The sequence below is a fragment of the Glossina fuscipes genome, unplaced genomic scaffold, assembly GCF_014805625.2.
Source record: "Glossina fuscipes isolate IAEA_lab_2018 unplaced genomic scaffold, Yale_Gfus_2 2, whole genome shotgun sequence".
NCBI lineage: Eukaryota > Metazoa > Arthropoda > Insecta > Diptera > Glossinidae > Glossina > Glossina fuscipes.
Window position 1 is genome coordinate 1559983 of NW_023998416.1, and position 288358 is coordinate 1848340.

The following is a 288358-nucleotide window of genomic DNA, read 5'->3' on the forward strand; positions in this document are numbered from 1 at the left end:
TGAATTGCATGCGAGAAGTTTTTCATGCGGGATTTGTTTTATAGATTTAATACATTATAAATAATAATAACGTTACACTAATTAATTATAATTACTTATAAAATGAATTTATTTATTGCTAATATTACGGTATCCGTGAATTGTTCTTCTTCGTTAATGTGGGCGCTCTTAGTTCTTGCCGAACTATTATAGCCCTCCACAGCAAGTTTTTAAGTTATTATATTCAGTTTCCATTTAAATTGTTTCTGTTCCTTTTTGCTACATATTTCATTCTCCACGAAGGCGTTTAATGGCGAGGTCTGCGAGATTTCTAGGAATGATTGCTAATTTTGTATTTATTTCTTTATTAATTCTCTGAAATTATCTCAATGAAATCTTTACCTTGCAATACTTTGCAGGTGTTGATGTAAAAGTCTGCAATAATATTTGTCGATTGAAGTTTTCACACAAAAAATGATGGGTAACTGTGTGACCCGCCACTGTGATGGGTAATGTGTTTACAATTCAGGATATCTTTTGCTACATCTATCACCTACATGCAACACTTGAAAACTTGGATATATTTAATTTTTCACCACAAATACGCATTGTAACTTCACAATCTAGTTAGATTAAGCCGATTATAAGAGTGGAATTCTCCGAATTGTGAATCGAGTAGAGACCCAATTTAGTTGGGCTTTTCAAAGTGTAATCTATTTTTTGTAATATATTTAATGAATTAAAATAAATTCTTAAGTGAACTTTTCCAAGAATTTTTTTAATATTGTTTATCGCGTTTTCTAGTTGCTCTTGTTGGACCTGGGACGAACCTACTATTTTTGCATTTAACCGATATCTTTTTTGCGCGAATTCTTTTACATGAATTTTTGGAAACGTGTTTATCTTGTAAAAAGAGAATAAGTTTTGTTTTATGTAAAAGAAGGTATCTTATGGTCCGAACTTAACAAATTTGTGTTCTAATAATGCTAAGTTCAAATGGTAGTTGCATAGGGTTCGTTCTATAATGTATATTTGCGATCTACATATAACGCTTTAGAAAAACTGCATAAATTCGTACTAAAAAAACAAATTGGTTTAAAGTTCAAAGGTTGCTTTTGAATGTTTAATGCTCAGATTATGGGCGATCTGTCTCGCCTCCCTAAATGTTAATCAAAGCCGGCGAAAGCTTTGAAGCCCTAAAAAAGAAGTATCGTGAAACTTAAAATTATTTCATTAAAGTCTTTACAAATTAGTTATGAAAACGCTTTCGCTTGAAGCATTATCTGCACACAAGGTCCTTCTATGAACTAGCGACGTCGTTTTTTCTTTTTTTCCATGTATCTTAACAATGAAATAGGCCTTTTTTCCATTTTTTTTTTTTCATTATGTACATATGTAAAATGTGCATAGGTCGTGGACCTCGATCTTTGTCCGGCATGGGAGCCGGAAAGAAGGTAATTATTATTGGCACATGCAAGAAGAAGAAATTATTTTCTTCGAAGCATGCTTAAATTACTTGATTTATACCCGATTTGGACGTGGCTTTTCCATTGAGCAAGCGTAAAATTTTAAAGTTGGTCTTAACAATTTGCATCCTTCGGACAAAACTATAAAGAATATACAAGAAGCTTAATATGGAAATTTCATTAAATATGACTGAAAACGAAAGCTTATATATGTATATGCGCATATTTGTACTAATTGTAAATGTAAATGGATAAAATGCTTACGTAGTTTAGTAAACAATTAAAAAAAAAAAAAAAAAAAAAATTCGATACCACAAGAGAAACAATAGCCCAGAAAACATGATGATGATAATAGCGAAAGTTCAGTAACCTCTCAACTACTCCTGCGTACATACATCGATATTTAGTATAAGAGTATGTATATAAGTAATAACGATGATTTCATTCACTTACCAAACAATAATACGTCTTTATGTTGTTAAAAAGAAAAACCTAAAAAAGAAAGAAGAAAGGGGAACAATTAAGACAATTATATGAACGTTTATGTATGTATATGTAAACGAAAGCAGAAAAGAAATAAGCGTAGCGTTTTAATAAAATAAACAACATCAACTTCATCCATCAGCATTATTGCGATTAATGCAGTATAATAATACATTTTATATATTTGTAATTATATATATTTATTCATTTATTATATATTTGTCCATCCATCCATGTATATCAATTGCAACATCCATAATAAGATAACATTCTTTAGGTTATGCTTATACTGTTAAATTTATCTTTCAATAATGAACTGAACTGTTTAAGGAAAAATCAAATAAATAACATCTTAGTTATCAAAGAGACATTGTTGTAGGGATAAAGTCCTCTTTTCAGGACTATATGTAAACTTTGTTGCTTAGTTTTTTAGGCGTTTATCCCATATTATGAATAAGGGCATCTCCTGAGTTTTCAATGTCGCCGCAGTTAGAATAGAAAGCATGAAAATAAAAGAAAATTTAAGAATTTTCTCTCGTCTTGAAAATTTAAATAAACGGAAATGGAAAACTTTGGTTTTCAATTTTACTTCTTGGTGTAATTATTTACGATTTGAGATTGAAGTAAAATATTTTGCAAATTCGTGTAACTCTAGCCTGAAGCTTACAAAAGATGTAGTCTCAAAGACGGACATAATATCTTTTTATGCACAGCAACGATGTTCGTTTTATCGAAACGTTTGCAGTATTCAGCGAAAAAACTTCAGAAGCTCCATACAGTACATATATGCTTAGTAACAAAATCTGGATAGATATGTGTAAGTCTGTCCGTCTGTCTTGTTAAATCGAAATTTTCTCGATTCAAAATGATGATGTCAGTTTCAAATTTAAGAAAGGCATTTGAAGTTCTTGTGGGAAGGTTGATGTGGAACACCCCAATATCATTGGTATATAAACTAAGAATATTTTTCTTTCGAAAATCAAAATCAGAAGTAAATAATGTTTCCACAATATGTAATGCAACCAACCATAAATGATTCTACAAAACTTGTAGAAAAATCGAAAGAGAAATAAAATTTCGTTTTTTCTTATATTTTCTTTGAGCGGGCACAGCCAAATGTCACTTTCTTACCTCGTTGATGTTACCTAAGGAAAAATATTCCTTTAAACAATTTAATCAAAATTGACTTTATTAAACTCTCTCTCTTATGATTTTTATCTAATAGGAGAGATCCGGTTTTTTTTTTAGGAAGGAAATTTAACAAAATTTGAAGTTAAATTTCTTAATTTTGCTAAAAGTAAATCTTCTTAGCTAAGACCAAGCATTTTTTGTATCTACATTTTTACACCTTTCCCCGAAGGATGGGGGGTATCTACATTTAGTCAAAATGTTTGCAACGCCCAGAAGGAAACTTCAGAGATCCCACAGAGCATATATATTCTTGATCTGCATCAAATTCGGTGTCGATTTAAGCATGTCTGTCTGTCCGCCTTTCTAATGTCAGCTGTAAGCATTCTCCTCGACGCAAAAACGAAGCCATTGGCTTCACATTTGGCGGAAACATTGAAAGTTCTTGTAGGCAGGCTTTTGATTGAAAGTTGTGGAAGGACACGCCTACGGTATGGCGAAAAGTGAGTCGACATTTGGTATTAAAAAAATGTTTTTTTGCTTATTACTTATAAATTCTTGGTCAATTTCAAATTCGGAATGCACCTAAGTATGTCCGCATCATCGGCTGTCCATCTGTTCGTCTGCGCGATCGTGTAGTATTTGTGGTAGCTATTCTTGCGTTCGCAGAAATAAAGATATCCGCAAGTACAAACTTGTAACAGTGTTTGAAAATGCCCAAAATTTTCAAAGAACACGCCTACAACGTCCACACATCTATATAACGAAAATTGTGAACACTTTTGCTTTCTGGGCTTTTTGCTTTTTACTTGTAAAGTACAGCATACACACCGTATAAGTTTAAAATTTTTATTCTGAAAATAGAAAAAATCAGCCGTCCCCGCCCAATGTTTCAAACTATTCAAACTAATTTAGTTCTTTTTCTTCTTTTTTTGGGATGACAGTGATGGGTATAAAAGATTCAATCATGATTGAATATAATTTTCTTACTTATTCGTATATATGTATATATTCGTATATATACATATATATAGATGTTTATATAGATATATATATATACATATATGTATATTATTCATGCAATCATCTGCAACATGCGAAATTACTAGTATTTGTTTCAATAATATTTGAGAAGAAAATTTAAATAAGCATTGAATTCAATGTGTAAGCGTTTGAAGTTATTGTCAAAATATATTGCTTTTCGAAAATAAACGTCGCGTTGATAACAACTGTTTTTGAAAATTAATTCATCATTCTAAGCAGTATTTGTGCGGTTGAATATAATCGCGCTCGTTGTGTAGGCATTTTATAGATGCATTAATAGAAGATGCATTAGCGTATAAGTGAAGTGGATGAGCAGCGAACATAATTACGTATAACCGGACCAAATAAATTGCTACCGGCGTAGCGGTAACGTTTTACGAAATCTCCGAATTGCAAAAATGAGCCAATGTTGTGTAACTTACGACAATCGGTTGTTTATCTGGGATCAATTTTATGTACGCTGCTAAGTTTCTACAAACAACACTTCCTTTTGAACGAAACGGGCTCAGCAACGCTAGCATTAATCCAAAGATTTTTCTGTGCGATCTTGCAGTGCCACGTGAAGTATCCCTATGTCTCCTGGGCACAGAGCTATGAAACGTTCATTTTCAGTGCAGTCTTTGATTGCGCCGGAACACCATGAAGTTAATAGGCTAAAAGTTCCTAATCAGATATTAAAATCATTTATCAAATGCTCTTTGCTTTTTTAATAAAGATTTGTTAAAACCTTTTCGTCAATTCAATTGTTAAAATTATTGATGAAATCGAACATTTCAAGTTAGATATTATATACAATTATTTGTTACAACCAAACCAAGGATAAAGTATTGAAGAAATTTCATTACAGAAATAGCAAAGCGGATTTTCAAAATGTGGTAAGAGAATTGCAATTCTAATAAACTATCGTCTCAACTATGTATTAGAAAATCGTGCTTTCATTGTAAAATTATCGAAAACACAGAAAAGGGACGGCCGTAAAAGCAAAGCTTTATTTTCAATATTAGAGGAGAGCTTTATCGCAGTTAGAGAATCTCAATCTCTTGTTTATCCTCGTAATTAGTTCTTTAATGGAAAATAAAAAAAAAAAGAAGATAGTGTAGAGATCCAGAAAAGTCGTTCAAAGTAAATTCTTAGATACTGTCCAGGCGAGCAATGAAGGAAAATAAATTTATTTAAAATAATGAATTGCATGCCCAGTCGAATAATTGAATGGAGACGCAAATGCGGCATTACCACTCCTATTATTTCGATCACATTAGCCGACTTTTAAGGTAATAATCTTGTAAAAAATCACGCCTTTGCGAGTGAGTATAATTATAGGCGATCAATAAGCGCAACCATAGGTTCGTTCGGAAATTATAGACTATGTTCACAATCGTAAAGGTGACAGCGGAGAAAGCTCGGATATTCGCTATAGACATCTTTAGTTAATTATAAATGATGATAGGCTGTTCAGGAAGAAACATTTTTTAAATGACGTATCAATAACCGACACTAACCCTGAGTTTTGGAAAAATATTTCCCATGACTATCAAAAAGCAGAGTGTGACTCCGATGCGCAAGCAATTGGCAATGTATTTTGTCATTTCCATGTATAGCCTTCAAAACACATATAAACTATTTCTTCTACTTTTTTATGTCTTTACCTCATGTAACGTATCTCGTTTTGAAAATGCCTCCTGCTTGTAGTAATTTTTCCCGTTACTGTCACATTTCGCTTACGATGTCCATACGTTTCTTGTTAATGCTTTTACCACTATGAGTTTAAAAAAAAGAAAAGAAAAGAAAAGACGACAAAAAGTACAAGGAAGTACGAAAAGCAATAAAGTTTAAAGAGTGGGGATGGACGGGGAAAAAGAAGTGCTGAACTTCAGAAGGAAATTTGATAAATTTATTAAAAAAATATATTTCTTTACAGAATAACTCGAAGAGTAATTTCGACGATTTGAAGTTTGATGTAAATCTTTCGTCTTCAAAGTGACTCAGCTAGAAAAGTTACAGTGATTTTGTCGAGGAATTCTTTTGAATAACTTGGAAGCTGAATTCACTCAAGCGAGAAAGGCTCGTCTCAAGGAACGTTTTAGAAAATGCATTATAGTTTATTCAAAAAAGTTGAGCGACGCAACAACAAAATGTGAATCTCTCTCTTTATCATAATGCACAACAGTCTTAACTATTGTTTTGGGCCATGTTGATAATAAAATAAGAAACCAAACAAAAGAAAAAATTAATTTCTTTTTTCATTTTGTCTTATTACCACTCTCTGCGCTCGTATATCCCGACCTTTAATCTAAAAGCTAAAAAAAAAGAAAAAAAAAAACATACTTTTAATTATAATTTTATATAAGTTTCTATAACACTTTCTTATAATATCATTTTTAATTCTAACTTTATTTTCAAAGATATGCATACTACACATACGTATCTTAAAAAGAGAGAGAGAGAGAGAGAGAGAGAGAGAAAAAAAAATCAAATCATATACAAATCGTATACATATTTATGAATGACCTATTTTTGGCTCCCTTTCTATGCTACACGTTATATATCTACTACATACATATGTGTATACAATTATGTATGCGTGCGTATGTTGTGTAGGAAAAAGACCGAAAATAATGAAATATAATAAAAGTAAGAAGAAAAAAAAAAAGAGAAGAAACGAAAACAAGTTCAAAGACCTCGGTATAACAACCACTCGTAAAAACCGCGAGCGGCAACGAATTAAATGATTACCGCAGAGAATTTTCAGACAATACAAACAAACTACAGTCTAAAAAATCTTTTTGCACTAAATTAAAAAAGGAAAAAAAAAAAAAAAAAATTTAGAAAAAAGCAAAAATTTGCAAAAAAAAACGTTAACTAACTTTTTTTTTCCGTATTCTTTTTAATTTATCAATATTACTGAGAATTTTGTCTGAGTGTATTAGTCAAATGGTTATAAACGATGAGACAATGTAGAAATGAATATGTGTTTTATGGTTTATATTCATACATAAGCATATGCGCACTTATACAACGCATATGTATATGTAAATATTTCAACTGTTTTTTTTTTTTTTTCTTGTAGCGGTCCTATATGCTTTATTATTTACAGTTACCTTTTTTTTTTTTTTTTTAATAATTATTTTGCTTTTGGAGATTTTCTTTTTCATTACTTTAAACGGAGCAAAAAATATGAAAATTGGGAATAAATTATTTCCGTATTTTCCACCTTACGTTAGTAATCAAAAATTGTCCAATGCGACTATCAATATCATTATAGTACCTTCCTTCTAAATACTTTATGTTCTGACTGCACTTCTTATGTATCTTATAACGAGATGAGTATGCATATATGAAAGGTATTAAGTCGAGTCAGTCGCTTCCGTGTTTACTGAAATTGGGAAATAATAGTCATTTTGATGATTACATATTTAAGATTCTCTCAGCTTAATTCACGTGAGTCTTTACGACGTCTTTTTCTTAAACTTCAAACGGTCCGGTTGTTGGAGAAAAACCGATTGATCACTTTTGTAATATTTTTTCAAGATTTAATTTTTGATCGGTTTTTTTTACTTCATAAACAGAAAACGTGATTAAAAAAGAAGTTAATTAACATATTTCCCTATGTCATTGTCATGATAAATATATATGTATATCTCTTTTGACTCGCCTTTATTGTATTGAAAAACAAGTAAGAACATTATTGTAGAGCAAGGCCGATCGTATAAATACGCTACACTACATTGTCTAATACAATTCTTATTTTCATCATAGAACATAAAAATTACGTCCTGTTCCTATATAAAGGCATATTTTTCATGTGCGTATTTATGGCGAATAGGCGCCCAGATGGCCCATATTTTATAGAGTTCATTTTTGCATGAAATTACTATTATGGATCAGTTTTCATCACCACATATTAAAACTTAGACACTTCTACTCTATAACGAATCAATTTTGAAATTTTGAAATTTCCGTGAAAATTCTTAATAGGGTAGGATCAAAGCATAGGCCGAGATGATCCAAATTTGGCACAGTTCATCATGAAGTATTGAAAATTAGACCTTTTTGTCGCATGAACTTTAATTTTCGTTAGATGAGAGAGGCTCCAAAATTGCCCCAACCGGTCCAAAGTTTTCATATTTATTCACTTTTGACGAGAAATTTTGAAAATTGCATTTTTTTTCCATTTGAGCGAAATGGACCAAGCTGAACCATTTGCAATAGCTTGCATCCTTGGAGCAAAACACGGCATCAAAATATCTCAAAAATTGCAGCCTGTAGCTTGAACACAAATTTACATGTACAGACATCAGATAGATAAACGGACAGACGGACAGACAGGCTTACACATATCCGCACTAATTTAATATATCTCGTACCATTAGTGGTGTAGGGTATAAAAATTTAGTTTTCTTTCAAAAGGAAATTTTTTTAAGTTGTCTACTACATATATACATGAAAACCGAAGAACCTTAATGCATCCAATTTAAAAAATGGTTTTCTGAAGCAACAAATGTTATGCGTTAAGAGCGAAAATAAAATTTTTTTTGTTTTGTTTTTGTTTCTCCAAAGCCTATTCGTAATCTAAGGCACGAAAAATGGAAGGGTATTATTAGGGAGATGAGTTTCCGCTATAGAGGATTTAATTAACTGAATCATATTTCTCAATGATTCCGTTGAATATGGAAATCATATATAGAGTTTCATTTAGCGCATACCTGGTGGGCCAAAATTTCCAAGAAATGTTGTCAGAAAGGAACTAAATCTACAGGATAGCTTATTTGCTTACTTAATGATGGCTTTCATTTTATTCACACAATTATTGAAAATTCTAAAAATTTCCACCACAAAAACTTTACAAAACTTTTATTCGCCAAAAGGAAAGAAAAAAAAATCGAGTTCTTTTCAGTTTCTAGCATTTGTTATTTTCTCCTTTCACTTTTACTTTCTTTTCTTCTCCTAGCTTGATATTATTCCAACAATCACTCAAATGTATTCTCAAAAGAAGAGAGGCTAAACGATTCAAAATCCTTACAAAAGAAAAAATTCTGTTGAATTTTCAAAAGTAGAAAAGTAAAAGCTCTCAAAAGGTCTAGTATAAAAGTGACGTAATAATCCAAAGGTTATGAGTAGATATCTTTATAGGACTGCGCATTAATGTTCATTCATTGCTTTGATAAGTGCGTATGAATGCGTACATACAACAACCACAAATGCTCAGAAATTGATTCATTGTGTGTTTTCATGGATGAAAAGTTTGAAAGTATATTTATTACATCATTTCGGTTGTAACATACAAAGGGAAGTAGACAAGATAGAATGACCATAGCAAAGCATCATCAGCAGAGCCCCATGCATGGAATTTGTGAGCTTTCTTTTTGCAGAAGTAAAGGTTTAAAGGAATAAATTTAGAATTTTTTTTTGTTAGAATATTCTGCCGCTTTTTCTTATATTATATCAGTTTTTACGTTAGAAGCTTTAATGTATCCTTGAATGTTCCCTCGATTTCTTCTGCAGAGAGCTAATCGCAAAAAAAACTCGCCCTATGTCATCTTCTTTTCGCAGATGATTTTAAAATTGATGATCTATCCGCTGCCTACGCAGTAGTAGATGCTACAGGACAGGTCTAAGTTAATTATATCCTGCACGAAAGCGCGTCAACACACCTTGCCCGCAAAAGTAAACGTAAAATGATTATCATTACAGACAGTTTATCAGTTATGAAACCTATCCGAAAAATTTTAAATTTTCTAACGGAATATTATTAAGAAGATAAGGTATAGCAATGTCATGTTCGGCGCGGATTATGCCATGAGCGTTTTTAAAGCGGGAATAAATAAGATCCAAAAGACATTTAACTATATGGAAGCGACTAGATTAGCTAGACTAGACGGGAGACTAGATAAATAGCCCACCTGTTAAAAAAAAAGAGACAGCAATCTTAGTTGCTAGTGCTCATTCTAATATGTTAGGTCTAGAATTTTTTTTTTTTTTGGTCTAAATCAAGAGTGAGCAATTTTTTTCATCTACGGTTCAGAGTTTAAATTTTTATATCACGGCAGGGGCCAGAATAAGATCCAAGTGTTCTAAAAATATGTGCTGAGCCGTTAGCGAAGGCAGATGTCACTCATTTGCAGCAATGCTATATGCGAGCAAATTGAATTATTTGATATTTTAGATGTAGAGGTTCGAATTCGACGACATCACGGACTGGCGGTTGCCCATGCCTGGTCTAAATAAATTATGATAATTTTTTATTATGTAATGATAGATAATGATAATAGATTACGAGCTGCATGCGACGTTTTTTTAAAGGTGAATTGACAGCTTTATTTTATCAATTTCATCCATCCACCGAGATGCTTTAAGATCCTCAAGCCATTAAAAAATCAAATTTATGTTCATTTTGTTAGATTGACGATTATGCAGATTATCTTACAGAGCAAATACTATGATGGATTAAATATGCTTATTGATAAGTACAAATAACATTCCATGGGGGTTAACGACCTACTCTAACGGTATCCTAAGATTTTCAATATATTGTTGTTGCTCGCCTTTGTTATTATTAGGGAAACATAATTTCTATATGAGAGGGTGTGCGTGCACTTCTGCTAGCGTACAAGTATAAACACAAATATGTACACGTCAAAAAACATGCATGAAAATATATATATGTATGTATGTTGATGGATATAAGAAATTTGTAATTTATGTAACTTAATGACATAAATAAATTTTATTGATATGTAAGAATTCTTTCTTTTTACCGGTTATTATAGTGCTTAATAAAAGTTTTATATAACGGAAAAAAAAGGAAAACAGAAAATTTGGTTAAGACACTTATTTAATACAATTCAACTTGGAGAGTAAAAAACAGTTAGTAAAAGCCGATCACTTGCTACCCTACACTTCTTTTGGTATGATAAAATTGTTGAGTTGTTGTGTGAATATTTCATCGTGAGCGTTTTTTCAAAATTTTTTTATAAAATTTTTTTTTATAAAAATATATATATATATATATAGGTATATATTAATAATAATAAAATAATGATAGTAATAAATAAAATATAATTTTGTTATCATTACACGTGTGCGCAGTGAACGAGTGGTTTCGTTGAAAAACAAAAACTTATCACCTGTAAATAAATTATATTTTGCACTCAAAGCGTGTAACATGACGAATAAAATATCTGTATTTCATGTGCGCAAACTGTTTTCTTTTCTTTTTTTTTTACATTTTTTTTCTTACTGATTGAAATGTTAAACATTTTGCGCTGCTTGAATTCGTTTTAACTCCAAACAAATAAAAATAGTGAAATAATTAAAATTTATTTGTTTAAGCAATTACTTAACAAAAAAATATATATATATATATATTTATATATACATATACATTGTAACAAGATGTTCCTTCAGATTTCAAGCAAGTTTTCCAGAAAAGCTTTGAAACTTTTTTCATCTCCTATTGCTGTAATTAATTCCGCCACACGCGACACGACTTATTACTTCACTGGAATTAATGTGAATGTAAAAAGAGAGAGAGAGAGAAAAAAACGAACACTTTTTTTAATTCCATAACTAATAAGATAGTTAGTTGTATTGCTTGAAGGGCGAATTCAAAGTACCCATCATTCACATAGGCGAGCGCATTTACACACTTTATTTCTAATACGACGCGATCAAATTTTACCTTAATGTAAGCTATAGATAGTTTCTTGTTAAGGCCTACATTTATTATGAGGATTTATGGTACACTTTCTGCAATGTTTGTTTATGCGAAATTTTAAATTTCTATTTTAATATTTAAACTAACACAATCGCATAAACTAAGTCACAGTTACATAATCTTATTCTTGTGCAAGATATATGTAATACATATGTGAGACCTTTATTTCTATATTCACATCGTAATTAGGCAGATTAGTTTTTGGAAGGACAGATAGACCTAAACCGTTACAGTATCTTATTCTTGTGAAAAATATATATAGATATATATTGAGGCTTTAACTCTTCTTTGCCAATTTTACCAAGAATTTCATCATCAGACAGTAACTAGGCACACGAACTGATTGAAAGACAGACAAAACAAAATTGATTCAGAATCTTATCATTGTGAAAAATGTATATATATTTTAAGGCGTTTACCGGGAATCTCAACATCGCACAGTAGTAGTAGTAAGTAGACAGGTGACCTGATGACAGATAAAAATAATCCGCTGCAGTATCTTACTATCGTCAAAAGTGTATGTATAAATTTTGGAGGAATGTCAACATAACACAGCAAATAGGGAGATGAACTGATGGCAAACTGACAAGCAAAACTAAGTCGTTGCTGCTATCTTTGCATTGTGGGTCTTATAAGAAATGTCAACATCACATAGTTATTAGGCAAATGAGCCGACGGAAGAACAACGCAGTGTTCTCCACTCTGATTCTACAAGGTCATCTAAAAGGTCAATTAAGTGAACGTATACGTATGCGGAAGGATAGACAAAATTAAATCGATTCATCCAGTGTATAACTGTATACGTTCCAAAGCTTTTAATATGTTTATTTATGTGTAGAACGAACGGAACGGCGGATTGATTATACCTCACTACATTGATGGCGGCATATCGAAAGTTTATCTTATTGATAAAATTTATTATTTAAATTTGTTCGTTGATTTTACAATCACAAGTTCTTACAATGTTTCAATACTCGGCATAAAAAGTATTGCTTACAAATTAAATAAAAGCTTACAAAAACAACAACAAATAGTAAATGAGGTTTTTATAATTTCATTAAAATTAATTTATTATATACCGCACACCCGCCCCAAGTATTAGAGTTTATACTGCATAATAAAACTGTTAATTAAATTAAACATTTATAAATAAACTTTAACGCTACATATACCTCTTACATTTAACGCTAAAAGTAATAATTTTTGTTAAAGGTTTTAATCTTCAATGTCAAACAATTAACTGTATTAAGTGAACAACAATTTTAAGCCTTTCGGGCAACATTTATTAGCGTTTTATGCAAAACATTTCAAAATAAAAATTGCCAACCGGTGTTAACAATAATGGCTTAAAAGGAAACTCTTCGTCTAACTGTGCCTAATCTACACCCGCCTTACAGTACATCGAGGAAGATGTGATTTAGATCCACCTTTTATTATACCGATCAATTCAGCATCATTTTCTGAATCGTTTTAGGATCACTTTCTGAATTGATCTAAGTTTTTCTGTCGGTTTCTCCGCATTGTTTTCTTAGGTTCAACCTAGAGCTCGCAATTTTTGAGGTATTTTTTCTGAATCGATTTAAGCATGTCCATCTGTCCGTCTACCCAACTACATGATATTTGTGGTAAATACCCTCCTGTTCGCAGTAATGAAGATATCGCCTCCAAATTTCTCGAATGAATTTGAAAACGACATAAACCGATCAATGTTTACGCCTAAAACACTCACATGCCTACGCAATAAAAACTGTGAGAACTGTGTGTGGTAGAGTATGCAAATTTATTTCTCTTTTTCCTCTTAGCCTTTCTTCGGATAGCGATGATGGGTATAAAAGATTCGGTCACGATAAAAAATTACAAAAAATGATCAGATAATTTGTTCTTTCTCTTAAGACTACCGAACAGTCACAAAGCCAGAATACAACCGACTGTTAACTGTTTCCTTCTATAAACTATTGACATATCTTAAATATAGTTTGTTTTCTTTACTTAAGTCAGCTGTCTGCCTGTCTTCTGCACTCAGCTAATAATATAACTTGCTTCTTTATAAAGTCTTTGATATTTCACGTATCTTCTATGTTTGACAAACTTTACGTCTTCCGATTCACAAAATAGGTGTTTGCATGTATTTTGATCTGCGGAATCTATTGCTGAAAATGATAAAGTAATGCGAAATATTAAACTACGCAACGGTTAAATTCGATTATTTTGATCTTTCTCTACATAAAATAACAGTTTTCCAATTAGTATTAATGAGTTATTCAGTGTAGACGCACACTACTCATGGAGAGCTAAAATTTGTATTTTTCACATTCATTACTTTTATTGTTTAATATGAAGATATCTGCGGCCGAAGCCCATCAAAAACTCTTTGAAGCTTATGGTGATATGGCTGCTCCATCCCAATTCTCGACTTTGGCTTCAAAGGTTTTAAAGTGGTGCTTTTGATGTCCAATGACAAAGAACGGCCTGTAGAACCGAAAAAATTCGAAGACAATGAATTGCAAGACTTAAGTGGGACGGAAAGCCACTTAAAAACTCTCAGATAACTTTCGGACACCTTAGCAGCTGATGAATCACTTTCTCTAGACATTTACGATGGGGGAGACCCCAAAGGAGGTTGAATGGCTACCATACGAATTGACTGAAAATTCCATTTTGAACCGATCCAACATTACGGTTTCATTGCTTGTCAGGCAAAAAGTAGAAAAGTTTTCTGTGGCATATTGTGAATGGCGATGACAAGTGAATCTTTAACAAGAATCCCATGTGCAAAAGATCACTGCTTAGTCCAGGGCAGTCATTCACATGGACACCAAAGCGAATTATTCATGACCATGAAGTTTTGCTGCTAAAATCGAATAAAAATCTCACTACCGGTGTCTGCCAACGTCAATTGAACAAATTGAACATTATATTCTTACAAAAGAGACCAGCAATAACGGTTAATAGACGAGAAGTCGTTCTCTTGCATAGCAAAACTGGCTCACGCGTTGCAAGGATACATTGTTGCAGCTCGTATGGGACTTTCTGCCGCGCCAAGCATACTCACCAGGCATAAAGCCTTCTAATTACCACTTGTTCAGATCGATTTAGCATGGCTTGGCTTAGACATGATTTCGCTACCAAACCAATATCGTTCTTTCGACACGGTATCGCCTTGTTGCCAGAAAGGCAGAAAAAAGTTCTAGAAAAGTGATTTTTCTCAATAAATTCCTTTTTCAAGTTAAAAAATTATCCAAATATATGCAATGGCTTTGCCGTAACAATATGTATGAATTATGTGATCTCTTAAGAGTTCATCTCAAAGTCACTCACTAGTTGTTGTTGTACCCTTGGGTATAATGCATTTAGATACCAATCACGATAATATAATAATAACATAATCACTAAGCTATTAATTGCTGTAAATAGCAGTACTAATGGTAGATTGTTCTAAAAATATCGCATTATTAGCAAGCAATTCGATAATAATAGCAACAAACCTCAGTCAGAGATTAACGAAAATCATTTCGATTTCTTTTCAGTTTTTCTGCTTCTATTCATTAACAACAAGACGCTTTGCCAATGTCAGTGTCATCATGATTATTACAAATATTATTATTATTATTATTATTTCACTAACATTGTATGCACAAGTATTCACTTAAAATGTTTTTATTTTTTTTCGTGCACTTGTATGCCTTTGCAAAGCGATAATCATAACGGCAGCGCAACAACTGTGTGTTTTAATGTGAGACGAGCCGAATGTGTCCTTGGCCTGAGCTAATTATTGCATTTGCACTATTTACGACTCGTCGAAAGTTCATTGCACCCGAAAGCAGTTCAAAAAGTACTAAATTTTAACGGCTGCCGTTGATTGCTTTTTTTTTTTTTCAATATTTTACTGTTTGCGCTGAGTACGTGTTTGACGTTTATATGGCACGTATTAAAGAATCTTTTCTAACAAAATAAAAATTTTTACATTTACTGATGAAAATACATTATACATTTTTATAAGTTAACAGCAGTCCTTAAAGTTTTCGCACAATCTTTATACGAAATCGAATGAATCGAATATTAATTTTGAAATTAACAAAGTTTCGAAAATTGCATATATGAAGTTCGGAATCTGGCTTCCAATGGATTTACATCTTGCATCACACATAGTTTTAGTGAATAAAATAACAAATAAAGGAGGAGAAGACAGGAGAAAACTTAGGAAATGCAGATGAGTTCTCCCCAACAAATTCTGCTCGGAGAACGTTGAGAACTAGCAGGGAAATGAAGGCCTTGTTTTTCTTCTTGGCTGCAAGAAAATTTGCTAATGCGTAGCCTTCTAATGACTTTCAGTTCTGACTTCCCACATTTGCAATTTGAATAGCTTGGAATGCTAATAGATCGATTTATTTTATTCATTTTTTATTAGCCATGAGAGCATGCACAACATTTTTCTTTATTTCTATTCCCACTTGAAAAAAAGAGCAAAAGACGCCGAAGTGGAAGAAGGAGGTATGTTTTGGTATATAGAAGCCTTTTACAAGTTGCGATGGTTTTATATTATTACCTTTTATTTTGTTAAGCCAGCAAACATTAGGTCGACTAAATTACCTTGTTAAGATCCATGACAAGACACCTTGTAATTGAAAGTAGGTACCAATGATTTTTAACACAACAACTTTAGCTGAATTGGTAGCAGAAAATATTGTAAAACCACATAAATTAATTCTCTGCACATTTATCTATGCGAGAGTTTTATTTTATCTGAACTGTAGAGCTTTAGTGATAGAAATCGTTCTTAATTAGAAATGAGCGTAGAAATGCATCGCATTTCGCATTACTTAGGCGTGTGACAATATTAACATATGCGTATATGTAAATTTTTGCGTTTCGATTCCCTTCTGCATTTAAAGGAAAATGGCGGATCCTAACACTAAAACTACAGGGTACGTACATTATTTTCATCCTTTTTAATTTTCGATCTTTAAAAAACCAATTATGAATCCAAAAGTTTTCTGTGAGTTTTGATGTATATCAAAAGGCCTTTAATATCGATCATCACTTTTCTTCTACGTGGTCTAGTCTTCTTGATACTGAGGACTTATACCTATTTCTACCAGAAGGGATCGTTTTGATCGGCTATTTGTGTCGGTTTGCCATGATCGTGAACAGAAGATTGAAACTTGAAATTTGCCATAGATTGATTAGGAACGTTGTAGGGTCAAACCTGCAGATGACTCTGACGAACATTTAGATAGCAGGCTTCCCGAAATGTCTTCAGAGGATCGGAACTTATGGACGTAAATATAAAAAAAATTGATTCTATTTTTTTTTAATTTGGTTTTACTTTCTTCTTTATGATGGGCGCTTAAGCGGGCAGATGTCAACCATTTTTAGCCATGTGATTTCTAATCGATCATGTTATGTTTGTCCCAAAATTCAGCTTCCTGCCTTCACTTTTGAGACTGTATATGCAAAACGTGAGTAGTTCTAGCGCAAGCAACAGGCTTTTAATGCCAATAGATTACTTACCAGAGAACAAAATCAAAGTTTCTAATAAAAACGAAGCGTTGAGATATTCAAAAATTCTATCTATCAATGCTATATGCTATATATATGTATATGTATATATATATATATGTATATGTATATATATATATATATATATATATATATATATATTATAATTACTATGCCATATATTTGTATATTTATGTAAAAGACTTAGCTAGTTGAGAAGTCGAAACAGATTTGTCTTCACTTGCGAACGTTACAATGGGTTTGTCGGAATAATATAAAGGAAATCCAACGAATCTTGTATAGTTCAACGATCTTTTTAGACGAATAATAAATAGTTAACATGAAGTGATCTATGAGACATGAACTCTTTTTTTTCTATACCATCTTATATTCTAGCTGATCTTGAGCCTTTTCACCCATGATTTATAAAACTGATATGTTTGGCAAAAGAAAATGTCTGTCTATAAACCGGAAAGAAAAAAATCTTTTTAAAATCGGATATTAGGCACAGATTCGGGAATTTCCTATATATATATTTTTTTCTTGGGTTTTCGTGGGTTTTGAAGTCGGTACACTTTTGAGAATCTTTTTTTTACTCCCAGTTGATGGCATTTATTTATTTTTGTTTTCTTATTCTTCAGTTCGCGCAAGCTCTTAGCCTAAGAAAATAAGTATTTTATTGAACTTATACCTCGTATACTTATATCTTCTAGGAGAGAGTAAAAAAAAAAAAGGATGAAATAGTTATTTACTTATTTTAATCTAAGCAAAAAGTATGAATGTATGTAAGACAACGACTTAACGAATTTGTCGCAAATTAATTTACATTTGCATTGCTTGGAAATTTTTTCAATTTTTTATAAGCATGAGTTTATAAAACAAACACCACAAAAAAAAAAAGAAGAAAACGAAATTGCGATCCAACAACAAACCCTATCTACACGTATACATCTATTGTAAAGTGCAATACAATAACTATCGACTGATAATTTATTTCTATTGTAAATTATTTGTGTTGCTGGCGAAAAACAAATACGTATAAAAACAAAAGTTATTGCTTTGCGGTTAATAATTATTCCGGCACAAATGTCGTCGTCGCTAGTATAACTATAATAAACAGTAAATCGTTAAACGCTGTGAAAAGTCGTAAATTAAATAAAAAAAAAAAAGGGGAAAATTTCAAAAATTATTTCATTATTAAAGCCGACAAACTAAAAATTATAAAGAATTTAAAATTTGTTTTCCAGATGGCATTTTTTACGAACCATAATAGAAAAAAATAAATAAATAAATAAAAAGTAACCAAAACCTCGACAAGACTCACAGCTCCGTCATCTTTTTACCCATTTCATATTGTTCGCGATTGTACACTAATTTTTTTTCTTTGTTACTATGTTATGTAAGACATTTCAGTAGTCTCCTTGCAGAAGCTGAGCAGTCGGCAAGCGAAAAACCCATCTTAAGGAAGTTGCATTCCACGTAGAAGCCATCAAGCACGTCAAGCGAAGGTCGCCTTTCTATTGCGAAAGGGTATGTGGCCTTTTAAGGCTATTCGCAAATACACCCACTTTTTTCAATATCGCCGTAACAAATGAAAATTCTATTCGGACAGATTCAGAGACGGATATCAATATTAATGATAATAGGCACTAACTATCAAACATAAGAGAGAGCTCAAGACGGCTAAGGATTATGCAGTATAAAGCCGCTTATCCAAATCAATGTGGCAATCTTGCGATATTAAGTATAACTAAGTAACTATAGGTGGATAATAAGTTTTAGTTTAGACGCAACGATCAATAAAAGTAGATTATAACAAAGCAAGAGAAAAATATCCTATACGCGTACATAGTATACTCGGTCTCTCCTTAATGGTAATAAATGGCAAAGCTTATTTTATAACTGCTTCTCTGCTTTGGTTTTAGAGCACATCATAATTTGCTACACACAGGTGATCCACGCGCAGGCGGATGCATTGGAAATTTGTCTTAATTAGCTGCACTTTGAATTTTGTCATACAGCTATCGTTCATCTTTTAATCTATTTATCATTCATCACAGTACAGCTGTACTAGGCTTCATATTAAATAAAAAAAGCAACACTTTCCGCTGATAACGTTGCATTATAGTCCAAATTTCGTTTTACTCAAGGCCCCCTAACACTGCGTAATTTTCAGCGAGATAACTTACACTGTTATCCAAGCGTACAAACAAGGCGTAGGTACGTGGACATCTTGTAGAAAGACCAGTAAGAGTAAATCTCTTTGTCTAAGGCTCATAGGTCTATTTTTTGGAATTACGTAACGTTAATGGTAAAATTAAGGTAGATGACAAAACAATAGTCTTTTAATGGTTGACTTTACGGATATGACCAGTTCTGATAATTCCACGCATAAATCGATTTACACAATCTCCCACTTAATAATAATTTAATTTTAATATATTTAAAAATAAACACAGTATTGCGGTTTTTAATGCCTACATTCGTTGGCACTTGCTTTGCACTTAAAAATATAATATTAAAATAAATGAATGTAAAACAATTAATCAGAAAAAATATCTAAAAATAGTCATACAATACATACATGTGAACATATATAAGCACGTAAGCCCGTTAAAGGTAATTAAAATGCAAATAAAGTCATAATATTGACTAACGTGAAAAATATTGAACCTCATAATAGAATTGTATGGATTGATTGTTTGAATGAAATAAATAAATATGTGGAATTTCACTTGAAGGACTAATATTTTTAGAATCCAGATAAACATATGTATAGTAATACATATTCATGCAAGGCACCGCAACAATGTGAATTGTTTGCGAAAGAACGAGCACGTATGGAAGAAGTAAGAAATGTTACTTTTACAAACTAATCACTCTGGCCGAAGTAAACTCTAAATATATCCCTGATTAGAAAATGTATGGAATTTTGATGGGCTTTTTTATTTATTTAACCACTACTGTAAGAGGGGGGAATACTCATTTTGTTTTTTTCCATAATGTATGTAACACCCAAAACAAAGCTTCAGAAGCCCTATACAACATAAACATATTTTTAATCAGTGTGAAATCTGAATTGATTCAGGCATCTCTGTTTGTCTGTGTGTTTGTGTGTTGTTTGCTATTCTCAATCCTCTGGTCGCATAAATGAAGATATCGACTTGCGATTTGGTAGAAAAATTGAAAGCTTCTGCACTCAGGTTGATAATGAAAACGGGCCAAATTGGTCAGAGCAGAAGCCCCCAGTGGGTCATAAACTGAACGCAAACTCCGTTTTTCTTAACAAAAATTTGTGGATTTTTTCTCGCTACTCAGAAATTCGAAAAATTAGAAGTCTGAAATTTTCCACATTTACTTTGTGGAACACTCTGCTCGTTACGTGCAAAAATGAACGAAATTGACCATCGGCATCCAAAGTCACAAGTGATGAAATTATCTTTTTTTTAACCTATTTAAGATTTTATGCTTATTTACCATACCGCAAACAACGTAGAATGTTTAAAACTCTTTTGTACCTTCTTTAAATGAGGGGATATATTATCTGCCTAAAAATGATTTAACTCTAAACTGAATATGGTACACACCGTGACCTGATGGTTTAGTTTTTTTCTTAATAATACCAGCGATATGGATATCAAATTAAAGAATTTGTAGAGTAGGATGCGAAAAGCACATAGGTAGGTATGCGGCCCCTGCCGATTACGTGTTTTTTTTTTGTTTTTTTATTCCTCACTGATAAGTTAGTAGAGGCTTCCACATGCAGATGTACGTCTTGTCGACTTAATAATAAAGAATTTCTATTATCCCGCATGTACAAATAAATATTAAGTTTTAGCCACAAATTCATTAACGACAACATTAAAAACAATACACCTCATCTCTATTAAAAAGAAAAAAAAGAAAAAAAAAGCAGAAGCAAAACAAAGGAAATAAAAAAAAAAAAGACACACAATAAGTTTATTGAGCATATATTCATAAAATTTGTTCCGATGTTAACAGCGAAGCACAACATAAAAATAAAATTTATTGTTGCATGTGTACAAGCTATATAATAAAATGCATCAACATTTCTTAACACGAGAGGCTATGCAGCAGTTTTCAAAAATTTCCTCGTTTATATACGCAAACCAGCCACGAAAGTCAAAGCACAAGCAAAACTTGCATGAGGCAATGTGACGGTTTTCAACATACAATATATGGCACGTGTAGCCATTGAATACGGTCAACGAACTTCAGAACACAAATAAACGCTATGCTTTACTTATATGCGGACACACAAGCCAGCCGCACAAGCAATTCAACAGAAAAATACTACGTACATATGACAAACATGTGTATATATATATATATATATGAACATATACATATTGATACACTTGTATGCAAGTTTGCTTAATGCAAAGAACACTTGAAAAACCACTTAGTTATTACAGGGAAAAGGAGAAAAGAGTCAGAGTACGTAAGATGAGAGAGAAGATATATGTATGCATGCATGCATGCACTCTTTTCTTAACACTTCCATATACGCAGAAGTTAATGCACTCACTAAATAAATGCATAAGTATTTTTCGACAGCAAACAAGTCGACGTACACACATATCTGTTCTTTTATCTATAATTTATAAACGAGTATGAAATAATAATTATTTGGTACTCTTTGAACTTAGTCGAGCAACAATCATACTTAAAATAATGATAATTTAATAAATTTTTGTTTCATTAAAAGTATAAATAACGAAATAATTAATTCCATTCACTAGGAATGCAATTTGAAAAAGTGACGATTAAGTAACGGAAATTTCTCATACCTTGCGATAAATGATTATCTGATTTCAATTTGCAATGAGCGAAGGAAAAGTTTATAATACTCTCTGGACTCGTGGCAGTTTTAAAGTGAATTGAATATAATCGCATTCTTAATTTTTTGCCATTTTTCTATTATGGATATCCGTTTTTGTCAGTTACTCTTCTTCATTTCTTTCATTGCCCGAACGTTCTTTTTTATACCATCTGTAGTTTTATGAGCATAAACGAGTACAAAGAAAACAAGTATAGCTTGAAAGTGGAGCATCTTTGATCATCTCATCATAATTTCTACGTTTTAGATAAAGCGGGAAATAGTTTTTTATTTTTTATATTTGTAATTAATTGACAATAAAGCAATATTAGCAGGTCGATCGCAACATCTGTATCTGCAAATATTTCATATACACTTATACTTTTAAGTCGCACATGTCTTAGTTTAATTTAATTTATTAATTAATAACAACAATTCTTAATGACAGTTCGATTATATAACAATAACCATTATTGTAATTAATAAGAGACTAGAGAATCTTTTTCGGCACTGTCGTCTACAGCGGTAAAAATAAATACATATATGTTATAGATAACATATCGTATAATGTAAGAAATAAAGCCAAGGTTCTGATCTGATCGTAGATTATAGAAGACCTTTAAATCTACTCTGACTAACAATCATCTTCAACTTTACTTTACGTAATTTTACAGCTTTAACAAAGAAAAGCTTTGATAACATCAAGTACTTGAGGTCGGGTAGGATTAGTTTCACCGTCCATGCAGATCGGGCGAATTGAATTTTCTCAAATAAATATTTTAAAATTAGGATATGTCAGAAGATCGAAACCAAAAGTCTGTGGCGATATTCTATCATATCTCCGCTCCATTGAGGTTTTGAAGATTAAACTATTATATAGAAGTTTGTATCTACGCACTTACGAAATTATCGAGCTCTCTACTAAAAAAGCATTTCATGCAATTCTATCATCAGTTTTATATAGCATTTAAAAAAAGCCAATCCCGAATGATATGGGCCCATGCGATTAAGACAAGTTAGTGGGACTAGCACTTTTGGGTTTCGCATATTATTGTCCTTGCAACAATCTACCGAATAGAAATAAGTCCCATGTGTGCATTCTCGATGATTATAGGTATACTTATACTATTATTTTATTATTATTATTATTTTATTATTATTAATAGTTTAGCTAGAGAAATAAACTTCAAGACTTAAAGCACTAACATCTCAGGCCATCGGGTTTATTGAAAACTCTATCGCACTTGAGATTTGAACTGTTGACCATTGAATTTTTAGTCAAGGTCCTTTGCCTACATGACCACTCAGGGGGTTATGAGTATAGATAGCCTGGCATTCAAGCCCCAAAAAATTTTTTTGATTTGCGTCTTTATTTGAACTAATTAGTGTGTCTTTTTATGTCCATATACGAGTGTCCTTCAACTCTGACCAAATAGAAAAGAGAAAGGTTATTACAATTGTAGATACTCTTAGGGATGATCCACCAGGTGGGCATGTTGACATTTAGACAGCTATTCATATTTTCTTTGCATATTTTCCATAGCCATATGTTCTCATATCCTCAGCAACTACAAGAAGAGTCGATCGACTTTTTGATTCCGCTTTTATGGGATTGGTTGTATGTAGCGAAATTGGGTTATCAGATCTTTAGTAACAATATTACAAAAATTTTTTACTTTATTTATGCCTGCACTCAAGAACACTAAAGAATTCGAATTTGCTGCCCTTCGAGACGGATAAAAATAAAGTGCACAACATATTGGATGGAAGAGTAGATGTTTTTCGGAAAATAGACCTACAAAACTTTTCACAACAGCCGTGCCTATTCACTTTGTGTATCAAGTGAGCGGAATACTTCAGAAGAATAAATACTTTATTCATGAAGAAGCGTTTTGCTATCTTAAAAATAGGCTTTACCGCTTCTAATGCTTCAGACAAGCCCGCATAAATTTTGTAACTTTTTGTACCTTTGACGTAAAAGTGTTAATTATTTATTTCGCAAATAAGAAAATAATTCGACAAAGTCGTGGATAAATTAGTGCGGACAAATGTCACCTTACATAAATCTGAACTAATCTTGCGTTATCGATACTTTACGAACTCAAAACCAACAGTCGTTGATGATGTAGGAATGCACGGTTGAGCCTCGGGAATGATCTGCAGCCTTTTCAGAATAAGAGTATGAGCCTTCTAAGACTTCTTCACTATATCATGCGAAATGGGAACACGAAACTCCCCGTTTGAGTCAGAATAAAATTTGAAGAGAGTTATATAATTAATTAAAAATTTTTTCTCATTTAAGTCATGTGCTGATGCTTTTTTCCTTAAGTTTAGTTTATAAAATTTACAAAAATTAATTCTTCAACTGTCGAATGTTTTTAAGCGAAATCTATTTATGCGAAATATATTAATTGAATTATATACGGTGACTGCGTAGCTGAGACAAGTGAAAGAGCTACTGCAAGCATTACAATTCTTTTATTTAAGCCAGTCTTTTAGATACTTTGAAGGAGTAGTAAATTATGCTATACTTCTCATTGACTTTGTCCGTTCAACCTTATCACAAATGAAGGAAATGTTTTGGCTAGATTTTGCCGTCGTGAAATGCAATCAATTGCATTCGACAACTTTCGGTTTGAGGCAAAATGCTCTCTAGCGTATTCGGCGATTCTTCTTGGAATTTATCAGAAAATTTCTTTAAGATTTTACGTTAAAATTGGAAATAGTGCATCGAGATATTGGGGACAGTACTATCTTACAACGCTGAAGTTATGAATGATACAATTGCTTCACGTAGTCCGAGAAGATGTCAGACATGGAGCAAGGCAAAACCCGGGCGTAATAAGGAGTCCATCTCTATTGACAAAGTACAAAAAAATTGAAGAGATTATATCTCGAGAGAGAAGAATCATCGCCATAAAAATTTGAGGAAGCAACTGAATTTCATAAGATAAGCTCAACGCTCAACTTAGCGATGTCTCTATAGTTCTCAACGTGATATCTATTTCCACATTTGTGAATTCGAATAAGGAAACTACCCTTCCAACACAAAGGGAAAACACATGGTTTCAAGGACTGATTAAAAATCATTGAAATAACATCACATAGCTCGGCAGAGCATGATGTAAGTATACATGATGGAATCGCCTCATGACCTCAAACTATCTAAAACGTAATTTTCTGAAATGGCTAACATAGGAATTAAAATCGAACTAGTTATCGGATACGGATAGTTAACAGTTAAATCGGAATTAACAGTTGACAAATTTTGTTAGAAATATTCAGCAAAGAGATTTGAGGTTTCAATAACACCAGAGCAGAGAATGCTTTATAGTTGATAAGAAATTTTAGATTGCTATCGCTATATTAGGTTTCCTCCATGCCCCGCACCAACGAAAATCAAATTGAAATTATCAACCGATGCATAAAAATGTCGACACATTTCGCTAGCGATCGCAATTAAATTCAATATCACTAACTATTATCGTAAATCTAGCTAATCAATGGTAGATGAATGATAAGGCGATTTGAAATGTATTGGATCTACCGCAACACTTTTCAGCGGATATGAACTTTGCATTAACTTAACTAAAATTCAATACAAGTGTACTGCTGTATAACAAAGGAAAATTTCGGCTTAAACACGCTTATGCATACACTTGCGTGCATATTTTTGTTTTAGCAGAGAAAATTGATAAAAAAAAGACACGTGTTTTCACACATATGTACACACATATGACGTACAATTTCGATTTTGTAAAAAATTATTGCTCTTTTCTAGTTACTATCTTTATATATACCTATACCATGTACACATGTTTTTACTAACTGTAACCACCGTGCATTATCAATGCATGCAATAACACAATTAACTGTGGGCATTGACTGGCATTGACATTGAAATTGAGAAGAAGAGAGTGAGATAGGCATATATATATACATATATATATATATATATATATATATATATATATATATATATATATATGTGTGTGTGTGTATGCATGCATATATATGTGAACTGTTAATGTGTTATTGCATCTAATAGCAATTGATTTTGAATGTTGTTGTTTGCAAACTTTTGCGAAAAAAATTATCTGATAACATTCAAGAGAGCGCGACTATTTTCGAAATGTAAAAAATAATTTAAAGATTTTTTGAAATTTATAGAAAAAAAAAAAATTTTCTAAACAAAATATTTTTTTTTTTTAATATTCTCTCATCAATATATATATATATATATATATATACGTAATGCATTTCCTTCTTCTTTAAAGCTTAGCTTTTTAACTTAATATTCTTCAGTTTTATTGCCTTCAATTTATTGCATATACATAGATTATACTTGTTGGTAGTATAAGAAACGTATTCCGTCTTTAATAAAATAAATCTTCGTCTTTTTTTTTTTTTTTGTTTTTTCCATATAAATATGATGCAATCGTATTTTAAATTTATTATTATTTACCTTTAGTCTCTCTCAGTATTCTCTTTTGTTCTCCCACCCGATCCATGTCCCTTTTAGAGTAGTAGGTCTTGTAAGTACATATTTACTTGCTTTCGATCAGTTGTGGGTAAACAAACCAAGTGTTGCGCATATTTTTCTTTAGAAATGTTTTCGTTTTTTATTTAATCTTAATTGACTTCCTTGTTTGCAAAATAAATATTATATACATTTATGCATACATAAATACGTAAACGAATGAAAAACGAGCTTAAAAATGATGAAACACAATTTACAAAATGATAATGATAATGACACTTTCAAATGCATTATTCTACTAATTAGACAAATTTTTAAATAATTAAGCTTTTGAGAGCTAAATACAAATTGAATACACATGAACGTTGTGCATGTTATGTATTGGGTTGTCAAAAATGCAATTATGCTATTTTTGAGAAAACAAACAATGGCATTACAATATAATACTTGAAGTTCTCGTCTTATAAACATAAATTCATTTTTTTTTTTTTTGTTTTTTTTTTTTGTTTTCTTGAGCCTACGAATGCAGGCTTGCAGAAGTGGACATGCTGAACAATCGAAAAGGTATTGCTTTTCATATATACGTAAATGATGCAAAAACTTACATCAACTTGCAAACTTACAAATTATTTTAATATTTCACAATAAGAGAAGGAATCGTTTTAACTGAATGCCGGAAAATTGTTCTGTCATTCAATTTTCATTTGATTCTTTACAAAAATTGAAGATTGAAGGTTTTCCTCATAAAGACCAGTATCAAATATTTTCTGAACTGATTCCCTAAATTTTGAATCCTTTTGCATAACATTGATTGACGAAAAACAACAAAAAATAAGAAAGAAAAAGTGAGTAGAAGCGAGCGGATGCAGATGCTACAAAAGGCTAACAATTGAAGCAAAAATCAAGTAATATCGTTCATGTCTACGCAATCTGCTTAATACAATGCAATGTAATAGCCTCGCGACTCGTTTTAACTTGAGTATTTTTTTCTTGTATTCTGCACAAGAACAATACGAATATAGTTCTAAGACTATTATAATGTTGCACTGCCGATTATTATCTGATTTAAATATATCGAAAGAAAAGAAGTCTTAATAAACGTTTTACTTACTTACTGAATTTGTTCAAACTCACAAGCGTAGCTTTTCGGCGCTTACCTTTCGCACTTAACATTGTTTTTTTTTTTTTTTTTTTTTTTTTTGCCTACCATTAACTCATTAATTAATAATTTCCAAAAATTATAATGTCGACTCGTATGTTAAAAAGTGCATAGTCTACATAGGAGCATAAAACGTTAAGGGGTAACAACCTTAGTAATGTGCTTTATGACACACTATAAAATTAAGTGGGTGTGGTCAATTTTTTTCCATTTTTATACAGGTACTACAGCATCACCGTAGAATATGTTCTCAAATTTTTGTACATTCATCTGCAATAGTTTATAAGTAATGAGTAAAAAACCAATTTTTTATTCATTTTCAAAAACGAAGGTGGTCTCAGATTACGTGGCATTGTGGGCGTTTCCGAATAGCTGCAGTGCACCCATTTTCGCGAAGAATTCTTAATTGCAGAAGTTTTGCGTCTCACAAAATAGTTAATGGAAATTTAAACTTGAAAAGAAAAATCTGATCCAACCTTAAAAAAAAAAACAATCTATACCCAGCGAAGCAAAAAAAAAAAAAAATGCTTTTGAAAATTTTAATTCCTTTTGTGCATTGTGCGAGAATTTGCATGAAAAAATTAAATTTGCGTTAATTTGGCACAACAACCAGACAATTTAAATGAATTTATCGAATATCCATCTCCTCCGTTCAGTTGAAAATGTTATTTTTAAGATATTGCAAATAATTCTGGTGAAAAAAATGAGTTGTGTGTCGAGAAAAGTGCATTTAAAGTTTTGGAAAGTGTTATAGAAATCCTTCTTTTTTATTATATAAATTTTTTATTAATTTTTAATATTAGCCTGTAAGTCTAGGATCATAAAACTGCTTTTCAATGTTTCTATGTTCTTCTACGTGTTCTTCCCTCGAAGATTTTATGCTGGAGCAGTGCTGCATCTCTTAACTACAGAATCGTAGGTTTTAACAATTTATATGTTGCGAAATAGCAGAGAAAATAACGAATTCATAGTAGAACACAGACATTTTGGTCATATACTTTTAATTTTTTAACAGAAGTGCTGATTCGCCTCGAATCTCTTGCAGCCTAATATATATTCAAAGATGGACGAAGAGGAAGCTATACTAAGGTATTTTTTTCTGTTTTTTAGTACACTTTCAAATGGATATGAACGCGTTATAAAAATAACTGTTAGGGTGTGGAAGAAGTGCGAAATGAACAAGTAGGACATTAGGCTGTAACTTCCCAGCAAGATCTTTTCGTGATCCATATGGTCATTTCGAAGAGCAAAGGTCTGAAGTCTTTCCTCTTCTTATTCTATTAAGCCGAATAATGCTCTGAAAAATTTACAGTGGTATTCCTCTTTGAGTGGCAATACGTAGATCGTAATTTTCTTTTCTCGTTTTATTTTTGTTGGCTTAAACACTCCGCAGAATATTGCCACAGCACAGCCGCGGTCGCATTATTATAAATATTTTGAGTTTATTAAACGAAATGGATGATGCGAAAGGGTAATCCTCCCCTAAAAACATTGTAGGTCATTAACCTAATTATTATTATTATTATTATTTGATTTAATATTTTTATTATTTATACATTAATTGTTATCCTTATCGGTATTATTTCCATTCTCACATATTTTTCTCGTAGTTTTTCTTTTATACCCATCACCGAAGGATGAGCGGTTTTTTTCATTTTGTCAAAACGTTTGCAACGCCCAGAATGAAGCTTCAGAGAATGCGCAAAGTATATGTACTGTTGATCAGCATCAAATTACAAATCGATTTAAGAATGCTTGTACGTCCGTCTGTGTAAACAGTCTCCTGGCAAGTGTGAAGCTATCTTAGAAACATCTTTCGCAGATTGATATTGAGAATCGCTGGAAGGACACGCTCATAGCACCACGTAAACTGAGAATACCTCGTTTTTTCAAAATGAATCTAAAATTGGTGCAACATTCATAGACTAAAGAAATTAAATGTACAAAAATTTGAAAGCATATTCTAATGGCGACGTTGTAGCCTTTGTATAAAAAAAAAAAATAGAAAAAATTGACCGCGTTTACCCAATATTATAATGTATCAGAATTTAATTGTTTTTCAATACCTTTATAACGCGCAGAAACAAGCTTCAAACTTCCCATAATTCAAATACAAATTCTTGGCCAGCTTTAAATTTAGAATGCACCTTAAATATGCAAGAGAGTTTGCAGTTGACCTAAACTTTTCAAAAGACAATTTAATTTTCTTATATGTGTTTTTTTTTTTTACTATTACTAATATGCTGCAGCATTGAATAATAAAAAATATTATTTAAACAAATAAAAAGAAGAGTTATACACATAATAGGGTTTATTTTCAAACGTTTCTTTTTTATTCTTAGGTGGTCTGTTTTCAGACATTCCGTTTAGGTGCTGGAACGCCCCAGAAAAAATGTTGTCATAAAAACACAAAAAAAAAAACCTAAAAATATTTTCTTAAGCTTTTCTAACGTCGACCATAAAATCGAATTTTTAAGAAAGAGCAATTATTACATGCATAGGCCGTAAATGCCCGATTTAATTTCTTGAAAGCCATTTACCGGAATATATATATACGTATGAAATTTAGAGAGCATTGTGCAGAAATTCATAGAATTTAAAAACGTAGAAAATCTCACACTCAACGAGTACACAATCCAATATACAGAATGCATACCCTATGTGTTTTTTATCCTTTCACCGAAGTAAACTCTCCCCACATGCAAGAACTTTACGTTGAGTGAGAAAGCTATGTTTATTATTGCGAAAACTGTTGCATAGCCTGCTGTATGGAAATGTTGAAAACTCGAGCCTGGCCTCCACGTGGCCTTGTGCTTACTATACTCTCATATATATATATATGCATAAAAAAAACATCATGGCCATTGTAGTCACTCATGCTTCATGGCGGACTGCCAATCGGGCTGTTGTTGTTGCTCTTCCTCTTTTCGTTTAGCATGCGTGCATAGTAACTGTGAACAGCGCTGCTAATGTTAGCTGGCCCTGATGTGTGTGTGTGTGTGTGTGTGTGTGTGTATGTGAGGCAATGTGTGTTTGAAACGAAGGATTAATGCTTGACATGAGTAAATTTGTATGTGCTTGTGTAAAATTTATATTATACTAGTATTCTCTTCCTTTCTGCTATACCGGCTTTTACTTTTTCAATTGTATTCATTGTTGTTGCTTTGTTTTTTTTATTGTGTATCTGAGTGAATGGCTTTTAAAGTACATACAGTCCTATTATTTTTGTTGCTGTTATCTTCTGCTACTTTCATTTCACTTTCGTAGGGGGTTGTTTGTGCTGCTACTGCAAACGCTACCGACTTTTCAACTGCAGGATTCTCTGTTCTCTGCATCCGCTATTGCTACTCTTCTTCCAATGCCAATAATATGAAATTGTGCATACCTCTCCCCCGGGTGAATTTATTAATTCAAATTTTTTGAAATCAATAAACATACATTTTCGAAGGCCTAAAATTCGGGACCTCGATTGAAATTTGTGTCCATTCGATTTACGATCAAATATTTTGCAGCTTTTTTTTAACATTTATTAAGGAAATGTCCTTCGTAGTACCTTTGCTAATACAAGGGTAGCAGTATAATATAAATATATTAAAAATGCATACCAAGGTTTAAGTTACGGATTTTGAAGAGATTAATTATATTATTATATTATTATATTATATATATAGAGAATAATTTTTTAATATCTAACAAAACTACTTTTCTTCTTCGAAAAATTAATTGATTGACAAACTTCGGTTCCTTCTTTTCTATACGTGGTATGCCATTTTAAAAAATAGTATTTAACTTTTTTTCTGATTATTTTTATTTTTTAGCCATAACAAACAAACTTTACTTCGAAGACATAGGCATTAAGCTTTAAAAGTCAATTTCACTTTTTGAGAAGTTTAAGACCAATCGTCCTCACTAATAATGTTTAAAATTTCGATAAAATTCTGCACAGGGTTTTAAAAAAATAATCATCGAGATTATGTGAAATATTATTCGGTGGATACAACTCGTGCACGGAGAGACTGATATGCCAATGAAGTGAAGGTATGTGTATGAAAAGAGTTTTAGAAATTTCTCATTTCTTTCCTTCAGACAAGACCGATGCCGAACATCTAACAGCTTTCGTTGCCTTCGCTATCTCATTATTCAATAATCAATATCGAATATAGCGAAATATCGGACAACGAATTTACTCTATTTTTGTACTCAGCAGTCACTTTTGGTACAACGGTGTGGTAAGTTTATGTGGAAGCCTGGAAAACCCGGAAGGACTCGAGGCAGATCGGATAGCTTTTTTGATCTTTGATTTTCCATACAACGTCTTATTTTGAAAATTCGTTGTTTGAATAACTTTAGAGACGGATAAGGAGGTACATTTTATGGTGGGCCCTGGCCCCCAATATAATCTTTTTACTGCTTGTTAACGCAGTAACGCATATCACAAATGGAATCACAAAATTAGTTTACATATTCCAACCCCCTCTGAAAATGATCTGTAGTGATCTGAAATCTGTTATTGATTCCATAACAAAATGTTAAGAGCAATTGAATTAAAAAAGTCATTAAACAAATCTGCAACGTTATTATGATTAATGAAATTTATTTTTCTAAAATCAAAAACGCCCTTATTATCAAAATGAACGAAAAAAGTTAATACATAATAATCAAAAGTCATCATTAATGAAATAATCATTCAAATCGAAAAGAGAAAAGAATTAATTTTTGAAAACCTTTTCAAAAAAGAAAAAAAAACCTGTGCAAAGATAGATAACAAATAAACAAAGAAAAGGTCAGGTACAGAAAATCAAAAGAGGCAGAGAGAGAAAGATGAAAATGAATAACGAACGTTTAATATCATAATAAAATTTATATTGAGTAAGTAAACCCAAAAACGTATTCAAAACAATAATGTTGAGGATGGTGATGACACGCGTACCCCCTCAAGAAAAAAAGCGAAAAATATTTATGTAAAATGCGTAAAGAATGACTTTTGAGAAAGAAAAAATAAAATTCACCAAAAGCAAAAAGTAAAAAATTTATAGTCAGCTTAAGCCGAATCATTTAGTACCCATCTCAAATATATATGTTACTTACACTTGTCTTTTTATTGACCACAAAAAAAAAAAATCTTTGTTTCAAAAATATGGATATTAAGTGAAGTAAACTCTAATCCTTCAGTATGAGAATTATTTATTTATGCATACATCATATATTGATATATTTATGTATTCATATATGTATTCATCTATATGCTCTTATACTTATGCAACCATATAATTATATGTTCCATGGTTGACGTATTCATGCGTTTACGTAATCATATATCATGAATGAAGTGAATGAATGTATTCATAAATTCATCTATTCACTCGTATTCAAATATTCATATTTACATTTTCATGTATCTCTATGCACATAAGTTCATATGCTTTCATATTCATAGATTGACATATTCACACACGCTTTCATTCATATAATCATATTTACACATATGCATTTATGTGTATGTTCATAAATAAAGTCATTCATATATTTATTCACTCAGATTACGTTCATTTAAGCTGTCATTTCTTAGACAACATCTTGGCTATTCATATTTTTAAAGTATCCAATGTACATAAACCAACAAATCTTAAAGAAGTATTGTAAGTAGTTGCCTATGGATGTGAGCTGTTACTAGAATATAAAATACTAATATAGCATAACTTAGCGGGAGAGTAACATGCTTCGGACGACAAATGCAAAAGAATTATTAGTATATAGTTTTAGATTTTTGCATAAGTTTGGACCGGTTTGAATAATCGAAAAGAAAAACTAAACTTAAGTTTAGTTTTCTAAACAGAAATCTCAGTCCGAACTCAGCCTTACACATGGATCGAGAGACATGGAATGAATGACGTATTATGACGTATTAAACTTCCAAATTAACAAATTTAATATATCGCCTATAATGAAACCTATAAAAATAAAAAACAGGTCGTTGATAAAGTCGACAAAAAAATGAAGGAAGAAGAGAAGAATAAATCAAAAAGCATATATAAATAAACTTGCTTTTATTTTTTGGCAAAACTACTTGATGAATTGATTAAAATTAAAATGAGAAAAAAAAAAAAAGAATCAATATATATGTATATACATACATATACACGCACACATACATATATTAATGCAAAAAGTAACCAAAATTTCACTAATACAAGCATAATTTATCAAAAATCGAAAAAGAGAGCACAACATTTTTTTTTGAAGAAATAAAATTTTATTCTTTACTGAGCGGAGGGATTCTAAACTTTAGTCACATACTTACGTTTTCACATAGATACATTCATACACAGGGACACATACAGTAACTAATACAACCATATTTTCATAAATTTATACTAACAGTGCTGAGCTGAGCGTTGTTGTTAACTGTTACTGAGACGGAACTGAATGCAGTGCCGTAGCTAAAGCTTTTAAAGGTTTCGAACGCTATGTTTATAGATGTTTATAAACGAATCTCTCATTTCAATAACGAACACCTCTTGGTCGACCCTCTAACGCCTATCCTACAGTGAAACGTCGTAGACACTACACTAACTGATAAATGTATTGTTGATGACGCTAAAGCACAAATACATTCACATTTACATGGGCGACGTTATTGCATACTATTAAGCTGTAGCGACGCTTTTTATTTTATTTTTTTTCATATTCATTTCTTCAGCCAGAACCAGCGATCGACCAGCAAACAGAATTTTGTGCGGTACTCGTTTATTAGCACTGATGGGCAGCGTATTTCGGTATTAACTCGCAACGCGCTAACAACGTTTCAGAACTAATGTATAAATAATTTGAAAAAAAAACAATTACACCAAATGTATAAATAATAATTTTAAATAACTGAACTTTATTCAGCAACAATTGAATAATTTTTTTAGGAAAAATTACAAAAAAAAAAAATAGAAAAAAAATGAAACAAATTTCTTGAAATAAAAACAGATCTCAAAGTGAATTGTTTTTCCTGCATTCTTTATGGAAAATGCCTTAAATTTTGTAAATTTTTTAAAATACTGACATTTAGTGCTTTAAAGATAAATTTTAAAACAAAACAAAAAAAAAAAAACCTAACTTGGATACAAAGTTCATCTCAAATTGTATCACAAGTTATAGTTAGCTAAAACAACAAAAAAAAAGTGCAATTTCAAAAAAAAGATAACGAAAAAACCAAACTAATTAAATTTCTAAGAAACTGAAAGAAAAATCCGTTAAAAACAGATTATTTTTGTATACAAAAAAATAAAAAAACAAAAATTAGAAAGAAATCGAAAAACTAAAAATTCTTATTATGTATGAATAATTTTGAAAGAAATAAATAAAAATTTCGTTTACCCAATTTTCTACAAAAATATAGAAAAATTTTTTTAAATTTTAATTTAAAACAAAATTTAACATTAATTTTTTACGCCGGTGGGATTAAAAATTTAAAATAATTATTAATAAAAAAAAAAAATTAAAAATATATATATTGTTAATTTAAAAAATACCAAATACTTTAATTTTTTTTCTAACTTGTAAAATTTAAAAAAAAGAAAACCAATTTCGTGTAAAAAAGGAAAAGACTGACTGGAATCTAAAACTAATGAAAAACATTTACTTAATAACCAAAAAAAAAAAATAAAAAAATAATAATAATAATAATAATTAAAAAAATCTCTTAAATACTACTTCCAAAAAAAAAAAAAAAAAAAACAAACAAACAAAAAGTACTAACTTTTTGCGAAAGCTCTAACTAATGAGTTAGATATTAAAACCAAAATTTTAAATAAGAAATCTTTGAAAAAATTTAAGAAAAATTCTTTTGACAAATAAATTAACTTAAATTTACAACAACAAAAACCTAGGTCAATATTGTTTATAGTGACACATGATTGCCCGAGTAGGCAAAAACAGAAATAAATATAATAAAACTTTTCATATATAATGTAGTCTAACAGCGGAGCAATAATAACAAATTAAATATAAATTCAAATGAATTCTGCGAAAGCGCATACATAAGAATCAAATACAACACAACTACAACAACAATAATAATAATAACAACAACAATAAACAAAACCAGCATAGAAATAATAAGCTAACGGCGACGTTCTTATTATTATTTGTTTTTATTTTTTTCTAATTTTTTTTATACCTTTATTCCCCTCTCTACGGAAACGTCATCCAAAAGAACAGTGAATAACATAAGCAGATACCGAAAGACAATACAAATGCTTAGAACAGCGATTCATATGAAAGCAGAAAAAGCTTAACTAGCCGTCAAACCACCCACTCATGTTATTTATTTATTTTTTTTTTTTGCTTCAGTTTGAATTCTGCGAGCGGCAACTGTAACAGTGATCTCTCAGAACAAAGAATTATTTATTTCACATATAAATGAAATATTCAAATTTCTTTGTTGAAATCTAAAATCGATTCTTTCAATTTTAAACTTAATCATTGGATTAGACCGAGACTAAAAAAAAAAAAAAGATCTGCTAATCTACATAACCGCATACGGTTTGAATTAATTATAATAGTAAAAACAATTTCGATTTTCATGGTAAGTAAAATAACAAAGTCACCCAAGCTAATAAGTCTTACCTTAGATTAATAAAAGCATTTGCTTTGCAAATAATAAGAAAGCGCTGCACTTATCTAAATAGGTGGGGAAAAAGTGAGCTTTTTTTGTTAGTCAGTTTTGTTTCAGAATTAATTTTTTTCGTGCTTATCACTAAAGTTTAGCAGGCTAAGATTTAGTAGACTCAGCGTAAGATTCGACGTCCATCTAGTTATGGTTTTCTGTTACCCTGGTAAGCTAAGGTTTAGTAGACTTAGTGTAATATTTGAAGTCCATCTAGTTATGGTTTTCTGTTACCTTTCGAGGAAATCTTACGATTTCACAAAACCAAATAAGAAATGAGACTTTTCATCAGAACATCTAAAAACATGTCTACAATAGACTCTAAAAAATACAAAATTAACTTTAACTCTGGAGCCGTTTAAAAATTTAGGATCAGTACGACATTGATTGGCCTGCTTACGGATGGAAAATTTTGAAGTTTAAATACTGGGACGTCAAGGATGAAACTGTTTATTATAGCACTTAATCTATTATCTACAAATTTTATATCTGACGACCCAATTGTCCACATGAGTAGCTAAGTAGAAAAGAATCGCGGATTCAGATCTCAATGCGGTAGAGTTTGCTTTGGTCGTAGTTATAGTGAGTGCTCGGGGCGGTAAAGCCATAACACTTATCAATTGGTCACAGACCCTCCCTTTCTCTTTCTTCATTTCTTTCCGACATTCACCGTGTCATACGAATAGGGAATATCCGTTGAGTAATTGGTCCCTATTGGAAAAAAAAGAGCCGTTCTTTATTATGACCAAGTAAACGCGTCCATCAGAGGGAAGCTTAGTTGAAAGTTCTAGGTCCACAAACCGAAATTTTTTAACGAAGCCTTTATGATGATGAACTTTTGCGAATCTTAAAAAATTAGTTTTTTGAGCTCTCCGATTTATTCATTATAAATACAATCATTGTACGTCATCCGACAATAGGTGAAAACAAAAAGGTGAAAAAAAATTGCATTTAATTGCTATTAAGCGAGTTTTTCTTAGAATGTTGTACAAATTATTGAGTTATTAATTAGAAATCTTTATTAGGCTTTGATTTCATATTATTATTATTGTTATCGTTATAATTTACTTAGATCAATAAAATTAACTCTAGGACTATAGAAATAATATAAATTTTAATAATTCTTGTATTATCTAAATAATCGTTTTAAAGATACTTAATGTTCTTGATATTGCTTTTAGTAGCCTTGGAAATGTACACCATCTTCCTGCCTTCGGACGGCTATGATTAATAGCTCATTTCGTAAAACCTCAAAACCATAAGACGATATAATAAATGATAATCATTTAATGATTTGATTACTGATTTCCTTTTTTTTAGCTTTTTAAGCTTTGTTGAACAGTGAAAACTGTTCATTTTTGTTCTCTAGCTCACCGTCAAAAGGGAAAATCGTAGTGATCCAGTAATTTGTATTTAATAATTGCTCGAATGGATTGATTGAATTTTCTTAGGGCACAACTTTGCTTATAATGCCTTAAACTACTTACTAGTCTATCAACTACTTGAGAGTTCGAACTCTTAAGTCATATCTCCATACAAATGGAAAAATTACTTTATATTTGAGTATAATTAATAATTAATAATAATCTGGAGAAGAGAATTTTAATAAAATCACAATAAGCAATGCTTGGAAAAATTGATATAAATATAAATAAATAAATACTCTGCAAACTAAAGAAAAAACAGGAAAAAACTGAATGCTAGGCCTCGGTCCACCATTAAATAGACTAGAACTAGAAAAATTTATATTCTTTTAAAGAAAGGACAATGAAAAACTTTAGGGTAGGCCACGGTCCGTTATTAAATACCCTGTACTTCGCTTAATTAAGTTAACTCTTATAGTAATGGCTTTCCAAAATAAGATCTTATTTGTGGAATGAACTTGCACAAGACGGACAGAGGACCAAACAAGCTGAAATTAATTCAAAAAGTAATTCCGAGTCGGTCGATATAATAAAAGCTGGATCCATTTCAAACCCTTCGTGCGGATACAGAGTATAATAATAGAGGAACGGCGACATTTTAATGAATTCTAGTCCTCACGCCTCCATCCCAATCGTAAATTCAGATTCGAGGAGACTACCGCAAATCAAAAGAGCTTCACAAACGTATTTAATTCGGTGAGATGTTAAATCTTACGACCAAAGTAGTAGTAAGCAAAAAAAGTTTATTCGAATTGAAAGTAATCGTGCATTACTTTAACCCCTTGCTATTAACTGTGAACATCTTGTCGTATATGGTCACAATAAATTTTGATCTCTCGGAAAACTCTGGTCTTTATCTTTCTCGACATTATATGGAATTTTAGAAATTTTTTACTCAGCTCTTCAGATTTTACAAGCGAAATGGCGATATTAATACATTGTGTTCTACCGGTTGTGCTATAAAAATGTGAAATAATGATAACGTTTTGCGATATAATAAAATGAAGAATTTCTCGTTCAAGGTTTTGCTACACGTAAATTATATAATTTCAGTTATTACTACTTATGTAAATATGTTAAATATAATATATAAAAGAGTTAGTTAGTTAGTTAATTGACCATAAATATATATATGGAAAATAACCGAACATCAGAATAATGAAACATACCCGTCAATAATTTGCGGTACTGACGAATGGATATCGTCTCTGACAAAATAGAAGGTAAAGACATTCTATTAACTATTTTGCATGAAAATTTGGATATGAAGGAAGTGTTTTTTCATTGGCTGCCGACTGTACTTATATTGGAAAAAAACATCAACGCGTGAGTGATGATAAAATTAAATGATTTCAAGCTCGACATGCTGCTATATCTGCCGTATTCTGCAAGTCTGGCATTCAGCGACTATTACCCCTTTACTGAAGAGTTCAGAAAGGTGTGCCAAGGAAAAGTACTTGAGCCAAATAATGGGGCTATTATGCAAATTGAAGTTTATTTTGATAGGGTCAGAGGTATATCTTGATACTATATAAAAAAAGCTTTAGGATATTAGGCAATCTTTTACTTTATTGTCTCACTCTTGGCGACATCATGTCGATGAAAAAATTCGAATTTTGCTAAAAAAAAAAAATAAAATGTTTTCTACTTTTCTAGTCCCGAGAGTTATTGACCGATGTACTAAATTGCTAATGTATTACGCTACAATTATTTAAAACAAAATTCTTATTATTCAAGCATTCAAAAACAATTAAGAACTGTTCGCGTCATCATACGTAACCATATACTTGACCAGTGCACCATTGGCCGTTTACCTCAAAAATTGAACAAATAAAAAATGTTTAAGATGAACAGTTATGGGCGTATTAGTGGTAACTCTGTCCGATGGTGCTAGATGGATGGGAATTAGCGGAGATCATCTCTGATCGAACATACAAGTCATTCTGATGAATATCTGGGTAATAGTTTTTCGGAAACGCCTTCCACGAGATCGAATGTTGTGGGCATAAATGCAAAAAAAAATTTCAAGGCTGTTACAATTTCTTCTACTTTGTGAACCTCAGACCACACCTGCTTTCCACAATAGCATTCCTAATCGATCAAAAAATGGTTATGCTGGATGTCATTTTCCTATCTTCTTTTTGGCGATCAAAAAACTATAGGTCAAATGGATCTATTTTGGTAAAAATGGGTATAAGGCATAGGTATCTCAGAAAATAATTAATTATATGTATTCCAAAGCCTTTTCATACATTAAAATTTATCAAAAACTTTTGGAACTTTATATGCGTTTTAAGCACTTTCTTGAATCCCAATAGTTGAAAAAATGCGAAGCGCATCACGCGGTAGTTCAGGTGTTAAGGGGCTGCAGCCTAAGTAAATTGCTCCTTTGCCTGTTGCAATAATTTCTATGGTGTCTAGAAACGCGTATTTATCATTTGTAAAGGTTACCAACGCAGCGAAAATTTTATTATTAGGTATAAAAACAGACGCAAGAAATTCTTTATAAATTTTTCAAGAATACATACTGAAATTTAGAATGAGAGCATATCTATAGTTATACTCTTTTTAGACGTACATGAAACTGGAAAACTGTACATTTTATTGTACTTACTTACTATACATTATATACTATATATCTATATACATATATATACATATAAATGTGAATATGTAAATATTATCAACCTCAAGCCGGTTAATTTCAAAAAACCATATAAATTTTCTTTTTCTCTTGAACTTTTTTGGTAATCAAAACCGTACATGGTTTTGTGTATGTATAACAATATAAAATCTAATGCGGTAGGTTTTTTTAACTTGCTCAGTGTGTTTAATTTGTCTTATACGCACACATATAAGCTTCTATATATATATATATATATATATATATAACGCAAGAACGTATAAAAATCATGCCCAAAATAATTTTGCGTAAGGTTAAGGTGTGTACACAGATTATTCGTATCGTATTTTGGTGTTTTTGAAATGCGTGCGCAGTTTCAGTCAAAATGATTTGATGAAATGAAAAATTCCGAACAATTTCATAAGAAGAAGATATACATACTTTATAAGATAAATCGCCTGCGATAAAAATTATCGAAATAAACGTGCAGAAATAAGAAAAAAATTTCCTGCAAATTTTTTCTTAATGACTTCTATTTAAACAGGTGTAGATTACGCCGTATCAAACATGTAAAGATATTTATTAATAATTAAAATAAAATGAATTAAATTAAATAATATTTTCTTAACTTGAAGATAATTGCGTTAAAAAGTTTAATGGAAACTTTACAGAGTACAGTGATAGAAACTGTACTCGCCTTGTGTACGCTGAATTATGTAAGAACCCGATTTATCCCATTTACGCTTCTTATTCGAACTTTTTTCAAGATTTTGTGTTAAAAAAAGAAAAAGGATTTCCGATATCTCCCTAGAAACTTATATTTTTACAGGTTCCGTAATGTCGGTCCATTTAACGTCCGACGTACAAGGCCAAATTTTCAATATATTTTTATGAAACTCGTTACTCAACGGCTAATTCATGTGAAAATGAATTTGATCGGAACATTTGTATGTGTATTCCTCACATAAAGTTCTACTTTGGCAAAGTCGTTATATGAAAAACAATTTCCGTTGGTAATATTTCTCCGCAAAAATTCGACGTGAAATAATGTTTTGAAAAATAAACTCAATATGTAAACTTTTGAATAGGATGAGACCATTCATAAACCTTCTTATAGCAATAATGCCATATGAACGCCAATGAAAGCTGACACCGAATAATAGTATGATATACTGTGCGATATGGCGCCTTGGGATTACAAAACTCGAAATCTTTCCCATGTTAATGTTCTTATGCTTTACGTAATATGTTTTATGCGACTTATAGCATTCTTATATAATATTCTTATGTTTCGACCGAACATTGATCATAAGAGGAAACATTATGTTTTTTCTCTCCATAGCTTTTGTGACTTTGTTTGTATAATTTATGCATAACTTGCTCTATATATATCTTCCTTAAAACCTATTCCCAATTGTTTGCCGAGAAAAGTTTGATTAGTTCCTTCCAAGTTTTGCTATTTCAAGGTGATGTAATAATTTTAATTTGTAACAATATCTTTAACGTAACGAATTGATCACTTATTGATAAGACATCAAGCAATCAACAAGTTTGAATTATCCTCTAACTGTACGGTGAAAGCTTTATTGCACGACAATTTTACACCCTCTAATGCAATTCGTGCATTAAGCAAACGCTTTCACTTGCTTACAAAAGATTACAAATAATTTATTGATTATGTACTTGGAAAAAATCGAAATTCCTTGACTTCTAAGAAAAAGCAAATATATACTAAAAATTTATAAATAAATGCTTAGTCAATGCGATTTTCTAGTTGCAGGTCCGATAACGTATAACAACAATTTATGATAAAAGTTTCGAAATAATTCAATCTATTATTATAAAGTTGCGGTCAACTTTAAACCAGAATTCATGATTAGTTACCTAAATTGTTATATAAAAGTGAACGAAGCAACGTTTGTTTAAATATGCAAGAATAAAAACCTAACGTTTCGCAAGCCATGTTGAGGTAGTTTAGCATTCCTTATCGCGCTTATTAAGCGCTCAAAGTCTAACTAAATACATTTCTATTTCCAGCACCTTGGAACAGACAGTACATTATTTTTGTGTTTTTTATTGTAACATTCCAAAGTGCATAACGCTCTTAATGCCGCAAGATTCCGGACGGGAACGCGTTGTTGAAAATCTTACAAAAACTAACACAGTACAGACTGGAGCCTATTGTTTTAAATTGAACATAGCTGATTCTCGAAATTTTGGGAAAAATTTTCTGGAATGTATTACTAGGAATCTAATTAAGTTGTGCGCCCTAAGCTTGAATGCCCCTAAAATCCAACGCAGAGAAGAAAAACCTTGTTCTTCTACGCGACTGTAAAGCGGCAATTAATGTCGAACTTCGCATTGAAAGTTAAAATTTCAGTCTTATTGGAATCCTAAAAGATCTGCTCCATGTAACCTCGTAATACTTACTTATACACAAAGCCGTTACACTGTACACTTATACACAAGCAATCTCGGAATACTTAACAGCATACCACTAGAATAATTTCCAACATAAAATTAAGACGACTTTCCCTTAAAATGCAAAAATTTTTAAATTACGGAAATTTGAAATCCACAGTCGACCTTGACAAAAGTATGCCACGTGTTTTGTAGAGCGATTTCAATATCGTAGTTACTCTTGTCTTTTTCGATATAAGAACATCTGTCAGACATGATCTACGTAATAATATGAAAAATATATGCGTGCAGACGACGATACAAGAAACTGTGTTCCTTTATCGTAATGCTTCTCTTCGAAGTACGCCTTTCCATTCTCCATAGTCATTAAAGAAGAGAAATTCGCCTGAGCTGATGTAGTCCAGATAAATACAGTTAACTTTCTTATTTAAGCAAGTATTTTAATTCTATAATAATTTTCGACATAAACAAAAATAATACCATTTTACGCGGGCAAGACCGACTATTAAATCCTCTGCATCGTTACGTCTAACACAGTTCTTCATTTGTATTCGTGGCAATATATCAAAAATTATCTCTCATTTCTATGCAAAGTAGACCATGACATATAAGAGAGCGCAAAAGTGAGCCGACTTGGTCTGAGGTATTTAGAAAAATACCTTTGTTTTCAAAAAGTTCTTAATCCTCTTCACTTATTTTCGTTATAAAATGCTAAAAATTAAGTCTTGTTGTCTTACAAAAATATCCTTTTTACCTTATATTGGACGCAGAGATTAACCTACGAAGTCCGAATTTGATACAGTTGATACAATGCCAAATTCCATCATTTAACATTAAAAATAAAATCTCGCTGTCATATGAAAGCCCATTGTTCATAGGAACGGTTAGCAAATTGGGTTTAATAAAATTCTCCCGCCCGATTAAAATTTTCAATATCGAAATACTCAGCGACTCAATGATCTTTGTTGAGAATTCTGAATCTATCGAAAGTATAATTTTTCAAGGAAATAAATGAAGAATTGAAGGATATTCAATGGTCGACCTGTTTTGCTACTTATTTCTTAAATTCCATCTTCCGATGGTTTGCAATCAAGACTTGACGAACGAGAAGAGCGCAAGCCCAAATTTCTTTTAGAAACCTTTTCTCTCTCGTTTACTGCCGTATGAACGTTTCACGATCAATAAAAAATTCTCTCTAATAATATGACCATAGCCTTCTTACCCACATGAATGCGTTCGCGGGTAGAATAACAAGTCTCTAATAACAGATCAAGCGTTTACTGTACTTCAGACTTTCAATGTAGTGCGGCCTTATAACACTTACGAAATTTGATAATGATCTTGCTACCCATGCACACACACACACACACACACACATGTTCAGCTTTTGAAAGCTGGATATAAATAAATAATTATTTTATCATTTTTGTATAGTTTCCTCTTTCGCGTTTCATATATTTAGAAAGAGAGAGAGAGAGAGAAAAAAAAAGAAGCAATTTTTTCAACAAATTTTTTTGTGCACAAAATGTTTACGTGTTAGTGCATAACATTTGGATGAATTAATGGACGTTTGCATGCTTTGTACAAAACATTGTATTTTATTTTGCAAGTTCAAGGATAACTGCTCAGTCTCTGTCCGCATGCATAATATTATTTTATTTGTCGATAAATTTTCTCGATGCAAATGTATGCGTGCGACCATGACTTTGACTCACACCAAATGAAATAAAATTGCATTTGAGATATCGTACACGTATGAGTGCACGAACATTCGCGCAGACGGCACTTTTTCTGTACATTTGCCGTTGTCTGCTTATTTAACAAAATATTTTAAAGGCGTTTTTCATTTGTTGTTAATATTAATTTTGTCTGCAGGTGAACAAATTTCTTTCTCTTCGTATTCGTATGATGTTAGGCTTTTTCTTTGGCCTTAAAAGATGTGAAGGTCATAAAAAAACCTACAACAATTTATTTTTAGAAATAAAAACCTACTAAAAAACAAAAAAAACAAAATCTCTAATTCTTTGACAAAATGTAAAGCAACAAGAACACGAAGAAGAAGAAGAGAATAAGACAAACAGCAAATAAGTTATGTTCGAGAATAAAAGTCATTGGAAGGCAAGAAATCAACACAAAATTCATTAAGTTGGTCAGTATTTTTAAAAATATGAATAATTTATAAGTTACTCAAATGAAAAATGTGAATAAATATATAAAATATAATTTAAAAAATTTGGAATTTTTATATCATAAAAAAATAGAAAGAAATAATATACATTCTTCGTATCGAAAATTACATTTCATAAAATAACCTTTAAAATTACTTATTAGAAGGAAAATAATATGTATATATATATATATGTATGTATGTATACGCATATAGGCAATCAAATTACTTTATATTCTATTTGGCCCTAAAAGAAGCGTTCATACAGTGTTATACCGGTTTGTAGTCTCGTGTGTATATATGTGTTTGAGTTATTCCGTTTTCGGGAGGAGACAACCCCTACCAAACAATTCCAAGAAAAGGTACCAAGCAATCAAAAGAAAAATCTAGAGAAAGGAAGTGTCAGAAATTTCCAAAATGTATAAAATTTTATGCAAAAATAATAAATTATAACATTCAACCTATCGGTTATATAATATACTGAAAAATATTTATATCAAATGCGCTCTGGGAAAATTTTATGCAAAATGACTATAGGAAATATTTTCATCAAATTTCAGATCAGCATCAGCAACATTGAAATTTTAATTTCTATTTGTTTATAAAATTGATTACAAAAATTTTAACCATTAGTCATATGAAAATTTCAAGGTCACAACCTATAGTTATCACCAAAGAATAAATAAGGAGCGATATAAACTTATTTTGCTAACAATTCATATACAATAACATTCTTGGTTGTTTATTATTTCTAATTCTATCCTATTATTATTTCTATTCTACTATTTTCTCTTGCAAATTGAAAGTAGGACTCCTTTTAAGAAGTTTCTTCCGCCCACCTTAATTCTTGTCCATTTGAAAGTTGCAGCGATAAACAGCAAATCTCGGAATAAAGAGATCGACATAGCTCTATATATGTAAATATTAAAATTTTCACATATTTCAGTTATGCGTACTTAACTTAAGAGAATAATTATATCTGACATATTTGTTCCACAGCAAATTTTTTGATTATTACTCATCAATTTAAAGTAGATCAGTAGTATATATAACAAAGTTTGCTATTAAGTAATAGCGAAACAAAGTCTATCAATCCGCCTGAGTAGCCGAGTAGATACGAATTGCGACCACGATGTCAATATTCGCCGGTTCAAATCTCAAGCGGAGTAGACTTTTCTTTCATGGGAATTAGTATAGTGAGCGCTCAGTCGTTGAAGGCATAAAATTTATCTTATCGGAGGCTACCTTCCTATTTCGTTCACTTTCCTGTCTTTTTTCTGGCACTGTCCCATGGTTGGATGGATTACAACACTTCGTTTACTTCAATCCTCCTAGACAATCACAGTGTTCACATGCAGAAGGAACGTTCTCTGAGTGACTGATAATATAGGAAAACTTAAAAAGATTATCCCTAGTTACGTGCCTGTGAAGGCACGGCTTAGTTAGTAAAAAAAAAAAAAAAGCGTCTGAACTCATTTGAAAACTTATGCATTTTGGAAAAGGCATTTCAAATATATTCTTAAGATTCTACCCACTGCTCAGCGACTACAAGCATGAACAATGTTGAAAACTCGCTTTAGACATTCTGACCAATATTATATTTAAAATAATCATTGCAGATAACTTTTTGAACTTGCGCAACGCGATTAAAATTTTTTTATACGTTTTGTTCAGAGTTGTGAAGGCTCCATTTATTCGTTTATTCATTACCTCCACTATTTTTATGTCAAAAGCTGCGAAAGAAACGTTTTTCGGATTTAATCTCATTTAATCTGTTCTTCATTCATTAAATTTATCCAACCCTTACCAATCAAGGCTTACTTACTTATCAAGAAAGAACCTTAAAAGAACCTGAAACAAGAAGAAGCTATGCATATGGAATATGTATTAATGAAGTCTTTATGAAGTTATGATCGTTGCCCGAATATCATAAACTTGCTATCCAATTTATCCAACCCTAACTATAGTCAAAGAAGTAGTTGAAAAATTAAAACAACCTGAAATAAGAGGAAGGCTGTATATACAGAATATGCATCAATCACTTCTCCCATTAGGAAATTTTTATAATCATTATTTTATTTATATTTTTGGTTATGCTTGCTATCCTTATGAATACATGAAAATGGAAATCATACGATGTGTAAAGCATCATTTTTAGAAAGTGCATAGTAACATGTAAACAATTTTGCTTATTCGTAAAAACACGCACATATATGCATTTCGTCGTCAATCTTAACATAATATATACGAGAATTTTAATAAGTAACGTTTTGAGATCAATTGCAAAACAGATCGTAATCCCAGAAAACTATTGGTTTTTTGAATTTTTTTCATTCAAGATTGATTTTCAAAGTTGCCTCGGAAGCATTTAAAGCCACATTCAACACTTCAAACGTGATTAAAGGGTCCTATATAATCTATAAAAACATCGGTTTATGTTTAATAATCGTTTTCAGCCCCATTGGTTTTTGAACTTGATTTCATGAAAAAGGAGAACACATTTAAACACCAATTAATTGTAAAATTCCAAAACATAGACCGACAGACGCTTAAGCTTAAATCGATCCTGTTATTGCGGTTAAAAACTCATATGCTTACTGTTTATGCTTTAGCAAGATTTTGCAAATCTAATATGGCCCCTAAGTAAAAGCTTACAATCAATTAATATAGATATCGTAAGTAGTTAATAAAAGAGACTGTTTTGTATTTTCTATGCCTTGGTAAAGTAATGGTATCCAAAATTTACCCTAAGGCAAAATAGCTTTCTTATTTGTTCTCTGCTTCATGTTGATTCTTTTGGTTACTTGGTCCGTTTGCATAAGTAAGATATATATATATATATATATATATAAGCGAACTCTTTCTTTTCTTTACGCTATAAATATAAAATTTCAGCACCACGTTGTTTTTGTTATCGCTGTACGCAAAAAAGAAAAAAAAATGACACAAGCTTGAGTGTTGGCGTTGTATTTTTGGCTGTTCATTGACCCTCATATATATATGTACGATTGAATGAGGTCTTCGTCTGTCTGCATTATGATTATCTCTTATTTCGTTATTTTCAGTTTCAAGCAGAGATAGAGTCATGAGCACAAAAAACTGCTGCTATAATGATTATTGTGCTTTTCTTTTTAATTTTATTTTAAACAAATTTTCTAGTAAGTAAGGGGGCAGGTGTAGCTCAGTTGCAAAATTTTTATACACTCCTTAACGATACACGACGTACAAATTTGATATAATAAACTGCGAAATCTGCCTCAGAGCACCTCTTTGAATTAATTAATAATAATAACGAAAAAAAGAAAAAGAAAAATGCGTTAGACCATATCTTAATAGCGGTTGATGTGGGAGTGCAACTATAGTCAATGCTTGTTTGATAAAGGCAAAACTCTTGTCTCAACTCCCCTTACCCCCGCTCCATTCACCCTGACAAGCATCGCATTTGTACATATACAGGGTCAAAGTGTTTATAAAAATTCAGCAAACACACACAGAATATCGATTTGAAAATTGATATACTCACTAACGAAGAAGAATATCTTTCCGTTATAATAGATTTACCTTACTCTGTGAGGTCTGCCTTAATGACCCAATATTTTTATATGTATTCTCGTAAAGTGATCAGAATTTTTTACCAGAAAAAAGATATCCACGAAAGGTAAAAATTTTTACTGCTGCTTCTCCTTCTGCTCCTAATTTCGGGAGCCGGCAATGTTAATAACCCATCAAAAACCTTGTATACAATTCATTTAATGAAAACATTTGCGACAGCCAGAAGAAAGTTTCAGAAACGCTATAAAGTGTATGTACTCTTAATCAATATCGAATCAATTTTTAAGTGCATGGCCGAAGTGCTTGCACACAAATTGAAATTGGAAGACAGACCTGCAACATGACGTAAACTTCGAACCGAAAGAGGCTCATTGGCCGTCGTTCTTTATTCATAAACTTGAAAAGATGCAACGATAAAAATTTGCATGAATAATGTGTGAGTGGTCCTAAAGTGCAAAGATCGGCTATGCGCACTCACTTTTCTTGAGTATCGGATTTTTTTTAATGATGTTTTTTCAAGATAAGGATGTTAGTATAAAAAATTTATAGGAATTTTATAATTTCAAAAAAATGCCAATTTTTCAACACATTCGATTCTCATCGGACCGGCTGTGAGTGTCTTTCGGAAAAAAGACCGCTTTAATACTAGATTTACACGCAACCGTTCCTTTGTCAAGAGTTGTGAGAAAGTATATATTTTCAGACCTTTCTAGTGATTTTATGCAGCAAATATATATGTCTAACCTTTTGCCCACTCTGCTATTTCTAGATGTGGTCTAGGTATTTTAACTAAAACTGTCAATTTGATGAGTGAGAGTTTTATGAATTGTCATAGTCGCAAAAATAAAGATAAGAAGCTTTCATTTGACCTTGATCGATTGCGAATATATGACTAAAAAATAGGAGCGCTCAGCTCAATTTTAAACAACTTTGAAAAACAACAACAATTTTTTTCAAATATAAACATTTTTGCCTATAATTTTCGCTGCCAGAACTGCCTGCATGATCGGTCTAAAAATGATCTTGGTCGGTTTATCAGTACGTTCGCGATTAACCATAAAATTTTAATAGATACATACATATATTATATAGAAAATGTCGATAAATCTAGCGTTAATGAACCCGATCCCAATACTTGCAGTAAAATTTTCCATAATATTTTATTCAATTGCGCAATTCAACCCGAGCAAACATACATCGATTTAATTTGACTAGTTGAAGCGGTTGTTTTTATTTTACTATAATAAAGTCTAAATCTAAGATGAATTTTAGCTTTGTTTAAATGATAAAAATAATTTTTAGTTATTAAATTTACGATAATATAATTAAATTTTCTAATAATTATTTAATCACTAGATGTTCTCGGGAACAGAAAATTCTATGAATTTTTAAAAGAAACGAGAATTAAACAAACCATATTAAAAAGTATTTATCCAAAAGGGGAAACTCACACACGTATAAACATATATATATATATACATATATATATCAACTTGCATATACATGTGTTTATAAATATTTGTACATACATTTACATCTGTATGAACGCCAAGAATGACGATAAAATTTTTCATGTGCACAGTCACAATGAAAAAAGCAACTGCAAAAGCTGTTTATACAATAGCAGTTTACGGCAGTAGCAGCGATAAAACAGAACGCAGCCATAAACACAGAATCTCCCAGCAATAGCCCGGTAATGGGTAGAGTAGAATATTGAAATTACATACACAAATGAAATGCTGTTTTTTTTTTCGTTTTTCGTGTTCTCTCTTGTGCTCAATAAGCAGCTTTGAACTTGAACTACACGTGGAGGCAATGCAAGAGTTTTCAACAAGAATCGCATGAATCTGTAATTTACTCACACTTAGCGCTGCGTTGCTACGTTGAAATGCATTTGAAGGCAGTGCATGAGTTTTCAACTTAAGGCAGGCCATAAAATAAACGAAAGGAAAAAAATAAAAGCAAAAATGACAGCAATGTATAATAATAATCAGCCAAGTATGAATAATGACGTGTGTTGAGGTTTGTTTACAGTAGTAGTAGTAGTAGTAGGGTCGACAAGCAGAAAACAGATATTTATATATTTTCTATATTCTATATATATTTCATGTGTATATATTTATATATATATATATATATATATATAGTTGTGACAAATTGTAAAGCCTAAAAAGGATGATGATTTAGTTCCTTTGGATTGTTTAGTATTAGCACTGCAGACAATAGCAGAGAGTGAGAGTATATTTCTAATAAATGAAAGTAAAAGTATGGTGACTGAATTTTCAATTAAACAGCACAATATTTGTACCTTTGTATGCGCGAAAAGTTTTATGCAACGAATTTATTGTTCGTGTGTCAATTTGTACCCAAAAAAAATTCTGGAAAAAAACAAAATAAAATCCAAGGAGTCATTTTCTATGTGGTAAGAAACGGCAGAACAAAAAATAGGGTTGATAAAGGTACGTTGACTGTTAAATTGATGGTTTACTAATCTTAATTAATACGCTTCTAAGATCTTCGAATAAGGTTGCACCAGGAACACTTACTTTAGATAAGAGTCGATTTAATCATGACCTTCCAAAAATGATATGTCCAACTGGTCTGCAAAATTAGAAGTATTATATATATCCAAAATTTGACTGACAAAATACGATAGCTCACTTGTCCGCCGCAATTGGGAAAAAATTCCAACTAATATCCTAAGATATACATGGATCCAAAACTTATTATATTAACTTGTTAATCGATAAAGTTGTTACAAATTTGTGGCATGGGTTTAACGTGGGTTCCTGCCTGAAAGGCTTAACCCCACGGTGGCCCAAGCCACTTTAAGCGTAATATACGCCCCCTGGCGAGTTAGACAATCCCCACAGACTAGGGGCCTAAGCAGCACCAGAGTCCAGAACGGTTTATGGCGTATGGATCAATAAAGTTGTTACATATATATATATATATATATATATATGCTATTGCCGTATTAACAGAATATTTCGGCACGAGCTAATGAGGAAACAGTAGCTTCCGGTTTTTACAGACCGAGCCAAGAGTTTCTTATTATGTGCATTTGTAGATGTAACATTTTTATTAACGTAAAGCTTTTATTTGTTTCAGAGTAAGTAGAAAATCCAACTTAGTTTACTAATGACGCACTATAGCTTACAAGCTCTTAGTCAAGAAAACAAGTAAAATTATTGTAGTCAGCCATGGCCGAGAGTTAAAGATCTCACATCGCTTCACTTAATACAATCATTCATACAACGACTTTTCCAAATAGGGCGTTATATGGCAGGTGCTTTGAGAAAGTGCCCCGATCCGAAACACCTTCAATAGCCTGGAGTATCATATTGTATCAAATTATATCAAAAATTACTTGAGCAAAGTTTGCACAGACCAACTTAAATTGACTAAAAATATATTGATAATGGATAAATCCATGGATTTATCACAAGTTCTTCTTGGTGCTGTATACATACCCACAAATACTTAATACGTCCTAGCACCAAAAGTGGTCTATGGTATAATAATTCTAAGTTTCATCTAAACTTTTAAAAATCGATCAACTGACACACACTCAAGATTAGGTAAACAAAATCAAATATCTATATATGTCTTTAATTATATATAGTAAAAAAAAAATATATATATATATATGTCAAAAGATTAACTACGAGATAAATGTTGTTTTTCCTGCCTACTGGCCTTTACACGTTATACGACCTATACCAATATACGTAAGAGTAATTAATTATAATTATTATTTAATAAGCACAATTTAAAACGTAAATATCAATCGTAATGCCATCAAGTGTACAAACGCTAAAACTTGTCACATTTAAGAAAATATTCAAGTTTTACATTTAGTGCGTATGATTTCTTTTATTTCCTTCTCTTACTTTCGCTCTTCATTTTGTGTTGCGGCGTTCGACATAATGCGTAAATTATGGGGCGGATAATAATGTATTTAAAATAAAACACCAGCAGCAAGAGTGTATAACAATAATAAATAAATAAATAAGTAAAAGAGAAATGATTTTTGCCCTTGGTCAAAGTTCTTGATACGCCTCCCCTAAATTGCTCTAAATGTTAAATGTTTTTATATCATACTACAACAGCATTATTTCTTCCGACAATGCATTTACCATTCGTAGCATATTTCATATAAAATTTTTCTACAAGATCACAAATTGCTGACAAAAACACAGCCGATAGTTTTTAGATGCTAATGCTTTGATCTTTAGAATTATTTTTATGGCTAAATTATAATAATAAAAGTAATACTTTAGTTTATTAAGACTATTTGGGATTAATTTGAAAGGTTAACTTACGGACGGACAGATATGACTATAATAAATTGGCATTTACACGTTTGTTACTTTTCTTCTAACAACAGTGCAACAATGAAGCGCTTGTGCATTCGACTTTATAAGCAAAAAATTTGAAAGATATACCGCTCGGCAAAATTTAATGACTATGAATGAATAGAAAAAATTTACCGTCCAATTTTTTTGCAGTTTATAGAGTTTGAATAAAATTATGGCGAAGTTTGCTTTGCTTTCTTGTAACAATAAAAGTGTTTAAACAATTTATGCCGCCATTTTTTGTAATATAGAATTCTTACAACGGACGCTCTTTGCCCGACGAAAATCTAAATGATTGATTGAAAACAAGCAAAAATACCCTACATCGCCATAAAGTTAGGAAGCATTTCCAATAGCATTTGTATATGGGTCAAAGCACATCAGTGTACCAAATTTCAAAAATGTGCGATTGAACACAAAAAAAAAAAAGACGAACAGACGGACAGAGCCAGTTAAATCGATTCAGAATTACTTTCTGAAAATTATGTTGATGCAAGTACGAATCTCTATCCGAATCGATAGGTATAATAAAGGATGGGTTTATCTCAAGTCCTTCTGGAGTTTGCATACATCCGTACAGGCTTGATATTACAATTGCACAACAAATGGTATTTATCATGTCGGGATTATGTCCCACTCTATTCAGCCTTAAAGTATATAAACCGAACAGTCAGTTTTACTTAGGGTATAAAATCGTAAAAACTGGGGGATAAAAATGAAAACTTTTACTCCTACTTGTTGACCGTGGATTGGCATTCAAAATACGACCAAAAAACATAACTAATCCTAATCTAAACTGTTTGCCATGAGCAAGCTCTGCAAACAAATCTAAGGCATTTGCATTTAAGAAAATCTTTACATATGTTTATGCGTTCACTGGTGTTAATGGTTTGTTCTATTCCAGATTTGTCCCAAAACAAAAACACGCCTTTCGTATTAGCTTCAAATTAATTTTCTTACGCAACAATTTTATTATTATTCAATGCATAAAAATTCAAGTCTTTAGTTGATTGATGAATTTAGTGCTTAAGAAAATTTATTGAAAATATACAAACAAATTTATGTATATATTTGTATATATATATATATATATATAATAATAATATTTAAGAATATGAAGGAGAAATGTATAAATAAAACCAGAAATTAGTACAAAAGTTCATTAACATGCACTACAAGAAGACAAACTGATAAAAGTATACACACATATACAACGCACGATATATTCAAAAGCTACCAAAAATTTATATAAAAATGCACACAAACGTTTAGCGACTAAAAAAAAAAAAATAAAAAAAAAATAAAATTAAAATAAAAAAACAAAAACTCGAAGGTAAACCAATATGTATTGGATTTTATTTAAAGTTAATAAACTTTAAAAGGTCGTGCCGAAGCAATAGAGGAACCGATAATCACAACAAGAATATCTTATATATTTAGAATTATGATTAATTCGGGTGAATTAGCTCACATTTTAATAAACTCAATAATATCTGCTTTAAAATCGCATTTGAAAGAATGAAGTTATTTCATTTCTTTATAACATTTGTTACAACCGGAAGTCTGTACATCGTCACATTCGCATAGAATCTCTATTAAGTATTTTTGGATTTTTACTTTTGAAACTCTAGAACTAATTAAAGGAAAGAATAACCAGCAGATGAACATATTGGGTTTACATATGAGGTTCAAAGTGAATGTCCTGGTTACTAAACTGAAAGGCTTCAAGAAAGAGAAAATTAGAAATCTTTACATTAGTAATATATAACTCGGCCTCGACTGCTATCAAAATGATATAAGAAGTTTGTGAAACAAAAAAAAAAAAGAAAAAGTAAAGAAATTGCAATAAGCAGAGAGTAGACCTCTGATCGCTGGTCGCAGAATTTTAAAAGCTTTGAATTATGTGCACATATACATACATATATGTATTTTTTTTATTTCTGTTATTAAGTTTAAAAGAGTCGAGATGCGACAGTTTGGCCTGTTCGAGAGGAAAAAAACTAAAATGATCAATGCTGAAAATGAAATAACGAAACTCAAGCCAGGCAGCTGTGTTCGCTGTAAAACATATTTAAGATGCGTTGCGGGGAGAGCTGTATTCGCTCTAGAACTTATTTTGGATGTGGTCCCGGAAATGCAAAAATCCTTCTTTATGTTGCGAGCGATTTTAGTACGAATATCTGGACGGATCTTTTAGTCGCCGTAGAGCGCATTTAGAATAACGATCGTGAAGGTCACAATAATTGCAAAAATTCTTATTGATCTTAGCACGAATATTTCGACGGGTCCCTGAATCGCCGTAGAACGCATTTAGGATAACAACAGTGTCTCTCACAATAACTGCAAAAATTCTTGAACTTTTTCTGATTGATTTTAGGACGAACGGAATCTTAGACCCCTATTCTGGCATTGTGATCGGTCACTTATCATAAAGTAGCGTTATGGAGGAATTGTCTTAAGAAAACAATTCGATGTCAATTAGTTATAAAAAAGGGTCCTTCAATTCCACAAAGCACTGACCTAAACAAAAATGGCTTCCTTAGAATATTGAGACTATTGAGTTATTTTCCGATACTGTTTACGATCTAACAATAATTATATGCACAAATATTTTCTCTTTAAACCTTTAGTTGTGTGATTGTAAGGGAATCAGATATATTGCCGAAGTAGATCTACGTTTATCCATTAAGTGTACATGTGCATGAAATTTCAATCTAAACAAATCGAAAAACACGATGGGCGCACAATCGAACACATCGGAACGCAGCTGCGGCATTTTAACTTTTTATAAAAATTTTTATCGATTTTGAGAAATCAAAAAAAGGCAATGGCCTTCCTCGATGATGTGTACAAACGAAAAAACAAGAATTCTATATATTTATGTCCAATCAATACTCAACTTGCATATAATAACAATGACACTTGGATGCATAAAATTCACTTTGAGATGAACATAATTTTTTTATTTTTTTTTATGATGATTTTGTTTTTGTTTTGTGATTATACATTAATTTGGTTGTGCAGAGATTTTTTGAAACTCTTGATTTAAACGACATTGTTAGTGATTGGCAAACACGATCGAGCAGCATTTTGGAGTAAAAAATCGTCATGAAAAAAAATTTCACCAAACCTTTCCCACCACCATAAACTTTCGCTAACGGCATGCATTGTTTGCACTTTCCGCAACATACCGTACCGTCGTTACCAATGTCGATCTTCCTGTCATCTTTTAATAAGTTGAGATAGTTACGAACAAAAAGATTACGATACATATATATATATGTATATATATATATCAAAATTTTGCTTTTATTTTTGTATGCATTAATTTACGTAAGCTTTGAACTGATCTATGAGAAATTCTTGCAACTCAAACTTTTAAATTAGCTGAGCAAATTGTGCGTGAATATTAATAACTATTTAAGAAAAGTCAGGTTAAGGTTATCGTTTCAATTGGTAACTGCAGCATTTAAACTGCTCTTTTCTTCTATCATTTTTCATTATTTAACTAAAGTACACAACCGCTTTGAAAAACACTCCTGAAACTAAGAAATATTTTCTTTTCAAGCCGCTTTGTGTAACCATATTTTCTCTAGGGAATTTTCTAAAATATTTCTATTGTATAGGATTTTTATGATATGGTTTACGTGTGCAACCACAATAATGTCAAATACATAGGTATCGCCGTGTCAACTTTGTAAAACTAATATGAATTAAGATTTCATGAAAGCAAAAGCGCGTTCTAAAGCAGAATTTCACTAAGTTTGTCGCACAACTTTAGAATTTAATTTAATTTATATCATTAATTAGTCTTCATTTAATATGTGAATTATTCTTAAATATCGAATTCGTGGTTGTTTTTTTTTAAATGCGTATCTTTTCTAGCATTTCACTCATATTTTGATAAGGAATTTTCTTTTCAATTTTTATTTTATGTGAGAGATTTTTCCTAATATGAAAGTAAAATTTTTGTGTTGAGTGAAACTGAAAGTTTGGGGTTGGGTGTGCGTTTAGAATCTCTAATCGTGTGGTGGTTAGATGAAGACTTTCCCTACACTCACCCACCAGTCTTGAAAATACCACCGCTTACTGCAGTTGTTAGTAAAGGGAACGGGCGATATACGTACGCGGCATACAAGCCGTTTAAAACGCGCGCAAGCGTTTATAGAACACCAAATTTTGATATACAGAAAAAGAAAATTTTGTTTTAAGTGGATGGTTTTTTTTTTTTTTGTTTCAAATGAAAATAAAAAAATCAAATTTACACAATGGACAAAGTGCAATGAAGTTTAAGTGTTAACATATTTATACTTAAAAAAATTATTTTGAAAAAAAAAATAAATAAATAAATATATATATACATATATGCATATATATATATGCGTATATATGATGTAGATGTATATTATATATTCATAAATATGATATATGATATCATATATTATATAAAAAAAAAAAACTTTTTTTTTATTTTTTTTACGATTTTTGCATCAACCCACCGCCGGAGCATAAATTTTTCATTTATGTTATCAAGTTATTAGCATTAGAAACTTGAAAAAGTGTATATATGTAGTTTGGATTATCATAAAATTCTATTTAAGCCTTGCCTTTTTCCCCGCTTGTTGAAAGTTTTCAAATCCGAAAAATTTTAGACCCTCGCTGGGAGTTGATTAGAAAACTTCCCGTGATAATTGAAAATCGATGTTAATCTGGCTATAAATTCGACCAAATCTATATTGTAGCTGAACTCTCTACATATGAATAAAAAATAGTCGTACACGGTCCACCATTAAATATTCTACACTATCCCACAGTTATCCAACCTTTTAAAGTAAAGGCTTTATGTGGCAGATGGTCGAAAAAGTGATCCGATCTGAACCAATTTCAATAGCGTTCATCATTGGGCCAAAGCACTTTACTGCACAAAATTTGACCAAAATATCTCAAAAATTGTAGATTATAAGTTGCACACAACACAACAAAATAGACAAACGGATAGGTGAATATACAGATGGAGAAGCTTATATTGATTTAGAATCACTTTCTGAATCTATCGATGGGACTAGCTCAACTCCTTCTGGTTCTCCTAGGTGTTTCATACATCCGCACAAACTTAACCTATTCTTATAGTGCAAGCAAGTGCAGGGTATAAAAAATAATTAAATAATAGTAACAATGATAAATCCCCTCTAAATAGTGAAAAATTTCAAATAAATCCAAAGAAGAGACAAAAAATTAAAACTCTTTTACGATCATTAGTGGATGTCGGCCTAAAAAAGACCTTAAAAGACTAACAAGAATATAAAATCAGTTAGTGTGTTAACATAATTTCCTTTCCTGGTTAAGGAAATATTGCGTTTCTTACATCTTTACCTTAGGCGGTGGTTGTTCAATTCGAACGAAAAGTGGAGACACAAAAATTTCCGAATTCTTGATTTATTTTTTTCAATGTAATGTAAAATGTTAGAAAATTTAAATAAAAAAAAATTTTTTATGAAAATTTTAGAAAACCTATTTAAATAACAAATTTTTGTAAAAAAAGAAATGTAAAATAGAAAATTATTATAATAAAACAACTAAAAGACTGATTTACCCAATAACAATTATCATATAAATCCTTTCAAGCAATATTTATGACAATACAAAATAAATAATAAATTGAAAACAAAATTTTCCGAAATTATAAAATGTCAAAATCATGGACAGAGGAACAGATATGGTTAAAGGATGTTTTAAAGAAATCTGGCACTGATTTGGTTGAATTACAACAAATCAAAGGAAACGAAGCAAAAAATATAAAAATTTTATGTAAAGAAAATGGCAAAGGTGGGTAAATAAAGCATGATTTCATTTCTAATCATTTCAGTTCAATGTTTAGCAAGAAAAGTCTTTAAGAAGGAAATCAAAAAAAAAGAAAATCTTTTAATTTAAATAATTAAAAAAACTTTCTTTAAATTTCACTTTTTTACTTTCCGCCATTTTTCTTCAAAAAAAAAAAAAAAGAAAAAAAATGGGAAAAAATTTGTGTTTATAAAGAAAAACCAATAAAAACAAAATGCCGGCCATTAAGAAACAGCTTTTTGCCCCCAACTTCTTTATCGCCAATGTTAAATGCTATAACAACTGCCACCACACGCATTTATTGAGTCAGTGAGGGCATTAGCAAATACACACCTTAACTTTGTTCGAGTTTTGCTATCGACATATTTCATTTCATATCAGAAGAAAGCTTTCCCCAGAGCAACGGGGGAGCCATAATCTACCCTTATGTTTTATCATAGAGGAAAAAAAAAACAACTCACGCAACCCTCACAGAATATTTTCTTATTCTAGAAAAACCAAATTTTCCGTAATTAATGATATTTTTCATTTTTAAGAAGAAGAGCCAACCCTAACCCTGGCGTTTGTGAAGAAGTTATCCGCGTTTGTTTTAGCATAGGTTTAATATTTCTATGCTAATGGAATTATTTAACTACAGTAAACAACTAATAAGATTTTCTTCCTATTGGTAATCAACAATCTTAGGTAGTAAAAAAGGTCTTTTTTATAGCAATGCCTAGGGCGGGATCTCTTAGGAATATTTGTATCTAATATTAGAATACTAGTTCCCGTAGACTGCAGGCTATTAACAAGAGAATTATGAATTTTGAGTTCTGGCAAAAGTTTTCTTATTTTACTGACTAGTTTCATAAGCGGTCTATGCTCACTACTAAAATTGACAAACTTCATAGACCTAGATTTCAGCTTATGATTTCACTTTGTGGGTCTTTCACAATTTTTAAAACAGGCGATATTCTAATCTGGCGAAATAGAATTGGACGTTTGTCCTAAAGAAAAATATATTGATGTAAAACAATCTATTGCAAGCACCCACCACTTACAATGGAGCTAAGCCACTACTGAGTTTAGCGCTTCAAACAATTTTCGAAGGCTAATTGGGCTACAACTCTTTTAGCAAACTTTCATTTATGCCTTCAGGGACAATAAAACGCCGTCAGCAGAGTGGTCATTTTATAGCTCTTTCGAAATCAGTTGTCCAGCTGCATGTCTTGTATCTAAAAGACGAGGCAGAACGTTACGAAGGCGTTTTTTCATATCTTCAGCTCGCTCTTCAAAGCTCTTGTAAAAATTTGCGAATAGCGGCTCCTTGGGCATGTCAATATTTTAACCAATCCATTCAAAAAAAAAAAAAAAACGCAAGCCATCAAAAGTATCCGAGTGGTTAAGAATCGCACCGCTGCAAACTCCATGTTAGACGGTTTAAAACTTAAGTACAATAGAACTTACTTTGCTCGTAGCTATAGGGTGTATTCAGTTGGTTAAGTGACAACATTTGCCGATTGGGCACATCTCTCCCAGCTAGGCAGTGGTCATTGTCCGCTCCTCTGTCTGTCTCCTTTTCCACTTTTTTCACAGTGTTAGATGAGTAGAGAGCATCCCCTGAGTGGTTAGTCTATATTATAAAAACAGGCAAAGAAAGAAAGTATGAAAAGTAAAAAAAGCTTTAGAAGTACAAAACACTGCGCCAAAGGAACTTAAAGTGACAAAATCCACGTACAATACACATATTCGACCATGGGACGCATAAAGTGAACAGGAATAATTAAATGCAAAGAAGCGAACAGTTTATATCTTTGAAAGAGAAACTATTGAAGTTTATGCTAGGAAAGGAATGAATTTTAAAAAAGATTTACAATACTTTCTAATGGGAATACATTTGAACATCCTAAGGATGGATGGGAAGAGAATGATGTCATTAACGCGCTGATAACTTTCGGTATTCGGTATAATATAGAAACTTGCATTTTTCCTCATGATCATTTCAAATATATTTCCCAATGAAGAATATGGAAGAGGATGACTACATAAGTCTACAATATCATGTTGTTGACTAAGAATACCTACAGTTTCCATTCCTAAGGAATGAGAAAATTGTACTTTGCGTACCATTGATATCGGTGAAGATATCACGTTCAACGGACCTTATTAATAAAAAAAAGGAAAGCTTTAGCTTGTGATGTGAAATGAGAGATGCTATAGTGAAGGGATATGTTTTAGTCAAATAGGATGAAAAGCTGGGCAAAGCTGGAATATATACATAAACTAATACTTAGAAAAATGCTTAACTTTACGTAATGGAGTAGGCACTCCTTAACGAAACAGAGTACGTTAAAAATTCTTTTCTAATTTTTTTGTCTTCTCTGTTGTTCACTTTCCATTTACAGTTTCCTCAAAAAAGACAATGGTTTATTATCAGTCGACTCCTTTGATTATTAAATCTGAGCATCCTAGTCAAGCGCAATTGTGTGCAAATTTTAGGCATCCCAACGATCAATTGCAGCAATTACATCCTATCTCACAACATCAGCACCAACAACTGCATCAACAGTCCCAGCACCATATTGCACCTGCGCATAATTATAGCATAAATGATGGAAATCTAAATATGCAACGACCACAGCATGCGGTACAATTGCCATTATCATCATCACCTAGTACAAGTATTAGTAACGTAAATGCAGCAACTACAGTAACTACAAATGATCCCTATCAACAGCAACATTATTTCAATATAAAAACTGAACTCTTACCGCCCGATATAACTGTATACGCGACCAGTCAACCAGTTCAACAGCAATACCAACTGCCCCATAAAGTAAATGCCAACAGTTCGTCTCCCCCTCTTTCAGCCAATACAACTACTGTTCGGAAAATTTCGGGCAATAAACCTCAATTTAAATGCGAACAATGCGGCATGATATTCGGTAGCAAGTCGGCGCACACTTCACATACAAAATCACATAACAAAAACAGTGAATTGAGTATAACAAGCGGAACCAATGCCATTAGCAGTTCTTGCACAATGGTCGAGCTAAACGAAGCGGGAGTTCCAGTGGGAATACCAAAACAACCTCACATCAAACCTAATCCAAACGCTGCGGTTACAGGCGGCGATCCATATCAGTGCAATGTCTGTCAGAAAACATTCGCCGTACCTGCTAGGCTGGTAAGCTGAAAACTATTTTCTTATATCTCAAAAGCTAATTCGTTTATTTTCCTTTTCAATAGATACGTCATTATCGGACTCATACCGGTGAAAGGCCATTTGAATGCGAATTCTGTCATAAACTGTTTAGTGTCAAGGAAAATTTACAAGTTCATCGCCGCATTCACACCAAAGAACGTCCTTACAAATGCGACGTATGTGGGCGAGCGTTTGAACATTCGGGTAAACTACATCGTCATATGCGTATTCATACGGGTGAACGACCGCACAAGTGCTCGGTATGCGAAAAAACTTTCATACAATCGGGTCAATTGGTTATACACATGCGCACCCATACCGGGGAAAAACCTTATAAATGTCCTGTCGAGGGTTGCGGAAAGGGTTTCACATGTTCCAAACAATTGAAAGTACATTCACGTACACACACTGGCGAGAAACCATATCACTGCGATATCTGTTTCCGTGATTTCGGTTATAATCACGTATTAAAATTGCATCGTGTCCAGCATTACGGATCGAAATGCTATAAATGCACAATATGCGACGAGACTTTCAAAAGTAAAAAAGAAATGGAAGCTCACATTAAGGGTCATGCCCACGAGATGCCGGATGATGAAGACGAAAATGTGGTTAATAGTAGCAATTCCACAGTGAAAGCTGCGGTAACGTCATCTTCATCTTCGACTTCATCGGGGATAGAAAGTAATTCAGCTCCCAATTCTCCACAATCACCATCTTCTAGTGGTTTATCTACAAAAACAACAAAGGCCAAAAAGACTTTAACGAAAAACAATAGTTTCTCAGGTTCACTAAGTCCTCCTTCTCCGGACTCTCCAAATATTTCAATGTCTCCCAGTCCAACTTATGCTTCTACATCCAGACATTCGGCTGGCTCTCCTGCATTTTCGGCTGCGTCACCTACCATGTCTATAACCATAGAAAACGAACCTTACAGCCGCGAAAGTGGGATGATCACTCACCCCTATGGACGTCAATTGACATCCCATAACACCACAACTACTCTAATCGAATTAAAATCACCAAACGTTTATCATAGTCCAGTAATTGACGAAATGCCTACAGATTTAAGTATAACGCCGCAAACCGTTCACTCAATAGAACCGCAACGCACTCTACTAAATTATCATCATTATCAACAACGAGCTTCAACGCCACCATCGGTCAGTGGTAGCATGCAATATCATTACTTGAATACAGCAACGCCGCTACAACAATTAGATTCGTCTAACGTTAATACCAATACGCTCTTGGAACCGCCTACTATAAATCCGGCTTTATTAGAGGCAGCCAGCATCGCTAGCCGGCGCGAAGATGACATACAACAAGCTGCCATACAAATCATGCAATTACATCGCTCGCAACAGAAATGCTACGATGATTCCATACAAGAACAAATTTCGATCACACCCGCCGTAACAACAACTGCTGCACTTTTGAATGACATCAGCGGAACTGAAGATAAGGCTACTAACCAAGTGATTGGACATTATAAAAAACATGATTTAACGAGGCACTCATTGACAAAAGGTTACGCTCCTGTACCGAAATTCGAGTAAGTATAGAATATGAATGCTCTTTGCCAAGCACATAATAATTCTAATGATGATTACTTTGAATTTTATTAGATCTTCTCTACACAATAACGATATCATTTTACGTCAAGTCGAGGCAGCAATAGCCCCTTTACGTGCTTCGACCGAATCTCCTGAACGTTCATCGTCACCCGAAAGTGATTCACTAATGATGCTGGCTGATCGAGATGTTATGACTTTACCGTTAAGAAAACGTAAACTTTACATGAGCGATTTACAGAATGTAAAAAATGAGACAACTCCAAGAACAATAACGAAAACTAATGAAAACGATAGCATCAAAGCAGATATCAGCCAAAAAATGATGCGCCAGAACTCGGTAATACAGTTTGCTAAAGCGTCATAGACTAAACCCAACAATAGATAATGAAAAGTAATATGCCGAATATGAAATCAGAAAGATTAACAAAAAAAAAGAAAAAAAGAAAAACACTACAAAGAAAGACGGGAAAGAGAAACAGAGCTTTTAGTTATCCAGCAATTAATTCTGTGCTTTCCTCTCTACAGGAATATCATATAGTAAGCTTAAGAAAAGTCGATCTATTTTTCTCTACGCAAATATAAAAAACCGTTTATTTATTATTTGAATTAAAATTGAATGTTTTGAATATCGTTTTTACATATATACATATTTTTTTTTTTTTTTAATATATAACAAAATTTATTTGTGTAATAAAATATTTATTAATTTTAGTTTTTCGGTCGTTGTGTCATGTTAAAATTGTAAAATAAAAAAAAAAAAAAAGTGAAATATATTATATTATGTGTCCAAAGTATTATTTTTAAATTATTAATTTCTCGGTATTTTTGTTAAATGTATAAATTAAGTTTCGCATTAAAAAAAATAATTATTTTGAATTAAAATTTTCTTTGAGTGCAAAGTGTAGTAATTTTCATAAGACTACAAAAAAAAAAAAAAAAATTAGAGAAAAATTTTAGTTATTTAATATTAAAATTAAATGTTAAGCGACTAACAACTTACTATAAATAATATTAGTAATTTAAATTTAAGATATATAATAACCGCACAGTAAAGAGCAAGAGAAAAAAATTAATAAAACATAAAATATATATATTAAGAAATATGTATATAACGAAAAAAAATTATATTTGCCTTTGGACGGATCTTTGATACCATGTTGTTGTCTCACATAAGATTTGGAAAATATACCATTAAGTATGAAGATGACAGTTGACCGCTCATACGCATTTTTAACTTTCATATGGATGCTGTAGAAAATTTCAAATCAGATATATGTAAATTTCACGTTTTTTCTAATTGGGAAAATTGGTAGTAAGATTATCAAGCCTTTTTTTCAAATTTTGCTTTTCTATCTCAATTTTTACTGCCTTAAATGTTCCAAGGATTGACGGACCGGACAAACAGTATGGCGAACATTGCTATACTTAATACTTATTTCTGAGTGGGAAAATCTAGAATCCAATCACATGTCGATGGCTAAGTAAATACATAAATAAAGCTAAACTAAGCTTACTGGGGACTTTTCTATACTTAAGAAACCTGACATAGTTTCAAAAAGTAACTTAATGTATATGAAAGTTCAATTTTATAATAATAAGCTGTTCACTGCTAAATGTTGCTCTTTACTGTTTAACAAACACCACTCCATCAATAAGAAATTAACTTTAACTAAATTAAAATTTTCTGGTCGATATATTACTTTTTTAATAAGTTACTAAAAAAATTAGCAAAATATATAAAATGAAGTAATTTTTATAACAAAACCATATTGGTTTCTATTTGACAATTAAAATAATTTAAATTTAAAATAAAATAAATAATATTTTGCTAAACTTTAATTATATAAAAGTCATTAAAAATATTTAAAATTCATATAGAACTTTAAATAATTTAACTAAACACATATAGACAAAAAAGCAGAGGGAGAGAAAGAAAAAGAGAGAAAGAGAGAGAGAGAGAGAGAGAGAGAGGGAGAAAAGAAAACGCTTACAAGAAAGGTGACCCAAACATTCAATTAGTGGCTAAAAGGGGATACCAAGCACTTTAGACAAATATCAAATTGCCTTAATTAAGAAGGCAAGCGACAGATGGCCTTGCGTACTGCATACATTTGATTCCTGGACATTTTCAAATTTGAGTCATGAATATCAAGGACCAACAAATGTTCAAAATTTCAACTGTCTATCTTAATTTCTATGACAGAGGTAACAAACGGATGATTGAATAAAGAAACGAAAGCACAGACAAATAACAAATAGGAGGAAAACCCATTTTTTAATCAGTTTTAAAACACACATGGACAGACTTCAAGCGACCCAGACCATTATGCTTAATCAAAACATTTAGTTCTCATAGGATTTTCTGATGTCAAAAAACGACAGTCTGCAGCCGCTTTATATTCTCTGCTAATTCTGACCACGTAGCCATGAAGCTAACGAAGCTCTTCATGGTGTGTGGACGTATACCTGTTCCTATGGCAAGATTTAAAAAACATCGAAATCGTTTGATAAATTATAACATAAATCGTGTATAAGACCTTACGTCCTAGGGCTTTGCTGGAGGGTGTAGAGGGCAACTGAATTAATTTTCTCAAATCCGTATGCCATATACATACACATATATATCTTAAGTTAAATGTCATCAAATTAGTTGATACTACGTGCGTTACAAGTTCAAAGACGACTTATGACGAAATGTGAAGAATAATCAAAGATTCTCTCCATCGCTTATCATTCTAATTTAAATAAAAATTAAATAATATACGAAATTTTTTGATAAAAATTTTTATAAATAAATATATTATTAATTTAAATAAAAATAATATTCATTTCAATTCAATATCATTTAGTAATAATTGACACGAAATAATCATTTTCAACCATTTCACAGAAGTAAGGTTTTCCAAATGACTACTTGAACACTACATACATATACCATCCTACGACATTCTATTTAATATTCATCATCACTGATAATTTTTAACCAATTCGATTAAATTACAAAATAATGGAACTGATTAATTTTAATACCAAAAAGCAAAAAAATTTTACTAAATAAAAAGAAAAATAGAAAAAAAAAAAACAAAAATATTAAAAACAATAAGATTAAGAAATAAAATTCATTATATTGCCAAAAAAAAAAAAAAGTAAAAGAAAAATCTATAAATAAAAGTTCTTAAAAAATTGTAATGCGAACATTATATAAGTTTAATAATTAGAAAATTTGTCATAAGTATTTTAACAATATAATCAAAATCGCAAGACAATTTAAATATAGACAACGTGTAAAAAAAAGCAAAAATTTATTTTATTTATCCATAGCGTAAAAGAAAGTATTTCAACTTTTTCTGGCGAGTAACGTACTTTTCCAAAATATTTCTAAAATCTTTTATTTATAAAATAAGTTTGAAAAGAGGTAAGATTCCATGCCTACCATTTGAGAAAGAAACCGTTGAAGCGTGTCAGTGAGTCTATTAAATTTTTTTTTTTTATTTAAAACTTACTATACTAAATTTTCGAGACTGAATATTCCCGTCACGAGCAACCAACCTCCTAGGTAAATTATTTCATTCTTCTGAACAATGTGAAGAGAATTCTCATCTCCTTGTTATAATGGTGCGAATAAAAGGTTGCTGAACCTTAACAATTGTTTCCTTTTTCTATTATTATTATTATTATTATAAATTTAGCCAGAGAATAAATTCTAAGACTAAAGTCTTAAAGCACTAGCATCTAGGGCTATCGGCTTTTTTATTAAAAAACTCCACCGCACTTGAGGTTTGAACCCATGACTATTGAGTTGCTAGTCGAGACTCTTGCCTACTCGGCCACTCAGGCGGATTTCCTTTTTCTATTAACCTTATCTTCCGCAAAAAACCTTATTTCACAAATTTAAAGAACTTCGACAAGATTTCATTTTTTTGTCGAAAACTTTCATAATTCCCAGAAGGAAGTTTCAGAGACTCCATAAAGTATACATGAATTTGACTTCAAAATCTTTAAATGAAGACATTCCATTTCAAACTTGGTAAAAATATTGAAAGTTCTTGAACGCAGATTAGTGTTGAAAATGGGCCAAGTCGATCAAAGAACACTTATAGGTGGGAATACCTTTGCTTTCTTGGTTTGTTGTTCATTACTCATAAAGCACAATTCCTGCAACGATGGCAAAAATCATTCAACCCCCGCCGATATTATAAAATATGGCAATTTGGTTTTATCCCTTTTTTTAAGTCTTGTTCATGATAAACCTAAAATGTAAGGCGGACGTATGTTCAGGAAATTATATGCTAGATCCAGAGTGTGATTATGAATTGTTCGGCATATTTTAAGTCCCTCTGGGTATTACATACAATCGCACAAACATAATACTACATCATAACACATGTGAAGTAAGGTATAAAAATTTAGATTAATTAAACTAAATACAGATCAAAATAAAAAGTATTAAAATTACATTTAAATGAAAATGAAAAATCAAATTATTATTCAGGCATGGACTAGGCTAAGGTCAATTTTACGTTGACGATGCATCCCTGTCAAGTGATGCTTACAGAAACCATGGCTTTTACGCAGCAATTAAGATCTCCAACAACAACTGGTCAGACTATCCCTAAGATTGTTTGAATCAACAAACAGTCCATTAAGATGAGTTTCTTGTTATTTCAAGATTTATGCAGACTCCTAAACGTTCGGTGCAGAAGTTTCAAAGTAGTCCTTTGCTAACCCCAAAACCGCGGCTACAAGGAAAATTAAATTAAAAATAATCAAAAATTTATAACGTAGCAATACTCCGACGAGTTTAATCTGTAAAAATTTTAATAATTTCTCTTGATGGCATAATTGAAGACCATCAATCTAAAAATAATTAATAATCGAAGGTATGGTAGTTTGCATTTTTAAAATATATTACATGGTAGTAGAACAGTTTGACGTGTGTATAAACGACCTTTATTTCTTACAATTCCTTCTTCACGTACTTCTTTGTTGCAGTAATTCGCAATGTCTTAATCAGTACATTGCAATTTACATAAGCCATCCGTTGATCGAACAGTAAATAACCTTCAAATCTAAACAACTATAGCATACCTTAACTAATTTTCGGAAACCTTGTCCTGGACACTACTGCTATCAACCATGAATGCATGAAACTGACTATGAAGAGATAAACCCATAAATAAGAATATTCTCTAAAACAAGTTACGTTCAAATAAGGCAAACTTTTTTTTATCGAAATCGCTCACATGAAAACTTGTATATTGCGTCGTAAAAAACTCCAGAGGATAGCTTACCTGTCTTGTCAGTGACATCAAAAATCATTTCATGTATTCAATAACTCAAATTAAATACAAACAAACTCATACCAGACGGCAGAATACCGCACATTCATCAGTTGGGCAGTCGAAATTATTCGAACGCGTCGCAACTATCCGCATGCATCAACGGCACACAATACAGGAGTTATGGTCTGCCACACTTAACAGCATATTACACAAACGGCTGGCTAATTGGCCCCTTTTTGACAGTTAAAAACTGGAGCTTGGAAATAACATTTTACAATATACTTGTTTGTTGTGCCATCGTTGGACCAAACGGGATAAAATGCTGACTGAAAGAAGTTTTAATAATGTGAAATATGCTTCCATTTTAGTTTTTTATACTTACCTTAGGGAACATGAATTACAGCAATCGCCCCTACGGCACGGTAGATTAATTCCGCGTTATAAGAAAAAATGACTCCGTCTAACACGTTATGTAGAAATTATTTTCCATTTTGCATAATTGTTGTTTAGCTCCAGATCCTTTTTAGTAGTTATATCAATATTATCTACATATAACCAATATTCTTACAATCCAAAAACAGGAATACAAATTTAATACAATAATTTAATTTAATTTTATAGTAACATAATTGACACATTGTGCAAACGTACGCGAAATTGATTATGAACTGTACAAACCATTATTTATTATAAATATCACAGTACAGAAATATAATTCCCCGCGCTATATAGGGAAAAACGTGTGTTATACGGGCAATATGAAATCGTATAGTATGAAAACGCGTTACAAGAGTCCGTATTACTGTAGTCTAAATTGTTGTTGTTATTGTATATTTTAAAGAAAAACGCACCAGAAATACCATACAGTATAAAATACTTCATTATCAACTTCTTTGTCTAATTCACTTTTTTCTTGTCATTTCTCTTTTTGATCTCCGCCATTTTATTAAAATCTTATTTAAGTAAATTCCGATTTTACCGTTACCGGCAATAGTAGGCCTTGAATGTGGTGAGTATGTGTGTGTGTTTGCATAATTTTTTTTTTTCTAGCCCTATGTAAGCAAAAGATCAGCTTAAGTTCATCATTCCATTTCCTTCTTATAGAAAATTCTTACGCAAGCAAAACACAACAAACAACCTAAAAAGAATACGTTGAAAATAAAATGAATTTCTAATTTTCATTTTTACTTCATTTACGGAGAACTAATTAAATACAAATTAAAAAAATTAATATCATAAATTTTGTTTTGTTTCAAATTGAACGTAGCGCAATAAAATATATACCAGCTCCATTATGTTTATTGTATTACTTTGCAATGGCAACGCTGTGTACGCTCTAGGCTGTTTAAGCGTAAATTTTCAGTTTTAAGTTTATTATTCTTAGTTCAGTTCTTACGAATAGACGTATTAGAATTTTTGTCGCGCAAATTTGTGCAAGAAGACATATTTCCAAATAAATTCAAGAAATATAAAAGTAAAGGCAAAAATATATAAATAAATTTATATAAAATATAATTATTTATGACATTACAAGACTTCTTACTGGAAGTTTTTTAATAAGTTTAAAAAGTATATTTTGAAGTGTGATATAGGTGAGTATAGAAATATAAATTGACATTTATTTGAAGAAGTAAATGAAAAAGAAGCCGACATTTTGAAAGCACCGTTTGTAGGCTTTGAGATATGGCGAATTTGTATGTATTGCTATGTAAAAATTTTTTTCCACACAATATTGATGGGCAATATTGAAAACCGGGAATTAAGGTGCCCTGCATATTATGAAATAGTAAATATATTGGAAATAATTGTAAATTAAATTATTGGGGAAGAAGTATACAACTTTTAAATGGTGGAACATAAATTAATATTGCAATTCTTAGATTAAGCAGGAAAAACTAAAAGGTGACTTTAAAAATGCCGTTATAATGAAGTCTATCTATTGTGGTTTTCTTACATGCGTTTTGTATGTATGAACGCGGCTCTTCGTTTATAAAACAGTATTCGTTGGAGAGAAGGTCGAATAAATGTTTAAGTGGTCTTAACTGTATATAGGTCGAGCATTAAACTTGTAAAATTGAAATATTTGTTGGGAAAGAAATAATTTTAAATCAGTCTTCATGCTGTCGTTTGGGGTGTACACAACCAACTTCAGCATGTTACTCAATTGAAATAATGAAATAAATATATACTTCATCTACCCTAAGTTTCAGTGTTCTCCAAGAAAGTAAATATAAGAAATTTTTACAACTCTGTTGTATGTTTTATTTCATTGTGTTCCTTTGTGAGTCCACCATTTTCCATCCGTTGAAATTTTCATAAAGTGATTTCTTTTTTTAAGTTGAAGAAAAGCGAAAAAATAACTTAAAATTACATTTATTAATTGGGGAAAAAGAAGTAAGTGAGTGGAAAAGATTTTATAGTGTAATTTCGAGTGCTACAGCAAACGTAGTTAAGTACAAAAAGTAAAAAAAAGTATTTGTAGGATCGAGCGACTCGTGTGTACGTATGTGTCATGCGAATTTGCTGATAGCGCGCTTTTATGCGGTTTATAGGATTGAATGTTTGGTTGTCACTACGAGCATTTGTGAATCTCAATAAAGTAAGCCTTGGTTGAATTTCTCTTTTTTTTTTTTCGTTGTTTGTTAAAATGATTCAAGCGTGTAAAAGAAATACGAAAATATTAAAACATATATATGTTCATAGAGTAGTTAATAACCTCAGTGAATTTGTAAGGTTAAGTTTTTGACAATTTTAAGAAATTTGAAAATTCAAAAGGAGGCCGACTCACATGATTAAATGTACATGTATCTTGTATTACACACTCTCTATTCTTAGTGCTGCAATAAACCACTTGGCTAAGTTCGTGTAAGAGAATGGCTTTGCAACATGTCAGTACAGGATCTAAAAAAATTTTTCGTTTCGAAATCGGCATGAGATTACATTTTTAAAAGTATACCTCCTCTTCCCTCCAATAAATATTAAAATGACATAACAGCCAACTTAAAGAAATGTATCCTTTACATGTATAAGATTTTATCAAGAACCTTTAACAGGTATTTATCGAAAATTTGACGGAATATCTTTGTCGAACCATTTGAAATTTTTTGGGTCAAGGGGTAAGCTCACAATTAACAAAATAATTCACTAATGGAAGGGTATATAGCATTTCTTTTAAGGCGAGAAACAAAGCTTTCTTTCCATGTGTTCACAGTAACAATTTTGAAACTTACACTTTTCTAAAGTGGGATAAAGGAAAGATATTTGTTAATTTATTTTATTCCTTTTCAAATTTACTTATACATTAATTAGTCAGTAATTTGTTACATGATTATTTAAAATATGACCATGAATGACTAAATTACGTTCATCTTGTTGGTATCAAACCAAAAATTATGTCGTATTTTTTATACCTGATGCAATTAAGTCGTTGATGTGTTCTTAAAAATATTGATTTTTACGTGTTCTTCTGATTTATATTTTTCGTATATGTTTGGAAAACTTGTCTTTATTAAAAAAGTTAAAAGAGTTGTTAAAAGCTTTTTTCAAGTTTTCTTACAATATTAATGCAGTTGTGTACCTGCTTTGTGATTCTTATTACGCTGTATTTTGGAGGGCGTATTAAAAACACTCTAAATATAATAATTAAAAAATAAATAAATTTTTTTTTTTAACACTCACACTTTGATTTTTTTCTAAATAACTGAACAGACCGTTCACATTGAATATTTGGCTTTAATTATAAGTTGATCTCGTAATTATTTCAATTGAAAGTGAAGTATACTTAGCTTTTTCTTTTCGAATTTTGTTTTTTTTTTTTTTTTGTTTAATTTCAATCATTTGCATTTGTTTCTAAGCCAAAGTAGGAAATTGACGTTCATCGTTGACTTTGAGTGCTAAATTTTGCTGATGTTTATCTGACGTAAACTGGCGTTTACCGCCACGTCCACCGCCACCGGCGGCTAAATTATTGGCACCCGTACCCGATATTCCACCAGCGCTGCCACCGCCAGAAGCCCTAGGCTTACTATCATTATTATTATTGCCAGTAGAACGAGGGGCGTTGGTCCCTCCACCACCGCCACCACCGCGTCCACCACCGCGACCACGTCCACCAAAACCGCTGCCAATGCGACGACCATCATTGAAATTGAATTGTATGTCTAAAATACGCTGCTGACGTCCTACACGTTGTGGATACATGGCGGGATCATATTCCAATTCCTCTTCACTTTCATTCTCCTTTTTCTTATTATTGTTCAAAACAATCATTTTCTTCCACTGTGATGTGTCCTCGCCTAAAATATTTTTGGAAATTTTATTTAAAAATTTCTATAAATTACTTTGTACTTTACCCTCGCCAGCCTTGCGTATGTTGAACTGCGGTTTAGCTCTTTGTTGCTGTTGGGCTTTCCATTCATCAAGGGTCAATTCTTTTACTTCTTCCTCCACGGTGTTCGTTTGCTCATTGCTTTGTGGTTGTTCATTAATGGTTTCATCAATCTTTTCAGTACCACCACTGGTATATGCAGGAAGATTCGCATTGTCTTCATTATTATTATTTTTAGTATTCACTTCATCAATGGTATCCTTAACAGACCCCCAGTTGTGAGCACCAGAGCCATCGCGTTTGTCGACAGCCTTAACACCTTTTTATAGATCGTATTCAGAAATATTAAAAATTAATTTTTGAAAATTGTAAAAGTAACAGTAAAGATTTATGTTAGGAGTTTTCCATAAGTGTTACCAAAGTTTTTTCTTAACATTCTTTTTTATTTACACAAAAGTAAATTTGCTTTTTGTAATAACTTTCAATTAAATATCTTATATATATAATTTTAATTATATGTACATATATATACACAAACACTTTTTAGAGTTGAGTAATGATTTCATTTATCTTTTAGGGTTCAAAGGATGCTGGATGCTACGGACGAGTTGAAAGATTTTCGATAAAAACCCACTAAAGAGTCTGAAATTGTAAATGACGCTTTCAATAGAATTTGACTTTCAAAAGAGAAAAGCGGATTTCAAACAATTTTCATCTGAGTTGGTTTTATATCAATATTTCCGTTAAAAGGAGAGGAAAATTGTACGTTATCCCCATTGCACTAGAAGGCATTAAGTTGTCCTTGATGCTCGGTTTCATAGTTTTCAAATTTTCTTCTTCTTTACTGATATTTATCAAAGTTAAACAATTTCATTTAATGAGGGAGACGAAACTCGCTCTCCACACTCTTTCTCTCTCTACTCCACACTATGCGCCCACAAGAGGCTTAGGCGTTATGAATTATTCTTATAAGAAATTAGACTTTTCATTATTTTGACGGTTTTGGCAATCGACGGTTTTTCTAACCATTTCAAAAACATGGTATTTCCATGGTTCTAAGATGGCGGGGGATACAATGTGATTAATAGGAAATGGGAAAAGTTTGTGAGCTTTTTTAGGATTCAACAATGTAAAATGTTGCTTCAGAGTTCCGACCATCGTCTTTCACAGTTATCAACAGATTTTTTTATATTCATTTTAGGTCAACGTTGAACAGCATAATCACCGTGTTTCGGCAACTCTGCCGCTGTGCCGATCAGGCTATAAGGCGCGACCACAACTAAAAATTCTTTATAACTGTTGTTGTATTTGTAGACTATTTTTAAACATCAACATTTATGAATACATTTCTTAGTGATGCGTATGCAATTAATTTGATTATACGCTATCACATATATTCTGGTGTCTTTTTATAAATCTATGGAATTCGTTAAAAAGAATGAAAAACTTTCCCTGCTTTTGTTGCTCTAATGCTGCACGTAAATTTTTTAACTTACCGGTTTTGTCTGAACCTGATTGACGATCAAATTCTCGTTTACGATTGCCGCCTTCAAAATTGCGATTATTGCGTGGTGGACGATCGCCACTTTTAAATTGGCGCGTTTGGGCGCTAGCTTCCATAGCACCGATACTGTTGCCAACATTTGCTGATGACATATTTTCGCGATTCGTATTGCGACGATTATTGCGTTGTTCGCGTGTTTCACCGTTTTGTTGTCTAAAGTTAGCATTGCGTTGTTGTGGGGTCGCTTGACCACCTTCACGTCCGTCAACGTTGTTTCGTTTTCGGTTAGCACTTCCGCCACCAGCAACGGTGCTGTTGCCGCTTCCAAAACCGCCTGAATTTGATTGCTTATTCGGTTTATCAATCATAGTGCCAGTACTGGTACCAGCACAAGAAGGATTTTTCTTTTGGCCCTCATTCTTATTTAAAGGTTTATTTTCTTTTTCTGCCTGATTTAGTTTCTTGGAGTTACTGGTTGAGGTGTTGGCGGTGTTGCTATTGACCTTGCTGATACCTTCGGCAATTTGTTTGTTCGCCGTCCTTTGATTGGATACGGTTCCAGTCGAAGCGGTTGTTGATTTGACTTGCTTCTTCTTTTTAGCGACAATATTATCTAATGGATCGCTAATGTCATCGTCCATGAACAAAAGTTCATAACGATTATTCCCAGATGTATCCATTATGAGATTTTTTGCCTTTTACCATGCAATTTTTCTGCACAACACTTTTTCCTTCCCTTCTATAATATTGTTTAATTTCACTATATATCTGCGCTTTGTGCTGAGCTTTTATTGTATAAATATTTTAATGCAATCGAACGAATATCTGTCGATGCTTTTCAATACGATTTTTCTTTTGGGCTTTAATATATATTTTTAATGTTAACCTTAATTATTGCGTTCTACTACTGCTGCATACAAGTACACACGCATAAACGCACACATATGTGTACATTATTCACTCAGTTGCAAGATATTCTCGTTGTTATTCGCTCAGAACCTATGCTTAACAACCAACAAGCGATAGTAGAAATAAGCATGGTAGTATACATATGTATCGAGGAAAAAGTATGGAACAAAAGAAATAAGAGCAAAGAAGAAAAAACAGATGAATGAATGCACGAAACGGATTGTCAAATTTACTGCAATCTCAGCATTCAAATGTATCTCTGACGGAGCGTATTTTAAGTATTGTTCACTAAATGTTTACGATATAAACTCGAAAACAGAGTTGTATATCTTACGGATTGAAAATCCTCTTAAGCAGAGTTCTAAGTATTGTCAAAACATATAAAATATTCATTCGTTTGATATTCAATAATTAAACGGACACGTCCTTTTGTTTCTTTGTGTAGCCTTTTTCAGTTATTTCCTGATTGCAAACTATCGTTATGTGGGATTGGGATGAGAGTGATACAGAGGTAAGTAAAAATATGTAGTTTATGCAATTAAGTTTTTTCTTCCATATATGCTTCGGTCGAGATAGAGTATATTTGGGAGAACGGTTCTTTCCACACTTAGCATTATGATATGCACAAAAAGTAACTCATTTCTTTTCACATAAGTTATTTATGTAATGTAAGTCTACGCGAGTATACCTAAAGAAGGACAAAACGGAGAAAATATACGGACGTCCCTTTTTCTATGAAACCATAGCTCGACGGCAATTTATTGGTATGATAGGCGTTTCTAAAAGGATCTTATTATATGCAATTACTTCTACATAGTTCGGTATTTCAATTATAGTATTATTATTAAAATTGAAAAGGAAATTTCAGTATTGGAAGAGGGAACTCTCAAGAGAAGTTTTCAAAAAAATATTTTACGGGTTTTCGAAAAATAACAAGAAAAAAAAGTATGAATTCCGCTGCTCAAATTGAAAATGAATAAAAAGAAGAAGAGTTTTTCGAAAATCACATGTGCTTTTTACTTACATTTTCTCATTTCTCTATTTACTATTCTGATTTTTTGACAGTTGCTGTCAATAAATAAAACCTAAACGCTAACCGGTAAAAGATATTTAATTAGAATATTAATGCTGCTCTGCATTTACATGAATTTTTACTGAGAGAGAATTTCCTACGTTTACTTGAAATAAAAACGGGAATTCACCTTTTCAATTAAATCATAAATTGCGGAGTGCAAATTAAAAATTAATAAAAGAAAAGCTTAAGTAATGGAGCGCTATAGACAAATGAGAAATCGTGTTAAGCAAAAAGAAGAAAATGTACAAAATACGAAATTGTATTCAGAAAAGAAGAAAACTGCTAACGATCTAAAAGAAAACGATGTAGGATTTATATTCGTTTATTTATATTGATATTCGTCTTATCGGACACGATTTCATTTCAGATGCCAACTGGAAAAGGTTTTGGCGGCACAAACGACAAATTCAGATCTAATCGTAATGCGGATAATGAAGAAGACAACGATAATCAATATTCTTATAATAAATCTGGCCGTTTTGGTGGTGGTTCTAGAGGAGGACGAGGACGTGGCCGAGGTAGAAATTAATTGAAACTCACTTTATTTCAGACAGATCTATGCATATATATATATATATATTGTATGTTTTTTTCTAGGTCGTCCCTTAAGTGATTCTCATGGGTCTCGTAGTTTTACTAACCGTCATCATTCGGAGGAAGCTGATTCTAACGGTAAGTTTTCATATGTGCGCCCTAGTTATTCTAATTGAAAGTTGTTGGTGTGGTTGCATGCATCACTTGTTCTGTTGATAATAATTACTAACTAACTATTAGTCTCTAACTAAGTATACCGTTTTTGGGTCTTTTGAATGATACGTGTGAGTTGTTTTTCTCTCTGTCTTCTCCTCCCTGTTCTGTAACAGCGTTTAACAACAATTTTAATCATAGTAACGTAACAACTGAAAATGAACATTATCATAATGAAATTTTTGCTTCGATACCAAAAGATTTTAAACGCGATACTGTTTTGGAATTCATGGAGAAATTGCCTGAGATTTTAAAAAGCTCCAATCTTTTACAAAGGTACTTGATGTACTCTTATATACTAAAAGCTTATGAAATGAATTTAGATGAAGCGAAGCGAGCACGACCGACATTTTCTAAATCAGCCACCGAAAATAAAAGATCGCATTTGGAAAAACATCACATGTTACGTAATATTATAAATGTTGAGGAAGAACAAGAAGAATTTCTAAATTGGATTTTAGATGAAAATATGAGTGAGGATTCGATCGATATAATCGATATCTATCAACAAAAAGGTGATTCACCTGAAATGATTACAATACAGGAAGAAGAGCAAGAAGGAATTTTTAATTTACCAAAAGCAGAACCACCTTTGCTTAATATAACGGACATTATTAGCGAACACGATGTGGCTTTGCCTGAAGACACGCAACAGTGCGGATTTTTTTCTTCACTAACTGTTCCATGTGATGATCACAGGTCAATATGGCCGAGGAGAAGACCTCGTATTATAAATGAGGAAGAATATCGACTATGTTTTCCGCTACCGAAGCGTAAAATTCTGAAAATTAAGTGCTTACGACCTCATAATAAAAAAAGCATAGCTACGAGAGTATCTTTGGATTGGTTAATAGAAAATGAATTTAACGTGGAAGACGCGTTCAACCAGTCAGTGGTGGTCGACGACAATCGCCAATCTATTGAACTATCGGAAGTCGTTCAACCACGTACGGATTCTTCATCGATTCCAATAGTGCGACAGTTGCCTTCACCACATTTAATTGGCAGTTCCTCGTTGAAATTACCGGCGACAATAAAGGACTCTCACCAGATTCTTACGTCTGTGGAACAAGGAGAACAGATGCAAAATATTGATAGCAGCTCCTCAATGAACGAAGCAGCGAGGTATGGTTATAGGTTTACGAATGAAATAAGACTTCATGCCGAGTTTTCTCATAAAGCGAGTTTAATTTGTTGCAACAAAATCAAGGGAATTGTTATGTAGTGTAGTAAACGATTTAAGGTAAGTACGGACAAGATCTTCCAATTCTTACCAGAGACGCTTGGCCGCGTGCAGTAAAGAGCTCAACATTTTTTTGCGCACTGCGCTTTTGGACAACCCTCTGCTAGTCTTGCCCTTTTTCGTGATGTTTCCAATTTTCACGCACGGTTCGCCTTTTCGTTCTCCTCCACATATATTCCTTGTGGACCAGCCCAGTGTCTTTATGCGGACATCCCTTGAGCCTGCGAAAGCAAAAAAAGAGCAAAAAGGATAATTACTTGATTAGGGAGATTAGGTGTCTGTCATTTAATTTCATTCATTCTACGATTTTGTTGTAACTTTTCAGATAAGTTTTCATGCAACGAAAATCTCAATTAAACTCGTGGTTTGAGATCGAAACCAAAGTTGTCTTAAAAATTTTAATTTCGTAGATATTATCCTTCGAAAACGGCGTCAGTTTTGGGATCTCAATTGCAAGTGGAATCGATAATTGTCCCGCCTCAGATAATGTCTTCGCAAAGTAACGTTGATCAATCCGACGGAATTATTAGTATTACTCCAGGCCTGACATCGACAACACTTCCAGCTCAGACTTCATCAGGAGAAAGGCGATTTTATAAGGGTTTGCTGAACCGTAATGTAGACAGGCCGGCGGTCTCTACTCCACTTGGAGTATTAGATGAAGAATGCCTTTCTAAGCGTCGTCATACCACCTTAACTGAATTAAATTCATTAGAGGAAGCAGAAGAACAGCTCTGTCAGTCGAATAAAACGCCCGAGGAAATCGTAAGTGCTACTGGAGAAACTCAAGCTCATGAGCAAAATTTAGAATCTATAGAAAGAGTGGTGCAACCGCGTCCGGAACAATTAGATAATTTACAACCTTTATGGCCGGGGGATTATCGTAAAGATTGGTACGAAATTTTAAGAACCAGAACTGAAGGAGTGGGCTACGAGCAAGTACCAACTATATATCGTGCAAAAAAGAGGAAAAGGAAGAGAGCCCGTGTAGCTCCTGCACAAGTTTCTGAAAATGTGATAAGGCCTTCTCAAGGTCCTCAGCATATTTTAACGGACATATTACCATTACCGGGACAAGATGTTCTTCCGCCGCTAAACCAATCACTCGAGTTGAGCGCAAACCGTGAGAGGAATGATTTGCTTGCGATTGGCGATGATTTGGTACCTCAATTGAATACTGCCCAACAACAATACGATCAGTTCATCAAGGAAAATTATGAGAATATTTCAATAGTTATGAACAATTTGGATATAGTACGTGCCATATTCGACAGTTATCGTCGATGTCAGCGAGGCGTGGATATACAGAAATCCGTAATGCATTATGATGCTGAACTGGTATTGAACGCTTGTAAAAGACGATTGTCGGTTAAACGCGATATCATACGAGCTCTTATTTGTAACAGATCATTTGATTTTACTAAACTTGATTGCATAACCGATAAAATGGCAGCAGCCATTGGTTTTGCTTTTGTTTTGGAACTGAAGGCAGTCGGTCTAATTAACTTGGCCGCTAACGGCCGCATAATACATTTAATCTAATTTTCATAATTTTTTATTTAAGAGTTTATTAAAAATTTAACGTCTAGAGTAGTACTTGTGGATGCCATTTATGTTTGCTGTTTTATATTTGCTTTGTTTCCGTTTTTAAAAGCTTTTTCTTTGTTAATATGTGTGGTTATGTGTTCTTTTAAGAAATAAATTCAAGAATTCAAAGGAAATTTCTTGCCTAAGCTTAAGCTTAGTTTATTCATCTCCAACTCCTACCAATTTTTACTGCAAAAAAAATTTAGGGTTCCACAACGATGATGATGGAGGAAATGATAGAAAACGAGGCGGTTTTAATCCGCGCGGTCGTGGTGGGGGCGCAGGCGGTAGACGTGACTACAATAATGGTAGAGATGAATACAAACGTAATAGAAACGACGATGATCAAAATGGTGGTGCAGATGAGCCACAGAAAGTTCGCGAATTCTACATACCGCCCGAACCAACCGATAATGAAGATGAAATATTTGGTAGTGGTATAAGCTCTGGCATAAATTTTTCTAAATATGAAAGCATTCCCGTTAAGGTAAGACTTTTACATACATAAAAAAGGTAAAAATACAATTTGCGTAACAGTTCCAGTTTTCATATCCATTTTAGGTAAATGGTCAGAATCCTCCCCCTGCCATTCAAACATTTGAAGATGCTGGCCTTCGAGATATTGTTTTAAAAAATATAAAACGGTCCGGTTATAAAGTACCTACGCCCATTCAAAAGACTGCTATACCAGTAGTAGGAAGTGGGCGGGATCTGATGGCTTGTGCGCAGACTGGATCCGGCAAAACCGCGGCTTTTCTTATACCCATTATCAATCAGTTACTGAATGATAATGCTGAAGCATCGATTGGTAGGCCACACGCTTTGGTTGTGTCGCCTACACGCGAATTAGCTATCCAGATATTCAATGAGGCACGTAAATTTGCCTTAGGTTCGTATTTAAATATACGTATCGTTTACGGGGGTACTTCGTCCAAGTATCAAAGTGAAAATATGGGCAAGGGTCCATGCCACATATTAATTTCCACTCCGGGCCGTTTAATGGATTTTGTAGAAAAATGTTTTATTACATTTGAGGATATACGTTTCGTGGTCCTCGATGAGCCGATCGAATGTTAGACATGGGCTTCAAAGACGCTGTAGCTACGATAATGAATCACGCAACTATGCGAAGCGTCTCGGAACGGCAGAATCTGATGTTCTCTGCCACGTTTCCGGAGGAGATACAGCGAATGGCCGGAGAATATTTGGATGAATATATATTTGTAGCTATAGGCGCAGTAGGTGGTGCTTGTTCCGATGTCACTCAGAATGTGTATGAGGTCGAAAAAATCCAAAAGAGAGCCAAACTCATGGCAAGTAACCGTTGCGATATGAAATGTTGAAGATTTTTAATTGCTATTTGGCGAATTTTTCGAAACAGGAACTTTTAAAGAAGGACGCGAGCGGCACGATTGTCTTTGTGGAAACCAAGCGAGGTGCCGACTTTTTAGCATCTTTTTTGTCAGACACAGTATATCCGACTACTTCGATTCACGGCGACCGTTTGCAACGGCAACGCGAAACTGCTTTGGTAGACTTTAAAGCAGGAAGAATGAAAGTGCTAATTGCGACCTCGGTAGCTGCTCGTGGTCTTGATATCAAAAATATTAGACACGTAGTTAATTACGATATGCCATCGTCAATTGATGAATACGTTCATCGTATCGGACGCACTGGTCGCGTGGGAAATAATGGCAAAGCAAGTAGTTTCTTTGATCCCCAGCAGGACTCGGCTATTGCTGGCGAATTGGTAAAAATTCTAGAAGGTGCTGGTCAAGAAGTGCCGCAGTTCTTAAAGAAATATAGTTGCGGTGGTGGCCGTGATAATCGGGATGGGCGTTTCGGTGGCCGTGATGTGCGAAAAGATATTGCTCAGGTGAATTGATTTATTAAGAGTTTTGTAAATACATAAATTTTTAACATGCACCCCTTTTTTTTAATTAGAGCTATGATCATTTTATAACTTCTGCCGGTCCCGATGCTTTTGAAGAAGACCAAGACTGGAATTAAGCCAAGATTTTAGTGATTGGTCTTCGCTTACAATTTAATACTACCTGCTTTTAGGAAAGACGAAGGCTGAAATTGATTTTCCTTAGTTGTTCTTTACTAATATTACAATATATGTCTTCAGCTTTGTATTAAATGACTTTCATTTTTTTCTGAATTACTGCTACATTATAAAAAAGTTTAAATTTGAATTTAAAATTTTTTTATTTATTATTGTCGATATAATAAATTCATCGCAAGCACGTCCTCGTACATTTTTACAAAATTAGGTTTAACGCTTTTTTTTTTTAAATATGAATAGGTGCACATCTTGCACATCCGTTAGATAAAAGTAAATGCAATATGAACGCCTCGCGCAGGGTAATATTAGGTGTTTGCAAAAGTGTTGCGTCACTTTCTCTTTGAAAATTGGTGGAATATGTATTAATCAAAATGGTTTCCATCGTTTTCTGCAACATTTTGCAATACTTATGATGACATCATGTTGAAGGAATCGGTACTGCTTTGGCAGCGATCCATCTACCGACCCATTTTCGCACTACCTAAACTTTATGGATCCGCGTGCCAGCCAAGCCTGCCGCACCGATCTGAACAGACGGTAATCAGTCATGTCTGATGAGTACTCTGATGATGATGAACAACTAACTACTCTTGCAACGAGTGCCAAAATAATGGCATTTTCGATCAATTCTTGTCGCCAGTTTTAAACCGTTGAAATCAAAGCCGGCAATTGGTACTTGATTGAGCAGCACCATCATAAGCCTGTGAACGTATTTCGTGGGTTTCGGAAGCAGATTTCTTCAAATCAATAACAAAAGTAATGAATTTGGAAGAAGAAGGATTTTGGGTGTTCGATGATCAGCGTAGGCGTACTCTAAATAAATCAGTAATCTTAAATGAAATTTTATTTCATACTTTTGTAGAGGACTGTCAAAGCCAACACTGCAAACACCTAACAATCGTATACACATCATGAAGGGAGAAAGCGTTTGTCTTTCGGTTTCATGATCATTCAACCAACAAACAGATTGCATTGGTGTTACGAGTTTTAAGGAATAGCTTCGCTAGGTGGCTGGTATGTAAATTGTCTCCATTCCTCAATTTAACAATTATTTTGTGAAAGAAACGAAAAGATAAATTTATTACTCCGCACCATTGATGGTGAATGTATGTATAAATGATATTGGCATTCGAAAGAAAATGATTAAAATCTCGAAATCGTTGAATTCCTAGAAGAATACTTTGTGTTGTGCGTTTACACAGATATTGCAAGAAGATGTGAACTAATCGTACATTTTTCAAAAGCTTTTTGACACAGGCAATGATAGATTTTAACACTAATCTGATGCTGCGTGCAAATCAATTTATTTTAAAGGTCTTATAGCTAGCGTACATACATTCAATGTGTCACATATATATGTCAAAAATAAGCTGATCACCGTTAGACCATGCCAAGTGCGGTAGGTTTGCACAATTTCATATACGGATTGTGATCTTATCAATTCTTATGTATGTATCTATGTAGGTTGCATTGTTGAAGTTGGTCCGTATTTTAATTATTTATATTAAGATCGGTATAAGTTTTAATATAACGCCCAAATCAAAACAACCATATGTAGAACAAAATCAATTTTATTTAATTTATTCTATAGTTTGCCTGAAAAAGAAAGGCATCTCCAATCTATGAATTTAATCTAAGCTTGGATCGCGCTCCTTTACTCGTGAGCTTAGCGATAATTTTCACTTGGTCCTCCTCTTGGTTATGTTGGGGAATTCAAAGTTAAATTGCACTATGAGTAAAGCTCTTCCTCCAACGTTGAGCGACTAAAAGGCTTTACTGAGCACATCAAAGGCATACTTAAGCGGAATATATGAAAAATAAATATGTTTAATGCGATCTCCGATGAGTACTTCGAAAGCATACAAAAGAATGAATGATTTTAGTATAATTTTTAGTAAGATGGTAAGAGCATAAAAAGCTTAGCGGTTTTTGAATGTTTCCTTGAATTATTTTTTATGTTCTTTTTTTTTTCGAATGGGTTGTAATCCAGACTAAGTTAGCCTCCTCACAATTGCCATATTTTCAATAGGCTTAAAAGTTAACAGATGATTTAACGGATACAGGATAAAAACAAATCATGCAACCGGCATTTTTTTTTTTTTTTTTCTTTCATTTGTAGCGCGATGGCCTATAAATTGAGATTTGTATATAAAGAACATAGTAAAAGATAAAGAAGGGAACACAACAAAAACTGAAAATAAGTAAAATAAAAATCGATAGACCAACAGAACAGTAACTCTCCACGACATAAATTAGAAATGTTATTAAAGCGAGAAAGGAAAGAAAAAAAAAACACCCTCATGTAAAGAAATTGCATTTGTTGGTGTTAGTCTTTAACGGTAACTTTTAGTAAACGGTTGTTCGGAGATAAAAATGAAAGTTTTTCATCCTTTTACAATGATAGTGAAAATATAAATAAAAAAAATTAAAAAAAAAAAAAAATAACAGGAAGAAATAAAGAAATTGTATTGAAATCAATTCAAAATAATATGAAAAATAAAAAGACTTTAAACGAACGCAGTTTTCAAATTAGAATTTAAAAATTATAAATACCATAGCAACCGTATTTTTAATTTATTTTTTTTTATTTATTTATTTTTTTTTTTGTTTAATGTGCTACAAAAAACCTTTGCAAGTGTTATGAAATAACCTTTCCTTTTCCTTTTACATTTTGAAGAGAAAGGAAATTCACATACAAGTCATGGCTAGAACTCTTAAACGAATCCAGCTTTGAATACAAGATTTAATAAAGAGAAAAAAAAAAACAAAAGACTTTTAAAAAAATTTTTTTTAAAGAAAAAAAAAATAAACATCAGAAGTACTTTTAGTGTTACGTATATTGCAATTATCTTTAAATAAAAAGTTTATTATTCACCACACCTTGCATACGTTCACTCTATGTTGTTACACCCCGCCGTACTTACTTGTTTTCTACTTTCTACTGTGTAAAGACCATTATCCGGAAATTTCACCATTATTTCATGTGTTAGTAGCGTTTCCACCATACGTCATTCCTTCTCTTATGTTTTTTTTTTTTTTTCCTTTTTGTTGCTATTGTTTTTATGCACTAAATAGTAGCAGCAGCAGTAGCAAGTGTAGTGGGAGCAAGTGATACTTAACATTGTTGTTAGTCTTTTGTTTCGCTTGCTGCTGCTGTGATTGTTATTATTGCTAGTACGCTTCAAGCAGTGTTACGAATAATTCATATTTTCTAGTACAACGACCCATTTTTACCCCGTTTTAAATGTCATTGTAACGGTGCTGCTATTTCGCTTTTTTTCTATTATTTTTCGTTTTCTCTTGTGCTGGCCTTTATTGAAAAGTAATTTTAAATCATTGTTAATCTGGATGGGATGGTAGATAGTTTCTCAAAGATTTTACATTTATTTGTTAATATATTTGTGGATAAAGAGACGATTTTGCATATTTATTACAAGTCAGTAAGAAGACGGCAAGAAAAAAAATTTAGAAAATTGTGTTTAAGAAGCTTTCTGATCATTTATGGACATGAGCATCTGTCGATTGTGATCACTTTCAGCGTCAATATCGATATGCAGGTGAAAAATGTGTTTAGTTTAAACACTTGCAGAAAGAAATTTTATGCTTTACGAACCGGAATATATTTTAATAAACTCGAGCGACATAGTTTCTCGAAATACGTATCAGGGAGTCCATAAGCTGTACGCGTTCATAATCACCGAATAGAGTAATTCGTTTGGCCGTATCTCTCTGTAACTATACGCTCGCAATTGCGAACTTAAACGTTTCTTTAGAACAACAAACTTCACTTCCAATTTTTTCTTATCTCATTTACTAAGTAAGTTCGTAAATTGTAGCTAAATCGGTCGGCGGACTCGCTTAATACTACCAAGAAGGTGAAATTTTTGGTTTAATCCACTAAGGGGGTTCAAAAAAATATTTCTCCAACTGTCGAAGAATAACCTATAAATAAGACGGTACTCATGTGATATTTCACATGTAACAATAAGCTGCAGCTAAATTACATAAACAAATGTTTAAATTTCAACCTCATGTGTATACATGTCGTAAAAACGATTTTCATTATATTTTCGTTTCCAATCCAAGGCATGCCTGGCTGTCATGACCATCCAACATCGTGACCTTTAGATTAGATGCTCTGCTGCAGTGCTACTATATGTCCGAATAAATTTTGCCATTTTGGAGTAGATCACCTTTCAACTTCTACGAAGATCTGTGGAGGACTCTTTTTATAGCTGTCAGTCAAAACTAACAATTCTTCGGAGTCTTTTTCCATTGGTGATATCAGACCAAATTTTGCAACAATGCCAGTGCAAGTTAGGACCGGTAATGATAATCATAAAGCTTGAGACGAGTTCGTGCAGTAAGAAAGGCGCGCTTGAGACTATACATGGCGGAATCAATCAGTTCATGTTATATTGTGATCAAAATGTTCTTACTATAGGGAGCGAGGCTTAAACAAATTCGTCCCGTTTTGATATTTAGGCATATTCTCATATCGCATGCAGTTTCAACAAACAGACGGAAGAACAAAAGGAAAGGACTAAATAGATTTTGTTATATTATTAGAGGATGGGGTTAGCCCTCTTTCTACACTTCTTTCTACCTCGAGACTATAAAGTAAAAAAAAATATAAAGCAATTTTTAACAAAATTCAATTCAACTTTTAGGAAGTTTTTAACTGGTTTATGTATTAAAAGCATATTATTTATTTAAAAAAAAAAAAAAAAAAAGAAAAGAAAAATTCAAATAAATGAAAAGACAAGAGTTTAATGGATAACGGTTTGCAATGCATTTGTATCTGCATTAAAATTGAAATAGATTCAGTCAATAAAATTCTATAGTGTGCATATCTACGAAAACCGTTAATATATTTTGTAATACATGTGCTGAGAGTGCAACATTGTTGAAGTTATATGGTTGTATTAGTGTGTTAATATGAATAAAAGTATTGAAAACTTATTGCAACAGAACAGTGGCGAAATGTCTTCAGAACGACAATCATCGGAAGATGTACAAGAGTCTACAACCACAGCTGACGATGCTGCTATAGAGGGTGATGGCGACTTCACCGATGATAACAATTTTGAATCGAATTTGCGACGTCGTAAAGGCAAAATAATATCCTGTGCTAAGGAAACCATCGAAAATGGTAAATATTGCATTTAAGTGTATATTTGTTTATTCATTTTCTCTAAGCAATGCATGTACGTACCAGTATAAGTATTGTCTGTATACAGGAAAACAACATGTTGTTTATCATGTTTTGGGAATTGTTTTCCTTGCTTATTTGAAAATTTGCCCTTTCAAAGAGACTAAAACATACACACGCATGCATGCATGTATGCATGTATGCATATACATGCTTCTAATCGATTTCCATTGATGTCTCATAGCAATATTTCAGTTCAATCCATTCAAACAAAAAGGCCATTAATTGTTATGTTATAATTGAGTGTTCGATTCGAACAGTTTGCAAATAGTTCTCTCTCAAAACAATAATTGGACTTGGTGTTTCATTTCCAATTTCCTTTACATTTGCACCTAATTAAGATACTTTTGTTTGTCATTTTATAAAAAGGAAAACTTTTTAAAGACAATTTATTTATTTATATTTATTCATTTATTTATTCGTCATAGCCACTTATTGTAAACAAAGAAACTTAAAATTACTTATTCCTATTTCTTCTCTAGTAATAGTAAGTAAGAACATATCGTCAGATATACATCAATTCGTCTGGTATGGTTATTCAGTTGTTCTAGTGATAACACACCAAAAAAAATTATATATTATATTAATGCGTGTCCCCATATTGGAGATTGCCCAATCTATCGCATAACGTGATCCAAACTTAGCAGAAATTTTATTATTTTTCAATTTCCATCATAAAAAACTAGGGATTAGACTTTCTCTCCATATGAGGGCTTGCTTTTCATGATAACCCCTATATATGTTAGGATCTTCAAAATGGATCGATATGGTTGAATTTTGGTTCAATTAATTTTTATGTCAAATTATCTAAATCATTATAAATCGCGTTTTTCCTTAGGTCCAAGCACGTCAGTGTACCAAATTTCATCAAAATGCTACCTATAGGTTGAATACAAGCAGAAAATGATTCTGAATCGATCCGTATAATAAATGGTGAGTCTCTCTTGAGCCTTTCTGCGTGTAACACATATCCACACAAGCTTAATATACCCTGAAGCAAAAGTGATGTAGGCTATAAAAAGTCCACTCGTGCGTCTCTTGTAGCCTGCTAATGCTTGTTCGCGCCCTGATATTTAAATATAATTTTTTCGCTTTAACCTATGATTGAATTGACTCTCAGTCACTATGCAGGTTTCAAAACATCGATCAAACTATGCTCTATAGAGTAAGAGCTTCTAGGGGCAGAGGAGAATGAAGAAAACTATATAATATTTTCTTTTCATAACCGACGAGAATTTAGTTTCAATAATTCAACATAAGGGAATTGATGTCTCTACATGTTATGTAAAGATGAAATATGTAATGCAGCAAATCTGTATGTCTATCTTTTTTTTCTGGAACACACTGCGACCGCATTTTTCGAAGCTGGTTTGGTTTCTTCTGCATTGTGGGCCTGTCCGTGAATGGAACGCGTCCATTTTTTTAATTTTATATTAATCGATTTACGACTGTGACGACTGGCAGAATTTATCAGTCAAATTTCCGTATGTCTACTGTTAATTATGTAAGTGTCACAGAACTGATTTAAAGCATTTTGATGGAGTAGAAGTTGGCGACTTTTTTCTGGCAATCTATTTCAGAAAGGGAATCGGATGCAATAGAAGTATATAGACTGAGCGACAAGTGTATGTATGTACAGTCCCTGCAGGAAAAAACGATTCAAGCGAAACATCAGAAATTTCTATTGACCTCCTTTGGAGTTTTTGTGATTCTAAGTGAATAGGCGCCGCAGTTGCTGTTGTAGTACTAAAAGTGAAAGAAAGTTGCTCAAGCTAAATGTCGATTAGACTTGGATGCTCCTCCGAATCAAGGCAGCCCTGAGATTTAGTGGCAGCTTCTTTTTGAACTGAAGTCTAAAATTGAGATAATATTCAAAAAGGTTGCGGAAAATGATCTGAGGAAAACAACTAAGCTATTTGTTTGAAGCGCAGAGAGCCGTGAATATTTAAGTACTTTTGTATCTATTTAAATTTGCCTACAAAAACTAAAACGTTATAGTCGGGTAAGATAGGCAACCGTTTATCCTACATCATTATAGTCTAAAATTAAGAATTCAGTCAAATATGAAAATTTACGATCACTTTACAATGCGGCAGACAATTTTTCGTAACTTTTTTTTATGGGAGGTGTTCAAAGAATGGCCCGATCTCATTCATATTAGATTAAATAAATTTACAAAATATTACAGTTCAACATTCGTAAAGAAATAATAAAGCTTGCAATATTTTTTTAAAATAGCAATTGCCTCAAAATATGCTCCCACTAGGGGAGTGGTCATAAAAAAGATTTAATCAGATAAAATTTCAATTTAATTCCGAGTTTTTTATACCCACCTACCTACCACATTTATTCTAAAGACGACCAAGAAGAAAAAACTGGATTTCCATGTGCAATAATATTGGGTAGGCGTCGCTGAGTTTTCCAATTTTTGCAGAATATGTGTGGAAATGTGTGCCGTATGTCTTTCGTTTTTTGTTAGTAATGACCAAAAAACTTAGAAAACACTGGTATTCTCTATGCATGTTATATTGTAGGCGTGTCACTTGATCGATAGCTTCAGAATTTTTGCTACACACATTACACAGACATTGACAGATGGGTTTAAGTTGATTCAGAATTTTATACTAGTTAGGGATACATATACCTATACTTTGCGGGGTCTTTGAAGTTTCTCTCTGGATATTGCAAACGCTTTGTTGAAATGAATATACTCTCCATCCTTTGGCGTTGGATATAAAAGGCAAAAAATTTACCCAATCTATTCAGTCTATTCATCAGGTATGCTTCCTGCAAAAGGCGAGAATGAATGAAAAAAGAATTTTTATTTTCCTTTTCAATTTTTTCGCAAAGCTGATGAATAGATAAATTAATCGTGAAAGCTTAAAACTTCTTTTTTTCTGATTTCAAATTTATTTAGTCTTTAGGTTAATGTTTTTTTTTTCCTCCCATTCCATCCACACCATTTTGAAAATGTGTCGAGTTTAGAAGAAATGAGATTTTATAATTTCAATAAAGCGATAATTGTTTAGTGCGTTGGACAAAAAAAGGAAAAAAATTATTTTTTTGCTTATGTATTATTAAAGTTCCAGTTTTATTTGAAATGCTCTATAAGAAAACGCAAAAGATTATAAGAGAAATGGGTACTTTTATAAAATGGCGTAACCCTGCTCCAAATTAGTCCTACAAGCACAATCGTCATGGCTACTTATCTGGAAAATAATTGTGGAGACCCAATGTAAGTCCATTATAAGTTACTGCTTACTTCGCAATATGACCGATCATTCATGCCGCCTATCCGTATAACATGGTGATTGTGAGAAAGACCGCAATTTATTGAGTGTGTACCCAATCGGCAAGTGTGATGCCTTTATCGACTGAGCTAAATATATAGCTGCGGCTAAAGAAAACTCTACGGCGCTTGAGAGTCGCCATTCTTACCTGTTTGGCTACTCAGGCCGATAATAAATGGACTAGTACTAAAACCTTTGCACTTCGCTCAACACTTCTTCTTGAACAAGTAAAAATGCTATAGTCGGGCAAGGTCGACTATTCAATACCCTACACTCACTTTCTTTCATTTTCTTAATAATGCATCAAAAATTGTTAATTATGTTTATGCACACGTACAATTTTCATGGGAACCCTCGTATTGGAAGATAGTTAACTATTAACGTGGTCTAAATTTAGTAAACTTAACTTACTTGTCAAATATTTAACTATCTGCAAGTTCTTCCCCTCATAACAAACCACAAATTAGAGTTTGTTGCCATAGAATGGTTTGCCACTATATATGGTGCGATCTAAAAAATAGACTTATGTGGTTCGACTTCGGTAATTTTTTATGTAAATTATCAGTATCAACGATGGTTCATCAAAAAGTGTTGAAGATTAGCCCTTGGGGTAAACAGTTAAAAAATTTCCCCATCTGCTCCAAAGTCTCACTCCAATTTACATTGCCGAAGTACTATTATTAATCGATTTTTATTGCGAAATTGTAAAAATGATATTATTTTTCCATACAACGACTTGTCAAAATAAAGCGCTGTATGGAGAGGGGTCGATAAAGTGGTCTAACCTGAACCCGTTTTTCCACGATCCAAAACACGTCAGTACATCAAATTTCATAAAAATATCTCAAAAATTGTGATTTGTATGTTGAAAATAAGAATAAGCGGACATACATAAGGCGGACAACGGGGAAGCCAGATTAGATTGTTTCAGAACATTTCAGATTCCCTGAATTGATCCTTATAATAAAAAGTGAGTATATCTCAAATTCTTCTGGGTCTGCATAATTTAATATACCTTGTGCCATATATGGTATAAAGTATAATCAAGTTGGTTTGTATATGCTACACTACTTGCGGTAGACGCATATATGACCTTTTATGATACCAACGGATCTGATTGTCTGTTCGTCTTGAATTACACTAGAATTCAACTAGAGGATGGGATTTTTGATATATTTCGATGATATTCAGTACACCGATCTGCTTGAAACAGTTCAGATTGAACCACATTTTCGGGCACTCTCCATATATATCGCCTTATTTCGAAAAGTCGCTATATCAATTATTTTATGAAGTGAATTGAAATAAAATATTTAACGGTGGGCCGTGGCCCGTTACAATGCTTTCACCTGTTTCTAATAATTTCAGAGGTGTGGAGGAATCTTTGCACAAGTATCCTCATGTTTTAGCTTTTTCTTTTCTTGCTCTAAGCCAATGCCATTGATCCATTATGCTCACTATGATACGAATATTTTATTTAATAAGCTCAAATTGATTGTTTGCTAAATGAAATTTATTTAATTTAATTTCATAATTAAAATTGATTATTAAGGCATCAATAAAAATATCATATAAGACTTCATCAAAACATAAAATAAAATGCTATGATTTTCAATTTAATTTTCTTTTATAAATATGGGCATGAAATAAGCAAAATAACTATTATATTATTGGCATAGACTATAACCTATGTAGATAGACATTCATTTTACATATATATATAGAATCAAACAACACAATTCTGTTAAAGCAATAATCCATTCAATTTTGTGGTTACTATTATAGTTATGTGGCAACTCAAAACCCATTAGTGTGACAACTGTATGGCTTTTCCTGCCATCAGGAATTGAGAAAACCAATTTTGCTTCAAAACATTTCTTTCATCTGGTTAGAATGATAAGGCACAAAATTATTATGAAGACACGTATAAATGAGAATTGAAAAAAAATAAATAAAAATCCCATGCATTTGTAGAGTCTTTTGTAAGGTTTATATAACAAGAATTTTGTTTTCAAATATTTCTAGTTTCAAATTCTCATTAACTTTATTGTTGCAAAAAAAAACAAAAAGAAAAAAAATCTTTATAAATATTTTATTTTAATTTTTGACTAAATTTTAAAACTTTATTCTTTCTTTACACTTGTTATAATATTTTTACTGGATATCATCGATAGTCAAGCTTAACCTACCCATATAAACTTGGAGTGAATCTTGTTTCAAGTCTTAATTTTCTTTATTCATTTCCATAACGATGAGAACTCTAATGAGGGCAAAAGGCCTACAATTAATTGCAGGATAAAGGATTCGTGGTTAAGTCTGTACAGAATTTTTCGTCGGCGTGAATCAATTCTTTCGTTCTTTTTTCTAAGTTTCTGAAATGTCCTATAACTTTAATCACTGTACAAAATTCGTAATCGTTGCAATATCTGTAACACATATATTTGTTGTTGCTTCATTTATTTATTATAATAAAACTCAGCTACAAATCCATTATTAGCTGATTTACATTAAAATCACCTTAAAAATTGAAACCTTAACAAAAATATATTAAAATTAAATCAAACATATAATTATTAATTGAGAAAAATTGATCAAAAGAGAAAATAAAATAAAAAAAAACACGCACACGTACTGATAACGATGCACGTTCATATACAATGAACATAAAAATCATGTGCGTATAGGTTAATAATGCTATGAAGATACAAATCAAATCAAATTACGGTCAAGTTTCCTATAATGCAAAATTTCTATAGTACGATGTACATATAACGCAGACGTGAAATTTGGAATAAAACAATTTCCCTTACAGTCCGTCCGAATCACTCGACAAATTGAAGTAGCGCTGTAGTCGCGGCACATTGTGTACGTTTTTTTTCTATCAACATTTATCGGTTATGCCAAATTTCAGTTGGCAGGTTCAGGTTAGTTACATAAAATTTTGCCTAATGCGATATTCAATTACTTTGTATTAATTTTGAGTTTCTTGAGTTTCTAGTCCCATACATCGCTGCAGTGGCCCTTTATAGCTTATAGTCGTATGTTTGGATTAACTGTATTTGCATTGCGAGAGAATACATTTCTTGAGTTGAATTAATTCCGAACTCGATATAATACGATGTCCATGTAAGTCGGTACGACTTAATCACATTATAGCAGATTTAGCTTTATACGAAATGTTTTCATTTGTGCAAAAACAATTAAACTTTACGATATAGCAGCAAACACACACACACACACACGCGCATATATACATATATATACATGTATACATATATTTATATATATTTACACTTGTTCTCCCATAGCCGATACCACAGAAATCATGGTCAATTTTTACCTGATGAGATATTTATAATCTAAGGACTTAATTAATCGACAACATTGCTTTCGCAAAAATAGACCTTCTGGTGACTTAATGGCCTCTCCCGCACTAAAAAACCAAACCGATCTTCCATTCTTGCCTGGCTGTTAAAAAATATTTCAAGAATTTTTAGGTTTAGATAGATTTAGGTTGGTGCGGTACGATCTGTAGGCGTAGGGCTTACAAAAAAGAAAGTATTCTCGTATGCGCTTTTCTTTTGTATTTAAAAAAAAATTATTTAAAAATTTTCTGAAATAATTCAACGGATGTCCGAACTTATGCAAGAAACTTGTTTCAATAAATTCTTTCCGTCTTTCATTAATAATAATAATAATGAGTCATTATTTCGCGCCTAAAAGGCAGCTTTAATATTTGCAGTGATAGCTGGAATACCGAGTAAGTATATGCAGTCAGTTGCCGTGCTCCTTTTATTTTTCCCCTCTTCTGCATTTTCATATTTTAAGTTTACTTTCGGAGGAGAATAGAAATTCATGCAAGTCAAGGCTGACACAATAAATGAATGAATTTCCTTTTTACCTTCTTGCAGCAGAACATGAGAATTTAATGAAAAAAATTCCAGGAGGATTAAACAGAAATGCAGCAAGACAGGCAGAGAGCTGGTTAAGAGTGGAAAAAATGAAATCAAAAGCTCTTATGTTCATGTTATTTATGATATTTTAATTGAGTTCGATTAAATCGTAAATGGCATCAAGGCACGATTAAACAGATACACGGGAGTAAATTTTCTCAAATTATCAGAGTATTGCGAAGAAAATGACGATAAATTATTGAGGTAAGAAAATTTCATGATCGCCATCGTTAGCCTTGTCCAAAATGATAATTACATCAGAAGTTCAAGGGAATAGAAGAACAAGAAATAAAAACGCCATAAGGCAACTGCTATAAATTCAATGCCCGCCGGCTTAGAAAGAATACCTTAGGAAGACGGAAAAAAGTTATTGGTTTCGATGAGCTTGATACTCGTTACGTTTTTTATTTATTTCGTTAGCCAAATTTAAGGTGATTCAATAATATAAATACCAACGAGTTCGAAGGTTTGAGATTTGATTCCTAATGTTTTAGTTAACTAGGGAAGTTATGATTTAGTTTTTTGTACTGAAGGAGAAGGACATTAGGACCGAAATATTAAACGCTATCTCTCGATAGAAAACAAAGAGGAAATTCTTGACTATTCCCTAGAAGACTTGTATCAAAATCGTTCGGAGGAACAATGATTTTAAAAAAGATGATATTGCATAACTAGGAGTCCAATCGCTTTTTTTTCAATAACAAGTAGTTTACTAATTGTTAATTAAATTATTATGATTGAATTTTTATACGTACGATCGCAAGATGGACCTACAGGGACGGTTCAGAAATCCCATTAAAAATTTGCGGGTTTAATCTGCGTCAAATTCAGCATGTCCGATCCTTCGTCCACGTAAAGCATGCGATAAAAATTGGTCTTCAAGTTTGTCAGACACATTGGAATGATTTGAAGGCAAGTTGGTATTGAGAATGGGTTAACATTGCCACGTAAACGGAGAAAACTTATATTTCTTCAAAAAAAGGGGGGGGGGGGGGGGGGGGGAAAACTGATTTTTGTTTCTTATCACTCACGAGCCACTGCAACTGGTAAACATTCTCCAAAACGAAGACATTGCCTACAAATTTGCAAAATTTGCTTTGCAGAGATGTTACTGCAAATTGGATAGTTTAAGGAAAAAGCAATTACACTACGATTTAGTACAATATTGATATATTTATGATTTTCGCCGAACATTTACAAAAATAAAATTATTTTTTCACCGCAGACTTCATCTGCTTTCAAATGTACACCACACCTCGATATAACATAAATGCAGGCATATACTGTCCGCATTGCCCTTGTAGTTTTTTTTTAAACGACTTAAAAATATTAGTGCAACTCTATCCATATTTAATACTGATTTTTTCTTAACATTCGTCAAGCATTTGTAAATTTGCATGAAATAATTATTTACAAATAATATTTAGCAAAGTGTAGGCGATGTTTTTATGCAGGTTTTTGTTGTCCTCAGTTGTTTAAAAAGCTCATTAACAAGTTGTCAGAAGAATGCATAAAATTGTAGTAATGCCTTTAGAAAATATTTAAGTGAAACAATTCATTTTTTATGCTTAAGAAAAGGTTAGTAATAATAATACCTCTAAAATAATTTGATAAATTGTCCAAAACAAATGTACATAATGTTGAACTCATTTAAATTCCGCAATAGGCTAAAGTCTCTATATACTCTGTTTGCCTCTGCACTTGAAATGAATGAAATATTCGAAATTTAAGGATTTATGTTATTATTATTATTATTATTACATAACTAATGTTAATTTAGTCAGAGAAATAAACAAAGCATTAGCATCTAAGGCTGTCTTCTTCTATTTCTTCTTGTTTGCCTTCAGCCACTCAGACGGATAAGGATTCATAGAAAGCATACTTTAGAGTATGTATAACAAAGATATCTAACGACAATGGAAGAAGAAATCTTTTCATTTGTGAAGAATTTTAATCACAAATCTTAGTTAAATGAATTAAAGTTTAATTTTCTTTTTGTTTAAGTCCGCCATCAAAGACTGAGGAAATACTACGTTTTTGTTTCCATTTGTAACAGACAAGAGTCTACACTTTTTCGCTTACCATCCAATTATGGGTCGGAATTAGATATTATATCCCATATTATATCCCATTATATATAATCCCAGGTCGGCTTAGCGCAAATCCTCTGTCAGTCTGTTGTTGCACGATTGATTGAAACGGTCGTGATATGCCATTGACTATGCCATAACAATTAAGATTAATGTAAGGTTCGCAGTAGACATTAATCTAAAATTTAGAGCATTAAAAAATTCTATGGAAAATAATGTCGAAATTTGAACTTACGATCTACAATTGATCGTAAAGAAAAACTTGTTACTTAAAAAAATGCAGGATCAATGTAGAAAAGCTTTACCCGATTGCTTGACTAGCCGGTAACCAGCAAAGTATTTCATACTTATTATGTACTGCCATGAATGCTGGTGGGCGGGAGAAGATAACAACAAATGTTTCCACAAATGTTTCATAATGTGATTACGGTTGTGTGTTTCCAATATATCATATACAAGCGATAGATCAAGGAAAGAATTTGTTGAGTTTCTTCAGCAAATTCAAATCCATTTTTTAATGTTTACACTCTGCCTCACACGATATATGTGTTAAGTTTGACCGGATATGTGTAACATTCAGAAGGATTTACGATAGGCCCGGTTTTTATTGTACCGATCGAAAATCATTTTCTGGATCGATCTAAGCTTACCTATTTGTGGGTCTGACCCCTATCCATGAATTTTTACGTTCGACCTGCAAATTTTTGAGGTATTGCCATGAAGTCTGGTATATTGACGAGTTTTGACCAAATGACGAACCCCGTTGTAAATGGGTCTGATTGGATCACTTTTTCGACCATTCCCTATATATATTCTGATTTTGAATATGGCTAAGTAGTAGTATTTCAACATTCTAAAATGAAATGAGAAAATTAGATCAGATGGAGGAATTTTTTTAAAACTTTCGCCTGCCATACAAACGTTCCTTCGAAAGCTGAATCTCTATGCACAAAAAAAATCGAAATTTTAATATTCCATGGTGAAAACTGTGATGACTTGACATTAAAACTAACCATGTGAGTTGACATTTTGACTATTTTCTAATATAAGGAATTTCATGGAAATTACCTTTAGATGAAAATAATTAAATTAAAAAAATGGGCGTAGTGGCGTACAGTAGCTAATTATCGGCCTTGCCCGATTCATAAACTTTTTATCATTTTTCGGGTAAAACAATTATGCAAACATCGCTTTGTTTATCTGGGCGAAAAGCTGAACTATTTTTACAAGCGTTTTTTGAGGTGAAGAGGATGCAATCCCATACTGTGCGCGTGCCTGTGTGTGTGTCTGCACTAAAATAAACTCTTTTTTCCATGTTTGCATAAAAACAAGAATGAAAACATTTATTAAAATGTGTGAGTTTTTGCATATGAAAGCAAAAGCCTTAGAGTATATAGAAAATTTTATTCAGATATTTTGAGATAAAATGGAGGACTGACAACTTTCGAAAAGAAAATAAACTGTTGTCTTAAAGAAAGACTTCTTTTATCACGCCTTCAAAAGTCATAATTTTGTACCTAGACCAACAAACCAAACATTTCTAAAAATGCGAATTAAAATATCGTCACCACAACGGTTTTTGTCTGAAAAATTGTCATCAGAAAGAAATTGCGTTACTTTAAAAAAAAAAAAAAAAAAAAACGTTGGAAAATCGACAAATTTAATTTGTGAAAATAATTCTACGATGGTCAGTAGAAAATATTACTTTTAAAGTTTCCAGCCAGTAGGATGGACAGTGAATCTCTGTATAGCGCTCTAAGCTCGGAGATATGATTTCAAAGACGTGTTCAACACTAGCACTACTGCATGGGTCAATTTACTTTCTTTCAAATGTTGACCTTCCATAGAGTGGCCATCAGGCGTGGAAGCTTCCATGAACAGATCTTTAAATATTTTTAAATAATTTTGTTCTACTTGATCTATTTTTCGAGAAGCCAATGATATGTACTTGCTTCTAACAAAAGGGATTAATCTCTCGGCAGCTGCAATTAAAGAAAACTGCGAAGGGCCTTGAAAAACCGTAGATAATTGTTTCATTTTTCCCTCTGTAACTTTCGATCCGTTGAACGTACTTCCGAAAAATTGTTACGCATTTTCTGTATATTTTGTCAGCCTGCAACAACCTGCAACCATTCCGCTCAAGAACCTTCTCGTTTGGCTTACGGGTAAACAGTTCACTTTGCCTCGCCTTACGTTCTTCCAATACTCTCTAATGTCATTTTAGTAAAGAAAATTATATTCTTTGCTGCCTATGCTTGTTATAACTATAATTATGGCGCACATGTTTCACAAATAGTAATTATCCTAGATAAACATATGCCACAAACGTTTTTATTACATTTGCTGTAGATGTTAGATGTTTTATCACTCTTGCATAATAGATTTTGGCAATTTGCTTTCATAAATATTTTTTTTAGTCCTTGCAAGTCTTGGAAAGCGGTTTGATATCTGCTGCTATTGTGTTCGTCAGAACATTCTTCATCCAATTAAAATAAATTAAATAACTTATAAAATAAATAAATAAATTTTTATGGTTTATATGGAGATGTGTTAGTAAATCGTTCGGGGTGATTATCGAGCCGAGCAAGCAGATGTTCCTGACGAATATCTGAGTGAAGACTTTTTGAGAATATCTTCATATGATTGAAGGCTATAAAAGAAAATGTAAAAATATGGTCTGAGTTGACTTCAATTTGCGGAGATGCACATGGGCAGCTCATTTTGCGGTTGTGGCGATTCCGCAAATGGTTTAGGTCAAGTTGAGCAATTTGGTAAAAATAGGTGAACGCAAAACATTGGTAGCCCCTTAAAAAAAACGGTCGAAAGAAAGTCATAAGATAATATTATCTCGTAGAAGAGTTCGGTGAGGAGTGAAACAACGAGCAACTAAAGGGCGGAGATTCCAAGCTATATGTTGAGTGCATCAGTACCTCCCAACCAAGCTGCTCAACTTTTCATCGACTCAATAAAGCTGTTTGTCATCCAGCGTTTCCATTGAAGACGACGGCTGATTCTGAACGCTTAACGTCAATTATGCGGTTTAATCACTGTTGACAATAGAAAGAAAAATCAATCGTCTACCTAGAATGGAAAAACTCACGAGCCTTTTTTTCAAATTACATCAAATCTAACGAATTACCTTACACGGCTCTGCCACCGTTAGTACCGATTCATTCATATTGTATTCGATCTTTTTTCGTACATTATTTTACACTTTGCGGCGCCCTTTTCGCAATCTCTTCAAGAGTAGCAATTTCGTAGACTGTAACTTATGCGATATCCAAATATCGGGTCTTATGCCAATCAAAACCGTGTTCTTTTGAAATGAAACATGAGTTTTCGTACCGTCGACTTTGCTAAAGCATTTTCAACATAAACACTGCCGATTTTTTCTCAAGCTTTCGACTGTGCTAACAAATGTCACAATTAAATTATCCACGTTACCTTACGCACGCACTACAATATGGCTTGATGAAGTTAGTTTTGCCAAAGTTTTTTCAACGGCAAGTGTCAGGAGATGTCCTCCACTCATGCAAGATGATTACGGTCAGAAAGATATGGGGGCAAGAGAAAAAGATAGAAAGAGGGTGGTAATCGCAACCACGGATACGGTAGCGGATGTGTGCCCAATCGGTAAGCGTTACGCCTTAACCAACTCAGCAGTCGTTATAGTTACGAGCAAAGTAATTTCAACATTTTGCAATCTGATAAAATATATATTATAGTAATTATAAATTTCTTAGCTAAAAGAAAATTTCCCTTTTTTTTATTATACATTACTCACTTCATTGAATCATAAAGTGCCTTAAAGAATATCACGATATTTTATGCGCGTATGCGTGTGCGTGCGTTTACTCTTACGTCCTATAAATATATTATTAGATGTACAAATAAATTTCTACCGCTAGAATTGATTGCTTTATGCTACGTGCCTAAGGCGTTTAGTTTTCCGAAATTTCATGTATAGATAATTTAGATACTAATGTTCAGTGCATATGGAAGATTAAGGAGGTGGATGTCACTTGTGAAACTGTATTTTCTTCTGGGTGGGTCGGATTCTGGGTAGCGGGATTAATCGGGACAAAAATGCAGCTGAAGCTATGAAAATAATTAAATTGGCTTGGAATTGAAATGCACTGAGCTACGTGACAATTAGAAAAAGCGCTTGGCGGGATTTTGTGCAAAGTATGTTAGTCTTAAAATTCGCATATGTCCGCCCGTCGCCAGTAAAACTAAGCCAGGAAATCATTTTCAACTTAAAGTGGAAAGTTTTACCGCTAGAGCTAATTCCTTCTGATTAGCACTGGTGCAGATCGATACGATCGTATTTAGCAGATCACCAGATTTGCAAAGGTGAAGATTTTCAAAAATGGGTCACTTCCGAACCATGTTTTTACCGCGAAATGAATCAATCGATAACCTAGCCGATAAAAAGCATAATACCATAGATAATCATGGGGCATATTTTGATTATTAAACTTTATCACAAGAGTATCTTAAATACAATGGAATTTTATCAAACAATAGCGGGAATTTATTTGTACACCTATTATTTTCTGTGGGTAATCGTAAATATAGCTTTATATTTATTGTGGGAAAGTTATGCTATATTAAAGGTCTCATATATTTACTATGAGCTCATTTCTAGGAATTTCGAAAGAGGACGAAAGGAAGCCCTATGAACATATCTCCGCAGCACATATTGTAAATATTTGTTCGGTCATTGCAATATTTAATGAAAAAATTTTTTACACATGAAGGAGAAACTATATGGATGCGTATGTTTGCGTGTGCTTGGCCATAGAAAAAAGGAGGGCAAAACTAAATTAATTTATAGCCTAAGGTAAACTTGCTTTTAAGTAAAATTTTCCTTTAAATTTTCATTAAAATAAACTAAACAAAAGTAAATAAGATTAGATGATTCACTTTAGAACTTTCAAAACTTGCAATTACTTATTTGCGAAACTTTTTGGTAGTCTAAGAGGAAATGAAATATAATGAATAATTAAAAAATGCAATATAACATGATATCAAATACAACGTGTTCAATTACTAATAACAAATTTATTAAAAAAAAAAAAAAAAGCAAGTAAAAACATAATAGTCAGACTAGGTAGACCTTAAAATGTCCTACACCACTTTGGCCAAGATAATTCTTCAATACTTTCCGTGATAAAATATGTAAAGAAAGCAAGTAAGAACATCACAGTCAGGCCAGGGTAACCATTAAATACCCTACACCACTTCGCCTAGTACAGTTATTCCCTTATTTCGGCAATAATACCCCAAAAATAACATTTTTTTATTGCGAAGGCACAGTTTTCACGGAACTCCGCATATTGGTGGATGCTCGACATATTACATGACGCGATCCAAATATTACAAACTTAATTTATTTTCAAAAAATATGATAGTCTCCGTCATAAAAAACTAAAAACTTCTCTTCATACAGGTCTAAATACAGATCCACGTGATCCAAATTTCCTACCATAAGTTTTTGTGCTAAATTGTTGTTATGGATCTCCTTCATAAAACAATCCTCATAAAACAATCTGTTTCTGAAGGATTAATGGTTCCTGCGAAATTATACGTGGAGTGTGTATGGAAGGTCCAAGAAATAGACCCATGTGACTACAATTTGGTCCACTCATTTAATATTTATGTCAAATTAATATCACTGACAAATTTAATAAAGCTTTACATTCCATGAGAACCCTTGTATGCGTTGGTACCCAGAAAATTGGCCTACGTGGTCCAAATTCGTTAAGCTTGATTTTTATGTCAGCTTACTATTATCAGCTAATTGTCGCCACGAAAAATTCAGACTTATGCGGTTTCATCATACAAAGATTTAGTTTTGTAGGAAGGGTTATGTGAGAATGGATTCAAAAAATTTCCCCGGCCGAACTGGACTTTTAACAATAAATTATAATGGCGAAATACAACTACATAGCGAGTTTTTCTCAAAATATATCAAAAATTTGCGACTTGCAGGTTGAACTCAAAAATACATGGACAGACATCAGACGGATAGGCAGACAGACAAGCTTAGATCGATTCAGAAAACGATTATGAGTTGAACGGTTTAAGAAAAGGTGATTCATCTTAAGTTCTTTTTTTGGCGTTCTATACGTCCTCAAGCAATAAGCAAAATACACCCAAAAGCATTCAATTTGAAACATAAGGTGGTTTTCATTAAATTCTTGCTCAACTTCTTGGAAAATTGTCATAAGATTTTAATATCAATTTAATGACTAAAAAATTAAGTCATTAAAAGTTGTAATTAACGTAAATTTCATACCGTTAATATGCAGATCCACTTTTCCTGCTAACATGTAACGCAGATTTATGCAATTAAATTGCTAAGCCCGTTGGGGTAAGGAAAGAGGTTAAAACAATTTCCTGCGTGTTGTGCTTTATAGCAGAAGGTTGCGAAAATTTAATAAAGCATGTAAATTAACTGATGCTTTAGTATTTTTGCAAAGACACATGATTAACGGGTGCGAAAATATGCAACAAAACAAGTGAGAAACTTATAATTGCCTTAAGGCGACTCCGTGATAAAAATTATTTCTATTGCTTATGGATGATTAGAATTGTTTTTATGCTGACCTTTAAAATGTCGCTAAGAAATATTTTGTATTAAATTGTTGCTCAATATTTTTGATTGTTCGTAAGTACAATTATTTTATGAACGGATTTGCTTGAATGGGAACTTTCAAGTTCAATTTGCCTCCAAATTTTTCAATCTAGCAATCATGTATGTGCTAGAACAGACGGGCAAGTATTTAAATCGATTCGAAATCTTACGCTGATGCACAATATTTGCATTTGATATGCATGTTTCTAAGTTTTAATAAATGCAAGGACATAACTTCCTACTACTGCGGCATTAGGTATGGAAATAAAACTTACAAATTTATTCCACACCAAGTCATGTATATATATATATATATATATTTTCCAAGCGAAATATACACCTTACCTATGTTAACAAGCCTATCCATTTAATCGATTTTAGTTTACTTACTTTGAAAACACATGTCATGAAATCTGTGTTGCACATATGTTTACCAACATATTCTTACATATGTAATGTACGGTTACACAACAATAGGTTTAATCAAAACCTATAGGGATTTGTTTTGCTTACATATATAACATTTTCACAACATGTTTATAAAGTGAGCACAGGTCTAAGCAATAGTACGGCATTAAGGCTCATGAGTAGAGAGCTTTCCGCTCGCAGTTCTAAAACACTTTACACAACTTTAGGCGATGATGATTGCGAGAGGAAATTTTCGCTTTAATTCTATAAATGTGAAATTTTTAAATACGAATTTTCATACTTTTGCTTCGACCCGTAAATATAAATATTTTTTGCAGTGACATTTAACCTTAGAAAAAATGGAAAAAAACGTCCATTGTATAGAATATAATCAAAATTTAAATTTAAGTTTTAATTGTTATTTTAGTAATTTTTTTTTTCTGATGAGGTAAGAAAAAATAGACGGAAGATTTGTATGCGGGAAGGTTGTTAAGCAAATATATTTAATTATTAAAAAAAAAAATGATTTTTGTAAAAAATTATTAATTGATAATATCAGAGCTAAGTTCGCGAGATCGTAATTTAAGAGACTCCTCGGCACATCGTGAAATCGTTGCAAAATTTGATTCTTGAAAAAAAAAACAAAACATTTACCTTATTTTGAGCACAATACCAGTAACATAAAATCAGTCTTGTTATTTTTTATATTTATAAATGTGCAGACTATAAAAAAGTTTGATAAATTTGTGAGGACCAAACTCCCAGGGTCGTTTTGGTCACACATTTCATTTTCGTCTATTTTATATGTATATGCGTGTATGTGTACATATTTGTTATCTTATAGTATCCTACATATATATGCATTACTATACTCTTTACACAATTGTTTATTTTGTCGTTCTCCACAAATATATATATATATATATATATATATGTATATATATGTTTAGTAAATTGCCAGATTGTGGAAATTACTTTTTATAAATTGACCGGAAACCGGACAGATTATCACATCCCAAAAACATATCAGCTGGTTTTGAATGTAATTGACAGTCGACGGGCAACGCCACAGGTAGATTTAGACAAAATGTCCCTCCCTCTCTCTAACAGAAGACGTTGTGCTAGGCAGATATAAGTAAGGATTCCTATGAGAGTTTACATGGGGACTTAGTATGATTTAGCATTTCTTGCGCTGAAAGTGTTCAGTTTTCCTCTAATGAGAACAATTTTTGTATGTTTTTTACGCAATTTAACTATCAGTCGGTTTGACTTTGAAGTTTTTCATTAAAATTCCAAAAAAATTGTTGATAAAAGTTCGTAGTGTCATCACCGGTCATTACAATAACTATCGTCTTATGTGAAATATGAGTGTGCTTGTTATTTCGTCATAACCGTCAGTTTAGTCCTGCAGATGTAGGTCTGGAATTTCAGATCGATATCTGAATCTAAGCCTACTAGTACAGTTCATTCTCTTTTTACACGCTCTTTTTTACACAATTTTGCAATAATAATACGAATCTCAAGATAAATTTTTCTTTTTAATTCTAATTTCGACAGTGTCTTATACAAAACTATATATATATATATATATATAGCATCAGTTGAAGGTGAATTTCAGCTAGTAATTGCTGACTTCGCGAGGGCTTCAAAATACATTTTTCTTACATGAACTTTAATTTTGACAGTGTCTTACCGAAACTTGGGTATCAAGATTTATATACGCAATTGGAGAAACTAAAATAAAAAAAAAAAAATGCTACTAATAGATTTTGTAATGACAAAATAGGTTACAGATGCCGTTAATAACCGAGCAAATTCTCCGTTTGAATCAAATCCAGCAGTTGTGCTCGGCATATCTAACATGTCTATTGATGTTAGCATTTTGATCCAGTTCGTGATAAAGATGCACGTTTGTTATCAAGTAGCGATGAATAGGGGGGAAATTGATCTTAATTTCCAATTTCATATGTTCTATGTATTTGTGGACTGAATTTTCACTGTACATTAATTTTAATTTGTGTTTTGTAGTAAGTATGATGTGGATTTCATTATTACTTTTTTGCACGGTTTTCGGGAAAATATTTTAAATTTTCGCATCTTGCACGATTTTTTAAGGTTCTGGAACACGTCCCAAAATTTACCATATGTCGCATGTATTCTTTGAAAACTTTTTTATTGCACGGTTTGGTAAGGAAGACATCGACCGTGTAAAAAAAAAAGTTGGGAGTTTGAAATCTCAGTTGAAACGTTTGGACAAATGTTCAGAGTGAGCACAATTCACTGCACAAGCAGACCCGGAGCAGGAAAAAGAGATTAACACAAAACTCGACTTAGCAATTAAAAAAATGCAAAATGGTGAGTTTAGAACACTGCTAAGTGCATCACCAATTAGCGAAATTCTCTGTTCATTTAAGCAGGTGGATATCAAGAAAATCTTTCTTGACCGCCAAAGGGTTAGTTGGGCCTATAAGAGGTTTTGATCTTGAAACTTATAGAAAACTTTCCGCAGAAAAGTCTGGTCAAAGAAATTTCTTCTTGTTAAAAAGACGTTCTCTGTTTAGCCATATTGCTTTGGAGGCCCATAAGAAGATTAGCATGAATAGGTTTTTGTGAATCTAAGAAGCAGACAGCTGAAGTGAAGATAGGTTCACTGGTTGTATTGATATAGTCCGGCTGACATCGAAAATGCATGAGTGAAAATATTAAGAGTTTGTGATTTCGGAGGTGTAACTATATGCTGCTCAAAATAAATTTTTAACGTATACGTAAAATTTATGTAAGATGCCAAGAGTACCAGGTGCCCATGGAAGTGTCGATCCTTGTGAGTTTATTTTGATTATTGCTCTGAAACTGGACTTTAGAAATTTTCGTGGCGACTGGCGACTGGCGACGACACGTTGTAAGGACTCGCCCCTTAAGGTAAAGACGCTCTTCTTTTTTTGCTATTTCATACCTAATCTAATCGAATAAAATTTATCAATTGAAACAATTGTTATTGTATGTATCAGAAACTTGACCCCTTTTTCTCTGATGTTGAAATTTTTTAGCTAAAAAAACAACAATGTTTTTTAATAACGCGTAAATCCGTTAAAACAACGAATTTGATTAATATTTATGCATTTTTTGCACTTCAACTTGCTGAACCATGACTAATATTGAAATAATATTTGGTATAAATGTTTGCCACGGTCAACACAATGTTAATCAAACGCGCGATGCATTATAAAAATGCACACAATCTCAACATGACTAATTTACATATATCCGTGAATTAGCTGGAAAGAAATATATGCGAAGCATTTATAGTAACATGAGGAAAAGGTTACTACGAAAATAATTCTAAGGGATAAATATGTAATATTGGGAACGATTTAAGCTTACAACGCGAACGATAAAGTAGTTAAAACAAAGCTTTTTAAACATTTTTTTTTTTTTTTTTTTTTTTTTTTGAAAAAACCGACAGACAAACTGACAAAAAATTCTGTTTACATCGTATTTCTATGCTTTACAAACATTTGACAAATTTAATATACCCCCTGTGTAGATGTAAAAGAAATATTTTTTTGACATTTTGCTTTTTATAACATTTAATGTCACGCCCGCATGTATATGAGTTTGTAAGCTCAACATTAAAAATATGGTGGTATAATAAACTGATATGACAGTGCCATTCATCTTACAAAGGAATATGTGGGGAAAACCTCTCATAAGGTTTACATGGTCTGGATTAATGAAATATTTATCATTTAAGCGCTGTTGAATTGAAAAATGGGCTTGAACAGTAAGCAATCTCTAAAAAAATAGGAACATTTTCAAAAATATGAGATTTGTAGCATTTTTTTATACCCACTACCGAAGGATGGAGGTATGCTCATTCTGTGGGAAGGTTTACAATATTCGGAAGGTATTCTCAGATGCCCTATAAAGTATATCTACTCTGGAGCAGTGTCAAACATTGACTGTATCTAGACATTTCTCTCTCTCTGTGTTCGCTTGTACTCAATAATTAAGCTAGCGATTTCAAACTTGGCATAAACATTGGAAGATCTTGTACGCCTGTTCATATTGAAAATGGTCTAAATGCGTCCAAGGACACCTTTATCGTGCAATGTAAATTGAAAACATCTCCAAGTTTTAGAGCTTTTTGCTTATTACCCGTAAACACCACAAAGGGCAATGGAATAGAAAGTTCCACGTATGTTCACTAACACATGGCAAGGAAATTTAGTTTTTTCGTTTTTCTTCTAGCCTTCTCTAGGATACAGTTAGTGGGTATAAAGGATTCGATCATAGCCAAGTATAATTTTTCGACTTGTTTTATTATGTATCGATTGGTATCGATTTATTACATCACATATCAATGTGAATTTGAATTTTGATAGATTTAATGGCAATAAAAAGCTATTTTTATCTTTTATACATGGGAAGCATAGTTGGTATCGAAAGTTCGCCTCAATGTGCATATAATTCCTTTCTTGTTAATTATATGAGTTTTTCTGTCTTTTTTACATTTCTTTGTACATATTTGCATATATCACATATATCTTCTTAAAATTAGGCATAACTGTCTGTCTGTGTGCTAAGGATAAAGCATGATAATGTGATTTTACAAACATATATCACTGTGTGAGTAGTACGTAGTGAACCATAGCCTAAGTGACATTAATTTCATATCGGGGGATTTGTTATTCATTTTTGAATGATGTGTTTATAGCTATTGCTTAAGAATAAATTATAAAGTAATTTGCGTGTGGAATATTCTTATATAAGCACGACAAACCTTATTAAAAAAATATATTTTTTTTATTAGCGCAATATTTCATGTTCGCTTGCCGGTCTGTTTGAATATACGTTTGTATCTTGTTTCTAATCTGGCAAAAATCGAAATTAAAGTTTAAATGTTTCATTTATAAATTGCGGTAATCCGTTTATAAACGCATTTATAATGATTGAAACGACTTTGGACGGAACGATAATTTTCATATTATTTTCATTAAAGGATTTGCGTAGGGGTTCGCATTAACCCTAATCGTATCACATGTTTTTATAACAAATCGTATTATGATGTGGCACTCAATCGCTAATGAAAATCAGTTATTGTTTTTGTTTATAGTTTAAATTCATTGATTTGTCGGAACAAGTCATACATAAACATTAAATATTACATCATTTTTTTCTGATTTCGAATTATGTAAGAGACAAAAAAAAAAAAAAAAAATGAATAGATGTCAAGTAAAAGAAAAAATTAATTTTTTGAGACAAGTTCTGCATAAGTTTTGGTTCCGTTCATGAATCGTAAAAAAAATATTAAATGTGATCCGGGGTTTATTTTTTCTCTTTGATTGGATCCTTCTTGTTCAAGATATGGGATTCCTTATTGACTATGTGATTGTCAATCGCATCGTGCGGAAGCATAATTTTTTTTTTTTTTATGTTAAAGTATCTTCGATGTAGTTAAGCGCTAAATGCAGCATCATTCGGGGTTCCTCCTACGGAAATAAAACAAAGGAAATAATTTCTCTAGCAATTAGTTCGTTAAATCGAACTTAATTTCATAAGTGGAGCGTTCAATATTCCTTTTTAACACATGACTTACATTTGGTTTAATGCTATGGACAAACGATTTTAATCAAGCCCACGAAAAGAAGTCCAAACCTTAAAAAACACAATTTTTTGGAGGTTATTCTTAACCGGGATACAAACCAATTGTTTGACATGGTGTATATCCTTTTGTTGAAAGTGGACTTTATTTCGATCAGTATCGAACAACTTAGGTGGTAAACAGTTAATTAACAACGATATGCTGTCTTATCCATTCACGGTATCGTGATCGCCATTCTCACTTTCAACGGAATAGAAACCGATGATGTCTCCAGCACGAAAAAACCAAACCAAACACTTACGTTTACCTAATCTAAGGGAATTTTCTAAATAATTTATTGATTGCCTTCGCACCAAATTCCATATTCTGAGAACAATTTTTATAATTAAAATCGGGCTGTAATGTTAAGAAGAAGTCATACGGACCATCAAAATCCTGTCGTAGTCCGTTTTTAAAAGTTAGGTCTTTATATTTGCATGGCTCGTTTCGAAGCCGCAAAGAAATCTTGTTTGAAGTTAAATCCTTTCTTTCTATATTTCCATAACCAAATATACAATAAAACTCTTTGGGGGGAACAATTATTAAAACACAGGCAACTTCTTGAACACCATCTACCAAAGTACATTGTATGAAATCTAAAATAAAACGAACAGCAAGCGAAACCAAAAATTAGCAACATTGTACTGATATTCATGAAATTTAAAACATGACACAAAACCTGTCACATTCATGCGGTACACAGTACAACGCACACAATGGAAGCCATGTTTTTGTACGCGTTACCGGAAGATAGCTTATATTCATTTTGTCAAAACGTTTACATTATTCAGAAGGAAGCTTTAGAAACCCTACAAATAACATATATTATCAAAGAGTATATTAAATTCTGAACCGATTTAAGATGTCCGTTTGTCCATCGGCGTAATGTTTATGGTGGGTCTTGCTCGCAAATATGAAAATATCGGCTTCGGTTGCCTGATACTAAAAATATGTCAATCGATTAAAGCGGACTCCCACTGTACAATATAAAATTCAAATATTTTTGTTTATTAATCAAAGAAATGGTGGTTTTGCTCCTTTCTCATAAACTACAACAATAAAATCTTGTATACACTATAGGCGGTCTTACAGTATCTATCAGTGCAAAATTGGGAGAAAAAAATTATCCCGCCCACCCCATATTACAGAATAAATTGTTTTTTTTCTTTGACCTTTTTCTAAATAAAGATGGTGTGTACAGATAATTCGTCTATAGCCGAACATAATTTTTTGGCTTAAAGCACAATCTCCCTATGTACAAGAATTTCGCGACAAGCGAGAACATAATGTGTGCATTGCTGTGAAAGCTGCTGCATGATGGTTTAAAATTAAATTTGAAAACGAGCATAATCTGCCTGCAAATGTGTTCACTTTCACGTTAACTTAATATATATGACTGGGCCGATTGTCAAGTCATTGTTTAACGCGGAAAATTGTTTCAATTTGTCAAGCAACCAATCAAGTACTGTGTAGGAGTAAACAATTCACCTCAGGAATAGAATTTTTTTTACTTTCTACATTTGTTACGAAAGAATGGTCTACGCTAGATATCTTTTTTTTGTTTGCCACATACAAAAATATACTACTGCGCCTGTATTGCAATATGCGTGCTAGTAACAAAAACTTACTTAGAAACTTGAAATCATCCACTTTTGGTTGATAGTTAGTTGTAGGTGAAATTTGAAATTAACATTGTGGTCGATTCAGAACAATAGACAAAGTATTATAGTGTACGCCGATAGTGATAATGCGCTACTTTCGCACCACAATCCTTTCCGGGATCATTTAAAACTTCCGTGAAAACATGAAGACCCTTGCAACAGAAAGCAATAACCTATAGCCTATAAAAGTTATTGATTAAAACCTTAATATAAATATTTCGTATGGTGGACCTATTCGCATGTCCAAACTCATTTATTTAAGCATTGTTAGTCTGGAGTACATTCGCATGGAAGTGCATATAACTTTTTTGGTTATCTTTTCTTTTTACACTCTTTCGTTCAATATTGACATTTAAACTTTTTCTTTGTTTCTTTTTTTTTGTTTTTTTATATTCTACGTTCTAATGTCTGGCGTTAGTGAGAAGAGATTATCAAATGTTACGTCAAATGTACGTAAGCAGTATAACTATTCTAAAAATATCTGGATACAAAATTTATAAGTTTGTTCGTTTAGCATCGTTATGCTTTTCGAAAGCGTATCAGATTTCTATAAAATAGAAAATCTGTGCAAAATTTTCTAAAAAGTTTCTGTTCAACATCAAAATAGAAAAAAAAAAAAATGTATTTAATTGCAAAAATATAAAAAGTTATCCGAACACGTAACAAAATGCTTGAAACCAAGTTTTATAAATAACTGTACCGCATATCGGTCAATAAATTCCGGGAGTGCAACGTCAAATGGAAATTCATATTTATATTGAAAACTTCTTCAAATGATGTTTATCGAAATTTCATCGTATTTCGATAATTTGCTGGCGACCTATAGTTGCTTAAGTGACATTAATTTCGTGTTTTTTCAAAAGACAAAAAAAAAAAAAATAAAACCTTCGCGAACTTTGATAGAAAAAAATGTTTTTTTTAAATTCGCTGAAGTGAAAAGTGTTTTTTCGCAAACTCTCTCCTCTGTCGAGAACAACAACTTGCCGATGGTATGGGGATTGTAAACGCTGTCGTACGGATACCGATTATCCTAAGCGCAGTGTAAAATGTGATGACATCGCTAAGCATCTAAAAGATGCTATAAATTATTCTCGCACTTTCACTTTGACAAGAGATTACTGACATTCCGAAGATATTCGAAAACTGTGGCATTCATTCTTGTGAACGGAAATTGGAAAATGGCGGGAGAATTGTTTTCCAAATGGCATCAAATCTAAACCAAATGATAATGATCATTGTGAAAGCCGAAACTCATTATGATCATCATCTTCAACTCATTCTATATAAAAGTATTATTATTATCATAATGCATGATATTTAGATTAAAGAAAGAAATTTTAGCAGTAAAAAGTAAGATGAGTCCTGGCACCCAAGACCGCCGGCTCTATATAAAAGAAATAAAATTGTGCGTTGAACTGAGGAAGCAGATCTATGACGAGAGTAGACAAGATATGCTTCTTCTTATTTAGTCCCGAAATTTATTGATAATTTTAATGCGGATATGCAGTCAGTTTGCCCATACAAGTAAAATAGTTAATACATGGCATTCTTATAACAAAAATAGTTTCTGTTCATCGCTTTTATGTTTAGTTACTGGAAAAATTGTTAACTCGTAAAAATTGAAAAAATTTAAAAGTTAAAAGTCAACATTTGTAAATATAAGCTTTTGTGACAATCTCTGAACATCAATTATCAACAAATATAATTCGGCCAAAAATACCAGAAAATATATAAAAAATATATAAAAATATATATATGTAAAAACATTTTATTTATATAAATTGAAAGAAGATATGTCTGTTTCAATGAAAATGTTTTTAATTTAATTTTTTCCCATTTTTTTCTTTTTTTTACTTTACATTCTACTTTATCGATAAAGTTCTCTTATGCATTTTTATTTATTTATCAAGAGTAAACGTTACAAATATACATATATACATAAATATATATGTACATATATATATATGTGTATAATGACTGTCAACTTTTCTCGCTTCTACTTGAATATCACAACCTGTCTCGACAAACCCACGAATCATCATTTATGATGGATAGTCAACATTAACTTTTATAGCCAAGGTTTGTTTTCAAGACTTTCTTGCATTTACACATATTTATTTACTTAAAAAGTGAAATGTTACAGCAAGTCAACCATACATTAAATGGTTTGCTTCACTTATTTATTCCATATTTAATGCTCAGATAAATATATAATAGCGGAGATGGGTTAAAGCTCACTTACAGTTTACGTGACATTTCAGATAAATTCAATCCATCGTTTCGTACGTTTGTGTGAATATTGTTTAACCAAAAAGTCGCAATCAAAATTAAAACAAAATGATTAGATTGCTTGCAACACTTTTTCGAACAGTGACGTAACTTTTAATAAACACTTAAGAAAATGATGGTTTTAATTAAGGCTCCATTTTGGAGGTTACCTTCGTCGAATTACGATCGATAGAAGGTCTTGACGGAATCTGTGTAATTCGCTTTCAGAATTCAGATTTATGGTATTTGCATTTTACGAGTATCAAGGAAGAAAGGTTAAAGGTTTCCCTTATTCAAATGTTTACTTAATAAATTTATCTCTTCGTCAACATCTTGCTCTGCTTTATAATAAATAATAAATAAAGAGAGTTTTTTTTTAAGTTAGTTTGCAATCTTTTAATTTCTTAATCAATTTTATTCACTATATCGCTCGAGGCTATATATAATGTGCCAGCATACATAAATGCCATGACTCTATAGAAGTAAGTAAGTAAGTAAAACATGTCATCTTAACCGTCAATGTAAAAACTTTCCTTCCTTGTTTTTCTGTCCACTTATTTTTCTTTTCCTTCTTAGCTGCAGCAAATAAATTTTATTATTATTTCATATTTACATAGTTATATGTAAATTTATTGCAAATTCATTTCGAAGATGGCGACAAACACAAAATGTCAGAATCAATAATAATTTAAGAAAATAAATAGTGTTGGTAATGCGGCGGGAGGGATAATAACATAAGTTTATTGCGATAAAAACTCTTGATACATTTGAAGCAATCATTGAAACGTGTCATCTATGGATGAGATATTATGCAGCTTTTTTTTTTTCGCAGCCATCATCTTACAAAAGTTTATAAAATACATTGTTTTTAGATAACTTGTTCACTTTACTTAATTCTTAAAGTTACGAGCTTTACAAAGAAGAAGAAAGCTTAACAGTAGCGTCACTTTATACGCTTCGAAAAATGGGGTCATAGGGTCGGAAATTATATAAGAAATTACAAGCGTAAGGGTAAACAAAAAATTTTTTTGCGATTTTTTAAATAGATACCGAAAGGAAGAGTAATAGTTTAAAAAAAAAAAAATCGTTTACTATTTTCGATAGACTTTTCTTTACATTATCGCTAGTGGTTATAATGAAAGTAAAGTAAAAACTTTCTGAAAATGTTAGTCAATATCTAATCAACAGCGGGTTTTTTTTTTCGAAAATTTTATTGAAGAAAAGATATTTTGCGAAACGAAATGCTCGCAAATTCATTCAAGGTATAAAATGTAAGGCAATAGCACGAACTTTTGAGAACTCAGGGGAATATTAATTTCGGGAAAAACGCGATTAAAATTTTAAGAAAATGTAGTGCACCTCTGCGATTTTGTTCGGAAAATCGATTTTACGAAATGATTAAATCACCGACAATCATTTTTTTTATATCAATCTTATATGTATTTAAGGTTCGGATTCAAACATTTAAGCCAATAAAAAAACAGAAAAAAAAAACAAAAGCCGTTCGTTCGCACGTTCCAAACTGCGCTTGTAAACTTACACACGTTTCTATTAAGTTTTTTTGGAGAACTGATCGATCGATATTCCTTCACTAAATCGTTGCCTCAATTGCATTCATATCTGTAGCGATACGAGCGGACTTTTTAGGTTGCACGAGATTTAACTTCTTTCCAAAGCTCGTCTTGGTAGCGTTATATCTAAATAGATCCCCTTATTGTATGTCCACCATCATCTGTTCTTTATGACTCCAGTCGATATTTGTCTAAATGGAGTCTTTCACCTGACCTTCATCTGAAGGTTTTTACGAATGTCATACGAATAAAGCTGAAACTAATCAGCATATCAGTTAAACTTTTCTAAAAATCTTAAAGAAGTTTAGTACAACCAAAACGTAAAGAAGGCGCTGACTATGGTATTACGGTTTCGCTGTTTTATTATTATTATTAGGGTTTCGTGCTCTTAGGTCATATATTGACATAATTGTATTTATTGCTAGATAATGTGACATAAATATAGTATGAAGAACAAGAATGGAATGGGAGGATGTTTCTGTTGTTCTCATGTAATATATGTACCAGTATATATATGTATATATATACTTATATCATCACCTTTTCAAATGCAATGAAGTCGTTTCTGAGAAAAAAGAAGCGAATGCCATTACGACAAACATTAAAAGCAAAACAACCGCAATATTTCAACAAAATGATTTTTCATCATCACAATGCTTGGGTGCATATTGCAAACCGTTCTAAAAGTGTGTTGGAAATATTGTTCTCCGTGAAATACTCCCGGTATTCATTCGGTATTTTTGTCATTCGGCTTACTATTTGTTTCAATGAATTGCTTCTTGCGCTCTCTAAGTCGAGCTTTTTCTATTCTTGTAATGATACCAAAAAGATTCCCTCTTTCGATTGTGGCCTTAAAAGATGCGGAATTCGTATGAGAAGGGAAAAAAGGACTGATAAAGGCAAGTACCTTGCATGATCAAGCTTGCTTGGCTAGTTCCTTATAATAGGCCCATATTTATGTTGAAAAATTTCCTTAAAATAATTGCAGATTCGCATATAATTTATTCAACTTGCGGTACAGGGTATATTAAGTTTCTGCAGATATATGTAACGTCCGCAAAGAGCTAAAATAAATCTAGCTTTTGTTAAGCGGTTAGCAATGCTTGAGACATGTTGATGAAATTTGATGCATTGACCTGCTTTGATCCAAGGACAAACCCTATTGAAAATGGTGCAGCTCGGTCCAATTTTCCGTCCTTATATTAAAACGTCGTCACATGGAAAAAATTGCAATTTTCAAAATTTCTCAATCAAACTCGTTGCGTAATAGTATTTCGTTATTCTACAGTTATATGGAAAATTTGGTTCGGCTGTGGCACTATTTTCATCCCTTCTCATATAATCATTGCTACGAAAATGGAATTTTTATTTGATAAAAAGGTACAATTTTCAATATTTCATGGTGAAAGTTGCTTTATAGGGGTTAATTAAATAACCAAATCTAAAACAATCTTAGCGAATTTGGACCATGTAGGTCCATTTTTTGAATATTACTTCATATAAATATTCTCAAGAAATGTAGACCCTGTTAGGTCAAAAAGGCTTAGTTGTTGTCAATGTTTTACGATGAAAATTTGTTCTTAATAGTAATTTAATATAAAAATTAATTGATCTATAAAAAATTCCTCATGAATAAAAAAAAAACCCCTTTTAAAAGAATGTTTAATTTTTAATGTTCTATGATGAAAATTGTTCCCTAGAGGGAAAATAACTAAAAAAATTTATAGTAGAAAACTTGGATCACATAAGTTTGCTTTTCATACCCTAACAAATATGAGGGCTATCATGAAAGGCAAAGCCTTATGCGGAGATACAGTATAATTTATATTTTTCTATGACGAGAACTGAATCGTAATAATTTTTGATGTATTGTTGCCAAAACGAGTGAATAATTGGCGTGTCGGGTGTTTAATGTTGAGCCTTGCCCTACCATGACGTTCTTATTTGTTTTTTCTTTTCTGAAGATATTAATTTTGCCAAGAATATTGTCATTAATTAATAGTCGCAGTCTGTTCATCTTTTAAATAAATAAAATAAATATTTTTCCGCCTAATTCTTAAATATCTATAGACCCAAACACGTGATACATAAGACATTATCCAATGTCGGTAAACTAGAGTACAAGAGAGCAAATCCATTAAAAATAGATACAAGTTATTTGTGTCCTTCAAACAGTGCCAAACATAAATCTCTTGTGATATTATTGCAACATTCCTTTTTAGTGTAATTATCATTTGTTGTCATATAACAAGAATTCATTTTAATTTTTATCGCTTGGGCTCGTCTATCTCTGTAGTAAACTGTTTGCAATAATAATAATAAAAGTTGTTCGTTTTGTACGGTGGCAAACGCCTGTTGGTCTATATATATATATATGTTATTATTGTCATTCTGTCACTGTGTTATCTAATTAAAAGTTCTTTTCATTAAATAACGCTAACAAATGTTCGTTTACCTAAATACATAACCATAGACATCAGCCAGCAACGCTTCAATTGAGGCCTGGCATCCGTTTTTGATTACAAGGTCTTCAAAACATACACACATATTCAAATATATATGCATATGTATTGTCTATGTGTATTCGTTTCATTTTAGTTTTTGCTCTCCCTTGCTGTGCTATGCTATGCCATTGCTGCTGCTAAGCATTGTCGCTGTTTCCATCGCTTCCTTATCGTTTCGTGACAGGATTTTCCAAATAGTTTTTGTCTGCAATTGCAGTGGTGGAAATAATAATAAATTGTTGTCGTTGTTAAAATTTGCAAAGTGTAGCTCGGCAATACTTTTGCCAATAATTACTTAACTACGTAAATTTCAAAATGTATATGTTATTGTCTTCTTGTCTCGCTCTTAATTTTTTTTGCTGTTTTTTTCCACTTGAATATTTATTTATATATTGCACTGTCTATTAAACACTGCACCACCACCAGTTTGACTGTTGTTGAAGATTTCGACTTTTCATGCATTTCTCTTTCTTTGAAAACTAAAATTGAGAATTTTCTTTTCTAGCGATATGAATGGCTTCTTAGTAAGCAGCTTTTCATAACTTTTAGGAATTTTTTTCGAAAATTTTTGTTTTACTTTGATTAACTTAAATCGGAATTTTTTAGAAAAAAATATCACTAATGTTGTTATTATTACAATTAATTTATCCTTAAGATATAAATTTTTGAATTAAAGCGATACGAGCACGAACCGTTGAAACTTTTGGTGCAAAACAACGTAATTCGTCTTTAATTTAATTAAAGATTTCTGTTCTTCTGAATCATGTATAATTTGTCTGATCACTTACGCTCAACATTACTCTTAGTAAGTGAACTTTCTCATTCTAATCTATATTCTAAATAGTATTCTAGATATCACGATCTATAGGTACCAAGCTCTCATTTGGCATCTATTGTTTGAGATTAGTCCAGGTGTAAAAGGTTTCAAGCAAGCTTTCTCTTAAAACATTAACTATTGGGACGTGAAGACAGTAGTATTTTCCGAGAACAAACACTACATCTTCTATTTCAATAGAGAGAGATAGATTATGAGAGTATATAGATTATCAAAAAAAATAATCCGTGCTCTGATTGATCGCTTTATAAAAAAAATAGGACTTATTTATGAAAGCAAGATAAGGCCTCCATTTAACCAGCACCAACAACGCTAGATGTCGTCACCAAACAGCATTAAATCATGAGTTAATAAAATTGATTCGTTTTAAAACAGTTATCATGAAAGATATTACATCAGTCAATATGTCTCGGGTCTAATTTGCCGACAGTGTTCGCTACGGATCCTTTGTCAGTTATGAAGACAGTCAATGAACATTACATTACGCGCATCCCGAAATACAAATGCCATCTTAGTCGCTTTGAAAGGCTCCTGCCGGCAGCTGTCGATCGGCCGATTTGATTGTGAAGTATACTGCTGGTTTTATGTTTCATCCTCAGTCTCTTGATATCTGTAGCTATCTCAAGCAACTTCACGGTTCGATCTCCCGAAATGATTTTGCGCACTTTTTTTTTTATGTGTTTTGGAACAACTGTTGAATTTAGGGCACAATAGCGTTCACCGTGTTTAAAATGAGCAAACGATCTATAAATTTATTTTGCCGATAGTCTTTAGCCGCCATAACACCTTTCAAACCAATGGTGACTGTTAATGGTACTTGTTTTCTTTCTCTCTCAACAGCCAACGAAAGTCAGAAAGTCAGTTTTCAAAGTAATAAAAAAAGCTTTACTGAATCCACTGCAACCTTTAAACTGATTGTCAGAAATCTTATAGGTCTGTCAACAATGTGAAATCGGACGCATTTTGTGTGATGCGTTACATAAATCTCGACGAAGCGTAGTCTAGAGCCTCTAAGAAAGATCATCCTGCTGTTTGAGGAAATTTGAATGTTGTGGGCTTTGGTGGGTCTAAGAGAGTATCACGGGATGCCGCCGCAAGACAAAATGTCGGGCATTGTACTGTCGAGAGTTCGCGAGAGTGTAGTTTGTTAAATTTACCGAAAGTAGCTATACATCAATGATAAAGCAATAGCCAAATCTGCAAGATCTTAGTGCAATCATCGCAGAGAAATGCCCTGATATCGATAAAATTCAAATGAAGATGTCTATTGGAGCGAAAATTTGCAATTTATTCTTTAGGTAAGGGAAATAAAGCGTTACCACGTATCATCGAATGCGGAGAGATTCAACATATCCCTTAAACTGTTCTAAATAATTTTATGATTATACAAAAAGAAATGTTTATACACAATTGTTTCTTAGAAATTTTTGCCATTCTTCTCACAAATCGTTCCGAGAAAACGCTGGAATAAATTATGCGAAACGAAACTTGTAATGTTTTTGCTAAATTTGAAGTCGGTATCTTTATTTTTGTGACCAGGAGACGTACAGACAGGGCTAAATCAATTTAGAATTTCATGCTAATCAAAGCGGTCGCTGAAGTTTCCTTTTGTGTGTTACATACTTCGTGGGCAAAACAAAATGATTATACCCCCATCTTATAGTGATGGGTATAAAAAAAGAATAAGATAAGAATGGATTTCTTTACGCTGAATAATTCGATATACTTTCCTATTATCAGAGTGAATATAATAAAGTGTCAGTTCATAGATTATGAAAAAGAAAATCTCCACTTTATATATTTGATAATTATAATTATGCACTTTTTCTTTGGAAAATATCCTTGAATATCTGGTGAATGCATCGTCGTCCCCTCCACAACATCGTTAAAGCGGTTGTTAAAAGAGAATTATAAAGTACTAGCACACATAATAAAACAAGATTACAGCATAAAATGAAAGGATTTTCAGTGTATTAGTCAGGTTAAAAATATCTATATATATATATATATATATATGCTCTTTTATTATATATAATATGTGCAGACATGTATTTTAATTAATAATGAGTCTAAAGATTGTCGTTATTATTATATAAAATTATCATATAAACCATTACATGTTACAAGCGTTGTAATGGCATACAAAGGAAAAGCAAAAATTTAACTGATGATTTATCATCAAAAATGCAGGATTTTCTTCAAAAGTTTTTTGTTAGGCAAAAGGCGAACAGACGACCAACATCCACTGTAAAGCTTGCAAACACATATCAAGGTCGTTTTGTGAGTAAAGCGGGTGAGGCAAATAGTTTTTCAACAATAAATAAAATAAAAATATTGAAGAAAGTTAAAAGAAGACAAACAATCACTTGCACGTACCATAGTTTAAGTTTATAATTTTTGTCACAATTTTTCTCTCTCCCTTCTCTGTCATATTATTCTTGTTCTCCTTTTTTTTTTAGTGTTTACTTAATTGTAAACCCCACCATCATTGAACATTGGGGATATATTGGATATGTTCTTCTGTTTGTAACACATGCGGGAATGCGGGTTAGAGACTTTGTAAAGAGAATATCATCTTCATTCCCATAGAGTACATTTTGTTTTTTCGTCCACTTGTCCGTTTGTCTTTCTATTTCAAGTGTTTCGAAAATTCATGGTCACAAGAGTTGTTATATAGCGTACGTGCACTTAGCTTACGGGGAAAAGATTAAATATTGAATGCCGATAATAAACAAAAAACTGCAAAGATTTAAAAAGTTAAAGAAGGACTGGGCGTGCTGACCTTTTAATCACGTTCCCAGTAAGAAAAAACTTTTAGTTTATCAGTTATGAGAAATATTCAACTAAATTGTATTAATTATATATTCTGTGACCACCTAAAAGATTAGTGTAAAAAAAGTTTCGCCCACTTAACTGATACGCCTGCAATTAATAAAACAATGTTTATGTATTTTGCTTGAAGATTGTGAATATCGTAGTTTGGTGCCAAGGAAATTATCACTGTTTACTTGCTTTTTATTTCGTTTCAGTTTCTTTGTCTTTGTAAAAAGTCGCCGTTAATTAGGCTCAACTCCAAACTGACTTAAAATAGAAAATTCTCCCATTAAGGATAAAGTGAAAGATATTCGGTGCATCATTAAGTGACTGAATTTTGAAGTCGAAAAATTCACTTACTACTCCTGGAACTTCTCTCTGTTTAAAGTTTCTTTTTTAATTTTTTTTATTTTTAACACTTGCATTCACATTGAGACCTATGTGTTCGTTAATAGCGGAGTGTCCTGCACGGATTTTATATGAGCGAAAGATTATAGTTCAAGTTTAGGAAATACTTAGCAACGATTCCTTTTTGTGTAGAGGAAGTAATTGATGATCTAAAACGTCATATGCTGAGTTTTCTAGGGATTTTTTATCTATGATTGTTTCAACCAAGCAAAAACTCCTTTTTTTTTGTGGAAAAAATAACTCGTGGCCACAAAATTTAATTTCTAAGATTTGCACTGAATTTTTATCTACCCTACCTCTGTACTCTCGCCGTTGGATCTAAAAATATATCCACTCACAGATTTATTTCTCTTTATGCATAGATAAGAGACCGTTACGAAACTCCTATAGCGATTCGAACTTTTACACAAGTTTACACTTACGGAAGCGTTTACATAGACTACAAGTTGAAGCTGACGATTGTTAAGCGCTATCATAACGGAATTTCCTATCAGAAATGTGGGTAAGCCGCGAATATTATTGAAGCGTTTTTATCATTAAACGATAAGTTAAACGTTCAAGAGAAACCAGGCGCATCCCGAAAGGAATACACTATAAGAAAATAAATCGATTTTAGGCTTGCATTAGGAATGCATTTGTCGGATTAAGCGGTCAGACTCCTTACTCCCGTAGGGAGAAATAAAAAGATGCATGTACCGTCGATAAAGGGGTTACTGAACGGATACTTGTAATCCGTCTATGTCGGGACAGCCCCTTTTTGTGCTCTCAAGCCACATTCAGATTTCAGAATGCATAGCGAAAACGCTAAGTGGTCAATATTCTGGGCATAGAAACGAGTGAGTTACATAATTACAATTTACTGGATACGAATCTAAGATTATCTAAGGTTGACTAAGTTCTTAGTTTAGCAATGTTCTTATATCATTTCTTCTTACCCGTTATGGTTTCTCATGTTTCCCTGCTAGTTTTGCTCTTTTGTTTCTACGACCTATGCATCTTGTATTATGATACTTTGTTCACCATTTCATTGCTACGTTTATGCACTTTTCTGTCCGCGGTTTTGTCCGCGGACACATCTGCTCTTTGCTCGGCAGAGTAACAAAAGAAGCCAGAGATTCGTTGCTCTTTCAATATTATATCTGAAAAGTTGTCGTTTATGACCCAACTCGTATCAGCTTCGTTTCGCTTAATAGCTAGCTTACACGTAACTTAGACTAACACCCATTAGAACAGAGACAATTTCAGCCCAATACTGAGAGATAGCTTTGGACCGTGACAACAAATACCCATATATAAAAGGTTGTAAAACAATTATTAGTTTTAAAATATTGAATCGTTATATAACATATTCTAGTTTAAAGAACTATCAGCTTATGATTGGATTGGTATTAGCATCAAAGTTTTCAAAATAATCTTTTTTAGAGATTTACTATCCAAGTTTAAGGAACTTACGAGACTACTCTCACTAACTTTCTAAAAAGCGAAATGACTGAGCAGCTAAACAAAGACTTGAAAATTAAGTAGACATTGCCATAGCGTTCTAGAAAGTTATCAGAATTAAATGCAAAACACAAAAAAAAAAAAAAAAAAAAAAAAAAACTTTATTAAGCAAAATAAAAAATATAAGAAAGAGAGAAATAGCTGAGAGCAATGCTTTTCTTTTCTAGATTAGTTTTATTTTCTCGTTGATTATTTACGTAATCAAAAAAGTTTTTTTTTTTAAATAAATCTTTTGAAAATCCATCACTGTTAACTTTATAACATTTTTTTTTTAGATATATAAGTTTAGCTTTGCATGCAATGTACTTTGCTTAAAATGCATTGCATAATACATTGCAATGCATTTGCTAAAATCGTTTACTCAGCTACGTCTTCAACACACACATAGTGGTGGCAATTGTTTAGTATATAAATAAATCTCGTGCTGTGATTTCACTTACAATTTAAAGTTTTATTATGCAATCCTGTGAATGTAATCAGCTCATTAGCTAATCGTATTTTCATTTTCATTTTCATTTAAATTTTCATTTTCTTAGCTTCTCGTCACTTTCGTCGTAAAGTTCCCTATGCTGGGCATTTGATGACACCACGACGTTTATGGCTTAATAAAATACCTACACAATGTGATGTAGTTATTGAATTTCCCGAAGATGCACCTGATGAGGCATTACGTTGGCTATTGACACGTATTCGTTCGCAACCTTCTGCTGGTTTGGGCTTGGTTGTGCAAGTTAAAGCTCATGAAAGTTCACGACGTAACGCATTTTATATAACCGCTCCAACAAATATGTAAATTTTCACGATTGTTTCGTTATTGCTTTTTTTTTGTAGAGAAATAATAAACATTTCTTTTTTGTTTTTGTCATTGTCATTTTGTCATTTTGAAAAGTTTATTTAGAGCGGCAGAAGAGGCCCGTCTACCGAAACGTCTGCGACCCGATTTGGGTGGTGCTTTACGTGAGTTTACCACACGCGAAAGTCACTGTTTTCAGCAATTAAAATCCGACGAGAGTAGCACCAATTTATTTACCTCGCAAGAACGTCAATGGTTAGTATTGCAGGTATTGCAAGGTATGAGAGCCAGCCCAACCGATGTTGAAGCTTTACAGGGCCGCGCCGCCGTTGATGAGGGACAAAGCATTGTGGCTGCTTGGCAAGAAACTGGTTTAATTACACAAATTTTTCCTTTACATGAAACCAAGACTTTAACCCAACTACAAAGGTAATTCAAATATAATTTTTTTTCACTACTTCATCCTATTTAACAGACATCGTCATGACAAAATCTGTTACTTCTTTTTCCTATTTATATATATATAAATCAACTCTGTGCTAAAAAGGAGTTGGGTTAAGCAAATATTTGCACCTCAACCTTTGGGTAAGAATTTTAAATACGATATAAATACGACTGTAAGAACTTGATAGTCTTTCATTTCATTTACTTCATTTTAGACGATATTGCTGAATATTTTGGTGTTAAGGTTGCCTTGTATTTTGCTTGGCTGGGACATTACACTTCTGCCTTAGGCGTGCCAGCGGTTTTTGGTTCCATATTATATATAATCCTATGGGGTAAAGGTCAAACGGCTCAGGATATGGGACATGTCTTGTTTTCGCTGTTTAATGTGGCTTGGGCTTCGCTCTATTTGGAGGCTTGGAAACGTTACTCAGTGGAGTTGGCATTTCGTTGGGGCACGTTATCAACGCCACCCGAGCTTTTAGAACCTCCGCGACCACTATATAAGGTAAGATTAAATAAAAGTTTTCGTTCGTTATACTTAAACGTTCGTTCATTACGAAATGTTTACGAATACCTTGGATTATGCAAGACGACGTATATATATATATATATATATCTTAGCTGCGCAAAAAATTTTAAAATTTTCAATGCATTTCAATGATCATGTGTGTATGCATTTTGTTGAACGTAGGTGCATAATATTTTGAAAAATTGAAAGCATAAAAAGCTTTGAAGTATTTATGTCAATTGTCGTCTTAAAGTCTGAAAAGTTATAGAAATTTCTTACTGTCATTGATTAAAACGACTTGAAAACAACTATTACGCATTCGGCCGAAACAAATTCATTTCTTTCTTCTTTTGCATTTCGATTTTGACAGGGTTCCCTTGTTGAAAACAACGTAACTGGACGTTTGGAACCCAAAGAGGCACCGGCATGGAAAAGACGAGCATTTCGTTATCTTGTTAGTTTTCCCATAATTGGTTTATGTTTGTTACTTGTATTCGTCGTAATGTTTTTGATGTTACGCTTTCAGGTAAGTCCAAAAAAGTTCAACGTACAAATATAGAAAATATTATCCTTACACATATAAGCATATATGTAATGACGTTTATGTGTGCAATCATGTGTTGATATTGCAAAGTGTTTCGTTTGCACAAAAATCTCTTGACTTAAATTAAAAAAGGCAAAAAAAGAAGCCGTAGAAAGAAGAAGAAGAAAAAAAAAAAAAAACGATTTGCCCTAAAACTTTGTTTTAAGTGTGTGTTAGTTTAGTAACAATTTATATAATGAAAAATTTATGCACGCGCACATATGTGTATACGTTTATTGCCACTTTTAAACACTTTAAATAATGTGCTCATAAATTTTAAATAGAAAGCACAAATTACATGTTCAGCAAACATTGGCCTAAAAAAAATTTTACAGTTTGCCATACTTTGACTTTTTCTCCGCGTTAAACTTAACACTTTAAACCTCAATTGTTATAATAATAAAAAAAAAAAAAAAAGAAGAAAACAATTCTGAAAAACTTTTGTGGTTTAAGTATCCTTTACATTAACAAGACCTTCAACCTTGTAGCCACTTTGTGGGGGAAAAAACTTTTCTCTTTTAGTCTAAGCTTAGATGATACTTTCTCATAATAAACTCTTTTCAAACGCATATTACACTTTCAAAATACTTTTTTTCGTAGTTTTTGTCTCCCGTTATTTGTGTAAATCATGCTTTTTTTTTTTGTTTTATTGACATTTTAAATATATTTTTACAGGATTGGCTGGATAGCAATAACATACCTGATAAAGGAATTGGCCAATGCATATATAATTTACACAAGGTTATTATTTATTTATATGTTTATTATATACATACATACATACATACATGCACATGTGTTTGAAAATTAATTCTCATCGCGTAACCATAAGGCCTTTAATAAATATTTAATTTAATCATTATTTTCAGAATTTTATTCAATTTTTCTTTGACTTTTTCCCAAATATTAGGTCAACAACAAACTATATGGTTTATCGAATACTAATAAATTGTTGTAATAATTAAATAATAGTTTATTAATTTCTCATTAAATTTTCTTATTGAGTTATATTATACAAATTTTACGTTTGTGCTTTTGTTTCACGAATATATCATATCTCGCTGGCTTTATCTTTCTCTACCTCTTTCCCGGACATATTTTCCACAACACACCATTGCAATGACATTAATAAACCACAATTACCGTTACACGATACTCGTTCTCCATAATATTTTGTAGTCAGCTGTGAAGTGTGTACTTATAAATTATATGTTAGTTTATAATGCTTGAGCATACTTTTAGGAGTCATAGGTTTTTTATGAATGCACAATAACAAAACGAATTACGTATACGTCGTGGGGACAAAAAAAAAAAAATGAAAACAAAGTTAGAGAGAAAACTTGTTGATATATACCTGTTTTTTTTTTTAAACTGTAAACACACAGTATATATGTGCGCACACAATTAAATACAAACGCTTTTAAGTAGGCTTTGTGAATTATAATGGATGAGTGGCGATAGTGTTTCAGAGTGAAGAAATTATAAAATTTTAATGAAAATCCTTTCAAAACGTATGACATTAGAAAAATTTTATTTATGCATACTTTGTTTTAATTGTTGCATATGTACATCATTTCCGAGAAAAATTAATTACAAATTACATTTGCAAAAAATTTTTCTCTCGTTCATTTATAAAATATATGTATGGTCAGTGGAAGTTTTGTTGATGCGACGACAGTGGTTTGAAGTGTATTTTGTTTATAAAAGGGGAAACATATGTCAATGATGTATTTGGTTTTTTTTGTTCTCAGCAATGACAAAAGCGGTCGCAATGTGAACGAAAGAGTTTTTCTTTGAAAGTGGTCTAAGTCCATTTTATATTATATTTGAGGGTTTTATGTAACTGGCCTGAATTATATTTGTATATGTAATAGGCTCATTTTATTTTTTCCGTATGTTAAATTAAATTGAGTTTATAATGTGAATGTATTATTAGTTAAAAAAAATTTATACATATTATTTTTATTATTATTATTTATCAATATTGTATCTTTGCAGAAATTGAACTTATACCTCCCTCAAAGTACTCATGTATGTAATTGCTTTAAGTATGTAAGGTTCATATTGACAAAATGATGAGAATTTTGAAGGAATTTTTTATAGAGTGATTTGTAAATAGAGAACTCTTAGCAGATTGCATTCTTTATTATCAAAATAAATGGACTTGCACCACTTTGAAAATTACAATTTCGTAAAGGAGAACTTATAGAAAAAGATTTAATTAAGTAAGTGCGGGTTTCGACTATATATACTTAGGAGATGCTACGGAATTGTATAAAAATATAATTTGAAACATATATAAAATACACGATGAATGCCAAAACAAAAAAATTGTTATGATTTAGAAGGTGATTGTTAAAGAAAAAAATGAGGAGAAGAAATTCAAAAAAAAAAAATAGTTAAAAAGTTTTTCAATTTCAAGCGTAACTAATGACTTGAACTTACAACTTGCAATCACGAAGCTAAAGGACAAAGATTTGAAATTTTTATAAATTCAAATCAAAAGAAAATTATGTTTCCCTTATGTGTTGATCCTTAGATAAAGTCTACAACCTCAAGCAGTTGTCTGTTTATGCCGATAAATACGTAAAACCCGGAATATTTTTTAATGAGAATTCGGTACTTATCTCTCGTAGGTCCCAAAGTAAATATAAGTTTCGATCTCTTTATATTAGGCACATATTGTTTTTCAATAAATGAGTTTCGAAAGTAAGTAAGTTAGAAAGCTTCTTGTCAATATTGTTATGAATTCTAAATATCCGTTATCTAAAAGAGCTTTCGAGTGCTCTTCATCCTGCAATTGTCAAGTATACAAGGATATATTATATCTGTGCAACGCCCAGTAGGACTTGAGATACTCTCACCTCTATTATACCGATCGATTCAGAACCACTTTTGAAACAGTGAATCGATTTAAGTTTGTCTGTCCGTCTGCTTGCATTGTTTTCTTGCGCTCAACCCCAAATTTTTTAGATATTGCGTTAAAATTTGGTACATTTGGGGCCAAGAACGAACGCTATTGAAAATAATTCGGATCGTATTACTTTTTCGATCATTTCTCATAAAACGCCTTATTGTGAAAAATCGATGTATGGATAACTACAGTATGTCGGGTATTTAACGGTAGACAAGAGTAATTTTTGTTGTTTTTAGCTTTGAGATAATCCGAATAATGCTTTGCCGAAATTTTCCCTTATTTCTCACAGATATGAAAATTTCTATTATTTTTTTCCAAGATTTCAATCAAGTTTTTATGAAAATTGAAATTTCAATTACAAAATTGTTTTAGTTGATTACGAAACTAATTTGGACGGCAAAGTACACTATAATTGCATTGCATTTAGAAAATATAATTTAATTTAGCCAAATGAAAAGAAGCAAACAAATTTCAAGATTTCATAAAAGCAACGTTAATCCAATGCTGTTAAAAGATTTATGAAACATTCAGAAATAAAGCAAAGCATAAAATAAATGCAAAAATTCCTTATAGATAGGCATGAAATAGAGATTATAATATAAGATACATATATCCTATAAAATAAGATATTAAGACGTAACAGTTTTATAAGGATTTGAACTTTCAACATAATCATAAAATCGTATATTTATTATCGGATTAATGCCTAAAACCATACGTAAACAATATTTTTTCTTCTAATCTTAGCCATAGTAATAGTTAGTGGGAGAAACGTAATATTTCTAAGACCGTGGCCCGGTCCAAAATCACTGAGAATTTGCGAATTGTTGTTTTTCTCTCTGTACCTTAATGGGTGCATAAGAAGCTTTGTCAGTAATGTATGCAAAATGTTTTTATGAAATTTTGCTCCTTATTTTCTATCTCGGGAGTGATAACGAAGGATAGACTTTAGTTCTTCCACAATTTTTGATTAAATCAAATAGATCGCATAAAGCAAGAAATACGGTCGCATTGTTTCCAAACACAACCAAAGAAAAAAAAATATAATTCTTTATTTAACAACATTTTCACGCAAAGGATACTTTCGATGGAAGCCTCTACATGACTGTGGATCAGAGGGACCGTTCAGCTAAGTTTAGCAAAACTAATTTTCTTGCCATAAGGCATAAAGTAAAGTAAAGTCAATCATAAAGTACTAATAATTAAATTCTATTGTAACACGAAAGCTCATTGTCATGGGAGACCCTATATACTTTAAGGCCCCAAATATAGCTAAAATTTGATACATTTCATTTTTATGTCAAATTACTATTACGGATTTATTTCCTCTTTTATGGACAAATTTTAAAAATTTGCTTTCACATAACGACTTCAAAAATGAACCATTATATGGGAAGTGATCGCAAAAGTCGTCTGGATCTCATTGTACCAATTTTAGACAAAATATCTCAATAATGATTTGGAGAATGAACATGGGGAATGAATATAAAGGGATGCAGGGGCGCACATGAAACAGTAGACAGACAAACAGACGACCAGACAAGCAGACGAGACCGGTACAATAAAGTCCATCTTCATTCTTTTAGGACATACATACATTTGCACAAACTTAATACACCCTATTAGAAGTGCTGTGGGTTTTAAAAAAAAAAAAAAATAAAAAAAAAATATCATGCGATAAATACCCGTTTTTCTTGCGTTATAGACAGTGCGAAAGAAAGGAAAAACAAATATATTACAATGAAATTAACTTAAAATCTCACATTTATTATTATGATTTTTTTTTATTTATTTTTATTTTTTTTTTTTTTTTTGTAGTAAAAAGAGAATTGCAAAATTAATATGTTATACTAATGATGATTATAAAAGTTTTACCAGAAACTTAATCATGGCATTTGGCTTTAGTCCATAAACATGAAGTACAAGCCTGCGAAATTTCCTTAAAAACCATAACAAAATGTTTACGTTCATGAAAGCAAAGCTATAATCAGATAATAGCTGTTGTTATAGCAATTTCGTGGGTCAATAATTTCCAAGACCTTTAACACTTTAAATAGAAAAAATTTACGCATTTTAAGTTTGAAGATAATATAGATGCTAGAGAGTTCATGGTCATTTAATTTCAAAGCGCTCACTTTTTCAAAGAAGTTTTTCTCTCTCAGGTAACATTAAACTGAAGCAAAAATATTTATTCTTCCTTGCGTATGCATATACGTACGTACATATATATAAATATGTACAGATATGAAAAGTTTTGATTGAGGCATTCCATTGATAATTTCAACAGTTTATTTAAAGCTTTTGCTGTTGTGTGTGTGTGTGTGTGTGTGTGTGTGTGTGTAGTATTGGATTAATGGAAGTTGGAAAGCGATTTAGAAAATAGAATTTAGCTTTAAAACTTATAATTGAATATAAAGTAAATAACATTTAAATGTATATTGCATTCGAGTAAAAGAGAATCGAAGCACTAGTAATTATTCGCTCCTAAAAACTATTAGTCTCCTTATATATATATATATATATATGTATATATAACTCTACATATATTTATATAACGGTGTTTAAGTCTGCAAGAGAACATTTGTCTTTATGAAGAAAATGTTTATTAAGAAAACTAATTCCTTTCCTTCTTCCACTAGATGCAATTATAATCGTTGTTGTGTTTTTTCTATGCATTTCCCATCTAATAGGATTGGTGGGACTCTAAGCTACCAGTGGAAGGTGTTGTTTGTTGTTTAAGTGTTATTCCCAAAGTGTTATTAGCCGGCGCGATTACCCTAATGGATGAAGCTTATTACAAGTTGGCTGTATGGTTAAATGATAAAGGTAAGATATAAAAATTCTATTTCTTTTTAATACTTATTTTATTACATTTTGTATTACACGCTTTACGCATTGGCTTAGCAATCAGACACGCGATTCAAGTAGATTTATTCATTACCAGCATTATTATTATATTCGCTGATTTAAAATTACTTTTTAAAGGCATCTACATGAATAGCTTATGGGTTTCCTTAGTATTACTTAAAGTAAATACAAAATTTTCGTAACATTTTGATGAAAACCAAGCCAGGATAACATCATTTTTCCCGTTAAATTCACATTAGAAGATTATCTGATCTTTCGAGCCTATATTACGGATAGTATTGTCTTATAAGTAATAATAATAAGTAAGAAAATTATATTCAATTTTACCGAATATTTTATACGCCACCCGTTGTCCTTATCCTAGTGAAGATTGAAAAAAAAAATTAAAAAAGTGAATATATTTCGTAATATTGGGGAAGTGTGGCGCGATTTTATTGACATTTTGTAGAAGATACATGGGATTTTTTATAGTGTGCATATTATAATTTATGACGTAACTCCAGAAAGTGAAGGCGTTCTCTGCTTATCTTGCACGGTAAGTTTGTCCTTTGACCGATTCGATGCCCCAAACGTTCTGTAAAGCTTGAAGCCGATAGTTGTATCTTTGCAGTCGGGAGAATGTTTCCAATAGGCTTAACACAGGCGGACAAAGGGAATCAGAATTTGATGGCAACTAAGAATATGCATACTTTGTGGGGTCTCTGAAGATTCCTTCTGGGCTATGCAAACGTATTGGCAAAATGAAACCAACTTGTACGCCGTTTCTCGACAAAAACCAATAATGTAAGGTGGTAAGAAGACACTCTAAATAGATTTGCAAAATTTTGCAGGAATTGGAGCAGCTTTTGGCCATCTTTCCATATGAATGCTCTTACAAGAAATAGAATTTTATGACAATAATAAGAATAAGGTTTTAATTATATATAATGAAGGTTGGCTCAGAATATGATTTCACTTATAATATATGTTTATTCCACTAAGTTTGGACCGTATTGGAGGCGTATTTCTTAGAATAGGTATATTTTCCCAAGGTGTATAGTGTTTTATAATTAAACCAACTAAAGGCGAGCTCGTATAAGACATTCAATAATCGGTCCCGCCCGACTATAAGGCCTTACATCGAATCTTCTACTACTTTATTAAGATGTCAACAAATACCATTTTTTAGTTCAGCCATGAACTTTGAACGACATTTATTATTTGTATAGATGCTGAATACATTTATTATAAGTAGAGACATGTTCACGTTACGTACATATATTAAACTAAAGCAAACAAGCAAACTATTGAACGGTTAAAAGTTGTTTTTTACGTTAACTAATACATCCTTAATTTGCTCTTTTCTTTTAGAAAACTATCGTTTACAGTCCAAATACGAAAACCATTTAATAGCTAAAGTGGCTCTCTTCCAATTCGTGAATTCTTTTTTGTCATTATTTTATATAGCATTCTATCTTCGAGACGAAGAAAAACTAAAAGAGGTAAGTCAATCCATGAAATCAGATTAATGGCTACTTCTATTAACTTCAGGGAAGAATAAAAGCCGATAAAAAGCAATTAGTCCTGAAATTAAACTCTAGGTGCCAGTGAGTGAATCAAAGCCACTTTTGTCTTCGAGTTTCAAAATGGTTTGGAAACCATTTATATCATATTTTAGATCAATTTCTTGCGTAGGTTGTGTGGTTTTGCTTAGTGGGTGAGGTCCGATCACGCCTATTTCTAACGCTTAACTTGTGAGACCTAACGTACACGCTATGCGATAAAAAGGTAACACATACAAAAACATGTTGAAAGATTTGCGAAATGTACGGTGAGGACGCTGTGAGCGCACGAAGGACTCAGGAGCGATTTACTCGATACCGTTCCGTAAATTTCGTTATCAAAGGTGCACCTTGCAGTCACTGAAAGGGTCGAGGAAATTTCGCAACTGGCGGAACAAGACGGGCACGTAAGTTGTCAGGAATAGGAAAGGCACTAAACGTCAAGCACATGACAGTTTGGAATCATTTGAAAAGAACAGGCTACAAAAAGCAGCTCGAAACCGCAGAAAAAACCGCAAAGATTTTTTATATGACCCCTTACATAGATTTGAGTGAACATTTTCTACAAATTCCCAATCAGAACTTTAGCTCGGATGTGTTCGTCCTCGACGGTGTTAGCTGTAATCCTAACCCTTCGTCTTTTGTCGACTCATGGTTTGCCTCTAGCTTATCGGTAGCTTATAATTTTCTACCCTAAGAGCTACCTACCTTTGGAACCTTTTGTTAGTGATAAATAGAAGAACGATGGGACGAAAAGTCCCAGATCTTCCCAGAAGATCTTATGCTGATGAAGAGTATGTAGACAATGGGGGATCTTTGATCTATTTTTTAGGGATGATATATATATTTTATAAAAAGTCTAAAAGCAATTTTGGTTTGAACCTGAGCCAAGGGGTATTATTCGATGATGCGGTTTGTTTCATTTTATAATTTTAATCTAAGCAGTATTCTACGGGCTTCGATTATAAATAACACCGGAATATTTCTGCCAATATGTTCGCTTTTTATAATTTGTTTTCTTTTTTTTCTTTTATCTTACTATGTCAGCAATTAGCTGGTCTCCTAATTTCCCGTCAGATAATAGGAAACTTGCGCGAGTCTGCAATACCGTATTTCGTCGAACAATGGCGTTTAGCTAAACTCAGTTTTACCATGTGGGGTGCTCTAAGTCCTACTCAAAGTGTAAATCGGTCTATATTGGATTCGGCTGATCATGCACCAAATGGAAATGGTGGTAATAATGCTGAGAAACCGGCACCGGAAACAGGAAGTGCTGCGTCCACACCCCAAACGGTTGGTACACCATCAAAACAAATGCCTAAAAAATCAGTAGATTCCATTGCATCAGTATCAACACAAATCTCTTCAATATCGATAGCGTCCAGTAAACGTAATATTGGCCAAGCGGAAATTGAAAGTTCGCTATATAAAGTAAATCGTTCAGAAATGTTTTATTACTTTCATCAGTTGGTAAATATTATAAATTGTTCCTTTTCTAAATCTGTTTTCTTTACTTTCATTTAGTATGACGGCACGTTTTCCGATCATTTGGAAATGTTAGTGCAAATGGGTTATGTAGTTTTATTTTCGGCTGCATTTCCATTGGCCGGTATTTGTGCATTGATTAATAATCTAATGGAAATAAGGTCCGATGCTTTCAAATTGGCTCATGTTCATCAAAGGCCATTCGGGCAACGTGTAGCTAACATTGGTACCTGGCAAAATGCATTAAGTTTACTATCATTGGCTGCTGTCATTGTTAATTGCGCCTTAATTGGTTTATCCGGTCAAGTGTCACGTTTATGGCCAGGCTTAACCACAGTACAAACCATTATACTAATTGTCACTTTGGAGGTAAACAATAATGAAGTTGTCCGTATGCAGCACACAATGTGATAGTAACGGTAATGGTGTTGTTTTCTTTTACTTTTCATTTTGAAGCATATCATGTTGGCTTTGCGGTCAGCGCTTACTTGGCTATTGCCTGAGTTACCATCTTGGCTGGCAGCTGAAATCGCCAGAGCTGAACATTGTCGTCGTGAAATGCAATGCAAAGGTACTTCGCCACGTCCCACACCACCAACACCACCGAGTACTACGTCTACGCCTGCCGAACATGAATTGTCGACTTTAAATATGGAAGCAGTTAGAAGCGGTAAAGATGTGAGAAGCACGGAAGCCGCAACTACCACAAGTGAGCAAACTCTGAACAGCCAAATATCCGTAGATGTCTTGTACCAACAACAGGCAGGCCATTTGACAAGTAATTATGAATCCTATTTAGATGATATTTCTCGCTACGGTTTACGGCGTAATGTCGAAACTGAGGAAAACGTGTTCGTGAGTCGTGATTCAACACCGGATTCCCCACCTTCCCAGGTAAGAAAAAATCATAATATCCTTTTGCATTCACTCTGATATGGTTTTTAGACAAGTACGATTTTGATACGTCCCTTGCATGAGTCTACACCACCTAATAGTGGAGCCTCTTTAACGAGTCTTAATCAGGATTTAAGTCATGGACTTAGTGGGTAAGTGGTAATTTATTGCTGTGAAATTGTTTTCACACAAACTCTGCTCTTTTTTTTTTTCGTTTTTCTCAACACTTGTACTTAATTTTCTTTGTTTAATTTTTTTAACATAATTTTTAAAAATATTTTTTTTATCTTAAAACCAATTTCGTGATATCCTCCACTAAAATATGATCAAAAAAAAAAAAAAAAACTATGAAAATGCAGTTAATAATTTCAAAGACTAAAGATGTAAGATCGACGTTGCTTTTAACTCTGCCCATCATAGTTTCAATCAAGTGAGATCGTTTGTATTGTTAGTTTTTAAATCATTAAGAATTTAGTTAATTGAAAATTCTTTCAATATTGGTGGAGGGTAAACAAAATTCGGCTTTAAAGTCGAAAATAACACTTACTTTTTCTACTATTCACACTTTATATTTATAATACAAATTGCCACGTGAACACATCCTTTTTTCTGAAATCCTCACACAATAGCCTTAGTATGAATACGTTTCCCTCTATCTATCTCTTTCTCTCTCTCTCTCTTTGCCTCTCTCTCTCTCTGAAAATACCAAAAAAATACATTAAGTCTTTAAATAATTTTTTTTTAAAAATTAAAAAAAGAAAAAATAAATAAAATATATATATATATATTTTTTGGTATATAAATTTTTGTATCATAGCGCATGTAAAAGTTGTAAGCAGAAAAAGAAAATACTGGAAATTCCTCCATTTCGTGGATATTCATTTCGTAATTTAAGCTCGATACCAAAACAAAGATTGCACGTTTTAACCGGGTAATTTAATCGATAAACCAATGTTGTTGTAGTTTTTCTCGTTTTTTTTTTTTTTTAGTCGTTTTGTTTCCAACAATTAATATAATATTGCAACTGAATGTTTGCGTAGCATTAGTGTTTGTGATAATTAAGTATTTGAAATCTTTGCTGGCGAAAATTAGAAAGACGCGTTAAATAATAGTTTTATATTAATATATAGAAAAGCTTGAATGAATGTATGTATGTATGTATGTATGTATGTATATGTAAACATATTTTGAGTGTATAAAACTTGTTATTCAAAAACAAAAATGGCTAATAATGTGTACTAAAATTTGTCCACTTTTTTCATACCTTTTTTTCTTCTTCTTCTTTTTTTCGTTCATTTTTGTAAATGATTCTTTTTTTTTGCACTAAAAAATTATTCAATTTTATTCATTTTTATTGCATTATTGCGTAATTTCCTCTCTCTCTCTCTCCCCTTTCCCAACCACCCGTCGCTTTACTTGATCATTTTTCCCATTTGCTGTTTTGCGTTTGATTTCATATTAAACATATAGCGGTTCGGCAAGCAGTACAAGTTCTTTGGCCTTAAATGCCCGACAAAATATGCATATACCAGATATACCGCCATTTCGGAAGAAATCAAGCGATTCAGCTGAACATACTGGTAGCAGTGCTAGCAGTAGTCCTCAGCGTACCCGTCAACCGATTTTTGCCTCTTCATCACCTCCACTACCACTACTACCGCCATCACCACCACCACCACCACCACAACCACCATTAACGACAGCTACAACAACAAAAATATCGGAAATACCACCTTTTAAACCACGCAAAATCTCTGCCGAGAGTACTATGCATCTAAATATGAGCGTAAGACACATTCTGTTAATTCTTAACACTTACTTCCTATTTCTCTTTCCCTTATATCTTTGTTTGTAAATAATTTCCATGATCGCTTGTAACTCTGTTTCTTTCATATAACATGCATTTCATTTTTCTAATATTTACTCACAATTTAATTAATATTCATAAGATTTATTATCTATATCTCACTTTTATCCTGATTCAATTATTACCTTTTTTTTTTGTATTGTTATTATTGTACAAAACCCCTTACAACACCTGAAAACAGGAAAAATATCCACAAAAAACTCATGCACCTGAATGGATGTCACGTTTAAAAGTCAGCGATAACATTAATCTGCATAGGAGCATAGATTGCATAGCTAAGGTAGTTACATGCATAACATAAAACATGAAATTACATTTATTTATTATACATCATTTTACATATACAACTGCATCGGTAATACTATCGCTAATAGTCATTATATTCTACACCACTTGTCGTACAGGATATATTGAATTAGCGCAAACGTATGTAGCACTCAGAAGAGCTTAAGATAAGACCCCCTTTTATTATGACGATGGATTCAGAATCATTTTCTAAATCGCGCAAAGTCTTTCTGTCCGTCTTTCTGTATGTTCGTCTAATGTCTGTTCGTGTAAGTGTATGTTCAAGCTACAAGGTCGCAATTTTTGAAGTAATTTAATGAAATTTGGTACACTGATTTGGTGCTTTGACCGAAGGACGAATGGTATTGGAAATGGTCGGACCATTTTTTTGACCACTTCCCCGATATAACGTCTTATTCTGAAAAGTTGTTACATCGAAAAAACTACAAATTTTCAAAATTCCGCGACGTAAGTGGATAAATAGTATTATTTCGGCATTCTGAGCAGGTGTGAAAACTTTCGACCAATTGGGGCAACTTCTCATATAACCGTTCCTACGGAAACTGAATGTTCATATGGTAAACAGGTCGAACTTTCTATATCTCAGGACGAAAATTGGCTCATAATAGCAAATTGAGAAAGAAAGCTACCTTAACGAATTTGGCGCACGTAGGTCTATTTTTTGGATACCACCGCATATAAGGATAGTCGTGCAACGTAAACACTTATATACCAAAAAGGAACAACTGTTAATTTTTCTTGTGATGAAAATTTGTTCATGATAGTAATTAAATAAAAAAAAATCAAATGACCATAATTTGAAACTACGTGGATACATTTCTTGGCCACACCCCATATAAGATATCTCGTAAGCAGTAAGTCCTCGGAAAAAGCTCAATTTTGAATATTTTATGATGAAAATTAATTCATCATTTGGATTACGTAGGTTTGTTCGTTTTTTTGGACCCCTACACATATAGGCGTTATCACGAAAGGCAAAATCTAATCTTCCAATATGCAAGCTTTCACGAAAATTATAGCTTTCCATGAAACTAATGCTAACCTTTTAGTACATTATTACCAAAACGAACGAACAACTGTGCTAGGTGAAGTGGTGTAGGGTGTGTAATAGTCGGTGCTGCCCGACTATGATGTTCTTAATTGTTTTTTTTTTTTTAAATCGGTTTGCGGGAAGTATATCATATATGGTCTGTCAAATTATTACCACAAAACTAGTTTCCTGCCGTCACATATATAAACGAAGAAGCTTTTTCACGCTTCCCATTAGCTTATTGAAAACAGTTCAAACCAATAATTTTTATTAGCTTTGTCGCCCTATTTTACTAAAAATCTTAATCATCTTCTCTGAAGGAAATTAGAATACCAGGTTATCTTATTCGCTTAAGACCGAAAATTAGAATCAAGATCTTGTTATCCAGAAGAGTGTGGTCATGTAGCTAGTCTAGTCTTCTGGTACAGATAGTTAACAGTTTTATCGTAAGCTTTGCTCGGAGGAATATAGTCATTAAACGCGAATTTAATATGTTCTACTGGCTCCGGATATTCGTCGTCTTCACCGAATTGATTCGCTGCAGAGTCCTATTATTCACGGGGCTATACATTAGCTTGTTTGTGACAGTTTTAAGCTGTAAAATGTGATCATAAAATGCAAACTCACTATATTCCAATAAAAATAAATGTTAATCGAGTTTTACGCTTATTTATGTACAGGCACACTCGTGATGGCCGCAAGAGTATGAATATATGTGTGCATATAGAAAAGTATACATATATACATTTATATAGAAATTTATGTAGAAATAGTTCAAACAAACGCGCATAAGAATCAATCGTATTCTCTTAACCATAAAATGCGGATTTCTCGTAATCTGTCAGGATCGAGTATTAATCGTCTTTGCTGAATTGATGTGAAACCAAAGGCCGTAGTTATGAAAGCAAAACATCACGTAATAAATCTCCTGTCTGACACGTATATGGTAACACTGTTGACGGACCTATATGGTTTGTTGATAGTAGAACGGCCTTCAAAACATTTCGAACATTAGTTTACACGTTACAGTCAGTTCAATGACGCAACTCTAGTAATTGTCGAAACAATGGCAAAATCTGAATTTAATGTTTTTAGAAAAACCACCAATTATTAGTGCAAAAAAAAACCAATCAAACTGAGCAACGGCTTAAAAAGTGCTGTGGCATCTTCGCCCCGTCGAAAACGACAATTTGTCTATGGTTTACAGATGTTAAACAACTCCAGATGACTCCGATAACAGTTAGCGCTCTGTTCACACCGAAATCGGTAGTTGTTTCAGAAAACATGAAAAAAGTGTACAGCATTGTTTTGGAAGGCCGAAAAATGCAGTTGTTGTTCTAAAGACACAAGAAAGCAGTGTATTTACCATTTTGCTTGAACGTTGGCCATTACTGTTGACAACAACATGTTGAGGATTCAGAAGAGTGTTTTATGCTATTTAGATGAAATAAATGAGATTTTTTCAAAAGATGTCTGACAGAGGGTTCATCACTATGCTCCAGCCGGACGAGAAGCAACCCGGGAAAGCCACTCAGAGCGACCAAAAAAGCGTTGTCACTAAAACAGCTCCAGCCTGTAAACTAACGGTCGGAACGTCACAAAATTTTGACATGTATTGTTTCGAGGGTGGCGTTATCGTGAAACCGTATGGGTCTGTCATAGATATGTCACATCAGAAACTTATTGAATGATTTGCACGAAAATGTGCATTATTTTCTAATATTATACAACATTAGTTGACTTATCCGACAATTTGCAAGCGTATCTTCCATTAATAAGATACCTAAAACCAACTTTACTGGGTTTGGCAAAAAGACCAAATCGTAAATTTATATTGCTCTGCTAGAACCGAATATTGATTGTGTTTTTTTTTTCACCTAACAACTCAATGGTCGTGGGTTCATATCTCGACTACGGTATGTTTTTAAACAATGCCTTTGATGTACTATTGCTTTAAAACTTTAATCTTAGAATTTATTTCCCTGGCCAAATATATAAATAATAATAATTGTCTTTTTCCAACTAATGCGGACCAAAAGAAAGTTGAAAGATTGTAATAGCATTAATCGAACACATCTCCATCATTATCTGCTTAATCAGAAAATTGCGGTTTTAATTGAAGCAAATGCGGAATAAACGTTCGGCAGATTTTTCAGAAAGATTATGATTTACAGAGGAAATGCTCTATTGGAACCAGCAGCAGCACGTAAAATGTTTGCCCGTTTTCAAATTTTTATATCTAGGAAGATTTCTGTATCTATGAGGTGTCCCGCATCACTCGAAAGATTATTAATAACATCGAGTTGACGAAGACCGGTACTTAAAATAATGACATCGCTGCAGAACTAAACATTGACTATAAAATCATTTATATGAGAGGTATCACACGAATTAAGGGAAAAAAATTCAATAAACTGCATTTCCATGTCCCATGTATCGCTACTGAAGTAAATGCTGAAGCAAAATGAAGAGATTGATAATGGGCAGTAAAAAGTGGATAATCTATTACAACAATGCGGCTCCAATTTGCACAGCCGAATAATACCATTCTCGGCTATCAAATGCGATTAAAACGTGCAATGGATATAAATAATGATTTAGCAAAAGTTGAGATGAATCGGTTTTGAGTTTTGAAGAGTCTATCGAATGGTGGGCCTGTTGCTCTGGAAAATTCGGTAATGGCGTAGAGCTGACTTCAAAAGAAGCCTATGAATGTCAGTTGATTTAGTTTTTCGCCAGGAAATCTCGGAATTTCTATAGAGTTAGCAAAGGTTATCGATCAAAATGGCACACTTGATTTAATAACTTTCATTCGAGTTATACGAATAAAATGTTTGAATTTTTGCTAAAAACATGCCACGTAATGTTTGCTTTACTTACTATATGTATAATATACTTACTTACATATACCAATCTTATATTATACTTTTACATAGGCCAAGGAAACTTTTATCCCAGATTTTAAACCGATAATCGATAAACTTTCTTCGTGGTGGCTCTGAAGCGGATCATGCACATTTTCAATTGCAGCTATGCTCATAAATTAAAAATATGTAGGTTAAGGTACAACTTTTTATTACAATTTTCCACGTCCACGAACATTCGAACCGCACTTAGGCGCAATTAGGCGAACGCATAATTCGACTCAGAATATTGCCCTTGTGTAAAAGAACGTATCAATCCTTTTAATTCTATGTTGAATACATTTCGAAGATGCAAAAGGAACAATTAATGTAGTATATTGTTATCGTTTCATAGTTAGTTATTAAAGATATATCTATGCGAACGTTTCCGTATTGTTTTTGTGAAAAATTTTTGGAATAAAATCGAAAAGCCCGATCTATGTATATAAATATTATTTGCAATAATGACTTGTCTTTAAAAATTTGCATGAAAAAAATTGAAATTTTAATCAATTTTCTCTTTCCCCTTCGTATGTTAATAAATATGTTTTTGCATTTATTAAACATTTTTTTATTGATGGGTACGGAAATCTTATTACAAAACGATTGCCATCGATACATTGTATGCTAATGTAATTTATGTAAATAACGCAAACAACGGATTAATAACCGATTAATGCAAATAACAAATCAAAATTCTTGTGCACTAAATCGCAAAAAATTCTATAATAAATAAACACTACTCACACAAATCCATAATTTTTATGCACTGTGCACTGCTAAATACAATAAATTTTTCGATCAAACTGCTATTTTGCACACTCTAACGCATTCTATCCTTGCATCATACAATATTGCGTGCGTATGTATAATTTATATGTACGTATGTAAATGCAATATGATACGAATAAAAAGGAGCTTAAAAGCACTACAGACACAATGGATATTTTGAAGCCGGCACCTTCTTGGAGTAACGTGACCATGAAAGCACCACAACAAATCACACAGCAACAGCAGCAACACACGTCTCCATTAACAACGGCAGCAATTGCACAACAATCTCACACTTCGGCACATATAGCGCCCTCGTCATCATCCTCGTCAGGGGGTGGCGTCAGTGTAACGGGCGCGGTTAACAGAACCGAAATTGCACGAGCTAGTGTAAGCAGTATGCCCACTTCCTCATCTAACTTTTTACAGCAGCAACAATCTACGGATAAAGAGCAGCCATCAACCTCGCAACAACAACAACAACAACAAGTAAGCACAACAACAAAATCAGGTAGCGGAAGTGCTACTACCCCAGGTGGATGTACCGATGATGAAACAAAAGGTAAGAGACTAGATATTAAAAAATTGGATCAAATTGATCTCTCATCTATATTCTTGCTCGTTAAGCAGCGGCTGAACTGGCTGCTAAGAAATCCCGCCTAAAACAAAAGCTAGTTAAAAGTGCCCGTTCCGTAGCAATATTTTCATTAAAACTTAAAGAACGTCGGCAAAGGGAGGCAGAAAAAGCAGCTGCCATTGCTGTAGAGCATGCCAAGGTAAACGATTTGAAGGTTTTTCCATATATTATGGCATCTTTACTCTCGTTTTTCCCATATTGTAAAGGCTTTAGCAAAATTGCCACCATTACCACAACCGGGCGGTGAATTATCTTTGATACCCATCGAACAATTAATAAAAATTGAAGATATTAAACCACCCACTTTGAAATCGCCACCTACATCATCAACAACAACAGCCACGTCATTAGCTTCTTTGGCATTAGTAACTACAGGTTCGAGTGCGGTATCATCAGCAATTACAACAACAACGGCAACAGCTAGCACAACTTCCTCAGCATTACTAGCGGCCGCAGCTGCACACTTACAACAGCAACAACAACAACAACAACAACAATCGCAATATCATCATCAGCCCCAGCATCTACAAAATCAACATCCGGCATCAGGCAGCTTTTAAAACGCATAGAAAGTAAAAATGAATTTAAATAACCTCGAATTCATTCAAGCATTGTAAATAATCCCCCAGCACAAGAGAGAAGGATTCGTCGTATATTATACATACATACGTACCATACACAAGGGTTAATTTCTAAAATATGAAATATTTTTAATTCGATTTACCGTCGAAGCACAAATTTTTGAAGACTTTAAAAAAAATCAAATTTTTACTAAGTAATAATAGATGAGAGTGCCCTCAGTGGTAGATGTTTTCAATAAATAATCCTCTTTAAAATTATAAATGGTATCGGGACGACCCAGGTCTTTTATAATAATACATTTCTATGAGAAGCAATAGAAGACGATTAGTCTCATCGACGAAACGGGAAGAACCATAACATCAACTTTTGTCGACATAAAGTATCTCAATGAGTAATAGAATCTTCAATCTTCTTCTACAAAACGACAGATATACGACAAACAATAGTTAACTTTTACGAAAGTAATTGACACTTACGGACCAGTAAAAGACGAAACTATAGAAGCCAATAATCGAAACTACTAAGAAACGAGAAGAAATGAGTGCGTGTGATAAACATTCCTCTGTGAAGAGATGCATGCCAATGATCGACATGCAATACATTTCTGCGAAGCAAATGAATATAATGATGTCCTTGTACGAAACAGCAAACCTGTTTATTACCATAAAGCAGTCGAAAACGAAAAACTTCCCTCTAATCGGCTTTCCGCGGTCTCTTTTCTTTTCACCTAACTAAAGAAAGGAAAAATGTAATCGTCTTCTGTGAAACATAAAAAGTCAATGATTGTCCGAAGAAAATCGACGACCCCTTCTGCCTAACGAACGTTATTTCTATAAACGAAACAGAAAGAATAAGTTTCCTTCGAGCAATAGATAGCGATATGATATCTGATGAAAGAAAACTTATTCTTGCTTCCTACTAACTAATGTATGCAAATATGTAAAATATTTGAAAGAAAATATAATATCATTTTTGTCAAAGTACATTTTATACTTCAAATCTATTCAATATTTTTATACTTTTGACTCGCAAACTTCTTTAAACTTCTTCAAAGTTCTTAAAAGTAAAAAGCAGTATAAAATTCACAGAAAAACAGGAGAAGAACTAAAAGCTAAAAAGAAAAAAAGAAAAAAAAAATCAAAGTGACTTAATATACAAACGAAAAAGTTAAAAATATTTACATTTAAAAAGGAACTATTTTACAACATTATTAAATAATAAAATATTTTACAAACAAAAAAAAAAAAAAAAAAAAAAACAAGAAAAACAACTTAAAACTTAACAGCTGAATAGGAAAGTAGGAAAATCTAAAAATCTGTAGTACTATAGTTAAAATAAGATTTTGAAAAAAAAAGATTTAGTTTTATTCTCAAATCATGCGTAGGTTAGATTAGTAGAGAGTCGACAGCAAATGAGAAAAAATATTACATGCGAGATATTAAATTTTTTGTTGCACCTATAGGCAAACGAGACAGAATAAAAGATTGGCTGTATTTTAGAATTTCTTTTTTATTATTTGCGAATATGATCAGTTGTAATCAGCGATACATATTGGACTTTATATAAATATATTATTATACATGTAATGGAGATATACCATTGTATAGAGAGTCGTCCATGGTTCCTTCCATTTGCCATTTAAAAAAAACAAAAAACAGAGCATATTAAAAGTAAAAAATAAAAAAAAAACTCGCTTTTAAAACCAAAGAAAAATTTAACTATTTACAAAAACAATAAAAAAAATCTCAAACAAATCTAAAAAAAAATGGAAATTTTAAAACCTACAGGAATAGCTTTCTTTTTCAAAGTTGAAGAAATGTATTTTCAGACTAAGCTTAAAATAGTAATAGTGATATGTATTAAAATCATAACTCTTTGTAAATATATTCAATTACTTTAGTGATTAATATAAACTTGGCACATATTCAAATAAGACAAACTAAATTCGTTCTTAAACGAATTTTCAATATTCACCACCCACCAAAATGCAAAAACTTTCGATCTGCATTCAATTTCTTGCAAATCTATACTTTCTATCCCTATCTATTCATTAATGCAAATATTATTTTTGATATTTCATAAATGAATCCTTTCGTGATAATTTGGCCCTTTTATTAAAAGAATTTCTTAACAAAGGAACGGCCTTATTCAAGATCTTTTTATTTCTCTCAAGATTATTTGAATTACTAGAAACTCCTGCATAGAGTCGGGACACCTTCAAATACTTATTTCCTGTAATAATTGCGAGAAACCGTTAATGTGTTGTAGTGTAGCTAATGAATGAAGGATGAATTTCCACTAAACATATTTACAATGTCTTTAATAAGTTAAAATGTCATGACATAACCTCAAAAAGGGAAACGTCCAAGAGCCGCCTCTTGCAATTCGTTTGAAGTCTCGTTGAAGATGTAAGGTTTTTTTTTTAGAAATTACTTTGCATATTTTAAATATTTATATTAATATTTTTGAAATTATTTATTAACATTTTCCAGTTACACCCTCTAGTATTTAGGAGACACCGAAGGATTTGAACTTTATTATACAATAATAAGCAAGAGCAAGCATTTTTATTTTTGTATTCAAATAAATATTAGATTATTACTTTGAATAGAGAAGACATTTCAATTCGAAAGATTTTGTCATTTAATGATCAAGAACAACATTTACCGTATGCCTCGAATCAGCTAATCTTAACCTTATCCAATTATTGCTTAGATTTATTTTCAAGTCTTTCGATTTTCCCTGAAACAGAGTTGTTCAGGGGGAGAGCTGTTGATAAAGTGCGAATCAGTGCAACATGAATTTGCAGCATCCTTCTTTCCGCTATAGTATTCACGGCCTTCGCGAATCAAAGTCTAATCAAATCAACTTTCTGGCTACTTGCATATAAAGCCCAAAATACTTTTTGATGATGAATATTCTTAATGTCCTACTACAACTAGATTCAGTTGATTACAAAAGTTAGCGCACTTTTCTAAAATGAAATTAAACAAAGATCTCTTCAACTATGAAGTCAATCAAGTTTATAAAAGCAATAGTTATCCAAATTCTGTTAGAAACAATCTATTAATAAATCATAAAATAAATGCGAAAAGTTCTAAGAAATACGCATCAATCATAGATAATAACTTGATGAAGATCATATGTTCTATAAATAAGACGGTAAGAACAAAAGTGTTAAAAAGAATTTTAGCTTGTAACGTAAACTTCGAGTGGTGGATATAAAAAACATAACGTAAAATAAATGTTTCTTTTAGATTAAAACATGGAAAAAAAAACAAAAAAAAAAAATAGAAAATAAATAAAACATAAACACAAAAAAAAAAATTATTTTTTCTAAAAAGTAAGGAGAGTTTTCCGCTCTTTTTCGTACATTGTGTTGATTCTTTCTATTTGTTAGTAGGTCAATTCGAAGCAGAAAAGGTAGACTATAACATCATGGGTTAATCGGCATCTATACCTTGTAATCAAGAGCAAGACAGGGCTCTAATACCTGGAGTAGGACTTGTTAGTTTAAATATTTCTGTTATATGGGATTTGAATCGTTTCTCGCGATTTATTAAATTCATAGATATGAAGGGTAAAATTGCGGCCTGTACGCTATGCTGTGCCGAAATCAGAAACCTTGGAATAGGCTGGAGATTTTCCAACGATTTGCACCTATTTTTCGGAATCATTCGACAAAGTTGATCATAAGGTATTGATCATAACGTATCGATTCAAAAGTTCATTCTTACATTTTCCTTTGTGCGGCTTGGGACTGAAGCCTTCCTTGCCATTACATCCTTACTAAAAGAGTTTGAAGCTTATTGGTTTGCTCTCTCTTCAAAAATGCTTGAAATGTTGGGCATGGTGTTTGTGGCTAAATGAATTAATAGCGACAAATTGCAGCAACTTATATCCTTTCTTCGATTGTTGCAATGTAATAAAAAAAAATTATATTATCATATATAATCGATAGTCCATACGTTCAGAAATATTGAATATTGAATATAGGTTAACTCACTTGAATGTGTTTTTTATCGAAATGCATTGGTTTTTGCCTTTCTCCTTTCAGTACTACCTCCTTTTCCTAAACTACTTACGTAATGAAATAATTTTCTTCATTTATTTTGGAATACATATCATAACGTTAGCTGTCAAGAATACAAAGTAATACAAGAATCGCAAACATGGGATTATCTTCTTCTATGAAACGCCAAAGGTCAACACTTAACTCTTATGCAAATGGTAAATTACTATTAACAAGACGAAGACGATATTGCTCTTCTAAGAAATAATAGCAGTCAATAGGTGTCGAAACTTTTATGAAACAATAATAATAATAATATTTTTTTTAATATATATACACGCCTACTAATAGTCAACTTTTATGGAAATTTATAGATTTCTGTGAAGCAGTTAAACACGCTTACGTTCTTCTTGCCAAGGAGCGGAGACCATCAATTAAATTATTTCGCGAACTATTTCTATGAAGCAATGGATTTTGGGAATCGATTTTTACATAGTACACAACACAACACAACATCATTTTTTTTTTTTAGTTGTTGGCGCTAGAAAACCGCCGTCTTATTATTTTTGCCCTCTCCGATTCTAATCCTTAACGGCAAAGAGCATTGAGTAGGTGACGTCTTTTAATAATAGATAAAATTGAGATTTCATCTCAGTCAGAGCTCAACATCGTGCGCAAAGAGGTGCGAAGAGAGTGTATCTTAAACTTTAACATTTTTTCGAAGAAATATTCGATATCAAATACTTTTTGAAAAAATCCTAAAATTCTCGTTATATTTTGATCAAACCGCTACAATATTTTACGATATTTTTTGTTCTCTTCTTAGGTATAAAATCAATATATCAATTTGATTTACAGCGAATTTTCGTAAAAATTACAAAACATAAGAACAAAACGAACATCATGTTGAAGTCTTTAGAATTTATGATCTTATCTCAAAAGATATATTTGAGTAAGAGTATGCTTATAAGCAGGTATGCTCTTAAATAATTTTAATTACTTTCACTAAATCATCTCAAAAGGCTTCGCTGTTTTTTGTTATTACTATTTTTTTCATTTTCTGAGCTTTAATTGAGCCTGAGCATGAGCATGACTAATGTACAACAAAATGCTTGAAACTTGGTGGTTTATCATGTGTACGTATGTATAAAAGAAATCAACAGCAAATGTACTGTGAAAAGTTGTATTATTATTTTTTTTTTTTTTTTGTTTCTTTTCAATGTACATATAACAAAGGAAACAAAAGAGACGAGAAAGGGAAAGCGAAAGAACTTATTTCGTACATGTATATATATATGTGTATGTCCTCAGGTTGTTTCCACTAAATTCTCGTTGACATTTTGACAAATTTTCGAACTACTAAGTTTGACTAAAACACAGCATGTTGCCACTGGTGGCTGGTTGGCTGATAGCTGTGTCGGTCTGTGTCCTCAATACGACTTTAGCAGTAATCTGATATCATTAATTGCTAAAGTATGAGAGAAAGAGAGATCTTGTAAAATGTATGGGATTTTTGACTATGTTTAGACATTTAAAACCAAGGTGGCCGGTATTTATTAAGAAGAGCAGAAAAAGTATAAACTTGTGTTGATCTAGTTAAATGACTCTTCGTTTTTTTTTTTATTTTTATTTTTTATGTGGTGAGAGGCGAACTAAACAGCAAACGCACACCACTTTGAATGTCATATGTTATCGGTTGAAAATCTTTTTTTTTGATTAACATTTTTTTTTTTTATTTTCCTGACGCTATTATGGAAGAAACAAAAGAGTAATAAAAAATCTTCGAAAAATTTTTATTTATTTTTCTGCAAAAGTGTTGATTTCCAAGTTTGTTAAAGATATTTTGTGTTAATTTCTAAATTCATTTTTAAAATTATGCTAAGTGGAATCATTAAACACCTCATTGCTTTGCTAAGAAATATCGAAACACGTAAAACAGCCATTAGTGACATGGATAAAGCGAATCTTGAACACCCACCATCTCTGTTAAGCTCATAAAATATTTTAATTGCGAAGGTGTGTGTGAGAGCCGATAGAAATATTGTTATGGTTTCGATAAAACTAACTTATTTAATTTTTTTCAAAGGTTTTGTTTTCAATCTTCACCTGTGGCGGGTCTACTTGTAGACCGATCATTTTGTTTTTCATATTTTACCGATAAACCTTTCCAAGAATATACTTTTCTAACGCTACCATTTCCCACTTCCAAATCCTACAAATTAGGTCGAAAAATGAGCGAAACATAAAGAGCTAAATCACTCGAATTGTGAGTATTTACAATGTCTACACTTTCTGATATGTAAATATTTCCAAAATGCATTTCATTACAAAATCCACGTATTACAGGTTGTTCCTTAAACCCAATGAAAAAGAAACCAAAATACATCATAGTATTCACCTTAAAAAGAAAACTATTCCCATATCATATTATCCCAAGATCCCTTAAAAGGCTCGGCACATTTGAGGTTGTATTCTGTCCTTTCTTTTCACCAAATCCAGGCTGCAGCCAATTCGATCAATGTCGTTATCTGACTGATCGATTAAAGGGAAAGGGCTTTTACCACGCAATTCCTATCTGTACATGTTGCATATGCCTTTGCCAACATGAGACTTTCCCAAATGCGCAAGAGTGCCCGAATAGGTAAGAACCGCGACTTGCGAGTAAGTGGTCGTGGTTTCAAATCATACATAGTGAATGTTCAGTCGGTAACATAACACAGACCCATTAGGCTGCGGCCACTTCTCTATATCATTCCCTTTCTTCATTTCTTCTTCTTCTTTTTGATCGTCTTTGGTTAGAATGTTGGTAAAAATTTCGTCCCTCATTTCATCTACGATTAAAGAAATCGTTAAGAAAAATCATACCTTTACGACACATATTTACATTTGTGGCATTCTTCTCATTGGCAGCATAAATTTTTTATGCTTAGCTACGCAGTTCTTCTCTTTTAAAAGAATATAACATTTCATCTTTTGATTTTCACGCTATACTTAAACTTTATACATGTAGTATTACTTTACAGAAATCTTAACTCAAATTTTATCTTTCAGTCAACATAAGGCAACGTTCGTGGCGGCGGAATAACATCAAAATTTTTTGAATCGTTTATTCACTTCTGAGCGAAACTACACGCGCCCTCTATAAGTAACTAAAATATATTTTTTTTTATTTATATTTAAGCGTTAAGGGTCCCGAAATCATAAATATTTATAGCAATATAAGCAAAGAGCATTTGTTCTAAATAAATTAACAGTATTTTGTTACTCTCTTGTAGTGGACATCAAACACGTTACTTGACTTACAAACTTGCCTTGCTTTTATTGTTTTTAAATATCCAACACCTACACTAAAATGTTATCTTGACTGATGGTTGATTCTATCCATTAACTGCTGTACCTAAATAGAAAGTGAATAATTAAAAAGTCTTAACAATGAATCTGAGTTCACATTAAAAAATATTGAGCCAAATATTTAACATGAAGTAATTTTATATAAAAATAATGTAAGAAAGTTTCGAGTAAATAAATGATGATGGTTTTAAAAATTCAATGCATACTATTTTCCATTTAAAAGACTGCAAAATAAAAATTTCAAGGAATTATCCCATTTGTAAATAATTTTCCCTTCATTTTCGTAAATTTGTATGATAAGGTCACGAATGCCTTGTCGAATTGAATAGGCCTACTATCGTGTATTACGTATTAAGTATTACTCTTTATTTGTCTATATATATGTATAATTTTTATTATCAAAAGCTTTTTTTTTTTTTTCTTAAAAAATAAATTTTATCGATCATAATTAAAGTGGAGAGACGCTTTTAAATAATTATTAAAAATGTATAAACCTGATAAATTAATTCGGTAAGAGATTGGCAAAAAATCTTGATATCTGCTTACTTCGCTCCTACGAAGATGTATTGCTAAGGGCTAATGGAAATTTACAAATTTGATTAAAAGTATGAAGCGCGTGTGCCTCAAAACTCTTAGCAAGAAAGTCATAGAGATTTTATAGGAGCTTAAACGCTGACATCAAATATTGATTTAAACTATTGGTAATGCGTTTTGAAAGATCATAAAGCGTTTGGCGATCAAATTACAGCAAATGTATTTATTATTCAAAATGAATATTTCATTATTAGTTTTCATTTTGTATTTATAGCGAATATCATCTATGAATAATTCAGTGATGATTTTCATAATATGGAAATAAATAAAATAAACTAAATTTGTACCGAAAAATTTTGGAGACGAGAAAACTGAAATAAAACATTAGGATCCCGTGGGCTGCGTTAGAGAAAATCATTCAATATTTTCAATAAAAAAAGTTTTATTTTAAACGAAAAACTATATAGCATAAGGAAAATGAAGCAGTAAAAGGAAGGACTTTAACTGGACGACTATAATTTTATTTGCACACAGTAAAAAGCAAACGAGCTTTCAGATGCCACAGGCACTAGGCAATCATAGAACTAGGATGAGCTGGTGACATTTTTTTGTTACGCTGTACAATCTGTTATTGAATGATAGAGAGCGGAGTCTGAGTCGCACATAAATAGAAGGGATAGGACACGCGTATCTATAGAGAACCAGGCTATCAAATTATTGCACACTTCCTTAGAATAACATAAGCAAATGTCTTGTAATCTTATAACTTTGAGGAAAAAGAAATTAGAGGTATGATCCGATAGCTAGGCTAAGAATCAGAGAATAAGGCATCGATGCGCTAAATCGTGATCTTAAGCTAAGCATAGCATAAAAATTTAAAAAAAAAAAAATTTGACAATGGATCAGAGCCCAAAAGTCAAACTATGGTGAATGCGATAATTATGAACATACTTATCCTAGCTAAAAATAAATATTTGCAAATTCATAATAAAGCATGCGACGGTTTATTTACTTGTTCGCTAATTCTATTGATGCTTTTGGGTTCGTGTAAACATTGGCTACGCCATCATCTTCTAATCCCGCTATTGCTCCGTTAGGAGATCTATAACGGTCTCGAATAGCAGAAGTAGGTTCAAGAGCCATGCCTCTCTACTAGAAAGAAGAAGAATCGGTTAAATAAGCTGCTTAAAGTCAATATCTTGCGAATGGTTATGACTCACATATCCTACGGTTTGACGAAAATAAATTTGATTTTTTTATTATTTTTCGTAATATTAACCAAATATTCTGTTAATAATCAGTTAAGGTGAGGAGAAGGCTTTTAGATGACTTTTCTGCATATTGTTTGTTTTTGCAAATAATTGCAGCGCCTAATTTAGCGGTAGCCAGCATATCAGCGAGAAAGATGACTCAAATCATATGATGTTTACTGGTACGTTAAAACATTGGTTTACGTGGACGCCGTTTGGCGGAAGCCAAATTTTTATTTATGAAAGGTGCATAAACAGGCAAAAGTACACAAATATCTAAAAGCTATTAAGTGCCTTTGAGCTTTTTCCAAATGCGAAATTGGAAAGAATGCCAACTCCAAAATGCTGAATGTAACTAAGCATGCCCGCCTGTTCGTCTGTCAATCTGTCCGCATGCCCAACTGTGTGATATCTGCGTTAAACCTTTTCTTATTCGCAGACGGAAAGTTAATGCAAGAAAATTTGAAAGAAGGACACGCCTATGTAATAAAAACTGCTTTTCGTATTTTTTGCAACAGATATATGATATGAATTTCAATTGTATTGTAAAAAATAGAAAAGATCATCCACGTCCAACCAATATTATGAAAGTTTAGCACTTTTCCTATTTTTAGTCTTTTTTAGGCTTATATTTTATGAAAAATCCTGTCTGTGTAAGAATGTTTTTATGAGTATGGGATCAAAAAATTGTTCCCAAGACGTTTAAATTTTCCGGATTAATCTAATGTGTCAATATACGGGGAACGGTATTGGGAAAACGTTCCAACTTAATTTCAAACTCAATTTCAGGTGGATTCAATCTTTAGGTGAAGCATGTAAGTTTACCAAATTTCATGAAAATATCTTGAAAATTGCGACATTTAGGTTTGATATAAGAGTATATGGATGTATGGGCAGACTTGCCTAAGTTGAGCCAAAAATTTATTCTGAATTGCTTGATATAATAAAGCTTTGTTCTTTCTTAAGTCCTGTTGCATAGCTCTACACATAAACTTAATATATCCTTCCCCACAAGTGGAGCAGGATGTAATGCGTAGTATGAGTACCATGAGTAACCGAGTAGCTAAAAATCGCGACTACCAAGCCAGTGTTCGGGGGTCGTAGCTATAGTAAGGGTTTACTTGATAAAGGTATACCATTTACCATTTACCAATCGGTAAACATACCCTGCGCCGCTTGCCTATATCTTTCTCCTTCCTCACTTCTTCTAGGGGACACGCACCAAACGGTTAGTCACATATTAAAAATGCAAAAATGGATTCATTAGAAAAATATTCTACATCAATAAAAATTCAAGCAGATATCGAAACCGGTTCAAATTGTTTTATGCGCATTTAATTGCGCATAATATAATAAGTGACAATCAATTTTGCGTTTGCAGGGGCAAGTTCCATTAAGCGGGTTTTATTCTTTCACCAACACAACAACAAAAGTCTCTCCACTCATATCTGCGTTATCCTTAGCGACTTTCTTATCTAGAAGCAGGAAGCAGGAAGCAGGAAGCAGTCATCCATCGAATACATGATCACGCTTCGATTTATATTACAATTGGCTTTCGGAATCAAAAAATAAACAAAGCCCTCTTGTCAACCTAATAATAACATTCTTCTTTTCCTTACCTATTACAGTTATATTTTTCACGATATGATCTCTCTTATCGGTATATGTCTTTTAACTTGTTTCGTAAAATGACTTTAAAGCTAACAAATTTCATGCAATGTGCAATTTATGCGTCATCATAATTTTTGATGACGATAAGCTTAAAGAAATAAAATTTAATCGAGATTTTTATAATGTGTCGTTAAAGGTCCCACTGTACGTACGCTATGTACTTATGTCTGGAATGATCATAGTCTACAGTCAATTTTTCGTAAACAATTGAACTTGTTGTCGTTATCGTTGTCGTTGGTTTTAATGCAAACAAATTTTAATTAACGCATTATATTTTTCATTTTAATTACATTTTTTTTTTATTTAATTTAAAAAAAAAAAAAAAAAAAAAATTTAAAAAAAAAAAAAAACATTTTTTTTATTTTTTTTTTTATATAGAATGTTTTGTTGTGTAGCTTTTGTTGAAGTATTAATCAATTTGTGTTAATCTTAATGGCTTTTTAGAATATTCCATTGCAAATAGTGTAGATTTTGTAAAACAACATTATCCTTGACTTGTAACCCGCTTGCATACAGACAGATGATAGGCGTACAGGCTCAGACGTTACATTTACATTATTAATAGGAAACAAAACATGAAACTGAGACTGAAAACAAATCATCGAGCGTTTTCTGTTTTAAAGTGAGCTTTGCTCTCTTTTCAACTTTTTATCTAGATTTTTTTCAACACAAACTTATTTCACTTTTTCTTTTTGTCGTTTTTGTTGTTTTTGTCGTTTTTATTGTTTTTTTTTTTTTTTTGTTGTTACATGCATTTAATGACTCCACAACCGGCGAGATATACAAACAAATATCTGTGTGTCATCAGTGATAGACGGTTGTATGCATTAAGTAAGTTAACGATCACCAGCACCAGCACAACTAAAACCACCACCACCACCACCACCACCAGCCAGCCAACAATCTGGATCAAGTCAAAAATCTTGTAATGTGAATTTAAAACATTTTGTTATTATTATAAGTGCATTTCTAAAATGACGCATATGACAAGAGAAAAAAAACAAAAAAAAACAAAAAAAATTAAAACAAACAACAAATGGTTATAATTGGTTTAGTGGTAATGCCCCTTAATTATATTTGCGGGCAGGCACGCAGCCAGGCAAGCAGGCAGGCTTATAAACATTTTTATGGAGAGCAATTTTGATTGTGTATTGCACAAAGCACTTAAATTATACCTTGTTGTTAAAAAAATTTTATTAAAAAGTGTACTGAAATTATGAAGAATTGTTTTATTTATATATATACATAACGTGATCATTTCACGTCAATATTACGAAATTCTTGAACACGTAGTAAAACATGGTAAGAACGTCGACATAGCGACCCTAGATGATTGATGGATAGATAAATATTTCCATTGCAAAGTTTGACAAAGTTGATGCCATGTGTAAAGACATCACTTACTTACTCTTTTAGTTCCATAGAGCTGAACATTTTGTCAAAAAGAAAAAGAGGGAATTTTGTTCACTTTTGTCCTGTGATTTTTCTGGGGTTTTCGACGGGAACTTAGTCAGCCGTAAGGCGCACACCAATTTATGCCTATTTTAGTGATCAAAGTCTTTTACGCTATTGACTGGACATATTTAGAAGACATTTTAGTATCTTCTGTTGGAAGAGCTTAAGGAGGACTGTTTGAAACCCCCACTTGTTCGTGCAAACAATGATGCCACGCATGAATTTGCAAGGCATTATTCGCAAGGACAAACTTTGGCTTAATACTGCAGAGCCACTTGCCTGTAAAAAGAATTTACCGTCCACAGTTTAGGCAAAGCTATTCACGGCATCTTGGGAAAAAATTATTCAAAAACGATTTATGGCATTGTAACAAAATATGAATACTTCCATGAATCCGAAAACAAACATTATTTGCATGATTGTCTAATGAGCCAAATACTAATCGCTTGCAGCACATTGATGCTAAGAGCCACCATGTTAAGAGCAAAAACTACACATGCCATTAAAGTGGCTCCAGAGTGTACCGAAAATGTCTATTCTAAATGACAATCAATAGATAAAAATCATCGGAAATTGACCAATCATTCTCCTCCAATCGCTCGGAGGCAGTTTCTTGAGTTGATTCATTATACTATCCTATAGCACCAAATTGCATTCGCACCAGCTCTTTTACGTAGAGCCATTGTAGACAAAAATTTTCTTCGATGTATTTATTACAAGCATTTATCAAACTCAATATATTTTTTAACTTCTTCAAAACAATTTGCATAATACTGCAGATGCAGCGCTGATTCAGTGACGCTGACACTTGGTATCTACTATCCGTTAAAATTGTCCTATGCATAAAAAGCTTCAACAAGGACCAGTCTTTTGTCTCTCTTTGAATCATTTCCCAAGAGAATCGAACTCAATTTACTTAAACTTTACCGACGGTTTACTAATAAATAGTTTGCCGCACGGAATTCTTCTAAAACCCTACAATTATCGAAACACGGCGAGTAAACGCAAAAAAAGAAAGGAAATAAATGAACGCTTATGAGAAAAACTGAGAGGAATGGCAGGCACCCTTGGCTATCTTACTTATTAATATTTCTTTCAGAGGTCAACATTAAATTTATAATCAAGACGTAGGAACACAATTGTTACTGAATTAACGAGTGCATATATTCTGCAAAGCAGATAATATATATATACTCTGCAAAGCTCTAATATCTATGTATTTATAAAAAATATCGGCAAAATCTTCCTTCCTTCCTTTCTAATAATCATCTCTTAATGTATTTAAGGATAAGGTTTTTATTTTGATTTAAACAATGGATTTTTTGCTTAATTTCTCGAAGAAATGCATTCAATTGGTCTAACTTTGATTGACCTTGAATGGTACTCGGAAAACCTTGCATGAATTTTGAAAGTATGCAATTTTAGCCTTTGCTTGCTTATAATGCACTTGACTGAACGATTGAAGCTGAAATAACATCGCATAGCGGCGGCTTCGTAGAAACTTAATTTTATTTATTATATTTATTATTTATATAAATTATATTTATTATAGTAAATACTGTAATTGAGGGGATATAATTTATTTATGAAAATTTATAATAATTAATTTAATTGGCATGGGTTGATACTAATTTTGTTTCACAAAATGATAATATTAAATATTTAATTATAATTTATATTATATAAGTATTAAATTAAAATATTTAAGATTTTTATTTATTAAAATTTTTTTTTTATTATAATTTTATTATAATAATTTTATTGATGGGAGGAGATAATTTATAATAATTTTACTTATAAAATTGATAAGTTATATATTTAATTATGTGTACGTATATATATATATACATATATATATATATATATAAATTAATTAATTAATAACCAATATCGAGCAAGAGCAACATTTTCCATTTTTTCAGTTTTCCAAACAACGTTTTGGAGAGAGGAAGAAATGAAGACTTGAAAATTACTGACTACCGAATACTTTTTACCCTGAATGCAACATTATAATGGAATATACTTTAGAAGGACATGTAACAGAATGAAATTCTCTGTAGATTTATTTTTATTATTATAAATTAATATGTATAACTATACTTATATGTCTTCGTATTACTATAAATAATTATTTGAAGATTTATTTTAAGATAAATTTCTTTATAAAAACACTTCTGAAACTTTGTTACATGCTAGCGTCTTAAGTTACGATCGTAATTTTGTTAGTTTTATTGTCTTGAGAACATCATCTCTCCGCTACCTAATCATTTTTTTTTTTCTCAACTAATACGTGTAAATCTTCTACTTTTAACATTTTACCATTAAACCCGTTCTATCCGTTTTTTTTTTTTGTGTAATAAAAAAATTATATTCATAAGCAACATAAAATGTTTGTCACAACTTCAATTCAACGAATGTGTATGCGTGTATGTGTTGTTGTTCGGCAAATATAATTACCACAAATTATCTGTAATTATTATCACTAATAGTTTTATGGGATTTTAAAAAGCTAAAAAGAAAAGAGGATCGAATATGGATATAATTTTTCACAGATTTCCCACATAATCGCTTTTTTTTTAAACAATGAAAATTTTGTGAAGAAATCATAAAGATAAGAAGTCGGATTTCTTTTTCAAAGAAGTCGTGAAAAATTATAAAATTCATAAAACAAAATTGCTGTTCAGAGAAACAATGATTCGGCATTATAACTCCGGTTGTCTTATAAAGACTTCGGGATTCAATGAACAATTTACCACATCGTTAGAAGATTAGATATATTTGCTGAATAACCCAAGAGGATAATTTACATTAGAACCGATTTCACATAAAAAAAAAGTTCTTTCTTTTTGCTCTTTAAAGATAACATTTTTGGAAAAAGGTTGCCGGACATAGCGCTTTACAAGTTTAGTAAAATCGCAGGCGAAGCGAGACGATCGGATCATTATATTAAATAGTTTGGTGTTTATACAAATAACAATACTATGCCCAGAAAATAAGACCAATATTCAAGTTAAATTGCGCGAGTACATCGATTATCAGAAAATTTTTTTCTCCATTGGTAGCACCATGACAGACATATGTGTGAAATTTTACATCACAGGCATTATTAGTGTTTCAGCTGCGTTTGTTTTTGCATGGTGCAAAAAGTATTTTTCAGTGATTTCTGACTTGCAGCTCGTCACGAAACGCATCGTTACGGACCATGAGACTTGAATGAATTATGCCAAACAAAGTGCTTTGACAGTCGTTTTGCTGCTAGCACGTTCAGGCCAGGGGATATTTAAGCGAAAAACTGAACCAAGAAATTTTTCATTTGAAGTCAGTTTTACACTTTTAGGGGAGTTCGGGCGGAGCAATATTCGGACTATACGATGGATGTAACAAACACGAACCATCACAGATCTGTAAGCTTTACAGCAACAGAAGACGATGCTTTGCTCTTTGACCAAATCTGAACGCTTTAGTTCCATCCCCTTCCGCTTATTTATTGATAGTCGAGAGAGGAATCAATCGACTGACCTACCTGGGCACTTTTACCTTACATGGCGTGGTTCTGTTTGAAAACGATTCACTTTGAATTAACAAGAGCGAGATTTTTTTCCCCCTTTTTTCAAAGTATCTAAGAATTGCCATCGTCCTTTCGCGCCTTAGTATAGTTTCGTATGTTTAAGATCAAACATTTCTTTAATCATCAGCTAACTTTGATATTTTCATCCCACCAACTTTTTAATTAATCTAATGGTTTTCAGACACTGTCTAGCGCTATCAAGTTAAATAACTTTCATCAACTATTAATTGAAGGAAAAGAGATGAACACGAATGACTGCTTAGACTGGAAGCTATTCTAGATGCTTTAAGAGATAACTTCAAAAAACTAGAAAATAATAAATCAATAAAAAGCAAAGAGTTTCGCCATCGCAGCCTAAGCCTAAGTTTTTAACATACCATCTACTGAATATCAAAGACTTAACTCCTTCTTGTCAATCAATCTTTTCAATGAATTCGTTTGTTTTCCGCTAACTTTTCTTTTTCAACTAAAGAGAAGGGAAGAGAAAGAGGGAGAGAGAGAGCATAATACACCTAAAAAAAAAAAGCTTTTTTTCTCTCTAGATAATCTGCAGCTCAATGCTCTGACCGCACATACCTGTAAAGATAGATTTAATCGTTATGCATAATGTACTTATAATTGTTATTAAATCTCAACAGTTTAAGCAAAGATTAACACCCATGTTATAGAGTCTCGTGTAAAAATATTTAAAATTCATTTTCATTATCAATCTTAAATTACGAACAAAACAATAAAAACAGGACAAGGTATAGGAGAAAAAGAGAAAAACAATTATATTCACCAAGGGTGGTCAACATTTATTTATTTATACAAAATATACGTGTGTCCGCATACGTACATATGCGTATCGTTAGCATTTAAAATGTGTAGTGATCTCTTTTAATGCCATGTGTTATCGGTTAAGATCAGGAGCTCGTACATCTTTTATAATGATTTAAGATGAAGAAAAAAGGCTATTAATGTTCTGATCTCTCTTGAAAAGTCTTTCTGTGAACATTGATAAATGACTAAGAAAACCGAGAAGTTTTCAGCTGTTCAAGATCCAAACAAAAGAAGAAAAAAAAAAAAAACCAAGGTAAAGTGGAACAGACAACAATTTTTTTTTAAAAAGATTTAAATCATCTTTAACAATAATTTGTAATTTAGGTTAAAACACGAACTTTCCAAAAGACGATGAAATTTTGCAACAACAAAGCTATATAAACTTATAGGATATTCACAACAGCGATAACCACCGTCGGTGATTAAGTTTGTTCTCCAACTTACATCTCCCAGAAATACATATGAGTCTTCTCAAAAGGATGAATTAATGTATTTAAATGTACATAGCAGGAGGTTTTCTTTAAGTGGGAAATAGTCCGACCGACATTTCATACTACTATGCTTAGCAAGTAATGAGATACTTTTGTGTATCTTTTTCCAAAAAATTTCACTTATTGATCCGAGTTTATCTCTTCGATCGAAGCGATATCTCCGGGAGTTTTGTCGAGTTTCGAGAATAGCCAGACGCCAAACGCAGCCAAATCAAATGAATAGCAGGCCAGCAGCCAATAGAGTATATAAGAAAACGTGGCGAGACTCACTTTGTGTGAACTTTCAAAATCGATCGCAAATGTTTTTTTGCAAAGTCAACAAGATTTCTAGTTGTCAGTTGATCAATTGGTATTCATCAGTAGACGTTGCAGGATCACCGGAAAATTTATTTATTACGCTCTGAACCGCTCGTGGCAATCAAACACGCTCGCTGCAGACGCCACAGTGTCGTCGAAATGTTCGAGGACGAAATTCCAATTTGAAGGCAAAATTTATATATTTTCATTCACATTAATAATCGAAAAATACTTTTTTTTTAGATGGAAGTCAGTAAATGCTTTAACTCCTTCGCTATTGAAAATATCTACGGTAAATTTGGCACAAATATCAATTAGTTTGTGTTGACAATCTAAATCTCTTTAAAACAATTATGTGTTTTTTGTTAATCGTAAAACCGGAATCGGATCCATAGGCCGATTTTTGAACATGCTGAACAAAACATCTGGAATCAAGTGCTTTAAGTTCGTAATTATTATTTCAATAAACAGAGGGATAGATGGATAGACATGCTGAAGGCTCGAATGCGTTTGCAAAGGCAAAACCCCCTATTTTTTTATTGCAATAAAGGAACATAAATAATTTTCAATTATTAAAGCACGACTTTTGGAGACTTTGTAAAAAAAGCAGTTTCGTGATTATCAGCATAGCGCGGTACAACTTTATTTGAATTTCAAAAGTCAAATGTTTTCTATTAATAGGAAACGTGATTGAAGAAAATTAGAGTGCTTGGCAGGGTTGTATGTGAAAAAGTACACTTTTCGTTACATAATGCAATGTCTTTTCAAATTAGTTATAATCAGAGGGAAAGAAAAAAATCTTCATTCAACCGCTATCTAAAAAAAATGCCCGAAATTGAACTAAAGTCGTTGCAAAAAAGCGAAAAAAAGCCTTCCCATCTTGTGTGTCACTCTAATGGTCTTGAAGCAAATTGAAGAAAATATTCTGAAATTTTAAAAACATATGCAACCTTTTCAAACGATTCCCGCACTAATGATGGTCGTGCACATCTAACCATTACAAAATTGTTAATCGAAACATGTAACCCGTTGGAACATTCGGTAAATCTAATATACTTTCTCTAGCAAATATAAAAATATTTATTATTGATATTAATTAATAAGCAAATATTTCTTCAAGTTCTTTAAATGTTTATAATAAATATATCATAAACTTGTGTATCTCTGAGTGAATTTACGCTATTTACGGCTGTTTAAGGAATTCTTTCGATTTTGCACAAAATCTTACATTGAAAAATTTCACTCTACTTCTAAAAAATAATTTTGCAGCAAATAAAGAAAGAAATGTTTATTAAAACTTTCGTTTAGTATTTATGGGCAGATCTCGTTCACTGTTAAGTAATACTAACGGAGTTGATTTCAAAGAATTTATGCTTACTTCTATTGCTTTTAGAATTTTAGAATGGAGTTGTGACCTATGACTAAATCCCCTCAAATTGTCTAAACGAGAAGAGTCAACTACTTAGCCTATTTCTAGATATTTGCAAATGATCATAAAGTGATTATGATGAAAGTCGCACTTGCTTTCCGTTATTACAAGAAAATGGATTCATATATATCCTCGGAAACGGCGGTAGCAAGATGAAACCGGCTACGATTACGGTAACAGTTTTCATTCAATCATGTCATTAACCTTAAAAAGATATTCATTTTGACGGAAAGGTGTCAATGTATCCGTATAACAGCTCATTAATGGATTCGATAGTTGTAACTTTTTCTTTTTTTTTTTTTTTTTACTGAATTTGATTATATTATAATTTCTCACTTTTATTATGCTCTTAATACGTTTATAAGTCTTAGAAAGGCTTTTAACTCTTTTCAGATTTATTGCTTTTTCTTTGGAAATTGTTTTAGAAAAACCAATGAATGAGAATAAGTATAAGTAAAACTCATATATGTTTTATGTTAATTTGGAAGCATTTAAATTCACATAAAACAACAACAACACAAATAACATTGACAATAACTCAAAGCTATTGGAGTTTATGGCGATACGTATCGCATGGCTCATTTTTTATTTGTTTATTTTTAAGGAGAAATTTCATTAGAAATTTATGTTGTGTGCATCGGTTAAAGGTGTCTGCAATCAATCACTTACAATGTTTATAAGAGAGTTATTAGGTTTCTTTTTTCTTTTTTTTTTTTTTTTTTTTTTTATTCTTTTATGAAGAAAAACGAGTTCAAATATATTAAAAATTCTATCGAAATTCAAATGAAATTAACATAAATTAATTATGAAGTAAATTAGTTTTGTTGACAGTTAACACGTTGGGTGGTATGCAAGTCATACTTGTCTTAGCTTATGAAATCAAAAGCAAGAAGTAAATTGTATTGTCGAGTATAGACATCGTTAGAAATCCCGTCAATATTGACAGTTTTTTTTATCAGCTAACCTTTCAATGTTATCATTGGTTACTTCACTTTAACTGTTAACCATATGGCAAAGTATAAGATAATAAATTTTTTTTTTTTTTTTTATTTATTGTCAAACTAATCAACATATGTATGAAATGTGTATTACACGCCTCTCCTTTATAGTGCCACTAATTAGTGTACGTGCTTGCTTTCTGCAATCGTAAACGCACGGACGCACTCACATACTCTTCCTTCTTCGTGAATAATATATCTTGAAAGAGACGAAAGTTGCAAAAATTTGTGCAAGAGTTTCAAAATAGCTTAGAGTTGAACAATTAATGCTTTGGACAGTCAAGTAAGTCAGTGAGAAATTGCAAAGAGGAAAACGGGAAGTCGAATGTGATATCTAGGAATTTAAATCAGTAGCATTTAACAAACTTGCACATAAAACAGCAATAACAACAATAACTGCAACAACGGCAACAACAACAACAACAACAACAACAACGACAGACAAAAACACAACAATAACAATCAACGCGATAAAAACTGACAAAACTCATTTGTTTAAATGTAAAACATGACAACAGTTAAAGATAAAGCACAGGATGATACCGGTACGATGATGACGATCATGGCGATGATCATTATGATGATGCGGAAAATTTTTTTTATAAAATATACACTTGTTACCGCAATCCCAGGAATTAGATATTAAATATGAGCGGCATTAGTCGAGAACGTGAGATCCATCGGGAGCTTACAGTTGCTGCGTCATACCGTTAATTAATACTTGAAATAATTCGAATTCGATTTTGGGAAAAAAGTTGAAAAAGCTTTTCATTAAACATCATATTATTATATACAAAGATTTTTTATTGGAAGAACGAAAGACTACAGTTTTGTTAATGGTTTTAATCTGCTGTATAATGTAAGCGATCTATTCCGGTGTGTGTAAAGCTCCAGCCAATGTAGATCTCTTGATTAAAAAGCTATCTGTGTGGAGATATACGCAACTAGGACCAGACAAAAGGCCTCTCCCAAAGCTGCAGTGCAGATGCATGCAAAAGCGAACTGTTATCTCGACCACCATGCTTTCTCTGAGTTTTCGCCGGGTATGTTCGCCAGGTATGCAGATATATAAAAATCTATATATATGTAGATATGTGCTTGCAAGAAGAAGAAACCTAAAAGTTCACCTATTCATGATAGGGGACCTGAACTGAAACGAAAATTGTGATCTGTTCTAACCTGATTAATTTCCGCTTATCTGGTGCACACTTACTTGGTGCTTTACAAACAGCGTTTGTCAAGTGTTGCTTGGGAACATGTGCAGAGCGTTAATATCTCTTTGCACACTAAAGGTAAGTAAGTGAGACACTATTGTCTTGACTGAACTTGCCCAGCAAGGATATTTGCAGAAGCTTTTAAAAGGCGGTTGATGTTGTGTCATAGTTGTATCTGTTTTGCTCATGCATTGCATGCATTGAAGACATGATTCTGATAATCTTTAAGGTTTCTTTTTAACCCATTCTAAGCTTAGAGAAAGCTATTTGTCTTATCTTAGGTGAAAGAAGTCTTTATAACTAACGCAGCGATCGCACATTTTCAACAACAGCAAATACTCTCACAACGGTCCTACTATTGTCGTCGGAGAAAATTGTACAGATTGCGAACTTAATTTAATTAAACCTATAATCCATCTGCAGTCAAGTGCTACGAATTTTGATAGTATCTTGTCCACTAAGGAAAGTTTTCACTGTTCGCGTTTATTAACACATATATATTTAATTATGTTAAGTTTTCTTCTGCAGCATCTTCTCTTCGTTACAACGGATAAGCAGTTGTTGACAAGTTATTGCGCAACTAAGTTTCTAAGCTCGTGTATGGGGATAAAACCGTTGGCATATGCATGCGGTTAATTTTGTTTAGTGCAAAGATCTCAAAGAATAGATATAACATGTGATGAATTTTTATTATAGCACCTTAATGGTGTAGCATCGTTTTACTGGCAAGTAACTAAAGTGAATTCCGCATAAACATTTTAACCCATATCGCTTAAATACTCTCTTCTTCTACTCTCAAGACTAATGCAACTAAGCTTACAAGCGATTCAATAAAACACGAATGTATATAGAATAATCTGAAATTTTTTCGTTTAAGTATCAATTAAGTACGAAGTAATGAATTTTCAAAAAACTTGATTTTCTTTACATTTTTCTTCAAACTATTTAAATATATTCTAAAAGAAGAAATTTAATAAGAAGTTTTTTTTTTTTTTTTTTTTTTTTTTTTTTTTTTTTTTTTTTTTTTTTAAGGTTTCTATATAAACACGAAAGAAGAAAACTCATCGCCCTATGACTGACATACGGTGTATGGGATATCTTTTAACCCTTTAAACTCATAAAATTGTGGTAATTAAGTAAAATCCAACAACAATAGCTTTAACGTTGTTAACTAAACACACATTTTATTAACGCAATTAATTATAACTGACTACAGAGATCTCAGAGACATGTCCAGACTCACATGTTTATGATATCAGACGCTTAACAGATGAACGCACAAGTTAAGAGTTCCAAAGCCACACACATAACTCTATGCAACAATAATAATAACAAGCATATGATCAGAACGTAACGATGATATACAATATCTAAAAGTAAAGAGAAAAAAAAAAAAATATATATATATATAGAGAGAGAGAGAGAGAAATATAGGGAGAGTAAGAAACAAATGTCGTCGTTAATGCGCCGACGAAAACAAAAAAAGAGTTATAAACGGGAAATAATATACATTTTATGAAACTACAAAAGAAACGTAAATGATGCTATTGCTAATTAACACCAGCAAAGTAAGCAAGCACATCCTTCCGTAAGAAAGAGGGCCGCTGTAATGAAATAGATTAGAAAACAGGCAACGCATGGCGATAAGAAGTGGTAAAAAAGTAAATAACCAAGATCATGAGAATCGAAAAGAGAATGCATTCGATTGGAGAGAGAGAGAGAGAGAGCAAAGAAGCAAAAGAGCTAGACCGAGAGAGAGAGAGAGAGAGAGAGAATAAGATGTGAAGAGATATTTTTAAAGCCGAGAGTTTGTTTTCATTAAAAAGATCGTGCATTGGTTGATTCGGCTTAACCGGAAAAATACGCCTTCAAATGCTACTGCTGTAGAGTTATGCTATCATATATAGTTGTTGTTATTTTAAAAATACTCGATCACCTTTAAGCCACTTTGCCATGTTTTATCTATAGAGTTAACGTTATGTCAACAAGTTCACACATAAAAGGCAAAAAAAAAAAGAAATGTGAGAAGAGAAGCTGTTTTAGTTTTTTGCGTTCTTTAGTTAATTAAAAAAAAAAAAAAACACAAAGAGCCTGTTAAGTGGAGCTCGGTTTTAATTAAACGGCTGCGATTTAATGTGATGTAAGTCCGCTGTCAATATCATAAATGGATCATAACGTATTTTGACGTGTACCTTGAAACGTCGGTTAAACGCGGAATATTTTTTTAAAAAAATTTGCTTTCGTAATAATACGAAAAGAAACGGTGTTTATGTCTCATGTAGAATGAACGATTTGAAGATGGGTTTCAAACATACGCTTTTGGAACGTTTACATGGTTTAGAAATGGCTTTGCCGCATAAATCTAACGGTAATCCAAAGAATATGGAAACGATCAATAATACGCAAGTTACTGATTTCAGTATACAAAGAATTTTAGGAGAAGTTAAAGAGAAAACCTCACAATCAACATCAAGTCCGTTACGAACAACAAAAACTGGAATTTCAGCAGCGACTACATTATTATCAACAGCCTTTCCATCCAATCCTCAGCTAGTGCAACCAGTGCCAAAAAAACCCTTCGTTTGCCCAGATATATTGGATTTATCAAAAAATAAATCTTCTCATAGCCAAGCTCAACCAGTTGTCACAAATCCTCCGACCGCTTTAGAGCTACCGTACTTCAATCCAGCGAACTGTGGAATGTTAAATCCAGGCTTTTTGGCAGCGGTAGCAGCAGCGAATGCTCAAAAATTTTACGCGCAATTCTTTCCGCATATGTTTACTGCCGCCGGGATTTACACAAACAATGCTAACAGCAACTTTAATCGTTTACCACAGCATAATTCTTATGCGAGACGGTATTTTGCTCCTTACATATTAAGTCCACCTATAAATAACGTTACGTCAACTCAACTGCAGCAACGATTAACATCGTCAACCCGTCTCCCCAACTCGGAGCATATATCACAACATCCGGCTTCTTCCAAATTTGTATGTGCACGCAGTAATTGCTTAGACTGTTTAAATTCATTTTACAAGCACTCTTCAGTGACGACTTCATATCCATATAATTCGTCTTTAATGTTTCCTGCGGTTACAACCACATCTGTAAGCACTACGAACACATACCTAGAGAAATCGAAACCAACCACTGATTTAATATTGGAGTCATCCTCAAATCTAGCCTTGACAGCTGCAACCAATATTCAAGTGACTGCAACTAGAAAAGTGTCGTCAAGCAGCGCTTTTGATCCGCCCTCAACTTTAATTTCCAATACCGAAGAAATTAGTTATAAATGCCGAATTTGTGAAAAGGTTTTCGGCTGTTCACAAACGTTACAGGTGAGTTGTAAAACTGGAAAAGTGAACTGAATTTTTAAAAAAGTAAATGAAAGAAAAGCTCTTCTAAAGCCATGAAATTAATATGACAAGGGACATTGGGGAACACAATTATATCTTCCCAGTAAAATATGCAATGGCCTACTCACGAGATATATGCGTGATCAGCTTAAAGCTAAATATCGGTTTGATCGTCCATTGTGTGTTTATCAATCCCAGCTCTTACCGGTTGCTGATATTCTCAAAGTCAAACACATCTGAAGTCTTAATTGAAGGGTTTAGAGACATTTGCTTCAAACTTCTTCGCAATCAACTACAATTAAATTCCGAAAATTTTGATATTTCTTCGTCAATAGACAAGGAATGACGTAGATCTGGTACTTAAAGGAAATTTGATTTCTACATCCGTAATAGTCTTCTTTAGCCTCACTTTGTATACAAGCCATCTACAGCAAATATATGATGACCGTATTATCAATAGGTCGATTAGAGTCATTTTTACTTGAACGATCTGCACGACCTTGATAAATACTTACCGCAAATTTCGGGATAATATCGGTTTTATAAGTCGAAAGTTCACGTATCAACGTAACATTTGTCCAGCACGAGTCTATTTTAAAAATGTTCATAAAACTTCTCGCAATAATTTTTGTTCTCTAAATTGCTAACACTCAACCACCTTGCCTCGCGGAATTTGAGCACAATCTGTCATCGAATGTTTGCTGCTATTTTGTTAATAATCCTATAAAGTGTTAAGTGATTTACATCAATAAGAAAAGCAGTTGAAAAACAGCTTCATTTAACTTTCCTCTTGCAGAGAAAAATGCGAACACATGCAGCAAATGTTGCATATCAAAGACGAACAAACGATACGATAAAGTATGGCAGCAACAATTTAGGTGACGTGTATTTGTCTTCTCGACAAATAGCAAAATACACAGAGAGAAAAATTAAATTTAACGGTACATTTATAAAACATTCAAAAAGCCCCGGGAAGAGTTCATTTCATTCTAATCGCTATACAGCAAGCAAGCACAAGAAGAACATAAGCAAAATATTTGGCCTAACAAATGAATATATGAAGATATATGAAGTCCGTCCATGACAGAAAATGAAATGAATTGGTAATGAAAACTCATGCCACGTGGCCGGAATGAAAGGTATTCAGTTTTATTTGCCGATATGCAAAAATTTTCAGATAAAAGTTCGATGAATGGGATCGAAAAATTATTATCCGACATTTTGCTGATATCGGAACTAGACTTACCATTTGATGAAAAAAGATTGGAGGCAAATGCAAGCTGGAACAATTGATAGCCAGGCACTAAAACTGCATTTCACTAAAAACTGCATAGTAGACTAGGTGACGCGCTGATATTGCCAAAATGGACGACAAAGTAAATTTCAAAAAATAATTGTTATGCTCCGTACTAATTGTGGTACAAGAGCATATTAAGTTTGTGCGGATATATGCGATGCCCCGAAGAAGCTGAAGTAGATCCCCTTTTTATTTTGCCGATCAATTGCGGATTACTTTCTGAACCGATTTGAACCAGTTTGCCCGTTCCGGTGTGTTTAACGTACAGGCCGCAATTTTTTAGATATTTTGATGAAATTTCGTACATTGACGTTTTTGGCCCATGGGTGGGCGTTATTGAAAATGATTTGCATCGGGCTACTCTTTCGATCACTTTCCGTGTAACGCCTTATTTTGAAAAGTAGTTACATGAATAAACGTTTGTGATGGTGTAGGATATTTAATGATGGGCCGTCTCCCACTATAGCGTTCTTACTTGATTTTTGCTTAACAACTCCCAATACCATTACATGTCTAGATATATATATTTTGTGTTTACTATTTTCGAAATTTTTGCGAACCCCACTCTCTCTTCTTTTGCTACGAAAATGTGCCTTCCAAGGCCATTATCCTACCTATATTTTATATCACTTGTGGTGAAGGCACATTAGATTCATGAACACGTATAGAATAGCTTGATATGAACACACACTTTGTTATGTCTACTATATTCTGATCTACAAAGCGATTGTCAGCCGAAGCATTTCTATCGGTCTAACGTCTGTCTTTATTTCTTCAATCTCGAGGTCACTATTTTTGAGATATTTTGATATCCCGAAATGGTTTCATGGATCAAATATGAATGACATTAAAAAAATAATTGGATCGGATCATTTTTATGATAACTCCCTATATAGAAACTGTGGCTATGTAAAAAATCTTTGCGATCTTTAAAGTTCCTCGACAAAAATGGAACATGGGGAACATGGAGACGTGATCATTTCTTGAATCTTCTTCTCCTTAAACATGCATTTAATACTATTCAAATATTTTTCCAATCCAAAATAAGTTTGAATCAAAAGACCAACTGATACTAAATCGATCGGTATAATAAAAGGTAGATATCACGTAAGTTCTTCTAGATGGTACGCATACATCCAAACGAACTTAGTATACCCTTTATCACAAGTGTTGAAGGATATAAGCAGAATTTTTATTTAAATTACGAATGCTTTAAGGAGAACGCTCGTCTTCGTATACAATGATGAAGAAATTAATTGCCATACCTTAACAAGGTCGCATAATAGCATTTGAACATTTAGCAAAATTGTTTTAAGCATTTTTTTTTTTTTTACTGAGTAAATAAGTTATTGCTACTTCTATATGGGTTCTTGACCTTCTAAAAAAACGCCCCTTTAAACGTGAAATAAAATAAGAATAAGAATAAAGAATTGGGAAGGCCTTACGAACAATGCAACAAACTCAAAGAGGAGCATGCGAAACAATGTTGCCTCGTACTTGGATTTTCGGAACTGATTGATATTTACCAAAAACGCGAAAAAAAAAAAACGCTTACCTAATAAACTTTTGACTTTTATTTTATTTTCTGCTTTTTAAACTTCTAAAAAATTAACTTAGGTTTGTTTTTAAATTTAGAAAACTACATTATACAGAGATAATGAGTCGAGCTTACTTAGAACACTCTACCTTCCGTTTGCGTAATAAGAACTGCAATCACTGTTGTTGTTCGAATAGAATTAAAATCGGAAACTATATATAAGTGACAGAAGTTCGATAATAACAATTGACAGAACCAAGGTCGCAGATATCTTATATGAAGGCCTTTCGAAAAATTGACACGAGCAGAACAAGCGAATCTTATAGAAACATGGTGTACTTTTTCTCTCTAAGTCCGATTCGTTGTTTGCTTATTTTTCAGGCGCACGAGAAAACCCATAAATCACCGCGTTATGAGTGCTCCGATTGCGGTAAAGGATTCTCCCAATTGCGCAATTATAAGTATCATTTATCCGTTCATCGAGGTACCAAAGAATTTGCCGCTGAATGTCCAGAATGCGGTAAAACATTTAATGACAAAGGTTATCTTAGCAGTCATATGAAAATACATCGTAATAAGAAAGAATACGAGTGCCCTTACTGCCCGAAATCGTTTAATCAACGTGTTGCATTCAACATGCATGTACGCATTCATACTGGCGTTAAGCCGCATAAATGCGTCGAATGCGGTAAACGTTTCTCGCGGAAAATGCTTTTGAAGCAACACATGCGTACGCATAGCGGTGAAAAGCCATATCAATGTTCGGTTTGTGGCAAATCGTTCGCCGATCGAAGTAATATGACTTTACATCATCGTTTGCATTCAGGCATTAAACCGTTTAATTGTCCCATTTGCCCGAAAGCATTTACGAAGAAACATCATTTGAAAACACATCTGAACTATCATACCGGTTGTAAGCCGTATGTGTGTCCACATCCAAATTGCAATCAAGCGTTTACACAGTCTAGCAATATGCGGACACATGCCAAGAAATGTCAATATAAACCGTTACAATTGCCATATCCGGCGGCAACCAATGCAACGGTTTCAGCGATAAATTCACCAGCCAATGCATTGATGAGCAATACGTTATCATCGTTAGCGATTCATAATAATAACGGTTTGATTGTAAACGCATCAGCATCGACGGCAGCAGCAACGGCGACTTTACAAGCTAACAGCAACATTCCTGTAATACCATCAACGACTTTATCGGCCGGAATTCGGATGTTAAATAGTGCAGCGTCTGCGGCCGCAGTTGCAGTCACTCCGTCAATTGCCGGGCAATCTGCTGCATTTCCGCCTGCTCAACAACCTTTGCTATCTACGCTGCGTCCGTTTTAAACATTTAATTGTCATCCAATTTAAAACTGCCTGACATTTCGAACAACAATTACATTGATGTACAAACAACTTGTGGTAGCATGTTTTTTTGTCTCCTCATTATTTAATGATCTTTTTATTTTTATTTATTTGTTTTTGCTTTTTTTTTTTTTTTTTTTTTTTTTTGTACATTTAAGTGTTTTCTCTTTGCTTCCTCTGTGATATAATTGAATTTCGATTTAATGAAGATTTCTTAAGAAATAAGTGATTTATTATAGGATTAAGTTCTTATCAATGTATGTGTAAATAAAATAAAGTTTGAAGGAAATAATTTAAAAGCTCGGATTTTTGATGAAAACATTAATTGAATGAATTTCTAAATGAAATTCGACCGTTTTTGGATCGATTGATAAATGGCAACGAAAAGTGCTTAGTGTGGTGCGGCAAAAATTCATATTCCAAGATGGATGCAAGCGGCGACAATCAGTGATTGACATTCTACAGAGTAATCTTCTCGTGGAGTTGCAAGAGAATGATTCATGACGCGTGGCTCCAAACTGACCACATAGGTTGCTCCACTCTCTACCATCAACAATCAATGCAATTAAATCACTGAATTGTGGTAGGGTGTCCGAAATTATAATGGGAAACGTGGTCTCTCATAGCGGAAATGGCAAAACAAACACATACATTACCAAAGGCTCGAGAAAGATTGAGAGAGCTTGACTGAGCAATATTAATGCATCCGCCGATTACCGCCTCTTTCACTCTCTGTAGGACTCTTGTTAGCTTACTTGAAAAAAGGCCTACGAAAATTGCTTGGTTTAGTGTGTCGTTGAGAAATCCCAGAAGTAATGGTGGCAAAGATCATTGATCAAATGGCACATACATATAAAAACTATTTGAACTTTGCGCAACAACAAGAACGCCATGAAGTTCAACAATAATAAATATGTTACTATTATTGAAGCACGAAGGAACTGTTATTCTTATGTTCAAAAAATTCGCATACAATTATCACTGTCCTGCGGTGTGAAACCCACAAATTTTGCAAGTTTAGACTGACTGAAAAAGCCAAGGAATAATAACTCTTCTCGACTACATATTCGATTGCTTGTGATCAAGAAATGGTCACAATTCTAAGAAGATCAATACTTTAGTCCTGATTACTGTGATTTCGGCAATTGAAAGTTAGTTGTATGCTACTATGAAAAAATGCCGCGAAAATTCCTCTCGCACCACATCTTGGTTGAAACGTATTTTTTTGGCACATAAGTAAGACATTAAGTTGGCAAAAACTCCTTGCCTGAATAAAAGGCAAAGTTCATCGCTTCCGCTTGCTTTCTTCTAATACAACAACTAAAGCAGACCCTCACGACCATGGCGCATATAAGCTGTTATTTTTGATGCCTCGAAGATTTTCGGAAACATTTTTTCAAACAATTTCTTACGAATTGGAAAATTTTAAACAAACTCCGTGTCTAACATTTTGATTCATCCAAAATTGCACTCAACGCGATGTGTACAAATAGTTTTCCCTGTAAAGTCATCTGTTCGCCATGTTTGGATGCCGAGGCAACAACCAAGCATGTTATGAAACGGAGAATATGATTGGAAGCAGGATTTTATCGAGCAATCTGTCCCGCCATATGTTAGAGTGCGACAATGGTTGTCAAAGATGACTATAGGGCTATGATAGTCGATTTGAGAAGATCAAGACGCAGTACACAGGCCACGCGTAACGATTTGAAGTAAGGCTCATCCCGTGTGTTTCGTGTGCACACTTCGTGAAAGCTAACTCTTGTATTAATTATTTATGTACTTAGGCGACGACAATTTGAATATTGACAGAATCGAATGAAATAACGTATGAATGCTTCACCGATTACTATTAATGCGATCTCCTTATTTAAATGTAGCCTCGAATGGTTAAAATGATTCCCCATCAGGGGACAAGGCCTTCAAAGCATTTCCCCTAGTTAAAAAGAAAGCTTTTCCATTCAGGACATTTCTTAACTGTGCTTTTCCAAAATAAAAAATCTCTATATATATAAAGAATATAAAGAATGACAGTATCTTTATTATTGGAAATATTAGACAAGTATTAAAAGTGCAGTAATTCAAACTCACGGTTATCTAAATATAAAGAATTAATAAAAGTAAAAGCAAAAAATATTTTGACAACTGTTTGACTTTACCATTTGACTCGACAAATTCCGTTTAGCGACTCACACTTGTTTCTTTGCAATGTTACTTCATTCGTTTAACTGCCCGCTATTCAACTCTCCACTGTCTAGTGCACTTCTAAATGTCTACACTTTACGCGTATGGATGGCTTCACTTGCCAAATCGATTAACTCCATTTTTGGAATTTTATTAAATTTTAATATCAAAGCACTTCATTAGCTGCTAACTGTACATATTCAAAACGAATTTCTCTAATAATAAGTATTAATGCCACTAAATGACAAAATCATTTGGCCACTGAATAATAAATAATTTATTTACAATATTTTGTAATTTTTCTCAACTCCTTGTTTAATGGATTTAATCGATTTGGCAAGTGAAGCATCCTTACATCGAATGTGTACAGCTTGAATACCCCAACAGAGGAAATTTGAACTAAGCAATGGTTTGCTCTATCGGCTGTGTTTAGTCCGTGTGTCTTCGTACAAAAGCTTTTAAGTGAAAGCCTATATCGAAACTGGCTGCCCAAGCCTTTGATGAAAAAAACAAAAGAAAAAGTTTATTGGTGCGAAATCGAGAATAGTACTAAATGGATCTACCATGAACTACTGCAGATGTTAGTGGCAATAATTTTGTCTTTTTCTTTTTTTTTTTTGTGATACGATATTCGCATAACACAATGATGGTCGGAAATAAATGAGGAAAGAGAAATGGAGACGAGGATGCAGCCTAGTTGGTGTATATAATTCGTAACAGTTACTCCTTTACCGGCTGAGTATCCACTACAACTACGCTCGTAGTAAATTGTACCTCAATGAGATTTGAAAGCGCGTACACTGACCTGGTGGCGGCGATTCTCACCTACACACTTGCTCATATTGCCTGAAAGGTGAAAGCACAATTGACCAAAGGCAGACCATAAGCAACGAAAGCTTTTCATCTTATCTCTTTTCTTTTGACCTTGTTTTTTAATCTTAATCTTGTCTTTTTCTGACGTTAATTTCAAACAAGGAAAGCTATTGATTTATTAATTTGTGTAGAAGAAGAAATTGCGAAAGTAAAATCGTTTAATTCTTAGACTTAACACTTGTCATTCAACATATACACACACATTTAAAATATAATTAAACATAGCGTATGCCGTACATCGGTATATATTTCTTAGAAAATCTTAGAAAAAACCACGATTTCGTTTCCCAACTAATACATGCATTATACAATACAATATTCTTCTTATGTTCGTAATATGAGTGAAGGGCGAAATAACTGAGAATATCTGTTGGAATTTTGCTTTATGAAATTGCATATACCCTCAGTAGTAGTAGCTTTCATCGAATCTACGCAAAAAGTTAAGATATGTTTGGCATTTTTCCATTTATATTTAAATGGTTGGCAGATGGCAGATACCAATTAAATACTTTGTCCTTGTATAGAACTAAACAAATATTCCCACACCTAGAAGTACTGTTTGTGCACTTAATTAAATTAACTCCGATATAATGCCGTAAAAGCATCAAAAGGCCGAGAAGGAAAAAAAAACCGATTTATTTCTTCTTGGGACATGTTTTAATGTCTACATTAAGTCTTAACATAAACCACTTACATAAGTTTAAAATTGTTAACAATTTTGATTAAAATAATTACGTGGCTAAGTCGATATCAACGACATCAACGGCGGCAAAGCATCAATTATTTCATCATCTTCGATTGTCGACAAGGTTTCAACACAATTTTCAATGCTTTCCTAATAGAAATCATAAATCCAACGCTAAACCATAAATCCTCGGCAATATTCTGTCAATTTCTTGAATGTCAATTAAGGCTTATATAAAAGAGAAAAATACAGATGACGATGAAGGCGAAGAAGAAGAAGAAGAAAATGAAAAACGAATAAAACAAATAATAAAAAAATAAAAAGTAATAACAACAATGCCAACAAAAACAAATTCTTCTTTTCTTTAACTTCATGATCAACTCACTGTAAGATTTTAAAAGGGTTTTTTTAGCAGCGTGCGTATGGAAAGGATAAGAAAAAAAAAAAAACGCTAAGAAACAAGTGATCGATCATGTTGCTGTTGTTATAAACAAGCAAACGAAATAATGTCTACTGTAAAACGTGTTCATAAATATTGACAATTTATAAAGCGTTCGACAGCCAATTGACAGCTAATTGACAAGTGACAAAAACCACAAAAACAAATTGCGCACGTGACGCCAAACACCACCACCACCACCACCTCCAGCACCGTCAAGATGACATACGCTGTGTTTTTGTTTTTGTTATTTCTTTCTTTTTTTTTTCTAGGTGTTTTGTCGGTTAAGCATGTCCAAGCATTTAACCGCTTTTGCATTACGCTAAAGAAAAATCGGCTTTTGCTACCAAAAGCTGTTGAGAAAGTTCAGGCAAGAAAAAAAGAGGCCGAATTGCATAGCGTAGCAAGTTCTCTTAAACAAGTTTTTCTTAAGAGTGTATACGTTTTGCAAAGCATCCGCGTATATGTGTGTTCGTTTGTTTGTGTTTGTGTGTGCGTTTGCGCGTTTGTTTGTGTACGTTGTAATGTTAGGGGACGTGCATGAATGTTCTGCTGTTGTTGTTGTTGTTGTTCGCACAGCACCATATATTAAACTTGCGACTTGCGCGCATTTAGGCTTTGTTGTGTGTGAAGTTAGTAAATTTAATCGATTGCTCCTTTGAGTATTGATTGTGTTTTCTTATTATTATTATTATTATTATTAAATGGTTGTTGATTGACTATGCGACTTGATGTGTATGTCTGACTATAAATGTATGTGTATATGTGAATGCCTATGTGTATATGTATGTGTATACATATATATATATATATATATATATATGCGCTTTATAACGAATATTTTCTTAATTGGCTTAATCAGTTAAAGCATTTCAAATGTGTTAAATAAAATGTATACATATGTGAAGGTGTGAGTTTTTTTTTTTTTTTTTCCTTCTTTTTATTTATTTTTTTCTTCTTTTTTTTTAAATTAATTAAAACCAATTAGCAAAGAAAACGAATATTTTGCATTTAATTACCTTCGAAAATTGCTGGGAATCTTTTTCCTCTTTTCTCGTTTGTCGTTTTTTTTTCTTTTTTTTTTCTAATTTTTATATTATATATATATATATATAAAATATTTGAATTTGTGTTACTTTCAAATTTTTGCAAATTTTTACAAATTTTCAATTAAAAAAAAAAAGCACACGTTTTTCATTTCATTATTATATGTGTTTTCGTTTTACCAAAAACCGTCATATTTTAAACTACAGTTAGAGAAGAGCTATCTGCTCATTATCTTTAGTCGTAAACTAAACAATATTCAAAATGTCTTTCATTTCAAGCAAACGTTTCAAACGTTTTCTACCCAAAAACAAAAAAAAAAAAAAACAATGATAGTTTTAAGTATGTATGTGTTTGTACATACATATCGGTCATATGCATGTTTGCCCCAAAGCAAAGTAATACAAACGAGATGAGGTTGTCGAGATTTCACAAAATTTCCTCTAAATGTTTTATGTGTTATTTTTAATTACTTTTAATGTTGACCCATAAGTAAGCAAAAAAAAAAAAAAAAAAAAAAAAGTATATATATATACAAATAAAAATGAAATAAAAGAAGAGCATAATATATCCCGTAAATACATAAAGATAAACGTACATACAAACCTAGACCCGCTCGTCTTCCTTTGTTTTATTTCATCTGTGGGTTAGCCTTAGTAATAGTGATGAAGTTAACGTTAACGTTTGCTTTGCTAGTAGCAGGTGAATTACCATGAAAATCAGAAAACACAACATTCGAGATGGTTTTGTTCGCGGAAATGATCTTTGCTTTGTTATTATTATTTATTTAAATCATTTTTATATTATTATTAATTAAGACGAAGAATAAAAGAAACTAAGAATTCGGCTTTGGCCGAATCTCTTGTACCCACCACAATTATCTAAAACCATAATTACAAGTACATTTAAACCAGTGCTAATCAGAACACCGCAGGCGTTGAAAATACGCTGGAATCGGAAAATGTTCCCAGAACAAGTTGAAGATCGTTTTGTAGGCTGCTTTCGCTAGAGACGTACAGACGTATGCAAATTTTCATCGTTTTCTAGTTTAAACTTTTTACACAAAATTTGGCAAATTACTTCTTAACTGTTTCATAGCTTACGGCGTTTACACTTCAAGCCAACTAAATCATTTCCGTGGCGTTAGCTGCACTGTTTCCCAGTTTATTCCGGATAGAAACTGAAGGGAACGTAGTACTTTACATTAAACAACACCAATATGTAAGTACAGATGTCTCTGTATGTTTTACGCGGATACACGACCGTAAAGGTTTAATCATGATGCTCGATAGCACACGAAATGTAAGAGTTGTTAGTCCTTGATTTTCAGATAGCAATATGCAAATGACCGTGTCCGCTCCCCCTCCCTCGGGTGGACGGTGAAACCTATCTAGAACCTCCACCTTTTTATGGGTCGAGCGTCCGGTCACCGGACAACGCTTGAGCAAAGACGCTTTGACCGTCATGAAACTCTCCGAAGAGCCGTTCCCACTGTCAGGCTGAAACAAGTTTCAGAGGCTTACCATAAAGAAAAGCCTCTAGGCAAGACTCCTCAGCAAGGCTTGTGTCAGAAGAACTCCATAGGGTTTGCGCAGTGTGTCCAGGTCAACGTTGACATCTAGTTTCGGCAACATTTTTATTGGCAGAAATTAGTTGAAGCATTTGTAGAATTGAGTGAGTTGTTTGAAGGTACGAAAATTAATTGAGTTTATGTGTGCATGTGTGTTCTTTTACGTGCATTTTGATTTTCGGACAAGTATTTTGTCCATAACAGTGCAGGTGAATTTCGAAATATTATTCAGTTTTTCAATGGCTCCGGCACTTATTTTAACCGAAGTCACTTTACGCCAAATTTCGAAAGCCGTCCCTCACATGTTTCTCTCAATTCTTTTTAAGCCGTTCCCTTTTTCGGACATATAGGCTTCCTTATATATATAATATGAAATGGGAAATCACCAAAATCGCTAACATATACACAAAGTTTTATTATATTTTAAAAGAGGAGAAGGAAAAATTAATTTTTTAATTTATTCCATTTTGCAAATTTTGAAGAAATTTTGTACATTGACGTATAGAGAGGGATGGTGTTATTTTTACATTTACTCGCCATAAAAAACCTGGTTCGAAAGACGTCTTTCTATGAAAGTCAAATAAAAACACTATCGTGCATCATCTGCCCTCCTATCACTATATTGAATACTCTACAGTTATTCATATCACGACCAAAAATACAATCACAAAATAAGGCTTAATATGAGAAGTAGTCGAAGAAACGGTTCGATCTGAGCCACTTTTCAATAGCGTTCCCCTTTGAACCAAAATACATCGTTGTACCAAATTTTATTAAAATATCTCCAAAATTGCGACCTTTAGCTTGAACAAAAGAGTAGAAGACTTACAGGCGGACAGAGAAGCTTAATATAATAAAAGGTGGGTCCCCTCTTAAGTCCTTCTACTTGTTGGAGATATCCGCATAAATTGCCTTGCCCTTGTACCGCAAGTGATATAGGATATAAAAAGAAGATTAGCTTCCAGCTATAAGGCTTTGTAGCCTCTTAGAAGTTAAGTACTAGTGTTAATTATATAAGTGGTTTTGCAAGAGTTTGTGTAGTTTTAAAAAGTTTAACATACTGGATGTAGAGACAGAGTATAATTTCTTATGGTCGAGATTTAGAATGATGGAAGAGTCGACTCCCTAACTTATGAAGGCATAGGGAAGGCATAGAATAGATGAAGAGGAAAATTATTATTTACACAGCAGAAGAAGGAGCAATCTATGGGTATATTGCTGTCAATATAACGTTGATGGGTGATGTTGTGGGATTCTAATCATAATCTAATTAACTCGAAAATGTGAAGCACTTCAACTTTACAGTTTGTTAAACATTCACCAATGGAGAAGTTATTTTGATTTATTGACCTGTATCGAGGTGAAACTTTTTTCCACCATAAATCTTGAATATGGCAATCAATGAAATTATTGGTAATCGGCAATGTGACAATGCAAACGAAAGGACCAATTTAACTAATTTGTTTGGAAAGTCATTCCCGGGAATATTTACATGGCTAGGAATCCACATCAGATGGATATCAAAATTTTCAAAGATATTAAGTTCCTAATACAAGAGGGATAATAGCCATTATAACTGGCCTATATTTTTTTTATAATGCCAACAGCAGAAAATGAGTGAGCATAAATTTTGTTTCCTTTGTTTCAAATTGCTCTGGTCAATGCAGAAAGCATAGTAACAATCTCAGCAGAAAATATGGCGGACTAGCTGAGAAGCAGGGAGAGAATTATTAGATTATTGGCAGAGACTATGCTAAAGCCTATCCCAGAATCTTTTTTAGATCCACTAGTGAAAATAGATTTGCAATCCTTAAAGTTGAGTTGTTTTTCATTAAATATGGAATGGAAAACTACGAAGCGGGTTGAAATTCTAAAACAGTATTTTCAGATATATGAAAATATATGTGGATGAGCAACACTTTTCATGCCCCTATTACGTGAACATTCTTAGAAAAATCAGCCTGCATATGATAATAAAGTCTTATAAAAGCTGGCAGTTTCCTCATGATCACTGCTCCATCTCTAAATCGGACTGACCGCGGAGGCAACCATTTTCACAAAAACACTTCAAATAACTCTAAGATATGCGGCAAATCCCCTACATGCCATTCACACTTTTTTTCCTTTCGCCACATCTGGCAAATACAGGTGTTACTCGCTTAACACGATACAACAATTATAAATATTATGATGCGGTTTCGATACAACATGATTTCAAAATATCGAATATGGTTTTTTTGAATTGATTTTTGCTATGATTTTTATATCCATTATCGACGGACGGGAGACCTCACCAGATGTATATATGCTCGATAAACATCCGAAATCTTGAATCGATTTAACCATTATAGGGTATGAAAATTTAAATTTTTTCTATACCATTATAAGGCGCTTCAAAAATCCCCCAAAATATATAAATTCTTGACCAGTTTCAAACTCGGATTGCATCTAAGCATGTTTGTCTGTTCGTCTGTCCATCTGTCTGTCTGCTGATTTGTGTTAAACATCCTCTCGTTAATATCGCCTACAAAGTTGCAAAAGAACTTGAAAATGACCTAAACTTTTCAACGCCAATACGCCAAAAACTGAAAACATTTTTGCTTTTCATGTATGTTGCTTCTTACTCATAAAGTACAAGACATACGCCATATAAAATTCTCTACATTTTTCTTATTCTGAAAATCGAAAAAATCATCTGCGTCCATCCAACATTACAGGGTATAAAGGTATAATTCTCTCTCTTTGTTTTCTTTTTAAGAATAACAGTGATGAGCAGAAAAGATTCGGTGACGAATTTTCTTACTTTTTTATTTATTTATATATTTGAAAAGAAATTTTAAAAATTAAAAAAATTTTACAATTTAAGATTTGATTTCGATACAAGACGGTACATATTGCACTGATTTACATTGGATACAACGCAAACAAGTTTTCGATGCAATCCGATATATTATTATTATTATTATTATTATTATTTTAATTTTAGACTAATGAATTGAATTCTTAGATTAAAAAAAAGACATTGAGCACTAGCAACACAGGCTATCGGCTCTAATTTAAATAAATGGATATTAGATAATAAGCTTAGTAGTATTAATAAAGTAAAATATTGAATTGATATTCTGTTCTGAAGCTGATTGTAGAATGTTCAAAGGGTTAATCGTTCCAAATGCAATACTTCTAGCCCAGGACAATCCGATATATATTTTTTGTTTTATGTTATATCTGAGCTTAAATTTTATTATTCTGTATGATATTTTAATTGGAATGAGAAAATAAAATAGTTTCATATAACACGGTTTAGGCATAGTTCGTACTAACCGTGATAAGCGGATGATGGCTTTATATGCAATTTCATACATATTGTAAAGGCCGCAAACGATGCCAACATTTGAAGAGAGTATTTATTGAAAAAATATGCGCCGCACACTGGGGATAACTAGTTCGAAGGTTATCCATTAAATTATGTATCGGAAGCGGTATACGAAGTGTTGTTGGGAAAATTTTGAATTTCCACTTCGTTGCGATGTGTCAGCTACTATTGAAAAAAATTGCAGTTCTTTAAAGAATTATTTTTCGATGTATGCACACCTTTTCTGCAGTTGTACTTGCCACTCCTTCATGCTGCGTTTTTATTGAAAGGGAAAAATAACACGCGGTTTGCTTGTAGGAGGAAAACAGCCGGAAAGCCTTGGAAAACTTTAACGTTTGCTTCATAATAATTAGTTAACGCATTTTAGGTACAAGTGGTTTTTATAAATTTTTTCTTAAGATAAAGCTCTGGGCGTCGTTAAACCACTTACAGGTTTGCCAAAAGCAAAAAAGAAGCATAAATTTGAAAAAAAAAAAAACCATAAACCAAGTCTTTAATCGACTCCGACTGGCATTTGGTGACTGACTTCGAAATAGATTTCTTCAATATGTCTTATTAACTCAAGTGTAAACATAACACTCTTCAAAACTCTCAAGCAGACAGATATGGTCTATTCAACTCCGTATCCCACATTGGTTAAGAGTACATATGCTTCATGTGTCTATTTCTTTACGGCGAGCGTAATGACAAAATTGATATACCTTCATCGTTCAGTTGTGGATATAAAAATGTGCACAAATAAATATTTACAGGAGAATGTGGCAACAGGTGCATAATTACCTGGAAACGTTTTTAGATTTTTAAAGAAAAAACTCGTGCGCTCTTTTTATTTAATATTTTCTATTTTTTTTTTTTTTAATTTTTTTTTTTTCTTGCGAAGTACCATTTCTTTAACGTTAATGATAAAAATTATACATAATTGTTGTGTTTATGTATGTTCGGCCTTAACACCATCATCATTGTATCATAGTACAGCGACCTAATAGTCCTTATGGTTCGCAATTACGACTAAAAGCAATGCTTGTGTCATACGAAACCAATAAAAACTATCTCATATATAGAAAGCTTTACACAAAAAAAAGCAGTTATGGTAGATTTAGATTTTGCAACACACAATAAAAAAAAAAACCCCACTTACACTCTACTCACTAGTATGTTTTAATTTGAAATAACTTTAATTTATAGAAAAAAGAAAAAAAGAAAAAAAACGACAGCAACATATAAACGTTAAGCAACGAGCCAGCTTTGTACAGATGTGGATGCCGGCTATTTTAAGGTATTTTAAGGTAAACTTAAAGCATTTTTGTGTCAATCACACATAACTTGTGCAAGTGTTTTTGTTAACAATTCAACAATTAAACAGTTACACATGAAGAGATAACAATGACCAGTTTTACAGATGGATAATGGAATAGACCGCAGACCGCGATCTATGCACCCATTCACCACTCTTCTCACTGTTATCTTATGAGACACAATGCAATATAAACTGAAATGTTTTTTCGCAAGAAAATCTTGCATCCATAGTTCAAATCATACTTTAGATAAATATTTTTCATAAAAATATTTATTTAACGATTAAATGAATGAAATATTCCATTACGAGCATATAAAGTGAAGAATCTCTTTTAGTGTTTCGTAAACTCTTTTCACTTATCATGGTATGTGCGCAATGTATTTTAAATGCACAACAACAACAACAACAACAACAAAAATTATAAGGCGGAGTTTGACTTCGTTAACGTCAAATCCAAGAGGCGGAGCATAATAAGCAAACATATCCAAGTATATATCATGAGAATGTATTAGTTTATTAGAGCCATATTTTATATCTTTTATTTACCTGGTATTGGTATCAGTTTTAAAGTTTATGCAAATTATGGGAAACAAATAAAGATGGAGATTATCGAGGAAAACTGGTTTTTATTCTATATTCGTTGGTTATAGTAGAATTTTAGATCTACTATCACATGCTCTATAACAATTTTAAGTTATTTAATTATCTTAAACGAATATGAGAAAAGCATTCAATATTTTCAATTTTTTTTAGAAAGACAACTTATTTACTTCTCTTTTTAAAAGAGAAAGATAATTTATTTTTAATGGCCGCTCACTTGAATAGAGCGGAATCATGCATTTTTAATGCAAGCCCAATAACACTCAGGCAATCTTCAATTCAGTACGTGCAAGTGTGACTCGTTATCGCCTATTTCGTTACTTGCGCAGGCAGCCTTAACATTCGCATTTAATGCATAAACGTTTTTTACAATTATTGGAAACTTAGCTGATGGACTCAGTTTACGTCCAACATGTATTTTCTTCTGTTTTCGTTTTCACTTTAAAGTTTGTGTCTAAAAACGTTTTAATTTCCTAGTTCTTCATGATTTCTTGCAGTATTTACATGAAGCCTAGAATTACACACAATATCGTAAAAAGGTAAACGGCAGATATTGATTTGGAATTGTACGACATTTGAAATTGTACGACATTTATACAACGCTGGTTTTAATATTGCAATTATTTATCGATTGTAAATTGCGCTCTAGTGCAGAACAATTCAAACACATATCGAGATCTTATTTTTACTATTCATTTATAGAATTTTTAAATGTTGCCTTCTTTGACTCCAATTCCTCCTCTCAGTGTCATTTCACATGAAATGTCCTCCCAGAAAATAGCCCTCTTTCTGACAGCCTGATAATTGATTACCGTTAATGTTATAAAGCCTTCGCTTTTTCACAAAATTCCACTCGCTTTGTAAGGTACTACTATGCAGCTAAAATTTTCAACAACATTCTGCTGCCAACATGTATCCAAAAAAGAAATATTGATAAAACCCAGTCAGGAAAAACCCTATTTCTGTTATCAAAACAATACAATACCTTCATAGATATGGCACCGTTCTTAATAACGTTTCTAATATACCCCACTTGACAATTGGCATACCGTAAAGACAGCTACTACCAAGTGCCAGAGAAATTTTACTATGCCTCTGATATATAAAAAAAAACTCTCATAATCAAAATCCTTTAAATCACTGTCGGAGTCATTATTCAGATCTTGCAAGATGGAAATGCCCTAATGGGCTAACGAGTTGTCAGTCTGATGTCAAAATCCATAAGAAAATGATCGAATTCTCACCGAGTGCCACCTGCGACATTTGCAATATAAGAGAATTGACTGAAATCTGTAACTGTAGTAAATTTGAAAATATAAGAAGTTCTCTTCAAACGTTCAATATATATAATATGATTTCTTGAATGCTTACAACGATCCTCACCCCAAATACTTAACTTTATTTCATTAAAAATGCAAATACGTCACTGTAATTACATTAAACGTAATATTTACTACTTTTTTTCTACAACTTTGTTACTTTAAATACATGTTTCTATTAAATTTTTGATTTTATATTTTTTTTTACCTTAGTCATATCCAAAAAGCGACGAAAAAAAAGAAATAAAATACAATGTGCTCATCAGCAATTCTGCCGAAGCCGCCTTTAGACACTATACGTAGCCTTAGTCCTAGTGGTCATGTGGGATTTGACTCTTTGCCGAATCAGTTAGTTAACGGAAGCCTCCAAAATGGTTTCGTTTTCAATGTGATGTGCATTGGCGAGACAGGTTTAGGAAAATCTACCTTAATGAACACCTTATTCAATACCAGCTTTGAATCAACGCCTTGTGAGCACACATTGCACACTGTTAAATTGAAGGCCCACATGTATGAATTGCAAGAGAACAATGTTAAATTAAAACTAACCATTTGCGATACTTTGGGCTATGGCGATCAAATTAATAAAGCGGACTCCTTCAAGGCAGTGATAGATTATATTGACGTGCAATTCGAGAGCTATTTACAAGAGGAATTAAAAATTAATCGTTCCTTAAAGGATTTCCATGACAGTCGCATACACGCCTGTTTATACTTTATTTGTCCTACTGGTCATGGATTAAAGACATTAGATTTGTTATGCATGAAGGAATTAGATAGAAGAGTTAATATAATACCCATTATAGCCAAAGCAGATGCTATAACGAAGAGCGACTTACAGCGTTTTAAGGCATCCATTATGGAAGAGTTGAATAAAAATAAGGTTAACATTTACGAATATCCAACGAATGACGACGGCCAGACGGATGTTAATCAAAATATGAACAATCATGTACCTTTTGCAGTCGTGGGTAGCAATGAATTTGTTAACGTTGGCAATAAGCAAATGCGTGCTCGTCAATATCCTTGGGGAATAGTGCAAATTGAGAATGAAAGTCATTGTGACTTTGTGAAATTACGGGAAATGTTAATACGTACAAATATGGAAGATATGAGAGAACAAACGCATACCATACATTACGAGCTTTATCGTCGGAAACGTTTAGGAGAAATGGGGTTCGGGGACGTTGAAATGAAAACTAAAGCGGTATCTTTTCAACAAGCTTTTGAAGTGAAAAGATCTATACATCTTTCTGAGTTACAGGCAAAGAAAGAAGAGGTTCTTCAAAGGCTTGAGCAGCGCCGCATTACAAAAGATAATCAGCTGAAAGAAATGCAGCTGGAATTACAGGCAAAATCTGAACAACTAAACAAGGAACATGAAGACGACAAACGTAAGCTGGAGGAAGCTCGAATTAAATATGAAGAAGAGTTTATAGATTTTAGCAACCGCAAGATTCAATTCAATAGTGCCTGCCAAACCATGACTATGGGCAAGAGAGGCCATAAAAAGTGACGTATCCGAATTAGTTATACTACTTTAACTCGTACATTTTCTACAGTTGTTTTTATAGAAACAAATAATTAATGATTTTTATTGAATAAACTTGTCTCGTTTTCTACTTTTCACAATAAATTTGAAGAACTCGTAATCATTAAAGAAACAGTTTAGCCGCAATAGTGAAGAAGATGTTAACTTTCTTCTCAATAAATCCTCCCAATTGAAATTTCCCGGCAATTTTTAAGTCCATTGGCAACTTTTTCTCTTAATCAAAGGAGAAATAAACACGAATCTTATAATAAATTTTGTTGCGCTGGACTGAATCTTTGATAAATTTAAGAACGATAATTCATAAAAGAGGAACTGTAAGAAAGAGGTTTTTGTATTGAAATATTTTTGGTTCTATTTAAAGTTTATTTACCCTCCGAAAGTGGGCTTTGATTGCGCTTGCTGCTGTGTCGATTGCGCCAAATTACCAAATGATAAACCTGCCTCAGTAGAACCCAAAGTATCGAATATGTTGCCTTTCGGCGCTACAGGTGGAGAGTTACCAAATGCTGCTGCCGTCGTGGGTGAAGTTGAGGAAAATGATCCAAAGGCTTTAGGACTGCCAAATGTAGGTGCACCACCAAATGTAGGCGAACCCGTGAAAGGAGCATTAGGGCTACCAAAAGCAGGCGGTGCTCCGAATAAGGGCTTAGCAAAGGCAGACTGTTGTTGCTGTTGTGGTGACGAGCCGAAACCGCTTTGAGATACTGATGTGCCGCCTTGTGCAAAACTTGCACCAAACGTTGCGGGCGACTGGTTTGCTCCAAAGGCACCAAAACCTGGTGAAGCTGCATTCCCTGTGCCAAAAGCTGGTGTCGAACTTCCTGCAGTGCCGAATAAAGAACCTCCTGACACTGCGTTGTTGGTTGAACTACCAAAGATGGAAGAGCTACCGAAACCGGAAGAAGGCGCCGTTTGCGACGCACCTCCTCCAAACATATTCGTCGGAGATTGCGCAGTCGTTTGGCCAAAAGCGCTTTTTCCAAAAATCGAGCCACCACTTGAAACTGCTTGTTGAGTGGAAGAACCGAATATGCTCGTGACTTCCGCTTGTTTAGTAACAGTGCTGCCGCCACCGAATATAGAAGCAGTAGTAGAAGCCGCAACAACAGGCGAAGAACCAAAAGGATTAGATGAAGCTGAGCTACCAAATATTGAACCTCCTACCGCTGATGAAGGGGAAACAAATCCAGCATCGCCGCCTGCCGCTGCTGACTTACTGAAAATATTACCTGACGCAGCTGCGGGAAGCGAAGCGGAAACAGTTGCTCCCGCAAACAGTCCAGCGCTACCAGTTGCTGATATAGTATTGCCAGTAAATAAGGATTGATCTGGTTTAGGGATTCCGCTAAATATATTGCCTCCACTAGCGGCAGATGGACTTGATGATGTTCCACCGAAAATAGAAGTAGATGAAGAAACTGCTGAAAATATGGAACTGGTTGATGTGCTAGTGGCTACTGTAGAAGCAGAACCGGCAAATAAAGCTTGTGTTCCCGCTCCTGTCCCACCGAATATATTAGAATTGGCAGCAGGACTTAATGTCAACGGCGCAGTCGTGTTGTTAGCAGTACTTGCTGCAGGCGCCGATGTCGTTGAGGAGGTTAAGTTTAAAGCTCCAAACATTGAAGTTGTTGCGGTCCCAGGGGGTGTCGAATCGACAAAAGTGAAAGAGCTCGCTGCAGAAATTGAAGTGTTTGGACTGCTTGTAACAATGCCCGACGCAGCTGAGGTAGTAGCTATTGTTTTTGTTGCTGGACTTGCTTGCGAACTCGTCGTAGTTGAGGCCGTAATTGTGGATTTTCCGAAAGTATTTGTGGTTGAAAAAGTGAAGTTACTAATAGCACCCGCGCTCGATTGCCCGCCACTGTTGTTGGCAGGAGAAAAGAAAGATTTAGAGCTATCTCCTCCTCCACTTGCAAAAGCAAAAGAAAACTGCGGCGCTTCGACAGCTACATTATCAAATCTCGAGAATACATTATTGGGAGATTCAGGCACTTCTCCTCCTTTTTCTTTGGATGAGGGCTTACAAACATTTAAAGAACTAAGTAGAGAATCTGTAGCAGTATAATTAGGAGAAATTGAAGCGATCACTGGAGGGGTCGCTGCCATCTTCGGCTCTACAGACGTAGTCGATGGAGTGACATTTGGAACGGAACATGGCTTAGATATAGTTATGGATGTATTAGCCAAATTAAGATTCGCGAAGTTGAAACTATAGACGGAAAATATAATTAAAATGGGAAAGTACCAAAACTTGCTGTTAAAACATATTTACCTTCCTGGTGTAGTTGAATTGGGTATAAAGTCAATGGAAGTTTTCTCTTTATCAGCAGCAGTTGTAACAATAGGTTCTAATATGTGTTCAGACACTGACACAACATTTGAAGCAGCAGGGCAAGATATTACAGCTTTGCTGGTTGCCGTCGCTGTGCTCACAGCAGTGTTTGTTGCAGATATTGAGCCAACAGGAGCAGTATCAAAAACAGAGCTTGAACCGCCAAATGCGGAAGCTGATGAGGTAAAGTTAGCAAAAGACGTATTTGCCATTGGCGACGAACCAAAACCGTCGAAACTGAAAGTTGAGCTGTTAACCGCAACAGAAGAAGACACGCACACACTTGTTGTAGCTGTCGACTTAGATAAAGTAAAGCCCTTAAATGTCGGTGCAGACGCTTCGTCCAAATCTTCTACATTTTTAGAATCCTTTCCGCTGCTTAACGATATAGTAGGATGAAGAAGTTTCGAATTTTGATTGTTAGTTATATCAGTCGAAAAGGCCGGTTTTATAAACGTGTTCATATTAGATTTCTGCTTCGATTCGTTACTCTGCAGTACTTTGGCGTTGAAAGAAACTGGGGTTGCTGTCGCGCTAAAATGAGGAGCCTCCTTTATTTCTGATTTTGGATAGTTGCTATTGCAACCGCCTGCGGTCACCCCCGAACCGTAACCTGTAAAAGCTGTCGAATTTGTTAAAAGCTTTGGAGTATTATTATTCGTAGTGGACGTAATAATGTTGCTGGTTTTTACAAATGAACTGCTACTGCTAAAATTTAAATTACAGGCAACAGCTGCGGTTGGAGCCACACTGAAAGTGTTTAAATTAATCGCGATGGGCTTAGAGGCCTGTGGTTTAGCTAACATGCTTTGCGAAATTACTAGCGGTTGTGGTGGCATTGGCGGAATTGATTGAATTTGTGGGTTAACTTGTGCTGGTGCATTAGCCGAAGTTCTCATAACAATCGATGGTAACGCCGATTCATTGCCCAACTTGGCCGCGGTCACTTTCGGTAGCTCTTTTTGTTTCTGTTCAGTTTGTAATTTAGACTCCATTATGACTTCAGATTTCAGGCCTTTGCGACATGGACGTTGCGGCTTAATTACTTGAACGCGTTTTAATTGTTTGGTAAAAGAACGTATAGCCTGTAACTTCTCAGCTGACAGTTTGGAATGAGCATGTTGTACGGTCTGTGAGAGGCTCAGGGATAATATAGAATCAGCTAATGACTCCATAGTGCTTGAAAAGAGAACAAATTATAAGCAAATACAAATATCGAAAAATCTCCCGTAATCTTCTTACATTGTATCTCTATTTGAGACACTCGTTGCCGGCTTATAATACAAGCCTTTTTCTCTCATTTTAGTTTTAACGTGGTCTAGTTTGGAACGCTGTCTGGATAAGAGATCTTTAATCAGCGACATTTTTTGATAGATACCGTCCAAATAAGGCATATGGATCTGATGTTTACTATTTCGCCGCACGATATCCTGATGCTCAGCCCATTGGTCCTCCAGCAGTTGTTGCAACTGATTTAATTTAACTGCATTAAAATCGACATCTTTGCGCACTTTGGCAAGTTGACGCTGATTAGCGGGGTCGGCAATAGTTGTTATGGTTAGGCGAGATAAGCTAGAAACAAAGATGAAATTCCAGATCCCTGCTATTACACAATTAAATATATAAATCTTGCGCTTACTCTGGATTATTGTATAGGTCCAATCTTGTTCGATATTCTTTTAATATAGCATAAACTTCATTCATTTCTTGTCTCAAATTCATAATTTCTTCTTCAAGTGCCCCATCATTGGCTTGCTTGATAATCACGCTCAAATCATTTAATTTTTTACAGCAAGGTTTCATTTCATTGGTCTTTCCTATCTACAATGCAAAAAAGATTAAAATTTGTAACAAGCCAAACGATCAAGTGCATCTTACATTGGTTAACATAGAAAAAGTTTGTTGTCGGAATTCTTTTAATTCATTCTCAAATGCTTCGATTTGCACACAAATCATTTGTTTTACGAACTCGTCTACTGCGGAAGTATCTGAGGGTATACTCTCATCGCCAGTAGGCCCTTTAGTTTTTGAAGGATTGTCCTGCTTCTGCGATTGCTGTGATGGTAATGGCGGTGTAAACGTAGGTGGCACAGTATACAAAGCTTTGTAAGCGTCATTGCCTTTAGGTGCAGTTGAATAAGTGTTTTGTTGAGTGAAACCTGTACCGTTCAAGGGTGATTTTACTGTGAAATATTTCCCAAATGAAAAAAAACAATTTTTTAACACTTTAAATTACAAACCTTCATATGTTAAATTGTTGCTTGTCACTGTTTGATTACCAAGCCCTACGAATCCTACTGTATCACCAGATGTAATGTTCTCTGGAGAATGCGTGGGAAAGATGCTGGGTGTAAAGAAACTTGTGGGTTTGTTGTTACCTACGTTAAAGCCTGAGCTCGGCTTAGCTGTACTTATTTGAGCGGAGTTAGAATTGTTGGCAAATAAAGGCAACGGCTTCTCTTTCTAAGGAAAGAAAATTTAGAGAAGATTTTTTCCAAGTTTTTCCGCTTACCAGTGCCGGTGTAGAAGTGATTACGTTCGAACCTACAACAAATGTCGTATCATCAAGCCCTTTTCCTATTGTAGGTATTGCTGCAGTCGCTTCGAGATTGTTTGTAGTTTTCATATCATTAGCTTCTATGGTTTCTTCCAGTGGCTTGAATTTTCCCGACAAGTCCGTGCAAGGCGGAGGCGGAGAACATAAATTAACAGCCCCTTCACTCAAGTTTAAAAAATTAAATGATATTAAATGACCATGTGTAGATAAAACATGAATCATCGGCATTGTACTCAATTTTTTTTCCCCAATTACCAACTGATGCGATGTTGATGTATCGAAGGCAAAACCCATAGGGTAAGTTTCATCTTTCGTCTCGCTTAATGGTAGTTCAATTCGGGCTTCATCCAATAATGCATATTGTAGCCAAGCAGGATTCTCTCCCGAGTCTTTGGTACCTAATAGACCTACTTCAACACCGTTGGCAGAGGTTACTAATAACAGATTCCAAAGTTGTATGTGAGTAAAGGTAAATTGTTGCACGCGAGGCCCGGGACCACTATAGCAAATATCATAATAGTTGATAAATATGGTTTTACCCACTTTCGGCGCATTTATAATAAATAGAGAAGGTGACATGTCTTCTCCCTTCTGTAAAAATACAGCAGCAAATTGAAAGGTAGACAACCAATGAACAGCTATAACATCAAAGGGTGTTGCATATAAGCCTTGCGGACAATTTATTACCCGAGCCGGAGTTAAGTTAGGTTTAAATTGCTGCAGTTTCCCTTCAGGGAAACCAAAAACAATTTGTTTTCCTTTAGGTGACCAACACCCCGACATAACCTGATGTTCTTTACCTAGAGTAACTTTATCATATTGGCCGCCTGAATTCAAAGTGAACATGTCCACTGAACCATCGCTCAAAATTAAGGCAATATTGTTGTTTAAAACTGGATTCCAAAGCAGCTGCGTTGAAAAAATATTGAACTGAGGAGCAATGGGTAGATTATAAAGAGTAGCAATATTCTACAAAAAAATGTTGTCATTAAAAAATTATAACTGAAAATACAAAATTGCTGCCTTACTAAATTTAGGAAGCTTTCCACCTGAAATATTTGCAGGAAGCCAGTGTTATTTAAAACGTAGCTGACTGCTAACATGGAACCATCGCAATTGCAAGCTAACGCCAGAGGTTTATCGCTTAAAGGTACAATTCGAACTTTCACATCCTTAGATTTTTCGTCGGAAAGATCCTTCAATTGCAAAACTGAAGAAGAAAAATTCTTAAACTGTACAATTATGAGCGGTGCGAGCGTTAATCACCTTTAAATTCTTTCGAATTAGGATTCCCGATAAACATTAAGCCCTTGTTTGAAGCGACAGCTAACAAACCAATAACACTTTTTAAATTATTTTGAGTGTTTTTAAAGGCAGTAAGCTTGCTGTGTAGTTTAAATTGTATTTCCTTAAAATATGAAATTATTAGCATTTAATTGGCATTAAAGTATAGTAATTAATACCTGCACATCTACTGAGGCTGGAGCATTTTCCGCCATTTTTATTTTGAATGTTTATATCTTTTGCTGTTTATACTGAAAACTGTCCAATTTTATTATGTTATGCAAAAAATTATTTAAAATAATATGAATATAGATCGAAACAGTATATGTCCGAAAACGAGCGCAATAAAAGTATTTGCATATATCGTATCTATATACATAAGAAAAATATTAATATAATAAATAAGGCAAAACAAATACATGATGCACTAACCTGGCTACAATTAGTCGAAGTAAAATAAGATTGAATTAATATGTGTGTCCGTAGAGAATTCGAGTTTCTTATTTAAATTTATTATAATTTTGTTTTTCTGCCAGACTATCTTTCATTGCATATCTGAAACTAGATACATACGAATATTCATACAAATTGGTGCAAAACTTCGAAATTTTTTATTTTTTCTGATTGCGCTTTAACATGTGTTTAAGTACAAGTTGCACTATTGAAATTGTTACTTTTGCGTACATAAAAATGCAAATCTGAGTGTCATCAATACGGTACACATCGATAATTTTTCATTTGTACTTTTATGAGCCAACAGAATAAAAAATTGTCGCAGTTGATGAAATTGACGAAAGAAAAGAAACCTTACTGCGTGTGTGTATTGCTTTCTTGCACACATTTATAACAAATTTTGATATTTAAATAGAAGGGGGAGAGAGAGAGAGAGCGTTTCGCGACTAATGACTTCAAACAATTTCGAATTTGTTTGAAATAAAAAAATGAGCGATACACTCTACGTGAACCCAAGAGAGGTTACATTCGTCCACCGTCCCGTTCCAAAGCAGTCAGTTGACTCTGAAACTCAGCAAACAATACAAACCAAACTTGCCAAACTTGAGTGTATTAGAAAGCTATTAAAATTTGATTTGAGTGTTGACCAAACACAAATTTGGACTGGCACTAATTTTCAGACTAACTTTGTTTTTAATTTTAATTTTTCTTGCAAGCACTTGTAACTTGAAGGAAAAACGCGGAATAAACGGTAATGCCTCAATTTTATTAGGCATTGTTATGTTTACATGTATTCAGATTTGTATTGCTAAATAGAATTATGTTCATAACGTTCTGAACATTAAACATTCTTTTGTATATACAAAGGATATTTTTAGCATTCTCGCCGTGTTAAACATGCCTCAAAATATTAGGAATCATATATAGACAAAATGTTTTGATGTAGCCACGACATTTGTTGTTAATGGTAGCAGTCGTGAGCTAGTTTCCGTAATCTTACGTTTTTCTGAAATCCGGAATGTAATTTTAAGATCAACAGATCAAATAAAAGTATGGAAAGTACAAATGCGGATTGATTTATTATATAATCGCTATTTATTAATTAAGAAGAAGGACTTATCCTGAAGAGGTGGTAAGAATTCAGGCCATACCAAATTCAGAAATGTTTCAGTATTAAATTTAATTCAACGAAATTGGAAAAACGACAGAGTTCGAGCAATCCCGCAATTCTTCTAATTGCCGACGGTTCCTGTAAAATTTTATTAACACTTACGAAAAAATACTTGTTGATTTTTTTTGTCAAACTTATTTTGGTGGAGAGTTAAGTTCTTTTGTGTGTGCAATGCTTTGACGAACTGCGTTTATATTAAGGTTTCAACCCGGTTACTTTTGTTGACCTTTCATTTGAAAGTCGGCTTATCCGCAATTACGCCAACTCCATTTCTCTGCTGGAGTATTTTGTGTTATTTTAGCTTCCGAAGTTTACATCTTTTACATCTTAACTTTTGCACTAAACTTTCCAATTTTAAGTTCTGCTACCTCACAGATAATTGTATGAAATATGTAATATATATATAAGTCGAAGAAATATATTTGCGAAAACGAATATTCATACTAATTGATGCAAAACTTATTACTTCGAAACTTTTTATTTTCTTTCTGATAACGCATTAACATTTGTTTACGTAAAGTCTCAGTATTGAGTGTTAGTTTTGCGTACATAAAAATGCAAGACTGTGTGTCATCAATACGGTGCACATCGATAATTTTTCATTTGTATTTTTATGAGCCAACAGAATAAAAAATTATCGCATTTGGTGAAATTGACAAAAGAAAAAAAATCGTGCAAAATCATCCGAAACCTTATTGCGTGTGTGTATTGCTTTCTTGCACATATTTTATAACAAATTTTGATATTTATACAGAAGAGAGCAAACATCTCACGATATTTAAATTGAAACATTATCAAATGCATCTAGAAATATCTGACAATTAATTTTTATTTCGTTTGTAATAAAAAAAGAAAAAAGGAGCAATACACACACAAACGAAGCGTGCCGCTCTACGTGGGCCCAAGAAAGGTTATATTCTTTTCATTTCTTTTTTTTTTTTTACATTTTCATATTAGAAGTGACTAAAACGAAAAGAAAGACGGTATTGCATTCTTGTGGAAAACCATTTTGGCCTTATGAGGCCTTCGTAGATATAGAAAGTTAATAGCCGAAAAATCATTAAAAACGGACAACGTGTTTTCCCCAAATAAAGGCCGTCAGTCATGTCGGCCGCTGACTCTAAAACTCAGCAAACAATACATCAGCCGTCGCTGTCACAATTGTGGCCAGAATTTGGGACATCTTCCGATAATGACGTGACAGCAAGTGAGGTTTTTAACAGGAGAGATGGCGTTGAAGATAAAGGCGATAATAGCCCTGGTGCATTGGGGCTTTCCTCTTTCGGCAAGAGCAATAGCAAAAGTAACAATTACGTAAATTTTAATCAATTCATCATGCAACATAATTTATTGGGAACTAATGGTGGCGGTAAGGATGAAATGGTAAACAACGAAACGGCTTACACAAACTTAACCAATGTTTTCAATACTGGGGATGATTTACTGGGGGTTAACAAGCTCTCGTACAATAACAACACCAACACTATTGGAGCAGATTCGTTTTACCAACGAAATGTGAGTAATTTTTTTAAAAATCTATTTAAATTTAACTTGTCACAAGTTTTAAATATGACTCATCTGTTTGCTTGAACAGCAGCTTATGATCCCATTCTAACTTTTAACTTTTCAGTATTATTCTCCTGGAAATCCCTTGGGTTTCTCATATAATCAAAATGCTGCAAATAGCATTTTTAGTGATGGTCTATCTTCTAATAATATATATACGGGGGGAGCAGCACAAAATTTATACAATAGAGGCAATAACAACAACAACAACAACAGCATAAACAATAGCAACAGTTACGAACAATTATATACGCCTTTCAATAGCAATACCACGTACTATGCAAATCCATTCGCGACAGGATTCGATTTTACAGCAACAAAATTACAAGTAAACGCACCTGAATTTGTGCCACGTTTCGATAAACTTTCGTTGAACGAAAATCAAACTATATGGAATAACAAAGATAATGTATTATTTGATGAACAGAAAACTGATCTGGCGGCTGCTTTCAGTAATTCTCAATGCGGCTCACAAACCGAAGAAAACCTGGCAAAGAAGGAAGAGCAGAAATTAACCGTAAAAGGACAAGAGGACTTCGTTAAAAGTGCGCAAAAATATGATACATCTCAAGATAAAATAGAAAAACAAACAGATGACGATGGAGGAAGTAGTAATTACAATCCCCACATTCAAAAAAAATCTTACAATCGTATCGAAAAAAATATGGAAAGATTTTCACGTAATTTTTTGGATAATCAACGGAATGACTGCTCGCCTAATTCCAATTCATCATCGTCATCAACAGGAATGGTACAAAAGGCAAGCGGTACTCTCAATAAGTTAACGAACGACGCTAACGAAGATAAAATTCACCAAACAGAAATTGTTCAAGAGAAAGCAAGGCGTTTCCAGAACAGTCGTAGTCGTGGTAGTATTGGTGGTGGAGGTAGTATGCAGGACTATCAGGATCGTGAAGATCGTTTTGAACGCTATGTAGAGAGGGGAGAACGTTCCGAAAGAGGCTATAATAGTCACGGACATCACCGTGTGAATCGTGATCGTGACTATCATCAACGTTACGATAGCTATCGTAGCAGCAAAAGACGTGATGATTGGAATCGGAACCGTGATCGCGTTAATGGTTTTCGAGTGGAGGAGAAGTACTCAACTGACAACATCAAAGATAGTCCATTGCATTCACCTGAAAAGAAGTTGCATATTAGTAATTCACCGAAGAAATTCTATCCAGAAAATGAGAAATTATCGCAACGTGAAAAATTGATACGAGACATTGAAACGAGACGTTTAGAGTGTTTGGTGTGTGTTGAACCGATCAAGGGTCATCAGGGTGTTTGGTCCTGTCACAATTGCTATCATATTTTGCACTTACAGTGCATTGTCAAATGGGCCTCATCTTCCAAGTCAGATGATGGATGGCGTTGTCCAGCTTGTCAGAATGTTGTGAAAGAAGTGCCGCGCGATTACTATTGTTTTTGCGGCAAGATAAAGAATCCATTGCAGAACAGGCAAGATTTGGCTCATTCATGCGGCGAAGTCTGCAGTCGAGTTGAAAATTGCACGCATGCCTGTACTTTATTGTGTCATCCTGGACCTTGCCCTCCTTGTCAAGCCAATGTTAAGCGAGAATGTGGATGCGGGAAAACAACTAAAATTATGCAATGTTGTGTAAAAGATACCGTAGAATGTGATGCCATCTGTGACAAGTTATTGAATTGCGAAGTGCACCGATGTCAAGAAATATGTCATCAGGGCAAATGTCCACCGTGCAAGGAAAAGGTAGAACAGAAATGCCACTGTTCTAAGCAGGAACGTCAGGTGGCTTGTACTCGTGAATCCCACGATAAACACGTCTACTCATGTGGAAAACCCTGTGGCAAGGACTTGGCTTGCGGTAATCACAAGTGCAAAGATTGCTGCCATGCTGGTGAATGTCGCCCATGTAAACTTTCACCTGAAATAGTGACTTCTTGTCCTTGTGGCAAAATGCCTATAGTTCCTCAACAGCGGACTTCTTGCTTGGACCCCATTCCACTATGTGAAGGTATTTGTGGTAAAACTTTGCGCTGCGGCAAACCGGCTCATCCCCATCACTGCACCAGCAAATGCCATTTGGGCAATTGTCCACCTTGTAATAAGCAGACTGCAGTTAAATGCCGTTGCGGCCATATGGATCAAATGATAAAATGTCGTCACTTAAGCACAAGGGCTGATGACGCACGGTGTAAGAAGCGTTGTGTTAAAAAACGATCTTGCGGTAAACATAAATGCAATCAGGAATGCTGCATTGACATTGATCATATTTGTCCACTGCCTTGCAATTATACATTGTCGTGCGGCAAGCATAAGTGTGATCAACCCTGTCATCGCGGTAATTGCCCACCATGTTACCGATCTTCATTTGAGGAATTATTTTGTGAATGCGGAGCAGAGGTTATCTACCCACCTGTGCCTTGCGGCACTAAGCGACCGCTTTGCAAGAGGCCGTGTTCACGTAAGCATCCTTGCGACCATTCTCCACAGCACAATTGCCACTCTGCTGCAAGTTGTCCTCCATGCATGATGTTTACCACTAAATGGTGTTTCGGGCAACATGAGCAGCGCAAAACCATTCCATGCTCACAACAGAGTTTTAGCTGCGGCATGGCTTGCAATAAACCGTTGCCGTGTGGTCGACATAAATGTATAAAAACTTGTCACGAAGGTATTTGCCAGGTGGCAGGAGAGATTTGCAAGCAAAGTTGTCCCATACTGAGAGCATCATGCGGTCATAAGTGCATGGCCCCTTGCCATGAAGGCGACTGTCCTGAAACCCAGTGCAAGGAAATGGTAAGAAATTATGAGAAAACAATTGAAAGGAGTTTATAATTTTTCCCTCGCTTCCAGGTCGAGGTTCAGTGCGAGTGCGGTCATCGTAAACAGATGCGTCCTTGTCATGAGTTAGCACGTGAGTACAGTCGCATTGCTACTGCTCAATTGGCTTCGTCTATGGCTGAAATGCAACGCGGTAATTACATGGAGTTGAGTGAGATTTTAGCTCCAGTCAAGTTTTCTAATAAAACCAACAAAACTCTTGATTGTAATGATGAATGCCGCTTGATGGAACGTAATCGCCGTCTAGCTGTCGGTTTGCAGACACGTAATCCCGATTTACCGCAAAAATTAATGACAAAATATTCTGAATTTATACGTAATTTTGCTAAGCGTGACCCGGCTTTGGTGAAATCTGTTCATGAAGCCTTAACCACATTAGTTAAATTGGCCAAAGAGAGTAAACAGAAATCACGTTCGCATTCATTTCCCACCATGAATCGTGAAAAGAGACAACTCGTTCATGAAATGTGTGAGATGTTTGGCGTCGAATCTGTGGCTTATGATGCTGAACCAAATCGTAATGTCGTAGCTACGGCCTATAGAGACAGGGTGGGTTGTTCTTAAACCAAACATTTTTTTCTTTCCACTTAAAATCAATAATAAAGTAATGCATTTTTTCTTCGTAGTGTTGGCTTCCAGTTACCAGCATTATGGATGTTATACAACGTGAATCTGGTCAACGTCGTGTGCCGGTGCCCAGTAATAATGCTTGGGGCTCGAAAAGATAATAAAATTCACCATTAATATATACACTTCTAGACACTTTCCTTTGATTATTATTTTCTTCATGCTCTAACTTTGTTGTTTTGCCACTATCTTCCCATATTTACAACAACAAAAAATCAATCTACTTAAATTGATTCATAAATAATATAAAAAAGCGTCAATTTCCAATATGACGGAATATGTGTAGAACGAAAAACAAAAACATTACTCGCCTACATCTTTGTTCCTTTGCTATTCATATGTACTATGTATAATCCTTTTTCATTTAAATTTTTTTTTTCTGCTCATTATCAAGTATAGCTAGTTTCTTGGTAATGGCTTATAAACACTGCAAAAAGTAATAGAAATAAATGGAAATAAAATTTAGAAAATCGTATATCTACACATTGAAATTGTTATAACAGAAACAAAATATGTGATATGTTTTATTTAAAAAAGTTGAGCTAGCTTACCAGAGATACAATGCTTTAGAGAGTAACAAGAAAATACATTACGATTTGTCGAATACTACATCTCACAGTCTCCCTCCTTCAACAAGCACGTTTGTGTTCGTCTGAATCATAACATTCTTATCTTTCTTTCTTCTTATCCCCCTATCTTATCCTTTTAGGTAGGTTATCGTTATTTAACTTCGTTATTCCTAATGACTCTTAAACAACTGTCGTTTTACTAATACTCTCTTCACTCTCATTGCCAAAGCCTATGTTAAATATTCTTATTCTTAGAAACAATTTCTTGAGTGTCTTTTGGCGTAGATTTTTCGATGGTCGTCTTTCCTTTCACACGTTCATCTTCTCCAATACCATTACTCAATATTATGCCATTGTTTTCGCAAACGCACGCATATGCTATCTTCAATACTTTGGGATCTACTTTCTTCACTATATCGAGTTTAGACTTTGACTCCTTCATCTAACTTCCGGTTTTACACTTCAAGGCAAAGCCGTTTTAATTACAGGTGCTTTAACCATCACATCTAACCTTTACTATGCCAGCATTTGATCTACTTTAAGTTGCTTTGCTGGTACCTTTTTCTTTTACTTCTCCGATTATCTCAGCTAGTTTTTCAGTTTCTCTAAAATTTTCTTCCGCCGTTTCGTGCAGCTCGCTGTCAAATGCATTATTTTGTTGAATAAACATATCGAAGCTCTTCAATTTTTGGTCAGTACGGATTTTCGAACTCCTCCATCGCATTACTATCTTCAACTTCTTTTTGTTTTTTGTTTTATAAAATTCGACATTTGTCTCTATATTTCTTTGCCGAAATTTCGCCTTTCGTATCTATATACGTTTTTATAAGCACAATACAACTCTTGTTGTCGTCGATGTCTTTTAATACCAAGACTGCATTTTGGCTGCGTAAGTTACACAATTGTGATACATGAATTGATTTAAAGTTTACTAGTTTACTAGTTTTATTGAATACTGATTAATATCCGAACGCTTTCTCGTGACGTGGCATATTTTCTTGTAAGTGCTTTGCAGAAAACCCAGGTTTCACAGGAGGTTTTCACTTAGCGCTGTCCGCCATGGTTAGTTCCCAATTATAAGACGCATCTGACGAGGGCCGTAATGCTCAAGAACACTAGTCACACTACTATCATCACATTACAATTTCGGATGATGAAGTAACAGTCAGATAAATCAAACCAAAAACCAAACGAAGTTTTCATTGTTTGTTTATAAAATTGGTAAAATAATGTTAGCTCTTTCCGTAAACACGTCTAATCAACCATATTCTGACTTAATTGCATCTGAACGTTTCTAATCCCGTTCCACGTACATTGCAGTCTTTTAGTAACTGACTGTTACTCAAGCTAGTTTTTTTTTTTTGGTTCTGTGATGATAATTAAAAGTTCAGTCCGATATATATGTGTGTATTTTCTTTTGTGCAGAAATTCATAACCTAGCAAGTCCAAAACCCGCAAAAAATATGAATTTCGGTATGGATTTTGCATTCCTTTTAAGAGGGAATGGTATGACATGTCGTGGGGGTGTGTACTAGTTTTGACTAGTGTGAATATTAACATTGATTTAGCCAGGTCTGTTTCAAGCCCTTTATCTTTCAAGAACAAAATTCAATGTTTTCCCGTCAATCTTTATAGATTAGATTCGAAAATTCGCAAAAATGGTTTATGGATCTGCGCAAAATTTGCGTTGGAAAATTTAGAGCAATAAGAAGTATCTTAGATTTTTCCGGGTCGAGATCGAAAATCAGCTAAATTGGACCATATATTTGAATTTGTGAAGCCATGCATAATTGTATCAGTTACTTGCGTGAGGCGTTGTCAAATTAAATGAAAAAAGGGAAAGAATACAATACGAATTGATCGGTGATCTACGATTTTTGCGATAAAATATCGCGTACATGGCCATTTAACAAATCGACGCAAGTCGAATATAATTTTTTCTCATTTTAATTTAAATACTCTTTTTCAAATGACCGTCTTTTCGTACAAATTATTCTCAAGTTACAATATCTGGTTATGGGGAGAAGAACGCGCAAGAACATTTGTTTCAACTTTTGCTTAGCAAGCTGCACAAGAAATCTCTGCATGTTCTAAGTATCATAAATATGGGCATAACGTTGCTTCTCCAATAGATGCATTTAAAGAAGCAAACGTCTTGTGGATATCGATGGTGCGATCGATGTTGACAAAGTAAGATTCACAAGTGAAGTGTTGCAGAATTGAGAGATTCTAAGATTTCAGCATAAGTATAGCAATTTAATTGGATGTAAAGAACTTGCATATGCCTTGAAGAAATGCTTGAAATAAGATTCCCCAAGGACTTCCTTCAAAAATCATCTATAATATCGTTATTTTTTATTCATTTCGCATGCATTCGTAAATCCTACGAAATGTATTTTATATATCAAATGAGATGCGTAGTAGATGCAGCTAAACTATTTACAGCTATTTATCGTAACTTTACTTAGCGGTGCTCCAACATTACTTTGTGAACTTTTTTTTTAGGTTTTCTGGACAAGACTCAGCATAAACGCTTTCAGGCCAACGCTGCTTGTGGACGGTACTTTTTCTCATCAAAACGCAACGTTTTATCAACAAACGAAAATCCAAGTTTTGAAATATTTCGAAATTAATAAGATCAGCCTCACTGAAACAACCGTAACTTATAAACTGATGAAGGTTTAATTGTTGGTACTATCCAAAAATTATATGTGTCTCTCAATAGCGATGTCATATGTATGTGTCAGATAGGACACTTATTGAGTATGCTATACTATTACTATTTTTCAAGGACTTTTATTGTGAACGTGTCAAGGATTGAAGACAGTTTTCTTATAATAACTTCTTCGTAATAGGTTTTATGACTTGTGATCTTAAATATAGTACGATTCACTTTGTTTTTCATATTGCTTGTACTTATGGCAAAATATGCCAAATTCAATGAAAATAACTCGAAAACTGCAACCTGTAGTTCGTAAACGAGTGGGTAGATTTTAGCATAGACGGACAGACAGGTGGATAGACGTGCCTAAATCGAATCAGAAAATGATTCAAAATCTCATTTCGCATCGATCCATCGTTGGTGTAATGAAGCGTACACCTATATCAAATCCTTGCCGGTACAGCACACATCCGCACAATTTATTGTGCCCTTATCGCGAATAGTGATGCGATGAATAATACACTTTTAAGAAAGTAAACGCGAAATGAAAAATTCTCATTATTGTTGGTGCTGGCATTTGATTGACTTCTTAAATGCGCATAAAATCAAGATAGAAATTTAAAATTTCGCATATGTATTTTTAGTGCAACTCTACAAGGAAAACTTTGAAAGCGTACTTTCAATAATTAAAAAAAGCTAAAAAGAACTTTCAAAAACATATTGGAATTTTAAGTTTTGGCTGCGAAAATACTCTTGAGAAACCTAAAAAGGCGCCCATCATTAATTAAACCTCTCACTTTGATTTGCTTATGATGGATATTCATCAAGCAAGTTCAGCTTAAACTGATTTTAAAGGAAAAGTTTTTTTATTTCATTTTTTTTTTTTTCTCTTTTTGCACAAACGAATTGTACGAACTGCAAAATATATATATGGCTATTAAATAACAAAAACTTTAAAATGATTTTTATGCTAATTAGGGCAATCTTCAAATTAACATGATTAAAATGACAGCAGCAACAGCAGAAATAATGGCCAAGCGTGCATGCACACGTAATAATATAATAATTATGAGTAAAAAAAAAAAAAAAAAGCATTGAAATTAACTGACATTATAAACACTTATCTGCATACAATCATACAAGTATATATATAAATAAATATTTGAAATTGTGTGCGCATGAGATTATGTGCCAACTAAGCCATTATAATATTTATCATGGAATGTCTGCACATTGTGGGATATGCGTTTTAGTTTATATTTTGGTTGAAAATGGACAAAAATTATGGTATGTATCGGTTTAAATATAAATATCTTTGCGTTGATGTTAAGCTTATACGTATATGTATGTACATGTGTGTGTGTGTGTATGTACATATGTGTACGCGTGTATGATCTTAGCACGTATCTAATAATCAATGGGCGTCTGTGTGACGCTGCAAAAAACCACAAAACTCCATTAAATCACGTAAAAGCAATGAACAACACTTGTGTCTTTGGTGTTAAGGGTAAGGACGACAATAAAATAGCAACCAACACTCTCTTATTAACATGATGTCTAAAGAAAGCCCAATTGTCGACTAAGGGAAAAGTAAACAGAATGAATACACTTGAACATCTACCAAATTCGTATGCGTATATGTGCTACATATGTAATCCAATTGTACACATATCCACTCAGGCTCCGGGCAAGACATTCGAGAAATTTAATAAATACTTATACAGAGAAATTATTCTCTGGAAAAAATTTATTAAATGAATGAATGGTTTACATAATGAAGAATAAAAATTAATTTTAAATATTTACAACTGATACCATCTGTGGCAATCGTAGTGGTTATTAAGGTTGTGCGGATGTTGGCAACAGCTAGCGAGAGTTGAAATAGTTCCACGTTTCGTTATATCAATTGGTTCAAAATCACTTCTTGATCCTTCTATCCACCTGCCTCTTTGACGCTATTGAGAATGGACTGAATGGGATCATTTTTACGGTCACTGCCCATATGACGACATATTTTGGAAAATTTACATTTAAAAGAGATGATGACTTTTAATATATTTCTACAAGGATCAGTAACATTTTGGCTGAGAATTTTGATTTGTAGGGGTAGGGGCGAGCAGATGTTAGGAAAAAAATGTTTTTTTTTTTAGTTTGCGGGAACCGATTTCGCGTCATATTATTTTGAAAAATTTATTTAAGTAATTTTTTTTTTAAAGTTTTTTTTTTTTTTTGCAACAAGTGTAAAACCAACGAACTTTTTTCAAAAAATCGATTGATCTTTGGTAAATAAATTTGGGAAATTTACGCTTAATATTATGCTCGAGAGGTTGTACTACTCTTGAAGCGAAAACCAATCTCTGATTAATTTGAAATATTCCCTTCAATTGGTTGATGGCCTGACAAGAATCTGAAATATTCCAGGTTTCTATCCATTTCGGCATTTATCAGTCCGTTGGCCATTTCTTATTCACATTCACACAAACACACAAGTTCAATAAAAATATAGGAGACACTTGATACACATTTTCTTAAACTACCTACCCCTACTGTATACATAAAGAATCATGATATCTGTATTAAATAAAATAATGTTTCGAAGGTTAATAAAATCGCGAACTATTATAGAATCTATAACTTTAGAATCCATTTACAGATAGATATTAATGGGAAAACTTGTACATATTCAAACTAATTAATCAACATATTCAGCGAAATGTCTGATGCGTACTTGTTTAATTTATTATTTCTTTTTTTAGTCTACGGCACATGTGGCACAAGCATATATTAAGTTTGTACGGATATATGCAACATCATAAAGAAAAAAAACTTAAGATAGGCTCACTGTTTGTTGTACTGATCGATTTAGAATAAGTTTCTGAATTAATTTAAGATTATTTGTCCGTCTGTCTGTCTGTGTCCTTTTTTTTTTTGTGTTCAACTTATTGGCCGGAATTATATAAGTACCTGGAGGATGTTATAGGGTAGCTAATGGTGAGCCCTGGCCCACTGTTGTGTTTTTATCTATATACATATATATATATTATAGCTTTTTAATAACGCCACACAAATCAAGAGTATTTCAATGATATAATAAAGTTGATTCTTTCTCTTTGCTTCTTTGCTGGTATGAATTTTTATAAAAATTTTTTCAAAAAAATTGGTTTATTTCTTTGAGCATAAATGTTAGCTTTAATTTAAATGAAATTTAGTTTTGCTTTCATACGTTACGGTAAATTGAAAACAATTAATTAAAATTTCCCCTTTTGTTCTCATTCTCTCCATCACTTTTACTTCGCTTTTTTCCTTATTACTTTCACTTTGTGTACGAGTTTTATAATCGGCTTAAAAACATACGTATATCACTATATAGAATATATTTATGTGTTATATAAATGAAACGTATAAAACTTAAAAATGTAAATTACTAAAATTCAGGTCATGAACATGTTGCCAAAGAAATAAAAATTATTTAATTAAATAAATAAATTTTGACAAGAGGAAGAAAAATTTAAAATATCCCTTTATGCTTACTTTAATTTATTTTTATTTGGCTTTAATTAAGAAAGAAACAGAATATGTAAAGGAATTCTTTAAAATTTGTACTAAGTCTTGTCGCTTGCTGCTATGTTATTGACGTTGTGACCGGTCAAGTGTCATAAGAGAAAACTATGTGTTTTCTTGCCAAAGCGTGTATCACTTTATATCAATTTTCATATTTCGAAGTCGCAGTTGCATTAAAACTCTCCAATGGAAGAGTTGTTACAAAACGAGGTGATTACGTCACGAAAAGCATAAGCAAAAGCAAGCCTTTTAAGTCGTAATACAATGCTCAGCTAGATTTCGCTTTCGAATCACTTCGAGCACCATTTCATCTAATTAATCCTAACTAAAAGTGCTACTATTTAAAATGTTTGACCAATTTTAAAATCAATGATAGTTAAATAGCACTAGAAAAGGTTATTTTGCTCTCGCAGCAAAATCACTACAATGTTCAATGATTCATGTAAGAGGATTGTCGTGTCACTTGTGCTTCGCATGAACATTGTAAAGTGCTGATTATTTCCGTCAAATGAAACTCTTTCAGTGCAAGATGTGAGAAGAATCAAAGTAATTATATCACGTGCTAAGTCGATAATGAATTTTCATTTTGGATTGATACTCCTCCTCGTTACTGAATAAACGTTAAAAAGCTTTGGGTACTCGCTGACGTATGAGTGTTTGATATTAAACGTAAAATGGTATATTTTAGGTCGAAAGCAAAACTGCCATCGAGCTTCATATTCATATGGAAAATAAATTTTAAAAATTTTGTTATAATCCGCATACACCCAAAGCTTTTTTGATGCGGTAAATATGTTCCTTAGAAAATCGTGCAAAACAAATCGTGTAAATATGCATATGCGGCAATTGATAAATTTGGATATATGTTCCACAACACAATCTTAAAATATCGTGTATGATAAAAAAAAACCACAAATAATTTCTCAAAAAACCGTGCAAAAAAAGTAATAATGAAATTTACCTAAAATGTTTATAAAACAAAAGCGCTAAAACAAACTAAAATTAATAAAGGTCAGCCCATAAGTACAACATATGAAAATTTAAACTGATATTAAGAATAAAAGTCAATTTCGCAACTACGCATCGTTACTTGTTAACAAGTCTGCACGTTTATTATGGACTGGACGAAAAATGCTATCATCAGTGGATATGTCTGATATGTCTAGCATGCCTGCCAGGTTTGATTTAAATGAAGGATTTCGTGCGTTCACAACAGACCACGTCACTAACGGCTGTGTAAGCGTAAACCGACCTACTTCTGGTTATGGTATTCTGCCAGCTGTGTTTTGTTCCTATATACACAAGTTTCTATAAGACTCCGTTAAAATTAGAATTGAATAAAAAATTTTTTTTTGGGATTCAAGCTAGAACGACGAATTAGTATATAGAAGCTCGTATTTGTTCGCTCGATGTAAATCGTATATCATCTATGCAATGCTTAAGGTTGTAATCAAATTCAGCAGCGCGCAATATTAAGGCTGATAAATAGACTCTGTTTTCATTAGTCGTGTCGATTAAACACTCAGGCACCTCACGAAGCTTCCGATGCCCATTTCCGTAGGCCAAAAAAGTTTGATAACAAAGGTTGCAAGCAAAGGATTGAAAGTTTGCACATATGTTTACATGTATGTATTGGTCAATTAGGTTGAAATTTTGAGTCGATTCAACAATGTATGTCGCATTATCAGTGCTTTAATCAAAATGAAAAGAACAGACCGAAAACTTCTACCTACCTATCCTACTCCTAATTTAAAATTACTATCTATACTGTGTACTGTACTTCAAATACAAATCTTTGAGGCATAAGCGATTGTATTGAAAGTAAAACTTAGTTGGTTAACATTGAAATTATAACGCAAAGCTTGTGTTAATTCAAAAGCAAAAACGACTAAAAGCATTATAGAGGGCCACGATTAATCATAAAATACCCCCAAGCCATCCTACAGTTACTCGTGTAACGACTTTTCAAACTATATATGAAAAGCTGGCGGAAAAGTATTCCAAACTGGATCATTTTTAATAGCTTTCGTCCTTGGGCCAAAACAGTCAGGTGTAACAATTTTCATCGAAATAATTCAACAATTGCGGCGTGTAAGTGACAAAATGGACAGACGTAGAGACTAGTTTAGATCCAGGCAGAGAAAAATTCTGAGTCGTTCGGCATAATAAGGTGTAAGTCATCATACATTCGCACTAACTTAATACATTATTATGCAACAAGTGATATGTGGTACAATAAAGAAATAATGAAGTTGTTAAACGTTTTATTAACGATCATCGTTAAATGGATTCAAATGAACTTAGCATCCGGGACTATTTAACTGGAAAAGAATAGAGTTATTTAATATGTCTTTTCATTATCAAAAAATTAATTAAATAAACGCTTTAGTAGAATTTTAGATCAATTTCCACAAACTCTTCCACAAAATGTTTTTAAATGTTTTAAACAAACGTGAAAGGGGAGCCTACTCTTGTTCTTGCTCCTCAACAGGCTCGAAACAATTAATGCCTTTTCTATAGTGAACTTGGCCGTCGCGTACTTACTATTAAAATTGCAAAGGGAAGTAAAGGTGTATGCACAAAAACGAAAAGTTTGTTAAAAAAAAAAAAAAAAAAAAAAAAAAAAAAAAATGAAAGAAAGCAATTTGAAAGTAGAACAGTAGAATTCGGTTTGGTATTAGTTTATTTCATTAAACTTTGCATTGATTTTACGTTGCTGAAATGAAAACAAGAAACTTTGCAAAATTTAATTTAGAACTTGGAACACGATGGTAGTTCAAGCAACATGTTGTTCAAATTTAACATTTTGGTACATTTTACTTTTTTTTTTTTTGGAAATATGCCATTAACTGACCGACATTTATTTGCAAGACTAAAGGGACAAGTTATGGTTTCAACATTGAAGTTGAGAATAATATTCTTTGGCTGCTCAACACGAACTTAATTAGTAAAAAGTTTGGCTACAGCAGAGTTCACTTTTTTTTTCTCTTTTTTTTTTTTTTTGTTTGCAGTTATTGGTAAAATGTGTTTTTTTTTTTTTTTTTCTTACACTTATTGCTTACATAATAAAAAAGAAAAGTAAGGCGCGAGAGAGTTTCATGATAAAATTTACTCTTTTGATGCTTAAATATGCAATAAACACAACTGTTTCTTTGAATAATTTTGATATAATTTCATTTTTGTTATTATTAAATCAAAAAAAAAAAACAAAAATAAAATAATAAGAATAAATGAAAAGTTTTCTCTGTTTATGTGTGGTTAAGTTTTTTCTTCTGTTTTATTTACTGTTTTAATTGGTTTCTTTTCTACTTTTTTTTTTTTTTTTTTTTTTTTTAAGTTAGTCGCGTTTTACGCAGTGCACTCCTCTCCTCCCCTGTGTGTTTTCTATTTTTTTCCATTGACTCTTTACATTTCTATTTCCGCTTAATTTAAATGAGTTCATTTGCCTTTTGTTACTACTGCTGCAGCAGGCACAGAAGCAGGCATCAGTTAATACTTGCTATGTAATCGTAATAGTAATAGTCGTAGCAGCAGTAGTCGCAGTAGTTGTGCAATGGAAGAGATGAGTAATAGTAAAGCTTTAAATCTCTAATGTGGCAAAGTAAGACAAAAACACCCAATCTCACTCATAAACATGTCCATAAGTACAAACACACTCAGACGAACACACTTGTAGTCGTTTAGTTAGACAGATAGACAGTCAGTTCACAATTAAAAAAAAAAAAAAAAAAATCAACTTACTACAACTACAACTACTAAATATAACTAACACATTTATTCAAACATCAGCCATCAGTGTATAAATGTATAAATGAATGAACATGAATGAATGTTGGCCATATTCAAATAAAAGCCTCTAACTTTGCAGATAAAGTAGTTTTTACTGTATGCTTCTGTAGACATATCCCTGTGTATGTAAATATGTTCAGGCAATGGGTGCTTTTTTCCTTTTCTTTTTTTTTTTTTATACTTTTCATGTTTTTTCGGTGAACAAGCATGCTTAAGCATACACATACATATATGTATGTATGTGCATATGGCGTCTATATAAAACTACCAATGTAACTGAATCAGTAAATGTGTGCATGTGTTGGTTTTGTGTTTATGTACTATAGGTTGGTCGGCTTATTCGTTTAACTGCAAGCGTATGATGACGATAACCATGATGATGATGATTATGATGATGATGATGATGATGATGATGATGGGTGTTTTGGGTAATTGACCTTATATAAGTACGAAGAAAATCAATACTGGCAAAGCAACAATTTTAAACTCAGATAAAAGTGTTTACACATACATACGCACACACTTTAGATTTGTATATATACATGCGTACATACATATATATGTACATATTCATGCATATATGGATATTGTTACATATATACATATATATATATATATGTGCGCATACATGCGTATGTATATATACATAGTGTCTTTATGTGATTGCGTTTAATTTAATACATCTGCTCTTATATCATAAATTTTATTTTGTTTAATTTAAAAATTTCTTAACAACCCAAAAACAGTAACAAAAACAAATTAAGTTTTTTGTTTCTTAAATTTGTTTCTTTTTAATTTCATATAACAACAGTTTCTATTTTATTTAAAGTTTTAATTTCCTTTTCCAATGAATCTAAGAAAATATCTTAAATACGCATCTGTAAACATATGTGTGCATACACGTATATGTGCGTATGCATTTGATAATTCACTACAATTGGCATTGTCTATTGCTATTATTAATAAATATTTATTTGTTTAAGTATTACAATTATTTATGAATTTATTATCATTTTCATAACACTCTACACCTTCAGCTTTTGATAAAAGTTGGCTATCGTTGTTTGATGTAATGTTTGTTTTAGATGCGAATTGCATTTTTATTCAATCAAATACAGTTTGAAATATTAAGTTATTAATCACTGCTGATATCATTATCTTTGATTTAATTATGTTGGATTTACATATATAGATCGAGTGAACATAGCTTTTGCTGGAGAATAAGTAAGTTCCCCAAATATAATTCTCACATCATGACTGGGGTGACAACAAGGTCCAACTATTATCAAAAATGTGGCATTCTGCAGCATTTTCCTTCGGGTTTAATAAACAAACAAAAAGAAGAAGAAGAAAAAGCAGAAGAGCTGGTAGTGATGGCAGATACAAACCATTTACGAGCAAATTGAATGATTTTAAATATAGGGGTCCGGGCTCGACGATATTACGGGCCGACGCTTACTCGTGCCTTCTATACATCAAGTGTATGTCATTTCGCATACTCTTTCATTTTTTATAAGCATCCATTGTCATTAGTTTATATTGCTAGTCCCAATTAAAGGAATCCTTTCCTCTAGGTTTGCATATGGTTTTACAATTATCTCGATCTTTTTAAATATTTCCCACTCGATCCACTTTTTCATAGGTAACTTGGTAAGCGAGATTTCATCGGGTTAAGGGGAAGTTTGTTTGAAATTTTTAACTGCCTGTAACCGCAATTCATTTGGCCTCATTCTCGCTCAGGGAGTCACCTTTGATCCCTCTTTCTCCGAAATTCTAATTTTATCTCAGGCAATATAATATTGGATAAGCATTATGATTATTTGATTGATGATCTTTGTTGAATTTTTACCTTGGATAAGCATTATGATTATTTGATTGATGATCTTTGTTGAATTTTTACCTTTCCTGTCGGCTTGCATGCTCTTACTTGAATGTAGCCAATATATCATCCAGAATACTATGCAATGGTACAATTCTTGAATATATTTGACTTTGATCAATGTTTTGAAATTATTTAATCCACATTAAATTATTCAAAAAATATTCCCAACCTTTTCAGTGACTGCAACGTGCATATTCGACATTAAAATTTCCGGAAAGGCATCGAGAGTCCTCACACACCATTCTCATCTACTACTTCACAATTTTTTTTTTTTTTTGCAGTGAAAAAGCATCCCATAGCGTATTTCTTCAAATATTTCACTTATTTTCAAATCAATATAACCTTTCATCCGAGCAATGAATTAGAAAACTATCTTCACAAAAAATGGAAGCGGAAATGTCACCTTTTAAGCACATAATCCCTTGAGGCAATCAAGTGAGTGTTAACCGACATGGGCAACAGGCGATAAGCATTAACATGCCATTCCGCGGAGAATATCCTATATATAAACCTAATCTAATTTCGACTTAAAGTGACTTGCTTTGCTAAAATAATGTAAGGCATCATACAGTCTAACTTTACCTATCTTTAGTATAACTATTTGTTTATTTTGCTTTTATGTTTTTCTTTTACGATATCATTTAATAAATACACATTTTTGTAGACATTCAATTAAATATTTTATTTACCAAAAAAATATTATATTGCATTGTTGGCAACTTTATGTAAATATACAATTGTGTGCTCGCATATGCATGCGTGTGAGATCATTAAATGGTACCTTTTTTGTATGATATTCTTCGAAATTGTTATAATTGATATTTTTGTAGATTATTTTTTCTCTGCGTATATGAAAAGAATCATTGATTGAAGCTTTATGCAAAGAATTTTTTGCTTTTTGTTTTCTCTTTTTTTTTTTTTTTTTTGAGGTAACTATCATTTTATGGAAGTAAATATGAAAAAAGGTAGCTTCAGGCATAAAACAAAAAAAAAAATTTTGAAGAGTTTTTTTTACTTAAAAAAAAAGACACAATTATCGGAGTTGGAAGTTTTTATAAGTCTACGTTTTTAATAGCAATTTTTGTGTTGGCTTAGCATATTTGACTTGTGATGAATTTGGAATCCTACAATAACGTTATTACTTCTTTTTTTTACATCACACCTTTATTTCGAAAAAAGCTTGAATTGGCAGTAATTGACATGCATGTCGTCAATATTTGTTCATTCGGGATTAAAGACAATCTTTCTCGCTTGTTGCTGAGTCCGTAGATGTTTTAAGTGAGTTTAAATTGTTGCGCGGGGCACACATTTAATTCTTGCTAAACCAAGGCTTGCTGATCAATTGCAAGATACATTTCTTAATTTATCGCTTTCGTTCGCCAAATTTTGGCGACATTTGGGAAGATTCGGGGAAACCTTCGCAACCTTCAAGTGCAAAATATTCAGAATAAAATTTTTTAAAAATATTTCTAAATTCATGAATGGCGAACTATGGCGAAATGGGAACTAACGGCTGCTGCAAACAGAAATGGTAATAGTGACGTCAGTGCTTCGACATTCTGCATATTTCTGGAATTGAAAAGATATATAAAAATAATTTTTATATTCAAAACAACGAAAAATAATGAGTTACAAAGCTTTCTCCTTACGGCAGGATCATTATAAAATATAATATATATGCTTGATTAACTGCTTTAATTAACCATGGCCCTCCACACGTATGATAATTGACAATAAGTAAGAATATTAGGGATGGACAAGGGCGACCAGTATATACTCTTACACCACTTTGCTTCATTATTTTCGTTTTATAAAAAAACAAAAATTATATCTTACTTCCACGTAAAAAGCATTATTTTATTGAAAGCCCTTATATGAGTATAAGGTGCAAAGAATAGACTTTCATAGTCAAACTACTGCTAAGAATTAATTCATATTGTGCGACATTAAAAATCAAAAAGGTTTTATATTGTAAAGGTTTTTCTTTCGTATCTGAGAACAGGTATATAGGAGGATATGCAAAGCATGGGCCCTTGCAATCCACATTTTACACATCTATGCTATTAGTCAGCGATTTTTGTCGAGATATTTAAAAGGTTTTTCATATATTGACTTATTCAAGAAAATCGTTATATGGGCAGTAATCGTAAAATGGGTTCGATCCGTTAACTTTTCAATAGGTTTCAGTATCAAGATATCAAAGATTTCGGACGTAACGAATATGGACAATCATCAGACCGATGCTTAAATCAATCCAGAACACAACTCCTAATCGTTCCGGGGATGTTTTTAAGTACTTCTGGCTGTTACATAAACAAATATTACTGGGTGTAACTTAAAATCGTCTTAGCATAGATATTCATAAGCCTTATTGTAAAAATCAATATGAGAGTTCACATCAAAAATAGTGCCGGTCGGCTTAGTAACATGTCAGTCCTTATATTTCACAATTGACTAAAAACAACCCGTCACTTGATCCACGAAATGACAGAATGAACGAAAGAGGCCGATTACATAAGAAAACAAGTAAAACTTTACATCCAAGCAAATCGAAGTCACTAATCGTCCCCCTGTCCGTCTATCTTTCTTTTGTTAATTTCTTGAATAATTTTAGATAGAGATTCTAAGCCAATTTGGCTATGCCCCGTGCACTACAGCATATGCTCCGGCACGTGTTATTTGCACTTAAGCGTTTAAGACGGGTTGATAGGTATAGTGTAAACTGGTTGCCTTAGATCGAGTTTCAAAATACATGTGATCAACAGACCTCTCCACTAAGTAAAAGACAGAACCGTGCAGACATTGAAAACGTTTTCTATTATTATTATCAGTGCTATAAAAATTATCTAGAAATACCATATGTGTAAAGTTCCGTGAGAAATTTTTTGGAATTTTATATAAATAAATTTTAATGCAAAATATTACATAAATTAAGATAAAAGTTTAGCAAAAAGCTTTTATTATCGAATTGTCGTTGTCTGTGCCAACCATTGCACAAGTTCAGTACCGTAAGTAGATTATAATAATAATTATTTAGCAAAACTAATCCTAACGTTACTAAGGCTCAAACAAAGAACTCCGTGCTCACGGTGGGCTTTTTTTACACATCTCAGCTTTCGATTTGCTGAATAGAAGAAGAAGAAGAAGAAGAAGTAGATTATAAGAGTAATTGTCCTACCTAATTTTGACAACTAAGCACATTCGTTTCAAAAAAAAAAAAATAAAAATAAAAGAAAAAATTTACATTTTATTGAACACTGCAACGTGAAGGATGACTCTTTACGTAATTATGGGAACGATTAAATGATGGATAGCAACTGATGTTTTTTTTAGCCAAACGACAAAAACACTATGGCAAAATTAGTAGAGGGCTAATCCCTAGTCCATACATGGTTTTAATGAGCTGAGGACCGCATCGGCTCCATATTTTGAAGTTTCTTTTCGAGCTTTAAATAAAAGCAAAAATATTTATTTATTACGCGTTGCACGAATATTTTTCACGCGTTGGATACATTATTGAAATATTGTATAACTTTGATATATTATTGATGAAATGAATGAAATTGTCAACGATAAAATAAATCTATAAAAAAACGGCCCACTTTTGACGAGAATGCAATGTTCAAAGACATTGATGAAGTAATAAAAGTAGTTAAGGGTCTCCTCCTAGATATTATAAAATAAAGGCGCTTTTTGTGGCTGACGTTGGTTAAAGATGGAATGTGTCAGAGGATACAGTCATTTAATGTATTCGTTACTTCTTTTGTAGCTTGATAAGCAACATATTTGCTTGAAATGTGACCTTGAAGAAAATAAGTTTATTAACTGGATTTGCGTGCTCAGTGAAGGAAGTTTTGTGAAATGATAAGACTCCAGTTGTTGTAAATAAGTTCGTTTGACTTTACAAAGAATTGTTCGTAAATAGTGGTTCTAATGATATAAATAAAGTTCCAATTAATTCATAGTCCACTGATACGAATCTAATTTAACGCGGTCGCGGCCAATAAACATTTCAATGACGTTTAATAACTGATAATTAAATCATTTTAAAATTAATTGTGATAATCGGAATCCGATTAGACACATCTACGAAGGCTATTTAGAAGATCACATTTCAACAGTTATACACATATATACATTATAGGGAATGCTATAGCATTTATGTCATTTTGCATCACGTTTTTTAAATGATAGCATTCATCTCTCATTCTCTTTTTAGTATACACATATCTACGCACAACGCGAAAAAATAAAATAATATGAAAAAATGTAAAGCATAATCTAGTCAATGCTTCGACAGGACTATGCAAAACGGAATGAAAAAGAAATGCCTTCAAAATACCATTTAGGTTATTTAAGATTGCAGTGAAAACGATTGCTATAGCATTTACGTCCGCGAACCTGATAAGGAATGTTACGGATAACACGTAAAATCCAAGTGAATTTTACGCAATAATATTATAGCGAGTTAAGAAGAGACATTTGTTATTTACACAATGGTATTATTATTTTTTTTTTTTGGACTGAGCGCAAAATAAACCAAAAATTTGTAATAAAATAAAATAACAAGCAAACTTATGTAGCTCAACCGTTTTTAAGAAAATTAGAATCAAGAAAAAAAAGAAAATTAAACAAAGAAAAAGTAGAAAAAAAGCTAAGCAAGCGCTTGTTTTTTTTTTTTTTTGTTTCTTTTGACAACGAGAACAAGTGCAAGAAAATCATCATTATGCAATTAACATATAATCAGCGCGTTAGAAAAAAGCAATTTCAGCAAAAGCAATGGCAACCTAAGCGTAAGCTGATAAAAAGGGCAAAGTAAAATGTAAAATGATTTCCCCATATATGTTCTTACCCTATACCGCAGATGAAAAATGTATATAAAATGAATGAATGTGTAACCCCCCAGAAACGCAGCTATCAAATTGGCTTTCACGACTCAAGGGTATTGACCGTACTTTAATTTCAATTGCTTTATAGCCAACCAACACCCAGTATGCAGCTGCAATTTATCTCTCTCTACTCAGTTCTTTCTGACCAGAAAAGTATTTATATATATATATATGTATGGAATATCCTCTCAGTCAGTCTTAATGTTAAGAAAAAAAAATTTATATAAGCATACTTATCCGCCTATCAGTCTTTATTTCCGAGTCATCCTTCAGGTAGGAATAGGAAAAGTTACATTGGAAAAGTCGCTACGAGAAAAAAAAATTCATAATATCTAATGTCTGTTACGGAGATCAGTGAAATGTAGTATTTCGACATATTAAACGAGTGAGGAAAACTTGGACAGATTAGTATCGTTTCTTCAATCTCATCTCATCGTAGTGTTCCATAAAATGCCTGAAGATGTCATATTTAAATTGAGTGAATATATTTATATATTATTTATTCATTTAGTGGGCTAAGCTTTGGACCACGCAGATCTATTTTTTAGACTCCTCCCCATATGACTTTGTACGCCAACGATTTAACATTTGGCTTTTTTGTAACGACTCATAGGTAAGACCACTTTCAGAAGGGAGAAATCCTTCATAGGCTGATTTAGTTACTCGTTTCTCTACTGCGCCGTAGAGCATGTTGCTATTGTCAATCATCTTGTGTTCGCGATCATAAAGACCGCTTTGTTTAGTGAAACTCTATATATATTTACATGCACACCCACACCCACACACCCACACACACACACATACACACACACATACACACACAAATACTCTACAGATTTACATGAAAATAATAACAAAGGGATTCCAATCCCTCTTCTCTCTGTTAGGGAGATCGGGAGTGAGATTGAATGAAAAAATTGTAATTGCACCTATATTACATATATACATTTTACATTCGTGTACATACATGCATACACATATACTAGATTTGATTTCATTTATTTTATTTTTTATTTTAAAAATTAATTTGATTGAAAAGTCGAAACCAAAAAGCAAATCTGTCTGATTGCAATGGTTTTGCAAACAACAGAACAAAAAAAAAAAAACTAAAATGTCAATCAAAACATTGACGCTTGCATCATCTCTAATAAATGAATAAAATCTTCTCACACAATTGTACATATAATGCGCCATTACCTGTCCGTAATGTTAAACTAAAGTTTCGCTATAACTAAAATTTCCTTTTACAAATTATGTCTCGCCTCTCTCTTACTCTTATAAATATCTTATGAATGTTGGCGCTTAAATTGTATTAACCTTCTTCTTTTTTTTTTTCTTATATCAGTAGAATATAGTACAAATTTGACAACATGTGGATGATGCGAGTTGCACAACAAATCACCCGCAAAATGCTGGAATTATTCATGACAAGCAGCTATTCTTGGCTACATGTGCACTTAAATGTATGTATTACTAACCGAGAAATGGATAAATATAATTTATAACATAGATGGATGTATTATAAGGTTGCGGTTGTTGCTGTTATTGTGTTTTTGTGACAATTTCCCAGTGATTGTCTGCCATTCATATCTACGCTGTTTTCGCATTTCTTTTACTTTTTATGTAAGTGACTTTACAAAGACTGCAGCAACACTTGTCTATACATCATCGTCATCGCCATCATCATCCACATTATCATTGACGTTACCATTGCTGTCTATAACGTTAACAAAAGACGTTGACAACATTCTATTCTTTTGTTGGATGTAAAAGAAACTTCCTTGACTCCTTCTCTATATACACATACATAAGTGCATATATATCTATATACTGTCTGCATTTTACCATACAATATAGTTTTATATGTCTCATTGCTGGTATATATATATATATATATATATATCGATATTTTTCATTCAATTCTTATACATTTATCTGTATGCTTTCTTCCTTTGTTCTGTTAAGCGCATTTAGTTTTTCGTTTTTTTATGATTGCTTTAATAAAGGAGAAATTGTTATAACAATTACATAATGCGTTTGAGAGGTTTTTGTCCTTAATGGCGTCTAAAGGTCTAAAGTTTCTTAGTTTCTCGGTTTCTTCCGCTTATGCCTTAAATTTATAATTTTTTTTTTTTTTTTGCATTTTTAGTAAAATTCTTAAATTCAAATTTTTTCTTCCAGCAATGTACTTTATTCACACAGTCTATGACATGATTTGTAAAAATAATATTAAAAAAAAAAAAATCAGAAAATTGCATATGTGTTAGCGCGAACCTTCAGTACTCATTACTCGCCGCTGTATAGTAAATAAAATGCAAACTCTTTAGTTGTGGGCGTGTTAATCGGCCTATAAGAATTATGCTGTTAATTTAACTGATTAGATTGATATCCGTTATAGGTTAAAAGTGGAAATATTCGACTTATTCGACTTTGCTGGATCGTAGTCATTTTAGACAAATGCTCTAAGAAATTTCAAATCTCTATATTCCGTTATTTCGTTTAACCGAAACTGTCTCAAAAGCTGGGAGATCTAGCCAAGTGAGCACGCTTACACACGGATAAAGGGACGCAGAGTGAAGTTTATGTGACCCGAAGGAGGAACTGACAGATGAATAGAAATACAGACGAGCGAGGAGTTGGGCAGAGGATCCGTAGAGAAACGAGCAGAGTGGCGGACATGAGTACGTATACAAGTTCATATGTAATTTGACTCAGGATCCTATGTTGATAAAAGATACGTACACTTTATATATTGGATATGACAAACGAAAGGATCAATCAAATGTACTTATATCGATGGCGGATGAAACTTGCAATTTAGGTCACTAGTTTAGGCAAAAGCAACTTATACTTGAGCGTAAGTGCACTGCTGAGGCCATATATTAAAATTGATGTATTTGTTGAAGAGATGCCCTTTTTCTAATATTCGTTCGGTTATTTACTGCAGTTACTTGACACGCTTTTTTCATAGAAAAGAAAAAAAAAAACGGAAAAAGGAAAAAGGAGCAAGTGCTTCCATGCTTTACTAATAGCATTTTAATCAAACATAAATAAATATTACAAACACAAACATCGACTAGAGCATTGCACACATATGTTGACAAGATTACCAACGAAACAACATACGCTTTTCCTTTCTCTTTTTGTACCAGCATGAATTTTTCACTCTCTCTTTTATTTATTAAGTATTTTCCTATCACTTTTGTGTAGTTAAGTTAATTACGAATATATTATGTCCACACTTACTCTCTCTCGCACATGTTTCATTATAGTAAATACAAATTCTGTCACTCATTTACGATATTTGTTTTAAAAAAAAAAAACAGTATTTGTGTCATGATGTGATCTAAGCACATGATAAACATTTATTTGTAAACTATTGATCCAAGAGAAAGACAGAGAGAAAAAAAGAAAAGAAAAATAGAGAAAGGGAGAGAGAGAGTGAGAGAGTGATAGAGTGAGAGAGAGAGGGGAGAAAACGTATCAATAAACTGCCTTATTTGCAGAAAGATATTTACACTCTAATGAAAGATACTTAATATATGCATATATGTATACATAAATGTATATTATGTATACACATCTACGTATATATTGATGTGTTAATTAAACTAAACTTACAAGACAGTCGTAGTAGTAAACAAAAAACAAACAAGATAGCAAAGCTATTTAACGTCTAAGTAATTGATAACACCATCGGGATGTGTTGGACACGATGTCGTATTATGATTAAGAAAACTTATGCAGCAAAACATTGAGGCAGTAAACAGGAAATGTTTAATTTAAATGAAAGGTTAAAAGTAGAAAAACTTATCACCAATGAATGACTGACTTTTAAAGACATGTTGAAAAGAATTTTTGTGAAAAACCATTGCGTATGATTTATTTGCTTTTTCTTTGATACGTATACGTTTTACATTCTCGTACTGATTAGATTGTCAGAGGTTTGTAAAAATTTTAATTAATTTCTGGAAAACAGATTTGTTTTAGAATTCATTGATTTATTATTTTAAAAGCACGCATAAAATATTGATTTAAGGTGAAAACCAAGTGGATTTTTTCCTCAAAAATTTCACTCACGTTTTTCTTATATTTTAAATTAACTTCATTGAAACAATTAAGTGTCATTACCATTTTGAAAAGCTAAAGGGATTTCTCGCCATGTGATTGTGAAGAAATGAAATTTTGTCTATCATTCGATTACAGTTTTCAGCGAACAACTCTGCCAATGCGATCGAACAACAACCATCGCATTCAACTGATGTAGCTTCGTACAGCTTTTTCCAAAAGTAAAACTACGGCTTGGTGAAACTTCTGCGAATTTATGGTAAATTCTATTCCCGCTTTCCTTTTCTCTCTCTCTCTCTCACTCTCTCCTTATTTGAGGTGTTTCGATCAATATGAAATCCTGGCGAACTTTTTCTTTTCACTATTTTATACAAAACTTGTACAAATTCATAAATTGCCAGGAAAAGTAAGTAGCTCGTGATGAATATTTTTACTTTATTTTCCGAAATATAAACATTAAAAATAATAGGAAAAAGCAAATAACGGCCATCAAAAGAAACTTATGGATCGAAGTCAAAACCCTTTTTCTCTTGCTTTCACAAAAACTTTGTTACTAAACAAGAAAAGTTCATGCCTTTTACTACCTGTGTGTGTGCGTGCGAATTTTTTTTTTTTGTTAAGAAATTCTTTTCGAAATTAAATGAAATTTTTTTGTTTATTCTGTCATCTCTTTTTCTTCCTCTTTATGAAAAGATTATCTGTAACGAAATATCAAAAGCTAAAGAAAAACGTAATTAGGTTAGTAATGGCTTTGTTAAATAACATTACAAAACGAAGTACATGTATTTATTTAATCATAAGCAACTAATACATGTAAATGAATGCAAAAATCGTTGAAACTAAGAGCATTGAGAAAAACGCCTTTTTTTTTTTTGTAAAGCAAAAACTGAATGCACAGAGATATGAAAAGAAAAAAAGAAATAACTTAAAAGAATTTTTAATTATTATTATTGTTTTCTGTTTGTAGGGTTACTTGCAATTTTGTTTTCTTTTATAAAGATAATTCGTTTAGAACAAACTATTATCATAAACATTCGCACATGTAGTTTGATTTTTAGTTATAATCGCATACCGTTCACATCCATTATAATTTTATAGTTCCGGTTGTTGAAACAAAGGTACTCTATGATCGTAAAATATCTTATTTAAAATTTTCAAGCTCAAGCTATTGCAGGGAGAAATTTTTGATCAACTAAACTAATCATTTTTGTGCTATCAAAAGAAAAACAATAAAATTTTAATTATATGTATTTGTTTATATATATATTCCATATATAAATAGAATCCAACATATGCATACAGATTCTGTTGAATTAACCAACATTTGTGAATTTTAAATCTATAAAAAAAACCTTTATGAGAACAAAAGGATAAGAGAGAATAGAGGCACAACGGAAATAGAACCTATGCACCAGTTATATACATATGTAACCGGAAACCTTGTATAGAAAATATTTATTTCATTGTAAAAATGATTATTATTATTTACTTTGCCCGTTCTGACTCGGCCGGCGGATTCAAAATATTAATAATCCACTCATGACAATATGAGTTAAGTGAGTTTTCTTGTAGTAATCATATAGTTACGTATGAATATTCATGAGTGTACAATGTAAATAACTTCATTTCTTTGTATCAAATACGCATATACGACATCGAAAAATGGTCAAAAATTTTTTATTCGAAGTAGTGCCCATCTCTAGCTATATACTTTTCCAATTATTGGACAATTTGTAGATGTAGAAGCGAAAAAAACTGTGACTCTGTACTGTTAGTGAAGAGGTGCTTAGAAACGGCAACCGGAAGTATCCGAATCTAATGAATAAGCTACAATGGTTTGTCCTTCTATGTCGAGTATAGTTAACACATCGCGAACGACTTTTGCGGTATGGATGGATGGACAGGTCCAATTAAAAAAAGCTGATCAGTGAACGATTCAAGTAAAAAACATCTTTCATCTGTTAAAACTATTCAGCCACGTGCAGGATGTTGTTTTGTATCGTTTCGGTTTTTTTTTTTTGGGAGCAAAATACGATGTTTTTATTGTCAGGAAAAGTATTTTCACGTTGCGACATATGTTAGCATTACAGCTGCTTCTTGTCGCCATAAGTTCAGGCTATAAAAAAAATACAACTTTAGACATGTATGCGCCACCTATGGACAAATTCTGGTTTCATATTTAGCTGCTTAGCCTTGGATATATTTGGCTCAAAAACATATTCACAGCTAGTACGCATCAAACTCAAGGCGTAACACTAAATTAACACCAACATGCAAAAGCTGGGCAACTAATCACAGCAATATTATTTAATGTAATAACGGATTGTAAAGCGATCTTGTTCGTTCATCTCTTTGAAAAGTTATGTTAAAAATATGATTAAAAAAATCTAGTGAAAAGAATGAAAATTGCTAAAGTTATATTGTTTGCGGTTTGGGAAAATCGTGATTCGAGCAAGATGCGTTTAAAATGCAACATGGAAGAAGGGGAAGGCAGTGACACAGATTTATTATTTAGGCCAGTCCCAGATAGAGGATTAAAAGCAACTAACAACATAAATCGTTAGTCTAACAAAACTGCATGGCAGAACATATTGAAACGACATTGATTTATTGCTTCACTTATTCTATGTTCCTTATTAAAAGAATACAGATATTTACACTAACAACTAGCTCATAAATTGTGTGAAAATTAAAAGTAAGAATCAACAAAATATTATATCTATATATAGTGCTGTTTGTTTTTTTTTTTTTTTGCAAAATGTTTATTTCTTAGGCATATGTTGATAGAAATCAAAGTTGCAGCGTCGGCTGTTTAAAGTAAACAAAATAAAGCATTACCTGACATTACGTTGAGCGGTAAGTAGTGACTTATTGCGCTCACTATATACTGCTCGACAATTATGTCTAGAAAATAAAATTTTTGAATCTGGCACGCCCATAATTATCTCTTTATATCATACCGGTTTATTTGAGGAATCAATAAAAAACGGATAACAAAAAATTACTCTTTACTATGATTTTATTTATGCCTTAAATTCGACATCGCTAGCGCGCTTTTATAAAGAAAGACATATTCACTGGTGTAGAAGACATTCGATGAACCGACTCAGTTATACTCATCATTTCAATTTCAATAAAGTATATTTAGCGGTTTGAATTTAGATCTTTGGCTTAATAAAAAGAAATTTCCTTTAACGATGGCTCAGAGCTGTGGTCACGTGAATTAAATACTTTTCTTTTTTTTTTAGCTTTGAACCAGGCATACTACATGCCATAGAGCCTCTTCAATTGAAGACGCCTCGTAAGAATAAGTCTGATGTCGACATTTTTTAATCCCTAATTTCAGTCTCTTCCTAGAATATTATTTTTCTATTAAATTCATTCTGGTATTTCGGAAAAATTCCCCAAGAAATGTAAACAACAACCTTAGCCAATGGTGACGCAAAGTTTCATAAGTGAAGAATTGGAAAACTGAACATTGTAACTTACAAGCATCTGCAAGAAATTTAAATGACATAATTGAAGTTTTTTTAGAGATCTCTCAATTGGGGCGGTTGGAGAAAGGAATAATATATCTGCGATATTTGCAGTTCTCTGCTAATGTTTCTATTCTATTAATATATTTAAAAATGTATAAGTGCGTGTAGGACGATAAAAGTATAATACTTTATCCATAAGGCCTTGAAAGCAAATCGTTTTACACAAAATATTATAAGTTGTCATGTTGTTGTTTATAAACTTAACGTTTTTTCGTATGATCGATCAATCCTATACGAGTAACACGTTGATGGAGGTGGCGGAAGGACAGAGGAGAGAAAGGATGCGGTTAATGTGTTACGCCTTTGCCAAATATTGCACTTTCAATTTTGTTCTTTGCCATTGCATTCACTTGGAATTCTTGTTAATATGCAATTTTTATGACTCGCACTGACACACAAAACATTGAAAATAATTATTTTTCTTTTGTTATTGAACATGTTACATGTAAAATATAAACAATTTTATTTAAAGTTTGTGTAAAAGAAAGTTTGCTCTTTTCTATTCCTTCATTTATATGAAAACAAACGAAACCAACAAAAGCGATAGCGAATGTCTACCAAGTCTTCTGCTCTCCTAAAAGACGATAGTCGTTTAAAACATACGCAATGACACTCAAGATTGGTCCATACTACAATCCACAAATTTTCAAATTTTTTAAAGGCTTTGCATAAATGAAAGTAAGTATAAGTTGTTTTCCAATGGAAGGAGGATTTTCTACTATATAACTTGCTAAACTAATATAATGACTTTTTCACTTGAATTTACTGTAATGCGAATGCTCTTTGCGACTTTATGTTTTTATTCAACCCCTTCGAGAGTAAGTTTGTACGGATGACTTGTGATTTTCTAGGTTAACACTGGTTTTATTTACAAATAAATCTTTATTTTCGCCACCAGGAGAGTTCCAACAACAAGCACCACACAGATCATGGACGGAGACACATGGCTTAATGAATTCAAAACGTCACACTGATTAAGAATAGATAGGATCTTTATAGGGCCTCTGAAATTTCCTTTTGGTTGTTACATCATTATGAAGAAAAAAAAGACAGAGTATACCTCCATCCTTCAGTGTTCATAAAATCCTTCAGTGGGCATAAAATCAACCGCTTAAGGTTGTGGTGCTAAACTAACACAAATTATTTATTAAATAAATCGATTATGGTTTGTTACTGTTTTTTTTTTTTATTTTTTCTGGATCATATCAGGTATCGGGAATAGTTAGTTAACTTTCACAATTTGCATACAGAACTAATCTTAAGGTGTTACTATAGAAATACTTACAACTAAAAATTTATTGAAACAAAAGGGAATCTATCTCAATGTTGTGATAGTTCACGGTTAGTATTTTTTAGGTTTTCTATTTCGGCATGCAAGTTAATAACATGTCGATGACGTTCTGCAATGCTTTTCTCTAGTTGAGAAATACGTGAATTTATCTCAAAGAGGCGCGTAATGGAACGCTTACGACTACGACGTAATTTCCTTAGCTGCGTACGATTATTACGTAATTCCTTATCGATATTTGTACCACACCTTTTTGGAAGACGCAAGCGATAAGTGGAACTCAATAAACGGACAGATCGTTTATCACCCGTTAAAAATAGTGTAGCGATGCCAATAGACTGTGGCTGCATCGATGTCGCTGTGCTAATCCTTTTTGTTCCGCTAGGCATGCTTTTCGCGTTCTTTTGCAAATATTTCATTTCAAAAATAGCACAAACAACTATTTCTTGATTCCCAACGAACACTTCCGATATATCTCGATTTGAAATAAAGATGAGGGCTGTAGTTGTTAAACGATCGATGTCAAGCGGATGTAACTATAAAGTTATTAGCTATGATGACTATTAATTTATATCGTTACTCGGGAAAGTGTTCTCTTGCAATGAATATGTTCTCAAAATAATCTCCTTTTTATACGTTCACTTTATATTTTATACCTGCTGTGGATTTTCGGTTTTTCATCTTTTGTCCGGATTAGTTCACCGGATTAGTTCAACCTGAAGTTACGAAGAAACCTAATGTCTTTCTTCGAAGACCTGTTGCATGGGATATTTTATACAAATTTTTACCTGTCGAGAATTATATTATGCAGAAACGCAGGTGGTTACGCCTTGTAACATTGAATTATCGCGTGGTACAGTAAAATAATGATTTAAACGCCGAAGATTTTACAGTGAATTTTGTTCATTTCGTCCATTTTGTATTTTATGATGGGTCAAATTTATATACCATGATATTAGAGAAAAATTTCCATTTTGTTGGAATCGAATTTTAAAGTTGAAAGATTAAGAACTAATAAGGCAGAACTTGTTTTTAAAGGTCTAAGACTCTCTCTCTCTCTCTCTTTCTCTCCGTCTCTTTCGTTAACTCTTATAATTTATAAAAGTCTGGTACGTAATTCCGTCCCTTTCCGTTTTTTTTTTTTTTTGTTGTATTTCATCATATGAATTAATAGATGTGCTCTAAAGTTCCCTTATGTCACACGTCCATTTTTTAATCTAATTTATTGTGATGTAAGCTTTAAAATTTTGCAATTACACAATATAATAAAAAAGAAATTATTACGTAATGCTTTAAATGCTTTAAACGCCTTTCTTAAATGGGATTTACTTCTGCTCGGGGATCGCTAAAGTGAAATTGAGGTTCAAAAATATTAGCCCTTTCCGAAATTTTCTTTTTTCTGCCAAACATTGTTCTTGGAGAAGGTACAGCTAAAGAGAGTTAGTAGATTAACACGAGCAGTTAGCATACTTTTTAGCTTTCTTCATTGGTTTGTTCCTCAAGTCAGTCAACTTGAAATCAAACACTGTTACGAATTTATATTTAAACATAAGGATTGCTTAGTTGCAGTTAATTTTTAGTTTAGTTGAAAGCATTTAGTAGAGTAGCGGTTTTTGTGTTCTTATTTCTTGTCCATTCAATTCAAAAGCAAAGTTTTACGATTGTCTTTACAACTGTTCGCAGTTAAAGGCAGTTAGCTGAGCTAAACCATGTGGTATTCATTGTTAATTGTAATGACGTTCATTATGATTCGTTAAATGTCCTCCATTGTTGTTTATTGTACTAACTAAGTACAATAACTAGCCTCTGAGGAGTTATTCTATTGTGATTTTTATACTCTATACCACTTGTGCGACAAGAGTGTATTACGTTTGTGAAGGTAGAAGGCAACATCCAGAAGAACTTGAAACAGAGTTGTCTTTTATTACAATAAGCTTGTCTGTCTCTCCGGCCGTCTTGTGTTCTTCTATTCAATCCACAGGCGGAAATTTAGTACATCAATGCATTTAGGTCCAAGGATGTACACTTTTGAAAATGATTCCGTTCGGACCAATTTTCCGACCATTTCTCATATAACGCCTTATTTTGAAAGGCGTTAAATAATTAACTATAAGGTGGTGTAAGTTATTTAATGACGGAGTGTAGCTTGTTATAGTTTTTTTATTAGTTTTAATTATTTAATTTTTTTTTTTTTTTTTTTTATCAATGTTAGCTCAATGTGTTATTGTTAATCTATTACTTTTTAACGATTTTGATAAACTTGTTTTTAATCTGACTTTTTAAATTTTCATCTCTTTTTTATTTGTAGGCAAATTTTATTTTTTCTTTGAGAATGCAACAAGAATCAAAATTGTAATCTGAAAAATACTGTCTGTATGTATACATTATGTGTATAAATATAACATAAACAAGAAATAGTAAATAAAATGAATTCGAAAAATTTTTATTTTTAAATAGAAAATGTAGACGGGATATATTTTAATATAAATAATAACAAAAAACGAGTAAACAAATTGCATTCAATTATGACTGAATTTCAAATACCTACCTCTTCCGTCTTAAAAAAGGCTAAAGAAGGCGGCGAAATATATATATCTATAATATTAGACGCATAACTGATTTTTGCAATTCTTTTAGAATAGATCTGGAAACTTTTTTCATATGTCCGCTCGATAGTTTATGGGTAATAAGCAATAAACCCAGAGAATCGAGATTTTCTCAATTTATATTGTACTAAGGTCATATATCCTCTTGCCGATTTGGTCGATTTTCATTATTTTTTGTTGTTTTAATTTTTGGATCAGCAGTATGTTTACGACAGCAATGAACAGCTGGACGTGCTTAAATCGATTTAGGATTTTAAGCTGATCAAGAATATATGTACTGTACGAGGGTTACTGAAGTTTGTTCTGGATGTTGCAAACGTTTTGACAAATGCAATATGCTACCGCAATTCGGTGGCTTATATAAAAGTGTATATATGTATCATGACAACTTGAAATAAAGTCCAAGAAAATTTGTTTATAAAATGGAAAGAAGAAAATAAGAAAAAACAAGCAAAGAAAAGAAAAAATCCGAAATCTTTGTCTCAGACGTAACGACGAAAATTCTTATTCACACTTTCCTCTTTCAGTAAACAATTCTGCCTGGCTTTGTAAGTTTGGTTACATAACAACTATAAACCTATTATTATAATTTTTATTATTACTATTGTTATTATAATTAACTTAGTCAGAGAAATAAATTCTAAACGTAAAGTCTTAAAGCAATTGCATAACATCTAAGGTACCGGCTTATAACTCTATCAATGGTATTTCAAGCCACGATCATTGGTCTACTGCTGAGACTATTACTATATATATGTACTATTATTATATCAATTCCAATAAAACTGAAATAACTGATAAGTACACTGTTACGAAAATTCAGTATTTGAGTATTATGAGTCGGTATGAAAACTATCCAGTTTTCTAAGAAAGGAATTTCCTAAGCTCTCATAACGCTTTTCATGCCGCCCCAGCTGGCGATTGGCGAAGAGATTAGCAACAAGTTGTGGAAGAAGGGATTAACTACAAGTGGTTGAAGCTAAAAAGTAATGTCATACGAATTCGTTTAATATGAATTTTATTATACGGACAAGCAAATTTCACCACAGGTACCTATGTTAACCCCTGATATATTTCTGTACTGATATCTTTTTTGAAAGTAACTAAAGAACTAAGCATTTTCATAACTATTCTGCACATAGACATGTCTTTCATGAATAAGTTGTCATACGAAAGACATATAAAATTTGTAGTATTCATGGAAGACTAGCATAAATGACGTAAAGCTTTAAACATATCCCCACATAAATGTTTTTGCCAAAACTTTAGCAAAGGTTAATATTAACATTTTTTGATAAGGGTAGGTAAAGAATAGTATATTCTTTGCCAAAAAAAAAGCAAAGTTTTGAATAAATATTAACTATGTGGTTTCACAGTTTAGAGTCGCTCCTATGTAAGGGCTGTCATGAGAAGTAAGCCTTTAGATAGATGGTCGCCATATATATGTAAGTTTTGAAATTTTCCGATAGAAATAAGTGAGGCGTAGTAGTGCACGATATTTAATGATTTCATTATGCCGTCCTCGCTGACTTTTACTTATAAAATATCAATGCAATAATACATCATTGTTGAGAGCTTAAGAATGACGGAAAATTTAAAATGACGAAACACCTATTAGGTGATGGAATGATGCGTATCTTTGAATGTAGCAAAGGATAGATAGGACAAAGCATACTAAAGTATAGAGTGTGGTCGTGAAGTAAGTTTTCAAGAAATGTTCCAGAAATTTTAATCAAATTTGCCATCGTAATAGTATAACCTCAGGATGAATTTGTTAATTATTTTGGGTCACTTTTGCAATTTTGGAATTTTGCAAATAAGTTTACGACTTTCGTTGCGTACTTAGGCATATTTGCTACGAAATTGTATGCAATTGCAGTACACAGTTAACAAAGGTTTATATTCTTTGCATTAACAATGACAAGCATTATGAAGCCGAAATTATATTTGTAGTAACATGCTACAACTATCTGTTAATGGCATTTGTGAAACAAAAGCAAATTAGATTTCACCTAAGGCTTGCTGTCTCTGCCTAAAAATCTCTTCTTTTAATTTCATGGTTTATATCCATTAAGATTTCATAAAACAAATACACGTTCAACTGTTTCTTTCTCTAGCCATCCATATCTTATGCCAGTTAGGACAAGGACTAAAGATATTAACTTTGCACGGATCCATGCAGCACCTGGAAGAACTTGAAATAAATCCACAAAAGAAAATAATTCGGAATTGATTTAAACATGTCCGTCACCCAGTCACTTCGATGACTATTTAAGTATTTTTGTGTTCGACTTACTGACCGGACAATATCGAGGCATTTTAATGAAATTTCTTACAATGACATGTTTTGGCATAAGGAAATGGATTGGATCGAACCACTGTTAGAAAAACAATCTGCATAGGATTCCACTCTAAAAAAGTCGTTATATAAGCAAGTTTCAGATTTTAGTAGATCTTAACAAAAATCGGCAAAGAATCTGATTGTCGTGCAATAAAGCGCATTTATATGATTTGGTGAACCAAGTTTTTAAAGTATCTACCGTTCTTACAACGCTTAACCCATTTTATGGCAATAAACTTTAATTTGTAGTGCTTTTTAATTATAATTAATAAAAAACAGTAGTTGGATAGATACATTTACTGTACTAACTTTATACGGCACTGTCATATATTTCGGATGCTTATGGGCGCTCGCGAAATGTAACTAAGTAAATAAGTAAATAGGCCAACAAAATATAATTTGTGATACTTTATGACAAGAGCATTAAGTCAGGTCAGATGGTGTAGTGGCCCAGCAATAAAATTTTAAATAGTTTTCGTAAATTTTTTAAATTTCTTTCATATTACATACAGGCATAAATACATATATATAATTTAGCTATATGAATACAAACAAATTCTGAATGAAGTGTAAATACACGCAGTTCATGATAATTTAAATATGCTTTCATATGTGCGTATTAGTTTATGTAGTTCTTTCTCTTGACATGCAACGGTGTAGCCTTGAGCATTGTACAACTAGTGCTAGTGCTAGTGCTATATAAACATCACACATTTTCCTTTATAGTGTTAGTAAAAATAGCTTACATTTATTGTATAAACCAACAAATCCTTGCATAGAAAAAAATCTTTTTTTTTGCTTATTTTTTCTTTATTTTGATGATGATTTATGTATATATCATGTATACGTAAGTGTATTTTTACATTTGTATTTGTTATTTCGTATTTGCTGCATAAGCAAAATAAATTCAGAGAAAATAAAAAAAACGAAAAAGAGAAAGTACTTATGCCCTGCCAAAGAAGAAGAATCAAAAGCGTGGAAATGTATCTTGCATATATGTGTGTAGATGTACATGAACATAGCCAGAGGTAAGAGTTTGCTTGGATTTGGTTTCATGTACTGTGAACAAATAGAAGAAGAAAAACAAAAAAAAACAAAAAAAAAAAAGAAACAATCAAGCAGTCAATGCGTAACAATAAACAATAGTGTTTGTTTGTAGTGGATGGCAGAAGATAAGAGAAAGAATATATATTATGTACGCGAAATGTTCATCATCTTGACAATGTGCATTCAGGTCATCTTCTTCTCTATCTATGTATATATATAGATATATATATATATATAGATATGTATATGCATTTTCTATGCTATTGTCGCCATAAGAGAGAACATGAATAAATGATTTTCACAAATCGAAATGACTGACAATGACATAAATTTAAGCAAACACATTCACAAAACACGTGTATATGAGCGAAATTGCATTAATAAAAAGAGAAAGAGAGTAAATAACTCCTCATACATACGTTGATAATGTAAATAGAGAAAGGGTAAAAGGAAAATATATATATGTATAGTGTTCTTGTTATGTTAAATGTGCTTTTGAAGGGAGCCAAAGTCTGATTAATATTAATTTCATTTAATACAAGTCCCTTATTCTGATATTGTGCAAAGTTATTTGTTTGCGTGTTGTGCGTGCAAATATGTGTTATTTCATCTTTCGTAACCATGTCAAGGTATTTATTAATTTGATGTGTTGCAACAACAGGGTATCGTATGCAAAATTTATGATTTTGAATTTCTCTAATAATCACTAGTATGCCCTTAACGCATAGAGAGATAAACAGGTTCACATTTTGTGTATAAACACATATATCACATAGATTGCTAGAGAATTATTGATAACAATCGCAAACAACAAAAACTGCATTAATCTATTTTAATAAGAGTTTATTTATATAGCCTTCAAGATGTTTGTGGTAAATATTTTGGAATGAATTCAGAAGATGGGGCTTTTCGTCAAATAACATTGAACGGAGTAAAGGCGTGAGCGTGTGTGTTTCAATAATATTTGTTATAACGTATATTGAATCTAATGAAATCATACCATAGTATCCATACCATATGCGGAAACCAAAGTGAAAGAGAACGAGAAATGAAAATTGTTTTTCATTCAATAACAGTTAAGCAAGTCGAGTGAGATAAACTCGATTTCAAGCAGTTAACTTTAGCTTATGAAATTTTTGAAAGCGCATCCGATTAAGGTTTATTTTAGAAAAAGATTTTTGCTGAAACATATATGCTACTACAACTTATATCCTGCAAGACAGAGCTTTACAAAAATAAACAACAATTGTTATTAAAATATAAGATAGAGTTACGCTTCAATTAAGTTGCAGGAAAAATGAACCAAGTCAAAAGATTGCATTATTTTTTTAAGATTGAATAAATAGAAACTAAGTATACAACAAAATACTTACAATGCAGTAATAATAGCAACAACAACAACAATAACGGGAGCAAAGCTTATTTAAAATAAAAGAATTAATAATATTTTGATGTAGAACGCAGTTTAAGACTGAGACCGCCCTCCCCCTGCCTACCTTATGCTCCTACTTAATTACATAAAATAATCTGCTTCTTCTTCTTCGATTCGACCAATCAAAAACCGAAAAGTCGCTGTGATGTAAAACAATAATAAGGATTATCAGTCGTACTCTGGCACTGTCATCTGTCAATAACTTTCATAAAATTAGTTATTGTTCTTGCTTGTCAGCTTTGTTGTCACCTTGAGCCAAATTTGATGTTTCAAAACAAAAAGCTATAATACAACACTCCAATAGCGATTTTGAGCTAAAGCAACGCTGTTAGTTATAAAAAATCGCATATTAAAGTGTAAAAAAAGAGCGCGGTGTTAAAAAATTAAGCAAATTGAAAGTAAATATTTAATATTGTTATCAAAAGTGATTTGCTAAGAAACGAAATTCAAAAAAAAAAAATATTCCAACCAAAAGTAGATACATGATGCTGTACTTCCAATTAACAACAATTCGCGGAATATATGACAGATGAATATGGATTAGCATTAAAATGTCACAATGAAATTTGACATCATTAACTTGCTTATAAGATCGCATATAAGCAAAGTATTTCCGGAGGATAAAGTCAATCGTATCGTAATCTTCGAATGAACAAGATCGCAACAGTCATTGTAAGCGTAAATGCCCGTAAATAATTTTTAAAGAGACCTCTTAAGGTTTGCAGGTTAACCTGAAATTCCCATTTTAGCTGTACTTAACCGCCACTTGATCTAAAAAGGAGTTGGATAGGAAAGTCAACAGTTAATGTTACAACATATTATTTTAATAGAATGGATTCTTAATTTTTCTCAATTTTCTGACCCGTATTTTACGCTGCAATCCTATGAAGTTTATCAGTACATAATAAATTAATGAAAATAGAAACAAAGTTATTTTATACGCCTGCCTTTGTTTATTTCCCACCAAATTGCATAAAAACATTGCAATTACATCTTCTTCTTCTTTTCTTTTGTATATTCCCTTTATAATGGTGTACTATACTCTGTTATTGTAATCAAAATGCTTAGTGTGCTGGTCAAGAGCAGGGCGTAAATACATAATGTTTTCCATATTTTCCAAATTTACGATTAAACGCCAGAATATCAAAGACGCACTCAAAGTTGGCAAAACGGGTTTTATCCTTGTGTAATGGAAACAATATTTATGCTCGGAATGACATGCCTACGTAACATTTATGAATCTTAGGACCACTTTGAGGACCAAAGTCTCAAGTTATTTTCCTTATGTGTTCCTTTCACTTTATTTTACTTCTAATAATTTCTCTTTAATCCTTATTCTAGTTATAAGGAAGGTCCTGGATAACGGCAGAGTTATCGCATTCGAAGCTACAATCATTACACTGGCATTGTCAATTGAGTTCGTATAAAGGTTTAAAGGGCATAAGAAGAACATTTCCTTCTTCTCGTTGAATCATTATTATAGTAGCAGAATAGGTTAGGATTTTGGGTTAAGACAAGCTGACTAAGCAGATTAGCTGAGAGGTCAGATTACATAGACAATAAGTTCATCTAGACTATTATGGTATCTATATACTTTCTCTTAGAAGTCGCGCGACGTTTACCACATTAGGAAAAGAAAATAAAAACCATAGATGTTAAGCTATTAGATCCTTATCGTTCACTATATTTTATCCACATGAATAAATTCGAATTATATTAACTTAAGATATAATAAATAGGCTGAACGTAACTTAAATGGTAACCGAGAAATTTTGTATTCTTATAATCCAAGAAATAATGTTTGGGATAAATAGACGGGCAGCAATCCTAGGTATCAATCACCAACATTTTTCGATAAGAAAATTTTCAATCCTTACAGTACTTATGTTATACCCCGGCATGAACTTAAAAACATGCCCTACAACCATATGTCAATGGTCTGTATAATGTGCATGTATTTTATAGTATAGTATGCTCAGTCTCTTTTCTTATATTTCACGTACACTTATAGCTCTCGCGGAGCCCAAATTAAATATATCAAGTGGCTTTTGATAGCATTTCCTCAGATGCTTGTAAACTATGGAAGTACGCTGACGTTGAAAACTGTTGATTGATTGATGCAAAAGGCAAAATCAATCTGGTCCCACAATCCTGTTCGTTTGTCTATTGTAATCGCGATCTTTAAACAAAAAAAAAATGTGATCTCAAGTTTTTCTCTTTTTTGGCCCTATGTGTTTAACTTGGTGTTTACATTTTTTTTTTTTTATTAAAATCTCCAAGTTGCATTACATAATCAGTTACATCAGCCATAAGGTTTGCAAAATTAAGCCGGTTGACAATTTTTTTTGTACGAAAAAGTAAAGTAAAGATTGTCTAGTTGACAAGTTACGTACTTACGCTGTTATATCTTCTTTAAGGGATTAATTTTGACTACAAAGGACAATTTTCAGTCCTTTACTTCACTTTTTGCATTTTCTGTATTTTCATACTTTTCATATTAGCTTAATAAGAAGGAGCAAAATTTTGAAGGAATATGTCTTTAAGAGACCTTAACAATACAAATGTTGTGCCTGTACCGGGTTTCTTTCTCAATATAGCGGCAATCCTTGGAGCTACCAACAAATTCTCTCCTACCGCAACCTTAGTATTTATGTCGACATATATCACTTTCGTCACTTACTACATAAGTGCTAATCGTTATAATAACTCCTCTGCGGAGAACTGAATACAATAAATCTGCGTAATAGAACAATTTTCTTTTACATGCCAAAATGAGTTACCATTAGACGGAACAAATTGTTTCTATGAAATTTCGCTCTTTTCCCCAACTTCTCCGTAGAGACTTTATTCGTTTGTAAGTAAGATACCGCTGGGAAGTTAAAGCCCAATGTCTTACCTGATCATTTCTAACTACTCTAATACCCGAATATAATGATCTTCGAAGATGTTCACGCCCATTGAAAAGCATTTTCGAATAAGTGCAGAATGCCTCAATATAATTTCATTGAGACAAAAGTTAAATGGATGCCTTGCTGGGTGCAATTCGAAAGATGTCAATGCCTTCACCAAAAAAATTAAGATTTTGGGATCAAGTTTTTTATGTCAATTTTAACGTTACCTGGAGAATTACAATTTATTTTATTAAAACATTTACGACACTTAGAAGATAGCTTCAGAGACCTTGTAAAGAACAGATACCCTTTTGATCAGCATCAGATTCCAAATCGATTTAAACGTGTCCGCTCATCCGATTGCGGTAAAAATTCTCATGGTCGCGAAAATGAACATATCAACATCAAATTTGATGAAAACATTGCACGCATGCGCCTAAGGTGCAACATAAAACGAAAACAATTCTGATTCCAAACGCCGAAACACACCAAGAAAGATTTCCGCATATATTCTGCAAATATAGGAAAAATCAACTGCACCCATCCAATATTGTAGAGCATGAAAATTTGAATTTTCTCCATTCGGTTCTTTTTGGGTATAAAAATGTCGTTTACAACTCAATATATAATTTTCTCGCTTGTTAATTTTCACCTGAGTTTATTCCCGTTCTCTTATTTTTGAATAAATTTCGTTCGTTTGCGATTACTTGTAACAACACCTCTTAGGTTGTAATATCATCAAAGTTCTATTTAACTGATACTAAAATGTTAACATTGCTTGCATAAACTATTTGAAATGAAGACACGCTAGAGACACACTTTCACCTAACTTTGCATTAACTTCGATTCAGATTCATATGTGTAACATGTTTCTTTAATGTCACATTCCTGATAGCTTTAAAGGTATCTATCTATCTGTTAAATTTTATTTATGCATTGCATAAAATTACGCGTCCTTATAAGTCCTCATACGCTGTAAGTGCACACAAGCACGTTCATTGTTGATACCTGAACAATATCAGACATTGGCGCACACATGCCTGCCGTATAATTTTCTTTACATGTAATTTTATCTTTGTTCGCTTTCTTTCGCTTTATCTGCATATAAATGTACAAGCGCTGCTCATACAATTGTTAATGGAAATAGTTTTGCTTAAGGGAATTGATGTAAGCGGTTGATAAAGCGGATATGAAAAAAGCAAAAATATAAACAAAATGAATTCGTTTTTGTAGGAATAAATTTAAAAAAAAAAAAAAACAAACGAAAAAGAAATAGTTCGTTTTGGATGTGTGTGTGTGTGTGGAATTTATAAAAGTTTTAAAACATTTTTTGGTTATGATATGAGTAATAAAACACGTTAAAATTAATGACGTGGAATGAGAAATGAAACGTCATTTATTTTTTCTTCTCTCTCTCTCTCTCTCTCTCTCTTCTTTTTCTTACACATTCTGTGTATAAGAATAAAAAATCAACAACAATTGCTTCTGTTATTTTTGCGTAATGCATGCATGATCAAGTGGTATTCTCTGCATTTCTCGCTGTTTTTTCTTTAGTTGCATTGATGTGTTCGTGTAAGAAAACAATGCAATTTTTTTTTTTTTTCAACAAAACAGCAAAGTGTGTGAAAGTGACGTACGTGACATGGTCATCTTTGCTTTAACCTTATATGCCCTTGTAAGCGATATTTCTATAAAAATTTAATTAATATTTTGTAGGCATTTTTCATAGATATTTCCTTCAATATGTAATAGTGACTGTTTTTAAAGTTTTTTAATTCTTACAATTTTAGACAAGAGTGCAAAATGACTCCAAAAGTTTTGCAAACTCCATAATTATTACAACCTCGTATAGGGTGCAAATCATTGATTATACTGCAAATATGGTTGCTTATGGCTTATGTAGAAGAAAACTAAACGTCGCTTTGCGTATGTTTTTGTATACACACATACGCATCTCAAAAACTTACTCAAGTCCATTGGCATTGATGTTGTACCAAATGCGTACATGCTAACTGTAACAGCCCGCATCCATTCGCGTATCCAATATAAAAGTATACATTCATCATGTAGACAATGAATGAGTTTAATATTCGTAGGAAACTTGTAAGAAAATATCATGTTTCTGTGGCAGGGATTTACGCTTCGAAAATGGAGACGCGAAGTGATAAGTGATTGCTGACAAGAGAAGAACAAAAAGTACTCGTTTTGGAATCATTTGTTTAACATTAGATTTAAAACATCCGGCGATTTGAAAGAATTTTCGTTTTAAAAAAGCAACATAAGGAAATCGGCATATTTAGATCTTATATGTATTTTTTTTTCTGATAACGCCCACTTTTCTTATTTTGGTTCAAACGTTATTTCGATCTTTACGAAAATCTTGCGAAATGTCGCAGTCGCCAAAATTAAGATAGGAAGCTAAGATCTGGTACAAACATTTTTTGACCGCTTAAGAATAGGAGATTAATAAATTGGCTTGATCTGTTCACAGATAGGCCTACAATGCAGAAGAAAATAAAAATATTTCCGAAAAGACCGACGATTTTTTCAGATTTTCAAATATAAATTTTGAGCCCATTAAGATGTTTTCGAAAAACTATCACCCAAATATTAACCAGACCCATCTGTCAATATAGTGCCTATCGGTTTACTGTAACATCCACAACTTATTTCCAATTTTTTTCCCATTTATTTACCATTTATTCTAACGCACACGAGATCGAGAGACACTCGTAATCCTAAACTCGCAAGAATGTCTAAGTGGGGTCCAGCAACATGATGAAATTCTAACGACAAAAAAATTCCACGCTATCTCTTAACGCGCAGTTGATCTCACGAAAAACTATTTTGCAATGAAAAACCCTACACTCCTATACTCGGCACAAAGCCTGACTGAGGACCTTTGAACGCATATAACGAAAAGCTCAAATGCCCATCAGCGATGAGATTGCCTCTAAAGTTCGCGGAACTCTTGTAAATCCGCTAAGTGTCGACTGCGTTATGCTTACCTATATGTGCATAAAGGGTAAGTGTTCCACAGAGATAAAAGAGATTTGTCCACCAATCAAATCCTTTAACAAAGCTCAGCTAATTTCGCAAAATTCCCACACACTCATCCCGGATACCACTCGCATGCCGCCATGCGACTTTCTTCGAATGCTCTGTCTGCCTTTAGCACAACCTAGCGGTAGTAAATGCTAAGCCATTCTTTCTTCTTTTCCTACCTACAATCCTTCCTGAATCACCGTCCTAACACCTATAGTGGACATCTTTCGAATGGCTGGTCCCAAAGATGAAAAGAGAACCATACAATAGCAATTGACATAATTCAGTTTCAGCAATAGCGGGACTGTTCCGTAAAATTAATTTCGTTTTTTCACGATTCTGAATGGCGCTGCCGTCGCTTTATCACTCTAGTGAATTTGAACACGATTCGTGTACTGATTGAATAAAATTTCAAACTGCTCTGCCATCCTGTGAGGAGGCTATACCGGGAAATGTGTAAGCGATTGTATAGCTGCGTCCAGAAGACGGTCCGGACATCCATAAGCATCCAAATCAATACAACCATCACATATTACTTTGAAGATGTTGTCGATAAATACATTAAAGTCCTGGTGGACAATGAACAAAAAGAAATTATTGATTATTGCAATGAAATAACAATTCTTTGCCGTCATTACATTGATAATTATTGAAAACTGTCGATAAACTTCCATTTATTTAATTGATTTCTTTCTCTTCTGTTATATAGTATATGGCACAGACATGCTTTTCTCTTTAGAGCCTATTAATAAAGTTTATTGAGCTTAAGAAAAATCCATTACGGCGAAATGATTATGAAGACAAAGCACAAAATTGACAACAACAAGCAAAAATACATATAAAAAAACTGACAGTTTTTTATTTTACTAAATATTTTGTTTTTTTTTTTTTTATTTTCATATTCACATTAAATATTTTTTATAAACGTGGAAAAACGGAGAATGCATTTAAATTATAAAACTCTGCTCGCTACCAAGGACGGTACTTTCAATGGATCTTATCCTCCGCCAGAAATACTAAAAGTAATCCATCTTAAAATTTTTGCGAAATGTTTTGTAAAAACATTATCGGAAACTTACCAAAAAAGGAATTACGACCGCAACCAGAAATATGACGAGTGGTATGAGTATGAAATATCCACTCGTTCCGCTCATACACATAGTACATGAATCCATTTTGCAAAAATTGTGTAGTAATTGCAAAAAAAATACAACAACAACAAAAAAGTACATAAATAAAATTAAAAACTTAAAAACTAACAATTGCTTTCATTTTTCATTTATTTAGCTTACAATGTTGTATTTCTAGAACACAAAAAAATAAAAAATTCAATTGTTTACGAATCGAATCAAAGAAATAGCGTAGAAAAACAAACAGAAGAAAAAGGAAGAAGAGGAAGAAAGAAAGATATATGCGCAAATATTATGATTGAGTAAACTGATTTGAACGACTTGTTTCTAATGTTTTTTTTTTTTTTTTTTTAAACAACAAAGTCTTCAGAGATAGTTTGTTTTTAAAATAAGAAAAAATGTTTTGGTTTTTTTGCTATTGCAATGAAATGATTTACGGGCATTATAAACAGAAAGATAAATTTAATATACCTTTCATTTGTTAACGATAGGTGTGATAGTTCAAACGAACTTACGTGACTTGACAAAACAAGTATTAAAGATTGCATTATTATGTATCATATATATTTTCTACATCATTCGTCTCTTGTAAATAGCCATAACGGAAAACCTTTAAAGTACCTAAAAGCAGACATTAACATCCGAAAATTATAAGTCATAAACCATACACGTATACCTTTATTTCCCGTCAAATGTATATGTGCACAAGTTTGCATGTTTATATGTGAATATAAAATGGTTTCCTTGAGACGAGCACATAGAAGCACGCACACATGAAATGATGCAGGTGTACGACAGAGACATGAAACTAGCTATGTACCATATGAATATAAAAAACGAAAAAAAAGAGACAAAAAATCACGACTATGCAGCTTAAAACCATGTGCATTTGAGGAATATGAGAAATCGGAGAATGGGTGAAAAGGGGTAAAACGGAAAAAAATGAAAGTAATTTTAACAAAGCGAGAAAGTTCTTCTCATTTAACAGAAAGTATTATGTTTTTTCGGTTACATCTTCTCATTTAAAGGATATGCTGACGGATTTTCTGTTACTTCTTCACATTTAACAGATATGCTGACGAACCTTGTCCAATATATATATGTATAGTACCAATATATATATATGTATGTATATATGTATGTATAATTGTAGGATATTTTGCCAATTATAGGCGTGATAAGCGTTTTTCATTAGATCACAAAACAGTGGAAACACTTTTGGGAAAGCAGTTTCGGCCAGTTCCTCAGATTTTTCCATATTCCAGTTGGACATATGTCGGAATATTTTGGTTTTTGCACAAACATCTGGCTCGATCTAGCGTTTAACCTTACAGGCCGACAAAATGCAGCTTGTTGTAAGCAAGATTTTCACTTATTTTTTGCAGCAAGAGCTTAAGCTAGTACAAGAAAGCCATCTGTAAACTATGATGTAAATGGTAACCAACTAAACGGTAGCATTCCATTCTGCTTCTAATAAACGAGTAACGCCTCTGAAATTATCAACCAATGCAAACTTTCGCATTATTCGCGCTGACTAAGGTTGAAATCGCGTTTAGAACATGGCTATTTATAAAAGATAGTACATGAACGTGGTACATGGGATTCACTGCGAAAAACTTAAAATACAGCCTCTAGTAACAACGGACAATAACAATTGCAAGCAAACAATTCAACAAATCACATCCGAAATTTAATGTTATCAAGCTGTAAAATCTAATGCTATAAAAGCGTAAGTTATAAAGTTTTAAATGAGCAAGTCAGTGGTCGTGGGTTCAAATCTCAAGTGCGGTAGAGTTTTAAATAAAGCCGAAAGCCTTAGATGCTAGTGCTTTAAGACTTTGGTCTTAGAATTTATTCTCTGGCTAAATTAATAATAAAAATAATAGTAAATAATTGTAAGAAATATCTTCAATAGAATATTTCATTTATATTATAAGTAAAGGCTTTACCCATATTTTAATCATGTTTGATAAGCGCTAGCTAGCTAGTGCAGTAATAGTTTTATTTCCTATTGTCAGTGTGGTCATGGAAGGATAGCGTATATTTTCAAATTCGACTTATGGCTTTTAATCTATAATCACGTAGAATATTACCTCAGCATCTCAGCCAGAGCACAGACGGGGAGGTATAAATTCTATCTGCACTCTCTGATGTGTATAGTAAGACGCGGGCAAATTACTCTTCAACTTCGATAACGTATATAAAATGTAATTTCCCTCAGAAAACAACATGTATACACCACGAAATTTTTCTTCAACAAACTTAATACTTTAAAATCTTAACATACAAAACGTATTAATCTTACATCTACAATTTGTAGAAATTTTAATAAATTTTTTAACGTTTTCCAGCACTGAAATATCGCTTAGATATGCTTATGACATCTTTTTCATTCTTTAACTTCTTTACTTTACAACTAATGTATATCGTATTCTTTCTTGCAAACGTATTTTCTATGCTCCTTTCTTATACGATTACCTCTTAATTCGAATTTTCCAAAGATCGTAGTTTTGTTTGTAATGAAATAGTGCCTCGATATCGTAAGCGAAGAACAGTAAAGCAAGAGAACGAGAGAAAAAAAAATAACATTGACAAGTCTTCTCTCAGGACTAAACAAGAAAAAACACGCTCACCGCTTAAACCATTTCAGACATTATTTCCACGTTTTCTCAATATAGATTAAGATAAAGTATAAAAAAGGTAAATAATAAATCTGGTAAAGATTTAATAATAATAAAAAGAATTAATAGAATTGTTGCATTCCGCATATACCGCCCCTTCTTCAACATTTCCACAAATCAACAACATATGATTCACTCTTCATTGCATTTTTGAATGTGGCGCTTTTATTAGTAAGCCTTTTTTCTTTCTTCCCAAAATTGACGACACTTTTAAAATAACGAGGAGAAGAGAAGAGATTTCAATGCTCTCTCACACACTCAATTTCTTAAGAGGATTGCTAGCCAGCATTATGTTTATAATATTTTGCTTGCTCTGAGAGGGTTTCTTCGATTACTGAAGAAGAGAGGCAAAAATAGAGACAAACATGAATATAAATCTAAACATTTTCTAGATTTTTTTCAGTAGTTAACGCGAGAGCGAGAATTTTGAATGTCGTTGGACGCGGAATGCGTGCGAAAACAAAAAATAAAAATAAATAAAACCAAAATATATTTATGTAAATAACATAAAATTATGGAAATTTAATAAAAAAAATAGAGAAAAAATTTGATACAAAAATTTATTTCAATCGATATGTGCTAAAAATGAAGCCAAAGAAAAAAATTAATTTAAACAAAAAGCAAAAGTTTGCTTTTATTTATGTGTTGTTGAAAAGGAAGTTTAGTATGTAAAGAAAAAAGGAGTTAGTGCGATAATAATAAAAGAAAGGAGAAAACACATCGGAAATTGTGAATATTTGGAGAAAATGAAGTTAGTATTTTTTTTTGTATTATGTTTAAAAAAAAAGTTTCATCTCAATCTTTTGTGAATTTCTAAAAGATGCTTATTAAGATTTTCTTCAATCATTCCTTTTTTTAACAAAAATTATTTTGTGTATGAACTAAAATTAAAAAGTTTTTTTCGGTGAATTTTATTTACCTTATGGAAAACAATATTTGTGTAATTGTGTATTTGAGTTCGAATACGATTAATTGACGGCAACTAATTTAAATAAAAAACAAAAGTAATATATATCTTCAAAAGCAAGAACAAGCATGAAGCATACATTAATTCTCTTTTATGTTTTAACAACATTTTCTACATAGAAAAGAGAGAAGAAGAGAGTGAGAGAATTTATGTTTTATAAAAAGAAAAATAAGAATTGCACGTAAACTTAACTGTTGATCTCTTTCTTTCGGTATGTATACTTTGCGTACATTCTTATGAAAATGTTATTAAATAGAAAGGGATAAATGTAGGGGTTTTCAGTTTCGTACTTGTTAAAACATAATGGCAAAAAAGATGTATCATTTATTGCATTTATCGTAAAAAATTTTCAGTTTGTTTGCAACAACACTCTTTGGAAGTACTTTTCTATTGTTTTACACAAAAGTGTCTGTAAAGATTTTGTTATAAAGTGAAATTTATCAGAGAAAAATGTCGGCTGAAGTGGAATTTCCCAAAAAAGAACCACATTTACGTGCATTGAAACTGTCTGGACATGTGGGTTTCGACAGTCTACCTGATCAATTGGTAAACAAAAGTGTTCAAAATGGATTTGTGTTTAATGTTATGTGCATTGGCGAGACAGGCTTGGGAAAATCTACTCTAATGGATACACTGTTTAATACTAGCTTTGAGTCCACACCCAGTTCTCATACATTACCGCACGTAAAATTGAAGGCCCACACGTATGAGTTGCAGGAGAGCAATGTACGATTAAAGTTAACAATATGCGATACGGTGGGCTACGGCGACCAAATTAACAAAGATGATTCATTTAAGGCAGTGGTTGATTATATTGATGCTCAATTTGAGGCTTATCTACAAGAAGAACTAAAAATAAAGCGTTCTTTGATTTCCTGTCACGATAGTCGCATACACGCCTGTTTGTATTTCATTTGCCCTACTGGGCACGGTCTAAAATCATTGGATTTAGTGTGCATGAAAAAGTTGGATAGCAAGGTAAACATAATACCAATCATAGCCAAAGCCGATACTATATCCAAGCAAGAGTTGCAAAGATTTAAGTCAAAAATCATGCAAGAACTTTTCAATAACGGCGTACAGATATACCAATTTCCCACAGATGATGAAACGGTGTCGGAAACAAATTCGGCCATGAATGATCATGTACCCTTTGCAGTAGTGGGCAGTACAGAATTTATTAAAGTAGGCAACAAACTTATACGAGCACGACAATATCCCTGGGGCACAGTTCAGGTGGAAAATGAGTCCCATTGTGATTTTGTTAAATTGAGAGAAATGATAATACGCACCAACATGGAAGACATGCGCGAGAAAACGCATTCAAAACACTATGAACTGTATCGTCAGAGACGTCTTGAGGAAATGGGCTTCTCTGATGTGGACAGTGAAAACAAACCAATTTCATTTCAACAAACATTCGAAGCCAAACGTTCTAATCATTTAGCCGAATTGCAAGCTAAGGAGGAAGAAGTGCGTCAAATGTTTGTACAAAGGGTTAAAGAAAAGGAAGCTGAACTAAAGGAAAGTGAAAAGGATCTGCACGCTAAATTTGAGAAACTTAAGCGCGATCATGCCGATGAGAAACGTAAATTGGAAGAGTCGCGTAAAAAATTAGAAGAAGATTTCTTAGAGTTTACACGACGCAAACAGCAATTGGCCACAACGCACCACACCCTGACTTTGGGTAAAAGCAAGAAGAAGTAAATAAATAAACGCTAGATCCATTGAAAAAAAAAAGAACGGAAAAGAAATAAACAAGAAGAGTAAAAAATAAACTCTTTGCTGCTATAAGTTGAGTATGTCTCTTGGCATAGTTAGAACGTTTTTGCATTTTAATTCAATTTCACTTTATTTTCTCTTTAAATTTTTTACTGCTCTAATTTTTTAAAAATATATTAAACACTATTTTCAAATTATTGATATTTAAGAAAAAAAAGTACACACACATCTACAAATACACAAACACACACACATACGAAATGTATTAACAAGCTTATAAAAAATATGACTAATATACCAAATAAAGTAAAAAAAAAAAAAAAAACAAAACGAAGACTTTCCAATAAAATAGAAAAACGAAGAGAAGAATGTATTTTCTTGCATTTAACTTATCCGTGACAGCTGCTTCATTTTAAAACTAGTTTCAACAAAAACACTCTCTTTTCAATCGTAAGACTTACCACTCATGTTTCGTGAAAGATGATAAAGAAAATACAAAAACCGTTTGCTATTCTCTCTCTTTTTCACTCTCTCCCTGTTAGTTTTGAAACTTGTTTACATTCTTTCGTGATTTATTGACAATATGGATTCGCTTGCAATGATGAAAATTGAAATTTTACACTGGTTTTAAAGAAGTTATTATTTGAGAGAAAATAAGAATATTGAAATGAAAGGGAAATTGGAAAGTTAAAAAGAAGTTATATTAAGTTTGTAGCAAATATTTATTACATCCATTTTATGAATAAAATTTGAATACAGAATACAAATAAAAATTCGTTTGCTTAAAAGATTTTTCTTTTTGCCTGTAAGACTGTCAAATGTGCATCAAACATTTCATAGGCTACATACATACTACATATTTGCTTATCACACGAATATAATTGTTTGTCGTTGGAAAACTTAAAGTGGCGCAAATTGACATGAAATGCTGAAGCACGGCATGCATTGCCCTAATCGTTGTCTCTTATACAATGCAATTCAAATCACATATTGCGTTAAAGTTGACACAAACATTTAAAAGGATCACTTCCAGCTTATTTGAGAAAATTAGTGTAATACCCGTACAAAGGCAGCCATAATACACAAAATTCAAAATCTTTTCTAAGAAGATGTACCTACATATATAGGGCACAAATATATATACGGAATATTTTGGAAGCCCACTTAAAAGACCAGTGAGACGATGGTGATCAAAAATGATATCATAGGTAAGGGAAAACCGTCGTATTTGTTTCCCAATAGGCGACTTTATAATCGCTTAGTTATGGTAAACAAAATCTTATCAAATCATCCTATGGAGCGCTTGAAAAGTGATACGTAATATAAGAAACTTTGTGATGTTTGATAAATGAGTGAAAAGCTACTGTTGACATTGGACCAATGAAGAAATTACTTTATCGTAATGATGTGTAAGCTTAAGCAAAATTAGCAGCATAAGTGGCGGCAGCTCCATTCTAAAAATGGCTATATAAAAGAGGCGTGGCGCTTTGGCCAATCAGACATTTACGACATTGATGACATTGAGAAGATTCGATCGACTCTTTTCATCCAATGATATCGCTGCTAACGCGAACATGAAACAAACATCCTTAGCGTAAGACTGGTTGCTAGATACTTGGATATGATGGACATGAATTAAGAGCACAAATTTCAAAGCACTTAATCTCCATTTACGAATCGTTGCTAAAAGGAAGAGACATCGAGCCATTTTTGAAAAGAAAGGAGAAGAAAGAGATAATAGTGTTATGAAAGGTGGATCTTAAACTTCAATAACGTGCGAAAAGATCGTGGATGAATCTGCATGATGATAAAGATCGTATTAGCGCCACTGTTGACAACTAAATGCAATTAAAGGGTGCAGTTGAGGCAAATCGTCTAGAATTGATCAGTGTTCTTCTACTTGCAATGACTAGGGCAAAAATGTCTTGCAGAGTTTTAAGGCACCTGATCTTTCTTGTTTCGATCTACGCAATAGTATCTTAATGGTTTAAAGCTGACTTTAAAACTAACCTCTGACAATCACCATCACGATCATATAGCTCTATAGTGATCGATTAAGGGCTTTGACAAGCAAATGGCATTATATAAAATGTAAGAAAAGTATTTGTCTTAGGCTCGCTCTCTAATTAGATCAAGGTTTTAGTGCTTCAATTGCAAATTTCAAAACTTTTTAGCAATCAGACGTAGCTGTATCGATTTAAAAATATCAAGAACAATGTAAAAAAAAAATGAAATCCATTTTTTATTTAAATCTCTGTGAGATCAGTGAAATTATAAAAACACGTTCTTTTCATCTTCAGATAGTACTTTTCTTGTAAAATTTCTCTGCAGGATTTCGTGCCAGTATATTCAATTAATGCAAATATACGCACATACTTGCAGAGAAGCGAGTTTTGCGTTTATTACTAAGTCTATGAAGCGACGAAAAAGAGCATTATAACAATCCGATAGCAATCCAGCGATGTACGTGGAAAAGATGTATCAAGACAGGGAAAACCGCTCCAAACTCGTTTAAAAATCAAAGTTTTGTGGGAAGCTTTCCTTGGTTATCGTAGTGTTGTGCATAATGAATTGTTTCAGTCAGACCACACATTTCAGAAAAAGATTTTTCCCAAATCTTGCGAAGGCAACGAAATTGATATGGAAAAATAATTAAATATTTTTCATTATATAAATGAAATCAATTTATTTTTTTTGATCACAGTATATATACTCATACCCAGATATCACAGTATATATGGTTACACTGGAAGACTTACTACTTTGATGAAACGTTTTCAATGTTTCGGATTCATATGTGCATACATATATATATACACATGGGGGACACAAATAATTTCACTTAAGGTAAAGCCATTTGTTGCAGTCTTTTTATCAATTGTACGGAGGATGCACATGAAGAGAACTTTCACTCTCAATTTGTAGGCATAACAAATCTTTATAGTTGCTATATATAGGAAATTTGATTTTTTCAAACTTCTTTCATTTTTTTCCCCCTTTTTTTTTACGTATGCAAGTGTCTGTTGATAAGCGATCGATGGTTTTGAAAGTCGAGTTACGTACATGACTCAGGAATACATGTCAATTTTCAATTTGTTAGCTCTTATCTGATGACCTTCAGAACGTCATCAGAGCAGACAGACGTATAGCGTGCTGGTTAATTGACTTGTTTTTTCATCGCAATTTTTAAGAGGTTCTTTTATTTCTTCCAATGCTTTTTTTAAGTCTTTGTCTTTTATTGCCAATAAAACTGAATTATTATAAATTTTTTATGTTTTTTTTTGTTTGTTAATTCAATTATTATTATGTAGCAATTTAAACATTTCATAATAATACTCATTCGTGCACAGTGCATGAACATAAATATAATGTAATGGTTTTTTTTTTCATTTTTCCTAATGTTTTTAGTGATTGCTCAAGCTTCAAACGAACGACTTATTATTAAATGAAAATTTATAATATTGTATCTGCGGAAGTGTTAATACGAATGTAGATGAGACTTAATAAAAAATTGACAAAAGAACTTAAGTTTCGGAAACTTCACCGAGCTAAAGAATAATTCGATCGATTTATTTAGTTTAAACGAGCCCTACAGAGCTAAAAGTGAATTCATCTGCATTGCTACAAAGGTGTCATATGTGATACTGATCTAATCTATTGATCTGTCCAGAGTCCAGTGTCTTGACTTCTCTTTAGAAGGGTATGCTACCATATATTAGTTTGGGGAAAAAGAAATCCATTATTTTTTCGGTAGATAGCTGCACTGATAGATTTCTCGTAAAGTATCGATCAAACAATTTCCGATACTGTACATTTACATACTGTACATTTCGCAGTAAAAAAATTTCTTTTGTTGTTTTTTGTTTGGTGCACTCAGTTGTGAGTTACAGCGTGTTAAAAATGGAAGTGAACAAAGAGAAAATTCGGTACATTTTACAGTTTTTCTTTGACAAAGGCGAAAATCCAAGCCAGGCGGCTAAAATTGTGAATGGTGTTTATGGTTCCAAAACTGTAACAGCCAATTATTTGCAATTTTGGTTTCGTAGATTCCGTTCAGGAATTATTGATGTTAAAGATGCAACTCGCACAGGTAGGCCGGTCGTTGAAAATGTCGATAAAATCGGAGAAATGATCGAAGTTGACCGGCATGTTAGCAGTCGTAACATCACCCAGGAGCTAAAAATCGACCATAAAACAGTTTTAAACCATTTACACAAAGCTGGATTCAAAAAGAAGCTCGATGTTGGGGTGCCACACCAATTAACAGAAAAAATCATGATGAATCGAATTTCCATCTGCGAAGCCTTGGCCAAACGGAGTGAGATAGACCCATTTCTTAAACGGATGGTGACTGGAAATGAGAAATGGATCACATACGATAACCCTGTGCGAAAACGATCGTGGTCAAAGAGCGGTGAAGCACCTCAAACGGCCAGGAAGGTTTTGCTATGGTGGGAGTGGAAGCGGATTATTTATTATGAACTTAAGTTTCGGAAACTTCACCGAGCTAAAGAATAATTCGATCGATTTATTTAATTTAAACGAGCCCTACAGAGCTGAAAGTGAATTCATCTGCATTGTTACAAAGGTGTCATATGTGATATTGATCTAATTGTCCCTGTTCAGAAGCAGTTTCTTGATTTCTCCTTAGAAGGATAGGCTACCATACGTTAAGCGATTGAAATGAATCAATCTTTCTTCCCTTCATAAGTGTAGATTTGCTCTTAGAAAAATGCTTTTGCTTTTAAATTGGTAAATGGAGTAATCTCGTCAGCAGTTTTAATTCACGAAATAAATTTTAATACCACACAATGAGCGTCGAAACGCTATTTTCTTATTAGCTTATCGCTGTAATGATTTGGCTGTGAATTAAAACATTACTTAATAAGTTTCAAATCTGACACATATGCTGCACCGCTGTTGACAGACCAACATGATTTCTGATTACTACGGACTTTCAAGAGACGCCCCTCTAAATTTTATGACATTGTGGTTAAACATTCCAGGTTAGAGTTGTGAAGTTACTTTTATCATTTTCAAAACAATGGAAAAATCGTAATTTCATATGTTGTTAAAATGTTGCCCTTTGATGAGAAAAAATACTCTTCGCAATCAGCATTGGATTGAAAGGTATTTTACTCTTGTGTGCTGAAATGACCGCCGTGTGGGTGGTCTGCTAATTTTAAATAAATTCTTATAAATCGACAGTTGTTTCAGAAAGCATAAAAAAGTGCAGAAAATTCTTTTGGAAGACCGAAAATTGGAAATGGTTGGGATAGTTGACACCTTAAGATATCAAAAGGTGGTGTATTTACTATCTTGCACCAACAATTGTGTTCGAGAAAGCATTTCCTCACTTTTAACAACAACGTGTTGATCGTGTAGAGCGCTGTTGAGGCGGGATAAAGGCACTTTTTTCATGCTGTGTGCGACAATGGATGGAACATACATTTTTAACTTCACAATAGAGTCAAGCCGGCAGTTAGCCCAATGGACAACAGCTGGCGAAAGCCAGTAAAGTAATTGTTGGAAATTTTGCCACATATCGTTTGAAAGGTAGTACTATTCAGAAATCATGTGGGCCTGTCAACATGCCATATGTACATATATCATACCGGAGACTTATTGAGTTATGGGGTATTTAACACCTTTTACGCGGCTTGTAAACGCATTGATGATTATTATCATTTATTCCGCTTTTCTGATTCGGTCAGCCGAAGCAATATGTTAATAATTCACTCACCACAATATGAATTAAACTATTATAAAGTAATTATATAAATATGTATGAATAAGTATGAACGTACAATATAAATAATTTTTAAGTTTCTTTGTATGCTACAAATGGATATTTTTTATTAGTCAAATATTAAAATAAATACATAAATGCACAAGTATTAACTTATATTACACCTAATTAAAACAAATAACCTTAAGGTTCTTTACACAATGTTGCGTTGCGGATGGGTTTATTAAACGAATAAAGAAACAAATATAAAAAAAAAATGTATCCAGTGCGTTAATATTACCAAGATTACTAAATGCAGCACTTTTTCATTGATGGAAATCTTTTCTCTAAATTGCTTCATAATCGATCCTTTTTAATAATCGAAAAATTAAAAAAGATTATATACAGTGTGGACAAGTGGATTTGACGATCTAGGTTAACTAATACATAGGATGCTTGATGGCCAAGTCAAAACGAAAAAATAAATCAGCAACGAAAGAAAAATTATATTCACTTTTCGATGAATATTTTCAAAAACAAATCGCTACATCAAGCAACTGAACGGTAAGCAGGCCGCTATAACTGAACAAATTCATTACGAAGGTGTACATATTTTATTCGATTAAGGGTTGAACAGATAATCCATATGCTAAGGACATAACGTGCTCACTTTTTCATACTTTTTATTAATATGGATCAATCAGTGGCGGGATGTCCCCTGTTCGTGCAACATGCTGACTGTCAGAAAGAAATGAGAAAAGACAAAGGAATAGGGAGGTGATGTTCACCGCAAGTCCAGTGGGTGTTTAGCCATTCAATAAGAGCACTCACTCACTCTACCTACGCAGAAGGCCGAAGGCACATCGCCTATTAATTATTCATCATTTTCATGTAAAGGTATACTTTATATGAAAGCCCTCATATTGATGGGTGGCCAGAACATTTATCAAACTTGATTTATTTCTTCCATATTTTATCGGTTTTCACATGTTTTTGTCAAAAGGGACTACACACTAGACTATGTCGCCAAATAAAAAAGTTGAGACCGTTGTGGTCCAAATTTCCTGCGGTTAATTTTAACGCCGAGTTCTCAATGTGGACAAATTTTCATCTTTAATATTTTAAGTAATAATAATAATAATAATATTTTAAGATTATACCTTTTTGGCGTAGAAGGGTTCATTTTTCATGAGAATCACAATTGTTTTCTGAATCAATAAACCTGATATAATAATAGAAGATTTTTCTTAAGTCTTTCCGGCTTTCATATACATCCGCATTTAATTTAATGTACACTGTACCAAAAGTCGATTAGAGTATAACAATTAGTTTATGCTATTCATTTTTTTGTTGTTGCTTATAACACATTAAAGTAACTACCGAAAACCTAAACAAGTATGTAAAATTATGAAAAGTGAATCGGAGAACTAATTTGGCAGAGTCTATGGCCCCTTTTTCATTTTATGAAACAAGGATTACGGACTTACATTTTGTATAGAGGAACGAATTGTCTGCTAATTATAAAGAGCTGATGGAGTAACTAAAAGATATTTATCAACTAAGTTAATTCATTTTTATGATGATCCCAACAAATCTCCGTTAAATAGCTCTGTATAAAGAGCAGTGTAGGATTTGGAAAAAACATTTTTTTATTAGGGATGTCATTCATACTCACTTGTAACACGATGAAGGCCGAAAAGTGGGAAGGAAAGAGACAGGGAAGAGGCTCCAGCCTATTTAATGTGTGCCTAACCGGTAAATTTTATACCGTTTCCGACTTACCACTCACTTGGTTATAACTACGAGCAAACTAAACTCTGTCGCATTGAGGTTTGAACCTGCGAACACAGATTTAGTAGTCGCGATTCTTTCCTACTTGGCTGCTCATGCGGTGGCGGTACTTAATCTATATGAAACAAAAAAATTCGAATGTCTCTGACGAAAGGTCGTTCAAGCGAACGCTTGAACTCAACTTGAATTACAAACTCTCTTAATTAAATAGAAAGCTTATTGAGAACAAATTGGCAAATGTGTAGTACTTTGCCATATATGGAAGGAATTTTTACGACAATAAAGAAGAACGGACTAATGGAAGAGTACATGACATGACAGATACATTTATACGAATGGTTATTAATTCAATTATTCTACTGCTAGCCATAGATATCTTAATAAATTTAAGATGTGTTTGGTAAACTTTAAACCTTTTAGAACTGGCTTGTAACATTTTAACAGCTTTTCCCAGTGGCTTACACACAATTGAAGGGTGTGAAGTTATATTTAAATATAACTAGCAAAGACACAAACTAAAATTTTTTACAGAGATCTGCAAAGCCGTTAACAGAATTCTGTTAAAGGAAGTCTCGGAGGGATTTGGCTCAAAATACAAGTAAAATAGAACTTTTCGCAAATTTTTTTGCAAATTCTTATAAACAAAACATGACTTTATGTAAATTAACTAATATTCGAAGCCAAAACTTTTTTACACTATGCCATAAATGAGGTTGAAAAAGCGAAAGTTTACGGAGCTACTGTGACCAAACCATGTCCCTTGAAAAAATGAAACCAGCACAGAGTGAATCCTCTATTAATAGCCTTTCCAACGGTGTGAAGGTTATATTAACTTTTGCCCAAAGAGTCTTTTTCGAGTCGTCTTCGTTTAACAGAATTCTGTTAACGGCTTTACAGATCTCTGTAAAAAATTTTAGTTTGTGTCTTTGCTAGTTATATTTAAATATAACTTCACACCCTTACACAATTGTTGGATTGCACACTGATCTGGCTAAGAAATTCGATTCACTTATGCATCTGATTCTCATTAACAGTTTTTTGGGAACATGTTCGCGTTATATAAAGTTGTAGACAAAGAAAAGAAAAAGTCGAGGTATTTCGGGGTGTTGCAGTCTTCGATGCCTTGTGGGCGGGTATATGGATAGTTCACGACCCTTATATAACCTTGGGTTCTTAAACAAAGAAAGGAGATTTTTTGCCTTCCTATCTTCTTTTTTGGGGCGGTTGTAATTCAACATAAATTATGTACCAAATTGACCCACTTTGGTAGAAGTAGATGTATGGAAAATGGCAGTAGTATTAGTGTTAGTGTAAAAAAGGGAGAAGCGGCTTAAATGAAATAGAGAAAAATTTGAGCGTCTCACTTGTACCAGCAGATAGTGGGGAAAGATAAACATACTTAAACTAATTTCCTTATCCTCATCCACATCTAACGTCTTATACTGACTTACATTACCAAAGTATACATATTTCAATGCAAATGCAATATGCCTCTGGCGGTATTCTTTTTCATAACGTAATTTAATGTTTTATATAAGATATATATAATTATACAGATTTCCTTTGACATGATTCTGTTATTAATTTTTTTTATTAAATTTCATTTAAATTTCTTTGTTTTTCAACTTCGTTAAGACCGTTGATGAATCATTTATTTGTTTACGTCTTTTTCTTTCTTTTCAGGTATACATTTTATTGAACGTCAGCATCATGATATACTAACAAACAATAATCGAAAATTAATCATTGTGAGATTTTGTTTTCGTTCTCTACGCTTACCGCTCCTTTTCCTGAAACAAGCAATGCGAGGAAAAGCAAAACAATAACAGCAACAGCGATTTCAACAATAACCGCACAATATTGGTGTTCAATTAGGGGTTACTTTCCGTTCTATACTATGCGTACATACACACACGTACATCCAAGCAAGCACACAGCTTTAATATTTCGAATGAAAAGTGCTTTTTTTTTTTAATAAAATTGCATCATTTAATATAATAATCGAGTAGGAGAAAAAAGTATGAGCAAAAATAAAATGAATATCCTTGAAAAAATGCTCCATTTTCCTATTTTTATATCGACCATCGAAGGATGGCGGTGTACTCATCTCATCGAAACCTTTGTAGCTCCCATAACAAAGTTTAAGAGTGACCCGTAGTCATCTATATTCTCAAGAAGGGCCAAATTTTGCATATCCATCTGTTCATCCGTCTGCCTTCCTACCCGAGTAATGTCTGTGGCAAACATTTTCTCCTCAAAAATAACGGCACCACTTTCAAGTTTGATAAAAGATTTGGAAATTTTTCCATCCAGGTTGGTATTGAAATTGACTCAAATCTGAGAATATATCTGCTTTCGCAGATTTTTCCATGTTACGACTAAGTATAATAGACAGACAGTAATGCACACTGTTTCAAGAATATTCTGCAAAAATAGAAAAGTCAGCCACGCCCATCCAATTTAATAGAATAAGAAACTGTTTTTAGTTTCATTCCACAGATGGTAGATGTAACAAATTCGGTCACGGCCGTGTTTTCTTTTTGATCACAAGTTCAAATAACGCATAAAGCGGCATGGTTTTCCAATTTTTAATATTTTTTTAATTATTTTGTTCAGAACTAATATGTAAGAAAGTATATAAAGTTTGCATACAAACGCCATTAACTGTAAGGTAAAGAAAGCCGAGCCTTACCTTCTCGATAGAAAATGTGCTAAGCTCACACTTCTTTTTCTTTTACTCTTGTCGTTCCCAAGTTGTAGTTGCGGGCCTATGGAGCATCCACTCTGGCTTCTCTCGAATATTTTTCGCACCTAATAAAATCTAGATGAGGAAGAGAGGAAACGAACAAATTTTTATCAAATTTTTTTTCCTCAAGCCCATGGGCCCGTTAAAAAAAATTTTCGCCTGTCTGCAATCGACTGCCAATTTACGAGGCAAGAAAAAAAAACAAAAAGAATGCACTGTCAACATTTTGCTTGCACTTGATGTATACGAAGAGTCAGCAGCGTGGATTTAATGTGAATGCGAGCAGTGAGTGTGTCTGCTTGTCTAATGTTAAACCTAACCCCACTTGTAATATAATTTGTAATTTTTTTTTTATCTTCGCTTCCTATTTTATTTTGGCTTTTAACGCAAAAATTCAGCGAAAATGAATGTTTTTAAATTAGGGAAAAACAAACAAACAAAAAAGTAAAAAACGAAAATATCAGAACAAAAAAATCGAAAAACCACCCCGTGCCCAGGCTTATAAAACAATATAACAAAAAAGAAAAGAAAAACAGTGCAAACAACAAAAAAAATCAACTGAATAAATTTCGACAAATTTTATACTAAAGTGAAATATACCAGTTTTTCTGTATTCTTTTGAATTACAAAAACAACTGAAAAAGCCAAACATTAACAACAAAGGCTGAACGCGAAACAGGGGAGAAAAAAATTCGTGTTTTTTCTTCTATTGTTTGTCTAAAAGCAAAAAATCCATAAAATTCTGTAGGTGCGCGTGTGTGGTTGCGATGCGTACATGTATGCGTGTGTGTGCGCGCGTGCTTTGGTCTCCTCAAACCACTGTTTCATCGCTAAAGATTTCACTTTAAAACTCAGCTTCAAAATTTGACATTTCATTGAACTCTTTTTTTTTTTTTTTTTTTTTTTCAATTTCAATTAAAATCATTTTTTTTTTTTTTTTTTTTTTTTGTTAAACTTCAATTAAATTAGAAAAAATGAAAAGATTGTATGGGTTTTATAAGTGATAGAGTGGACCATAGATAGACTGTAAATTTTTGAAATAAATATGTTAAAGATTTTCAGTTTTTAGTTCCTTTTCGCCTTTACATCTATTCGTTAACGATAAAGAAGAAAATTTATCTAAAACGTGAAAGACTAAGAATTTTAATGTATGTACACTTTTAATAATATTAGCGGAAGTGATTCAAGGAGTTTGAACGCTCTTCACGCAAGCTTTCCAATAAAGTAAAAACAACTGCCATATTGTGGCTAAACGACCACACTACCAGCATTAATAAACTTCAGCATTGCCATCTTTAATAAATAATGTCATCAACAAAATGCGGACTCAAATTTTTATTCATATCGATCATTTTCATTGTCATCGTAAATGGTAAGTATTTTAATAATATTTCCTATAATTTTCGCCATGGCTTACCTTTTGTCTCCGTCCTTCTCAGACGATTAAAATTTTGAACTCATATTGCAACTTGCGCTTGCGAACTTAGTGTATTTATATGTTGAAAGTTACTTCAGCTACCTTTGTAGCATCTAAAGGCTTACTATACCTCTGCAAGTGTCATGCGGCTCATCACAATGTTGGAAGGAAAGGATTTAGAATTCTTCTCCTTCTGACACTTGGGCAACTCCACCTTGACGTTTTCTCACTTCGTGCGTCATTGGGCACGGAGGAAATAAGCTGTCAAGGCAGGATCCCATGTCAAACTTCTAGGGGCGTATGTTCCCACTGGAACTTTATACTAAAAACTCACCTAATTGTCGGTTTTGGCATATGGCAGCTGGTTTACAACTAAGGATTGTCTCAATTGCGTTAATTGTTAGCAGTAGTGTTCCGCAATGATGGTTTTATTGTTTTGTCTTAATTTTCGAACCGTACGCTAAGCTTATTCCGTGAAAAAGGACTATGAATTTGAAGAACAGTTAGCCTCTCCATCTAATATCAATGATTTGTCTAGCTTGCATGATAGTTATTTGAGCCTCAGAATATCATGGCTCAAGTACATTTCATCGGTCAACGAAACACGCCGAACTCACGAAAACAGAGAGAACGGCCTTGGTTTTCCCAGCCTTATGAATGCTACCCTTAGCTTGGGCGTTGCATTATTATAGCCCATCAGTTTTCAATCATGTGTAGCAAATCACCAGCGATTTTATTCGAACCGAGCAGGACAACCCCTCCCGCAAATCGTGTTTTTTTTTTTTTTGGCATTTCGCGGCAGCATACGTAATAGAGCGCAGAGATTAAAGGTAATGTTCTGACACAAAATTATCACAATTGTTGTTATTAAATACGCCATAATGCCGATTAGGTTCTCTTTAGAAAAGTTTTAGAAATTCACATATACTCATATTATGTGCAATAACAAAACAATAAGCTAAACGTGGAATATACGCTTGCAACTATGGCACTAAGCGCACTAAACGTAAATGAACTACAAAGAAAACCTTAGGCTTATCGATGACTAAATGTCGATATAGCAAATTAGAAAAAGCTTTCGATTACTATAAAGTCATGATCAAATGCTTTTAAATGCTTATATGATTTGATTCATTCAATTTCACTTCTGCTACCATGCTACTCTGCGAACAATTCATGATCATATTCATTCGACTAATGTTACGGCTTAAAGATAGATTATGACTTTTTTTTTGTTAATAACCTAAATAAAAAATGACTTTTACTTTTAGCTTTAGTTATTTGTTTATTTTAAATCTTAATCAGCTTTACATGATATATGAAAGCTTATGCAAATAAACTAAATGAAGACAAATATTAGGTGTTTGCAAAAATTGCAATCGCTTTTTCACTTCATTTCACAACGCAACATGGCGATATGATGTCGAAAGAGCTTATATTGGTTTGGCAGCGATCCACCTATCGGCTCATTTTCGCGCTTCTTCAATTTTGCGGATCCGCGTCCCAGCCAAGCCATGCTGTACCGATCTTGACAAGTGGTAATTAGGAGGCGACATGTCTGGTGAGTGCCCTAGGCGTGGCAGAACTTCTTATTCTAGCTGCTTCGAACAGTGTATTCTGCATAACTGTTACAACACAAAAGCTTGCCGTCTAAGAAATTGCATTTTCAGTCAATTCGTGTCGCCACATTTAAACCCTTCATACCAAAACCGACAATTGGGACCACCATAAACCTCTGAACGTGTTGGGTGGTGGGCTGCGATAGTAGATATCTCCAAATAAATAACAAATGTAATAAATTTAGAAGAAGAAGAATTTTGAGCACTCAATGATTAGCGTCGGCGTACGCTGTATAAATCAATAATATTAAATGGAAAAGTGATATCTTATATAGTAGAGGCAGGTCAATTCATATTCAACCATTATGTACACTGGCATTTTTTATTTCTTTATAATTTTTATCTATAGAAATCGCTGATTAAAATTTTTGCAAACACCTAATATATGTATAAAAAGATTTAATTATATTTAATTTATATTTAAATCTTCGTTCAAGTACTTTTTATATAATTTATAAAATTTCTCTTGACAATTGCTTATTAATTAGTTATTAAATACATAAATATTAAATAGATGTATATTATCATTATTAAAATGCCTTCTTTAATACACTTAATTGTTAGTAAAAAAAAAAAAAAAACAAAACAAAAAAAATTCAATGCTATTGTTTATGAAAAAAAAAAAACCAAAACGAAGCTGAAACTGGAGCGTGAGAATATTTGAAATTTTTTATACAAACTTTATCCACACAGGGAAATTAATGCGATCGTTTAAATATCAATATAATCGCTGCAAAGCAAGTGAGTCATCCTCAAAGAGCAAAATGCAAATTAGTAAACAAATTATTCAGTTTGCAGTAAAAGAAACAAAAAAAAAAATAAATGTAACGAGAAAGAAAAGAAATCCACTTTTTGTAAGAAAAAAAAAAAAAAAAAAAAAACACACACACGCACACACACACACGCACATACATACATGAGCCTATTAAACTCAATTAGTGCCTTTAAGCGATTAGTAAATTTTAAAAAACTCTCATCGTAAGAAGTTTAAAAACGAAACTATTTTCAAATTCTTAAGAAAAATTTTCCTTACAAAACTTTTTTTTAGTTATTTGACTATTTTGGGCCCCAGAAAGCGGGCATCACGAAAAATAATCGTCTCGCATATAAAGAAATAAACGACAAATTAAATACAAAGAAAAACGAAAGCAGACAGAAAAAAAAAGATAAAGAAGAAGAAGGAAAAGAACAAAAAAAAAAAAAAACTAAAAACCAAAGTCCCAAGCCGAGGGAAAAACAAACTCAAGACGACGTAATATATGCAATTGAAATTTATGAGAAGAAACACACAAAAAAAAAAAATATATAGAGAAGTAAAACGCTACACAATATTCACATTACAAGCAGGCAGCAGACAGACAGAAGCACAGACATCAGGATTTTCTACGGAATAAATAACAAAAATATGAGAAAAAAGCAATGAAAAGAAATGAAAAGAAATGAAAACAAAAAAAAAAAAAAACGCGTCAGAAATTCAAGAAAACGAAAGAAAAAGAACTTCAACTTTAAGTTGCGTATGTATGCACTTATACACATACAGCATATACGTAGCAGCAGTCGAAAGAAAAACTTCGCATTTATCTCATCACTAACTTTATGTTGATATGAAAAACCTATAACAACTACAAACGCAGCCACGCATTGCGGTATTACAGTTGCGTTTTATTTTTGTTTTTGTTTAGTTGGTTGCTTGTTTGTTTGCTTGTTAGTTTATTTGTTTGTGTGTTTAATTTAGTTTTCCTAGCGCAGTCAAACCGAAAGTATAGAAGAAATATAAAAACAAAAAAAAAAACAAAAAAATAAAAAAAATATCACGCATTACAAAAAAAGAAATGACTTGAAGTGCGTCCTGGCATATGCATGCATGCATGCTTATGTGTGAATGTGCATATCTCATGTTCTCATGTGCACGATATGTCGTCTTATTATTTTCATTAGTATATAGGATGTTGTATAATGCATGTCTAAGGTTAAAGAGTAAACTTCTTTAGTTGCCTGTGTGTAAGTGATGATGGAGCTCGTTTACTTCTTTTTCAATTTGTCTCTATTTCTTCGTCTATTCTCCTTTCATGTTTCTTTTTTGCTTTTCTTATCCGGAATTCTTAAGTCGTTAATAAATAGATATAATATTTTTTTTCCACAATTTGTCTTTCCCCTCTCGCACATAACAATGCGGTTTGATATCTTTTGTTTATTTATTTATTTGTCCATTTTTTTCGTGCGAGCGTAATGTTTGGTTTACGTTTTATTTTTTTTTTTGTTTATTTTCATTTTTACTTATTTAAAATTTTGTTATTATTTTACATATTATAATGTTAAGCTGAAAGTATGAAAAAATTTTTACATTTTGCGGTATCTGTTATAATAATAGGATGTGGTTTTGTTACGCACCAAGTCTGCTCACGTTCTCTAATAAGAGCCGTAAACTTATTTAGTTATGTGCATGCGACTGGGTTATGATTTCATGATGCAAACAGTTTTCGAGTTTTAGTTGAAATAGTTTTTGTGATGAATACAAATAAAACGATGATAAACAGAATAAATTTGTTGAATGTGTATAAAGTGAAGAAGAGACACCAATCGATGACCTCATAAAGTACTTACTTCATCAACTTAAATGTATTTAGTCAAAAATCGATTTAGCAAAGTGTATATATGAGTGTACATTATTTGAAATCAAGTTGAGTATATTATAATTTTTGTTTCAGCTTAAAACTGCAATTGAATGATTTTATAAATGCGTCCAACCGTTAGCGTTTACCTCCTAAAAATGAATATTGTGTTTACAACATTAAGGTCGCGATTTAAATGATTTTCTTTCTTTAAAATCAAGCTCAAGACTCTAAAGATCTGACGGCAATTAAAAACATGTGATAATTTGGTTTTTTCGCTTTTTTTTAGACTATGGCTTCTTAACTTCGTTTGGTGGTTTTCATTGTTACAACATTAGCAAAAGACAAAGTTCAAGATTGCGTTTACAATTTCAGGTTTGGCTTGACTCTTTCCCTTCTTGGAAAATCCAAAGGTCAAAAAATTAAAACATCCAATGAGTTCGGCTCCAATTAATATAAAAATTTTTATTTTTTTCCCTTTAATTTGCTCAAAATTGAATTTTGCCCATTGCTTTGCAAACATTTGGCGAATTTTTTTTTTGATGTAGGTCGCTAAATAAAATAGACCAAATCGCTCTTGTTGCAAACCTATCGTAAAACACTAAATGGGAACAAATCTGTTGTCAAGAAAAAAAAATTCCTTGTTTTGATAATACTCAGAAAGTGCAATAGATATAAATATAAAATTTTCCGCGTGTACTTTGTGGATAATTCTAGAGCACAGTACTTGTGAAACAATAGAGAACCTCCTTCACGCCCACCTCTTATTATAAAGAAATCTAATTGGATTTCGCATTTTTTTTTTTTAAAAATGAATATGTCGCCCATCGAATGTAATTTGTTAATTTTTTTTTCTGAAAAGTTTTAATTAAGTCAAGGTTTTGTATTTTAAATTCTAAATAAATCAAGAAAAAGTTTCGTAGCGTTTCCCCCAACAGAGGATTTTAACGTCCCATAGCTTTGAAAATATTAACCCTATCAAGCCACTCTATTGAGCGTGTAATGAATGGAATACACAGAATCCCTAAGTACTTAAAAAAACAGATTGTAAAGTTCATTGAGGCTTTACTCGTTGGGAAGCAACTGAAAATGAACGCAATTTTGAACAACTTCGACTTGTTTTTGACAATATTGTTACACCAGAAAAGAAATTTTTGGTGGCCATGCTGAAGATGCGTTATCAAAATTCGCAACATGTAAATACCTTGCTTGTTACCGTTCGGGAATATTCGCTGTTAACAGAACACCGACTTTTGGTTGGCTGTCAATAAAATCAATGAAATGAATCTTCAAAAAATTGAAGATAGCGGGATTATCGGAAGTGAATCTGTGAATCCAAGAATCTCAAGGAAATAAATTTGAGCCACTTTCAAAGAGAATGATGACCTTCGATGACGCACTACAGGAAAATGTACACAAACGTGAAGTTATCGTATAAGATAAGGTTTTGCGTTTCAGGCGATGGGAACGAAGTCGTGCTTTATGAACTGTTTTAGTCTACCAATTGTTTGGTTGATTGCCGTATTCTCTTAGTGGTGTATACATGACATCAAAAGATGCATGTGAAAACAACTCTCTGCGTTTTTTGCTCAGAACTCGCAGACTTTCTTCAATGATAGCGTAATGGTTTTACCAGGCAAATGACTAAAGGTTATCGATCAAAATTATGCGAACTTGGCTTAATAAGGTCGATTTAATATATGAAAATTGTCTTTTTACATATTCAAGGAGAGCGCCATGAACTTGTTTTTTTCTTACTTAATATATGAATTAATAATAATTATTTATAAAGAAAACAAATGAATAAATAATAAAAAATAAATATGTGGTTTCCTGCAGCGAATATTATGAAATTGGCCTGAGCTAAACGTAAATTCTCTTTGTTTGCCAGTTGAAGCCTTCTGCCATAGATTAATAACAAAAATAAACAAGCGCGGAATGCATTCGGCTTTGAACGAATCTTTCGCACCCATCACATTTATCTTAAAAAAGACGTAAAGAAGAAAAGAACGAAAAGCTTATTTTCATTCTCTAAAATAATGAGTGGGAGTGGCTGGTTTTTTTTTCCATTTTTTTGTAGAATATACATGGAAGTCATCAACAAGCTAAAAAGCAAAGTTCCTTCCAGTTTATGTTGCACTATAGGCGTGATCTTTGATCAGCTTTGTCCAACTAACGTGCGCGCAATTACTTCCAATATTTTGGCTAAATTTAAACCCCACGGCTCCATTTATGCTGTCAGGATGTTCATCATATACAATTTCAAAGATGGACAGACGAATGTGATTAAGTCTATTTAGAATTTTATGATGATAAAAGATAAAAAGGTCTCTAAAGGTTTTCTCTGGGCGTTGCAAATGTTCGCTGGTGGGTATAAAAAAACTAAACTGCAATAGTAATGCGCTCTTCTATTCTGTGCACGCAGATATTAATTGTTGGATTACTGGTCGTAAACGTGGCTTTTATTCTCAAGCACTTGAGCTTTGGACCCACGACAGTTAAGTTGTTAGTCGAAATCCTTAGCCCACTCGGCCACTTAGATCGACAATAATATAAATTGATGATTATTAGTAATTTTTATTAGTAACAAAACAATTGAAAATTATTATCGTTAACTATGATTATTAATTATTATTATTAATTATTATTCATAAATAATTGAAAATTTTCCCTTTATAGGTAGATTCAGTAGTTGTAACATATTTTTCTTAGTCAAAGGTTCGTGGAGACTTTTATGAACACTATCTCCTGACCTGATAGAATATTTTTCGTTCATTAAGACTATATTCAAATTTTTCCACTTTAAAAATCTCTATCTTTTACTATTTTAAAAGTTTGCCTCATTTAATAAATTTACAATATCCCGATCGGCCACCTGAAGTATTCATTTTTACACAAATACAGCTAGAATGTCAAGCGAGGGTGTAGCGAGCGAAAAAAATTCGTTGAATTATTTTTGATATAAATGTAATAATATCTACTCTTCACCTTGTCCACATGTACCATACCGCTCTTAATGGACAAAGTTTTTTGAGTTTTCCTCTTAGCCAATTCGATTTCCTAAGAAGCAAGAAGAAACATTTTTCTTTCTTTAGTACTGGGGGCCGAAGTCGGACTTGTAAGGAAACTTACGCCTTGCCGTCTGTCTGATTGTCTAATACCATCAAAAAAGTAAAGATTACCCACCAAGAGTGTCTATATTTGTTTAGGTTTGCTGAGTCAAAATTTACCGGAAACTAAAAAAACAAATAAAATTATTATTAGAATGAAAAATTGTAGAGAACATGCATAAAAAAAAAACAAACTAACTAACTATGATGATTAACCAAACTGCCAAACCAAAAAAATTAAATTATTGCTACTAACTATCATGCGGTCTGTATGTACGTTTACTGAAACCATGAAAGGTACAAATTGATTTGTAAAAACTTTTCGAGACATTAGGCTACTCCAAATTTTTCATATGTTTAAAAGGGCGCTAAAAGACCCCAGAGAAATCTAATTTTTTTGCGATAGTCGGATTCCGTTGTCCCCACACTCTTCCATATACGCCGTAATACATCACTTAAGTCTGCTCACTGACACATATGGTCATATAGTTGACAGGTCCTTTATGATTTCTGAATAGTACAATAGTCTTCAACGAAATGTATCAATGAATCTCAACACATCCTGGTAATTAGTTTACATATTACAGTTGTTTTCGCAAACCGTCCATAAATTTATCTTTTCGAAGTGCAAGGGTCGCCAGAACACATATAAGCAGTAATTTTTTTTTATCAAAAATCAATGTTTAATAAAAAAAAAAAATTCAAAATTTTCCATTGCTTGGAAAATTACACAGTAGCGTCACTAAAACAATTGGAACTTGTAAGATAATGCTTGGCGGGATCTCATGAAATTTTGTTACATTACGTTTGAAGGTTGCTACTATCCAGAAATCGTATGGGTCAGTCAACAGTGTTGCCAAATACGTGTGTGTGTAGGCCAGAGACTTATTGGGTGATGTGATACTTGACGCATTTTAATTTTTCTTCTACTTTATGCATACACTTCGTGGTAATAACACTTCGTGGTAAAAACAAATTTTCTCTCATATTTCTTATAACGTGTACTACCGTTTTTTTTATTTATGTTTGTATATTGTTGTTTATGTGTTTGTAACCATTTTGTTGATTTTTCAATGTCGTCCATTTATCAATTACTTTAGCATAGGCGCTAACCAAATTCGACGATCGCTCATGTTTTAGCAAAGACAAAAATGTATGCTGCTCTATGTATCTAATCAGACAGTTGTGCATTAATGATATGGATGATGCTCGCTCGAAATTATCTAAGCAACGCCAACTCTTTTGTTCACCAGACTTTATACCCTCTCGACGCGTATTGGAACCACCTGCAACCTTGTAGGTAAACCGAGATTTTATTTAAGCACACATACATAGTTCTCGTCCAAACTAAATATTGCAGTTGAGGTTTTATGATTGCGCAGTTAAAAATTTTAATGAATTTACTTTGAAACTTGCAATCTTGCTAAAAATATTTAATCATTTATATTGACCGCACAAGTTATTAAAATGTAGGACGGATGTCAGTAAATAACACAACTTTAAGTAACTTTCAATGTTGTAACTTATCAATGCTAAGCTTATTAAGAATAACTGTTACTACTACCATCTCGGTACTCTGACAGAATATTTATAATAACAATAACGAAGATAAGGCTGCAAGATAAAAAGTGCTTATAAATGAAATTTCCAGGAAAATAATGAGTGATTGTTAAAAGAAGAGCATCAATAAGAAGAAGTTGTTTTGGGTTATAATTAAAAATTCTTTCTTTCATAATAAAATAAAGTGATACAGTAAATGGATGGCCATACTTTGTGTTTACAGATTCAAAGTTTACACAAAGGTTTTAAAGTCCTTGCAAAGAAGAAGAAGAAGAATTTTCTGATCTGAATTATCTAACTGTTCATAAATTTTTCTGTGTTGGTCTGAGATAGTAAATACATTCAAAATTGTTATAGAAATGTGGTTAACGTATTCCTAGTTTATCGTTATCCCTGCTAGTCGATGCTGTGCCAATAGCAAGATTCCAGCGAGGCTTTGTGATGAAAAGATAGAAAGCTCTCCTATTCTAATAACGTATATATTTTTATTAGGTATTTGCGGAATGAAAAAAGTTTAAATCAATGCATTTATACATTAATGTTCCTAGTAGTGCATGCTTAGCACATGAACTTTTGTCTAAAGCGAGGTATTAGGCATTAGATTCAAAGTAGCTCCCAATGGTATTTGTTAAGTTTAGTTTGTTAGCATTTGAAAAAGGCTTAATTAATATATAGAATACAAAAAACCAGTTTCTACACTAAAAAAGCGTGCAATTAAAAAGCATACAAGTAGCACTTAATAGAACAATAATCGTCTGGGGACGAACTTTGAGTACCCATCATCTTTCCACATACGCTACATGTAAAAGGCAATTGTGAACCCATCGTGTGTAACCGTATGTTTTGCTATATTTTAATACGTATGTGGTGTAGTTATTTTATTATTTCCACACAGCTATAACAACTTTAAAGGGCGAGGGCATTTTGTATTTGTATCCATAACATTGAGGACGGTCTTAACTGCATTGGCGTAAGATTCTATTCGAAATTCAAAGGATGAAAAACGTTCATCATACATTTTTGAGGCATTCTCGTCGAGCATAACTGAATAACTCAAATATCTTTCAGAAATTTTATCCATGACATAGCCAAGTACCTCAAGTACTGAAGGTTTATGAATGCTTTGCAAAAAGGGCTTTAATCATTCATTCATGAATAATAAAAAACTGAGATTTCCTTTAAGGCAGAAATCAAATTTCTATTGTCAACGGGAATGTCCACCGATTAGTTTTCCACTCTTGTATTTTCGTTTGAGTTTCTCGAGTATAGTGTAAGGGCTCATATTATCGTGGTCCTAATTTGATGCAATTAGTTATGTGAGATATTTGTTGAGAGTTTGCCAAACTAATGAAAAATTTAATATACCTTTGTCGTCAGATGTAGAGTACAATGGAAATATTGCTAACAATCAAACTTTGGAATGACTTGTTTTGATTTTGGATAGGTTTACAAGTTTATATTTAGACACAATGCTTGACCTTACCATGAATTTTTTTATTTTTATTTTTATTTTCAATTTTTTTGTTTTTTTATTTGTTTAGAGAAACTGTAATTAAAACTAATGTAAAGTTTAACTCATTTATAACTTTTTTGTGTATAATGAACATTCACAACAATTAATGACCCAGATGTCACATTTTCAATCAAGCGAAAATTTTCACACCTTAAAGTATATATTACTCAGAAGATTGGTTACCAGCAATTTAAAACACATTTTAAAAAGTTCTCCTTCTCCACCGTTCCGTTTGTTCCGTGTAATTTTGTATTCTTATGATTTCATTTAATATTAATTGAAAAAGGAAATGATAGATTTTATTATGCAACTTAATCAAGTTTACATTTATATGAGAGAAGCAATTAAATTTAAATACTACTACTACTACGACTACTACCATTACTACTATAACCACCTGCATTCACCCAGTTATAAATCAAGGAGAATGACCAAAGTAGTCAATTCAAGTGAGTCAAGGCTCAGGAGTATTTATCACAAATTCTCTTCTTTTTCATTTTAATCTCTTTTTTTTTTTTTTCTACAATTGTGCTATGAAAGCAACAAATTGCTAAGGTGGACATTAAGGTTATCCCGTATTCTGCACGTTTTGTTAGTGATAAGGTTAGCTATACGTCCTGTTTGTGCAATGATTCTATGTGTAGCTTAAGGCACTTATTTGAATTTGAAATTCTTTGGTTTTGCATACATACACACACACACACACACACATTAGCTTTGTGTGTTTAATTTCTTCTAACTAAGGTCAATATCTCAGGTGTCAAGTATGTATCTAAGGTATCTTTACTTTGTCTTTCTCCGGTTAAACTCATTTCTTTTTTTTTTACCATTCTACTGTTTGCGTTAGAAGACTGTTATTACAGACTTCTCTTTTAAAAATTTCATGACAGAGCTCTAGGTTAAAACAAACAAAAAAAAAAAAAAAGAAGAAGTGATTTCTCTAACTAAAGAAAGAATTTTCAGCTTTTTAGAGGAAAGAAAAATGTGTATTTTAAACTTTAATTAAAGTTTTCTTTTTTTTTTTTTTAATTTTTATCGAAAATATTAATGTTTGATTTATATGTTGTCATAAATAATTAGTTTTGATAAGGCTTGTATGGTAACGAAAGATCTTTTTAGAGAAGAATTTGCAAAAATGTAAAAAAATTTTCTCTAATCTTGGCTTAATTTTTTTTATCAGTTATTGGCATAATGTTGTGTGTGTCAGATTTTATAAAGTTCTATTAACAGCATAATGTTTTTTTGTTCCAAATCAATAGCTTAACTACTTCCATTTTTAAAGGACTAGCGCAAAGGGTGAGCATTATTAAGGATGTGCTCTTTAGGTGCAAGTAAAGAGACATAAATTTCGCCACTTCTACGAAATCCACTTAGTGTGAATGAAATGAAATGCTCTGAAAAAGCGAGTGTTTACTTCAGTCGGGTATGATCAAACTCAATATTGCATTGCATCTATATGCAGTACTACTAAGGCAATAGTTGGGAGATCGCCACTATGGTCAGATAAAGAAAAAAATTTAAGCTAGTATTGTCCGAGCCCTTGATTAACATGCTTTGCAACAATATATAGATCGTACCAAGTGGTCCTCAGGAATACTTGACTTTGTAAAATTGTTTCATAGACAGAAAGACAACAAGAAATATCTATGGCAAAAGTTAAGAATATTGACTATGAAAGAAATCGAACCAATTTTGTGGACAGCTTGTACGGCACTGCTGTTTGTTTAGGTGCGTCTCGCTTGCCATATCTATATCAACCATCTAAAGCTCAGAACCTAATGTGACGGTTAAAGTACGATGATCATTACTTTCGTGCTCGCAGTTAAACGAGAACTGCAGCATCGGCATTCATGAAAGCCATAGAAAAGGCCACACCACGGATATAGAAGTGGAACGGACGCGCTTTTGCATATGGGGGATCTCCGGTGTCGCTGTAATGACTCTTATTTCCTTCTCCATTTCCATCTGATCCTCGTTCTGTTTTCCGTAATATAATTGTTAATACGATGTAATGTACTATGGTACAGAGTAGAGGGCGATTGTTGTTGTAAACATAGCCAAAATTTAACTTTTGCATGCTGCAATTCATTTTCTTGAAAAATCTTGAGGTTAAAACAATATCAAAGTCAATCTAAATTCTGATCCGCAGGTGTTTGGCCGTTCTTTCACAACAAACAAAACTATGTTTAGCAGAGTTTAAAAAAGGTTGCACGTGCTGCTAAATGAATAGCAGACCAAACAGGAATAAAGTTCAAGTTGTTCCTCAGGCATGCTATTGCGTAGACACGCTAATAAGAAACCGGTAAAGTTTGGGCTTGAGAACTGATTTGTGAACCTGTGTTGTCCTCCATATAATAATAATTTTCAAGTTGTTGAATATCGGTAAAAAGATTGTATCAAGCTCTCAAGGATACTAGGTTGAGGAGCCAAGCTTTTTTTTTGCATTTATGTCAGAACTAGAGACTTCCCTCCTATTCCAACTCAAATGAGACCTTCAGTTTCACTTTTGGAACTCTACAGCAGTTTTATTCTCTTCTCTCCTCTTCGCTTATTCAATGTATTCTCCTCTTCACCAAATCGTTCATCTTTATTATATATTACCTTTGCTTTCAGCTTATCCCCCTTCAGGTAAGAGGGATGAGTTATGATGCAATAGCAAATCGTTAATGAGCAATCAAAATTTTTTATTATAAATAGTTAAGTGTTTTGCAGCACAATCTCCTAAATATCTCGTTATAATTATAGGCTTAGCATATAATTTCTTCTTGGAATCAAATAAGCATTTCATCGAAGTTGCATAACTTTTCAATAAAAAATATTAACAATAGTGACGTGAACATTGAAAAATATATTGAATAAATTGAAAACATCGTCATCGTGACGTTGATGTCGACACAACAAACATTGGCTTTAAGTTTAGAAAAGCGTCATTGGATCCCTCGTGGCATGTTTAATATTAATAAATAAAATTTTGGTTTGCAAACTTGCGCTCTGCTTTTTTTCTGTTATACAGGATAAGCCCTTAATAGTAAATGTTCATATTACTTGATATGCATTGTTATAATCTAGTGTTTACTATAAGCCAGCAATTACGGAAAAAATCATAATTTTCTTGCATTTTCTTATCGTGACTTTAAGGTTTCGTTAAAAGGGGTAACTTCATTTGTATATTTAAAAAAAAAAAAAATTTTTTTTTCTTTTTTATTGCCTCAATAAATGCTTTGACCCGTTTATAAAATATAAGAACAAATTTGTTAACTAAAAAGAAAAAGGGCGTTTTAGCGGAGGGCTTTGGAAATAACACTTGTGTGAAATGAGTCCCTGCTGAAAATTTGTGGACGAATGTCTTACGTCGTGATTTCTACCTTGTCTAATAGATGAACCGATATCTTTGGAAAGTATTTATATTCATCTAAAAACAGTCTTACGGAGACGACTGACGGATAAATATAAGGCAGCGAGCAATTCAAAAGCTTTGAACGCTTCAGCCAAGAAGCGAAAACTGCAGGTTGCAGATTTTGTAGATGATTACGATTTCGGCTATATGATCATAAATTTTCCTGTCGTTTTCCCTTTCATTCTGTGTTTGACGGGTGCAGCAAAATAGTGACTTTGTAGCAAAAAATCATCGAGGTAATAAAGTGAAAAAAGATATTTGAGGTTGAAAAGGCATTTTTATGATTCTGTGATTGTAGAGTAAATCAAGAAAATAAAAACTTCACTTCCATAACCCGTTTTAAAATTGCAAACGTATTTACCTTGGAAAGGGATATTTCAACACCGACCGATAAAATCAATCCTGTTTGTTCTTTTCTTTGAAATAACATTTTTTGACGAAGCGCGCAGCGATTTTTCGATATGTTGTTGCAAACATTGTGTTTTCAGTCGAAAATACAACCTTTTTCCCTTAAATATCACATAGAAACTCTCACTCTATATATATTAAATACGTTTTGCTTTAGATTCAAATTTGCGTCAAAAAGAGCATAGACCATACAGCCTTTTCAATTAAAGAGATCGCGCGAAAACGCCTCAGTCGTTGCCATTTTTAAAAAATATTTTTTAAAAAACGTTTTCTTTTTTTTTCATTTATTGAATGTAATAACATACCTGAAGGCTATTATTCTGCTAGCCTTCCTCTCATCCCAAAATAGTTGACATAACTCTGCATTTTTTTTGTAGGCCATTGCGGTGGTGTTACCGCTTAAATTGGGTCAACATTTTTATAACTACCATCGAAGAATGGGATTATATTCATTTTGTTATAATGTTTGCAGCACCCAAAAAAAAAAAACTCTCCAAACTTAATTCATGGGCGGTCCTATTATTCATGTTTATTAATTGAAAAAATCGGCTACTTATAAGGGGAACAAGGCAGAATGCGAAAACTTATTCTGTGCATAAATAGGACCATTCCCTCAAATAATTGATCAAAGTTTTTACTTTTTTTTCATTTTATTCTAAACAAAATCTGTTAGTCATCTACTCAAATATTGATCTGGTAATAACAAGTCACAATACGAATTTTACTTAACCTTCTCGTAGATAATAGGATAATACGTAGGATAAAATTGTATATTGGTCCAGTGAAATGAATGATGGGTGGGTATACAAGATTCGGTTTCAGCCGAATATCACATTCTTGTTTCTATTTACTTTGGTGTCAACACAAACCAGCGGTTAGTTATTAGGAAATCGCTTCAAGCAAAGTACAATTTCTCTGTTGCTTTGTGTTTCTTATTTTCATCTGTAGTAGGTACTAGACGGTTAAATTAAGCCTGCATATGATATATGCCACATAGATTGAAACTCGAGTAAAAATGATTTGTTTGAAATGCACTGTGTATCTTGCAAAAAAAAAAAAAAGAAACTCCAACGGCAGTTTGTAAGTCCAAAATTAACACTAGAAACTTGTTTATTTTTAAAAGGTTGGCAAGAAAGTTTTACATGTTCAAAAAAATTCCTACCGCTAAAATTGTTTGGCTCATAAAACGTATTTGACGCATTCAATTTACCCGAAATTTCAGACATAGATAACAACTTAGATATCCCTGTTGAAGGGAATTAAGTTTCAATTATTTACCAGCTGCTGTTCGGTATATATCAAAGTGTAAAGATATGCATGTCCTTTAAGGTCCGTTAAAAAATTTTAATCGTGAAAACGATGAAGATTCGCATATGTCCGTCCGTCCGTCTTCTGCAAAAACGAACAATGAATTACTTTTCAATTTAGGATAAAAAGTTTTATCGCATCCGCTATATGTCCCAGATCTGGTCTATTTCGATTGCCAATTATTTAGATCGACGTTTTTATATATAGCAGACCAGCCATTGAAAATGTACAAGAATAGGTCGATGGCGATTTCGCCTGTAAACGGGAAAGTTTCTACCGAGTGGGCATCAATGGCATTCACCCGACAAATGGCAAAAGGCATAAGCTAATGGTAATGCATATTTCGATTATTAAGCTTTGTTGCGATTATATTTTAAATAATTTTGAATTTTACCAAAAACTGAAAGGAATTGGTCCGTACACCTATTAATTTCAAGAAGAATTTTTCTGTTTTCCATTAAGTGTGACTAAAGGGACACTAAAATCATAAGTGCATTGCCCAAGATTCCAGTGGTCCTAAATATTGTGTTTGATAAAAAGGAAATTTCCGAGCAAGACAAAATAATAACAGAAATCTTCTTACGCCTACTACAAGAAGCGATATAAATTTTTGGCAAAGGTTACGTACGATCCATTTATGATTTTGATGCCACGTTACGTTACTGCCACACAACATTCAATGTGAAAGAGCAACAGTTTTTAGAAAATGAATGTATAAAATTTTAACCAATCGGTGGCCGACGTATCTTAAGGTCTTTTGTTTGTTTTAAGTCCATTGAACATAAAAACCGATTCACAAGTTGGTAGATTTAGTTAACGAATCATTGCTTTAAGCAACATTTAAATGGCAACCTTTGTAATTTGCGATGTAAATTCAATTAATGAAGAGCGAGGCGATAGCTAGTATATATGTTTTAACAAGTGAATGAAGCATTTCTTAACTTTAATTAATAATTTTTCTTTTCGCATATTTCCTTACCAATGTGCTTGAACGTTGAACGTAAACAAAGCGTTCGCTCGTCTTTACAAATGAAGTTCTTTGCATTTTGTTTTAATTTATGCTTTGAGATATTTTAATAATTTGTTTCCGTTTCCTATTTCAATTGCAGGTTACGCAAAAGATATTTCCGGAGCTGAAAGAGGTAAGTTATTCTTTATTTTTATAAAATTTCTTTCCTTTTAACATATTTTATAACTACAGTTCATTAAAATCCCTATTTAGGGGCACAGCTAGGAACGCTAAGCGCTTGTTCAGACACCCGCTTTGTGCCCCTTAAAATAAATGTATTTAACAACAGTAATAAAACTGTATGCACTATATATACACATGTATAATGAAAGAAACGCAATAAAATGAAAATTATGAACAGTAAAAAAAAAACGAGTAAAAAAAAAAGAAAAAGAAAAAAATATATTGCGAAATCAACTCGAAATGTAAATCCACACAATTGATAAATAATAAAAAAAAAAAAAAAATAAAGGAAAAAACGGATAAAGACCTTTTCATTTGAATAACGTAACCAACAGCTGAGCAGCCATGGGTATGTGGCTGGGCGTGCAACTAAATACAATATATTGGGGCTAAAGCACAAAAAAAAAAAAAAAAAAAAAAAAATGAGGAACGCACACAATCAACTCGTTCCAGAGTGTTGCTGGTAGTACTGCTGCTTCTGCCAGGGCTTACTAGTTCCTATTCGACTGACGCTGAACTGAAAAAATGAAAATAGAAAAAAAGGAAACCAACAACTTTAGTAAACCAAAAGACCATAAAAAATAATATGGCAAAAAGAATAGAATGCCACAGAACGCAAATGCGGTAGGAATGGAATACAAAAAAGTAAAAAAAAAAAAAGAAGAAAAAAGCAAAAAAAAACCTAAAACAAAACGTTGAAAAAAAAAATCAACTATTCACCCATTTGCTATATTTCCCTCGAGTCCAATCTATAATAAAAGCGAAGTAATGCCTGCGAAACGAAAACCGTCAGTCAGTCAGTTTGAATTTTGTCTCCTTTGTTTCTCCTGGCTTAACGTTGAAATAGTTGAGACAAGTTAGCGTGCAATTTATTGAAGGAAATGGGATAAGAGAGAAACTGGGCAAGAAGGAGAGAGAGAGAGAGAGAGAGAGAGAGAGAGAGAGAGAGCGGGATAGAATTAGGTAAAGTGATGGTATGTGGGCCGAGTGGGACGGCGAGAGAGCGACAGAGCGAGAGTGAGAGCGGAATGTATGCATACATCCTGCTTCCGTAATTCTATGAATGTTCGCCTATGGGAGTGTGTGTGTTTTGCCTTTTTGCTCCTTTTTATTTATTTATTTATTTATTTTTTTTTTTTGGAAGATCTATGGGCGTTTGATATGGTGATGTGTGTGTATGATAGTATAGAGTTTTGTGTTAGGTAATGAAATTCTCTTGTTAACATGTTTGTGATAGTGGTTATGCTTAAAACGGTACTACGACAACATAAAGCATGTTAAAACATGTCATCGCTTGCACGAATTCCCACACAAAACTCTACATATATATATATATGTATATATATAAATTGTATAACATTTACGCAAATCAATTTTCCCTTAATTTGAAGTGTACATAATTTCACAACAATTACTGTGGAAATTTAAACTGTTCAAACAATTTCTACCACTTTACCTTGCGCTTTTTTTTTTTTCTCTCTCCATCTTCTCTTCTTTACTTTTTTCATTACGGTATCCTTTACCGTGGTTTATTTATTGCTATTTATACTTCATACTCCACTTTATATTAGGATTATGTCTGGTAAGTTTGTTTTACTAAAATATGATCGGCATTAACTTTAGTTTTATCTTACCCTCCGTCTCGTTTACCGTTGTCGAGTTTATCGCAATGTGAATAGAAATAAGAAGAACGATATGAATTATTGCATACAAATTTGCCTAAAGTTACTTTAGAATTCAAATTGTGAGATTCGAGTCGAGAAAAGAAAAGAAAAGAAAAGAAAAGGAAGGTAAGGTAGTTAGGTATAGAAGGTTTAATGCGGTTTTTGTATAACCATTGCGTAAAGTAAAGAACAAATTCCGTTTCAAGTCCTTTACATTGTCGCATTGATATTCTGATGTACATTTATTTTACACAGAATCACTTCATTTTCCTTTCTCTGTCCTATGTAATCTTCTTAAGTTCTTAGTTAATTTGTCGTAAATCAATTGCAATTTTTTTTTTTTTTTTTTTTTTTTACTTTTATTAAACCTTTGTTTACGGTTTGGGAATTTTCAAATCTGATATATAAGGAATTAAGCTTTGAGTGTCGTACGTATGTTGGGATTTACTTTTTGGGTAAATTGTTCTAATTTAAAAAGGAAATAAAAGTCAACTTCCAGCTTTCGATACAAATATTCTCTGCATGGATGTGTTTTGAAATTGCCTACCAAATCTCATACTAATTCAAAATATATATATATATTTTTATGAGAACATTGATATACATATATATATATATATATTCCTATATAATTTTATTTGTAGATGTTATAAATAGATTAACAAAATGAATGTATCCCCATTTCTTAACGGTAAACATAAATATGCAAATTTTGTTTTGGTTTATTTGCGCTATGAAATGATAAAAGTTTTCAAATATTTTTAATAACGTATTAAAAACAAGTAAAAACATTGTAGGCGAGCAAGGCCGATCGATAAATACCTTGCACTTTCTTCTTTCTCCCTTAACAAAACAGTACAAGCTTCTTTCTATGTGGAAGCTTCCGTTTCATTGGAACCCTTCTATGGGAGATTAGATTAAAAAAAAAATGGGCCTACGAGTATTTTTTACTATTATGAACTAATTTTGATACGAAAATATTAGAAATTGGCCTTAGTTTAGAATGTCGAATACCGATATTATTTAGGGATTTATACGGAAAAGCTTTTTTCTCATAGTAAGACCAGGTGTGAGAAGTGGTGGTACAAGTACTGCAAACTAATCCATTCTCAATAGGGTTTGTCCTTGGGTCAGAAAAAGCCAATGCACCGGACAGACAGACAGTCAAGCAAGCTCAAAAAACAATAAACCTTGTATGCATCTGAATTTTTTCCTAGTGTTACATAAACCTGCAAAAATTTAATATAAATTATACTTGATGTGTTGTATGAGAGCATGGAAATTATTCTGTATGATTCAGATGGAACAAGTTTAACAAAAATTTTAAATTATTCAAATAATTTTAGGAAATATTTCAATCTAAAAGAAAAACATTCTTAAGCGATAACTTTTTCAATGATAACAACAATATGCTAACGAGGTTTAGGTGCTTTAAGTGTTTTGCTTTTTAATGTGTTTCTGCCTGAGCAGTACTGAATAAGGAAGGAAAAGGTTTTAAAATATCTTTTTAGTATTTATGCATCCACGCACATACTTCTACAGTAGCAAAGATGTATGGGTTTTGAGGAAAAAAAATAATCTGACTTAAAATATTCGGTCTAGAAAATAGACTCATAGGGTTATGTGACCGAAATCATCCCATTTACCTTGATATTATATGTTAGAAAATATGCAAAGCCTTTGAATTAATTCTTGCTGAGTTTATAGGAGCAAAAGGGATGCCCACAAATAACCAAGTCCATATCTTAAGGTTAATATTGAATATGAAAAGATTTTCAGAGCGGTTAAGAAGGCTAAACCATTCGTAACGTAAAAATATTTCATAACCTGCCCTTAGGAATAAACGTATAAAACCAAGCTAGCTCTAAGATGTCCCAACAAAATGTGTTAGAGCATTTGGAGGCCTTAAGATCACAGAACCTATGTTTAGAAAAAGAATCTTGGAATTTCATTTGCAACTAAGATATCCCAAAAGAGTAAATATATGCCGGTAAAGATTGGCAGAGCGTGTGAAAGGAGAAGCTAAGCAAGAAGCACTACCTGTTATTTCATAAAGCTTTTACATGTTCTCTAATCAAGACTTTTTTATGCGGACCCGCTCTACCGCATAAAACAAGTCATGTGTTATGAAGTTTCGAATATTATTTTCTTCGCCTTCTAAAGCACAGGCTTACCTATACTAAAAAAGCTTGAATAATTTCTGTACCTATACTGTTCAGTATGTCCAGTAAACATAAAATACCCACAATAGTCTTTTTCTATGTCCGATTAAATGCGTTATTGTTTTCTTTGCTGAAGACGTACAATAGTTTCAACACTCGGTCCGATAAGGTAAAATAGAAAACCTTTGTGTGACATCATAATTTAATTTACCGTAATACGTGAAGCTGTTGTGAGTTAATAGCGTTGATAAAAATGTTTTTATATTCGTTTTTATTTTTGCATTAACTTAAGCTTTTTTTACACTTAAGTAAGTTGTCAAGTCGCTGAAAGCTACGCATATATTACTATTCTTTTTATGATATCGTAAAATTTGAGATGCAAAACTCGTATAGCACTCGTGCAAAAATTTTTCCTCTTTTTCTCTATTTATCTTTATTCCATAAGTGTACTTTTTTTTCTTCTTGTGTTGATTTAATATTAAAAATGAAAAGATTTAAACTTTTAATGGAAAATACACAATAACGGTAGAGAGAAAACAAAAATTCTTTATACGCCTGTAAAGCAATGTCAGCCTTTGTGTTATTATAAACAATAAGAAATTCTTAGAGAAGATTAAGACGTTCTCAGTTTACGATTAATTATCTCTTATGCATTATATATATATATATATATATATATTTATATATATAGTTATGTACTACTCGGAAACGAGGTCAGAAAATGACAGGTTTTTATTATTATGTGAAAGAATTCTCTATCTCTCGCATGCATAATAACGATGATATATATATTTCGTTATCTTATACTGAATCCTTTGGAAATCTTTGACGGACTATTAAGTTGCTATCGTTCATTCATCTGCATGCACTTTATTGACAGCTCATAATTTTCTGTTACTCTCCGGCCAACTGTAAGGGATTATTCTTTTCTTCTTTTTTCTTTTTTGCTTTCACTTTTCCCATGCATTCAACATAGCGTGGTTAACATAAGCAAAGATTATTTTCTTCTGTTTATGTCAGCTCCTTGTTTAGTACTGCATTTAAAAAGAGCAGTCAATATATATAGATATGTTCCAATCGTGATCATTTTTATAAAACATTTTTATGATTGTTATGCATGCATAAAAAAAAATATTCCATTAAGATTAGGTAATGAAAAATTTGCCTCAGTTTTATTTATATGAAATCCAATAATTTCAAGGCTTAGCATAGAGATGTTACCGTTATGCTCATCTTTTCTCAAAGGAACGAAAAGATAGCCAAGAAGAAAATCCGATTTATTAGTGTTCGATAATGAAAAACATTCTTTTTTCATTTTTTTTTTTTTTCAATTTTACATTTCCTTCTGCTCTCTTAAAAAAAAATTAAAGCCAATTGCATGCTGTTTCAAATTTGTAGCGTTTGTATGTCAACCACAAGCATGTATTCTCTTTGTGATATTTGAAAAATATGTGTACAAGACCCTATGAAACGTATACATTTCGTATGGATTGTATCCGTTTGTCTCTTGTTACGTTTCCAAAATTCTCCAAAAAAAAAAAAAGAAGAGAAAATTTAGTTCCCATGCATGAACTTTAAAAGTGTTTGCCTACAAAACTCTATTAGAAGCAAAGTTTCCTGTTATCGTGACCATATGAGATATGAGTGCAAAATTCGATACACATGGTGATAAGAGTTGTCAGTCGAGTTCATGTAAAAAATCTGCAGCTCCTAGATTAGATACAAAATTTCATGGTTTGGCCAAAAAACCATTACATCTTAATTAATGGATGTTTAACAAACGAATAAGTAAAAGATAAATGCATTGGTCAACAATTCCCAGGACTAAATAAGAAAGAAAATTTGTTTCTTGTGAAACTCGACTTTTGGTCTTAAAATTGGTTGCCCCGTATGAGTGCAAATTCAGTCCAAATTCTCTAACATTTCGATGCCTTTTTTTTACAGAAAGATTAGTAAAAATCCTCAAAGGAGTAGACCAGATTAAGATTCTTTAAAAGCGATTTGCTACTGGAATTTTATTCAGTTAGTGAGAGGAGAACTTCTTAATAACCCCAAGCCCTTCTGTACGTAAAATAGAAGAATTTTCCTCTGTTATGAACGTTGACAATTTTTAGTTTTTTGATACGTCTGCGATATGTGAGAAGAAATATTTGTAGCGCTGGTACTGTGAAGTTTTCACATTTCTTCCGACCCGATAGTGTTCCGCTTTCTATTTTCCGATATTATGATAATTTACTCTGTATTCTCCCTACCTACGAAGGCCTAGAAAATTCATTGAGAATTACAGGATCACTGTCAAACTTAGTGTGCTGGCAAACGGTTTGAATCCTTTGTAACAAACAGGCCCTCTATTATTTTATGGTACAGAATTTTCACTAGCACATGTGAGTCTTTTCAAAGAGACAAGTCAATTTCCCTCAACCTTTAAGAGTTTCTTAGTTAAATTTTCAAACCATTTCCCGATCGCAAATGAATTGATGCTATCCTCATTAAGTTTTCCAAAGCGTTTGTCAAATTGGATCATAGCTTCGTTAGTTACCAAACTTCATTAACCGGATTAATATTATAACTAACTTGAGTAACGTGACTAACATAAAGTTTTCTCATACTTTGTAGAAACATATATATATCTTATCTTAATAAATTTTGCAAAATTGTTATGTCCAGATATATGTGCTTATATCTGCCTAATGACTCATTAAGTAAAGGTTACCAACCTTTTCCCAATCACTTGTGTGTGTTGTTTCGCCTGCGTGCACTTAACCATAAATTTTGCATGCTTCTCTAGTTCATACTGCTAATGAACTATCTGCAATCTACTTAACTTATAAATTTGGTTATTTTGATATTTAAATAGTAGTAGTTTTATATTCGGCTGAACATATCTCTGTAATTGAATGTGTTTAATAAATCAAATGAAAAAAAAAAAAAAGGAGCAAAATATATGCTTCAGTTTCCGCAATAAACTCATTGTTTAATGCAAATCCTTTTTCCTGCAGAATAATTTTGCGATAGTGTATGGGGGGGGGGAGTCGTCAGATTCTGTGCAATTTTTCCATAAGAGCTAGTGCATTTATTCCGCTGGACGATATACTCACCCATACGGAAAACGCTTCTCTCATGCTTAAATTTTTATTTTGCCTACGGAGAAATGTTCATATCACAATTCACTCATGCCAATGCGGAGCTTGAAGAGTTGTTTTTTTTCCCCCCCCTTCAAAAAGGCATTGTTTAATTAACATACGAAATTCGTATTTTTTTCGCGGTTTGGTAAGTGACTAAAGTACGTCATTAAAACCACTGCTACTCGTCATCATATAATCGCAGTGAGTTGAAATTTCGGTAAGCATTGTTTGTGAGAGCTGAGCTTGAACCTAAAAATAATATGAATTTTTTGTTAGACGCTACGTCAATTTATCAGTCTCGCGAATTATTGATCGATATGCTATTTTATTCTATTCAACGATGCTTTCAAATAGTTATCAGAGGTTATATTTATAAGGTATTGCGTTAAAAACGAAATTTGTTGCGTGAAGAGGGGCAAGAATTCAGACTTGACTCCGTTGCATTTTCCCTCGCCGAGGTTTCTTTGTTCAAAACTACCACTTGAAAAGGCCAGCGTTGAAGCCGATCCAAATTCTTTCATTGTGCGTTGTGTGTTTTCCTTACCACCGGACCCAAGTAGCATCGTTTGATTGGCTCTTGCTTTAATTAACTTGTCATGGGTGGTTGAGACATTATCGACATATACAAACCGATTGCTACTAAATGCTTCATTTTGACTTAAGAAACCTATATTGCAAGTAACTAGTTTTTCGGTAAAGTTGACAGTTAGGTAATGCAGGTTTGTTAAATTAAATTAACTTAATTGTTCCTGCTTGTCCATCAAGCAGGATTCGTTTCGCGTAAAACACAGACAATGCAGACAGATTTAGTTATGAATCACTTAGCCCACTTAAGGTTCTTTGTAAAAATTTGAATGTCTTATCCTCCTTATCAGACTGCATACAAAGCATTGAGAATATTCTCTGTAATGTTCGAGCGTCGTCGACGTCATACTTGAACAATTGCAATTAACAAACAATATCGTGTATTGTTGTGCGTTAACATGAGGCGTTTATAACAACTGGTTGCCAAGGTTTGACATGTTTGTTTTGAGTTAGCGATACATATTCGCACTTCGATGCTCATTTACAATGCAACCACTCAGGGTTAGAACGTGAACACATATCTTTCGTTTCTTTCCATTTAATGCTTTTTCGATTGACTCATTTAACGTCGGCTTTAAGTTAAATTTCTTTCTTTCGATTTAGTTTTAGCAGGCAATGCAAAGTTAAAAATTTTAAATAATTAATTGCTTAATTTAACTGTATTTAAATGACACATGAGAATATTGACGTCAAGTGCTCAAAATAAAAAAAATTGCAAAAAAACTGCAAGTGACTGATTTTTAATTAACTGCGGGGATCATTCTTTGGCAAATTAGGACGATTTTCAAACATGATACCGGGCCGTCAATTAACAATATGTGTACCAAGTTGGAGTTTTGCATCGCATTCTTTGTGATCATGATGAGTGTTGTAGAAACCAGCGGATGAATAGGCGGACCAATAAGTAGGCCAGACGGTATAAGTAAATCAATTCCGCTTACTGCTCAAAAAAATATATGGTTTCTTTTAAAAGAACTCTGAGATATTACAAATGAAAACGGAAGGAAAGGAAAAATGGTGTGAAATTTAGAATGCATTGGTAAACAAAAAAAAAAATATATCAAAATATCCATCTACTACCACTAATGACAAAGTCCATATATTAAAACAAATGTTCATACTAATCTCAAGCAAAAGTGCGTTTTATTTATCTTTAGCTGCGGAATCACAAAAAATATTTTACTATATTTCTATAAAGACTGAAGTTAGGAAGCTTTCTTTTGTTGAATTTCCAAAAACATTTTGAAGTTCACTTTATATCGAATCATCTTATGGCATGATGTTACACAGGCATAAGAAAAGGAATGAAAATATTTTCTTTCCGTAAAAAATAATCGATTCCAACCAATGTCATTTCTTGTTCTTTATCTATAGTTTTGCTTAACTTATCATGCAGAAAATCAGAAACAGATTTTGTTGTTGTTGTTGTTATTGTTATGTGTCAAGCTTGTTGCACAAACATACAAGTGAGTCATGATTATTTGTATAATTTGTTAGAATCACAAGCGAAGGTTCATATGTTCAACGAGACATGGCAAGTGCGTGTTTTAAACTGGAGATTGCCACACCTATTGCCTCGAGCTTTTATAAAATGCATTGATAAATCGCATAGCAATGTAAGTATGTAGCAAAAAGTACATGCATGAAATGCATTTATTATTATGTGTCATTCATGTGAAATTAAATCTTGAATAACATTTCGCAGTAAAGTGTAATTTCACGTTATGCTTAGCTTTTATTAGATCTTTTTTTTGTTGCATTCAAAAACGTCCTTACTTTGCATTTTAAGTTAAAAGAAAAGTAAGAAAAAAAAAAAAGGAAAAGATTGTAAAATATTTCCATTTGGTTTTCGTAATGAAAATTTATTGCTCTCTCCGTTAGTAAGACAAAGGTAATAAAACTCAATTACAATCAAGTGGAAACCACGATAACAAACAACCAAGCGACATATATTTGCGAACGAGCATCGTATATGTTCAAATTGGTTAACTGAAGATAGATGTATTCTCTTGATTATACAAAACATAAAAATAATATCACAAATAATTGATTAACTAATTAATGAAAGAAATATGAGCAAAAAAATTGGAAAATAAAACAATAGATGAAAGAAAGACTAGCAAAGAAACATATTCCGAGAGCATGTGAACAGTGCTTGTAATAGAATGTTGTAAAGCACCAGCAGTCTATTGCAGTAGTGTATGGTTTTGAAGGGTTTCTCTCATTTGCTTCGTCTTCTGTCTGATCCGTTGTTATCTTCTTTTCCCGCCGATCTCGACAAGTCCATCTCTCGCCTGTCCATCAGTCCATCACTCTACCACTTGTGGTGCGGATATATTAAGTAGTGAGTAAGCGAATGTATGCAGTGCACAGACCTACTTGAGATAGGCGCAGCTTTTATCATACCAATCGATTCAAAAGTATTTTTTAAATGGATCTGGTTCGTTGATGTGATGTCTCTTCCGGTTTTTATGAGTTTTCTGTATTCAAACAGCAGATCACAATTGTCAAGAATCGATTGATGGAAATCAGTACCATAGCCCAAGATTAAATGCTACCGAAAATCGATTGGTTTGGACGTCTCCCATAATCATCAAGCCGTTGTAGAAAAAAATGCATTATTTTTGAAATTTTTCGACAAAAGTCAATGAATGATCGCATCTTAATCTGCTATAATAAATTAACATTGATAGTTTTGGTCATTTTTTTTAAACGTTGTCGCACGTAAATGGTCTTACGAAAAACAAACTTCTTATGTGAAGCAAACGCTGATAAGTTTCTGTTTCTCATAAAACATTTTTCACAAAAAGCAAACGTATCTTACTTTTGTATTTTATGAAAAGTGCAGAAGGTAAAGAATTATATTTACTAAAGTAGCTTGGGCTATACGACAGCGGTATTTTAGTTGTTTTGATTGTGACTTCTTTAGGAAATAATGCATCTTAAGTCAAGATTCATGCTTGTGTTCTCATTTAGTGAAGTAAAAAGCCTTAAGTCAGTTGTACATTGAAGGCTTTCTCGGTACAATGCGTGCTTCTCGCCAGGAGCAACTAGTCTCGTGAGTTTCCTTTGCCGATCATTAAAGGGTAAAGCAGGTGTCGAAATCAACTGTCGCTGAAAGCGAATCGATTTGGTGAACCTTTCGTCAATAGTTAGTTTATTCACACTCAGAGCACTAGAGCTGAGTCTTTTTCTTATTTTACAGAAAATTAAAAAATTTAAATTTATTTAAAGGGTCTACTCTTACTTTATCCCGCTATGCTAACAATTTTTACAACAATTATTGCAGTTTTTCAGTATTTTTAAAAACCTGCCGCTAGTTGGACAAGAATATATTAATTAAAGAGTTGCGAGTATATCTGATATTTTCGTTATCGACCATCTGTTCATACGACAAATACATGTACAAGCGGGCTATCTTTACCGCACTATAGAAAGTAATAAAGGAAATGTTAGAATATTCTGTCAACATTTAGAACAAAAATATTTTTAAAAACATACCCAAGCAGAGATAGCATAATGATATGTTTTTGCAATATTTTACCATTTGACAATTGAAACGAAAATTTATATGAAATACTGATGGAATGACAATTTGACAGACGGGGGAGACAGAAAGAGAGAGTAAGGAAGAGAAAGAGAGAGATGGTATTGAGACACCACGAGTAGGCGGTAGCTGCAGAACAACTACTACTATCCCGTGTGTTATTAATAAATCCATATACACTTCAGTTGAGTGCGTTTACTCGCATACATAAAGTGAGGAAATGAGACAGTTGTTACTTTAAGGCTTAAGTTTATGGCTCCATCTGGCTATATATATGAATATTCGTGTGATGATTGCCAACTAATCAAGGGATACTTGCACAGAGGCGGAGAAAAGGAGGACAATGCATACAATGCAATCAGCTACAAACGCATACAGTGGAAACATTTGCCGATAGAGATAAAGAGTCAAATACAAACCAAGCAAGTGACAGACCAACCGACCGACCCATCGACCGATGGCGACCAACATCACATAAGTTATTGTTGTGTCTCGACCAGAATGCATGAATGCTAACAGCGACAGATTGCAATTGTGCAAGTGTTCAGTTATATTGCGAACGATCTATGTGTATTCATGTGTTCATTATGTGTCTGTTGTTTATTCTGCAACAACGTAATGTTGAATCATGGTCATGTTTTCTTATCACAATTAAAAGCAAGAAAAATGAAATAAAAAAAAAAAATTAAATAAGTAAACAGTTGCATTCGTTGTAGTCGTTGCTTTTAGTTTTTAGTTGCTTTAAAGAACGTTTTTACTTATAATGTCAGTCAAAGAGAGAGACATAAGGAGCCAAATAGTCATTAGCTATAGCCACGAGTACTAGGCCGCGCTGGTAGCAACACCAATTGCTATTCTATCTGCATTACAACTGTTGCAATGATGTGCAATGAATTTGAAAAATAAACATACAACGACAAATTGTTTAAGAATTAAAATATCTCGAAAAAATACATCGCATGCTTTAATACAATATTTAGTACAATAAACCAATTGAAGGTTTTTTTTTTTTCATTCTTTTCGTGGAAAGCTGTCGCAAGAGGGTAGGAGTGCCAATTAGCACCTGTTGTTCGTTTTCACTGCAATAAGCTTGCACTTCACTAAATCTCATGAAAATGGTTTGAACGCATTAAATAAAAGAAAAAGAAAATGAAAACAAACTTAAATAATATCCCATAATGTCTAAAACCGAATCTAAAAGAAAAACCAGCAAGAACAGCACACCACATTGTGTCTAACACAGTTCGCATTTTTATTACACAACACGAAAATTATATCTTGCTCCTATATAAAGGCATATTTTTCGAGTGCGGAAGTGGGCCCAAAATGCAACCCAGTGTAGTACAAGTTTAATGTTCACATAGGGCAGAATCCATAAATAGGCGTAGGCCTATTACATAAAACATTTTTGTATGAGATTACTATTGCGTAATGTTATGAAGCATTAAGAATTATACTTTTTTGTCGTGCGAACTTCAATTTCCATAATATGCGAGGAGGGGTTCAAAAATTGCCACAGCCAGTGGAAAGTTTTCATACCAATTTAGAATGCCAAAATATCACCCCTTAGCCACTTTTGGCAAGAAATTTTGAAAATTACAACTTTTTCCCACTTTACGACTTTTCAGAATAGGACGTTATATGGGAGGTAGTCGAAAAATTGGACCGATGCGCATCATTCTAACTCCAGTGCGTCCTTAGGTCTGAACACGTCACTGCATCAAATTTCATCAAAATATCTGAACAATTGCGATCTATAGTTTGAATGCAAACATATATGGGCAGACATCAAATGAACAGACGGGCTTAGGTTAATTCGGATTACGATGTTGGATCGAACGGCATAATAAAATGTGGATCTATCTTAACCCCTTCTGTGTGTTACATACATACACACCAACTTAATGTACCCTATACCACAAGTGGTTAGGGATCAGATTACGATTGTGAATCGATCGGTATAATAAAATATGGGTCTATGTTAAGATGTTCTGCGTGTTACATACGTCCACATTAACTTAATATATATTAAATGTATAAAAATGTATCTTACTCAGATTACATTTTCAGTCGGTTTGTATGATAATTTAACTTCCTTCATAATATAAATATTTGAATTAATAGAAAAAAAAAAACTTTTAAGAGGTAATAAATGTAGTCAGACTTTACTATTCTATCGCACAGGATAAGACAAAATCAAAATTGCAAACTTAGCAAACGTAACTGTCGTAAGTGTTTTTGTCGTCTGCAAGATATTAAATAATGGCATTGATTAACGTTTTTCGTTTATTTTATATACAAACATAAAATAAAACTCCGTATACAGGTTGCCTTGATAGGTCGTCATCAGGTGGCTTTTCTCGAACTGCGGGAAGAATTTGATGAAACAGATATTTTGCTTTTTATTACGTTTGTTGCTCCTAAATAGATTGTATAAAGCGTATGTTTATCTTTCGGCGAATTCCACGCGCCTTGTAATGCATAAAATTGCGTAAAAGGCGAGTTAGAATTAAAAAGGCGTTAAAACAAAAATCAGTCTATGTTAATAGTTGTGAACTGTAAAAGTAAAGTAAACTGGCATTGATAAGATAGAAATTATACCAAAATGGCACAGTGAGAGAAGAACTCTGCGGGAAATTGCATATACCATTGGTAGAATTCATTCATCGGTGCAGTACGTTATCAAAAGTTTCAAATTCACCGTTTGCATACTGTCGCAGCCTCGAAGTGGAGGACCCACAGCGTTCTGGCGTCGGTGAAACAAAATTCCAAAATAACTGCTTCCAAAATTAGAGCAAATGTTAAATAATCTTTCCACAAAGATATTCATGAAGACACAGTTCGAAAAATATTAAAGGGTGATTATCATAGACATGTAGACCGTAGAAGCCTTACATATCGGAAACCAATCGAAAAAAGCGAATGAACTTCGGAAATAAGGTATGTAAAAATGGCACCAGGATTTTAGGAACATGTCTTATTTTCAAACGAAATCAAGTTGGCATAAAAGGAAAGCAATTAGTTTGGCGGAAACTTGGAATTGCGATAAGTAAATAAAACCTTGTTCTTACTATCAAGCACAGAGGAGGAG

The 288358-nt window shown here is 32.7% G+C and overlaps 11 protein-coding genes and 1 long non-coding RNA gene across 28 annotated transcripts in view; 9 read left to right on the forward strand and 3 right to left on the reverse strand.

Annotated features, from left to right (window-relative positions):
* The first annotated feature begins 35501 nt into the window (after positions 1-35501).
* LOC119634124 (Krueppel homolog 1) lies at positions 35502-64032 on the forward strand. Of its 3 annotated transcripts, XM_038028075.1 has the most exons (5): positions 35502-36367; positions 58619-58819; positions 61219-62000; positions 62063-63573; positions 63647-64032. In XM_038028075.1, the coding sequence occupies exons 2-5, from the start codon at positions 58681-58683 to the stop codon at positions 63957-63959; spliced, it is 2745 nt and encodes a 914-aa protein (XP_037884003.1). In that variant the 5' UTR covers positions 35502-36367; positions 58619-58680; the 3' UTR covers positions 63960-64032. The 3 variants fall into 3 exon arrangements, with proteins under 3 accessions (XP_037884003.1, XP_037884004.1, XP_037884005.1); XM_038028076.1 differs by lacking the exon at positions 58619-58819; XM_038028077.1 differs by lacking the exons at positions 35502-36367; positions 58619-58819 and adding an exon at positions 41131-45065.
* A 3353-nt stretch (positions 64033-67385) lies between these two features.
* Positions 67386-69521, reverse strand: LOC119634125. Its single transcript, XR_005246924.1, has 3 exons — positions 69260-69521; positions 68887-69203; positions 67386-68334 (listed from the first exon to the last, which is right to left on the reverse strand). It is a non-coding gene; the product is annotated as an uncharacterized LOC119634125 (long non-coding RNA).
* A 1726-nt stretch (positions 69522-71247) lies between these two features.
* LOC119633271 (ATP-dependent RNA helicase vasa) lies at positions 71248-82477 on the forward strand. The gene is given in 9 exon segments (XM_038026733.1): positions 71248-71271; positions 76063-76128; positions 77060-77210; positions 77290-77364; positions 80476-80756; positions 80831-81329; positions 81332-81582; positions 81651-82145; positions 82214-82477. Coding segments are annotated over 8 exon segments (1848 nt in total). The 5' UTR covers positions 71248-71271; positions 76063-76098; the 3' UTR covers positions 82280-82477.
* On the reverse strand, positions 72365-75806 carry LOC119633272 (plasminogen activator inhibitor 1 RNA-binding protein). The gene is made up of 3 exons (XM_038026734.1): positions 74701-75806; positions 73230-73523; positions 72365-73172 (listed from the first exon to the last, which is right to left on the reverse strand). Exons 1-3 carry the CDS (start codon positions 75386-75388, stop codon positions 72727-72729), a joined length of 1428 nt encoding a protein of 475 aa, XP_037882662.1. The 5' UTR covers positions 75389-75806; the 3' UTR covers positions 72365-72726.
* Positions 77420-80468, forward strand: LOC119633270. The gene is made up of 2 exons (XM_038026732.1): positions 77420-78564; positions 79093-80468. The coding sequence occupies exons 1-2, from the start codon at positions 77669-77671 to the stop codon at positions 80222-80224; spliced, it is 2028 nt and encodes a 675-aa protein (XP_037882660.1). The 5' UTR covers positions 77420-77668; the 3' UTR covers positions 80225-80468.
* Positions 82478-84915: 2438 nt separating the features above from the next.
* Positions 84916-144388, forward strand: LOC119633184. Of its 8 annotated transcripts, XM_038026560.1 has the most exons (20): positions 84916-85322; positions 87008-87489; positions 123669-123921; positions 124022-124354; positions 124473-124510; positions 124585-124877; positions 125251-125406; positions 126139-126204; positions 131071-131206; positions 132599-132729; positions 133837-134220; positions 134314-134643; positions 134731-135168; positions 135220-135320; positions 135986-136099; positions 136639-136954; positions 137217-137315; positions 142190-142607; positions 142676-142821; positions 142889-144388. In XM_038026560.1, exons 2-20 carry the CDS (start codon positions 87276-87278, stop codon positions 143240-143242), a joined length of 4320 nt encoding a protein of 1439 aa, XP_037882488.1. In that variant the 5' UTR covers positions 84916-85322; positions 87008-87275; the 3' UTR covers positions 143243-144388. The 8 variants fall into 8 exon arrangements, with proteins under 8 accessions (XP_037882488.1, XP_037882487.1, XP_037882494.1 ...); XM_038026559.1 differs by having other exon boundaries at positions 84916-87489; XM_038026566.1 differs by having other exon boundaries at positions 84916-87489; positions 133837-134082.
* A 22251-nt stretch (positions 144389-166639) lies between these two features.
* LOC119632809 (zinc finger protein 250) lies at positions 166640-171894 on the forward strand. Its single transcript, XM_038025924.1, has 3 exons — positions 166640-166829; positions 166947-167698; positions 170932-171894. Exons 1-3 carry the CDS (start codon positions 166640-166642, stop codon positions 171892-171894), a joined length of 1905 nt encoding a protein of 634 aa, XP_037881852.1.
* A 13585-nt stretch (positions 171895-185479) lies between these two features.
* Positions 185480-186903, forward strand: LOC119633268 (septin-2-like). 2 transcript variants are annotated; one of them, XM_038026729.1, is made up of 2 exons: positions 185480-186503; positions 186561-186903. In XM_038026729.1, the coding sequence occupies exons 1-2, from the start codon at positions 185550-185552 to the stop codon at positions 186810-186812; spliced, it is 1206 nt and encodes a 401-aa protein (XP_037882657.1). In that variant the 5' UTR covers positions 185480-185549; the 3' UTR covers positions 186813-186903. The 2 variants fall into 2 exon arrangements, with proteins under 2 accessions (XP_037882657.1, XP_037882656.1); XM_038026728.1 differs by having other exon boundaries at positions 185480-186903.
* Positions 186904-187047: 144 nt separating this feature from the next.
* On the reverse strand, positions 187048-193581 carry LOC119633267 (nuclear pore complex protein Nup214). Of its 2 annotated transcripts, none has more exons than XM_038026727.1 (12): positions 193457-193581; positions 193204-193393; positions 193007-193148; positions 192769-192950; positions 191696-192709; positions 191424-191646; positions 191062-191342; positions 190823-191004; positions 190426-190755; positions 189124-190362; positions 187219-189060; positions 187048-187160 (listed from the first exon to the last, which is right to left on the reverse strand). In XM_038026727.1, exons 2-12 carry the CDS (start codon positions 193237-193239, stop codon positions 187133-187135), a joined length of 5499 nt encoding a protein of 1832 aa, XP_037882655.1. In that variant the 5' UTR covers positions 193240-193393; positions 193457-193581; the 3' UTR covers positions 187048-187132. The 2 variants fall into 2 exon arrangements, with proteins under 2 accessions (XP_037882655.1, XP_037882653.1); XM_038026725.1 differs by having other exon boundaries at positions 191062-191366.
* Positions 193582-195255: 1674 nt separating this feature from the next.
* On the forward strand, positions 195256-200185 carry LOC119633508 (protein shuttle craft). 2 transcript variants are annotated; one of them, XM_038027098.1, is made up of 5 exons: positions 195256-195349; positions 195609-196163; positions 196279-199002; positions 199060-199596; positions 199674-200185. In XM_038027098.1, the coding sequence occupies exons 2-5, from the start codon at positions 195753-195755 to the stop codon at positions 199773-199775; spliced, it is 3774 nt and encodes a 1257-aa protein (XP_037883026.1). In that variant the 5' UTR covers positions 195256-195349; positions 195609-195752; the 3' UTR covers positions 199776-200185. The 2 variants fall into 2 exon arrangements, with proteins under 2 accessions (XP_037883026.1, XP_037883027.1); XM_038027099.1 differs by having other exon boundaries at positions 195256-195347; positions 195606-196163.
* Positions 200186-243738: 43553 nt separating this feature from the next.
* Positions 243739-288358, forward strand: part of LOC119633549 (disintegrin and metalloproteinase domain-containing protein 10) — a 137044-nt gene continuing 92424 nt past the window's right edge. For 3 of the 5 annotated variants that reach the window (XR_005246876.1, XM_038027155.1, XM_038027156.1), the window contains exons 1-4: positions 243739-244272; positions 254986-255179; positions 257111-257420; positions 274102-274134. Coding sequence is in view for 2 of the 5 variants with exons in the window: in XM_038027155.1 (XP_037883083.1) it covers positions 257354-257420; positions 274102-274134 (100 nt within the window). In the remaining 3 variants the exon portion in view is untranslated. Of the gene's footprint in view, positions 244273-254985; positions 255180-256532; positions 257421-274101; positions 274135-288358 lie in introns of those variants that run through there. The other 2 variants (XR_005246878.1, XR_005246877.1) reach the window with 2 other exon arrangements.
* Positions 244332-245960, forward strand: LOC119633550 (septin-2). The gene has a single exon (XM_038027157.1). The coding sequence runs from the start codon at positions 244512-244514 to the stop codon at positions 245766-245768; it is 1257 nt and encodes a 418-aa protein (XP_037883085.1). The 5' UTR covers positions 244332-244511; the 3' UTR covers positions 245769-245960.

Excerpts from the sequence above, each read along its gene's own strand:
- LOC119633550 (XM_038027157.1), top strand. The coding sequence starts at position 244,512 with ATGTCGGCTGAAGTGGAATTTCCCAAAAAAGAACCACATTTACGTGCA.
- LOC119633268 (XM_038026728.1), top strand. The coding sequence starts at position 185,550 with ATGTGCTCATCAGCAATTCTGCCGAAGCCGCCTTTAGACACTATACGT.
- LOC119633267 (XM_038026725.1), bottom strand. The coding sequence starts at position 193,239 with ATGGCGGAAAATGCTCCAGCCTCAGTAGATGTGCAG. Across the intron at positions 193,149-193,203 it reads CAGCCTCAGTAGATGTGCAG|GAAATACAATTTAAACTACA; the intron begins GTATTAATTACT and ends TCATATTTTAAG. Across the intron at positions 191,647-191,695 it reads TCACTTCTACACCGGCACTG|AAAGAGAAGCCGTTGCCTTT; the intron begins GTAAGCGGAAAA and ends TTCTTTCCTTAG.
- LOC119634124 (XM_038028075.1), top strand. The coding sequence starts at position 58,681 with ATGTCAAAATCATGGACAGAGGAACAGATATGGTTAAAGGATGTTTTA. Across the intron at positions 58,820-61,218 it reads ATGTAAAGAAAATGGCAAAG|TTTCCTCAAAAAAGACAATG; the intron begins GTGGGTAAATAA and ends TTCCATTTACAG. Across the intron at positions 62,001-62,062 it reads TCGCCGTACCTGCTAGGCTG|ATACGTCATTATCGGACTCA; the intron begins GTAAGCTGAAAA and ends CCTTTTCAATAG.
- LOC119633508 (XM_038027098.1), top strand. The coding sequence starts at position 195,753 with ATGTCGGCCGCTGACTCTAAAACTCAGCAAACAATACATCAGCCGTCG. Across the intron at positions 196,164-196,278 it reads ATTCGTTTTACCAACGAAAT|TATTATTCTCCTGGAAATCC; the intron begins GTGAGTAATTTT and ends TTAACTTTTCAG. Across the intron at positions 199,597-199,673 it reads CTACGGCCTATAGAGACAGG|TGTTGGCTTCCAGTTACCAG; the intron begins GTGGGTTGTTCT and ends TTTTCTTCGTAG.
- LOC119633184 (XM_038026559.1), top strand. The coding sequence starts at position 87,276 with ATGAATAAAAGTATTGAAAACTTATTGCAACAGAACAGTGGCGAAATG. Across the intron at positions 136,100-136,638 it reads AGATTGCACGTTTTAACCGG|CGGTTCGGCAAGCAGTACAA; the intron begins GTAATTTAATCG and ends TTAAACATATAG. Across the intron at positions 136,955-137,216 it reads CTATGCATCTAAATATGAGC|GAAAAATATCCACAAAAAAC; the intron begins GTAAGACACATT and ends ACCTGAAAACAG.
- LOC119633272 (XM_038026734.1), bottom strand. The coding sequence starts at position 75,388 with ATGGATACATCTGGGAATAATCGTTATGAACTTTTGTTCATGGACGAT. Across the intron at positions 73,524-74,700 it reads ATCAGGTTCAGACAAAACCG|GTGTTAAGGCTGTCGACAAA; the intron begins GTAAGTTAAAAA and ends ATCTATAAAAAG. Across the intron at positions 73,173-73,229 it reads CATACGCAAGGCTGGCGAGG|GCGAGGACACATCACAGTGG; the intron begins GTAAAGTACAAA and ends AAAATATTTTAG.
- LOC119632809 (XM_038025924.1), top strand. The coding sequence starts at position 166,640 with ATGAACGATTTGAAGATGGGTTTCAAACATACGCTTTTGGAACGTTTA. Across the intron at positions 166,830-166,946 it reads AACCTCACAATCAACATCAA|ATATATTGGATTTATCAAAA; the intron begins GTCCGTTACGAA and ends TCGTTTGCCCAG. Across the intron at positions 167,699-170,931 it reads GCTGTTCACAAACGTTACAG|GCGCACGAGAAAACCCATAA; the intron begins GTGAGTTGTAAA and ends CTTATTTTTCAG.
- LOC119633270 (XM_038026732.1), top strand. The coding sequence starts at position 77,669 with ATGGAGAAATTGCCTGAGATTTTAAAAAGCTCCAATCTTTTACAAAGG. Across the intron at positions 78,565-79,092 it reads TCAATGAACGAAGCAGCGAG|ATATTATCCTTCGAAAACGG; the intron begins GTATGGTTATAG and ends TTAATTTCGTAG.